The sequence below is a fragment of the Gouania willdenowi genome, chromosome 9, assembly GCF_900634775.1.
Source record: "Gouania willdenowi chromosome 9, fGouWil2.1, whole genome shotgun sequence".
NCBI classification, from domain to species: domain Eukaryota; kingdom Metazoa; phylum Chordata; class Actinopteri; order Blenniiformes; family Gobiesocidae; genus Gouania; species Gouania willdenowi.
Window position 1 is genome coordinate 32,878,545 of NC_041052.1, and position 288,358 is coordinate 33,166,902.

At 38.9% G+C, this 288,358-nt stretch overlaps 3 protein-coding genes, 1 long non-coding RNA gene and 1 pseudogene across 7 annotated transcripts; 4 read left to right on the forward strand and 1 right to left on the reverse strand.

The window, feature by feature from the left end:
- Positions 1–24,441: 24,441 nt before the first annotated feature.
- nr6a1a (nuclear receptor subfamily 6, group A, member 1a) lies at positions 24,442–142,609 on the reverse strand. 3 transcript variants are annotated; one of them, XM_028458434.1, is made up of 10 exons: positions 142,475–142,609; positions 124,945–124,995; positions 42,819–43,049; positions 41,251–41,306; positions 38,677–38,837; positions 35,073–35,303; positions 34,108–34,362; positions 32,305–32,426; positions 32,080–32,232; positions 24,442–30,956 (listed from the first exon to the last, which is right to left on the reverse strand). In XM_028458434.1, the coding sequence occupies exons 1-10, from the start codon at positions 142,545–142,547 to the stop codon at positions 30,826–30,828; spliced, it is 1,464 nt and encodes a 487-aa protein (XP_028314235.1). In that variant the 5' UTR covers positions 142,548–142,609; the 3' UTR covers positions 24,442–30,825. The 3 variants fall into 3 exon arrangements, with proteins under 3 accessions (XP_028314235.1, XP_028314233.1, XP_028314236.1); XM_028458432.1 differs by having other exon boundaries at positions 32,080–32,426; XM_028458435.1 differs by lacking the exons at positions 124,945–124,995; positions 142,475–142,609 and adding an exon at positions 65,730–65,801 and having other exon boundaries at positions 32,080–32,426.
- LOC114470491 (uncharacterized) lies at positions 48,203–48,320 on the forward strand (annotated as a pseudogene).
- Positions 142,610–159,057: 16,448 nt separating the features above from the next.
- Positions 159,058–198,748, forward strand: LOC114470160 (olfactomedin-like protein 2A). Its single transcript, XM_028458178.1, has 8 exons — positions 159,058–159,222; positions 174,272–174,535; positions 177,415–177,522; positions 177,602–177,778; positions 181,957–182,200; positions 185,012–185,305; positions 189,803–189,988; positions 195,351–198,748. The coding sequence occupies exons 1-8, from the start codon at positions 159,154–159,156 to the stop codon at positions 195,953–195,955; spliced, it is 1,947 nt and encodes a 648-aa protein (XP_028313979.1). The 5' UTR covers positions 159,058–159,153; the 3' UTR covers positions 195,956–198,748.
- Positions 198,749–218,158: 19,410 nt separating this feature from the next.
- LOC114470400 (uncharacterized) lies at positions 218,159–242,192 on the forward strand. The gene is made up of 3 exons (XR_003674869.1): positions 218,159–218,228; positions 240,024–240,223; positions 242,077–242,192. It is a non-coding gene; the product is annotated as an uncharacterized LOC114470400 (long non-coding RNA).
- A 31,622-nt stretch (positions 242,193–273,814) lies between these two features.
- Positions 273,815–281,456, forward strand: LOC114469963 (Golgi-associated plant pathogenesis-related protein 1-like). 2 transcript variants are annotated; one of them, XM_028457905.1, is made up of 6 exons: positions 273,815–273,916; positions 273,985–274,010; positions 274,142–274,351; positions 276,523–276,600; positions 278,705–278,854; positions 281,262–281,456. In XM_028457905.1, exons 2-6 carry the CDS (start codon positions 274,004–274,006, stop codon positions 281,339–281,341), a joined length of 525 nt encoding a protein of 174 aa, XP_028313706.1. In that variant the 5' UTR covers positions 273,815–273,916; positions 273,985–274,003; the 3' UTR covers positions 281,342–281,456. The 2 variants fall into 2 exon arrangements, with proteins under 2 accessions (XP_028313706.1, XP_028313707.1); XM_028457906.1 differs by having other exon boundaries at positions 281,239–281,381.
- Positions 281,457–288,358: the final 6,902 nt, after the last annotated feature.

Here is a 288,358-nt window from a genome sequence, read left to right on the forward strand (position 1 = left end):
TCACCTGTTCATCATCACCCTTGTCTCCAGGAGATGATGGTTGGTCTCCCTTCATCTTCTGCATCTTAACCTTCTTCTTACAAGGTGGCTTTAGCGGGTGGAATGACGCCCCTCTGAATTTGTTAAATAAAGGCTCAGAATCCCCAAAGTCACTAAAAGTAACGTCCATCGCTGGTTTTTGATCCATCGTCAACGTTTCAAAAAACAAAAGCAAGAGAATGTTCAACAAGAGTGTAGTTTTTAGAGCTGTGAGCTTTGACTGTGTGTGCTACTCTAGAAGAATCCAGGCACTTTCATGTGATTTTGCTTTCATCTCCTGTGTTTGTTTTCATTTCTGTTGTCATGGTTACAATCAACACAACATTCTAAATGATGATTTGCTGCTGCTTTGTTAACAAACAATAAAATAATGAAATTAAAGAAATATAAACAGGGCTAAGAACCCCCCCCCACACACACACACACACACACCAACAAATAAATAAATAAATAAATGAATAAAAACTCAGGTGAATTAAAAGCCAAGGATTAAAAGTGGATTTAAAGATTTCCTTCACTTTAACATTACAGGCAATTGATTCTGCATTTTCTGTTTTTAGTTTTGGTTCATATTAAAGTTGGACTTTTATGAGCAAAGTAGTTTGCTTTTGATCAGGTTTATCATTAACAAAACATCACAAAATGAAAAAAATATATAAATTAATAAACAATCTGACAAAAAAAAAGCACATTTTTAAAGTTCATCTGAAGTTGGAATGTGTGTTTGAAGTTTATCAGTAGAAAACACCAAAAAAGGAACATTTTACAAAATTAATTGAAACAATAACCAGAAAAACAGTTTTTTTTAATGAATTAATAAATAAATAAATGTTGAAGAAATGGTAAAATTGTTTGGAAAAACAAATAAATACATCCTTTCATTAATCATAAATTAATGTATACAGTTTTAAAAAATGAATAAATTCCATGTCAAATATTTGAGTGATTTATTTTAACCTTTATTTCAATCTAAAACAATGTCAAAGTTGCAAAAATATGCATTCAATTAAAAAAATAATAATTTTGATATATTTCAACATTATAAATAAACAAACAAAAGATAGGGGAAAAGACACAAAACAATGACATAAATAAATTAAAAACAATGAAAAGAGATGTTGACACCAAAAAAATTACAAAATGACGACAAAAACACCAAACAACAATAAAAAGATGCTAAATCACAAACAACCAAAAGGCTCAAAATGTCAACCAATTTACAACGAAAAACCCCAAAGAGACAAAATGACAAAAAAGACACATAAGCTGAGAGTGGCTGCTGATTGGCTAATAACTCCCACATATAAAGGGACATTTCAGACATGAGTGCAGCATGTGAAACAACGCACCACCTCAGTGTGTGTGTGTGTGTGTGTGTGTGAGTTGTCCTTGACATTGTTCCTGACTTTGTGTTGTTCTAACAATGGGAAACACTTTTTGGGTAATTTAGTCGCAGCCTTGCATGATCATAAATATATCTCTCACGCACTCGTTTATCAGAACAAGCAGCGTTACTGTAATCAATCAAAGCGAGTGGCATTACTGTAATCAATCAGAGCAAGCGGCGTACGCTAAATGAAACGCGCCGTTTGTATCTTGGGCTCCACCCCCTGAGGCTCCTCAGACCAATTACAGGCGCCATTTACGCGACAGTGTTTTCAAGCAAAAACTTTCAAGCGGAACTTTTTGAAAACCGGCTCCAGAGTCAAAGTTTCCAAAAACGCTTCCCTCTCTCTCCGTCTGTGTGTAAACAGGAAACCGACACTTTCTGTGACACTGCCATGTTCACTGAGGCTGCAGAACCTCATTGTGAGGAACACTGTTGAATTTAACTGAACCTTTCCAACAAAGTGTTGATTTACTTCATCATCACTTTGATAAGTGGAGACATATTTCATGCCTGGATCAGATTCTGACGACAGTCACAGTCCTGCACTCCTACTTATGCTGCGTTCACACTGAATGCATCTTCTACGGCACCAAGCACATCTGCCGCATGATATGTACCGCAGGGTCCGCAGGATCAAAAAATGTCCTCATTCGCTACATACGCACGCCTGAAGCAAAGCCCCGCCCACCAGCGACACATCCAACTCGGTTTGTTTCACTGCCTGCTGAAGCGAGGAGCTATGCTCCTTTTTCTCCTCTCATAAACATAAACCACCAGTGAAAAAAGCTGGTGTGATTAGCGGCTAATGCTATCCTAGCTTAGTGCCGACTTTCAAAGATGAAAACTACAGAGAGAACTTTTACCTGTTACTACCTCCTCCTCGCTGATTCTACTCCACACCAAATCCTTCCTAGTCTGGTCCCGGTTATAAAAGCTGTGTCATACAGCTCCAGGTGGTCACACACAGCTTCTACTCCATGGTTGAATGGGTGAACAGACCGGTGTCCGTGTTGACGGCCTGACGTCATCGTCAACAAAGACTCTGATTGGCTTTCGTCATGCGAAACAGCCGCATGAGTTCAATATTTTCAACTCTTGCGGATATGCGTAAAATCGGGAGCGCGCTCGCACAGCCAACGCACTTGACATGCGGATCGGCCCGAAACGCCGCACAGTAAAGATTTCGCATCTGGGACGCATCTATGCATTGCCTTTGTAGGGCGACCGTGGCTCAGGTGGTAGAGGGTCGTCTTCTGATCGAGAGGTTGGGGGTTCGATCCCAGTACCTGACTATGTGTCGAAGTGTCCTTGGGCAAGACACTGAACCCTAAGTTGCTCCCAGTGGTCGACTAGCGCCTTGCATGGCAGTCCTGTCCCACTGGTGTGTGAATGTGAGAGTGATTGGGTGAATGAGCTGTTATGTAAAGCGCTTTGAGACTGCTTCAGTGTGGTGATAAAGCGCTATATAAAATCAAGTCCATTTACCATTTGTACGTAATCTGGTCGCACGAACATTTCGTGACGCATCCAGTGTGAACGCAGCATTAGAGCTTTAAATATTTGCCTGAACATGGGGTTGAGCTTAATTTCTTTCTTTTTAACACAGACTCTGGTTGGACTCGGCCCGGACGCTGCATGAAAAATGAACGGTCAGGTGATGTGTTTGGATGTTAGCTGAGGAGGTGAATAGAGGCAGTCCTCTGGTACATGAATAAATAATGTTAGAAAATGCATAAACGCCTCATTCTGGACAAATATCATGTAAACGGAGATCATTTTGAAAACGTTGGTGTGCGAATGTTACGACCCCCTCTAGGATGTGATATCAAGACTTGAGGGGCCGTAACATAAACAGGATGCCACACAGAAAACAACGATTATCAAAAGTATTTATTAACAAAATTATAAAAGTACCAACAGAACAAACTAAAAGGGACTGGAGATCCTGGCCAAACTGAACAAAAGTAGGGAGGACACTGGGCCAACCCTATACAGGGCCGTCGTCCCAGCGTCCACCCTCTAAACTACAAAAATACGAAAGACTAAAACTACCTAAAGATGAAAAGAGGACTACCAGACATCTCCAGTCCAAACTAAAACAACAAACTTACAAACATCTCCAGTGAGGAGCAGCAGAACTCTCCCCACATGTCTGCTGCTGGTCAGTTGTTGTGCCTCCCGCTTTCTGGTCCTCTCAGCTCTATAAGCTCCTCCTCCCTCTCCTACCTGATTACTGATGTGAGCCAGGTGTGTTAGGAGAGGAGAGGAAGGGCAGGCAGAGAGGCCAGGAGGCACCAGCCGTAACAGTGAATGAGGAACTTTTTGGAAACAAAAACAGAAGCACATCATCACGTAAACAGGTCCTCAGTGTTCCTCTGACCTCACAGGATCTTTGTCAATGTCAGGACAAAAGTCCTGACATTGACTATCAATTAGTTTTCTAAAACCTCCATTAAAACAGAGTTACATTATTCAGAGACAGACTCCAAACACTCTGGGCCTAAACTACAAAGCTGGATAAATATATCTGGGATATCTCTGCCAATTCTTGGGCAGGTCATTTTCCAAGAGATCTGATTGGTCAAGAGGAGGAGATTATTTAGCCTAATTTAAAGAGTAACTAAATCCCAAACCCACTTCTTTCTGCTGAATACATATGTATTTGTGTATTAAGTAGTGCTGTTGATTGATCCTGGTCCAGCTTTTAATATTTTAGTTAGTATTTTATTTTGAGTATTTATTTGTAAAATGTCAGTCACTGACCTCTCAAGGTTGAACGCAGGCTATTACAAGTTCATTTTGCCAATGGCTGAGACAGATTATCACGTCATTTGGACCATCGTACGTTACTAACTTCCACTGTTGGTTCTGCCCCTCCTATAAAAGACGGTTTCCTCCAATCACAGCTCACAGTGAACATTGGTTTACAGCTCCAATATGAAACTCCTTTCTGCAGTAGTGATGTCTGTGACTCTGAGCTTCTGTAAAAAGCAGATGGTGCGCTAATCAGTGGGTTCATCAAGCATGTTTGTATGTACAGACACATCGTGTGCGTATCCCCGTCTGTCGCTGCGGGTTCGCGGACGTGAGTGTACTTCTTGTCGCTGTGTGTGAGTCTTCCTGGTTTATGTGTGTACGTTAGGTGGTGGGAGGCTCTTTGCACTGAAAACAACAACAAAAAGACAAAAGAAAACAACACTCACAAAATGACAGGGAGAGCAGAGCCAGAATACAGTCACAGTCCAGCCATTGAGTACTGACTAGTTTAGTAGACAGAATAACTCTGGGCTTGTTCTGAGACACACTGTGTGACAAAGATGAACAACTTTTATCACAGCGGGGACACAAACATGGGATTGTATCTAATCTGGGGGTCACATGATCAACATTCATGGCCTCATTAGAATAATGACCAATCAGACTAATGACACTGGGAACAACAAAGAGTTTGTGTATGTTTGGAGTTCTTTTGTGCATTTTTGTCTCATTTTATGTTTTTTTGGTTGTTGTTTTGTGTGCTTTTGTTTCCGTGCTGTGCATTGTTGTTGCCGTTCTTTCCCTTTTTTGTTGTAATTTTGTTTACTTGTATATGTTTTGTGTGCATTAAGAGTGACAACAGAAATGCATAAATTGTTATGTATTTCTGTTGTCACTTTGTGTGTGGCTGAAGTCATTTTGTTTCTTTTTCTCTCATTTCATGCATTTTTGCTGTCGTTCTGTGTGTGTTTTTGCATTTAGTTTGTTGCATCATGTGATGCTACAGTGAAACACCAAAAAACACACAAAACTTGTCTTTGAAATCTATTTAGACATTTGGTACCATTTAATAAATGAATAAATAGTGATGTGTGAAGTAAAGCTTGATTTAAAGTTTAATATGGATTTCATCAACAACAGGAAACAGCCGCGTTACCCTAACATTGACCTTGTCGTTTCAAGGTCATAAAACATTTGATGCTGAGTGTGATGCACAGCTGGACGACTGAGATGATACACACACACACACGCGCGCACGCACACACACAGCCAACTTTACAATGTTTAGTCTGTTAAAGAAAATCTCAGAGGCAGATTTCTGCAACACGTGGAACACAAAGATTTGTTTTCAGGTTTCCTTCTCCCTCACCTGGGAAGATGCACAAAATAATTTTCTTCATTCATTCATCCTTGCACACTGTTGACAACACTCAGAACCAAATACTGTAATATATTAGTGGTTTTATGCAATAAATGCTGTAAAAAATAATAGAATGCCCAGGGTATGATGTAGGCTAACTGAGCTCTACATTCTCTTTAAAAACAATAAATTAATATTAATATTGCAGGAACAAAGTTGTTTTTGGTCTGAATTATGGATTTGTGAGCGCACGTCACCAGTCTGAAATCATCTGGGTGAGGTGAACATCTTTCACGGTGAAGCTGCTTTGTGACAAAAAATGTTTGATTAAGTGAGGCTAATGGGAGATATCAGGATATAGTAATCCAGCTTTGTAGTACAGGCCCAATGACTGCAAAACACATAAAACAACAACAAAAACAAAACAAAAAAATAGCCACGGAAACATGCAAAACAAGAACAAGAAGACGACAGAAACACAAGATCCCCACAAAACAACATCTGAAATAAAACAAAAAAATTGAAAAACACAAAAAAAATACTTAACATTAAACACTAAAAAGCAAAGCAACAACACAAATTGACTAAATTTCAACAGAAACACACAAAAAACAAGAAAAACATACAAAAATTCTTTAAAAGACAAAAAAACACTCCGAAAGACGAAAAATAACAACAAAAACTTACAAACAACAACAAAAAGACAAAAAAAGCTACAGAAACACACAATATCACCACAAATCAGCATCTAAAAAACACAAATTGACTAAATTTCAACAGAAACACACAAAAAACAAGAAAAACATACAAAAATCCCGAAAAAGACAATAAAAGCACTCCGAAAGATAAAAAATAACCACAAAAACTTACAAACAATAACAAAAAGACAAAAAAAAGACTACCGACACACACAAAATTGCCACAAAACAGCATCTAAAATACACAAAACAACCCCGAAAACTCAAACCAACAACAGAAGTTCACTGAACTTCAACAGACACACAAAATAACAAAAAAATCCTCAATCAAAAATTTAAAATACGCACAAAAAGACAAGAAAAACATATGAAAATACACAAAAACAAGGAATATGAAATGGCCTCTGCACAGACTGCCAGAAAAAGCCCTGAAAGATGTTTGTCATCTATCCAGTTAATCAGCTGCATGTTAACGTGTCTTTATGGAGGATTCACTTTGTGTTTGTACATTTAGGAGCAGATCTACTTAGTGAAACTCTCTGTGTTTAGTCTATCTAACAAAGCTCATCTCTGACAGATGTCTCTGTGCGCTGCAAACTTTTCGCGGCTCTATCTGCTCCTCCTTCACACAAACCTTGGCCCGCGCTGCTCTCTGACCGCTTGGAGAGAGATCTTAAAAAGCCCCTTTCACAACAATGGGAGCATAGAGACGCTGCTCCTCCTCCTCGCCGAGCTTATCGCTATTGACGGCGAGCGATGACTGTTTTTTAATAACGCCTCATTATCACGACGGAGTTGTGCAGTCAGGGCCGCGGCGGGTTGGTGTGTAATTAGCCATTCTAAAGGAATGCTTCAGGAAGCGAACGACTGTCACACAGTGTCAACTCCATTAAAACCATCACAATCACAGAGCGTGGAGTGTGTTTAATCAGAGTGCCAGTGAGGATGTTCCCATTCAGCTGCAGCTTCATTATCACACGGCGACCTCACGGCACCGCCACTGTGTCACATTTATAGAGTTCTATTGAAAAACAAACCCAACGTCTCCATACCAGCAGCAGAAACATGGAGATGTACCAGCACGACAGTGTTTTACAGAAAAACAATCACGTAGCCCCGCCCCGCCTCTTTAACCTTTGACCCGGCATCGGCCCTCGGTGCTACCTGCTACAGCTACAGCTACGCTCACCCGCACAAGATCATTGGCTAATCCCTCACCTACAAGGACACACATTTCGAAGGAATATGGATCAACATAACCACAAAACAACACACAATAGCTATAGAGTTACAAAAATAATGTCAAAACCACAACAAAACACACAAGATGATTACAAAAGCCACGCAAAGCAATAAAGATAAGTACATGGAGTACAAAATTAAACATAAAATGCCAAAACAATTCAAAATGACAAGAAAAAGACACAAAAATTAAAAGAACTACACAAAAATACTCCAAATACACTCAAAACTACACCAAAAAAAAGAAATGAACACATTAACGACAACAGTCAAAAGGAGCAGTGGTTTAACCCCTAACTGCTTCCAGATCCTCATTGCATTTGGTAAACAAATAAAATGACAACAAAAACACAAAAAGTAACAACAAAAACACACAAAATGATATTCAAAAGGCAAAAAATTAACAAAATGAGAGCCAGTTTACACCGCAAATGCCAAATTAACGCAAATTGAAGACACAAACACAAAATTATTCAAAATCACACAAATTAATCCCCAAAACACACAAATCAATAAAATCAATACATTAAATGAAGACAAAATTAGAAAAAAAATGCCAAAATAACACAAAATCAAAACACTATCACTTAAAATGATACAAAATTACACAAATGAATCCCTAAAACACAACAAAAATAATACCCAAAATTTCGCAAAAGAACTATCTAAAGAACAAAAATGAAGACACAAGCACCTGAAATGATACAAAATCACACAAATGAACCAGCAAAACACACAAAATGGCAAAAATAATACACAAAATTAGTACAAAATTACACAAACAATGCTAAAATAAAACAAAATGAAGACACAAACACCTAAAATGATACAAAATCACAAAACTGAAACCACAAAAACACACAAAAATAATACACAAAAAAATACCCAAAATTATACAAAAAAATGCCAAAATAACACAAAATGAAGACACAAACACCAAAAGTTACACAGTCCCTTCCAAAAATATTGGAACGGCAACGTCAATCCCTTTGTTTTTGTTGTATACTGAAGACATTTAGGTTTCAGATCAAAACATAAATATGAGACAAAAGTTCAGAATTCCAGCTTTTATTTCATGGTATTTACATCTAGTAAGTAAGTAAGTAAGTAATTTATTTATAAAGTGCTCTTTGCAAATAAAATCTCAAAGTGCTGTACAAAGCTGTGGTGAAAATACAAGTGCAACATCATAATAGAATAATAAAACATGGGTGCATATACATCATAAGAGCAGCAACATAAATGGATAACAAAAATGTTAAATCCAGTTAACTAAAATCTTCTGAAAAGCAAAGTCTTCAACAGTTTCTTATAAGTGTCCACACAGTTAAGCTCCCTGAGAGACTGGTGCAGGTTATTCCAGAGTGTCGGGGCCACAGCCTGGAACACCAGGTCTACTCGGGTTTTAAATTTAGTTTTTAGGATCTTTAGGAGACCCTGACCTGAAGACCGAAGGCTTTACCCTGAAGTGTAGCGGCACAACAGGTCTGTGATATATTTAGGGGCCCGTAACGCTCGGAACGTAAGAACTAAGATTTTATAATCTATTCGAAACTTAACTGGTTAAAAGTCTGGCAGCAGCGTTCTGAACGATCTGGAAACTGTTTAGGGTCGACTTATTAAAACAGGTAAAAACAGAATTACAATAGTCAATGTGTGATGTTATAAATGCATGTATGACCAGATCTGATTTTGATAAAAGATGCTTCACTTTTCAGTAAGTTGACGACAATGTCCATCCAAAGACATGGACTGATCAAAAACAACCCCAAGGTTTCTGAGGCTGCTTTTAACAGATGAGCCCAGATCACAAGGGAGTTTTTAATCAGATGGATGTTTTTATCAGGAGCGATGATCAGTTTCTGTTTTGTTTGAATTTATCTGGAGATAATTTGATGACAACCAGTTTTTGATACTGGATATACAATCTAAGATCTCAGATAAAAAGTGAAACTCTGAGTCATTAAAAGAGCAGTACAACAGGATATCGTCAGCATAAAAATGATAAGACACATTTTTAAAACCACGAATCAACTGACCAAGAGGCATCAGATACAATAAAAACAAAACAGGCCCCAGAACAGAGCCCTGGGCTACTCCACATGACAGGTTGGACATATTAGACATAACATCGTTATTAGGCTTCTGCAGAGCTTGATGATGACTTAATGATTTGAATCAGGTGTGTTGGAACAGGGATACATCTAAAACATGCTGTATAGGGGCACTTGAGGACCAGGATTGGGCACCCCTGATCTACAGTGTCAAACGCAGCTGTCAGATCAAGTTAAACTAAAACTGTGTATCGACCAGAGTCAGCGGCCATCATCACATCACTTGAAATTTTCAGAAGAGCAGTTTCAGTGGAGTGGATTGGCCTAAAGCCAGACTGATATTTATCAAAAAAATCATGTTGTTCCATGTATGAGGACGGCTGCTTAGCAACCATGATTTTAGACATGAAGGGAAGCTTAGATATGGGCCGGTAGTTTATAGGCTCCCCCGGATCAAGATTGGGTTTTTTAAGAATGGGGTTTACTACAGCCTGTTTAATGAAGCTGGGGACCGAGCCACATAAAAGTGAGAGGTTTATCAGTTTTACCACCCAAGGACCAACAACATCAAAAACATTTAAGAGCAGGGAAGTAGGATCAATGTCTACAGTGCTGGATGAGGGTTTCATCTTTCCTTCTAAAACCTGAACATCCTGTAGGCTGACAGGAGTGAAGGAGGACCATGAGCTCACAGGGGCTGATGCACTGCACAAGCTAACCAAGGGAGGAGTGATGCTAGCCCTGATGTCTTTGTTTACAAAAAAGTTTTAAAAAATTGTTACAGTCCTCCTGTGTGTGCACAAGCACATGGGATGGTGAGGGTGCAACAAGATTTTCAATAGTATTGAACAAAACATTGGGGTTTCTCTTATTTTGCAAAACACGATTAGTGAAATAAGCAGAGCGGGCATGCTTTATTAATTCATTTAGCTCCATTATCTTTTCTTTTAAATTAAGTCTATGCACCTCTAGTTTAGTGGTGTTTCACAACCGTTCCACTTTCCGGCAGCTTCTCCTAAAGCTAAATATAGCGTCAATCATCCACGGACAAGGTTTCTTATTAGAGCCTGGAGTATTTTTAGCTGGTGCTACTGTGTCCTAAACAGACAGACAATGGCTATTAAAGTTTGTCATAAATGTGTCAACATCATCACAACTAGCAAATGTAGTTGAGTCGAAGAGGCAGAAAACCTACTGATTGCTGCTTCATTAAGAATGCGTCTCCGCTTTTCACATTGGAAGTAGTCCGTGCCAGTGTGAGTGACAAATTAAATATGATACAGCAGTGGTCACTTATTTGCAAGTCTTCAATACCTAGATGGTCAATCTTTAAACCAAATGAAAAGACCAAATCTAAAGTATGGCCTTTAGTGTGTGTTGGACCTGACACATGTTGCACAAAGTGGAAAGAGTTCATTAGAGACATCAGCTCAGCTGCCATAGGACAGAAGGAGTTATCAACATGCAGATTAAAATCACCAAGGATTAATACACTCTCCAGCTTAACAATAAATGACACAAACTCAGAAAATTCATCTTGGAAAAAACAAGCAGGACCAGGAGGTCGGTAGATTAAAACACAGTAAAAAAAAAGTGTTCATTTCCAACCTTTCACGTCTGGAGCTCGAAGGACTTAAACGTATTCATTTCCAACTTTCTGCAGCTGAAAGCGTTGCGGTATACGAACGCTAATCCTCCTCCACGTTGCGTGAGCCGTGGAGTTCCAAACACAGAGCAGTCCGGAGGACACAGCTCATTAAGATGAATGTACTCATCCTCCCGTGTTTCCATAAGGTACAACAGATCGAACCGCAGGACATAAAAAGGTCCTTCAGGAGGTGAGATTTGTTAGCTAGCGATCTAACATTCTGCAAGCCGAGGCGTAGAGTCACTTCCTCGTTGGCCTGTGGAGAGCTGCAGCGCAGCGGACGAAGCCACCCGTGATCCACACCACAGTGCCGGGGAAGGCGTCTGCGGAGTAGCCCTTCGAGCGGCTGGTGACATAAGCCAGACACCAGACACATGGGAGCCACGGGCTGAATTCACCGTAATCCATGTGATAACTGGCATCCAGGATCAGTCCCAGGATTTGACCTCCAGAACGCCTTTATCCTCAACACTAGTCCACCACGTTTACACCGTTTTTTGGCACGCTTCCTCCGGGGAACAGGTGAGCGCAGCAGTTGGTCAGGTACTGACGCCAAGTGAGAGGGAAGTCTCGATGTTTGATCCTCAGAATTGAAGCCCAGACGTACCTCATGTGAACGACTTAGGTCAATAAGTGCCTGACGGTCGTACGCTATCAGCGCAGTGATACCAATCAATCCGGCTAGAAACAAAAGTTCCAGCAGAGCGGGCAGACGGCAGCCGGTACATGCTGGCGCCATCTTGGTTGTTGACTGTAGTAACCAGTGAGATGTGTTAAACAATGTGTTAAACAACTCAGGACAGAGCACCTTTTGTTTGAACCCACCCACTTTTCAAGTGAGCAAAAGTATTGGAAGATATGACTTTATTGTGTTTCTAGTTGCTCAGGTGTTGCCTTTTAGAGTGATTGCTTAAACATTCAATAGTTCTTGTTTTTGGCTTTGGGTTTCACCTGGGAAAACTGCATTTGATGTTAAGCAAACATGAAGACCAGAGAGCTGTCTATGGGAGAAAAGCAAACCATTTTGAAGCTGAGAGAAGAGGGAAAATCAATCAGAGCTATTGCACAAACATTGGGCATAGCCAAGACAACAATTTGGAATGTCCTGAAATAGAAAGAAACTACTGTTGTACTGAGCAACAGACATCAAACAGGTCGGCCAAGGGTATCAACAGCAGTTGATGACAGAAACATTGTGAGAGCTGTGAAGAAACACCCAAAGACAACAGTCAGTGACATCACTTCCACAGGGCAATTGTGAAGGTTTAACAATCCATTGTTCAGAGAAGACTTTGAGAGAAGAAATGTAGAGGTCATACCACAAGATGCACACCACTCATCAGCAAAAAGAATCTGGACTGGTGAGACCAAGATGAACCTCCACCAAAGTGATGGAAAGGCCAAAGTATGGAGAAAGAAAAGATCTGCTTATGATCAAAACACACAAGCTTATCTGTGAAGCATGGTGAAGGTAATGTCATGGCTTGGGCTTGCATGGCTGCTTCTGGAACGGGCTCACTAGTCTTCATTGATGATGTAATTTACAGAAAAATGCATCCAGACTAATCTAGAAAAGCTTCATCATGCAACAAGACAATGACCCAAAATGCAATGCCAACACAACAAAGAACTTAATCAGGGACAAAGTGGATGGTCTTAGACTGGCCAAGTCAATCACCGGACCTCAACCCAATAGAGCATTTTACCTCCTGAAGAGGAGAATGAAGGGAGAAACCACCAGAAACCAACAAGAAGTGAAAGAGGCTGCAGTAAAGGCCTGGAAAAGCATTTCAAATGAAGAATGCAACAGTCTGGTACAACACGTACAAAACGCTCATTTAAATAGGGCGGTCTGCACCAGTTCTGCTCGTGCACTAATCATTGCTGCAATCTTAGTAAATTCAGGAGTAGCAGGTGAGGAAACTGTCACTAAAAGTTTTAGGGAAGCAACTGGTTTACCACCCTTTATTTCAGATCTTAGTAAATCCGGGCCTGACTATGTCTGTCATCTGTATTTATGTGAGTTTGAAGGTTATGCCACCAAATAATAAATGTTTTTCATTTTGAGTGAATTTAATAATGTCTGTTCAGATACTTTTGCTCACATGAAAAGTGGGTGGGTTCAAACAAAAGGTGCTCTGTCCTGAGTTGTTTAACACATCTAGATGTAAATACCATGAAATAAAAGCTGGAATGTCTTCACTTTACAACAAAAACCAAGGAATTAACCTTGCTGTTCCTATACTTTTGAGGGGACTGTACATAATCACACAAATAATACAAAATAATACAAAAACACCTAAAATGCTCCAAAAGCACACTAATTAATCACCAAACACACAAAGAGACAAAAATAGAGTCAAAATGATGCAGTAAAATGTCAAAAGGACACATAACATTCTATCAATTAATTTTCAGACCCGTTTGTTCCTTTTATCAGGGTCGAGGGGCTCTACTAGTGCCAATCCCTAGCACTCAATGGGCATTAGGCGGGGGTACACCCTGGATAGAGCTCTAGTCCTTCACAGGGCAACACACACATTAAGTCCTACGGACAATCTAGAGCAGGGGTCACAACCTTTCTGAAACCGTGATCTACTTCAAAGTTACTGAATAATCTGAAGGGCTAACAGTTTGATATACACTGAAATGCTCAAATTTCCCGGTTTTGCTTTATTTAGAGGGAAATATTTATATATATTTTTTTAATAGAGGGAAAGCTAATGAAGCATGACTAGAAGTAGGTAGGAAATACTTAAGTTTTAACAGGAAACACTATGTTTCTCTTAATTTATGCCATTGTTTAATTTCTAAATGATCGCTTCTGAAACATTTCATAGGAAATCATAATTGTTCTATTTTACTAGTCACTAATTACTTTTAACTAATAGAAACATGTTTTTACAATTTAACAATCATTTAAGTTTTTTTTAATATATATATATATACATATATATTTCTGCAAATACTGTTGCACTTCATATAGGGTTTGTGTTAAAATAACCATTTTCAAATGTTTATCACAGACAGGATTTTGTTAAGGATTTGGTGTTCAGATTGTGATGATGAACAGGAGCATTTTAGGTGTTTTTGTATTATTTTGTATTATTTGTGTGATTATGTACAGTCCCCTCAAAAGTATAGGAACAGCAAGGTTAATTCCTTGGTTTTTGTTGTAAAGTGAAGACATTCCAGCTTTTATTTCATGGTATTTACATCTAGATGTGTTAAACAACTCAGGACAGAGCACCTTTTGTTTGAACCCACCCACTTTTCTGTTCATCATCACAATCTGAACACCAAATCCTTAACAAAATCCTGTCTATGATAAACATTTGAAAATGGTTATTTTAACACAAACCCTATATGAAGTGCAACAGTATTTAACTCTACTAAGGCACTGAGGGGCGGATTCGCTAAAGGTTTAGTGGTATTAAAACGTGCATACGTCACTCTACACACTAATGAGGAGTACAAAGCCTAGGGAATCAGGACTGCACGTCTTCACTGCGTCAGAATACGCCCTCATTCCATTTAGTGCGTTTTTTTTTTTTGCTTCCGGGCACTCATGTTCACCCTCCATGTTCAACACAACATGTGCAAAATGCTCATTTAAATAGGGCGGTCTGCACCAGTTCTGCTCGTACACTAATCATTGCTGCAATCTTAGTAAATTCAGGAGCAGCAGGTGAGGAAACTGTGTCACTGAAAGATTTAGGGAAGCAACTGGTTTATCACCCTTTATTTCAGATCTTAGTAAATCCGGCCCTGACTATGTCTGTCATCTGTATTTATCTTTGTGAGTTTGAAGCCTGGCAAATAAATCAGATGTTAGACAGAGCTGCTCGGTGAATACTGCTCCTCCAGTGGTCCCTACGGGCTGGGCTACCTGGTGCCCACGGACAAAGTGTTGGTGACCTCTGATCTAAAGACTCCAATCAACCTTACAGTCATGTTTTTAGATTGTGGGAGGAAGACGGAGTACTCAGAGGCAACCCCTGCACCACAGGGAGAACATGCAAACTCCCCACAGAAAGGACCCAAGTGTCCACCCCAGGGCTTGAAACCAGGAGCTTCTTACTGTGAGGCAGACGTGCTAACCACTAAGGCAAGGCAATTGTATTTGTACAGCGCATTTCATACACTAAGCAACTCAATGTGCTTTACTAATCAAAAAGTGCAACAGAAAACATCAACAGCTTAAAAATCTATAGGAACATTAAAGTCGACAAAACATTTTTTAAATCATCAGTGAAATCATTTAAAACACATTACGTCAACATCAACGTGACCAAAAATCTTCCTCTAAATCATATACAGTACAGAAAAAAAGTGTCTTTAACTTTGATTTAAAAATGTTCACATGTGATGCTGACTTCAGCTCTGCTGGCAGTTTGTTCCACTTCTTTGCAGCATAACAACTAAAAGCAGCATCACCATGTTTACTGTGAGCTCTGGGCTCCACTATCTGACCTGTGTCCATAGATCTGAGAGACCTGCTGGGTTCATACCTGACTAACATGTCACTGATGTATTCTGGACCAAACCCATTCACACATTTATACACTAGCAGCAGAACTTTAAAAAGTCTAGTCTGAGGCTGACTGGGAGCCAGTGTAAAGACTTTAAAACTGGAGTAATGTGTTCTGACCTCTTTGTTCTAAGCCACCATGCACCCACATATGACAACTAGTTCCACTAAAAAGACAAAAAAAGGACAATAACTCTAACTTATCACCTGTTGATACACAACATGTTTGTGAGGAATATGAAACGGCCGCTGCACAGACTGACAGAAAAAGCCCTGATAGATGTAGATCTTTCTAGTTCATCAGCTGTGTTCATGGTAACGTGGCATCATGGAGCATCATTTACTTTTGATCCACAGACACAGACACACACAGACCGACCGGTCCCTAAAGCTGAGTGGAAACCTGCTGAGTCAGCAGTGTCTGTCCAGTATCACACTAATGTGAGGGAACAAGGCTGTCCGTGGTTGGAAGAGTGTCAGTTGGCGAGCGGTGAGGAATGGCGGGGCCGTGGTCCCGTTATCGGCCCGTGTCAGGGTCGAGGGGGGACCACACCTGGAGCTGCCACGCTTCAGGAGCGTGGAGCAGCGCGTGGACCAGCAGCGTCCGGCCTGCACACGCAGTTCCAGCCTTGACACGAGCCTGTGGTGACGTGAGCACGCCTGAACCCACACACACACGCGCACACACACGCACACACGCGCACACACACATGCACACACGCACACACATACACACACACACGCACACACGCACACACACACACACACGCACACACACGCACACACACGCATGCACACACGCACACACACACATACACACACACACACACACGCACACACACACACACACACACACACACGCACACAGACGCGCACACACACGCACACACACACACACACACACACACGCAGAATTAACTAATCCAAGCTAGTTTCTAGATTACATTTAGCCTTCAAAATATGACACTGGTTAAAGTCACTAAATCCTGAGCAAAATTCTGTTCCTACATCCTTCTGATCTCAGGAACTGAAAAGTCTAAATATTTTATCCAGCAGAACTCTGACTTCAAACTCAGATTTATTTCAGAAATCAGAAAAAGTCAGTTTTGGTTTGTGTTTATAGATTCCAGTCAGAAGATTAAAAGTCAGAATTCAGATTTCGTTAATATAACATTAGTTAGGAATGAATTCTCACAGGATTATTCCTGATCATCCCCCACAAATATTTATTTGTTGTTTTCATGAATTTGCTGAAAAAGTAAATATAGAATTCCAACTCTAATCTCAGAATCTCTTTAAAAAATGTCAGAACCTACATTTCCTTTCTCAAAATTCTGAAACGTAATTTGGACTTTAAACTCTGAACCTGAACCTTTATGATCTCATTTTATAAAGATATCTGACTTCAATAATCAGAAGAAAGTCATAATCCTGACTTTATTCTAAGATTTTAAACTTTTTTTCCTGTTTATATTAAGTTTGACTTTAAAACTCTGAATTACAACAAAAATCTAAGAATTGTTCTTCGGTTTTTTTCCTCAAAAACTGTTTTCTCAAAATTCTGAATTGTTAAAGTTTTTTCAAAAAAAAGTCAGATTTTTTTTCCTCCAAATCTTTAAATCAGAAACCCAAAGTTCTTTTCGATCATAATTCAATTTTTAATCTCAGATTTCAGGAGAAACATATCTGAATTTCCACAATCTCATTTCTGAAGATATCTGACTTCAATAATCAGAAGAAAGTCATAATCCTGACTTTATTTATTTTACACTTTTTTTTTCCTGTTTCTTTTAAAAACCTGGAACTCTTAAACCTTCTTAAGATGAATTCTGACTTTAAAACTCTGAATTATAACAAAAATTTAAGGAGTATTCTTCCAATCCCAGTATTGTGAACATTCATTCAGACTCTTCTTTCCCTCGAAAACTGTTTTCTCTGAATTCTGAACTGTTTCCTCAGTTTTTTTGCAAAAAGAAATTCTCAAAATTCAGAATCAGAAACCCAAAATTATTTCCGATCATAATCCTGACTTTATTCTATGATTTTAAACTTTTTTTCCTGCTACTCCTAAAAGCCTGGAACCCTTTCACCTCCTTAAGATTAATTAAGTTCACCATTTTTCCTCCGAATCTTCAAATCAGAAACCCAAAATTATTTTTGATCATAATTCTAACTTTAATCTTAGATTTCTGTGGAAACAAATCTGAACCTCCACAATCTCATTTCCAAAGATATCTGAATTTGATGATCAGAAAACAAGTCAAAATCCTGACTTTGATCCCAGCCTTTTAAACCATTTCAAGGTGAATTCTGACTTTAAAACTCTGAATTATTTACCTTTTCTACAAATATAGAAAGTAAAAAGTATTGTGACAAGTCCAAACACCAGAAAATAAACTTTTAAAAAAAATAATTCAGACGTATTTCATTTGAATTCCTCTAAAAAGAAGTCAGAATTCAGAATTTTGGGGATAAATTAACATCCCTTTACGTAACATTTGTGAATCTCATCCCAAAGTTCCCTGAACTTTATCTCGTCAGCAGCTCTTTGGTGTTTCCCGTTGTTTAGTGTCGCACTACGACACAGCGCTGCTCAAGGTCATCCTCCAACGTCAACAACCGGCAGAGAAACCTGTAAAAGAGTCAATATTTTTTCTTTTTTTAATGGTGACCTATTTATGAAAAAAAAAAAAAAAATGATATCTTCTACAAAAATGTGAAACAGACTCACAATCAGAAACATTTGCCGTCCTCGCCACCGACAGATTAGTAGCACCTGCCTGACACACAAACGTCCTCTAGAAACGCATTTGGAACGCAAATGATGACAAAATACCATGACATGGCAACTTTTACAGAAGGAGATTATGAAATGAAAACTGGGAGGGGGTGTGGCCTCCTCCAAACACTGGGACATCAGTCCATCTTATTTCTATCAGAAACACTTCATTTTGGCCTCATTCACCTGACTAATATATTTCATCATTAAGGACTTATTAGTGGCTTTTAAATACATGCGAGGAATCTTTTTTTTCAAAATAATTCATTTGGATAAATTTGTCAAGATTTGAGGTTTGTTTTTTTGCATGTTGTGTAGACGTTCAAATATATTTAAAAAAAATAAATAAATGAAATGAAAGACAGAATGCTCTTTTACACGTTTCTACTGGTGGATTGTAGAAAATGGACTGAACATTTAGAATTCACTTCCTGAACCAGAAATGTCAACATAGTTATTACATATTTTTTGTAACAAAAAACAGCCTCACATTAATGTTTTGGGACAATATCACAACGTTTCCACCATATTTTTCACAGTGGTCGTTAAATGTCAGTGCAAGCCTGTTTCAGTGGATTCCTGTTATGTTTAAAAATAAATGTAAAATAATGACAATAGTTAACTGCATTAAATGTATTAAGCATGTTTACTACATGTTTAATAGCCGGTAATAAGTCTGATTTAAGCAGTAGTTCTTCATTTTTTTTGGGTCATGACCCCATTTTTATATTTTAATTTTCTGGCGACTATAGATTTATATTTCAGAAATTGAAAGTATAAAATACGGTTGTTTGAGGTTGTGTGAGGTGTTTTAATTTGAAAAAGAATATTGATTAAACATTTTTAAAAAAAATAAAATTTTTATCAGTATTTATTTTTAATCAATTACTAGACATTTCAGGTGAACTCGTTTTATTTCCAGGCGATCCCACATGGGGTCACCACCCCAAGGTTAAAAAACTTGGATGAGAGAAAGTTGCGGGTAACTCGTCCTCCACTTTAATTTAGATTTTACTGATCAGGATAAGTTGCTTATGGATTCATTTACATTTTTCTATTTTAACTTTAATCATTGTCCCTCTAGCTCCCCCTGGTGGTATGGAGGCTAAAGCAGGGGAAGCCCCTCCCATCACTGAAGCCACATGCAGACAAAGTAAACACACAAAACTGCAGACACAAAATTACTTTTTTTTTTAATTACAAAAACATTATATATATACACACAAAAATACATATTTGCAAATTGGCATAAAAGGACATGAAAAATACAAAAAGTCACCACACGAGACAACTACAAATATACACACAAATAGCAAAATAAATAAATTAAACAAACCAAAGAAAGAACAAAATGACAACAAATTACACTAAATAACTCATAACAGACAAAATATATATATATATGCAAAGCAACAAAAAATACACAAAAACACTTCAATAATAACGCAAAACAAACTGCAGAAACAAAATTACTAAACAAAAAAATTCAAAAAATTACAAATTAGCAAAATGGCACAAAAGGACAAGAAAAATACACAAAGTCACAACAAAACGACCACAAATACATAATGACAACAAATTACACCAAATAACTTACAACATACAACAATACACAAAACCACTTTAATAACACACAAAACCAACTCACTCACAAAATTAGAGAAAAACATACAAAATAACAACAAAAACAGCTTGTTTTTTCCTGTGGGAACACTGGTCATTATCCTAATGTTTACAGGAATGTTGACCATGTGACCTTTAGAGCAGATAGAAATAATCACACGTTTGTGGTGATAAAAGACGGTGCAGCTTCATGTCCTCCTGGGTCGATGTGCACATCTTAACATCACATGCTCTAAAACCACAGGTGTCAAAGTCATGGCTCGTGGGCCAAATCCGCTCCACCAGAGCATGCAAGTCGGCCCTTAAAACTTAAAAACATTATTCCTGAAAAGTCAAACTCATTTTATCTCAGGGGCCACATTCAACCCTAACCAGATTAATCCAAACATTTCTATCAACAAAATAAAGTTTTTACCACAATAGTGCCTCTGTTGAGAATAATGAATGTAAATGACTACTTAAACATGAAAAAGAATCTGCTTTGAAGTAAAACAGTGATGCACAAACATTACTTTGCAGGCTTTTACTTCAGAAGTCACTTTTCCTCTTAAATCAGGAAACTTGGATGCTATGGATCATCTGCAGGCCTTGATTTTGACACATTTGCATTTCTGTTTTGGTAAATTAACACATAGCTGTAGCTCAGATGCTGCATGCATTACATCCAGTGATGTGCAGTCAGGGTAGGCAAGGTAGGCAGTGCCTACCCAAGGGTGAATTGATATTTTGATTATTTGATTTATTTTTCCATTTCCGATATCCTACAGTACCTATAAGTTTGAAAGTGTCAGCACTTTGTGCTTTTCATAACCCAAATGACTAAACATCGCTATTTCCTGGTACGGCAGAGACGCTGCACAGTCTCACTTCGCTGTAAGGCAGGAGGAGGCCACACCCCCTCCCAAAAGCACATTGCTGCTCTGCCTCTGTTCCCATAGCGTATTTTTTATGTGTTTGCACATGTGCAGTCAGTTCCCCAAGATGGAAACCATTTACGTAAAAAGGCAGCTCTCTACGCTCTTATACCAGTGGTCCCCAACCCCCGGGCTGCGGACCAGTACCGGTCCGTGGGTCAATTGGTACCAGGTTGCACAGAAAGAATACATCATTTACATTATTTCCATTTTCTTTATTATCCGAGAACAAAAATTCTTGGATTCTCTCTGCTACATCTGTCTAACTGTCCCACTGCAGAGAAAAAAGCTCCCACATTATGGTGAGTTTTATTTTGATTTTTCATGCACGTTATATTTGTTTTTGTGGCGTATGTTATGTTGAAAGCATGTTTAATCTTGACACCGCTAATAAAGTTGTGTACAGTGGATTCACATTAAATATTATTATTAGAAAATGACAGTTTGTTTGTTGTTGTTTTTTGGCCACATATTAAAGGCCGGTCCATGAAAATATATTCTGACATTAAAGCGGCTCGTGGGACAAAAAAGATTGGGGAGCGCTGCCTTACGCGACATATAAATCATACATAACATGTGTAAGACGCACACAATATAATAAGTGAATTTCAGAGATTTTGTGACCAATTTTGATTTAATTTGTGGAAATTATGTGATACATTTTCAGGAAAATGTAGTTTTTTACTGTCTTTTAAACTTTTCCTTTAAACTAAAACTTTTTGTTTAAAGCAGTGTTTCTCAAATGGGGGTATATATATAAATAGGGGTACGCAATGGTACTACAGAGAGAGAGAGAGAGAGAGAGAGAGGAAAATTAACAAATGAAAGCATTAAAAACATGGGGTTTTATGTTTGTTTTTAGTTCAAATGATAATCACACTGAATATTACCAGCAACTCACAAAACGATCACAAAAACACAAAATAAGAGAAAAATATACTGAATAATAAAAAGAACAGATAAACAACAACAAAATGACACCAAAAACACACCAACAACAACACATAATAAATGAGAGAAAAATACACAACATCACTACTAAATTAACATAGAAACATACAAAACGGTGTAAGAAACAACCAAATGACAACAAACACACACGAGATAGAATAATTTAAATAATACCAACAGCACACAAAAACGACAACAAAAACGGTGAAAAATATAATGAATAATAAAAAAGAACGGACAAACAACAAAATGACACAAAAAAAACAGACAAAATGATGATGATAATGATCTTGATTAGAACATAAACTGAAAATACAAGAGGTCCCACATTCGGAGGGAGTGACAGGAAATGATAAAACTATAGAAATAAATCTATTCAGGAGGCACTAAACACTGTTTCATTCCACTTATTTACAGAATGAGATTCTTTCAAATGTGTGTTATCACTCATTCATTCCATCATTATGATCTATAGTTGGTTTTTTTCATAGAATTCAGAACAAAATGTAGTAGTCGGACATAAGGGGTAGAGAAAAGGGAAACAGGAGCCTAAAAAGTTGGAGAAGCACTGGTCTAAAGGGCCGGATTTGGCCCCCAGGCCTTGAGTTTGACACATGTGCCTTAGGAGATCAGGAGATGTACAGTATATACAGTACATTACAAGTGGAAGTGTTAAAGATATGGCAGAATAATACAGTAATTTACTGGTTAAATGTTGATAAAAACAGGGGCGGATCAATTCAAGCAGGACTTTTATGATCATATATCTATAAAAGCAAGAAAGGTCTGCGTGTGTGTGATCAAAGCTGAGCTTCTCCCATCAAAGACACACCAACCACCAACGTGTCGGACGTAGAAGATAACAGAGGTTTGTGAAGGGCGGCGTGAGATGCCATGTGCCAAGGTGAGGGAAACACACACACACACACACACAGAGCAGCATGTGTTTTCCTACTAGATCCTTATCTCCTGCGTACTTATACTATCACTAGGAACCCCCGCACACAGCCCGGTGTTGTTGTGCCCGAGGGGATCGACAGCCTTGACTGATCTGATTAGAAGCTGTGTGTGTGGTGGTGGTGGGGGGGGGGGGGCTGTCAAAAAGCCACTCGGTCAGCCTTGAGGAGATAAAGTGATTCCTCTTCCACTCATGATGCAATCAGCGTCTGAAATCCATCACTCACCCAGATAACCTGTGTGTGTGTTCCATGTTAACACAAACACACAACATCATTAGTCTTATTCTAGTTTCAGTTTATTTATTCATTTCACATTAAATCTTTGGTTTTCAGACTTTTATGGAAAACATTTAGTTTGGGATTTTTTGATAAAATAAAAATGAGATTCACAGATTCATGTTGTTTTATATTCAAATCTATACGTGTGTTAAGTGAAGTCACTTACTGGATTTGTGCTGCTGCAGTAATGAATGATTAGTTTTTATTGTGATCATTATAACTCAATAAATATTATGCAGCTATTATTTTCTATTAATTTTATAATCTTTAAGGAATCTGTTTTGTGATTGAGAGTCTTTGTTGACTTTTTGAAAGAAACGATACATAAACATGTGAATAGTCCATCAGACTGTGTGTGTGTGTCAGGGTCATTTATAATTGTAATCGTGTAATTGACAATTATGGCAAAATTAGCATTGTAATTAAAAAACGTACTGTAATTGAGCTCAGAAAATGTACTTTGCAATTGTATTTGTCATGGAAACTCAATAAAAACTCAAATTTAATTACACGTAAAACTGGGGAACCATGATACGTTCTATGGCTTAAGTACGTATTTAACAAACATTAAAATATGTTTCATATTAAATTTACCTGTCACTTCTCTTAAAGATGATTTTATAAGTTCTAAAAAAGTAAAATAAATTACATCTAGGGTTGTACTGACAGAAAACAGGCTCAGACGCTCACACCTAAAATATTAATACCAATATTTTCATTGATAATGAAGCTTAACAAGGTAACCAAGAGATGAGAATCATATTACATGATAGATAATATTTTTAGCGTATTTTACAGCTGATTTTATACATGGGTCAAAACTGACACGTTATCATAAAAGATGCTAACAGAAAGCTAACACAAGTGGAAGGTTACGTTTAATGGGCTTATTTATTTTAGACTCATAATTGTTATTGATTGAAATTGAAAACTTAATTGTAGTTGACTTTCAGAGGAAAATTAATTGGAATTGGAAAAATGATCAGTCACCATAAACGTAATTGAGTTGTGTATGATGTAATTGTGATTAAAAAATGTAATTGAGCCCAACCCTGGTGTGTGTGTGTTTTGTCCTGGTCACAAACTGACACGGCGGTGTTGTGGTTGATTTGGTAACAGTTCACATTTATTTGGAGCTCTAACACTTTCTAAACATGCTTTAACACAAAATGATCACATTTCATCATCACAGGTAGTCATAGTAACCAGGCAGACAAAGGACGGACGGCAGCGCGGACACACACGTCTCATTCCCTGAGATTCCTCAACACACACACAAACTCGCACACACTTACACTGCAGAAACCTTTTACATTCAATCTGCCCTTTTTTAAAGGTGTCCAATTCAAAACTTTAGAGGCAGAACTTACAGAATTCTCACATTCACGAGCACTGAAGCAGGTTTGGATGCTGAGCAAAATCAAAGTGTGCAGACTACATTCATTTCTCCTGTTTGTTAAACAGTGTAACCACAAAAACATCATTTAATCACATCTGAACGTCACCTCGAGAGCAATTCCCACCCTATACCATCCTTATGGTTTCTCTACTCCACTGTTTGATATTTTCAGGTCTAATTTTGGCAAAACGGCTTAAAAAAAAATGATCTTTAGAAAAGTAAAACTGCCAAAAATGTTATTCTAAACAAACCTGAGACCAAACGGACACTTCTATAAATTGAAGACCGGCAATGAAATTTAGACCAAAACTACTGTTTTAAAGTAAATATCATCGAACATGAAGGAATGAAATAGAATCCAAAAATATTAGTAAAAGTGTATTTAAAAAAAAAACTTTTGCAGACTTACATATATGTGGAATTTCGCTTCAAATGTACCTTTATTTTGAAACTAAATTAAACAATTTCTTCATTTTTGGGGGAATTCTGAACCATTGAGGAACGGCGGCAGATATGCATGTATATAAACATATAAAAACCATTTGTGCCATAAACACCTAAACTTAAAATCTACTTTAAATATAATTAAAACATTAAGGAATTTCTAAATATCAAAACTCCATTGTAAATATATTTGTGATTTGACATAAATGTGAATATCTGTCTCAAATGGAACTTTTATTTTGAAATATTGGCAAATGTAAGTAGAAATTCAATATAAACGAAGTTTAAATCTATCAAACCGAGCCTTCCTGGTCATGAACACTGAAACCTGTGAAAGTATGCATGTACGCGTTTAATGACGTTGACCCTATTTCTGCCGTTTGTGGGGTCACACTGTTTGGTTTTATCAGGATTTTTTAAAAATGGATTTTTGCTCCAACCTGATCAGCCTCAGCTCGTGTACCGAAAAGACTCTGTGTCATCCCGCCCTGTGTCATGCAAGTCCAACCCTTGGTTGATAAGGACGCCGCGGCCCGTCTGTGGTCGCGTGCCACGGTGTCAGGGTCACACGCGCCGAGATAAGCATGTAAACAAGACGTAAACAAGGTTGTAAACAAGATGAGACGTGGGGATGGAGGCTGGTGCTTCACATCGCCTTAAAGTAGCCATCACTGAGCACAACACACACACACACACACACACACACACACACACGACTACAGTGCACACAGCAAACAGCCGTTCACCAGATAAAGACGCTTTTAGATAAGGCGTCACATGAACGTACAATCAGCACACTGACATTGTCATTGACATTTTCCCATCTTTGGTATTGGATTCACAGATAACAGAGAAAAGAGTGAAACGTACACGACGACGCAAATTCAAAACAAACGGAGGAGCGAGGTAGAAGAGCGGTGATCGCACGCCTGAGGTAGAAGAAGAAGAACATGAGGCAACACGTTTTCCTTTAAATGATATCAACCTGAGAGGTCACAAACAGAACATTGGTGCAAACCAATAAATAATGCAATGATCAAAATAAAACAAACGAGGTAGTTTCGGTTTTGGTACAGAAATTGCAAATGACATTTCCTTTGTCTGCACACATCAAATACACGCACTGCAAATAAAACGGACTTCATGTGTGCGTTAAAAAAACAGGAGTCAGAGTTTGGTGTGGGTCAGCAAAGGAGGAGGAGGAGAGTCCTCCTCAGATCCTGAGCCACGTTCAGATCTCACAGCATTCCTCCGGCAGTGGCCAAGAATCCAGGTTAGGGAGACTCCTCCTCCTTCAAATACCACTAAACACTCCTCAGACTTTTGCCATAAAAACGTACATATCCCTGAGTTTTCGTGGTTTCAAGGGTTAATCCACCAAAGCTGGAAAAAACCACACCTAAGATGGTAAAGTGGTGTACCAGGGTTACGTTAAAGGCACAACGTGGTTTTTTTTTTTTGGTTTAAACTTTTGGACACTGACTCAAAAGATACAGCTGAAATCCATGTGTGTGACATTTTTGAATGACTAGCTAGCCTTTGTAATTGTAATTCCACTTAGTAATGCAAAATGGAATTTATCGCAAGTAGAAAAATGATACATTTCAATAACGACCGTATGTAACAATATCAACCAATTTTAAACGCAGAAAGGATAAAGATAACTAAGACATAAATCAGGACGTAGTCTGAGATTGTACACAAATTCAAAATCATAACAGCCTTCCCTGTGTATTGCAATTCCACCTAGTGTCACAAAATGCTGCAATTAAATGTCTTAATACAGTATGTCCTCAGAGAAGCGTTTGAATCATAGATGATAAAACTAACTTAACACTGGTACAAACACGTTAAAATTTAATCATGACAAAATTTGAGCGACAATAATCTTAATTGTAATTCAATATACTGTCACAAGGTGAAGCATGAAGAAGACACCAGTCTACAGTTTGTCGTAGGAGTAACTTTAAAAAGAGAGGGAAAAAAAAATCCCTCAACGTCAGAAGAAATATGTAAAAATTAAACCATGACTCAGTATATATTAGACGTTTCATATTAAACCTTTTGTTAAGTGTCCACTTAATGACACAAGGTGGCACATGAAGACATTTTAATGTTTGTCCTTAGCATAATGTTTAAACCTCAGATGATTAAACTCCAAGTCATCTTCGTAAAAATACATTATATTTAACATTATATCATAATTTAGGATTGCGTTTACAAATTTGAGCCAAATTTACTGAAAATGCGTTAACATCTCAGGCGCATGTTTACATGTCCACATAAAGGGGAACTAAACAGACAGATTGTAGTAGATTGACTCTTTGGTTTTTCTGTGTTCTCTATTCTTATTTCATCCAATGACAGATGGAGCGATGAAGACGTTCATTGTTTGCATTGTGAGTGCGAGAGTGGATGCCACACCGAGGCAAGTGTTGTTTCTCATTTCAATTTGGTGGAAAAACCCTTTAGCCACAAAAGTCTGATAAGCATCACGTGTCACTTCATACTGGCAACACCAAATCACACAAGAAAAAAGCTCAAAAATGTCAGTGCAACCCATTAAAAAAACGCTGCCACTGACATCACCTGAGTAACATTTCCTTTAATAAAATCACACATTTGAGAATGTGTCCCAAAAATATAACATTCAAGAGGGTTGTCTTCACTCCAAAAAAAGACAATGAATATGTGAGAAAGAACAAAAAACCCAAAATTCACAAACACTACAAATACATGAAAATGTCTTTAAAAAAATCAAAAGATGGAGAAAGGCGTGTTTGACCTTCCAGAAACGAGAAATTAAAAGTGGGAAAAAAAAACACTTGTCTATACAAGGACCTACGATGTCCTGAAACCTACGACTACTATCACTATGAGAACGCCAGCATGGTTGCTGAGGAACTCCTGAATGCCATACATAACACTCACTTTACCCTGTTTAGATCAGGCCGGCAGGGACCTGCGAGAGAGGAGCACAGCAGGGGGGTCAAAGGTCTCCCGACCTCACCGTCATGTGCAAAAAAAAGTTGTTGAGTTGTTGCGAGGACTGCATTTTAAAAATCGGTCGTACGTCATGAGAATCGGTAAAGAAGAGTCCAAGAAGACACTTCACACGGTCTGAAATGATCATCTCATACTTCAAAAATAAAGACTATCTTTCTATGGCCACTCTTTCTACACAATGTGCATGTCCATCGCAGAGGGTTAGCAAAATGGCAGGGGATCGTAGACACGGTTAAACCGCTACCGGTCCTGGGTCTGTGCAAAACTCTGATTGGACCCAGAAAGACGCGATAACGTCTGAGCAACAGGGGCGACTTCAGGCTGTGCTACGTGCAAAGACAGTAATTAAACCACTGCTACAAACATATTCTTGAAATATAATTCAAATGTGTTGCAAATGCAGAAAAACTAGCTAGGCCAAGAAATGTCTTGGACCCCGAGGAGAGAGTGGAGAACAGGAGGATTCTGTGCATAGTGTAAGATACGTGCAGAAAATGAATGTTGAAAACTAGTGTTACAAATCCACTATGGTAGAACTCTACTTAAGTTTTTTGCATAAGCTGAACAAACCCCTCACAGTCGAAGGAGGCCTTGGACCTCGAGGAGAGTGTGGAGAACAGGGTGTGTTAGAAATGCATTTAAAAGGGTGTTTGTGTAATCAATTTTCCTATCAAACTACAGCAGGGTGTGTTTACAGTCAAACAATTCTGGGAGTGCCCTGAACCCCAAGGAGAATGTGGAGAAGTAGAAGATTTGGTCATAATTACACTAAAAATGTGTAGTCTTTGGTATTTTGATGGAAAACACTTTGGTTTGGTTGTTTTTTTAAGTAATTCAATAGAAAACAAAAGGTTGTGTTGCAAATGAGCAAAAATACTGTCACAGGAGTTCCGTGGACCCCAAGGATAGGGCGGCGAACAGGAAGATCCTGTGCTTGGTGCAAGATCTGTGCAGAGAATAAATGTTGCAAACTTGCACTTGACAAAAAAAACCTGGTGTAGTTTAATGGGAAAACTAATTTAACAAAAATTAAGCAAATATATTTCACATGCAAAAACAAAATCATATAATTATCTTAGGGCCTTGAACTCCAAGGAGAGTACTGATCTGAGGAAAATACTGTCATAAACATCATAAAAACGAGTCTTTGTTCTTTGGCTAGGAATAAAGTATGGTTAAGTTTGACTGGAAAAAGTGTGTTGTAAAGCCAATAAATAAACTGTCCAAAGATTACTTTGGAACCCAAGGAGAGTGTGGAGAACAGGAAGATTCTGTGCTTAGCGTCAGATCAGTGCAGAGAATGATTGTCGCAATCTAGTGTGGGAAACACACCCTGTTGTAGTTTGATTGGAAAGTAAGCAATAAGCAAGTAAATAAGCAATAAGCAAGTAATAAAAACCTAACAAGTGTGTTACAATTGCAAAAAATGCCGAAAAAATACTTACAATCGTCCCCTTGGACCCCACGGAAAGTGTGGAGAACAGGAAAAGTGTGTCAAAGAGGTATTAAAAAGACTTATTCGTTGGTGCTGTTGTTTGATGGTATGATAAAAATGTATGGCCAATGCAAAACAAAGTAACACCAACAGTCCCAGGACTGCCTTGGACCCCGAGGAGAGTGTGGAGGACACGTAGATTGTGTGCCAGTTGTATTAAATTGCAATCATCTTTTTCTTTGGCTAGAAAAACACCTCAGTATTGTTTGATTGGAAAAATATTTAAACAAAACCAAACCAGTGTGTTGCATATGCTGAGAAGTCTACAAACAGTCCCCTTGGACCACAAGGACAGTGCGGAGAACAGGTAGATTCTGTAATGGGCAATCTTTTGCTAAATATACCTGCATGTGTAAGAAAGTCCAAGCACAGCCTGAAGGAGCCTCCAAATGTGGGAGGAGGAAACGGCGAGTAGATATACACAGTATGTCCATTTCCCGGATGATTTGCGTGCCTTAGTGCGAATTCGGGCGACGCGCCTGAGCTTTCCCTCTGCAGCAGACTGATTCATTTCTCATCCTGAGCCTTCATCGACAGGAGAGAGTGTTATTTTTCTAGTTGAGCTGTCAGCTCTCCACCCAGCGAAAAATATCATTGCATAAGATTTTGGTCAAAAAGTAAAACGCTAATAGAGCAAACCGAGATCTCCTCCCGTTCCCCTGCATTCATAAAGCCTTACATCCCCGTCTATGATTGTAAAAAATACCCGTATGCTCCTTTTTTTTCTAGTGATCCCGCACATCCGACAACTGTCGCCTGAACTCATGGAATGTAAAACTGTTAAGACCGCCTCCCATAAGCAGGGTGAACTTTGCTAAAAAAAACTCTGAGTGTCGCCAAGTTCGCCAAGGCGTCCAACTCTTCGTTTGACAGCGAGAAAAGGTCCCTGAACGTGGCAGCAACGTTTTCCTGAGGTAGTCTCAATAAAACACTCGTGTCTCACTGCCGCGTTCGAATAAAATAAACTCTTTTAAAGTCTAACTCTACCAATGGCAACACGGACACGTCGAGCAAACAGGAAACACACTTGTAAACTCCACAGACCGATGCGTCTTCAAGCATTTGCTTTTGTACAGAAGCATGTGCACAGTGTAAATCAGCATACATTCAGCTCTGTCGTGTAATAAATAGATCAAGAAAACAAGTTACAAGAAAACAACAAGAAAAGAAAACCTAACTATCTGCTGTCACATTCATATAGAGGAGCGGCTGGGCGGCCACCCCTACCCCACGGCTCGGACGGCCACCGGGGTAGGGTCAGTTTCCGGCGGATGCAGTGACGCAGGGCGACGGGCCGCTCCGGTAGCTGCTCAGGCTGGATTTGCAAGAGTGCAGGACTGCTTTGAACAAGAGGGGAAGCTGCTCCAACGGGACGTTCACCAGCTTCCCTGTGCAAGCACGCACAATGTTATTTACACGAACAGACAGCAGTAGACAACAAGAAAAACTGTGAAATATTGTTAGAATAGTAAATAAAAACCACCACAAAACAAAAAAGACAGTTTTGGTGGCTTTTGAAGAAAACGACTAATTTTATAAACCCATAAAACCAAACAAATGTAATCTATATTATTTAAAAATAAATAAACCAACAGATAACTGAATAAAAAAATTTAAAATAAATGTCAACATACTACAGATAATGAGAATTTAAAAAAACCAAAAATAAACACTTACAAAAAAAAAAAACACTAAATGTATCGGTATTCAACATGAATTATTTTTGAAGTTATGACTCTGTATATTCAACAACGAACTTCGTTGCAATATTGCAACTTTAGCAGGAGTGACTTAAGGCGTAATTGTCACCAATTTTATATTTTTTGACATCTTATGCTTTCAACACTATCATACTCTAGGAAAATATCATGATGACATCTGGTAAAAATAGTGCTAAATGACTTAAGACACGGAATTCATCACAACAACTGTCTATGACTAGTCGTAGATAGGTGTTGAATGATGGTGATGAATTCTGTGGCCCGACAAAATTATGTCTCTGACTCCTTTTTAAATAAGGAACCTCCATTGTCAGAAAGCTTCTTACAGTGAGCTCTTACACAGCATGAAGGCATCTTTGAGAGTAATTGGTTTATTAATAATAATAATAATAATAATAATAATAATAATAATAATAATAATAATGATGCTATCAAACTCTGTAGACATCGTCGCAGTGAGCTATTGCATCTTCTTGGTGGGTAACAATGCATTTATGTTTATTCTCTAAAAAGCAGAACAACGATGCACGACGAGCAACATTAAAATGCTAAATTTAACGTTATGATGGGCAGTATTTATAATGTCTTCTTGCATTTAGCATCAACATAAAAAATGGTGACATATGCACTTTGAATCATCAGTTTTGTTATGTCTCATGTTTAACATCTGAATTTATCATTGTTTCCACCTAAGCAGCTTTACTAGCAGATAATAAACCAGAGTGTCATCGGCAAACCGCCAAATCTCACTGATACGTATAACCATGACGTGTGTGAGGCGAGTCCTTACCTGCGATGCAGCGAATCTCTGGCAGACACATCATAATCTCAGGGAAGCGTTTGGGCTGGTGCGGATACTTGTACTCGGCGTAATCCTGGCACACGTACCAGTAACGCTTGTTCAGCTGCTCCAGCTGGGAGACGTTGGACAGCCCTCTGATGTCTGCGGAGGACGAGGCGGGAGTCAGAGAGGACGCTGGGGGACGCCCGGCCGGGTCAGGACGGAGGCTGTTACCTTGGTTGAGGAAGTTGATGGCCTTCATGCAGGCGTACTCCTCGTTGCTGATCTTCAGCTGGTGGAACTTACGGAAGAGATAGATCAATCTCTCCATCACTTCCATTCCGTCCTCACTGAACCTGAGGACACGGACACACACACACACGTTAAGCAGGTCAGGAGATAAGTTATAACAAAGCAAGATCAACAGCTTTGTAAATACATTTTTATGTTTTAAATAACATTAGTGGAAAAAAGTGAATGTGTCCTGTCAAAGTAAAACAAATAAATGTAAAAACATGAACTAAATGCTCCATGAAGACACATCAACAGCTGTTTAACTGCAAAGATGAAAAAACGTCTCTTCCACATCTTTTAGGATTTCTTCTGACAGTCTGAGCAGCAACGGGTTCATATTCCTTACTTACAACATAATTTAACAGCACCTTTTTATGCGAGGAAGAAAGAAACTTAAATATGTTTTAACTTCTCTGGGTATCTATTTAATGTGTCAGTTTGCATTTTTTGTTGTCGTTTGTGTCTTTGCTGTTATCTGTTGTTGTCATTTAGTGTGTTTTTGTTGTTTTGTGCTTGTAATGCTGTTGTCGTGTTATTGTTATTGTTATTGTGCTTCTATATTTTTATTTTTTGTAATTGCGTTTTTGTTGTTTAGTGCGTTTTTGTTTTTGTTGTGAGTTTGGGTATTTCTGTTGTTGTTTTAGGTGTTTGTGTGTTTATGTTTTGTGTGCTTTTGTTGTTTTGTGCATTTTTGTGGTCATTTTGTTTTTCTGTTGATGTTTTTATGCGTTTGTGTATTTTTCAGTAATATGAGTTTTTCATTTGTCATTTTTCTGTTTTTGTTCTTGTGGTAAGTAGTCATTTTGTGGTCATTTTTGTACACACTTCAGTGGTGTCGTGTCCACAGCTCCTCACTTTATCTTCAGCCTCCACACTTGGCTGCCGGAGCAGAGCAGCAGCTCTCTGAAGCACTCACAGATCCATAAAGTTTAATTCTCCTCATCAAAGCTCAATCCTCTCTCCTCTAATCTCTCCCTCAGACTGTAGCGCTGTCGCTGTAAATCAGCCGTACCCTCCTCAAGCACGTGAACTACAGCCAAATTGACCGCAGCGGCCGAGCTGCGCCGTATATTCACAGGAACTGTGTCACAGGGTCAGATAACTGTGGCCTGATTTACACCGCAGAGGGCGGAGGAAGCCGTTTCCGTGGCGGCGGTGCTAGCCACAGCGCCGTCCTGAGGAGGAGTCGTGTTCATGGGCCGCTTCCCTGGAACTCAGCCAACAATGAGCAGACCAAACCGTATCATATCAAGAGCCGCTCACTGTGAGGATGAGGAGGAAGACGGAGGTGTAATTACGAAGCATGACACATGGCCTACGTTCACACAAACCATAAAAGAAAAGAGTCTGACTTCTATCTGCTGTCCATCACTCAGCCTGCGCGCGCACGCGCACACACACGCACACGCACACGCACACACACACACACACACACACACACACACACACACACACAGGAACACAGGAAGGATGTTTTTGAAGTAATTTTGTGTTATTGTTGTTTTGTGTAATGAACAGATGGATGCATGGAGGACTGGATGGAAGGACTGATTAATGGATGGATGGATGAATGGATGGATGGACAGATGATAGACTAAAGAATGGACAAATGGATGGATGGATGGACGGATGAATGCATGGATGGACAAATTGAGTGATAGATGGATGGACGGACAAATTAATGGATGGGTAGAAGGATGGACGGATTGATGGAATGCGCAGACGGAGTTGGGCGTGGCTTACCCCTGCAGCTCATCATCGGAGGGCGTGTACTTGGCGGTGACGTCGGCGAGGTCTCCAAAGATCTGAGCGCTGTAGATGGTGAGGCAGGCCAGCAGAATGAGCTCCTGCCAGGTGGAGCTCAGCAGGCAGGTGTAGTCCTCGATGGACAGCTCGCAGAAGAACGGCAGCTTCTTGATCCACGCGATCTGTCGGAACAGCAGCTCGTCGGCCAGACGGCACAGCAGGGCGAACAGCTCCACCTGGGTGACCCGGTAGCTGCACGGGGCCGAGGGTGTGCGCGTTAGCGTCAGAAACACACTGCAACTAACTAAGCTGGTATAAAGACAGGCTGTGAGCATGACCTCTGTGCTCACAGAACAGAATAAATATCTTTAAAAAAAACACACACACACACACAAAGGCCCAGAAAATTACAAAAACAAAACAAGAAACGCAACATACCAAAAGCACAAAAATATATAAAATGACAACAAAAAAAAACACACAATGACAAAATATTACAACAATAGAAAAAGTAGCACCAACAACACACAAAATGACAACATAAATGAACAAATCAACTATGAAAGCAGACAAAAACAACAAAACTATTCAATAGGACTTGGAGACAAAACAATAAAATAGACAAAATGACTCCAAAAATACACAAAAAAACAAAACAACCAGAAGAAAACAAAGTGACAACAAAAATACACACAACAAAAATCCAAATTAAAAAAGGCACAAAACAAGCAAAAACCACAGACATAACAAAAATAGACAAAAGGACAGGAATAATACTTGAGAATTAAAAAAAAAAAAAAAAAACACACAAATTGACAAAAAAAAGTAATAAAGGACATAGACAGTATTGTAACTCTGCCGTTGAGTACCGACTAGTTTGCAGTCGTGGGAGTAAATGTCTGACTCTCAGTGGTGTTTGAAACCAACTGGTGAATGTGTTACCTGGTGACTAACACACTCACCCGTCCTCAATGAGCATGGGCGTGGTCAGCGGGGTGAGGTCCTCGGCACCCACCAGCTGCAGCACCAGAGGGTGGGATTGTGGGTAGAGGCTGCGTGGCTGCGGCGCCAACAGGCCCGACTGGGCAGCGTAGGTGAAGAGGTGAGGCAGCAGCTGGTAGTGTGTGGACATGGACGTGTTGATGTACTGGTCCCTGAGCGCCGCCGTGTAGCCGTTCATCTCCACAGAGCGGCTGCAGGAAGCCACAGAATTAACGGCTAATCATTAGCTCTTACTTTTCTCAGCATTTAGCGTCTGTATTATCAATAACTCTCTCCGCCTTCAGACACGTTTACGTCAGTAGTCGTCATGTGACAGGAAGTGGGAAAGGCTGTTTTTAAATCTCTTTATAGTTACTGCCACTCAAGGTTGGAGTCAATTACATTTAAAATTACAAATACGTATTCAATTATCCATGCTCAATTACGATTACGTAGGCATTTTTTTCTATCCAATTACTATTATAGTAATATTATTTTTCCCCTGAAAGTCAAATACAATTACATTCTGAATTACTAAAGTTCAATTACAATTAATCACAATTACTAAGCGTTTAATGAATATGCCCATAAAATGTAACCTCTCTCTTGTTAGCTTTCTGTTAACTTCTTTTGTATATTAAAATTTATTAATTACATGTGTATAAGCCATACAACTGTAACATAGTTCCCCAGTTTTGTGTTTAATTACAATTTAATTACAGGTTTTATAGAATCCAATTACGATTACAATGGCAACATATTTTTTCAATTTAGATTAAAATTGTCTTCATGTCATATGTAATTACAATTATAATTGACCCCAACCCTGGTGCCACTGGTCGTGTGTGTGTGTGTGTGTGTATATGTGTGTGTTCCCGTTCCCACCAACTCTCTGTGCAGACTAAACTGTGTTACTTGTTAAATCAACAACTGTTCCTTCACACAGACGCACACTGCTTATACACAGACTGACTCACACAGAGACAGGGTTTGTCCAAAGCAACACATTCGCACACGCAATCAAACAACAGAAACACACAAAATGTCAACAAGGGACAAAAAAACCCCCCACTAAAAATACACAAAATGACATTTACACAGACAATGACGAAAGACACAAAATAATAACAAAACAGAAATCTACAACGGGAAAAAAAAACAACAAAATACACAAAACAAAAATAAACACACACTTAACAAAAAACACAAAAAATGACAAACCACAAAATGACAGCAAGAAACAAAATCACACTGAAAACATGCAAAATGGCAAAAATACACAAAACAACAGCAACACAATGGAAACAAAAAAACAAAAAGATGACAACACAAAAGACTAACATATTTAGCGGCGTATCGAACACAATTTTTTTCCTTTAAAGTTGAGGGTGTGGCCAATGTGGCGGTTCACTCTATGTGTGGATTTTTCAGTCAGTCGCACACATGTCAAGAGGCAGAATATTACTGACAGTCACCCCTACAGTGGAATGACTGAACTGTAACAGCCAATGGAAATTGCATTGAGCTAGTGAATACTTGTTTTACTATATACATAAAATAAGGTTGTTGATTGTTTAAATAAAAATCAAATACTGGTAATAAATGGAAGTTTGTGGAGCGATGCTAGGCTTGTATGCTTTACAGTGGGACGAGCAAATAAAAAGTACAATAAGGTTTAAAATGTAAGATATTTCAGCCAGTTTTTAATAGTAGGAATTAATAAATGCCATTAAGTTGTCAAATCAGGAGCGATCATACACAGGACTGTGACACGCGCACACACGCACGTATGGGGGGTGGATTGCTTCTAAATTCATGCGCACCAGTCTAACGCACGTGTACCGGCCTGCCTGCCAGGTGTGGCGTGAGTGAAGCTATAGCGATCAGGTGCCCTTCACTGTCGATCACCGTCTACATGACATGTAAATAGTTAGAAAAAATTGTTAGGCGCTTAAGCGTGCAGGCGTGTACATGTGTGCACGTCAGCAAGTGTGTGTGAGTGTTGAGTCTGTATCCTGTCCAATCACAGCAACGATCTGACTCAGAGCATAACACTACAGTCACGACCACTCTATGGACTGGTGTCGTGACACAGACTGTAACAGGACTAAATGGTGGTCCGTTATTCACTCACACACACACACTTACTGACTTGCAAGCGTATAAACGCCTGCTCGCCTAACAATTTTTTTCTAAGTGTTTACATGTCACACAGACAGTGATCGATAGTGAAGCGCGCCTGATCGCTATAGCTTCATTCACGCCACACCTGCGCCTACATGTGACTAATATATTAATGTTTGTTAGGTGCACATCCAGGTGTGGCGTAGGTGTGCATACGCTTTAATGTGTATGCACATTAAAGCACACATGCAGACGTGACTTGTGCATTGCGCCTGTGTAAGTCTATGGGAAATGTAGATCAAACGTACAGACGTGCAGGTGCAGGGTACGCGTTCGTTTACGTGTTTAATAGACTGGTGCACATGAATTAGAAGCGATCCACCCCCCATACGCGCACACGGAAAGAGAGAGAGCATTGAAACACTCTGGGTAAAGTAATCAGCCGGTTTATGATTACCACGTTACGTTTGTTCAGAAGCTATCGTGTCCGGATTCTGACTCTGTCCAGACTTGCCCTGATCACTCCAAAGGCTGATAATTCCATAAAAAGCTATAAATGGACTGATATGCAAACGCTGGCAGTGAGGAGGAGAATACACGGGAATATACAAAAACAGGAGCACAGCAACCTGCCTTCCTGCCTGTTCTGATTGGCGGAGTCGTTTGAATGGACCCTCATCAGCCAATAGAGTGCGGTTTATGTGATGGTGTGGCCTTTATGTGGATTTTTTCTTGGAAAATTGCAAAATTATTGGAATGAGGCCAATGCAGCGTTCAATAGCCCGGAAAATACAGTATATAGGAGCCAAAAGCACAACACGACAAAAAGAGACAAAATGAACAAAACAAATCCTAAATGAAAACAAAAACTGACTATAAAAATACACAAAAAACTAAAATACAAAAATTATCCCAAAAATACACAATACAACAACAAAAACAGACAAATTAAGTTCAGAAATACACAAACCCCAAAAAACTACAAAACAACAAAAATACAGCAAGAATAGGATTTCAAAACGAGAAACACAGAACAACAAAAAAAATACAAAACATTTTTAAACACCCACAAAAAGAGTGCAGAAATATTAAAAACACACAACACGAGAAAAAAAAAAAAACACAAAATGAGTAGAGAAACGCACTATGGGAGGCAGATTAAAGTGTGCACCTGTTAATTTGTGCACAGATCTGATTTGATAACCACTCTTCCCCCACGCAGATAAATCCAGTGTTTACACACACAGACACTGCAATAAATGTCGTCATACTTCTACCTAGACAATATTCGACCTTGGCGACGCGCTCGTCTCCACGGCAGGAACAGCAGATAATGTTCTTTGTGAGCTATCGCTCGCTGCACACTCAGGCATTCTTCTGCTCATGAATACCTTAACCATGAGTCTGGGTTAGAGAGTCACGGACGCCGTGTTATCGGCGCCGCGAGGCGGGCGGACTCACTTGGATGACAGCGTGGAGGCGGGCGACGGCTGGTTGCCCTCCGATGCCCCATTGCTTGGCGAGCTGTGGTCACTGTCGCCATTATTGCCCCACGTGTGCTCGGGAGCCTCATCCTTAAACTCCTGCCCCGACATGATGCGCTCGATCTCCTCCTCTGTGATCTACACACACACACACACACACACACACACACACACACACACACACACACACACACACACACACACACACACACACACACACACACACACACACACACACACACACACACACACACACACACACACACAAAAAGTTAACAGTCGAAAGCGGCTCATTTCAATAACAATAGTCCAATAACGTAGCCCCGCCTTTTTAGCCCTTTACCCTGTTCAGCCAGCGGCGCTACATGCTAAGCTAACAAAAACATTATGGACTGGAACAATAAAGTAGGTTTAAAACGCTGCAAATTTAGACCAAACATGACCAAAAAAAGTACAAAAAATAACATTAAAAAGTCACAAAATGACTCAAACACGCCAAAGGACAACAAAAACACATTTGTAGCATACCAAAATAACACACTGATAGCAAATGCAATGAAGCAACACAAAATACAAAAGTTTCTCCAATAGAGAAAAAACTAATTAAAGGCAAAAATATACCAAATTGTACAAACAATAGGGATGTAACGATTAATCGTAAGGCAGTTAAAAATCGATTCATAGGTATGAAAATTCACAATGATGCTCTGAAAATTGAATCGCAGTACTTTTTTTTAAACAGCCGAGGGCGCTATATATCCTTCTTGTCTAAAAGTGTAGAAGCAGGCGGAATCTGCTACTACTTTCTTTCTGGCCCCCATCTACCTTCAACATGTCCATAAATGATTCTTTACCCCTTTATCACCGAAAGAATATCTGTAATATTACTTGAATATCTGTAAAAGTCACGTTTTTTTCTCTTAGCTTTGTCTGCTAGCATAGCTTCTCTTCTTCACTGCAAGGATATCTGCATGCCAACCGACCACTGGGCTACCAGCGCCCTCTGCTGGTCCAAACAAATATCCGATGTAAATACAGTCAGTTATTTTATTTTTTAAAGTCCAATTGTTAAGGCACAAAATACATTTTCAGTTGCACTTTTAAATAAGAAAAGGAACTATTATGTAGTTTTGCATTGTTTACTATAGAACCAGAATTTAAATAATAAGCTGCTTCTTCATTTCTTTATTATTCCTTTATTTATTTCATTCAAGATTTATTTTTTGTTAAATTGCATTGTTTTGAATAGTTTATCAAGGGATTATTTTGACAATTAAATATAAAAGGCAAATAGTACAGTATTTTCTAGTTTTTTTTCCCCCCCAAAAAATTAAGGAACATTTTTCAATCATCATTTTCCTACATTCTCATTTTGTAAAATAAATCGTGAGAGAATCGTATCGTGAACCCAGTATCGTGAATCGAATCGTATCGGGAGTTGAATGAATCGTTACATCCCTAACAAAAAACACCCACAAAATCATACGCGCACACTGCAGATTGTTTATTGATGATTATAAATTAACTTTATCTTTTGTTGGATTTGTTTTCAAAGTCAAAATTTGGTGCAAAATGAGCGAGTGAGTGAGTTAGTTAAAGAGTGAGAGAGAAAGTGATTAAGAGTGAGAGTGAATGAGTAAGTGAGTTAGAAAGTGAGTAAAAGAGAAAGTGAGAGAGACTGAGTGAGAGAGTTAGAAAGTGAGTAAGAGAGAGAGAGAGAGAAAGTGATTGAGAGAGTTAGAAAGTGAGTAAAAGAGAGAGAGAGTTATAAAGTGAGTAAGAGAGATAGAGTGATTGAGAGAGTTAGAAAGTGAGTAAAAGAGAGAAAGAGAGAGAGAGCATGAGAGAGAAAGTGAGTGAGAGAGTGATTGAGAGAGTTAGAAAGTGAGTAAAAGAAAAAGTGAGAGACTGAGTGAGAGAGTTAGAAAGTGAGTAAAAGAGAGAGAGAGAGAGAGAGAGCGTTAAAGTGAGTAAAAGAGAGCGAGAGAGCATGAGAGAGCATGAGAGAGAAAGTGAGTGAGAGAGTGATTGAGAGAGTTAGAAAGTGAGTTAAAAAAAAGTGAGTAAAAGAAAGTGAGAGAGAGAGAAAGTAAGAGAGTGAGAGAGTTAAAAAGTGAGTAAGAGAGTTAAAAAGTGAGTAAAAGAGACAGAGAAAGAGAGAGAGAGAAATTAGGAAGAGAGTGAGTGAGAAAGTGAGAGAGAGTTTGAGAGAATGAGTGAAAGTGAATGACTGAAAGAGAGAGTATCTCTGCTCCATTGATCAGCAGTGAGGAGAACAAGGATAACTCCTACACTGGGTGCGTGTGTGTGCGCGTGTATGTGCGTGTGTGTAAACGGTGCCTTATGAGTGCGGTGGTCACGTGCATTTCTGACTGTTTATGATGGATAATGAAGCGGTGAAGGGAATAATCCTCCTGCTGATGATATAATGAGGTCAGGGCTGGCTCTAGTCACCACGGCAGCAGCAGAGCGCTGTTTCTCAGTGAATGGCTCACTGTGAATGCATCTTACGGACTCAAGGACACCACGTGTCACAAAAAGGAACACTAACCTGCACTGGCCCGATGCTTTTGTTCCTCCCCCCGGGCATCCCATCCTCCCGGATCGCTGCAGGACACACAAACAAACAGAGGAATCCATGACTACACACCAACACACAAAACAACAAAACAAACAAATCCTTACCACTCGTTAAAAAAGTGAAAAAATCCCCCAAAAAATAAATCCCAACAGACAAAATCCCAAAGGACAACAATTAGAAAAGTTGATGAGATATTCATTAAAAAAATCATTGACAAAATCTCAATCAACAAAAATTCCAAGTGAAAATAAATCCCAACTCTTTATTCCCAAATTTTGTATTTTGGGAATTACTCTGTGTTCTTTATTGTCATTTTGCTTCATTTTGTTGTTTTGTTTGTTCATTGTCATTTTGTTGTGTATACTTTTTTCATCTTCGGGTTATAAAATGTCCAACCTTCATCATCATTTTAATACAATGTTTGTTATCATATGTTTCATTAATAATTTGATTTACTCTGTGTGTGTGTGTGTGTGTGTTATAATCCAGCAGCAGGAGTTTAATAATAAGTAAGAAACAACACAGACTGGGGGTGCACACCAATGTTGACCACAAGGGGGCAGCAGAGGTCTGTGACGGTCCATCAACTTTTCTCTATTTATTTATTACATTTTTCTCTATAAGGTGCTGTGTCACATTACATCCTTAGTTCTTGCAAAAGTCACTGTTTTTATGATTTTATTTTAAATCATAAACTGATTATTTACATAAAATCAGAAGGAGGAAAACTTTACAGTTGTGGAGAACATGTAAACTCCCACAAACTCAGTGTTTAAAGAAAATACACTTTAAATCTTTGTAACATTCAGGAACAATGTCAGTCTGTAACATTTCTACTGTATTACACAACATCCATCAATCCATTTTCTGAAACACTTGCTATAAAACAAAAAAACTGAACCAAAAAAAACCAAAAGCATCTAAAGCAACAACCAAAGTACACAAAATGACTTCAGAAACACAACAGTGCATATATGTCTATATACAACTTTGTGGATATAATATATATTGAATGTGTATTGTAAAAAATAGTAATATTCGTTTAATTTTTTTGTGATATTATCTAGAAAGCCTTGTTTTGGTTTTGTGATAGGGTAGGTGTGGATAAGCTTTTGCTTCTTAAATATAAAAAACATTTAAAAGAAAACATCTTTAGGTCGTATGACAATTTTGAGAGTGTGTAAAATTATTTAATTAACAGCAGCAATGGCTGGAAAACAGGATTCTGAACAAGTGTATACTTCCACCCAGTATGTGTGTTATGCAGTATTATATGCAATTGTTTTTGTTTTCTGGAGGGAAGCCATTTACATTAAATCTTTTGTTTATTGTAATATTGTGTTTTGCATTATTGCATTTATTATTGCATTTGTTTGTTTCATATTAACCGACACCCTTTCGGTTGAAGAGGTAGATTCACGTAATAAAGCTAATCTTCATGTTTCAGGGTGATAAGATGAACACAGGGAGAACATGCAAACCCCCTCCCAGAAAGAGGCTCCTCCCTTGTGTGCGGGTGTACAGTGACGGTCGGTTACCTTTGCGGTTCATCCCCATCTGCAGACACTTGAGCAGGCGGCAGTACTGGCAGCGGTTGCGCTGCTTGCGCGACATCTCGCAGTTCTTGTCGCGGCTGCAGCGATACACCCGCTTGTTGCAGATGCTGCGTTTGAAGAAGCCTTTGCAGCCCTCGCAGGAGATGATGCCATAGTGCAGGCCGGTGGCTCGGTCTCCACAGATAAGGCACGTACGCTGGTCCGCCGAGTCATCTGCACGGAACGAGCACAGGGGCGAAGTGTTAGAGGCACACAGTGACTTCAAAAACACAAACAACAAGAAGGAAAAACAATTCAAAAAACAAGAAAAACATGTAACTAAAAGAATAACAAAAAACAAGGAAAAACAAAGAAAAGAAGAAAAACACAAAACAAAGAAAACAACAAGTAAAACACAAAACTACAAAGAAAAACAAACCTAAAAGAATAAAGAAAACAAGAAACACACAAAACAACAAAAAAAAAACAAATCTACAAACAAAGAAAACAAGAATAACACAAAACTATGAAGAAAAACAAAGAAAACAACAAAAACAAAAAACTACCAAGAAAAACAACGAAAACAAGACAAAACATAAAACTATGAATAAAAACAAATACACAACAAGAAAAACATAAAACAACTAAACCACACAAAACAAAACAAGAAACTGATAAAATAAGGAAAAAAACAAAGAAAACGACAAGAAAAATTGAGAGCAACATAAAACAAGAAAGAAAAACACAAAACAATCAGAAAAAAAACACAAAACAATCAGAAAAAAACAGAAAACAAAGACTAAACCACACAAAAACAACAAGTTAACAAAATGACTTTAAAAACACACCAACATCCATTGTTGACCCACTTGCTCCTTCATACAAACACCAACAAAACCACACAAAATAACAACAAAGACACAGAATGACTCAAAGGACCTGTACTACGAAGCTGGTTATCAACACGTTCACTTAACCCAGGGTTTTCAAACCTGGATCAGTGCACGCTTACATAAAATGGGCGGAGATTTCAGCGTCAGACCAATCACAATCACAGAAAAACTGTGCAGAGCAACTTATGTCACAATTAAGGAATAATTCTTTAAAAATAAGAATTAAAATCCATAATTCAGACCAAAAACAACACTGTTGCTGCAGAAAAAGCAAGAAGGAAGAACGATGAGGGATGGCTAATCTAAAGCTAACCTTAAACTCAGAAACAGTGTCAGCCATGTTTTATTCAGAGACGATTGGTTAACAGGCTCTCCTTTCAGCCAAGCACGGCCACGCCCACTTCAACAAACTATACATCACTCACAGCTACACATGCGTGTTTATGTTACTGCTATAGTCGTATGTGTTTATGTATTTCGTTTTTTGTTGTTATTTGAGGGTTTTTTGGAGTAATTTTTTAGTCTTTTTGTGTGGTTTTGTTTTCATTTGTGTGGTTTTGTCATTTTGTGTTTTGGAAGTTATTTTGTGTGTTCTTTGTTGTCCTTTTGTTATTTTGTGTTTTTATTAAGTCATGTGCAGTTTTTTGTGTGTATTTTTTATGCCATTTTTTGTCTTGTTTTGTGTGTTTTTGTTGTTTTTTTTATCTTTGCTGTCATTTTGTTGAAATTCAAGTTTGTTTGTCGTCATTTTGTATTAAACATGTATTAAGATATACAATCAAGTGGCTGTGAAATGATGTTCTGTTACTATAAAAAAAAGCATTCTTTTCATTTATTTTTTTGGGAAATTAAAGAAAGAACTTTGAAAGTAACCAATTACATGTTTTGAATTAGAGCCATTTCTCTTGCTGGTTCCTAACCAGTCTGGATACCATTTTAATCAGAGCATTCCTGACTTTTCCTTTATCTCTTTGTGTGTGCACAGTGTTAAAGTCTTTAGTGTGACAATCAATGAGCAACTGTTTTCAGGTTATCTTCACTCAAATACGGCCAAATATTGGAAAGTTACAAACCTGCAGAGTCTCAGAGTCAAAGTCCAGAGAGAGAGAGAGAGAGAGAGAGAGAGAGAGAGAGAGAGAGAGAGAGCACTTCACAGAAAAAGAGCAATTGTGGGTTTCTGTGCATCTTTGTTGTCGTTTTGTGTGATTTTATTTTCACTTCGTGGGTTTCTATTGTATTTGTGTATATTACGAGTCACTTTGTGGGTTTCTGTGCATCTTTGTTGTTGTGCATAATTTTGTTCTCATTGGCCACGTTTACATGGGAACTTTAATTCCTTTTTGATTCAGAATAAAAGTTAAATCCCCTGTAAACAATATAAACACTTAATTCCTAATGCAAATTTAAAACCGAATTAAACATAAATCCGAATCAGGTTGCTGGTTTATTCCAATTTTAATTTCGAATTAGGTAATTCCTCAATCGAGTAAACACTTAATTTTGCTTTAAGTTAAGTCGGGTCGTTCAGTGCATGCGCGACTTGCCGCGATGACGCGCTGGTGATGACACAATCCAAGATGGCCGCCTGAGAACCTTAGAAGACATGGATTTATGAAAAGAGTGGATGGACAAAAGCATAAAAGGCGGACATTCACACAGACTTATTACGCACACGGACATCGGTAAACGGAGATGGCTTCACCAGACGAGTGATACTAAAACCTGGAAACAGAGTAAATACATCCCCATTCTGCAAGAAAAGGCTGTAATATCACCAAGTTTATCATTGTACCAGTTGTTACAGCTACTATCTTTACCATGTACAAATATTTATTCCTGGTTATTGTTTTCTGGAGTTTTACTGGGCTTTATTTACCAATGATTAGCTCCTATCTCCCTTCTGAGCTGCAGAGCAAAGTTAAATCGTGTGTTATTGTTGAGCTGCTGCTTCAAAAGTACAATCAAAATAAAGGTGAAAACAGTTTGTGTGGTGTTCAGTGTTTTAGTCGAAAAGAAAAGGTTTGTTGTGCGTTTTTCCCGATAGACGTGATACACGTTCACTCCCTGTCCTATCCAAGCCTTCCCAACCCCCAGACTGAAAACAGAATTAAATAAAGCTGAATAAACCTGTTTTCTATGTAAATCTCAATTTGAATGACTATTTCCATGTAAACATGAAGCAGAACCCTGGCCACGGTTACATGATGTTTTTTGATTCGGAATGAGTTATTCCGAATCAAAAAAACTTAATGTAACCATGGCCACTGTGTGTTCTTGTTGTATTGTGTGTATAATATGAGTCACTGTGGGTTTCTGTGCATATTTGTTGTTGTTTTGTTTTCACTTTTTGTACATTTTATTAGGAGTGTCCCGATCCGATATCAGCCTGAAAACGAATATCGGATTCAAATTTCTGATTTTAAATTTTTTTCAAATTCATTTTTATTATATCTATTCAATTGTAGAATACTGTAGATATTATGTTGAAGGTTAAATTGCCTGTAACCAATTGGTTAATAATAAATGGGTCAGTTTTTCTCATACCTACTGTTGCTGACTATTGTTGTCTGTTTGAGTAACATCACTGACAGCCTTTCCTAACATTCTACACTACTAAATAAGTAATAAAAGTACTGTATGCATGATTCATGCTGATCAGATCAATATTGATATATCAAAAATGAAAAAGTTACACTATCTGTCACAGTGGGTTTCTATGCATCTTTGTTGTCATTTTGAGTGTTTTTTTGAGTCATTTTGCTTAATTTAGTTTGCTTTTTGTGTATTATGTATATATACATACATACATATTAGTTGTTTTTTCTATTTTATGAGCCATTTTGCGTATCGTCGTGTTGCGTCTCGTGCACATCTTTCAGGACTTTCTCTGACAGTGGCTATTTCATATTTCTTCCAAACATGTTGTGTATCTTTCCATGTGAGGGAGAAGGAAACCTGAAGATGACTCTTTGTGTTCCTCGTATCACAGGTGGTAAATGTGATTCTCCCTCTGACGCTGGGAAGGAACCCAGAGAGCAGCAAAATGACAAAGTATTGGAAGGAATATGAAACGCCGCTGCACAGACTGTCACTCCGTCAACAAAGTGTGAGGAAAATCTTTTTTTGAGGAGTGGCTTGTCATTATTAATGCAGTCAGTTTTCAGTCATGTTATCAGAAAGCTTCATATTGTGTGAGGCTGTAGAGAACACACATGCTTCCGTTCAAACGTCTCTGTAAGTTCCTCATAAAAGGTGGTTGGAATTTAAAAGAGGGAGCACCAAGCAACGATTATTACAGTTTTACTTAAGTAAAAAAAAGTTTGTAAACACACACACAGAAACCTGTGTGTGCCTGTTGTAAGCGCTTGACCTCTACTTATTAGATGGTATGTGTGTGTGTACTTTTGTCATGTTATTTGAGGACATTTTTACTACAACACACCTACTGCCTGAGGATCTTTCTGACCTCCTCTCTTTGACAATCATCAATGCTCCCAAATGTCCTCATTCATCAATAATTCGGGAATGGAAGTATGTAAAGTGTGTTAACCTCACACACCTTCTGTGAGGTCACTGGAGACCACCACTCAGTATGTCACGTAAACTGGCTGGATTATTGTGTTTGTCCAAAGGGTGTGTTACACTCTGGTCCTTAAAGCTGATATCTGAGAAACAGCAACAGCTCTACTTCCTCCCCTGCCTCTGCCAATCTACCAGAAGCCACGCCCCTACTTTTCTGCATGAGCATTGCAGAACATAACAAGGTTGCATTGATATCTGTCTATGGGTCAGGTAAGAGCTAAAATCATATTTACCTGTTTGCTGTTGTGGCCTTGTTTCCGTGCACTTCCACATTCACTTTGATTGGCTACGTTTACATGGGAGCTTTAATTCCTCTTCAAAGCAGAATAAAAGTTAATTCCTCTTTAACCTGACCGTGTAAACCAGGGGTGCCCAATCTTGGTCCTCAAGAGCCCCTAACCAGAATGTTTTAGATGTTTCTCTCTTCCAACACACCTGATTAAAATGACCAGGATCGTTACCAGGCTTCTGCAGAGCTTGATGATGAGTTAATCATTTGAATCAGGTGTGTTGGAAGAGGGAAACATGTAAAACATGCTGGATAGGGGCTCTTGAGGACCAGGATTGGGCACCCCTGGTGTAAACACACAATTCCTAATGCTAATTTAATTCTGAATTAAAGTTAATTCCGAATTAGGTGGCTGGCTTATTCCATCTTTAATTCCGAATTAGATAATTCCTCTTTTTTTGTAAACATTTAACATGGTTAAAGCCTCTTTAAGTTAATTCGTATCGTTTTGCGCATGCGCGACTTCCTGAGATGACGAGCTGGTGACGACATAATCCAAAATGGCGGCAGCCCGGACTCCAGCCAAGACTATTTAATAAGAGCCTTAAAAACATGGATATAATTAAAAGAGTGGATGGACGGAGGCATAAACATGCAGACTTTCACACAGATACACACAGACTTATTGTGGCCATACCAGCCTGTCATTGCCCGATCCCGTTAGATCTCAGAAGCTAAGCAGGTCTGGGCCTGGTTAGTAGTTGGATGGGAGACCAATGAGAATTCCAGGTGCCACAGTGGGGTGGCAGTCACCCAGTGGTATATGTCATTGTGCCCTTGGGCAAGGCACTTCACCTACATTGCCTAGTATGAATGTAGTGCGTGAGTGAGTGTTGGTGTGGTCGGAGGGGCCGATGGCGCATTATGGCAGCCTCGCTTCCGTCAGTCTGCCCCAGGGCAGCTGTGGCTACAATAGTAGTTTACCACCACTAAGTGTGGAGTGAAAGAATAATGCCTTAATTCTGTAAAGCGACTTTGAGTGTCTATGATAAAGTGCTATATAAAACTGATGCATTATTATTATTATTATTATTATTATTAAACACACACTCAGATCAGTAAACTTTACAGGCTTCACCGGACAGCTGGCACTAGGACCTGGAGGCAGAGTAAATGCATCCCCGTACTGCATGTACAGGCTGTAATATCACCAGTTTATCATTTTGGAACAATGACTGCAGACGAGAACACATCACAAAAAAAAAAAAAAAAAAAAAAAAAAAAGGGAAGAAACGAGGTTGGATGTAAAATTATCTGTGTTCAAATTAGGGGACGGATCTAGATAAGCATAATGCTTTTTTCCGTCGCCCTTTCCGGCATGTAAAAGGACAAAAAAAAAAAAAAAAACAATGATGTGATTTTGCTCTGAATGTCAAATGAATTTCTGTGAATGCAACCATGTCGGAAATGAACTGAATAAATAAATAATAAATAAATAAATAAATAAATTTTACCAGTTGTTAGAGCTACTATCTTTACCAGGGAGCTAATATTTATTCCTGGTGATTGCTTTCCAGAGGTTTACTGGTCTTTTTACAGGTGATTAGTTCATATCTCCTTCCGCTCCGCTGTCCAAACTGAAACCGTGTGTTATTGTTGAGCTGCTATTTCAAAACTATAATCAAAATAAAGGTGAAAACAGTTCTCATGTGTGGTGTTCTGTGTTATAGCTGACAATTAAAGGTTTGTTGTGTGTTTTTCCTGATAGACATCATACGTCATGTTCACCCACTGTCAAATCAGAGCCTTCCAAACTCCCAGACCGAAAGTGGAATTAAATAAAGCCGAACAAACCAGTTGTCAACCTCAATTGAGAATTACTATTACTATGTAAACACAAAGCAGAACACTTTAATTCTGAATTATTTATTTCGGAATAAATAATTTCGAAATAAAAAACATGAAAACCTTGGCCATTGACAGTCTTAAAATCAGGAAGTCAAAGCCTATTGGTTGGGTGTTCTCGGCAATCGTTTCCATTTGTATAGGGGTCTATAGGACAAAGGAGGGACTTATATACACTAATGTATATGAACGACCATCGGCAGTAGACCATAGAAAATGATTAGTTAGGTATTTTTTCGCATTTCAAAAGAATCATAGATAAAAAATGAATTTCTCAGAAACTCCAGATATCAGCTTTAAGGGTCACACAAACAGGACAATGTCCTCATACAGTAAGTGCCATTAAAATATTGTGTATGTTTGAGGACATTTTCACACTCTGACAAAATAAAGACGTCCTCATTTTACCACTCACTCCCTGCCATGGTACATCTTTAAAAAAAAAAATGCTTGCACACCTTAAGGCCAAAATGTCACATCACAAATTCCTGAAAAATTAACTCCAGGTCCTCATGTCATCAGTACAGTCTATGATTTTCTGTTTCTAAATTTTCCCCACTCCATTTTGGAATTTACACACTTTTGTGTCAGTATTTGCATTTTGTTTCCATTTTATCATCTTTAAACTTACTGAACTCAAACCAAACCTGTTTAAAGGGAACACAACACCAGTTTTGATATCTAATGTTTTTAACACCATCTTATTCTATGAAACAATTTATGCTGATATTCTGGAACAAAACGCTTCTTAATTCCGCTGAGCATATGAGGCCATCAATGTAACAAAACTATTTGTGTGTGTGTGCGTGGGATTACAATTTGTAAAAGAAAATGTCTGTGCTAAATCCATTCTGTGTGTCTGTATTAACATCCGTATGCGTGTGTCATTGAACTGGGACTCTATTGGACTTTTGGAACACATTTGTAACTTTTTGAAACTTGTAATTTGTGCAATACCGCTAGAAAACACTAGTTGCCGCTGTTATCAAGTGACAGATCATCCAATCGGAAGCAAACTTCATTCAACACTTAATTTTATATGTATATATATATATATATATATATATATATATATATATATATGTATATATATATATATATATATATATGTATATATATATATATATATATATATATATATATATATATTTTACAACTTATCAGTCATTTGTTATATAACTATGTTATATCTTATTAATGAGACACACATTCATAAAACATGTTTGCCAACCAAACCACCTCCAAATACATAGAAGAGGAAACTACCACCAAAAAAAGGAGAGAAAATGGTTCCCCTTCATGTTCAGATGAATCTAAGAATTAGATGTAGATAGACATTCAGCCTTATCCATATGAACTACAGTAGGACTTCTCAAACTGAGGGGCACAAACCATGGCACTAGAGCCGTGGTTCTCAAACTTTTTTGGTTCAAGTACCCCCTTCCTCTTATTTCTGAATCCAAGCTCCCCCTATGTCCGGCTAGAACATTAGAACATTTTAATCAAGAGCATTTCTATTATTATTTTGTGTTTTTTGGTGCCATTTTTGTATTTTGCTGTTTGTTTTTGATGTCATTTTGTGAGTTGCTGATAATATTTAGTATGATTATTATTTTTAACCAAAAATAAATATAAAACCCCATATTTTTAATGCTTTCATTGGTTAATTTTCCTTTTTCTCTCAAACACCCCCTGTAGTGTCATCGTCACCCATTTCAGAACGACTGCACTAGAGGAAGGATAGCAACATCCATCTCCTCAGTAATAAGACGGAACGCTCCACTGCTGCTTATTTCCTTCCAAACTGGCAACACACACACACACTCACACACACACTCACCCACACACTCCATATAGCTGCTGCTCAACAAAGCCTATAGTTTAAATAGCAGTGATGTCAGATGTGTTCCATATTGAGACATAAATATTAGACAGAGCAGAGCGGGTGCGCGTCTCGGGCACGCTCATCTCAGCAATGCATGGTGCTCATCTGAGAAGTTCCTACAGTTGCTTCATAAAAACAGGCTCTCCACACACACACAAATGTAAATGTGTCATTAGTATGAGATAAAAAATGATATTTCAACAGCTGAAGAAAGCTTCACATTGTACTTTCGTTCTACGTCATAACAACCCATATATACGATCATGCTCCAAAAAGATATGTTGTGGACGCATCAACATGACTTTTGGTGTCATGTGCCCTTTAATACGGTTAATGGAGTTACACACACACACGCTGAGATCATGTGAGATTTGGTGTGAGATTTGACATCAGGCCATTTGCTACACTTGCTAAAGCTAACATTAGTCCACCTGTTTTAGAGTGAAAAATGTGGTGGAAATGTGTCAAACTGTCCCAAAACATGTGGGTGAGGGTTGAGTCTGTGTCATACAGACTTCAGAAGGTGAAGTCTGTTATATCGCCACATATTACATCAGCTTTTCTGCTCCGATTTACATTTCCAAATTGTGTCTGTGATATTTTCCAAAAACATGTATGTGAGGAAATATTCAGTGTCAAATTAAAGTTTAATTTCTGCTTGATTTTATCGAAAAAATAATATAAACAATAACTAAAAAAGCAATATTGCCATTTCTGTTTCAGCAAATGAATTCCGTATTTTCCGCTTAAGTCCTCGGCTTTATAAAAGTTTTGCATACTTTATAATTCAGGGTGTTCATTAGTTTATCATTTTACTTAAACCTGGCATATCAATGTGTTACACTGTGGTCCTAAATCACACAAACCTCACAGAAACGTCCTCACAAGTGACATTAGCCAAGAACAAAGTACGGTTTTAGCTTAAATCTGAATAGATACACGTATGCATCTGTGTGTGTGTGTTGTGTGCGCGCGCGCTTTAAGCCTCACACAGGGTTCATGTGCTAAAGCTAATTAGCAGGAGGTGGGGGTCTGTGGGGTAATTAGCATTTAAATAGAGCAGCTTTGGCTCCAGCGGACACACTGTACGCAGACAATGGAGCGCGGGATTAGAGTTTAACTGTTTCACTGATTGACTCGATAGCACACAAAGGTTAACCCGACTCGGAGAGGAAGCTCAGTGTCCCCCCGTAAAGCCTTTCTGTGACGTCACAGATGGTTAGCGAGCCCCCTGATCAACCGTTTGGGTGATAAATGGTACAAAGTGTTAAACTTAAGCTTCAAAGGAAAAAATTCAACTTTCCTCTGACTCTATAATCTCAGATTAAGAACCAACTTGTGAATGAATTCATGATTAATGAGTCTTTTGCACTAAAATACACCATAAAGATTTAATTTCCTCTAAAAAGCATCACAAGCCATTGCACGCTAACACCAAAGCTGGTGGTTACGGAACGAGTCAAGTTAAAGAGTTGAATCTTTGTACTGAATCAGGACTCATAAATCGTCGCAGAGGATGGTGCTGAGGAGACAAAGGACGTGAAGTCAGCAAACGGGATTAAAGGTCTGAGATGATTTGGTTCTAACAGAGTTATAGAACCAAGAGGCGGATTCCTAGAAACGAAAAGGACTCAAAGTTTTGTTTATTAAACCCAACTAGTAGAACTGATATCCCAAATAATCCGGGTTAAGGAAGCAGGAAATTCACACGACTCGAATGAACCACAACAATTTCATGGTTGGCTCAGAGGAAGTTATATTCACCAGTAGCATCTGAAACATTGGATATGACTTGGATAAACAGGCACAGACCAGGGCTGAAACTATCCTCAGAGACTCAAAGACTCATTAGTTGTATTATTCTAATGAATCAGTGCATTCATCTTAATGAACAACAAATAATCCAAACAACTTCTAATCCGAATCACAAGAATCAGATATAATATGACAGGGAGTCGATGAAACGCGGACAATCAAAGTAAATATCAACATTAAACTAAGGCACGCTAGTTTAGTGAGTAAAGCAAATAGACAAAACAACAACAATACACTAAAATATAGCAAAAAAATACAATATTACAGAAAAACACAGTAAGAACTAAGTAAAAAATATAGAAAATAATCCAGAAACACATGAAAATACTACAAAAATGAACAAAACAACAGTAACACACAAAATCACTCAAAAAACAGACAAAATTACAAAAATTTACAACAAAAGTACACAAAAAGTCAAGAAACAACACAAAAAACTTATCAGCAAATCCACAGTACTACTACAAAAAAAGACAACAGAATTACACTGCATTGACTGTAAAAAATTAAAATGACAATGCAAATACACAATATGACTCCTAAAGACACATTTGACAGGTAAAGTAGACAAAATGACAACAGAAATGCACAAAATGACTTATAACAAGTAAAACAACAACAGACAGAGTGACAGAAAAACACACAGTTTCTTTAAGTATATATTTATGCAATTCTGTTGTCGTTTTGTGTACTTTTTGTATAGTTTAGTTTTTTATTTTATTTTACTCATTTAGAATATTTTTTTATTATAAATACCTTATGTGTGGTGAGGGCATGTTTTGAGATGTGTGAGCGCGTATGCGTACGTGTCTCGCCATCTGTCCTCCTAGTTGCCGTGTGGGACTCTTACGTGGGTTCTCTCACACACGCTCATGCACATACGCCGTCACAGGTTGTTGAAAACCGTGAGACAGCACATTAGTGAGCTATTACACGGACAGTTATATGGTTTAAACAATGAGAAATTTGTCTGCATGAGACTCACCAGTGGCTTCAAATGATCTATTCAGAGAGCTGTCCTGAGCACCGTCATGGAGACGGAAGAAGAAATGAAGTCTGTGACCCGTGATTTAAAGGAAGTTTGGGATCACGCGAATAATTTTAATTAACCATGAAATAACTTAAATAACTTTTAGCAGTCCAAAAACTTTTTTAATATTTGTTTTTAATATTGACCTTCTTTTTTAAACCCAAACAAACTGCGACACAGTGACGTCATGAACGGGTGACCTGACCCGGAACCGGAAGAACCGCGCTCAATACCAAGAGGGAGCCGTAATCTTAAAATTAAAATTAAGGTTTTGAACGTTTTGCAACACCAAATTATTCCAAAATAACGGATGCACACACTTGGGGTATTTGGAAGCCGTTGACACAGTTTCAGGTCGAACAGACACCGCGCCGGGCAGATATTCGCTTCACAAATACAGACACACACGGACAGAACTTTCCTGTTTTTATAGGTAGATGGTGACATGAATGTACATAATGTGGCCCTTCCATCAAACAAACACATTTTTGCGGCCCTCGCTGTGATAAAAGTTGCTTTAGTGAGTGCTGGACTCTGAGAGAACAGTGAGAGCAGTTACAAATGCACTGATTAAAATCCATTAGAATTCAGGATGGTCCTAAAGTTTGAACGATTCCTTTAAAGATGTGCATCATTTGTTCTGCTGTGAACACACAACCAATGACCGGACAAGTGGACTCCGCTGTGGGTACAGACGGACTAGAGTCATGCTTTACCTCCATTCTCCATTCTTGTCCTGTGATGTAGAGCTGACAGGGTGATGGAACAAATACCCATCAAACAAAAATGCCAACTAAGAAAAACTTTACGGGGAAAAAATCCAAAAGGACAAAAATCCTAACCACCATGAATCTCAAAATCTTTATGAACGAAAACCAATGGTCAAAAATCCCAACAAACACTAATCTAAATGGATAAAAATGTTTCTGTAAAAAAAAAAATAAAGTTTACGGATAGGGGTGTTGAAAAAAATCGATTTGGCTATATATCGCGATGTTACGTCGTGCGATTCTAGGATCAATTCTAAATGCATCCATATTGATTTTTTTATTACAAAAAATGATACTTTTTTAACCTTTATTTAACCAGGAAAGTCTTTTCCACTGCAGGAGACATTGTAACTGGACAAAGAAGTGCACTGAAACCTGGGCATGTTGACCTAACTTTCTGCATTTACATGTTGTTCTAGACATACCTCAGTTAAGTTGCACTAAAGTCATGTTGGTTTAAAAGCCACAGGCAGATTGTGTTATTTTTTATTTTAAGTTGTTGGCTCATGGCATGTTAAAGCCAATGTTTTGAGTGTAAAATATGCCAATAAAATATATTTCATGCATAGTGTTCTCATGAAGGTGTTCACATTTACAGATTTGTTGTTTTTTAAGTCATATATAAAAATTTAAAAAATCGCAATAATCGCCTTATACTTTAATATCAGGATATATCACCAGATGCCAGGCAATACACACCCCTACTATCAGAGAAAAATCCCATTAGATGAAAATCCCAATGGACAAAAACCCCAATGGACTAAATGTGCAAAAATCCCCAAATCCCAAAACTCAAAGGGTTAAGATACCAGCGGACAAAATCTCCAGACTACAATAAACAAATAAACCAACAAACTAATATTGACTAACCTTCTAACTGTAAAAAAAATGGTTTGTTATTATTTTAATTTTTATTTTTTTTACATCCGACTGGGATTTTTTTTTTCATGGAGGATCAACTCTGCCATAACTAAAAATAAATACCTATTGATATGTAGTACCATTGATAAATAAATCATTCAATACCTAAAAATATATGCAATAAATAAATACATCACTAAATACCTACATTGATGCCATAAATGTCATTTATTAATTTATTTGTTTGTTTTTTATTTATGCACTAATGAAATGTAATGCAGTTACGTGGGGCTGTCCACACTGTCTGAACTTCATCTGTACAACATTTCATTGTACGTAAATAAAATAATTTAAAAAATAAATACATACATAAATAATTAAATGTAATTTATGGCATTTTAGATATTAGGCCATTTATGTATTTATTGAAGGTACATATATTTAGGTACTGAGGGATTTATTTAACAATGGTACATATCAGTAAGTATTGATTTACATATTTTTATTATTAATGGCAGAGTTTTTCATCCATAGATTTTATCTGTTTGGATTTTGTCATGGATTTGATAGAACCTTTTAATGCAGCCATGGAGCAGCGAGTTTCGTATGGATGGAGGACGTGTGTGACACGATGAGGTGAAGCGAGTCGCTCAGCGGCCAATCAGATTAAAGCGAGTGCGTCCTTACTGTAAGTGACAGGTGGCAGATCAAATGAAGCCCATTTGTTCCACTTCCTTCACTCAGTCACTTGGTAAATCTGTCGCCTGCTCTTTCAAGTGCACGGCCAGCTTCTCTCTCACACACACACACACACACACACACACACACACACACACACACACACACACACACACACACACACACACACACACACACACACACACACACACACACACACACACACACACACACACACACACACACACACACACACTTAGAATAATCACCAATCAGAGCATTACAACAGGAAACATGAGTTTGTGTGTGTTTATGTCATTAATTTGTGTGTTTATGAGATACTTTGTGTGTTTTTCTTGTTGGTTTTTGTGTCTATTGAACAATTCTGTATTTTGATTATTTTCTTTCTTTTTTTTTTTTAAAAAAAGAAAAAAATATATATATGTTTTGATTATTTTCAACGTTTTTGGAGAAATGTTGCATCATTTTGAGTTGGTTGGTGTCTACGGAATCTTTTTGTGTACTTTCTCAGGTTTTTGTGTCTGTTTTTTTTTAAGTCTTTTGTGTAATTTTGTTGTGTGTGTTCTTGGAGTAATTTAGCATACCTTTAAATCCATAAGTGTGATTTCTAAATAATTTGAATATTTTTCTGTCATTTTGTGTGTTTTGTGAAACATTTTGAGTATTTTTGTTGTCCCTTGGTGCATTTTCTGTCATTTCGAGTTCATTATCGACTTACATTTTTGTAGTTTTGTATGTTTATGGATGCATTTTGTGTGTTTTGTTGTTTATTCATTTCACAGGGACAGGTGCATGTTAGATTGCTGTGCATTGTGTCTACGGGTTCATTGTGTGTACTTAATTTTAGTTTTTGGAGTCTTGTGTATTTTTGGACTCATTTAGTGTATGGAACCATTTTGTGTGTTAATCATTTTGTGTATTTTATTTTCTAGAGTTTTCTGTGTTCTTGTGTGTGTGATTTTTGAGTTAATGTGTGTGTGTTTTTGCTTTAATGTGCTGTGTTTGATCCATTTTTAGAGTCAGAACTTCTTTAAACGTCAGAGGAAAAGAACCTCTGATGCAGTTACAGCTTTAATTAAACGTGGATGTGGCAAAATGTTCCCACATTGATATGAGACGAGCAGAGGAGACAAAAACGTCAGTCCCGACAGAAAAAAAGTCTTTGTCCTCCCAAGAAGAAAAGAAATATTCCATCACAAGGTCGTAAAAGAGAGGATCAAATCCCCCCGAGGTGACGATAAAGAGTCGTAAAGACTCTGCTTCATCTTGAACTCCACCCTCTGCTTCTCCCTGTGAACCCCCGACACACACACACACACACACACACCCCCCCGAGGCTCATTAAAGCTTGCATTGTTTCCCAGAGGTCAGCCTGGGTTTCATTCCAAGCTTTAATGCAAACCAGGAGATACAAGCAGAACGTTTTAAACCATACAGGCACACACATGCGCACACACACACACGCATTTACTTGTTCAGATTGTGACATATTGCGACTTATGAGTACCATGGCGTAACACAATGTTATTTCACATTTAGTTAAATAAATGACAAATCTTGTGTGTTCAGATTTAACCAAGACAAGCACAAACAGGTAACACACACTTTACATCATTTACACACTTTATTCAGGAATGTGTAATGCATGAGGACATTCCAGACTGTTTGGACTGGGGGCGTTTTTAGAAAGTGATACGATGGCTACGGTTACATGAGAACTTTAATTCCCCTTTAATTCAGAATAATAATTAAATCCTCTTTGAAAAAAAATTAAAAACGACCTTGTAAACACCTAATTCCGAATAAGAGCCTTAGAAGATACGGATATAATGAAAAGTACAGAGTATAAAAAACAAACATGCGGACATTCCAAATTATTTAATTCTGAATAATGAATTCCAAATGAAAACACATTATGTAACCGTGGCCAATGATTGGCAAAACAAGGTGGTCTTGGTGTTTTGTAGGTGTGTCTTCATAAAAATGTCGATAACAATCACACTCACACATTTATCTGTTCAGATTTCTGCGTAGGCGATATTTCAGGTAAAGTTTCTTGTGAGGACTTTGTCAGGTTTGTTCAACTTATGAGGACCACAGTGTAACACTGATATTTCAGGTTTTGATGAAATGCGAGATCAATGGGGACACAGAATTTTAAATTTTGCATGATTTATTTTTACTTTTAACTCACAATCTTGTCTAAAGTACTTGAAACCTCTTCATCAGTAAAAGTATTTTAAACTTAAAAATGACAAATTAAAAGTAATCTGAGAATATCAATCAAGTTAAAGTTGTAAAGTAACTATTATATCAAAAACCGACGTACAAGTACAAAAAGCTTAGAATATAAACAAAAAAATATATCATTTGATAATATAAAATGTGTATTTCATATTTCATCGATTTCAACAACAACCTCTGAGTCTCTGCTGTGTAGCTGCTGCATTAGCCAGACTTTATTATTAGACTCTAACAGCATTGGAAGTCATAACAACAATCAACTGATACACATGAATCTCCAATCTATCCAAATAATTGAATACAACCATCAATATATGGTGCCTGGGTCATTCCGTGCCATTTCAACAAATGGCCGACACACTTTGGTCTCAAAAAAACTTCTCATGTTCTACACTTTCTCCCCCAAAAAAAGAGAAGTAGAACATAAGAAATTTTTTCATATTTAATATGTTTTCAAAATTAATTGTTATTCTGATGCAATGGTTCTTATATTTTTTATGCTACTACGGTAGTGATAAACAGATTATTATAAGATACAGAGGCAAGCTACAATGACCTCATGTAAAGGAATTACTATATTCACAATTGGGGAATTAACCCAAAGTTGGGTTAAGAAAATTTATGCTATAAATGAAAACAGAGATCAGATGTTTTCTTATGTTCCCACATGCAGTTATGGGCCAATGAAAATAGGAAAAAAAAGTATTTGTTTGGATTTCAAGAGACTGTCACCCAAGAACCAACGCAATACGTGACTAATCATTAGTGACGTGAACAGTCTATGTACATAGCTCAAAACTGATCATATTACAGGGGCATATGTAAAGTTGTTTACTGAAGGCCAAAACATGTTCCAGCCCCAAACCACGACAAACTTTTTTTTCTAAATTTGAGGGGCTGGCATGTTAACTAGATAGGATGTATAGCAGATGCTTTTATATATATTTGAGAGGGCAGTTGGAGTTGTATTACTATACCAATTTTAAGTTTCCTATATGGTGCAGTTCCTGAAATATTGGAAATTGAAAGTGGAAAAAAACACATACAGTATATATAGTACATCCACGTTTACTTTGATAATCCCTTCAAACGCTGCGTATAACGCTACGCTTAAGTTGTGTTTGGGTTCATTTTGGATTCAGTGAAGAATAAAATACATACAACAGTTGGTTGTTCATTCTGAATGTGTGTAAACATCAGCATCATGTTAACAATGTAACAGCTTTACTGAAGTCAAACCAACATGGCATTGAATCCTCTACAAGCAGCTAGCTACGCTAACGGAAGTTGGTCACCAGTCACAATAGTTGACAGTTAAACCAGAACATCGGCTGGAATCTCAATGAAGTGTTGTGAAATCTTTGCTTCGACACGGACAGAAACTGTTCCTCCAGAGCAAAAGCAGCTAAGAAGGCTAAGCTAATTAGCTGCTGTGTCTCACTGGCCACGGTTACATGATGTTTTTTAATTCGAAATTAGTTATTCCAATTCAAATTATTCGGAATTAAAGAGTTCTGCTTCGTGTTTACATGGAAATAGTCATTCTGAATAGAGGTTTACATGGAAAAAAAATGTATTCGTCTTTTCCAATTCCGCTTTCGGTCTGAAACTTCTAGCAACGTGGATCCTGTGCCTCTCCACTCTTCTTCTAGACTCACCACATGAGCAACAGCCCACTTCTTCTTCTCCACAGGCCAGGTAAGACGCATCAGACGTCATCTCTTGCCACATTTGTAATAAATCACCAGCTAATTTAGTTGTAGATATCGCAGGACCTCCAAATACACAAATTCAACTCTTAATTTTTCCAAAATCCTACAATTCTCTTTAAATGGTTCCTCGAATGATTCCCCAAAATTAAATACAAATTAATCATTAAATAAAAATATTTAAGTGAAGATTATCTAGGAACTGTCACTTATTGCTTGGATAGTGTCTGGCCTTACATAATTTAAAGATGAATGCTAGTAACATTTCACTCTATGTGTCATGAGTCTATATCATATATGAGGTGCACTTTCTGAAATGAGTGAAAAAAAATACTGAACTTTTCTAACTTTATTTATTCTATTTTTTAGATGTACCTGTATATAGTGAGAGGAGCGGCTGACGGCGTGATAAACGAATAAAGACAACTAAGTGATGGACAATGGATGCAGACGTGGAGCAGCGAGGAGGAGCAGTGCGTGGAAGAACGTGTGTAGGGCGAATGGAGGCTGTGGATTTACTCTTTCAGTGGAACAGATTTAAAACTGTAGAACAGCAAACAATGGAAATAAATGAAAACAATAAAAAGAAATGAAACTGGATAAATATGTAAATACGTAATAAAAGAACTATGAAACAGAAATAAAAAATAAAACAGAAATTTAACAAATTAAAAAAAATGAAATAAAAAATATGAATAAATGATTAAATACATAATTATATAATAACAAATTTAAAAAACAAGAAATAATAAATAAAAATAATAAAAAATAATAGTTCATAAACATACATGATGCTGGATGAAATTCTATGTGTGTGTCAAGGCAACAGGATCTTGAACTCGATTGAACTGAATTTTCTACCAGGATATGCCCAGTTCAGTGTCCTTGAACGCAAAATTTCGCGTTTCTCAATCAGCTTGCTCTCTTATTGGCTACATTCCCTTCCACGTCAGAAATCGTTTTTTCTCACACACGTCGAGAAGTTTAGGTCGTAAATATTGAACAAGGTTAATATGATAATCTGTTTTAGATTATCAGGAAAAATTCACTCTGAACACACCTAACACCACAAGATGACCTGATCATTATTAAATAATCTGGATGAGAAAGTGGAAAATCTGTCAATGTTGTTTACTTGTTTATGTCCATAATTAATTTATTGACAATTAACTTACACAAAACATCAGGAATCTAGTAAAGCTCACCTGCACAGTCACTCATTCATTTTGGATCAAATCGTTTTTAAATTAAATAATATCATCCATCATTTGAATCGTAACATTGAATTGAACTGTTGCTAAAACGAATCGTTACACTCCGAGTTTTTACTGTGAAACACTTTCTCACAGTGGATAAGAAAAGTTTCTAAATATTATGTGAGGAAATCCAAAACAACACCTACAAAACCTGTATCATCAATTCTTGACACAAGTGTGTAGAGTGTTCCAACTTTTCACTGATCCTCGTGTGTCCATTGATTGCATCCAAACCCTAAATCATTGTTTTATACATTGGTCCTAATTAGTCACATAAACCTGACAATATCCTCACGTGTTGGACCAAATCATCTGCGGAGATGAAACCCCACATTTGGTCTAAAAACACTCGGAGACCAAAAGCCTCGAGAGTCCCCATTTGTCACTAATTCCTGACTAAAGTGTGTAAAGCGTGTTCCAACTTTTCATTGACCCTTGATTTGGGTTCAGAATAAATTCACACAAGTTTCCATTAAGTCCCACTAGGGATGTAATATGTCATATAAGTTGTGTAGACCTGGGGATTCGTTGGTTGTATCCAAATCAGTGCATTACACCCTGGTCTTCATGAGTCACATAATCCTGACAATGTTGTCATGTTTTGGACCCAATTATTGGCGGAGCTGAAGCCGAACAGTGGGCGAGCCTTCTAAAAATATTACCAGACCAAAAGCCTCGAAAGTCCCCATTCGTCACTAATTCCTGACAAAAGTATGTAAAGTGTTTTTGCTCATCTTACTCTGAGATGCCAAATCTTCCCATTGTGAGCACAAAGGCCTACAGTTGGTGTAAAGCCTGCCTTTCTCTCCCTACAGCTTTTTGTCTCTCCTGGCTTTCCATCACAATCACAGCTGACAGCAGCGGGGGTTGCCGCAGCATTGCTGTACTTTTCCGCTGCTTTCCTCCTCCTCCTCCTGCTGCTGCCACTTTTATCTCCTTCTACACAAACACACACTATGAGAGGTATGCACACGCACACACACCGGCACATTGATGGGCTGAAGGAATGCCAGGAGCCCGTGGCGTTCCCGGCGGCTCACACTGTGATGCTAATCTCCACAGTAACGTGCATGCAGTTGTAGATTGGGCTCATCCTGGGGACAAAGGCGACCTGTCGACATCTTTATAACACACACCCCAGTATTAGCATGGAGTAAGACAGGCTGCGTGTTAATGTCATGCTAATGCTAGCCACATGGATGCTACTTTGAGGGATAATGTGGGAAAGTGGCTCCACGTTAGCATCTGAAACCTCCATCAAATCTCGTTTTCATGTCAATCCAACAAGTCAAAAAAAAATTTCTTCAGAATTTTTTTTTTAAGATATAAAAAAAGTTGTTTTTGCATTATGTGATGCAAACTTTGCAAAGTGTATCAAACAAAATAAAATTCAATATATATATTGATATATATATATATATACATACTTATACATATTTATTTAAGTTTTTAATAAAAATTTTAATTTTCTTGCGATTCAAAATATATATATATATATATATATATATATATATATATAAATAAATATGTGAGTATATAAAACAAATCGGGAAAAAAGTAAAATATGTTATTAAATGCCAAAATAAACAAATAAATGAAAAGGTGAATACATTAATTTGCATAAATGCATGCATAAAGTTATATTTTACTGAGTTAAATAGTATTCACATGGTTTTCATTATTTAAACTTTAAATTACTTTTCAAATATTCCCACAATATTTGCAGGAGTATTCATATATGTAATTAATATATATATATATATATAAAATATTTTGGAAACAAAGTAATAATGATAGAATTTAGAGAATGTCCTAGAAATATATATGACTACGACAAAATAACTGAATAATTTCAAAATTACTCCAAAAACAAAGAAAAACAACAAAATTATACAGAATGTCAGAAAAATACACAAAAAACAAAACAAAAATATACAAAACGACAACAAAAATAAACAACAAATTACGAGAGAATTACAGAATTTTACAATTATATATAAATATATTTGACCATTTAAACTACTTAAACAAATACATAAATCTGTAATGACTAAATTTGGGATTAATAAAATTATTCACTTAAATTCATGTCATCTTCATAAGGTTTACAAATCTCAGTGTGTGTTTATATTTCTTTAAATTATTTATGAAATAACATTTTAAAATAAAATTTTTTAAAAAATCTCTGGCCATTATTTTGTTGTATTTATTTATCTGTTGATTTATATAAATATGTTAATTCAGCACTTTCATTTTGAGATATCAAATATAGGGTTTTTTATGCCTTTGATCAAAAAAAGAAAAAAATATTAAGGACCTAAAACATAAAAACAAACTAAGTGAAATCCTGGATGCATGAAACTAAACTAACTCTTGAAAGCAGTAATCTCATTTTTAAGCTTTAAATGCTGCTTTTTGTTCCTTATTCATCACAAATATTATGGTGAGTCAGCAAAGAACCTCACATTTATGACGCTGTGATGCTTCCAGCTTTGTGGGAACAGTTTGGGAACGTTGTTATTCCAACAGGACATGGACCTCAGCATCTTCCAGCCCCTTTGAGAGGAAATGGACCCAGGCCTTCTCATCCAACATCAGTGCCTGACTTCATCAATGCTTTACAGCAGAGACAAGGAACTTTTAACAAGGGGGGGGGGGGGGGGGGGGGGCACAAAACTGTGGTTGTATCTGATCTGAAGGTCACATGATCAACATTCATGTCAACATTTAGAACAGAGACTAATCCAAGCATTAAAAACAAAAGGTTTGTGGGGTCAATTTGTGCGTTTCTCTCATTTTGTGTAATTTTATTTAATTGTATTTATTTCTTTGTCTTTGATTTCAACATCTGTATTTCTGTTGTCATTTTGTGCATTTTTATGACATTCTGTGTACTTTTATGACTTTTTGTATCAAAAAAAATTATGTCATCAGGAAGAAAAATCCTTAGGCTAGCATTTTTACTACTGGTAACTAATAATAAATAAAAAAAATAAATTTTCAAATACACATTTAAAAAAAAAAATATATATATATATATATATATATATATATATATATATATATATATATGTAATTGTTAACTGTTATCTTAATAAAACTAATAATACCAATAAGCATATTTACACGTTTTAAAAGATTCCACTTCTTAGGACACACATTAACATGCGAGCACACACACACGGACACACACAGAAATGGAGAGTTTCCAGTTTGGGTGCACTGGTTTCAGTGGTGATAAAGCAGCGAGTGGAGCAGGAATGAGCAGCTCCTGTGATTGGCTATTTATAGGCCCTGAGTCCGTGACCTCCCCCCACTGTTACTATTGATCTTCACACAGCCTCTGTCCTACCTTCTGTCCTCACATCCTGCACTCAGACACCCCCAAACTGCACCGAGTCCCCCCCCAATCATAACATAATCCCTCAACTCACAAAAACACACACAATGCATGTGTGTGTGTCACTAACAGTGTGCCTTCAACCCTTCACACACACCAGCAAGGCTGCTGCTGCTGCTTCTTCTACTGGGAGGGGGGATTAGGATGACGGGGGGAGGGGATGAATACAGTAACACGGTTGCTCTGCTCCACATGCTGCATGAAGGACGGCGAGAGAAAAAAAAACAAACACGTCTTTAAACTCCCGCAGCGTCGCTTCACAAGCGATAAACAACAAGGTTAGTTTGGTGCCTGATCTCAGAAACACGTCAGAGGAGACGAGTCAGCGTTTAGCATTCACTGGACTCCAAAATGTTCGCAAATCAAACAACCCGTACGGTTTCCCCCTGCCTACCACAGATCAATACAAACGTGAGCGCACACGTCATAACACGCACACACCAACAAAACACTGGGAGCTCAATCCTCCTGGATCACACAGAAAAACTGATTATAGCTCCAATTTTTCCTATTTTCAGCTTCTCTGTAGGAAGACGGCTGGAAAAGGAAGCTGGGGTGTAAATGAAACTGCTAAGTGAGCCGTTCACACGCACGCAGCCCAGGGTGAGAAGTGTGGCCCATTAAAGGCCTGCCTACCTTCCCATGTATCCATTCCCAGTCTGCAGGGCCCTCCGAGCTGCTCAGCGCTCCATGACTTCACCTCCTCTGACCGCTCCTCCCTGCCTGCCCGCGGCTCCTTTCCTCGACAGCCGGCCCCCTCCGTGTGACCGCGGAGGGCCGGAGCCACTGGTCACTTTACAGCCTGGTCACATGACCAGGCAGAGTTCAAGCCCCCGAGGTCACAGCTCGGCTCGAGCTCCAATGACAGCCGGGGGTTATCTGAGTGGAACTGATAGTCCTATTCCTGCTGCTGCTGCCGCACAACAATGCTGAGCCCCTTTAACCCACACATACACACACACACACACACGCCGACCATAAACACAGGTTCAAGCTGACCAAACACACACACACACAACTAATTACTCAGTGTAAGAAGATCCCAGTGCTTCATCACAATATTAGTCTGTTTAATTAGCCCTTACTTTTCTCAGCATTTAACAGAAACCAGTAAAGTGTTGCAGTGGTTCCTCTGGTTCTGGATGACTTTATCAAATGCAAAAACAAAGCTAAAGTGCTAACTTTTCTTAGCATTTACCAATACAAACATTTTTAATTGTAAAGGACATTCTCAACATAAAAAATGAGAAAAGTAAAAATCCATGTAGATAAGTATGTGTGAGCAGCTAGGTAAGTAAACATGTAGGTATAATGTGTAGGTATTTTGATCTGTAACTAGATAAGTGGGTAAGATCAGTAAGTATGTAGGTATGTAGGTCAGTAAGTTAGGTTAGCAGGTATGTAGACACTCATCAAGCGCTCAGGGACATTGTTTCATTACAGATGAAAGCGTGAGAATCAAAGAGAACAGATGAACAATAAACTAGAGCTGGGTAATATGTTGAGATTCAAGATGTATCGAGTATTGTATTCAGTCGAAATAGAAAAATCACAATTTCGCCTATATCGATATATTTTTATTCTATAGCTTATTTTATAATAAGATACTTGTTTCATGAGTTGCTGCTTTCACTGATTCTCAGAACAGGATGAAAAGCACAGTGAGATGATTACTGAGTGTGTCCTAACACAGACCTTCCTCTAAACAAGCCACACTACAAAACTCACTCGCACGTGCTGTCCCTTAAAAAAGGAAAAATCCATAAGTGGAACTTTTAATGTATGTGCTGGTGTGGCAATTTTTTTCATCAGCAAATTTAACCTAGAATTGTCTTTCTGGTCAGACTTTGAGTTAAAAATATCAAGATTTATATTGTATATCAATATTTTGAGGAAAAATATTGAGATATGAGTTTCGGTCCATATTGCCCAGCCCAGGGGTGGACTGGGACAAAAATTCAGCCCTGGCATTTTCTGTCCAGACCAGCGCGCTACTTTGTCAATGAACCATGTAGAAACCATTTATATTTCACTCCTTTTTACCTATCTCCTTTGGCCATTTTGTCCCTTTTCAAAAAGTTCCGACACTTTTTTCAGACTTTAGCTCCTTTTACTAATAAATACCTAATTTTTCCTATTTGTTGTCCAATTTCGCAAGTTCATTTTGACACTTTTAAACAATTTGTGTCTTTTTTTTATTGTTCTGGCCACGTTTCCTTCAAATAAGCCAACTATTGCCTAATATATACCACTTCCACTTATTTCCCCCTACAATTTTGCCTCTTTTTGTTCCGCATTTTTGCCCTTCTTCACTATTGTTCACCACATTTTGCTCATTTAAACTAACCTTTGCCATTAAATACCACATGGTTCCTCTTTGCTTGTGACCCATTTTAGTCACTTTACACTCTTTTCTTGCCACGTTTGGACCATTTTTGGTCACCTTTTAACCTGCCTGCCTCCACTCACTGTTCAAAAAATATAAAAACGTAAAAGACCGGGGCGGCCCAGCGGGATGATGCCCGGTATGCCAGATGGCCAGTCCACTCCTGGCCCAGTCCTATAATAAACACGTACGTATCAGTATCAACGCAAACTGCAATCATTTAAAATAAACTATGGATTCACGCTGAAACTTCTCAAATCCAAGGCTGATGCGTGTACGTTTCCGGTCTTACCATCCGGTGGCTTTTCCTCCTTCATGCCCGTCAGTGTCAGTGTCTCACTGACAATCATCCGCTGTGTGTGAAACTGTAGGCCCAGGCCCTGCCCCCGACCACAGCGCTAATGACCCCGGCCACACTAAGTCACGTATAAGGAGCTTTTCACATGGAAATGACACACACACACACACACACACACACACACACACACACACACACACACACACACACACACACACACACACACACACACACACACACACACACACACACACACACACACACACACACACACACACAGGGTGAAACTGCTGCAGGGTTCAGGTTCTGGGGAAGGACACGGTGCTGACTCAGCAGAAACGGGCGGAGGAAAAAAAATCATCATTTCAACTTTTTTATTCGTCTGTTTGTTTTAAACGCTGTTACTTTGGTTTTGTTACTAATATCCAGCACTTAAAAGAAGATGAAGGAACACACAGACAACAATCAGCTTCCTCAGTGATGGTTGGACTGTGTAAACATTTACCAAACAGAGCTCAGTGATGAACACAAGCATCGCTTCATCGTCTGTTCACACTTTGAACACCGGGGGCAGTATAGTCCACGCCTGTCCATGCATGCTCCTTTATAAAAGAGGAAACCGACCTCAGGACGTCAGCTGTCAGAACAAAATCCCAACAGATGAATTTGATTAAAGTGTGTGTTTTGAATCCATCACCACCAACACTGCTCTATTCATTATGTGGATCCTAATACATCTGACTCACCCACTAAACCAGTGTTTTTCAAATGGGGGTACTTGAAAGAGAGAGAGTGAAAAATTAACATAAAGTGTCAGTCTTGGTCCCACCCTGGGCGTGAGAGGACTGGAAATGATGCAAACTATAGAAATTAGTCTATTCGGGAGGCACAAAATATGTTTTTTAACCTTGGGGTCGGGACCCCATGTGGGGTCGCCTGGAGTTTGAATGGGGTCACCGGAAATTTCTGAAAAATGTAAAGATTTTAGACATTTTTTAATTATTGTTCTTTTTTGAAAAAAAATTGAAAAAATAAAACAATCTTAAACAACTGTATTTTTATACTTTAACTTTGTGAAACAAAAATCTAGTTCAACTAAAATGCAGTAAAAAAAAAAACATATATATATATATATCCGAGCTCAAACATGATCAAAAACTAAGGCCCTGTCCAAACGGAGACAAAACAAAAACGTTTTCCCCTAAAACTAGTAATTAAAATGAACAGAAAACACTGTAGTAAACATTAGGGGCCTCTATGTGGCGCCGTAACAGAAACAGACTGAAACAGGGAAGAAGACAGAGAGAAAGGCAGTATCTATTAGCAAGCATATCTGGATTAAGAGTGGAGGTTTTTTTGTATTTTTCTACATCTTTAGTCATAAAGAGAACCACCAGATGATGCTGCAGTTCCTGCATGACACTGGATTGTACGGGAGGATCGAGTCCTTACAATAAAGACCAGTGGGGGGCAGTAATACACCTTGTGGCGTCCATTTTGCTGTAAATACAGAAGAAGACGCGTTATATAAAAACAGGACGTACAAAAGCAAAGAGGAAAAGATGGAGATGAAGACATGACAGGAGATTTGGTTGTGGACAAACGACAAGGTAGAGCTGCTGCTTTGTTGTTGTTGTGGGGTGGGGGGGTGGGGTTAAGAGAGAGGTGGGGCTATGGTGTCATCGTTTGCAGAGTATGCTTATATGTGGTCCGCATGGCGCCCCAGCGGTTGGTGTTCTCAAACTTTCCCACTCTTGGACCTGTTTTCAGAAGTTATCGTATACGGTAGGGGTGTTGAAAATAATCGATTCGGCGATATATAGCGATATCACGTCACGTGATTCTCGGATGAATTCAAAATGCATTCATATCGATTTTTTTTGTTGCCTTTATTTAACCAGGAAAGTCTTTTCCACTGCAGGAGACATTGTAACTGAAACCTGGGCATGTTGACCAGCTTTGTTTTTTTCAATAAAATCTAAAAAGAAAGTACTAACTTTCTGCATTTATTTGTTGTTCTAGACATATACCTCAGTTAAGTTGCACTGAAGCAGAAGTTGGTTTAAAAGCCACAGGCAGATTATATGTAATTTTTTTATTTTAAGTTGTTGGCACATGGTATGTTAAAGCCAATGTTTTAAGTGTGAAATATGCCAATAAAATATATTTCATGCATCATTTTCTCATGAAGGTGTTCACATTTACAGATTAGTTCTTTCTTAAGTCATATATATTAAAAAATTGCAATAATCACCTTATACTTTAATATTGGGATATATCGTATCGTATTGTGACCTATGTATTGGGATACGAGTGGTATCACCCAATGCCAGGCAATACACACCCCTAGTATACGTCTTCCAAACCTTCGTTGCCGTGTGGACGCAAGGTGTAAACGATAAAAAACTTGACAGTTTCCATGTTGACGAGGTATTTGGTGTCACCAGAAATTCTTGATGTCAAAATGGGGTCACGATCCAAAAAAGGTTGAGAACCACTGCACTAAACTGACCCATTTAAGTCTTTGAATCCTCGACTGCGCCACGCAAAATCACACAAAGTTAACATACGGAATAAATTAACAAGTGAAAAATAAAAACCACAGAATGCACAATACAAAAAAAAACTTTAAGGACCAAAAAATAAGACAGAATCCAAAACAAAACAACAAAAATACACATTACATACCACTAAATGATAGAGTTTTACTCGACACCAGTAAAATACACAGAATGATGACAAAAGATCCAGATAAAGACAAATTGACCACAAAAGCTCATAGAAACACAAAATGACAACAAAAATACACAAAATCAGAAAAATCCAAAACATTATAACAAAAGCACAGAACACAAACACAAAAATTCAGAATAAATCAACAAAAACACAAAACAATCACAAGACATCACAGAACTCCAATAAAACTCACAGGACGACACTTGGACAATGTTTAGATGAGTTTAGGTTTGAATGAAGTCCCTGCAGTGAAAGCTTAGCAGGTGATTGGTTGATTCTTAGCAGGTTGTCAGTGTGTGTGTGCAGGTACGAGTGTGTGTGTGTGTGTGTGTGTGTGAGAGAGATGATCAAAGGCAGCCTCTAATTCCCACGGGCCATATGTCAGCATGCCACAGGCTTACAGCAGGGATTGGAAAGACATTCTTTATAGAAGCTTCTTCCTCTGCCGCTCCTTAATCTCACATTTACTCGTCTCCACAGGTTGACTTTGATCAGGACGCAATTATAAAAACACACTGATACAACCCTCTGAGGTCACATGACCACTAGACAACCACCAGCATCGCAATATGAAAGAGGAGACATTTATTCTGATCTATTCTTTATACATCTCTAACAAAGTACAGGAACTGATCTATTCTTCATACGTCTGTGACAAAGTACAGGAACTGATCTATTCTTCATACGTCTGTGACAAAGTACAGGAACTGATCTATTCTTCATACGCCTGTGACAAAGTACAGGAACTGATCTATTCTTCATACGTCTGTGACAAAGTACAGGAACTGATCTATTCTTCATACGTCTATGACAAAATGCAGGAACTGATCTATTCTTCATACATCTGTGACAAAGTACTGGAACAGATCTATTCTTTATATGTCTATGACAAAGTATAGGGAAAGATCTATTCTTCATATGTCTGTGACAAAGTACAGGAACTGATCTATTCTTCATACGTCTGTGACAAAGTACAGGAACTGATCTATTCTTCATACGTCTATGACAAAGTACAGGAAATTTGTCTGTAAGAGAGGACAATAATAAACCTATGTTTTATACATCTGTGACAAAGGAATAAAACATATCCATTCACAAAGTGACAAAGTACAGGGACATTGTGTTTTAAAGGAAGAAATGTAATACAATTTAATCATTATTATTTTAATATCAATCATAATATTAATAATTAAAATCCTAATCATATAAATATTAGTTTAAATTGAAATAGTTTACTATTAGATATTTAAATAATTAATTAAATGAAATAGTTTGAAAGGAATTCAAGTTTGCATTCAATAATAATAGAAATAAAATTCTATGATTAATAATTTTCTCATACTTTATTAAGTTGGTGTATTTGAATCACTGCCAACTTTCTCCTATCTGACGTCATACACCACAGACACACTGAGCATTGGACGGTGCTTCCACCAGAGGGCGCTACCACACCAACACTGCTCACAGAGAGCTCTGCTGAACACACACACACACACACACACACACACACACACACACACACACACACACACACACACACACACACACACACACACACACACACACACACACACACACACACACACACACACACACACACACACACACACACACACACACACACACACACACACACACACACACAGCATGTTCTCATCTATGTGTCTAGGGAGAACACAAAGACATATTCAAATTTCACAGAATTATAAAAATAATCTTAATTTACAAATAAGCAGGTATAAAGAGTAGTGCTGTCAAGACACTAAAAACATTGTGCAATTCATTAATCATGCTCTGTAATTAATTAATCTAATTAATCTTTTTAATTGCACCTAAAAACAGCTGAGAAATGCCCTCAACTTAAGGTATTTTTATTTAAAATACATTATTGTGGCAGATCAAAACATTGATATTTAACAAAGTGACTTTATAAAGTAATTTATTTGTTTTTAAGACTAGAACAGATGCAGGCGTAGACATTTACATTCCTGTGTTTGAGATTAGTCCCAAGGGCTACCTGTCATATTGATGTGTACTTTTATCAATCTCCAAATAATAGTCATATGTAGTGCTATAAATTAACACCTCATTAGAAAACTTTTCTAACACCAAACTTGTTGCTTTTTCTCTCCTTCAGATAATATTTATTTGTTCATTTGTCAGACATGGCGTGGTTGCAGCATGTAGCAGTATTAGGTTGGATTTATGTTTCTGTCACGTTAATGCCGTCGCTTTGTGCGTCGACACACGGGTCCCTGCGTAGCAATCTCATTTTAGTTCAGGGACCAAACACGACCAGTTCAATCATAAGTGGGCCACAGGTTTTAGGTAAAAAAAACAAACAATTTCACCATTAATGGTGCCCAAGTTGACACTCATTTATAAATTAGACAAAAAATATTGAAGGCATCAACAACATCTAAGCAATAAGTCACATAAACTTAAATGTGCTTTGATTTATTTATTTTTTGACCAATTATTATTTAATTTGGGGAGATTTTGTGGAATAATTTGAGAGAAATTGTAGGATTTAGGAAAATTTTGAATTCTTTCAACAACAATTTACAACTGAATTAGTTGGGAATTTACACAATGATTTATGTTTTCTTTGTCATTTTCACTTCTTCTTGCAGGCCAAATCAGATGCTCTGAAAGGCTGAATTTGGCCCCCGAGCCTTGAGTTTAAAACGTGCCGTAGCCTGACGCACGCCTCCCAAAAATCTTAAATGCTATTTTTGTTTCTATGAGGGAAGATACTTCATTTGACTTTTTTTCAGCAGCCCAGTCAGTTACTGATTATTACTAGTGGTGGGACTCCATTAAAAAATATATATATATATATATATATATATATATATATATATATATATATATATATATAACTAATTAGGGACTTTGTAATTAATCAACCTTGATAATCTAAAATTAATATATATATATATATATTTGACACAAGAAGCTATGTTTTTTTCAATTCAAATAGATTTTGGTACATGACTATATCAATGAAAACAAACGTGCTTAAACAACAAAATTGTGTTTATTTGGGGCTGAAACGATTCATCGAGTTACTCGATTACAAAAATTCCTCGAGGAAAAAATTGTGCCTCGAAGCATCGTTACATTCCTATGAGGGGGACCGCACACCACTAGCGCGTCATCAATGCGTGACATACATTCTGCATTAAGTTGGCGCCATGGCGGAGAGTAAGCGACAGAGAACGTCTAAAGTCTGGATCATTACATCCTCAATAATGAAGAAAACAAGGTGCAATCATGTGTTTACTGCAATATGATCTTGTCCTCCATCTGAGCGGTCACACGCTGAAAAGCAGCTCAGACTGCACACAAAATTATCATCAGAGGGATTTTTTTTAAAACAATAAAGTCAATAAATCAATAAAGGAAAGAATGAACCTCTGAAAAAGAAACAAAGGCAAATTACAAACTGTGCAAATTTGAAAATCAAATGAAAAGATAGACAAATGAAAACAAATGGATTTGAATGAACATTGTATATGAACATCTAAGCTAGTTTAAAAAATGTTAATGTTCACGTCATCTGTAGTAAATGTGCAATGGCGGACATTCCAGCAGGAGAAGTCTTTATTGCGGCGTTGGGCATAACGGCAAGCAAACGGAAAAAGGAAGACCGATGTGGCAGCCAGTTCTCAGGGCAGTAACTACAGAGTAATACATGCATTCATGTCAGAGTCTCTACAACACCAAAAAACTCACCAATAACACACGATTAAGTTGTCATTTGTCACTAGTATCTATTGAGAAAAAAGTCACGAAGAGCTCCACAGTTGTGCGCGTTCACTAGGATACCGGTAAGTGACGATAGGTGTTCGAAACAGGGAGGGGGGAGAGTGGTTGTTTCTATACAAGTCTCACAATTCTACATGCTGCAGCTTTCATTTTAGTTTTAAAAAAAAAACACTGGATGGAAATCTAAAGCCCAGTTGTGTACAAGTTGTGCAATAAAGAGTCTGCCGATCACTGGCACTCTCCGAGCCTCCGCTACCACATCGAAGCTAAACATGTGGCAGCTACCACCTCAATGCTAAACATGTAGCAGCTAGCACGGACAATGGTCCTACTCTGAGCAGACAGTGTCTCCAATCCACACTGGACAAGATGACAGGGTTCAGAGCCAAAATGATCAAGTCTATGAGTGACAAATGAACAAAGTCAGTGGATAAATGATTGTAGTGGACAGTCGACCAATCTCGGTGGTAGAGGATGTGGGCGGGGCTAGAATTGGTGCTCAAGATAGTATCGTCTGAACCAACTTATGAACTGCTATGTAGAAAGACTATTTCATACTAAATTCATCAGTTTATTTCATGCCACAGATACTTTAACTATTTTGCACTGTTCAGTTTCCACTTCTCTGGAATGTTCTGTACTAAGTGCCGTTTTTTTATTTTAATACACAAAATCACTTTTTTTTTTAAATTTACAAAAAATCTGGAAAAATATGGATACAGTTTGCTTACAATTAAGTTTGTGCTTTGTGAACAATGCAATCATAACATTCTTTCTTCATATTGCACAATATTTTAGCACTCATAATGGAAATAATAAATATTTTGTTGTTTAAGCTTATTTATTGTTTTAATCGATTCAGTCATCTACCAAAATCCATTTAAATGGAAAAACGTTGCTTCTCATGCCAAATATATATATATAAATTATTTAGATTACTCAAAATTAGTTAATCACAAAGCCCCTAACTAATTAGAATAATGTTTTTATCAAGTCCCACGACTAATTTTTATGTAGTAACTATATGTATCTATACATTTTGGTTGAGTGTTGGGGGAGGGCTATAAATGACACCAGTAGGAAAAGCTCCAGAAAGAAAAGCCACACTGACCAACCACAAATCAGGGCGGGGTCTGCACTAGGGGGCTCCACCGGGGCAGCCAATGAGTCACTGTTGGGCGTTAACAGGTGAACTCATTAACATAGGGCGAACATAAGCACGTAACGGTGCACGCCGCTCACTCACTGAGCATGCACCATCCACTCTAACTGTGTGTAACTGTTGGTTTTCTGCTAACATCAGAGTTCCTACAGTTCGGTCGCTCCCCTTCGTATCCTTCATCCACTGCTTTGTCCGTCTGTCCCCCCCCCCCAACACACACACTACCACCAGACCCCCCATCCTCCTCCTCTTGCTCCAGAACTGTCACACAGCATTAGCTGCTTCCACGCTCATGGCCCGCAGGAATAACAGCCGTGAACCTCGCCCAGCAGCCACATTCTGCTGCTCCAGTTAGCTCCTCTCCGCGCACACACCCGTGTTCACCACGCGGCACTCGTGCTCCTCTCGCAGTGGTAAAAGGCCAGTGTTGGGCTTAAACCTCAGCATCGAAGGTCACACTGGCTCCTCGTTATCAGCCGCTGCTGCAGAGACGATCAGAAACGGATCCTCGTCTTATCTTCTTACAGGAAATTAGTGAAATATACGGAGCCAGGCTTATTTCCCATGAAGCTTCAGCTGCAGGGCAGGAGAGGCTGGTATTAAGAAGCCCACTGTGACCAATAAGCTGGAAATTGTGCAGAAGTTTTCTTTGTGCTGGAAAAGCAGCGCTCCGACGGGAACAGGAGCACCAGTGGCGACGCTAAATGTAGCATGCCGTCATTATCTGTGGAAATCTTGTGCTTTTAAACACCAACACATGTAAAATAATCTCAATCTGACCTGCTTTCATTTTACAGCCTGTGCTGCAGCCGTCTCATATTCCTATATCAGGGATTATCAGAGTTTTAGATGACTGTGGATTAAGGAATGACATGTTTATCAAACTCTGAGCAAATGCCCTAATGTTATATCAACCCCATAACATAGCCACGCCCCTTTAACCTTTGGCCCTGCTCAGCCCACACCACTATGTGCTAAACTAACCCAAATGTGACACTGGTCGCTAGATGCTAAGCTAACCTAAACATGTGGGACTGGTCGCTACATGCTAAGCTAACTTAAACATGTGGGACTGGTCGCTACATGCCAAGCTAACCTAAACATGTGGGACTGGTCGCTACATGCTAAGCTAACTTAAACATGTGGGACTGGTCGCTACATGCCAAGCTAACCTAAAAAGGTGGGAGTGGTCGCTACGTGCCAAGCTAACCTAAACATGTGGGACTGTCGCTACATGCTAAGCTAACCCAGACATGTGGGACTGGTCGCTACATGCTAAGCTAACCTAAACATGTGGGACTGGTCGCTACGTGCCAAGCTAACCTAAACACGTGGGACTGGTCGCTACATGCTAAGCTAACCCAGACATGTGGGACTGGTCGCTACATGCTAAGCTAACCTAAACATGTGGGACTGGTCGCTACGTGCCAAGCTAACCTAAACACGTGGGACTGGTCGCTACATGCTAAGCTAACCCAGACATGTGGGACTGGTCTATGAATATGAAATACACAACTACAAAACAACAAATATTTACAAAAACAACAAATACACAAAATAACTTACAACATGCACACAATGACAACAGAAAAATACAACACAAAGATACACAAAAACACAGTTAAAACACAAATATAAACAAAACAACAAAAATGCACCAAATGATGACATACAAAATCACACAAAAAACAATAAATACACAAAATGACTGAAAAGACCAAAAACAAAAAAAAAAAAACACTAAACTACAACAACAATTCCGTGAGGAGGGAAAAGCTGTCCGAGCTTCCTTATTCGTCACATGAAAAGACTGCGTGTCAGGAATATGAAACGACTGCAGCTCAGAATGTCAATGACAAATGTGGAGGAGACATTTTTCATCTTTCCAGTTAAACAGCTGCGTGTTAACGTGCCCTAAAGTCTTTAAAGTTGAATCAATAACCTTTAGTTTATAAATCTGATCTTAATCATGAGATCAGGGTTTGTCACGTGTCCAAACAAATGTAAATATTGATGTGTGTGTGTGTGTGTGTGTGTGTGTGTGAGAAGGATCTTCTTTGACACTAAGACTTAATTTAAACAGCGGCTCGCTGGTATTTGCATCAGATGAAGCCTTCCGAGGGGGTGTAGTGGACATCGTGGTGATGCAATTATCAGTGTGACAGATAGATTAGTAAAATCTGCACAGAGAGTCATTTCTCATCTCTGTGTGCGTGGAAGGAAAGGCTTAGAGGCTCCTAATCAAAGCAGATTAGCCGCCGCCGCTCTGAGATGCTAGCCCAGCTTGCTAATCATCCTTGTGATAACCATGAATCATCCAATCACGCTCACAAACCAGTTTCCAATTACATATGTGATGGAGTGATGGGAGTATCAGCGAGCCATCAAAGGGCCTCGCCCTGCCCGTCCACACACGGCCTTAAGTCTGCTCGTGTTGAGAAGCAAAGGAGTTTTCAGAGCACTGGTGTGACTGGGAGCTCCTGCTCTGTGATTTAGCCTGGAAATGACAGAGCGGGCCCTCAGCGGGCGACGGGCGTAGAGGTAATGACACGCTGCGTGGGCTAACGTAGCTATTAGCCCGCCGAGAGCTGCAGGAACTGACAGCAACACAATTCTGTCATTACAGCATGAGAAGGCCTCTAATCAGAGAAGCAGGGACACACCGAGCAACCTATGGAGGAGCATCGGTGCCACAACTCAAAGCGGTGCCTACCATCAATCTGCCGTGCACACAATTGGTCACCGTACGCGCTCATTTGAGCTATGCAGCTATTTCTGTGCCACAATTCTTTTTTTTTTTTGCAAAATACAAAACAGAGAGTGTAACAGTATAATACACTGACAGGTTACTACAGGTGAAATTTACTCATTCTACACATTACAAAACTGTGTGTGTGTGTGTGTGTGTGTGTGTGTGTGTGTGTGTGTGTGTGTGTGTCAAAAACACACTCATTTTGTGATTTTATCTGTGAAAAGCACTATAAAAATAAAATGTACTTACATACTTAATACAGTTAATGGAGTGAACTGTGTGTGTGGTAGGTAGGAAGGTACAGAGGAAAAGAAAATAAGAATATATTAATGTTAGTAATAAGCTATTCATTCAAAAAGAAAAATGAAAAAAATAAATCATCCAATTAATAAATAAACAAAGAAAGAAGAAAATAGATCGAATAATAAAATAGAGAAAAATATTACCTCCCGCCATTCCTTATTTCCTTATGCCTGTGTGATAACACACTCATACCAAAACTACTTTACCTGTAGCTGTATCACTTTGACTGGTGATCGTTATAAATTGTGACTCCTTAATTTTGTCACTCTGTGTCTCAACACAATAAAAACACACCAATAAACAGTTTTCTTTACAATTCTGTTTAAGAGTTCACATGTTTTTGTGGTTTCTTCATTTTTTGTTAATCAGTCGTCATTACAGGTTATTAAACTTCCTAAAATTGTGCCAAACATACTTAATACGGTTAATGTAGCTAACTATGTGTGTGTGTGTGTGTGTGTGTGTGTGTGTGTGTGTGTGTGTGTGTTAGTAGGGAAGGGACAGAGGAAAAGACGATAATATATTAATGTTCGTATAATGCGATTAATTCAAAAAGAAAAAAGATAAATACAAAGAAGAAAATAGATCTAATAATAACAAATATTGTGTTAATTCCACATTTCCTTATGCCTCTTTCTTTTCTCCCTCCCTGTACAGGTGTCCCTTCGTGCCACAATTCTGAAGTATTTGTGCCACAGAGACGCGAGCAAAGACCAATGGTGTGTAGAATTCCTGTCCGTTCGAGCACAATCTGTCCGTCTATGCTCACACACCACCGCTCGTGCACAACTGTCTTTCCACACAATACGTTCCTCCACGTGCACAACCACTCGTCTTCACTCTTTGCTTGTACTTACTAGCGATATATAAAGAAAACTGTCAATTTCCCACCGATGGTTTCCTGATGTCCCAATGGCAGTAATAAAGCAACGCTGTTAACATGATCACCAGCTGAACCATAACTGGTTGGTGTAACATCTCAACTGGTCGTCATTATACGTGGTGGTCAGGGCTTTAAATTCACTTTTTAGATCACTAGCCAACATTGCTAGTAGATTCTTGAAGTTAACAGCCAACCACATTTTCCACCTGCGTGTTTTTTTCCAACTAAAATAAACTACATTATGTTTCTTTAAATAATTTTTATTTCAGTTGACTGCAGAAATACATTCAAATGGTAAAAAATCTAAACATTTAATAAAAAAAAAAATTTAACAATTCCTAAAAGGTGCAATATTATGGAACTTTGGGTGTGTCGGAGAAGTGACCCTTTTAAGAATGAAATGTACTGTAGGAAAAAAAAAAATGTTTTACTAGCATGCATGCTGAATGTAAACAAATCCCACTTCCCACAAACTGTATAATGCCCATTTTAAAAGTGAAAAAATGGTTGAATACAAGCCACTCACGACCTGACATCCAATTTCTTTTTCTTTTCAGATCCTCTATCATCTTCATTTTCCCGTGTCAGCAGCAGCCTTCCTTTTAACACTTCAGGTTTTTCAACACCCTATAAATATCTCCACATGTTTGTTTGTTTTTCCCAGATAATTTTACAACTTCATTTCAGCTCCTATAGTTTGTTTTGTGCCGTTCCTTTTGTCTTCTCCGATACCAGACCATAACAAGCGCGGTAATTTATGCACGTAGAAAATTGTTGAATGACACGTCACAACATAGTGTTCATGGGAAATGTAGGATTAGTGCAACAAGCAGTGTTGCCAGATACAGATTATGTATTATTAAGTCTAAACACAAACAAAAATCCTCAAATTTCTTGGCGAAAAAATAGCCCAATCTGGCAACAATGACTTTCCGCAGCCTGCCGATTCAAACAGCAGCTGTGGTGTTTACTTCTTCACCAGCCAAAATGGCGAGCAACGCTACAATGTTACCCGCCAAAGTTCATTTTTTCCTGCATTTGGCGGGTTGACGGGTTTAATTTGAAGTCCTGGTAGTGATGCTTTAATGCTGTCACTCACCAATTGTTCAGTCACTAAACAGTGAAAAGAGACTTCAGATGAAGCTCTGCATTTATTTACAGCAGGGGTGCCCAATGCTGGTCCTCAAGAGCCCCTATCCATCATGTTTTAGACGTTTCCCTCTTCCAACACACCTGATTCAAATGATTTAACTCACCATCAAGCTCTGCAGAAGCCTGGTAACGATCCTGGTCATTTCAATCAGGTGTGTTGGAAGAGGGAAACATCTAAAACATGCTGGATAGGGGCTCTTGAGGACCACGAATGGGCACCCCTGATTCACAGTTTGTACAGCAAGAGTCTCTAGAATGAGTCACAAGATAACATGATCACTATTCCAACTGTAACACTAAGTAGAGAAGCAGAAGTAGATGAACAAACTGAGGGCATTTGTATGAAATCCTCCTGCATGCATCTGGCTTCCTTTCACTGCTTAAGTTTCACACTTTGGTGAAAAGGTTTCCAGGATTTGTTTTAAAAGTCAACATTTAGGGGATAATCGTCCTCGTTTTAATCAGTCGTCTTTTTCCCGCGGTGCCTGACACGGCAAAACGTCCTAAAGCAGGAAAAGCCGCTCCTCTTACACTTCAAGAGGATTATGGAGAGTTATTAGGAAGCTGCACTGTGGCAGGTTGGAACGAGACAAAGTAAGGAGAGCACACAGCATCAGCCACGGCTCGCTCACAGAGCTGAGGGAAACCACACGGATGTGACTCTGATCCTGTGCAGGAGGCAGCAGAATGGTGACATCATTAAAGTGTGTGTGTGTGTGTGTGATAACTCACTCATACCTAGACTACTTCACCTGTAGGTGTATCACTTTGACTGGTGATAGTTAAAAAATGCTGTCACAACACAATAAAAACACACTTCAATCAACAGTTTACACTTTTCTGTTTGGTTTCTTCATTTTTTCCAAATCAGACGTCTATAGAGGTTATTAAACGTCCTAAAATTGTGCCAAACATGCTTAATACAGTTAATGTAGTTAACTACTGTCATTAAACTTGTATTCATTTGCAGCAGAAATGCATTACACTTAGCTACACTTGCTAAAGCTAACATTAGCACACCCATCTTACAGTGAAAAATATGGTGGAAATGTGTGATATTGCCCCAAAGTACAATATGTGCGTGAGGGCTTAGTTCGTGTCACGTTTAAATTTCAGAAGCTGAAGTCCATCATATTGTGACATTTTGTGTGAGAATTGACATTTTGCATCTCTCTGATTACCCGTTTACGAAGATAAATTGTGTGTAAGTGTGTGATAATTTTCCAAAACATACATGCAAGGTTATATTTAGTATCAGATTGCACTTCCTGCAGGATTTTAGTCCATTCTTTTCTGACCGTCTGTGCAGCGGCTGTTTCAGGTGAAAGAACATGGAATCTATTTAAAGTGAGTTTTTCTTATTGTCATTGTGTGCGTTTTTGTAATCATTGTATGATTTGTGTGTTTTTTTTAGTCATTTTGTGTTTTTTGCTGTCGTTACGTGTTTTCCAAGTTATTTTAGTGTTTTTGTTGACATTTGTGTATTTGCAGTCATTTTGTGCTTTTCAAATTGTTTTGTCTGCTTTTGTTTTCATTTTGTGTGTTTAAGGAGTAACATGTGTGTTTTATGTTCTTTTCTGTGTTTTTGTGTGTATTTGTAGTTCTTTTGTTGTCTTTGTGCATTTCACGAGACATTTGTGTGTTTTAGGAGTAACTTGTGTTTCTTCAGTAGTTTTTTGTGTTTTCATTTTTTGCGTGTTTCTCAACATTTTGTGTGTTTTTGCTACAGTTTTGTGTGTTTTCCAAGAAATTTTAGTGTTTTTGTTGACATTTATATATTCATAGTAATTTTGTGTGTTTTTCCTGTTTTCTATGTTTTTCTGTGTTTTTGTGTGTACTTGTAGTCCTTTTGCTGCCATTTTGTGCATTTCACAAGTTATTTGTGGGTTATAGTGTTTTTGTGGTCATTCTGTATTTTGATTCTTAGTGTGTGTCAAAGGGTTACGGTTAGTTTTTGTGTACCGTATTTGTGTCCAATTTTTTTGACTTTGTCTAAATCTGTCATCACATTAGGACATTCGTGTACTTATCAGAGAAAGCAAACATTTCTGACTTTCTGATCCCAAATAGCAAAGAGAATAAAGGTTTCTGAATCTGAATCTAAAAAGAACATTCACTCTTTTCTTCTTCTTCTGTTCCTGCCAACTCTGTACAGGTAGGAGGACAGTAATGGCACTGTAGCGGCCTCACGCTGGGACTCTCCTGGGATGTTTTGTCTGCGTGCAGTTCCCAGACGCTGCCATGCGTGCCGAGGCCTGCCCGACAGGAAAGAACATCTCCACAGCGCCGACGGATCAGCATCGTGGCTAACAGGAGAAAGGCCACCAACATTTAGCAAACGCACACAGCGAGTCCTGAAATGCCACTCTGAAGAGAGCACGCGCGCACACACATTTACTGAGGGTTGAACTTGCAGGGAGGTGACCTTCAATCTGTGATTCATTCCTAAAGCATGAACCGTTAGTGAAGCAAATATAAACACGAGCACGGTTTAAATTCATCCACTAATAAGAAGTTGTGTTAATTTAAGCGATGGGACGCATGTGAATCTTTAAAACTGTTTATTAAACGTCCTCAAAGCTGCACGCCAACATCTCCGCTGAGGGCGGCGCGACCTCTGCCCTCCTCGTCAGCAGCTTGCACAAAATCCTCCTGACATCCTCACGACGAGCGCCGAGAGCCAAGCGGAATCGCTGACATCACCCCGGCCGCCACGACAGCTACGCTAAATAGGCCACAGCTGTTAGCTTCTCCGGGCTACGCGTTAGACTCAATGTGTCAGCGGGCATCACGTCACGGCGAGGACGGGAGCGGTGGAGAAGTCTGAGGGTGGGAAGGATGAATTATGGAGGCATTTGAATAATGAATGTGAGGAGATGTGGAGCGTATGAATTATACCTCGCCGCGCCATTATGGCTTATCAAAGCGTCCGATGAATTATTCTGCGCTGGAGCTTCAACAGAGACACACTTCCATGTTTTTTTTAGTGGGGGAAACGCCAAAACACCGTCACCACGTAAGGTTTCTACTCCATCTTATGGACGCGAGTCACACATTCATTTGATCTGAGTCAATCAAGTCTTTCACTACCCCCTTTCCTTACTTTCTAACAAATACAATTTTGATGTTATTAATATAGATTTATTCCAAGTTATTTTTAAATGTAGTTTATCATCATAATTATTGATTTATTTAATCCTTTAACAGCCCTGTAATAATCCCCGATCCTTGCTTCCGAATGTGTTTATACAGTTTATAATAAATGTGGGTTACGTACATTCTTTACAGTCCTCGACCAATGGCAGTGATTACAAGTGATGTAGTAAAAGCGCCATATTTGATTCTTCGGCCCCGTTTACACAACAATGTTTTAGTGTGAATATGCCAAAGTTTTGTTGTGTTTTGTTTGTCCGTTTACAAGGCAACAGTGTTTTGGTGCTTGAAAATGAACCTTTTAAAAACAAGCTCCAGAGTAAAAGTTTCAGAAAATGCTTCCCTCCCCGTCTCCGTGTAAACAGGGAACAACCGACACTTTCTGTGTCACTGGCATGTTCACTGAGGCTGCAGAGCCTCAGAGTGAGGAACACTGTAGGTGGGCATCACTCTTTGGAATTTAACTGAACTTCTCCAACAAAGTGTTGATTTACTACACCATCACTTGGATCAGGGGAGACGTACTGTATTTCATGCCTTTTTAAACAGACTGGTTGGACTCGGCTCAGACGCTGTATGGTAAATAAACGATCTGGAGATGTGTTTCGATTAACGCAAGAAAGATGCACTAACAGGGCTCGAGACTGCGACAACATTGTTTACATGTACGAGTGCGTAGGGTGACCTCATTTTGAAATTCAAAAAGAGGAAACGGGAAGTTACATGCTGAGGAATCTGGGCACGCGTAGCAACAGAGCGCATGGAGGGGCGACGAAGAACTCGCTGAGCAAAGTGATGGAACATACACGAGCAGCATCGGATGATGCCATGTTGACTCAGCCGCGTGATTCCACCGTTGTGTCTGATCGTGTAGACAGCCTTCAACACCGTGTATTAAACCCACTTAGTTCGTTAGATGAAAAACCACAGGAGAAAAGTTGCTCTCAACTCAGCTGCGTGTCGCACTGTTTTATTACCTTTACACCCGGGGCAAGATGTACAGAAAACATGGAAGACAAACGCGCTAGTGTTCAAGGATTGTTTATGTAGTGACAGACATTGCACTATAACATGCCAGGCCAGATGTTCAGCTGTGGTCCTCGCAGGGGAAGAGGGTTAGGAGACCCCACTATCAGAGCTGGATCCTCTGAATTTAACATTTTGCAAATTATCTCAAGTCACTGTCAATCTTTACTTCATACAAAATTACAGTACGCCAGTTAAGTCAACTATTCAACAGCATGCATGGCTATGCTGTACAACCCCCCCACAAAAAAAAAAAAAAAAAAAAAAACGGGGTGCGACCAAATTTTGTGCTAGTGCGACCGTCGCACCAGTGCCCCCACTGGAAAAGTTTGTGTTGAGCCCTGACTAATGTTAGCCTAGGAGGTGAATGGAAGCTGTCCTCTGGTACATGAATAAATGATGTTAAAAATACATAAAACATTCATTCTTGACTTTTTGTGGAGCTGTGTGCTCATGCTTTACAGCAGCAGTAAACAACTACATAGCATGTAGATACGTATAGTACAGTTTCAAACCGTATTCTGTCGGCCTTGGGCTGGATCAGGTCTAGTCCTATGTGTTCTGAGGAAGTATTTCTTTGTATGTACATATTTGTGGTTAATCCCAAAATCACACCATCATCTATTGGCCTGGCATGTATACTATATCGTTTTTTAGGTTTCCCACAGTCTCGTGTGAAAGGTTAGCATTTTGAAAACGTTGCCGTGTCAACATTAAACTTTATAGAAACAAAAACGAAAACAGAAGCAAAATATTGTTGTGTAATCAGGGCCAAAATCACACGGCTGTGCAGGTTTTCGTGCAAAACGTAAAGGTTTTGGGATCATATCACACATTTCAATGGGATTTTTCCTGTTAATCTTGTATGACTCCATCATAACCCTCCCATATTTGTAAGTCATTATTTTGAAACATATAAAATGTTTCATTCTATTTAGAATATTTGGTACAAATTCAGGAAGTTTTATAGCCAGTAAAGTCATCTAAACAGGGAAAGACAAAACAAAATGGAAAAGAATAAACTGACGGTGAAATGGGGAACTTTTGAAGAGGAAAATCCCAGTTTTCTGGCAAAAGCGTTCTGCTGGCTGTAGTATTTCCTGTGTTTTTAATTTGTTCATTCCTCTTAGATTTAGTAGTAGGTTAAATTTACTCAAACTACAGACATCCTTACTAGCAAGAAGATCTTCAAATTTATTAGCAAATATCATCATCGATTTAAGGCAAGGCTAATTTATTTGTATAGCGCAGGGGTCACCAACACCAGGTAGCCCGCATGGATCATGTGAGGTGCCTCCAAGAGCTCTAGTCAGTCACCAATGAGCTCCATCTAAAATCTGATTTACTTTCCAGGATTCAAACTTACAAAGATGAATGCATACGAGAGTTAGTTTGGTTTCAGCATTAAATGAACCATCTTTAAATGTTTATCTTCACTAAAACATTGTCACAAATGTTTTTAAGTGTTGCAGATATGGTGTGTATATATACTGTAAATATATACATATATTTTTTAAAACACAAGGCGGATCTTCTATAAAATGTAAAGAAAATTAAACAATTGCATAAATAAGAAAAAATAGGTTTCATGTTGAAACATTTGTTATCTTTACTGCTTGTATTCCTTATTATATTTATTACTTAAGTGAAACCGTGAAAATGTAGTATTTAAGAAGTACTTTTCTAAGTGGTAGCGCTTTGGATAATACAGTACTTATGAAATAGCTCACAGCTTAAGAAAGGTTGGTTACCCCTGGTATAGCGCATTTCATACACAAGGCAGTTCAATATGCTTTACATGTATAAAAAGCGCAACAGAAAACGTTGAACAGTTCAAAAATCTGCAGTAGAGAAAAAGCGTGCCTTTAACTTTGATTTAAAAATGTTCACATTGGATGATGACTTCAGCTCTGCTGGCAGTTTGTTCCACTTCTTTGCAGCATAACAACTAAAAGCAGCATCGCCATGTTTACTGTGAGCTCTGGGCTCCACTATCTGACCTGTGTCCATAGATCTGAGAGACCTGCTGGGTTCATACCTGACTAACATGTCACTGATGTATTCTGGACCAAACCCATTCACAGATTTATACACCAGCAGCAGAACTTTAAAGTCTATTCTGAGGCTGACTGGGAGCCAGTGTAAAAACTGGAGTAATGTGTTCTGACCTCTTTGTTCTGAACCAGCTGTAGCTGTTTGATGAAAACCAGTACAATAGTCCAGTCTGCTGGAGATAAAAGCATGGACCAGTTTCTCCTGATCTTTCTGAGTCATTAAACCTTTCACTCTGAAGATGTTCTTTAGGTGGTAGAAGATGTTTTTGTGATAGATTTGATCTGACTGCTGAATGTCAGATCTGAATCAATCAGAACAACAAGGTTTTTGATTTGGTCTTTAGCTTTTAAAGGACGACAGCAGTCCTCTTTACCTTGTTACCAAAGACAATCACCTCCATCTGGTCATGATATAGTTGTAGGAAGTTTTCACTCATCCAGCAGTTTACTTTTTCTAAGCAGTCACACAACACCTCAATGGGACCATAGTCATCTGGGTTTAGTGATAGATATAGTTGTGTGTCATCTGTGTAGCGCACACACGCACGCTCTAAACCCCCCGTCCACACACTGGTCCCAGTTATTTTCCTATCCATGCTTTCCCACAACAAGCTCATGAATGAGTTTGCATTGAGGAACACTTTGGCTCTGTTTCATCTTATTGCTCTAACCACAGCTTTTAACGCCGCCGCTTATCACCGCTCCCTTCAACGCTTGATAGAATTTGCCGTCGCACAATGGTCGGAAAATACACTTCAAAGGCAAGACGCGTCTAATCTGCTGCACTCCGTGCACGGCAAATTTGCTGTGATAATAAGATCCTGCCTTCCCAAGCGTTCTTAAGGATCTGAACGGAGGATGAGAGCCTCATCGCTCCCCTCGTCTTTCTCAGCGAGGTGATGGAGGAAGAAACAGTAACGCCGCATATCACTGGACGCCACCCTGGCCTTATGTAAAAGCCCCATTTTGCGCACACACACACACACACACAAATACACACTGACAGAGCAGCACAGTGACCTAGTTTCCATGTGGCCCAGAAAGATCAAGCATGACTCTCTCAGAAATGCTACGAGCACAGAAACCTGGTTCAGTGCGTTCCGTCGGGCCACTGAGCATTGGCGAGCTGCTTTGCTGCAGCAGGCGATGCAAAGAGACGCCAGCGCGCCGTTTAGGTCCTGAATCAACCTTAGACTGAATTAACTTCCTGTTCCCTTCTCCGTCACCTGAAGAGACGCCATCAAAGACAATGGCGTTTGGAAGGAATACGTAACGCTCACACCACAGACAAAGATGTGGAGAAGACGTCTTTCAGTGTAAGGAAACATTTTTACAGTTCTCATACACAAAATGAACACAAGAATACACAAACATGACAACACAAATAAAGTAAATGACACAAAACAAACAAAATGACAAGAAAAAGAATGACCCCAAAAATGCAGAAAACCAAAAAATAAACAAAATGAACACAAAAATAAAAAATGACATGAAAAACACATAACTAAACAAAAATAAATACAATAAAACAAAATATAAAAAAAACAAAATAAAAAATGACTATATATATATATATATATACACACAAATTTAAACAAAACCAAAAATAAACAAAATGACAAAACATTACAAAATACAGAAAATGACAACACAATACACAAAAAAAACAAATTCACATAAATGATCACCAGAACACCAAGTGACTGCTAATCAAAAAACAAGGTTGATTTTAATGAAAGGATTTATTTTTAATTTTTAAATTACTTCAGAAAGTAAAAAGCGACATTACAGTTCACCTTTTTTTTTTTTTTTTTTTTTTTTTAATGTACAACACGATGGGAAAAGGCACCGAATAGACCTACCTAACAGTGTCACTGCTGTGAAAGACTGTTAGCATTAGCGGATAGCGTGGCAACCGGTGTTAGCAGTATTCATACAGTTCTTTAACACACGGAGGGTTGAAATTCCAGAGAAGATAACTTTAAATTTCACACTTGTTTGTTTCCTTTAACCTTCACGTCTCCACATTAGCAACGTTTGGTCGTATCGAACGTAGCATCTCAGCTAGCGATCGGCTAATCATCCTGCAGGGCTGGTCTTTGTTGTGCTAATGTTCTCACTGTGATAGCATCTCCCTCCATAACATGCAGAGTGTGTGTGTGTGTGTGTGTGTGTGTGTGTGTGTGTGTGTGTGTGTGTGTGTGTGTGTGTGTCCTGCAGCTGTGCCTATGATGACAGGCCTGTCCTCAACCTGCCCTCCCACAGACTAAACACAGCATGGCTTCACCTGCAGGACTTCCTGCCTCGTTCCTTTTAATCTATTCTTTGTTTTTTTACATTTTCGAATTTGATCACTTGTTTTTGTTTGTTTGCTGTCTGTCTTTTCAGTATTTTTTTGTTGTTTTGTGGGTTTTAGCTTCTGCTATCACAGTGAAAAAATTAATATACACTTAGAGGCGGATTCACAAAGTTTCCACACCTGCTGCACGGAATTCACTAAGATTACAGCAATCATTAGTGCACGAGCAGAACTGGTGCAGACCGCCCTTATTTAAATGAGCGTTTTGCTCGTTCAATGTGGAGACGCCAGTGCGCACAAGTACACTGACATTTGAGGAAGTTAAATATGAGGCAGATGGACTTCTCTATCTGCTGCACAAACATTTAATAATGTAGAAAACTAAATAAAAAAAATAAAAAAAACTTAAAAACCTAATGAAATTTTTTCGTCCTAATTTAATGTGGGTGCCTGTAACTTGATCAGTAGGGATGTAACGATTCACTCAACTCCCGATACGATTCGATTCACGATACTGGGTTCACGATACGATTCTCTCACGATTTATTTTACAAAATGGGACTGTAGACAAATTTTTTTTTTGGGAAAAAAACTAGAAAATACTGTATTATTTTCCTTTTATTTTTCATTGTCAAAAGAATTCCTTGATAAACTATTCAAAACAATGCAATTTAACTAAAAATAAATCTTGAATGAAATAAATAAAGGAATAATACAAATGAAAATGAAGCCTATTAATTTAAATTCTGGTTCTAAAATAAACAATGCAAAACTACATAATAGTTATTTTTCATTTTAAAAGTGCAACTGAAAATGTATTTTGTGCCTTAACAATTGGACTTTAAAAAAAAAAAAAACGTGATTGTACTGATTTACGTCATATTTGTTTGGACCAGCAGAGGGCGCTGGTAACACAGTGGTCGGTTGGCATGCAGATATCTTGCAGTGAAGAAGAGAAGCTATGGTAGCAGACAGAGCTAATAGAAAAACGTGACTTTTACAGATATTCAAGTAATATTACAGATATTCTGTCGGTGCTAAAGGGGTAATGAATCATTTATTAACATATTTAAGAGTAGAAGGTGGCCAGAAAGAAAGTATTAGCAAACTCCGCCCGCCGCCTACACTTGCGCCCTCTGTTGGTTAAAAAAAGTACTGCGATTCAATTTTCAGAAAATCGATATCAACCGTGATACCTATTAATCGATTTTTAACTGCCTTGCGATTAATCCTTACATCCCTATTGATCAGTCCATGAAATTTAGGCAGATTTGGACAGAAACTGTCCTATTGATCTACCATTGATCTGAGTTGATACAGCAAGTCTGTCAATCAGTCTGCATTCTTTGAAGATGAACTACTGACCAACATCCAATAGGTCTGAGCAGCGCTGTGTCACGCACGCTCCCATATGTGATCATTGCACCATCAGCGATCACCACTGCATAAATTACACATCTGATCTGCTGATTCTGGCCTGACATCAACATGAAACTTTGACAGTTAAAACATGGAAAGAAAGACAGACTGGAGCAGTGAATCTGAAGCTACATCAATTCATAGTCAAATCCATCCAGTCGCACCATCATCCAGCTTTTGCGCACACGCACACGCACACGCACACGCACACGCACACACACACACACACACACACACACACACACACACACACACACTTTAAATGCTTAAGGCTGAAGGCGCAGCACTCGCGGCTGAACTGTCCGACCTGTTTTATGGTAAAAAGTATGGTATAAATATCTGATAGTTTTAAGTATTGTTCAGAAGCTGCATTTCCATTTCTTTTGTGTGAGAATTAACATGTCCGTCTTTCTGACTACCGGTTTACAAAATGTTCAGTGCCAGATTCTAATTTTTGCTTTATTTTACTCAAAATAATAATTAAAATTTAAATAAAATAGCTACTATAACTATATGGGAAACATTTTTATTAGAGGCAGATTTAAGATGTTGAAAACCCTGGAATTTCAATGTTGCAGTAGCTCATTTAACCATGTTAGCTGTGCTGTATGAGCAGCAGTGCTGAATTCTTCCTAATGTTTGTTTAACATGGCGTTGAATGATGAAGGTCTTTCCACTCCGTTACCTTTTAGTGGTAACGGAGTGGAAAGGAAAACATGGAAGTTGGTCAAGGCTAGGGCTGTAGTAAACCAAGGAAATGGTTGGTCGACCAAGACTATGGCACACGTAGCGATTAGTCAACCAAAAAAAAAAAAAAAGAGAAATAATTTGTTTTGGCATTTTGTGGTGCAGATTTGCTTTTAAACAGACCATTTATGATACGAACCATATTCAAGCTTTGACCAGAACCCGACAAAGCAAAAGTGAAACCTACAGGTCCTACAGACAGGTATTTATACAGTTGTGTGCGAAAGTCAGGGCATCCCTTTAAAAACAGCATATTTTATATATTTAAAAAGTTATATTCATATTTACTGTCTCTCTGGTATATGTGAAAAAAAGACAATATTGTCAGGAAACATTAATGCATAGTTACATTTTATTTTATAAATTGAACAAAATTACAAAAATGAAAAACATAATTTTGGCATGTGCAAAAGTCGGGGCACCCTGAGAGTTTCAAGGTGTCAGATTCTTTTTAAAAGCTCAGACCTCTACCAGCTCATTGGTCCTGAAGCATGTGTCAACAATTGTCATTAGGGAGTGCCAGCTGGTGCCAATTTGAGGGTTTCTTAAATACGGCGACTCCACAAACCTTGTACAAACACTCAGCAACCATGGGTTCCTCTAAGAAGCTGTGTAAGACAGAAAAAATGAAAGTAATTGATGCCCACAATGCCGGGGAGGGCTACAAGAAGATAGCAAAGCGTTTTCAGCTTGCAGTTTCCACAGTGCGAGGCATAATTAAGAGATGGCAGGTGAGGGGAACTGTGGAGGTCAAGAAGAGATCTGGAAGACCAAGGAAACTCTCGGAGAGAACAGCTCGTAGTCTGGTCAGAAAGGTAAACCAAAACCCACATTTGACTTCAAAAGACCTCCAGGAAGATTTAGCAGACTCAGGAGTGGTGGTGCACCCTTCCACTGTGCGCCGATACTTGCACAAACAAGACCTTCATGGAAGAGTCTGTAGAAAAAAACCTTATCTACGACCTCATCATAAAATACGTCAAAAATATGCAACAGAACATCTACAGAAGCCTGATGACTTTTGGAAACAAGTGCTGTGGACTGATGAAGTTAAAATAGAACTCTTTGGCCACAATAAGCAAAGGTATGTTTGGAGAAAAAAAGGAGCAGCATTTCATGAAAAGAACACCTTGCCAACTGTTAAATACGGGGGTGGATCCATCATGCTTTGGGGTTGTGTTGCAGCCAGTGGGACAGGAAACATTGCTCGGGTGGAGGGAAGAATGGATTCAATTAAATACCAGCAAATTCTGGAGGCAAATATCACAGCATCTGTAAAAAAGCTAAAGCTGAAAAGAGGATGGCTTCTACAACAGGATAATGATCCTAAACATACCTCCAACCATGGACTACTTCAAGAAACGCAAGCTGAAGGTTTTGGAATGGCCTTCACAGTCTCCCGACTTAAACATTATCGAAAATCTGTGGGTAGATCTTAAAAGAGCTGTGCATGCAAGACGTCCTAGGAATATTGCAGAACTGGAAGCCTTTTGCAAGGAAGAATGGAATCCAGAGACTTGTTGTTGGCTAAAAGAAGCGTTTACAAGCTGTGATATCTGCCAGAGGGGGTGTTACTAAGTACTGAAGGTACTGATGCTGTAGGGTGCCCCGACTTTTGCACATGCCAAAATTATGTTTTTCATTTTTGTAATTTTGTTCAATTTATAAAATAAAATGTAACTATGCATTAATGTTTCCTGACAATATTGTCTTTTCTTCACATATACCAGAGAGACAGTAAATATGAATATAACTTTTTAAATATATAAAATATGCTGTTTTTAAAGGGGTGCCCTGACTTTCGCACACAACTGTATCAGAGCCTGACCTGAAACTGACAATTAAAACTTATTCTTTCCTCATATAAATGACATATTTACGTTTGTTTTAGTGGTAAGCCTGCTTTTATTAATAAACGACTATTAATGTCAACATCAGATCAGCGCACAGGGAAACAAACGTCAGACACAGGTGTGCAGTGCAGCCCGCTGCGCCAGAAACAGCAGTGGCTCTATTTACATAATCCGTGTATCAAATATAAGGATAATTCATCTTCTTGTGCAGAAAAATGATTGATTCAATAGTGGATGCTTGTGCTTCAAGCCTGTCTTAATTCTTTCCCTCTCCGCTCTGAGGACAGCGCACTGTGCTGACAGCTGAAGAGTAACACTTTTTTTTTTTGCAGCCAGCTGTTGCTGGACATAGAATCATGTACAGGCATTAAATAAATTCTATTTGATATGTATTCCTTATCACCTATAGAAGTACATTGCATTTTTTTATTTTCATTATTTTTAAACAATATTGAAACTGATACCGTTGCTGGTCGACCAAGATTTTCACTATCTGACCTGTGTCATAGATCTGAGAGACCTGCTGGGTTCATACCTGACTAACATGTCACTGATGTATTCTGGACCAAACCCATTCACAGATTTATACACCAGCAGCAGAACTTTAAAGTCTATTCTGAGGCTGACTGGGAGCCAGTGTAAAGACTTTAAAACTGGTGTAATGTGCTCTGTCCTCTTTGTTCTGGTTCAGACCCGAGCTCCAGCATTCTGAACCAGCTGTAGCTGTTTGATGCTCTTTTGGGGGATTCCTGTCAGAAGACCATTACAATAGTCCAGTCTGCTGGAGATAAAAGCATGGACCAGTTTCTCCTGATCTTTCTGAGCCATTAAACCTTTCACTCTGGAGATGTTCTTTAGGTGGTAGAAGGCTGTTTTTTTTATAGATTTGATCTGACTGCTGAATGTAAGATCTGAGTCAATCAGAACACCAAGGTTTTTGACTTGGTCTTTAGCTTTTAAAGATCGAGACTCAAGATAATTGCTGACAGCAGTCCTCTTTTCCTTGTTACCAAAGACACTCACCTCCATCTTGTCATGGTTTAGTTGAAGGAAGTTTTCACTCATCCAGCAGTTTACTTTTTCTAAACAGTCACACAACACCTCAATGGGACCATAGTCATCTGGGTTCAGTGATAGATGTAGTTGTGTGTCATCTGCGTAGCTCTGATAATCAACCTTACAGTTCTGTAAAATTTGTACTAAAGGAAGCATATAAAGGCTAAACAGAAGAGGTCCAAGAACAGAGCCCTGAGGAACCCCACAGGACATTGGTAATCTGTCAGATTCAAAGTTTCCAATGCTTACAAAATAGCTTCGCTCCTCCAAGTATGACTCAAACCATTGCATTACTTTTCCATTTAGTCCATTTAGGATTCAGCTGCTGAACACACTCCTCTATTGTTTTTGGGTTCACTGTAATAAACTAACATTGTAGTTGACTCATCCCTCAGTGGTTGAAGCTGTTCAAGCTTTTTGTGATTTTGTCGGTTTGTTCTGATGTTTGACCTTATTGATTGTATTTTTTCATTGAAATATACAGCAAATTCATTGCATTTTCCAGCTGACAGTAATTCAGCAGCTATCTGATCTGGGGGGGTTGTGAGCTTTTCAATTACAGAAAACAACGTGCGAGAGTTGTTGACATTTTTGGCAATAATTTCAGAAAGGTATTGCTGCCTTGCTTTGAACAAGCCATCATTGAATTTTCACAGACTTATTTTGTATAGTTCTAGATGAATTTGGAGTTTTGTTGATCTCCATTTACGCTCAGCTCTTCTACAGTCAGATTTCAAATTCTGCATTATCTCAGTCCTCCTCCAAGGTGTTTTCTGTGTGTTTGGTTTTCTCTTAGTTTTGATTGGAGCCACCACATCTATGACATTACAGACTATCAAATGTCCTTCAATGACTTTTTAAAAATTGACATTAGAAAGTTGGGTTTCCATGGATATAGTTGATGATTACTGAATGGAAAAGAAAAGGAAAAATGGTGAAAATTGTCAATCAAACCTGCATTATAAAAAAACTAGCGTACCAAATGAGCTTCATTTTTTTGCTTCATTAAACAATACACACTTGATATTTCAGTGGGTACAATTTTTCCTGAAAACAATGTTAAAAAGTATCTGGTTTCAAATGCAATTGTCCTTCTCACATCTCTGTATTATTACGGTGATGTCTTTTTATATCTCTCGACATATAAATAAAGGTAGATAGAACACGTTCGGTACTCAGTATTTGTTTGGAATGGTCGGAAAATGGTCGCCATCTTACACGGGGCTAACTGCACACAGCAGCTACCTTCTGCTCAAGCAAATAATCTTATTAAATAATCATTCTGTGATACTTAACAATATGCAAGACTACAAAAGTTTTAGTAAAATAACTATCTCGTACTTTTTAGTATTATTTCTATATCATTTATATTGTTGTTTTTATGGACTAAATAATGCACATACTTAATTCTTAGCATGTTTTAGGCATAAAAACAGTAAATACAACAATCCACCTTCATACATCTCCTGTATGTTGAATCATGTTAAAATAAATGCTAACGCCGATGCTAATGCTACATGTGTGCAGTAGCTCCTTTGCTACAACTTCCTGTTTTTGTAATATCTTGAGTTTCCGTTTGAAGCAAGAGGCTGAAAATTCCTTAAGGTAATTAAATTAGACACAAATGCAATGCGAGAGACAAACGTTCTGTGTCAGATGACATGTTTGTCCATGACTCTGGACAAACATTAAAAATGTCTACGCACTATTGATGATATCCTCTGTAAAGTAGTGCTGAGCGCGAAGATGCCTTCCCTCCCGTTGACTCCTCTCACATATATACACGCACGGATACATTTTCTATATAATAGATATTTATAACTACATAATCTCAATGAGAGCATGGCATGTGGTTGACAGTGAAACAAAAAGCTTGTGCAGCAGCATTTTCCAGGTCACAGTGATCTGATCAGGTGTGAAAGAAAGCACACTCCAGGCCTCGCCGCATCGTCGTCGTCATCATCACACACACACACACACACACACACCTATACAAGTTAGGTGAACCAACATCACAGCTCAGTTTTCTCCTCTGGACAATATCCGTCGGCATTTCCACCACTTTTTGAACTCTCGCCTCTCCACACCACATGGTGAAACTTCATCACTTCATCATATACACCAGTCAATCCTCTCATTGGTACAAACCTCCATCGTCCAGATTGAGGTTTGTACCAATAAATGGCATAAATATAAACGCTGCTCAGCCGACAGCTCGAATCATGGCGGAGGCTGAAAACATTAAATCCTGCCCTCACAAATTCCTTGTTCTCCTGATCAGGGATGATCCTCAGCCCCACATAGTCCATATTCACCCCTTCTCTCTGGGATCGCTGCTATAGTAGAATGACGTGACTTCCTCGTTCATGTTTGTCCTTGTACGTCCTGGTTCCACAACACCTGACGAGACCTTGTTAACCCGGGCAATGCAGCACCAGAGATACACAACCAGTGTCTTAAAACCTTTAGTTTAATGTGTGAGTGACCTCCACCTTTCCCTAATCGCGAAATTAACTTTACAAAATATTCACATTTTGTGTTTTTCTCTTATTTTGTGTATTTTTGATGTCATTTTGTATTTTTGTTGCGATTGTGAGTGTTCTTGGAATAATCTAGTAGATTATTTTCTCATTTTGTGTGTTTTTTTTTACATCTGTTTATTTTTGTTGTTGTTTTGACTGTCATTTTACGTGTTTCAATTGACATTTTCTTTAGTTTGTGATTTTCTGCATTTTTGGTATAATTTAGTTAATTATTTTCTCTAATTTTGTGTTTTTTTGTTGTTGCTTTGTGTGTTTTTCTCTCCCATTTTGTGTTTTTATTTTCTTTATCTGGAGTTTATTGTGATTTTGTGTGTTCTTGGAATAATTTAGTCAATGATTTTCTCTCATTTTGTGTTTTTGCTGACAACAGTTTATTTTTGTTGTCAACTGTTTATTTTTGTTGTCGTTTCGTGTGTTTTTATCATTTTCTATAGCTCGTGATTTTCTGTGTTCTTGGTATAATTTAGTAAACAATTTTCTTTCATTTTGTATGTTTTAATTGTTTGTGTGCTTTTGCTGTCAACTGCTTATTTTTGTGGTTTTGTGCATTTCTCTGTCATTTTGTGGGGTTTTTTGTAGTCATTTTGTGTTTACTTTTGAGGGTCGCACAACCGTAGGCCGAGGGTCGCTCGTTGCTCATGTATTTTTATACTGCATATGTAACTTTATTTGATTTGGATTTCTAAGCTCCATGACACACGTTCACGTCGTTCCATCTCCGTCTGCAGCTGCTCTGTTGGTGAAATCCCTGCAGCCATTCATGGGCAGGAGGACACATATGTCAGGAAGTCTGCAGCCTTCACTGTTATAAGTGCCGCCTCACAGAGTGCCGCGCCGCCATCCTCACGCACACACATCCCTCTCCATCTTTAGTGCTTTACTTTTATCAAAATCACACGCTCTACGGTCAGATATCAGCCATGTTCCTGTGGGATGCACTGGATTATGGAAGCTTATTAACACGCTGAGTTGTGACCTCTTTTCCTGCTTTGGTGACACTTTGTCATTTTATTCTCACGCAACAATGACATGTTTCACATGGAAAGAAAACATTTCTTGTCTTTTTTTTCATTAATGATATAAGTACACTACCGGTCAAAAGTTTTAGAACACTAATTTTTCCATTTATTTATTGCAATTCATGTCATGCAAGTCCAATAAATAGCTTGAAATGGTACAAAGGTAAGTACTGAACATTCTGCTTTCATTTCAGAATGATAATAAACTGAATAATTTTCAGCAAAAAAATGAAAAAAGTTCTAAAGTTCTAAAACTTTTGACCGGTAGTGTATGTGTGTGTGTATATATATATATATATATATATATATATATATATATATATATATATATATAAAATGTACTTAACATATGTATTATCAAATCATAAAATGCATAGTATTTTTTTAGAACATTTTAATTTAAATTTCATTGATGCAATTTTTTTTGTCATGATTAGTTTTTTTAAGCCGACAAAATGAATTTGTTCTTTTTTTAAAACAGAAATTGTGCTCTTTTTTGTAATGTTTTTGCTAAATAGTCATTAATTAATTTAAAACCTGGAAGGTGTCCGTACATTTCCAAATATTTTTTCCGAATCAGGAAGAAAATATTTTCCATAATCTCGTCCTAAAAGATATATATATATATATATATCTTTCTTGTTTGTCTTTTTTGCAACAATGGCCAAGAAAACCTTAAAGCTCCAGTCATTAGAGGTAATAATAATTGTTTTAATTTACGTTTAAATATCTACAACAATCTTTTAAACTTTATTTCAATCAATTTCTTGCATTTCTCTACTATTTTTTTATTTTTATTTTTTAAGCTTTAAATAAAACAGTGAAATGATGCTCTATTTTTGCATGAACAGTCATCCATTATTTACAAAGCTGGGGGGTTTCCGTACTTATCCCATTTCTCAGCTTGAACCAGGAAGAAAATTCATATTTTAAAAGATTTTCTTTCTTTACATAATCAGCTCCTGAAATAAACCGCAGAGAGAGCGATGACATGCAATTGCGGTGCATCAGTTATTCATTGTTTCATTTCTGCGATGTCTGACATCGTTTTAACCATTTACCTCGTCACGTGACCCCAGACTCACCATGAAAACCAGTGCTTTATGAAGCGTGCACGTCGCTCTGTTTGCACCCAACACAGAAACTCAGTGTTTGGTTTGTTGGGTTTTTCTCTCCCAGCAGTGACCCCCCCACCTCCCTCCTCTGCTTGCATCACGCCGAGCTTCCAATGGCTTCGGCCTGGCTCGCACACGTGACTCCCTGCTCGCTGTCCGTCACCCGCCTCATATATAGAGCACGCAGGGAAATGTGGAGCAGTTCAATAACTTGCGTTGCAGCTGAGCTGTTGTTTCTGTGTGTGTGTGTGTGTGTGTGTGTGTGTGTGTGTGTGTGTGTGTGTGTGTGTGTGTGTGAGGGAGGGGGGGGGGAGACGACGACGTGGGAATGTGTGTGTTTATGTAGAGAGAGAGGGAGAGAGAGATTTGAGCGGCACTTTATTTGCAAACTACTGGCTGAGTTCCCACTAGAGGCAGCGAGATCAGACTGTGTGTGCGTGTGTGTGTGTGTGTGTGTGTGTGTGTCTGGGAGAAACATCAGCCGAGACGGGCAGACAGAAGGAAGGAGAGAAAGAGAAGGAGCGAGAAAGAGAGAAAGAGGAGGGGGCGAGAGGAACTCGTTCAACCCATTTGGGCGACAACTTTCCGGCCCGTCCCCATGAGGTCTCGCTGCGAGTCTGGAAGGTTTGGGAGCTCGTGTGTTTGAATCGTGCCGGTTTCACGCCGCGGGAACTTTGCCCGCACTTTAGGTGAGTATTTGAACTTGAATGTTTTGCAGCGTTGCTCTGTCCTGCGTGTGAAAGGGTTGGAAAAGTGGGGAGCAAACAGAGACTTTGACGGGATTGTGTGTGCTGAACAAAGTGTGCCAAGTCTCAAACGTGTGTGTGTGTGTGCGTGCGTGTATGTGCGTGTGGGATGTGGCGCGCAGTTGCCGTTCGCAACGTTTAAACGTAGCAGGAACTGAAGCAGACAGACAAAAGCCAGCAGAAGCGTCCAGACAGGAGAGGTCAGGCTTTAGAGGCCGAAACACGGCAAAGGGCTCGGCAAGCTGCTGGCCATCGTGGGGAGGGGGGGGGGGGGGGGTCACTGCTGGCGCTGAGGGAGGGGTCAGAGTTCAAGGGGTGACCACGCTTTGCTGAGCTGGCTTGTCTGAGAACCCACCGAGGCTGAAACACGACTTCACTCTTTGAACCGAGGAAGGAAAATGTTGAACTTCTGCATTTTTTCAATGAAAAAGCATGCGTATGAAGCTTCCAATGAACTGCATTTGTATTTAGAGTTGAAACAAGAGTCTCAGGAACAAACAGAAGACTGATGTCAAATATTTCAAAAATAACAATTTTGAAGAAATACCCTCGAAAATAACAACCCACAAAATCACTACAAAGAAAACTTTTTTACAAATCCTAAAAAGTTTGTTTGCACGTTTTGAATCCTTAAGGAGTGACAATCACCTTTAGGAAGCTTCAGAAATGTTTAACAGATCATTCTAAAAAACCTAAAATGAGCTGCCATCGGCAATATCTTTGGGAAGGTTTAGGGTACCTCAGAAATCCCGGCAAATTTAAGTTGACAAAATCTTTATGAATAGTTTGTGTGCAACTCTCAAAAGTGTGCAAGAATTGACATTTGTTTGTGAAAATGTAAGTGAAGGAAAGGACGAGAGCTTCAGAAATGTTCAAGGATACAACATTTTTGGAATTTAAATCTTTAATAGTTTCAGAAATTGTTGAAATCTTCATGACGGTTTAGACGTTTCTAATGCAACAAGGTGGTTCTGAGATACTTGTGAGTTTGTGTGCTAAATTTTGGAGTTTGCACGAGTTGTCAAGAACTTCGGGAATGTTTACGGACAATTCATCGGCCAATTTATTAAACTTCGGTATGTTTATGAATATTCAATAACAGATCTTTCAAATCTGCAATATTTGACGAAACCTTCCAAAGGTTCAGGAAAAGAAAGCGAGAGAGCAGGTTTAGTAAAAAGAAATACGAGGGAGAATGTGCGCTTTTCCCAGAGGTTGTTTCTTCTCTGTCCCTGCCAGCGTGCGTGGGGGTCGCTGGGACTGGAATGTATTCAGTGACAGGAAATGCTGGCAGTCCCGATGTCTCTTTCTTCTTTGTCCTGCTTCGCTTTTGTCTAAAGCTCTTAATCCACTGCACACACAGAGAAAAAGGCTGGGAGCAGCAACAACTGGGGAAAAACATCTCCGTGGATCACAGACGAGCGAGGTGGGGGCAGGAGAAACACGCAGTGGCGCGGGCGGCGTATAAAACACGTAAATGAGTCCGAGCGCAACGATAACAAGTCAAAGCCGCTTTCTGAGGCCGTCAACAGCTGGTGGCAGCAAAACAAGTGGATTTAAGGGCAAAAAAACACAGTGAGGCTGGAGATCTGGAAAACATTAATTATCAAAGAGTGTGTGCGTGTGTGTGTGCTTGGAGAGCAGAGAGAGATCCCTCAGATGCCTGTACATGTAGAGTCTTGTTATCCTGATACACATCTCTGCCCTCGCTGAACTCCTGCACATAACTCCCATCAGCGACGGACGCAGCTGCACACACACACGCATGCTTGCATGCACGGCAGCTTTGGGAGAGCCCCCACGTGGTTGAAAATGTTTGAAAGCCACTTCTGAAGTTCATTGTCACTTGTTGATCATGGACGTTGTGTAAGTGCGACCCTCAAGGACCGTGTGGACTTTAGTCTCGTGCTCAGAGCGTTGAACCCCGTGCCCCCTCCCTGGCCTGTTTCTATGTGTGTGTGTGTGTGTGTGTGTGTGTGTGTGTGTGTACCTGGATTTGAATAGAAACCAGACAGCGATGCCCCCTCCTCTCCTCCCCTTTCCTCTGTCACCACTCCTGCGTGGGACAATGAGGATTTGTGAGTCCGCTGACACAAAGCACACAGCAAGCACAGCGAGGATGGAGCACAGTTGGGCGGGCGGGGAGGCCGGGGGATGGCTAAGGTTAAGGGTTGAAGGGGTGAGTGGGGGCAGGCTCGCAGGGTTGGGATTAGCAGACAGGCGCTGTGCGTTGGGGGATGGGGGGGCTTGCAACCAACAGGAAATGACAGCCTTTGATGAAACGGATGGCGCGGGCTGCTCCTCCAGGCTTCTCTTAAAAAACCTGTTTGAGCAGAAAATGTCAAAACGCCCCCGTGTGTCACATCCCTCCGGCTACGCCGCCATTGTCAAGGCACACAGGTGCTATAGAAAACTAGCTAAATGTTTCCCACTTGTTCACAACCTTTTGACCACGAGACGCAACCCAAATACACCAGAATAGCCTAGTTCAGATCGCCGCGGGGTCAAGGCTCGTAGCCTGAAAAGGGAAATGAGCCACAACTTTAAAACTGAAAAGCCAACTCAAACACATAACTTTTATGCACATTTTTGTTCATTTTAACTTCTTTTTTTCACCAGTTTTCAATATTTTCATTTCTTTTTTGTCATTTTCATTTCATTTTTAGGTTAAATATAACATTTACACACATTTCTGGTCTTATGACTTCTGTACTTTTGAGCCATTGTTGACTTTTACCCTAAAAACTGTTGTTCCTCACCATGTGATTCTTTTAGGTACAACTTTGTGTGCGTTAGTTTTACATCTTTGTGTTGACACAACAGACCTAAAACACAAAAAGCCAGATAATTGAGGCCTTTTTTTAGCATTTAAAAAGGTAATATAAACTCAACACTCAATGTGCAAACTACGCATGTGCAAATTTAAAAAGCGACATTAATATGAAAGTCGAATTTCTTTCTGACAACCACATTTATGCTTTTAACCCCTAACCATTAAGAGGATTTGTTTTCAAATAGAGGAGATATAGCCCACCCCCAGATGTTAATTCAATGCTGGTGACAAATTACCGTACTCTTCAAAGTATAATAATAGGTAAATAAAACCCCTTTCAAATTAATAAATACACTATGAAAACCCACGTAAAAACTTTCCCGTGGCCCATGTTGGGTCTCAAGCCACTATTTGAAAACCACCAATTTGGATTATTTTAGCATTAAGAAGCCACATAACCTATAGGTTTAGCAAGCTTATGTTACACAACCCATAGATTTGTTTTAAAGTAGAGGAGATATTTGTTTTTACCAACAACCCACGGAAAACATTTACATGGTCCATCTTTGGTCTTGAATAACGAGTTAAAAAAAATCTCCGATTTGAACTATTTTGGAATATTTTAGGAAAAAGGAGCCACACATCATTACATAAAGATCAAATCAGCTCATTTTCACACACAATCAGGATATCTGTCACGAAAATCTGTTATTTTTACTCGACTAACGCCCAAGAGTCGTTAATTTAATGGTTAACGATGCAAAATATCCAACGCCGCTCAATAAAAGTCACGTAGCACAGACACGAAGTTTTACAGCGGAAATGTTTCCCGTTACAGATATGATGTCACAGGATTCCCGTTAGCGAGATGTTGAATATTTCAGAGGTGATGAATGAGAAGAGCAGAGTGGGAGATAAATGGAGGTGTAAGATGTGGACGTGTTCACAACAGAATCCAGACTCCGAGGCCCGGAGCAACTTTTAATGAGCCAGCGCCGTCCCTGCTTTACAAGCTCGTTCCTTGGCCTCGTTAGCAATTAATTAGGATACGACATGTGAGCAGAGAGCAAGGGCGCGTGCGCTGGACGCCTCGGAGGGCGAGCGGCCTGGGTGTTTGCGTTGCGGAGCGTGAGGAGGGATGTAATGTGTGCTCAGTGAATATCAGGGTCGATTAGAGGGTCTCGTCTGGCCGCGCTGCAGCGGATTAGGCAGGCCAGGCGGACGCGGGCCTCGGGCCGCTCATCTGCTGTGCTGACCCACATTGTTCTGATGTGCACGTCACTTCCCATTACGATTGTACGCCACATCAGCTGAGCGTGCACCGATCTGTGTATCCCCTCCCCCGCCACGCACCCCGAGCACATTACGCTGTCATACACAATCCCAGGCCGGGTGACTCACGGTGAGGCATCGTCGCCGCAGTCTCTCCTTGACCTGGATGCCAAAAGCTTTGCTGCAATGCCACTAAGTAACAGAACTGACGAGTTTGCGTGACGCTACCACTTTTCGGGACGAACACACTCAACACTGACATTAATTAATACAAAAAAATTGTAATAAAATGTAATCCTCTGGGGAGTTCTGTATTTTGGTTGACTGCACTGAGACAACAGATCTAAAAAAGGCACAACTTTGTAACTTTGAATTACTTTAAAACAGTGTTAAACGATATTTACACACATAATAATAATAAAGTGACCTTCTGGGGTCCTCTGTATTTTGGTGGCATTTACACAGTATACCTAAAAAAGGCACAACTTTAAAACTGTTTTAAACTAACTTTAAGTTACAAACAATATTTACACGCATTTCTGATAATATAACCTTTTGGGGACCTCTATTTTTTGTTGACTGCATTCACGCAATAGACCTAAAAAAAAATGTAAGCTTTTTTACACCAACTTAAAGTTAGAGTTGCAAGCATTTCTGATTCTTTTGGTTCTTTTCAGCACAACCTTGCATGTTTGACTGTGTGGTCTTTATTTCATTTTGGTAAATCGCACACACACAATATACATAATAAATAACACAAACAACTAAGCTGGAGTTAAGTCTGATTTTATTTTACTGTGAAAAATGTTTTTTAGAATTTTAAACTGAAATATAAAAACATTTCAAAAACTTATTACTGAGTAATTTATTATATAATTATTGCAGGCAATGCCAGAGGCCTTTTTAGAAGCATTCATAGAACTATCCACCCTCACTAAATGCCTTAATGCAGCTCATCATTGTGGAAAAAAGTTTTTTTTTTTTCTCCTTCTTTTAAAAAACAATATTAAAGAGTTTTTTGTACGTTTGTTTTTACTTTCTGGCAACATTTAATCTTAGAATAATCCTGTTTTAACGCTCCGTCCTACATCAAACGCTCTTAATTTGACAGTGAAGTCTAAAGTAAACATGTCGTACATTTCTTATTATAACTCAGGCTTTACTCGCTCTATTAACACCATTTACCAACTGTCGTGCAGTGTAACGTCTTTACTTTGAGCTCTGCTGAAACAGACTCTGCGTGGTTGCATCTTGCTGCTGCGACATAGCAAACTATTTGTGACTCGAAACTCGGACGGGTTCTTCAGATCCTTGTCGATCGAAGAGGTTTGTTCCATATCTCGACGTGTCGAGCAGTTTAAGTGTGAAGGATGAAGGTTTGCGTCCCGTCTTTCATCTCTGCAGGTGACGCCGGATGAGAGTTTAAGCTTCGGGCGGGGAGAGAAGAAGTGTTGGAGCACTTTATATTTGAGACGCAGCGCTCAGTTTGATCTTTGAAAGTGACATTTCAACAAGCACTCAGACCACCACACACACACACACACACACACACACACACACACACAGACACTAGCGGCTGTGCATAAAGAGTGAAGAGGCCTCTGTGCAGCTGGCTCACTGAGACAGGTCTGTTTGCAGGCTGCTGGAAAGATAATTGGCAGCTATGGAGTGAAAAGCAGGCTCAGCAACAGATAAGGGCCGTGTGGAAAGCTCCATAATCAGCACGGATTAGCAAATGATAAATCATGGGTTCACACAAGTATGCTGTCACTGCTGCGAGAGGGAGGGAGAGAGAGGGGGAGATATGGAGAGAGAAAGTGAAAAGCCAGGCGAGATGTGGATGTTTTCTCGCTGTAATTCAAAAGAGAAACCACAATAATGCCATCCAGCGGGTCAGCAGGAGCGGCAGGCGCAGAAATTAAAAGCTCTGCCAACACTCGGGCTAATACAATCTTCTGCCTGTCAGATTACCTTCTTTAATCCAGAAAGGTTTAACGCCTCTTAGAAATCTGAAAGGAGACACGGATTCAGCAAAGGAGGAGCGCTAACGCTAAGGCTCTCAGAAGCTCTGCAGAAGCTCTGCCTTCCACCGCGCAGTGGAGGCAAAATCTCGCACACTTGCGTAAAAAACCACTGAAGGTCACGACCCCAACGAGCGTCCGTTTTCACTACCACAGTGAGGAGACCGACGTACTGAGGACACACCGTCCCCATCGGACGCAGCGACATGCTGCCATGTCGGTCACGCGACAAGAAAAAAGCAAAGAGGAACAGGGAGGGAGCCTCTTTGTTTGATCGACGAACCCACACTGCCTGTGTTACACGTTTGAAACGATGAAAACACATAAAACAACGCCAGAAGTACGCAAAATTATGACAAAAACACAAAAATTGACTTCTAAATACACTAAACGATAACAAAAATACACAAAACGACAACAGAAATATACAAAATTATGAGAAAAAGACCACAGGATAACATAAAACAATAAAAGACAACAAAACACAACAAAAATAGACAAAAATTATTACAGAAATACACAAAATGACAAAAACACAAAATGACTTCTAAATATACTACACGACAAGAACCACAAAAACGACAAAATATACAAATTTATGACAAAAACACAGAAAGAGTTAATTAAACTATGCATCAACAGAAACAAAAGATTACGACAAACACAAAATTACTACTAAATACACTACACGACAAGAGAAAATATTGACAAAAATGATGACAAAAAAATCAAAACAACAACAAAAAGACAAAAAAAAAAAACAAAAAACAAAAACAGATCAAGGACTTGATGTTAAAAACAAAACAATACACAACTTGACTCCAAAACACACGAACATTCATTTGCGTCGCTGATTTGCTCAACGTTTATTTCACTTGTTTCTTTGTTGCACAAACACGGCGGCGGCGTGGATGTATCCGGGTCATTTTGTTCTGTGACTCTCAGCCTGTTTTCTTAATCTGTGCTGTTGGGGGGGGGGGGTTATGAGACCATGATGATGATGATGATGGCCTGGTTCTCGCACCCCCCTGCTGTGCGCTGCAGTGAGTGAAAACGCTGATCCCTGCGCTGCTCCATCCCTCCGCCGCCGCCGCACTGCGACGACCAGCCAGATTAAGAGTCTGGATTATTGTGACAGAAGACAGCATCGTGTAACCCCTTTGTTCCTCAGTCCTTCCTCGAGGACGGGTTTCGACCATTCCACGAGTCCATTCGAACCCGTCCAGGTCGGGAAACTCGCTCGCAGGAGTGCGTGGACGAGCTAGAGGAAAAAGAAGATCCAAAGTGGCAGCAGGCGACGAGGAGACGTCACGCTTAAATCCAGGAGACAAGCACAAAGAGCGCTGGCATCACGCTTTGTTCCACAGTGAGGAGGAGCAGCGCGGGAACGTTTTCATCCCAACTGAAACCAGCTGGGAACGCAGAGGACAGAGGAGAGGAGAAGACAAGTCGCCGCTTGGAGGAAGACGAGGACGGACGACAAGTCCAAGTCCATGAAAGACCAGCGAGAGCCCGGAAGCCTCGACGGGACCGCGAAGAGGCCGCTCGCCGCTACGCACCAAACACGCAGGTTTTACACACCCAGAAATACACAAACATTTAAAGAAACCATCTGATGTGTGCGTGCGAACGAAGGTGAACATCCAGACTTTATCCTAAATATTTAAATATATCCAAACATCACAACGACTGCGAGAACCAGCAACGATGGAATTTATTTTAAACATTTATACATTCATTTAAACTGATAAAAGCTCATCTGATGAGGGTCAAGGAGCATTCAGGCGAGCGTGTACTATTTTTATATTTTTCATATAATATTTACCAAAAAAAGTATAATAATTAAAGTCTGAAAATACTTTTTAACATCTTAATTATTCACCTGTTTTACGTAAACATTGAAGTTTTATAATTTATTTAATTTTAAAATATTTATCCATCTCATGTAAATTTACAGTTTGACATATATACACACATATACACAGACACACAGTTATATATATATATATATATAAACTATCACATGACTAAATACATTATTGCCAACTAATATCATTAGTTCATTTATTTTATTACTTCCACCAGGCGCGAAGCACAGAGCGGTAAAGTTATGTTTTACCCTCCGTTTATCTGTCAGTCAGTCTGTCCGTTAGCAAGAAAACTTCAAAATTGATAAGTGAGACAAGGAACAGGTGATTAAATTTTGGTGATGTTCTGGCTACCAAAAGAAAAAATATATATCGCATTTATTTTCCCATCCACACTGTGGAACTTCTTGCTGATGACGTCATCAATGTTCCAATTAGAAAAAGAACAAAAATATAACTCGTCTTCACAGAGCATGATTTGTAACAAGGGAGCAATATTTTAATAACTATTTGACAATTAATATCATTGATATTTCAAATGCTAAAGGTATGTTTTGATTATTAATGACTAATAGTGTATATAAAATCAATGTAGAACTACAACATAAGGAGGAAATGAGCTGCTTGGCAGAGTTCTGTGCTTTCTGAATGTTCTGTGTTTTCCAATCAATGATAGTAACTCATTAACACTTTGCATTAACGTGCTTTATATAACATGCTTGACATCCTCGCACTGTCATCACGTGACCAGAGAAGGTTAACATTCCCACCGTTACCACGGTGACGACAGGTGTGAGCGCTGCATGGGAGGGCCGTATCACCCAAAGCATGCTGGGAGTGTCAGATCAGCGTCACCGTGACGACCATTTCCTGATCACATTCGTTATTAACGAGTTGAAGTAGAAAGTTCACTTTCTGTACATTTCATGAGAGTCATGTATAATTTTTAAACTCTTTTTTTAAATATTTGTTGTTTTTTTGTGTGTTTCTGTTGTCATTTTTTTCAATCATTTTGTGTATTTTTGTTGCTGTTTTTTTATTTTTTATATTTTTATTTTGTTTTGTCATTTTAGTTTGTTTTTTAAAGTCATTTCATGTATTTTTGTTATTGTTGTGTGTTTTTTGTCCTTTTGTGTGGTCAAGTTGTTTATTTAATTCATTTTGTTTATTCTTGTGGTTTCAAGTCCCTTTGGGTATTTTTTTTCCAAGTGAGTTTTGTTGTCATTTTCTTTAGGTTTTTTTAAGTGATTTTGTGTATTTTTTTTAATCTTTTTGCGTGGAGTATGTTGTGTTTCACATTCCTTCATGTTGACGACTTTGTATTTGGTTTAAAACCACAATCAACGTCCAACGATTCCAGAGAAACCATTTTTTTTCTATGAAAGTTTGACCCAGATGATTTTATTTTTCTTCTCTTTCTGAACCCTCAGACGTTTAGGGACATTTCAGTGTGTGTGTGCAGGCGTAGACGCCGCACACACACACACGGAGCACACAGTGTCCGAGCGCTGAAATGTGCTGACGGTGCGAGTTCACGTGGGTACACACACACACACAATTTCTGTGGCTGAAGCTATTTTTATTTGACACACACATTCCTCACACAGTAAAACATCCAGTGAGTGAGTGTATGAACACTAAGAAGCAAGATTTATACTTGCTTTTTTATACTTTTTTATATGTTAAAAAGTCACCAAAATGAACCGTTTTCAGGTTTTCTGTACAAAGTCATTCCAAGTCATTCTGATGTCCTAATTGCTGACAATTTCTAGAGAAAAAAAATACTCCCAAAATCAAAAGTCTTGAATGTCCCACTCATCATTAAGTCATGAGAAAAAAAACTAAGTGTGGAAGCCATTTCTGCTCATTTCTGATTTTGGCCCCTAGTGGCTGAACATGGAACATCACACTTTCCTAAACATCCTCCACATACTTGTGTCACTTAAGGCATGTAACGATTAAAATTCTGTATGTCCATTGGTCTCGTATTAAACCGATACCTGAATTATCAGTATGTCACACCATGGTCCTCATAAGTCCAATAAACCTGACACAAGTTTGACCAAATTATCACCTGAGCTAAAATCAAACAGATACCAGGAAATAGGCATATTAAAAAAATACTCCCAGACCAGAAGTCTTTAGTGTCCCCATACATCACGCATTCCTCAAACAAAAAGTGGGTAAAATGTCACACTTAAATAGTCCTTGATCTTGCCCCAAATGTTGAATTTTTGCCAAGTTATTAAATTATATATAGTAGCAACAATGCATAAAAAAATTAAAATTAAATCACATACTATACACATATCTAATTCATATATATGTATATCTACAGATCTATTCTGTTATATTTCAGGTTTTAACGTTTATTAGCTGTAACCTACAGGAAAAAATAAAACATTGATGTAAATCTCAACATTATTCACTTCCAGATAACTCAGACCTTCCATATTGACAATTTTTATGAAAATTCAAAAACGTGAATAATGTATGAATCGCAAATTGTTGCAAGTACTCACAATTTAATCTAAAACGGCAAAATGTAACGCTAATACTCCCACAAAATTCCCACGAATCATGTTGTAATTTATGGCTAAAATCTGGATATTTTTTTATCAAACCCACAAGAGATCGACATTTTGACTCTGCGTTCGATGATAAAAAACAGACTCTGAAAACACACAAAAACAAATAAAGACACATCAAAAGTTACAATAACACAAAATGTCTCCAAAAACCTCTAACGACAACAATATCACACAGAAATGATGCCAGAAAAATACACAAATGCACAAAATGATTCCAAAAACACTGAAGAAGAAATTTTTTTTCCAAAACAACAAAATACACAGAAATATTTGCAAAGATACAAAATGAAAAGAAACACAAAGCATTTTAATGTTTATTGCGTTAATGTTCAGACTGGTCATTACTCTATGACTGCGCGGACTGTCCGTTCACCTCAAAGCACCACCGCGTAGTAGTTTCCATTAAAATCCTACATGTCCCATGATTCTTAGTGCTTCTCTGTAGTCCTTGTTTTAAAGGTTTCGGTACTTTCATAGCTCGTCTGCCAGTCTCTCCTCTAAGCTCGTGTTTATCTCTCCTGCTCGGTCAATGTTACATTTAATGCAGGTCGATACAATGCAGAGCAGTGTTTTGTGTGACACCAACTACGAGGAGAGTTTGCTTTGCGGGTGTCCACCCGGTATGTTTGAGCCTTAATACTGAGATGAATGTTGATCACGTGACCCTCAGATCAGACACTGCAACAGTAAGATTATCCAAGTTTTGGAGCATTTGGTTTAGTTTTTCTCCACAAGGAGAATTTAGAGACTTTTATTTTGAAGGAGGAGATTCAAACGAAACATTTAGCGTTGAGGCCTGTCCTGGTTGGTCAGTGAACTGTGCTTAAGTGGGAAGAAGACATTTATTAAGCACAAAGGACGACGCTTCTCAAACAGACGTCTGTACAGTGCGTTACATCACCCTCAGCTCTCTGCTAATCCAATCAAAAACAGCCTTCAAACGCTCCGTCTCTGCTCTTCAGACAGAATGCTTAAAAGAAACATGAGGGCAGGATTTTTTCCAACCTCAAAAAGCAGCAGCGGTTCAGCGCAGGGTAACGGGAGCGAGCAGGAGTCTGCAGCACCATGGCGTCACATCTGCACCACGTCCCTGAGCGAGCAGCTACGTGCTAAGCTAACTCAAAGACGTGAGACTGGTCTCTGGTATAGAGCTAATTCCCAGCCTCAGAGGAAGAAGCACCTTTACCGTCTGGAAAACGTGGAACACAAAGACCGTTGAAGAAAACCAACACAAGACACAGAAATAACAGCAAAAACATACACAAAACAACAGAATCACCACAAAAACATGAACAGAAATACAAATAAAGACTACAAACGAACACAAAATGAATAGAAATATACAAAATGATTTAAAAAAAATATTGAAATGGCCGCTGTAGAGACGAAGAAAACAAACACAAAACACAAAAAATGACAGCAAAAAAGACACAAAGTAACTAAAAAATTGCACAAAAATACACAAAACAAGAAGACAACTACAAAAAAAGCCTACAAAACAAACAGAAACAGACAAAATGAATACAAAAATACCCAAAACAACTAAAATAGACCTAACTACAACAAAAATCTTGCCAAAACAAACCAATAAAAAACAATTGAGAAAACACAACATAAAAACGTACATAAACAACGACAAAAATACACAAAATCACAGTAAGAAAAAAAATATTTTAAAAATCCATTATAAATAAGAGCGTTTGGAAGGAATGTGAAACATCTGCTGTACATACGGTTTAATTCAGTTTAATTATTTTAAAATCTATTGAAAGCATTTGAATAAACTTGTTTTAAATAAATGTTTATACACATATTAAACAGGTCTCTAAATTATGGCACTAATATTACTAATAAATATGTATTAAGTTTGCTGCACAATGTGAGCTGGTTTTCACGTCTTTCTGTTCTTTCTCTCCCTCAGGTCGACGACGAGCAAAAACGAACGACTTTGGTTCTGCAAAAGACGTGAAACCCCAAAAACTGAGGAACAGATTTTATTTCTTGGTGCCAACGGGGAACATTCAACGCTGTCGGTGAGTTTGAGCTGCGACTAAACCATCGACCGTTGACTGTACCCTGAGGGACACCACGGAGACGTCTGCCAGCAGAGACATCACGCAAAGACGAACACGGGAACGACACGTCAAACCTACAGGCTGCGATAAACATTCATTGCTGTCGGTGGGTTTTTAATGAGAACAACTCACTGATCAATGAATGCAGACTGCGGCTCACACAGCACAGACAACGCAGCAAAGAGCCCGAGGCGCGAGCGGTGCTCAGGAAAATACGGTAAACTGGATAAATCAGGTCTATGAGGACAAACGGAGCATAAAGATCTCTGAAAACACTAAAATTACACTAATTTCCATCCATTTAATAGATTGAAAAGAGATACTTTATACATCTTCAAGTAGAGATGTAACAATTAATCATAAGGCAGTTAAAATAGATTCATAGGTATCACGTTCATATCGATTTTCTGAAAATTGAATCGCAGTAGTTTTTTTAAACAGCAGAGGGCTATATATTTATCCTTCTCTTGTCCAAATACTGAGGCGGCGGGCGGAATCTGCTACTACTTTCTTTCTGGCTGCCTTCCACTCTTAAACATGTTCATAAATGATTCCTTACCCCTTTAGCACCGAAAGAATATCTGTAATATTACCTGAATATCTGTAAAAGTCAAGTTTTTCTATTAGCTCTGTCTGCTAGCGTAGCATCTCTTCTTCACTGCACAGAATAGCTGCATCGCAACCGACCACTGGGTCACCAGCGCCCTCTGCTGGTCCAAACTAATATCTGACTTAAATACAGTGCAGACTGTTTTTTTTTTTTTTTTTAAGTCCAATTGTTAAGGCCCACAATACATTTTCAGTTGCAGTTTTGAAAAGAAAAATAAGTATTATGCAGTTTTGCATTGTTTACTATAGAACCAGAATTTAAATTAATAGGCTTCTTCTACATTTGTATTATTCCTTTATTTATTTCATTCAAGATTTATTTTTAGTTAAATTGCATTGTTTTTAATAGTTTATCAAGGTATTTTTTTAAAAATTGAAAAAAAAAAAAAAAAAAAAAAAAACTACAGTATTTTCCCCCCAAAAAATAAAAGAATATTTTTCAATCATTTGTCTGCAGTCCCATTTTGTAAAATAAATCGTGAGAGAATCGTATCGTGAACCCAGTATCGTTATATCTCCAAGAGAAAAACACAAAAGCGGCTCAACTTTAAACGCTTTAAAATTGTTGTAAAAGACTACACAAATTTACACACATTTCAGGTAATTTTACTTTGTAAGGTCCTCTGTATTTTTGTATACTTCATGAACACAATAGTTCTCAATTTTAGAAAACAGTTTTATCTCTATGTTTGGCATCATATTAGAGATCAAGCAGAGTAACAGTTTGAGCAATGCTAATCACATTAGCATGTGAATGCGATTTCCCATTATAGGTTAGCATTAAGCTGGCTAACATTTTTCACTAATGTTTCTCTATAAACTTTGGTGATGTGGCTGACAGTCAGCAGTGCACGTCGCCTGTTTACGGCTGCATTGTGTTGCTAACAGTGTTTATTTGCGGACTTTGTGTAAACTTGCGTTTTCCGTCTTTATAGTTTTATACTGACTGAGAAAATGTAGAGAAAACTAACTGCATAATGTACAGGAAATACAAGAATAGGAGAGCCATGATGGAACCTGACAGTTTGTATCTGTCATTATCAGAATGAGAAAATAAGTGTTGGACAATATTGGCAAAAAGGTTAAAATCAGACATTGCTAATAAGTCTTTAGAAAAATAAACGCAAATGAAATACAGATTTTAGTATGGTGAAAAACAGAAAAACAGAAAAACAAGCACGGGCTGCAACATTTCAGCGTATACAGTAAACCGTACCCCTTCTGTTGGTATAATCCTCTTAATTTGGTGGGGTTTTTTTCGCTTTGGAAAAAATCGTTACCCGACAGCTTTCCAAAGCTGTGAGCAATTCACGGATTAATCAACACTCAGAGGTCTTCCTCTGCCGTGACGGACGGCACCGCTTTGCTACGAGTCTTTCTGTTCATCCACGTTTATCATCACACGCTGTGAAGTTACCGATGCTGACACTGGAAAAAGTTTGACCCATTTCTCCCTGACCTAGAAACACTTGGATCGACCCTGAGGCCAACGCAAAAGCCGTTAACAAGGAGACGGAGCAAGAAAAGAGTCTCAATAATCAACCCTCCAGGCTTTGTTTAGTCTTTTCTCAGAAAACTGTTGTAAAACTGGCAACATTTACACACATTACCGTTCCTCTGTATGCTCTGCCATTTCCTGTGCATCGTTTACTCTAAAAAAAGTTTCCTCTTGCCATGTGGTCTAATTTTTTCCAGCGCGACTTCACGTGCTATACTCTAGTAAAAGAAACCTCCAACTTACACCAAACATTTACACACATTACAATATTTTAACCTCCAATGTAATAAATGATTTGACCTTCCCATGTTTGCCATCATTAAGTGTTTTATTTCTGGTATTGTGACTTTATATCGCAGGTGATCACAGTGTGGGATCGACTTGTGGGTGATTTCTGCTAAAGTCATCCCAGTTATGCGAGGACAAAGGGAAAAGCATGTGCTGGGATCAGGCACAGTGCTTCCATATGGGAACAGAAGTCACTGGGTGCACATGACATCATGGTGTGCATCTACCGCCCCCTTCTGGAAGAGCTGCACATTACATTTAATGATTAAATCATTTGATAAATAAAACGTTTGTCACCGCTGTGCTTTAAATTCAAAATATAAAGTTATAAATAGAGTGCATGAAAAAAACATCTTTGTTTTTTCAAAAACAAATCTAATTGAAAACAAATACCAGTACATTCTGATGGGAAATTATATTGTGTGATTTCCAAAGACCATGACTTAAAATGTATTCCATATATTTAAAATAATTGAAAACAAAACATGCAATCTGAAAAAGCAACAAAATTTATTTGTTAATTAGTGAAAAAAATAAACAATTTAACCCAAGTGTGCAATCTAGAAAACAAAGAATAAGCAAAATTACATTTTATTTAATGTTTTATCATAAAATAGTTTTTATACAACATTTTTAACATTTAAAAAAAAACAAATGTCTTTATAACAGCTATCAAATATTTTGGTAATTGAGTATTCTATTGATTATTCCATCAATAAATTAAAGAGAAGATAGATCACTTGTAAAACCAACCCTTATGAGAATTAAATTTACATTGATTTATTACAATGTATTATTCTAAGTAGGAAAAGCTAAAAGATTCCACTACATGGGGGGTCAAACTAAGATGACAAATGCAGACATGGTTAATAATAACAAAGATAATAACATGAATTTCTTTTTAAATAAACAACGCTTCAAGGCAGTAAAATATTATCCATAATTTTTTTCTCAGAGTTATTTGAGTTATGTTTATTTGCCCCACAGATCTTAAAATTCTTGACAGTTATTTTTGATTGTTGTGAAAGTGCAAAATTAAACAAAATGAGAGTTTTATTTACCAACTTACGGAACCTGTTTTTGTAAGGGCTTATTTAGTAAAGCAGTGTAAAACGAGTCTAAAATTTCAAACAAATGTGTGACAGAAATGATTCTACACTAGATGTTCTCCCTGTACGAGCCTGAGGTCAGTTGCTAAACATTAACCTGAGGGAACAGATCATGTGTGCAGCTGCTGGTCAGAGGAGGAGGGAAAGGCCACGAGCAGGTCATTGCGCTGTAACGCAACGACTGAGAGAGGAAACATGCAGGCCTGTGATTTATCTCACACACACACACACACACACACACACACACACACACACACACACACACACACACACACACACACACACACACACACACACACACACACACACACACACACACACACACACACACACACACACACACACACACACACACACACACACACACACACACACACACACGTTTGAAGATAATTTACATTCATGTTTCAACGTCTTTCTACCTGATGGAAATTATACTCAAGTACAAGTAGAACACTCATAGAACACATACATAAAACACTCAAGTATAAGTAAAAAATAGTACTCAAAGTAAAAGTTACTAGTTACTTTCACCCCCTATGTTTATTTTTTGTAATAATCTTGCCACGGTTCCCTTGCATACAGTAAACATCTCATGTAGAAAATTAAAAAGAAAGAGAGCAAATCTTTCACAATTGGAACTTAATTCATTTTCCACAAAGGCATCTGTATAAAATAGGAGTTTTGTCAAAATGTAAAATTATTTTTAAAATAAAACACCAATTCAAAATAAATAGAATTCCCAGGCTTTAAGTATAGCTACATTTACAGTATGAACTCAAAAAGTGCCATGCCAAATGTGCCATATGGGTAACGGCATAATAAGCTGAAACACAAACTGAACCCAATAAAGTGTTTTGATGCCGTGCATTATGTTTAATCTGATTGGTCAGCTATGACATGAAGCATTTGATTGTTGACCGGTCATTTCATTTTTTTGTAGTTTCAGAATGTCTGTAGATCCTTTTAAAACAAAATTTTAATTTACTCAGTAAAGGTCAAGGGTGTAGAAATGTAATGAATGACTTTACTTCTTTTAAAATGTACTTAATTACAAGTAAAATGACTGATTTAGAAATGTACTCAAAGAAGTACACGTACCCATAAAAGAAACTCAATTACAGTAACGTGAGTTATTTTTTATTTATTTTTTTTTAATTTTATTTATTTATTGGAGGATATGCCCCTTGAGATAGAACATCTCGTTTTCGAGGGGCTCCTCAACTACTTTCACCTCTGGTTAATAGAGTTAACTATTGTCATTAATTTCATATTCATACACAGCAGAAACGCACTGAAACAAGCATGAACTGAGATCACACAAGATGATGTACGAGATTTAATGCCCGGCCATTAGCTACACTTGCTAAAGCTAACCTTAGGGTGGAAATGTTTGATATTGTCCCCAAACACAAGGGTAAGGGTTTAATTCATGTTATAGAGATATTTACATTTAAAATAAACAAAAAATATATACATTTCTGAAGGTGCATCAGATTTTGTGTGAGAACTGGCGTTTCCGTCTCTCTGACGACCTCTTTACGGACATTAATTGTGTAAATGTGTGATATTTTCCTAAAACATGCCAATGAGGATATAATCAGAGTCAGATTGCAACTTACGCTTGATGTTATTTATAATAATAATAATAATAATAATAATAATAATAATAATATCCATTTCAGGAAGGGTAATGCCATATTTTCCATTTGTAATCCGCCATCACAGAAAGACATGGAAATAAAAAAGAAGAATATTTGTTAGCTATAACGTGCTGTTCATTTGCATTACGCCAACAATAGTTAATATCACCTTTTTTGATTTAATACTTTCACTTTTTTAATGAAAAATTCAGTAATGCGACATTTTTATCTAATTTAAAACACAGAAATGTGTTTTAATCAACAGTCTCTGAACATAGGGGATGTTTTTTATTATTATTCACTTTGTTATTTTACACTTCAGTGCTTTCAGATTATGATTACAGCCATTGTCCCAGTAAAAGCACTGGGACAATAGAGGGGAGTTACCTGCAGTTTGCAGATGAAACAGGAATCTACCTCAAGCCTTCTACACTGAGCCTCACTACAGTGGACACATCACCAGTTAGACACATCACCAGTTAGACACATCACCAGTTCCAGTGCTACACCAACAAACGGAGCTTCCAGCATGTTGATTTGTTGATGTTTGTCTTCGTCTTTCCTTTCATCTTTTGTCTCTGTTGGTTGCTTTTCTTGGGGGTTTGTTTGTCTTCCCTCCATCTTTCTCAAGTCTTTCAGTCTCTTTTTACTGGTCTTTTGGTCTGTCTTTTTTTCCCTTTAAGTGTATTTATTTATTTATTTATTTATTTTTTTTTGGGGGGGGGGGTGATTTTAGGTCTTTTATACTGATTTTCTTTTTTTTGTCTTTTTTTTTTCCTTTTTTAGGTCCAAATTTCTGTTGGATTTTTAGTCCTTTCTGTCTTTCTTACATATTTTATTCTGATTTCAGTTTTTTTTTTGGGGTCTATTTTTAAGGTCTTTTATTTTATTTGTTTTTGTTTTTGGGGGGTTACTTCTATTTTGTTGTTGCTTTGTTTGTTTTACTTTTTTGTATTTCTTTAGATCTTTTATTCTGATTTTGGTGTTTTTACTGTTTATTATTTATTTTTTGGTCTTTGTTTTGATCTTTTATCCAGTTGCGTGTGTTTTTTTTTTTTTTAAATCTCTTGGTATTTCTCTTTTCGTCTCTTGTCGCCTCCTCAGAGCTTCCAACTTGTTTTCCTGGTAATAAAACCAATCGGCCTCTCGTTGAACCAGAACGAAGTTCTCCATTCTAACAACTGTTGCTGACTCAGCTATTCGGCCCCTGACCTGGCTGTTTCTCAGTCAGGGACATTTACAGAGCCTTAACCCCTCCCTTGACCCCCGCGTCACCCTTTGCCCACTGCGTGCACTGAGGCATCCTGGGCACAGCTCGTCAAGTTTACGGCCCAATCAGCCTCAGCCTCGTAAATTCCCTGCAGCGGAGCTACAATGGCCCTCATTCAGAGTCCCCCGGCTTTTTCGGAGCGTCCTTTCTCCTCCCGCGGGTTTATGGTGCAGAGCCGGCTCACACTCGGGTCATGGTGGAGTCACGGCGAGGTCAGCGCCTTCTGAACCGCGTGTGACCTCTGACCCCCCCTCCCTTCACACCCAGCTCCTCCTGCGGTGCCACCTGGACACGGGAAGCTCAGTGTGAACTTCGTCTGAACCTGGACCTTAACATTGGACTGAAGCCTCACACACTCACACAGATCCACCAGTAACACACAAACCACTTAAAGGAACACGACACGGCCACTGCACGACAAATCTGACCCAAAAAATTTTATTAAATCAAGAAAACAAGAGAACGACACCAACAAAGGTTTCTCACCATAATGACACAGGACTGGAACACACACGCACACGCACACACACGCCACAGGTTATAGAAACGTAATTGAGACAGTGTTCCTCAAATAAGGGTATGAGAGAGAGAAAAAAGGAAAACTAACAAATACTATACTATATAAACTAGAGCACTCAGAGAGCGCAGACCTTCGCGAAGTACAGCACGAGTACCGATGTCATGTACTGAGTTCACATCATACTGAGGTTGTATATGCTCATATAGGCACATGCAACATGCGTACTACCAAAAAATTCATTTTTGCTAAAAAAAATTAATACATTTTTGTTTTCAAAGTGAACGGGCACGTGTTTTACTTGTTTAATGGATTATGTTAGGGTTATAATCTCAGTACGGAGGTAAACTCAGACCGTGACACCGGGTGGGCCATATACACAATGCACATCCCTACCACTACTACATTACCCATAAGCCACCGCGCTTAAAGGCACAGGCTCAGCTCCAATTTTCCTATTTTTTGGTATTTTCTCATTTGTGGTAATCCAGAACATCCCCAACATTTAATCACATGTTCCTTGTTCCATTATCAACATTTCCTGAAAAAAATTCATCCAAATCCATTCATAACTTTTCAAGTTATCGTACTACGAGACAAATTAAACGCAGGGTAAAACATAACCTTCCGCTCTGTGCTTAGCGCAGGTAATAAATCTGTGTTTTTCAACCTTGCATCCAGGACCCTATGTGGAGTCGCCTGGAGTTTAAATGGGGTCAGCTGAAATTTCTTAAAAATTAAAAGTTGAAAAGTTTAAATAATTTTTTTTAAATTAAAACAGCAATTTAAATCTAGTTCAACTAAAATACAGTAAAAATAATATATCAGTGCAAACATGATAAAAAACGAATTCTAGAAAAAGATAAAGTCTTTGGGGTTACCAGAAATTCTTGATATCAAAATGGATTGACGATCTAAAAAAGACTGCAATAAAAGTTTCTTTCCACTTTTTTACAAAATTTCTTATTCTTTAAAATGTGTTATCACTCATTCATTGCATCATTATGCTCTATAGATGTTTTTAAATAGTTTTCCAAGTAACATGTTATAGTCGGACAATGGGGGGGCTGCAATTCAGACATAAGACAAAGGGGGCACTTGAACCAAAAACTGCTTTAAGACATACTATAATTCATTATCTTTAACAATAAATAATCCTTATAAAATGTGTCCTTTTTAGGCCTATTTTCTGGAACAAAATGTTTCAAAACATCTGATTTCAACTAAATAGAAATCTAAAGACAACACAAGATTTATGTAGACAACGAGATAAAAAAACAAAAAAAAAAATTAGCAAACAAAAAGTCTACTTTCTCTTAAATATAATAAATTTAATACACATTAAACAATTCATAAACATAACAAATTAAATAAGGAGACACCTCAGACCCCTAAATGATAAATAACAACCGATCAATCAATAATCTTGAACATGATTTGTATTGCTTTAAATCACCAGTAAATGTCATCTCCAATTAAGTGTAATAACTGATAGTTTCATTTCTAAATGTAAAGAATCTTCTGATTCAAGACTAATGTAAAATATACATTTTTGAATTCCAAATTTCAATTTAAAAAATGTATTAACTAATTCAGTGCCATTGACGTAATATTACATCATTTACGTTTTTCACTGAGATTGCTAAAAGACACCCTGGCGGAGGTCCCTCATCAATATTTAAGCTGTAATGTGATGTAGTGACCAACTGTGCCCTGAAGGTAGCAGCAGCGCACTTTTAAATGATAGATTAGCCACTGATGCTACCATTAGCTAAGGAGGAAGAAGCAGCAGGAACGAGGGAGATTATGGCTTATATAAGCCATAATCGTTAATATAATATATTATATAATGTACATTAGGGCTGGGCGATATGGCCTTTTATAAATACCGCGATATTTTTAGGCCATGTCACGATACACGATATATATCTCGATATTTTGCATTACCCTTGAATTAACACTTTGATGCACAAAATCACACCAGTATGATGATTCTATATGTCTACATTAAAACATTCTTGATCATACTGCATTAATATATGCCAATTTTAAACTTTCATGCAAAAAAGGGGATATCACAACTAAGTCAAAGTTGACATAACTGTATTTATTAAACAGTGAGTGGCTCAAACATAAAATTGTCAACAGAAAGTGCACGTTCTGTGCAAAATTGTCACAGAGACATTTCAAAACAAGACATTAGTGCAGGATGCAACTCACATGGCATTTCAAAACACAAAATTAAAGTGCACTTTTTGTACATAATGCCACTACAATATTTTAAAACAAATAGTGCCCTTTTGTGCATGTTGTCATTAAGATGACATTTCAAAACAACACTAAATTTAAGTGCACCTTTTGTGCATAATGCCACTAAGATATTTAAAAAAAAAAAAAAAAAAAAGTCCGCGAGTTTAACGGTATGGTCATTTTCAACACCGCACAGACTACAAGCTGCGATATATCGAGTATATTCAATATATCGCCCAGCCCTAATGTACATTATATATTATAATATATAGAGGTGTTCCAATCCAATATTGATATCGGTCCGATATCAGCCAGAAAACAACAATCGGATTTTATCAGACTGCATCTAAAATCTCCGATATATCTATATTGGTTTTTTGGATTTATTTTTTCAATATCTTCTGTTTTATTTTTTAATTTCTTTTATTCAACAATAGAATATTCTCATTCTAAAAGGTTAATTATATATATCCATTGGTTTTTTAAATATCAAGCCTTTTCTAACATTCCACACAACAAAATAAGTCATAAATGCATGTATGATTTGTGCCGATATTGGATCGCTATCGGCCAATACTCAAGGCTGTAATATCGGTATCGCAAGTGAAAAAGTTGTATCGAGACATCCCTAATATTAAATTAAAGTAATTCTTACTATATTCAGTTATATTATGTATTCAATTACTATTAAAGCATTTTGCCACCTTGTCAATGAACGTGTATTATAACTACTATAATTATTAACGTTTTGTCTTCTTTATTATAATCATTATTATATATTTACTTATTTTCACATAAAAAAGAATTAAAAGTATATCTTATATTGAGAAAAAAATAATATATATAGGCAGTCATCCTATTTTTATTTTGTTTTGAGTGACACAAAGCGGTCGTATGTACAGTATGTTAATAATAGTCTCACTATGGAAGTCAATGCACTCAGAGCAGGAATGTTTTAACCTGAGGTGCACAGCGCCCTCTGATGTACTAGCTGTTAGATTATTTCATGAGTTTGGTGCCAACAAAACCATGGTTGGGTTAATTACATTTTTCAATTACAATCATGACTTCAATTATCCATGCTCAACTACAACTCAATTATTGGCCAGCATCTTTTCCAATTACAATTACAATCACAATTATTATTTTTCCCCTGAAAGTCAATTACAATTACGTTCTCAATAACTAAATTTAAATTACAATTAATCACAATTAATGAGCCATTAATAAATAAATAACTCCATAAAATGTATTGTTCCTCCTGTGTTAGCATCTCTTGTGATAAAGGCTCAGTTTTGACCCATTTCTTAAATCATCTGTAAAATACACTAAATATTATCTATTATGCTTTTTGTTTCATGATTACCTTGTTAGACTTCCTTATCCATGAAAATATTGGTATTAATATTATTGGTGTGGGAGACTTTTTTCTGTCAGTATACCCCTAGCTTTATTATTTTTTTTTTTATTTTTTTTTAATAGAAAAATGATTTCAGAGAAAACTGACAGGTTGTGGGAAAACATGACATGAAACTTATGATAATAATTGTTAACTATGCATGTGTAAAAAATAGAACTGTAACATAGTTCACAAGTTTGGCATTTAATTAATTGTAATAATTGACAGTTTTTATAGAATTCCAATGGCAATTACAATTACAAAGTCAATTATCTGAACACAATTACAATTCAAATATAATAACAGCAACAGATTTTTTTACAAATACAATTATATTTATACAATAATCGGAATTGATTATCAATTACGCGATTACAATTGTAACTGACCTCAAGCCTGAACTAAACAGTTTTTTATAAATGAATAAACTAGAATAAACTAGTGACTGCGTTTTAATTCGTTAGCTCTTACTAAACCATTAAGAGTGTATTAATGTGTGTGATTCTAGATTTACACTGTTCTACCACTAGATGGAGCTGATACTCCAACATTTCACTGAACATCCTTAGAAAGGATCAAATAAAGTAGAATTCAAACAAAAACCCTGTGCGTGTTGTGACGAAACCACAGGAATGGAGCAAACTATCATTACATATTTAGGATTTAACAATCAGATATTTATTAAATTATTCAATCGTTAAAGATAACTTTATTGTGTCACAGGCATTAGAAATAATAGACTTGGTCGAGTCAAGAATATTCCAACTTACCAAATAATAAATACAACAAAGTAAAGTGAAATAAAATAAAACACAATAAAACTAAATTAAACAAAATAGAAGTGAATAAAATAAGACAGAAGTGAGATGAGGGAATTTAAAAAAAGTTACGAGTGTGTGAAAACCAGCGTAAATATAATTTTACCGTGTGTGTGTGTGTGTGTGTGTGTGTGTGTGTGTGTGTGTGTGTGTGTGCGCGTGTGTGCGCGTGTGTGCCACTAAAACATCCTGTAACTGGTGCTTCTCAGAGCCGCCGGTGTTATGGTTAAACTGGTCCTCGTGTTATCCTGTGACTGATTCTATGGACAGATGCTGTAGAAACGGTAAATAATGCAGAGCTCACTGTGTGTGTGTGTGTGTGTGTGTGTGTGTGTGTGTGTGTGTGTGTGTGTGTGTGTGTGTGTGTGTGTGTGTGTGTTTATTGTGTTGTGATTCACAGTCACGTAAACACTGGGAGTCACCAGTCGTAACGATGACCAGATAGAGTGATACACCAGCAGGTAAACTACTTTTATCAGTATTTGTCCGTCTTTTAGCTCACTGCCAACACTGGGTCATCAGTGGTAGTGTGACGATATCTCGATACGGCAATATATCGTGATAATTTTCGCACGATCGATTATCGATATGATCGATTTTTTTTTTTTTTAAACCTTTTCTGCTTTTTCACTAAAATGTTCAGGTACGTAGGTCTTCACAGAAATGTTGTCACTGTTTATTGGAATATTGCACTATAATGGTGTCACTGGTAATAAAGACCCTATTTTTTGTTTACAGAAAGCACTATTGGAGATACTTATTAGTTTACATTGGTATGTTGACACTTATTTACAGAAACGTTGCACTACAATAATGTCACTGTTCATAGAACACTTTTTCAATTTATTGTCTTTCAGAAATATAAAATAAAAATTGTATTTTTTCACTTCATCTTTTTTTCTTCTTATGTCATAGATTATTGTAGATTGATTTCTGACCAATATATCAATAATCGCAGTATCGTCATATCGTGAGATAATCGTTATTGTGAGCTTTGTATCGCATATCGTATCGTGAAGCACCCAGAGGTTCCCACCCCGAGCCATCAGTCCATCTGATGTCTGAAAACGTACGTCAGGCCTCACTCTCCTGACTGAACAAAGTGCTTTAATCCATGGTTCCCAACCACTGGGCCTGGATCTATACAAGGCCGTGCACACACCGAAGCCCCGGTCCGCACAAAAACATTAGCTATGAATGTAAGGCACACGTTGCTCCTCCTGTTTTAAACTGACCCTGCCTGCAGACAGAAATGTCAGCTATTTTTTATAATATTAGTATTGTTATTATTACACAGGTTAAAAACCTTATTCATGTCAATGGAATAAATAATTCATTCTACACTGTGTGTGGACAGATAAGGGACGCAGCACTGACCTCCAGGACCACCGTTGTTTTCCGGCTCTAACGGAAGTTCGCCCATGAACGCTGAGAGAGAGAGAGAGAGAGAGAAAGAGAGAGAGAGAGAGAGAGTGAGAGAGAGAAAGAGAGAGAAAGAGAAAGAGAAGTTCAAATTCAGTTTATTACAACTTTTATAAAAGCTTTCAAACTCAAATTTTGATCTGAGACCCACATTTAAATAGATATATATATATATACATAAGTACATAAATACATACATAGATAAATAAAGTAAACAATTAATAAGACATACATAATAAATAAATGAATAAATAAATACATAAATAAAATATTGATAAATATATAAATAAATTGTCTGAAGCAAAACATCTGAGGCCCAAATCTAAATACATAAAATGGCAAAGACCCACATCTAAATAAAATAAATAAATAATAGAAGCATAATAAAATGAATAAATAAATAAGAGACACAATAAATAAGACTAAATATGAGATAATCAAAAAATTATAATAGAAAAAGATAAATACAGTAAATAAATACATTCAGCAGGGAAGCAAAAACCAAACATTGTTGGATTCAGAAAGAAAAAACATTTTTAAACCACAACAGAAATGTATGAGGAGCATCAGTGAAACATCAACAAACCAAACGTAGGCGTTCGTAAACTCTGAAACTGTGTGTGTGTGTGTCTCTCATTTAGGCTTGAGACGTGTAGGTCGGCGGCACACAGACATTTGTTGCACGTCAATACAAGCGTGATGGGGGGGGCTATGGGGGCACGTGTGTGTGTGTGTGCGCGCTCCAGGGAGAACATATGCTGGTGTTGACTGGAGGGCAGCTGGCGTGTGTCGGGTCAAAGGTCTACAGCTGCTGATCGCAGGGTCCACACACACACACACACACACACACACACACACACACACACACACACACACACACACACACACACACACACACACACACACACACACACACACACACACACACACACACACACACACACACACACACACACACACACACACACACACACACACACACACACACACACACACACACTTCAACCCCCGTGTGTGTGCAGATGGTTGCGAAGAGGAGAAAACGAGGAGGGAAATATGAACTGGCCACAGGCTGTGGATCAGGTTTGCTTTGTTTAATCTTCACCAAAAAAAAAGCAAACAGACTATGTTTAAAAACATCAAAACATAAGACGACGGCAAAATAAAGTACCATGTTTTACAACGTGTGAGTCGGGACTTTTTCATTTTCAAGGAAGATTGAAGATTACAAACTACTGTCCCTAATATTTCCAATAATGCATGTTCTTATTTTAGAGGTTACATAAACTATCATCCTCTAACAAAGTCATTCAGTACTTTAATCTTGGGACCTTGAACAGGAACATTTTCGCATTATATTAATCTATTTTATTTATTTTTTTTACCAATTGTTCTTTAGTTCTTCAATAGGCACACTGTACATTTTGAGTTTGATTAGATAAATCCTTGATTGAGATATGGCCAATTTAGTGGGAGGATGTGTGTCGATTTTTACTATTTTTCTTCCATTTTAAGCTTCAAATACCTCAGGAACTACACCACATAGGAAACTGAAATGTATAAATAAATGTATAGTGATACAGCTCCACCCACTCTCCCAAAATATAGAAAAAGATCTGCTATACATGCTATATGTTGGATATGCCAGCCCCTCAAAGTTAGAAGAAATCATTAGTTGCAGATATGCATTGGTTCTTCTTCTGAAATCCAATAAAATAACATATATATATATTTTTTTTTTACTATTTTCATTAGTTTATAACTGCGTGTAGCTTTTTCTCTCCCGGTGTTAAGGGGGTGTGGGTTTGATATGTAGAACACATTTTATCTTGTTCTACATATTCTCTTTTTTTGTGTTTTTCCTTCAAAATACATTCATATAAATCCATAATCATTATAACATTAATTAAATGTCAACCTTGAATGCAAACCGAGACAATTTAAAGCAGCCAAACATCAACACATCGTTTTAGGAGGGTTGAAATGCGCTTCAAATTAAACATTGTTTACATCGTGTCATTCTTTCTTTTCACCACTTCACTGTGGGTCTTTATACCAAAGCTGTTCATTCATAAATCAGAAAACACACACACTTCTTTAAAGCCAGGGCCCCCTCCAGAGGCCAAGCCAGACCGCCCCGCCGGGATGTGGCCCCCTAATTTAACCCCGACACTCTGCCTCACGGGGGACTGCCCAAACAGGGGCCGCACCAGAAGGTATGCTGGCTTTAAAGAACTGAAGCTCGTGGCGCGGGCGGCATCGGCATCTGAGGCGCCCGGGGGGGCTAGGTTGGGGTGCCTCGGGACCGGCGGGGGGACTCCCAGCGGCCCCCTGGTGCCTTATGCGGCTTGGGGTGTGGTCGTTCGCCCTGGGCGGGCTGCTCCTGGTGCTGCATCCATTCCGGGTCCTCCTGGCCTGGGGTCGGGTCCTTGCTGGCTCTGGGCTCACCGGCGGGGGCCCGCCGGCTGCCCGTTCGGCGTGGCTCTGGTCGTCTGCTGGGCGTGGGCTTTGGCTCCTCCGCTGGGGTCTCGGGCGGGGGGCTCTCTGGGCCCTCCCCTCGGGGGGCTGGGCGCGGGGGTGTGGGTGGTGGTGGGGGGGTGGGGGGCTGGGGGGCCTGGGGGTTGGGGGTTGGAGTCGGTGGCGTGGTGCGCTGGGTCCTTGGCTCCTTGGGGGCTTTTCGGGTGTGTATGGGGGGGGCAATGGCAGCCTCTCGGCTTGGGACCTTGGGGGCGTTCGGGGGGCTGCTTGGCCGTGGGGTGGTCGCCGGGGGCCCCTAGATCTCTCGCTCTTTCTGCTGGCCCGACTGCTTCTTCGGGCCCGGGGGCGGCTTATGGGTTTTGCAGTAGCGGCTCTTGGAATCACATTTGTCATGGACGCACTGGCCTCGGGCTGTGGGATAACACTCATACTGGGCTCAACCATAGACACGTTGTTCCCAAATACCTGTTTTATGTAACTTCCACTCACTTCCTCCTCTGCTCACAGCCACCATCATTATTCCTAAGCCGCACACTGGTCACCAGACTGGCTTGATAACACAACAATAAGCACAATATACACAACCACAATTTCACATCACATCACTTGAAACTTATTGATTATTCCCCACCCATTCGTTTTCCTATCTTGTATCCCTCCTCCCTGCTAACTCCCCCCCCCCACCCCCCTCACCCTGGTGTAACACTGCCCTCTCTCTTTTACATCCTCCCTTTAATAAAGTATTTACCCTTCCCTAGGGAGGGCTGGTGATGGTCACAATTATGCAATGAAATAAATTCATTTATTTAATTGCAATAATAAAATATGCATTGCTGTTAAAAGATTGCACTTCTTGTAGTGTTAACCTTCAACAGCATGTGCAAACAAGGTGAAAAGAAAAAAAAAAAAAAAAAAAAAAAAAAAAAAAAAAAAAAAAAAAGAAAACACACACACACGATCAACACATACCCCCTCACTACATCCATATCGCAGAAACTATTCATCCAATCAAACTAAAAATGTACAGTGAGCCTGTTGAATAATCACAGAACAATTGGTTAAATTAAACGACCATGCGTAGAATATCCTGAAAATGTGTTAAAATGACATGGAACGACCCAAAAGCAGAGCCTTCAAATTTCCATCATCACAGAAAATGGATAGAAAACACATTCTGAAAGGAAAAAAAGCAATAACAACACTTTTTTTAATTCAAAATCTGGTGCCAATATGACACAAAAGAATATCTAACTTCCATGTTTTTTTCCCCACTGTCGTTTTCCTTTAAAACGGGAGGCTGAGTGTCTGACAAGTGAAGCAAACAGACATATCAGAGAAACGCTCCCAGCTTTAGTGAGTCATCTGAAAAATGTAAAATTAACAACAGTTGACTATATTAGAAACATTTAGCATGTTTGGTACTGACTGAGGCTGTGCACTTAATCAAAATTTGAATACTGTATGATTTTGATCATTACACTCAGTGATTACAAAAATAAGATTACAACAATTTAGCAATTTTCTAAGAAAAATCCACACAAATGCCACAACTTAACATAGGCCGCAGCCTATTGGCTGATGAGAGTGCCCATCAGACAATCAGAACAAGCAGTGAAGGTGTCCGCTGGTGCCCCGTTTTCCCAAAAATGAGCTCTTTTTTTTTTTTCTTCACCGCCTTGCACTCTTTGGCTTCTCGCAGGCACAGGCTGGCCTCAGTGGTAGCAAGGAGCACCCCTGGTGCCCTGGATGGGACGGGGCCGCCAGGCTGAGTTAGGGTTGGGGTGTAAGGTTTTTTTTTTTTTTAAAAGGATTTTTTTGGCTCTAGTGGCCTTTATATGACAGTTGCTTGACAGGAAGGGGGTCAGAGAGAGCAGGGAATGACACGCAGGAAGGGGTCCCAGGCCGGGAATCGAACCTGGACCCGCTGCAGGTGAGGAACTATAGCCTCTGTACATGGGGCGGGCGCTCTACCCACTGAGCTAAACACCACCCCGGGGTGTAAGGTTAACCCTAACCCTAATGTTAGGGTTAAGGTTCACCCCCAGGGACCAGGCCCCCAGGCTGGCCTCAGTGGCAGCCTGGGGGCCTAGTCTATACTCACGTTAGGTTTCAGGGAAATGTCCGTGTTTCAAGTGATAAGTTTCCTTTACTACATGAAGTGTCCTCCTCACTGCCCCACGTCCACATATCAGTCCATTTACAGCTTTTTATGGTCATTGTAAAATTGTAAAAATAGTGGAAACTAAACATCAGTTTGACCCTGTTCATACTGTAATAACTGTTCACACCGTGTTCCTCAAACATATGGACAGAAAAAAAAAGAGCAAAATCAAAGGGAAACGTTTGCAGTGATTAGAAACGCCTGAAAAGCACAACGACCTTAAACACACCGTGTGTTTGTGTGTATTCAAGAACGTGTGAAGAGTTGTGTAGAGGTTTCCTTCAAAATTAAAGCCTGTTGAATTTTAAAAAAAATGCTTTTGAGGGAATATGAACCGGTCGCTGCACCGACACTAAGAAAAGAAACCTGAAAGATGTTTCTTTTATTTTAAACAGCTGCACGTTAATGTGCCTTCATGGGGGATTTGGTTGTGTGCGCGCGCACACGCTCCAAGGCTGCAGTGAGGCTGGCCGATAATGGAGCATCAGAGAGAGGAATGTTGAGCGTATCGACCGTCGAAGCTCGAGGTCGGCGAGGCTTTGTGTTCACACAAAGAGAGGCAGCATCTTTAACCTTTGACCCCTGAAACCTCCCACACTGAAGGAGCCGTCAGCCTCATCACAACAACAACACGACTCCTGGTCTGCTCCGCTCTTCTATCCTCCATACTGTATGTGTAGAGCCTCTAACTTCCTCAATTACATTTCCTCGTTTTTCCCTGTTTACATGACTGTACTGCAATTAAACTTCCTGAAATCATACCAAACATAATAAATAAGTTAAGAGAGTCAACTCCCATTATTAGTTTTACAAGTATGATATGCTTTAGATGAGGGAGGGTTAGACAAGGGCCTCGGACTGGGGGGTTGTAAAGGGTACCGAGTACCCAGGGTCCAAGGCAGGGAAGGCCCTCAGAAGTCCATTTTATATTTATGTACAAAAATCCATTTTAAACATGTTAAGATTATTTATATTGGAATGTGTGGAAAATAAGCTGGTTGTTAAAGCTGATATTCGGAGTTTCTGAGAAATCTGTGCATGTATGATTCTTTTGAAATGCGAAAAAATACCCAACTAGTCTTTTACTATGGTCTACTGCCGGTGGTCATTCATATACATTAATATATATACAAGTCCCTCCTTCATCCTATAAATCCCTATACAATTGGAAACGATTGCCGACTGAGCCCAGCCAATAGGCTTCGACTTATGGTGCGTTCACACCGAATGAGTCTTCTGCATCTGCCACACGAAACATACCGCAGGGTTCACAGGATCAAAAAATGTCTCCATTCGCTTCATACGCATGTTTGAAGCAAAGCCCCGCCCATCAGCGACACATCCAACTCGGTCAGTTTCACTGCCTGCTGAAGCGAGGAGCTGCGCTCCTTTTTCTCCTCTCATAAACATAAACCACCAGTGAAAAAATCCAGTGTGATTAGCGGCTAATGCTATCCTAGCTCAGTGCTGACTTTCAAAGATGAAAACTACAGAGAGAAGTTGTACCTGCTACTACCTCCTCGCTGATTCTACTCCACACCAAATCCTTCCTAGTCTGGTCCCGGTTATAAAAGCTGTGTCATACAGCTCCAGGTGGTCACACAGCTTCTACTCCATGGTTGAATGGGTGAACAGACCGGTGTCCGTTTTGACGGCCTGACGTCATCGTCAACAAAGACTCTGACTGGCTTTTGTCATGTAAAACAGTCGCAGGAGTTCAATATTTTCAACTCTTGTGGATGTGCGGATATGCGCAAAATCGGACCGCACTGTCGCACTGGAAAGATTTCGCAACTGGGACGCATCTATCCATTGACTGTGTGTAATCTGGACGTACAGACATTTTGTGACGCATCCAGTGTGAACGCAGGAGAGAGTGTTTTTCAGTCTGTCAATCAAAGTGCGTCACAACAGTAAACAGGTAAATATGATTTTGGCTCTGACCTGATCCATAGACCTATATCAATGCGACTCACAATGCGACCTTGTTATGTTCTGCGATGCGCGTCCAGAAAAGTAGAGGCGTGGCTTCTGGTAGATTGCAGAGGCAGTGGGAGGAAGTGAGGCTGTTTAGGGCGGGACATCGAGACGCCCTCTCAGAAACTCAGGATATCAGCTTTAAGCACAGTTTTGCACTAAAAACAATTATTCATGCTGTATCAGGGTCCAGCTAACACCCCCTTTATAACAGTGCAAATGGTACGACCCACATGTGCTGAACTGTGGCTGTCACAAGGAGCGGGAGATAAACAGCAGGAAACCATGTCTTTTTTCAAGAAAGGAAATCCAGGTTGGCAAAAACGCAAGGAAAGAAAGGAGAGGGAGAGAGAGAACTGTTTACTCAATTCTTCAGAGATGAGCTTTAACACATCTTTTTTAGACAATATATTATTTTAATTGAAATTAACTACCCAGGGCCCGAAATGTGGCGCAACACCCCTTGGGTTAGTATTTCATTGTATTTGTATAGTGACAATAAAAACTTCTTATCTTAACTTATACAATACACTGAAATCACGTCAGATTGTGTTGTTTCACGTGTCTGTTTCTTCACTTGTTAGACACTCAGTCATGGAAATGTTTGATATGGTCCCAAATTATAGAAGTGAAGGCTTGGTCCATGTCAGAGATTACATTCTCAGTCTGACTACGTAGCACATGATTTTAAATGAGATTATGAGCAAAATATGAGAACAGGACGTCATGATGACGAGTGCTCTTGTCTGGAAACGTGGACTCACGGAGTGGCTGTATTTTCAAACATCTGACCACTAAAGCTTTTTCTAAGCAGTGTGTTTTATGTTTCTTTGTCATGCCAACACTGTCGTTACATCATGTGTAGCCCTCCATCAACACGGCAACCACGCTGCACCTCAGCAGCAGAATCTGGTTTCAGTCCGTCAGTGCACGTTTCACAGAGAGGCTTTTTACTACGTCATGACGGTGTTCGGTCTGTGTTATAAAGATCATCATTTGGATGGGATTAAGGCAGCGATCAATGACGCACACGCATCTCCAAGACACGCTCTGGTACTTGCCAAATACGGAATAAGGTTAAGTTTTTCACTATTTTTTTTAAATAGTGCATAAATAACCTTAACCATAAATATTCCAGTAGCCTTTGCTTTTCAAAAAAAGCACAACAAAGTTTTTCATTTACATCAGGCCTTCAAATAAAACAAAACACGCATTTCCAAAAAAAGCTAAAGTGCATTAAAGGGAAGGCAGTGATGTTGCTAGGTACACGTCCCTGACGCATACAAATCTGAAAGAACGCAGTAAATCCACTATCCATGCGTCCCAGGGACGCACCTCATTTTTCCCATGAAAAACGACACATTGTAAACAACTTTTCAAAGTCACAGTAACTAGCAAAAGAAACCTAGCCATCAGGGGACCCCTTTACGCATTAACTTAGCGCACACATGATCCTATTGAGTACATGCTAGTTTAGCCAACTAGCCAGTTAATGCAGATTTCATTTCAAAATGTTTCCTGGGACCGTTTATTAAGTGAACTGCCCTCCCCCCTGAAAGCTCTGTCCGTGCTTCGAGTAGCGCAGCGGTGCTCCATGAAAACGTGATCAGCTTTAATCATCTTCCCCTAATCAGTGCTCGAACTGTTATGCCTGGCTAACTAAGAATAACTCAGTCTGTGTTGTCCTTTAGTTCTTTTTATTCCAGCTTTTTGTCCGTGTCTCGTAGGTTTACATTCACAGTCAGCAAGCTACCTCAAGTGCATCCATTTCAGTGATGTCCCTTTACATCAACAAATTTAACCCATAATTGAATTTCTGGTCTTTATTGCGTTAAAAAATATGGAAATGTATATCATATATCGGCACTTTGAGAAAAAATATCGAGATATGGGTTTTGGTTCATATCGTAGAAATGTAGTGTTGTGTTATATACACTAAATATAGTGTATATAACACAAATTTAACACCTTTAACTACCATTTATGGTGTATTTATACCGTATGTGTAAACCTTTTAGCTTAGGTTGTAAAGATTCTAGGGATGTAAAGTATTTGGATGGAGATACTCTAATAAATTACATCAGAATGAGCAAAAATACAATTTTAGGTTGTGCGAACTCCTAGTATGGGTTAAATTAAAGGTGAAAAAGTGAGTTCAGATTGCTTTCTCAGTTTCTGAACGTGAATTCCGAGTTTCATGTTCGTTTTCCAAAATCACCAAAAACCAGAGACTATGTATCCTCCCAGTTACAGCACCACAACAGTACGCGCACACACAACATTCAAAGTGAATGCGGAGTATTAAGGTCATGATCGATGGAAATTGATCTGAATTCTCCCGACAGTCGATTGGTTCAGAAACAAAAACGTAAAAACGTGCGTTTGGTCCACAGCAGTTCCACAAAGCTCTGCCCACATTCCTCCCAAAGCACCATATGCTGCGTAACAGGCAGCAAAGTTCAGATTTACACTCCACAGATTGAATGTACAACACACACAGCTCAGGAATCTGTCCCTGATGTTCACGGCGCTCCTGTATCACTCAGTCACAGATGGCTTTGGTTCTGCATGAGTAGGTCACACACACACACGTACGTACATACGTTCATGAAAGCCTGAAACATACGTGAGCTCTCCACAGACACCATGAGAACAGAGAAGTTTGTTTTTGATCTTGATGTGGAAAGAAAAAAGGAAGGAAAAAGGACAAGAACACGAAAATGAGGTAAAAGTGGTAAAAAATTAGGTGAATTGAAAAACAAAAAGAGGAAAAAAATTACAAAAACATTAAAAAAGGAAAATTTAAAAACGATAACGGAAATTACAAGTATTCAAAAATAGAAATATGGGAAAATCAGAATAGATTTTTAAAAAGATAATAAATATCAAACTATTGTAAAAAAAAAAAAAAAAAAACAATTGACAGAGGATACAATGTTTAAAAAAGAGGAAACAAAAGGATACAGTTAGTGAAAGGAGGAAGAAAAAACAAGGGATGAGGGACAAGAAAAGAAAAATGACAGAAGACAATAAAATAAAAAAGGCAAGAAGAGAGAAAGTAACGAGAACAAAAAGACAGCAAATAGACAAAAACAAGAGGAAGAAGGAAGGAAGAGAGGAAAAAGTTAGGCAAAGAGACAAAAAACAAAAAGATGAGGAAGGAAAAGATAGAGGAAGGAGACAAAAAGGAATAAGACCAAAAACGACAAAAAACAAAAAAAACAAAAAGATGAGGAAGGAAAAGATAGAGGAAGGAGACAAAAGACAGAAAAAAAAGACAAAAGAAGATGAAGGAAGAAAGATGAAAGGAAGGACAAGAGAAATGTAGGGGAAAAACAATAACACAAAGAGAAGAAAATGAAAGAAAAAAGGTGGAAGATGAGGAAGACGTTAAAAGGAGAGAGAAAGAGAAGATGAGATAGCACAAAGAAGACAGAAAAAGACAAATATTAAATATCCAATGTTAAAAAATAAGAAACAAAAGGTTATAGTTAGTTAAAGGAGGAAGAAAAGACAAGGGATGAGGGACAAGTAGGGCCCTAGAAAATCCATGTAACGAATCGACCAATGAAAAGGGAATTCACTGTTGAACGCAGGAATTGACAGAATCGGCACACAACGTCGTCACTGTGAGGCAATGTTCTTTTTTTTTTCTTTTACTGGGGAAATATTTCTGGGGACCGCTCATTAGGTGCATCACCCTCCCCTCTCCTGTCCCTGCCGCTTCAAACACCACCTAAACCACCTAAAAACTACACAAATCATCACTGCCTCCTAAATACAGAGCCACCAGTGCCCGCTTAACTTTAATTTACTCTATTTTTGACATACTTTTTTTTTTTTTATTAGTATTGATTCTGTTTCCTCACACTAGTTAAACAATATTTTCTGTAAAAATTTAATAATATTTCTAAAAAAAAAACAGAATTTAAAAAAATAAATGTGGGAAACACGGAATTTGGGAGAAAAAAAAAAAGAAGTAAAATAGGGCCCTAGACAATATGAAGAAAAAGAAGACAAAATAAAGACAAAGACAATAAAATAAAAAGGCAAGGAGAGAGAAAGGAAAGAGAACAAAAAAACAGAAAAAATAGAAAAAGGCGACAAAGGAGATGAGAGGAAGGAAACAATAGAGGGAGAGGAGAAAGGAAATTAAAAATGAAAGGAAAGAAAAGAGTAAAACAGGGGAAAAAGGCAAAAAATGAGGAGAAGAAAATGAAAGAAGAAAAGGTAGAAGATGAGGAAGGAGTTAAAGGAGAGAGAGAGGATGAGGAAGAAAAAGACTGAAAATAAAAATATTAGTGGGAAAAGTCATGAGAACAAATGAGGAAAAAACGAGGAACATGACAGGAAAAATGATTACGGAGAAAACAAATAAAGACGAGAAAAAAGAGGAGGAGCCCAACGTTATGTAAACACATGAGGAAGAAGGAAACATTTCATTCCCATCAACTCAACGTCACGTTCAACAAATTGTGAAGGAACTCAATCGTCTCTGACTGACAGGAGCACCACCCCCGCCACCCCCACCCCACTGACCTGACCTCTGACCACACCCCCATTGCCGCTGCTGCCGCCGGCCCACCAGCAGCGCTCAAGTTCAGCACGTGTTGCACAGAGCAGTTTACACTTCCACTGGACATCATTATATCTGGTGACTCTTTAATGTTGAACCCTGACATTCATTTACTACAGTTTACACAGCATCTGTCACAAGGAAACATGATCACCAGTCCAGCCTTAACACCAGCTGGTCTGTGTGTGTGTGTGTGTGTGTGTGTGTGTGTGTGTGTGTGTGTGTGTGTGTGTGTGTGTGTGTGTGTGTGTGTGTGTGTGTGTGTGTGTGTGTGTGTGTGTGTGACCTCAGTCTAAACCCTACAAAGTATTTACAGCCTCTGCTCAATCCCTGAGTGGAGGGTGAGGGTTCGACTCCCAGTGAACGACAGCTGCTCGTGGACAGCAGGGGAGGAAGGTGGAGGAGAGAGGACAGGAGGATGAAGATGGGAGGAAGAAAGAAGCAAGTGTGGACGAGGAAAGACAGGAGGACGAGGAGAAGGAGGAAAGAAAAGGAAGGAGGAAGAGAAGAAAGGATGACAGGGGAGGAAGAAGGAATGAGGAAATGAGGAAGAAAAGAGGATGAGGGGGAAGAAAGAAGTGTAGATGGGGGAGGGTTAGGAAGAAAGGAGGAACGCTCAAGAAAAAAGGAACAAAAGAGGGCGAGGGAGGAAGAAAACAAACATGTGTGTGTGTGTGTGTGTGTGTGTGTGTGTGTGTGTGTGTGTGTGTGTGTGTGTGTGTGTGTGTGTGAACAGCTTTTAAAGAGCAGCTTAGCTTTCACAGCCTGGTTTGTCCTTCCTCCTCCTCCTCCATCTCCATCAGCAGGAATCTCACAGCCAACAGGAAAAACACACGGAGTGACCGCTGACATGACAGTGTGACCCAGAGAGAAAGAGCCTCACCGTCTCCATGCCTCGCCTTATTTTCTCTCATTTTAACACGCTTACTAGTCAAACCATAACACCCACCGTCTCTAATTTGAACAACTCGTTTATCACAACACAATAAAAAAAAAAAAAATAGGTCAACTGAAGCATGTCATTTATTTACAGTCCCTACAATCAAACATGTCACAACATAACACAGGGTTCTCACCAGTGGTCCTCTATGATGGAACTTTGCTCCCCTATAGAGTGATACGCTTTTCTGTTGTTTTTTAATTGGTACTTTTACAACTGTTGCACACTTGGACTCCCAGGCATGCCCGTGTTGTTTTAACTCATTATAATCTGCATAACCGAGAAACGCATACATCAGTCGCATCGTCTATTTAATACAGGCGATTTGCTCGGATATTTACCTAAGGATCCCAAGGACCCCTGCAGCCATTTAGCTGCCCCCAATGCTGCCTGTGTGCATCCTCTGCTCGGTAACCCATAATTACCATCCAATGTAAACAGTGCTCTTCAAGGAAAAAAAACGATAATCGATTGTGCGGAAAAATATCGCGATATATCGCCATATCGAGATATTGTCACACTCCGAGTGTGTTCGTGCCATTCTTTCAGCATACACACACACACACACGTCTGTCACACATGCTGCAAAGAGCGGGACAACAAACTAAAACTACATCTGATTTGTGACCAAACCAAGCAGCAGTTAACCTCTAGGGTGTATCGCTTCAACTCATATCGATGGTCTCGTCCACAACAACAGAACAACGTTATCCACAGATCTTCTGTAGCTCTGATTAAATGTTGTTCAAACACTCTGAGCAGGTGAAGCTGATTAAAGCTGACTCATGTTTTCACAGAGCGCCGCTGTGCTACATGAGAAACTAACGCAGTTTCACAGACACAGCAAATGTTAAACGGGCACTGGTGGCTCTGATTTAGGAGTCAATAATGATTTGAGCAGTTTTTTTTTTTTTGGCAACTTTAGACAGTAATGTGTTTTAGGCAGTGTTTAATGCAGCCAGGGCAGGAGGGGGGAGGGCAGTGCACCTTATCAGTGGTCCCTGGAACATTTCCCTGTAAAAAAAAAAAAAATGTTCCTTGCCTCATGGTGACGACATTTCATGTTGAATCTGTCCATTTCCACGTTCAACCGTTTTCATTGGTCAATTCCGGGCTTTATAGGACCCTTTTAGTGTTCAGCTGCAGCTGAGGGGAGGGGCTGCACTTGTGTCTGTAGCAGCAAATACAGTTGTCAATTGAAACAGGCGTGGAAAAAAAACTGGAGATGAACCATAGATATATCAATTAAGAGATGAACACTGCGCTGTTAGTATCGAGACATGATCACCAATCTAACTATAACACCATGGTCAGTGTGGTTGAAGCAGAACGACAAGGGGCCGGTCACACATTTGAACTGTTTCAGTGGATGTAGAGTGTGTGTTCACGCCATTCTTTCAGCATACACACACACACTCGTCTGTCACACACACTGCAAGGGGGCGGGACAACACAAACTAAAACTACATCAGATTCGTGACCAAACCATGCAGCAGTGAACCTCTAGGGTGTATCGCTTCAACTCGTCATTGTTGCAAGTGGTGACTGTGAACCCCTTGTTCATCACAACACACACTCACAGATGAAGCTCTGCGTTGGTTTGTCCTGACTTGTCTCGCCCCCGGGGACAAACTGAAGAATTCAGACGTCCTGCTGAGCTCTGTCACATTAAACAACAACACAGTGATAGATCACATCCTCTACTGTACTGCTGCCTCATCACGCCGTGTGTCACTGTCAGTGTGTGTGAGAGAGCGGGGGATTCATCCCGTCACTGCCCCGAGGGACATGCACACACAGGCCCCTCCCCCCCTCAGAGAGACAGCGCCGGGATGACAAAGCTCTTTTATCAGGATCGTGCTGGCGCACACGCACACACACACCCACCCACCCACCCACCCTAAGGCCGCAGATTTTCATTCACTTCTTGAAACAGAGAGAATAATTATTTTTAAACATTTGTATTTGTTTTTTCTTTTTTAAAACAAAATCGAAATTTTAATCTGACAGTGAACGGATCCTCACATAATGTATAAAATATCACATTTGCACACAATTTATCTCAGTAAGCGGGAGATTAGAGAGCTAGAAATGTCAAGTTTTATACAAAATCTGACGTAATATGAGGCAATGAGATGGATTTAGCTTCTGAAATGGAAATATGAAACAAACTAAACCCTCACACACACACATTTTAGACAAATATCTCACATTTACAACATATTTTTCACTGTAAAATGGTTGGTCTAATGTTAGCTTAGCAAAGAAATTGAACAATAATATTAATCAACGTCAATAACTGTATTAAGCACGAGTGACACGATTTCAGATAATTCGAATGATTACTAGAGTTTCGGAAATGCAGACATTTTTAATCAATGCACTTTTTAATCTATTTCAGGCAGCATCACAGCCAGGACTTTTGTTTCTTTTAGTTTTTACAGTGCCATTTTAACTGGACTTTGTTTTATTTAGTTTTGCTTTATTACATCTTTATTATCATATGTTCTGTTTTTCTCACGTTTTCCGTTTTTAATTTCTCACTTTATTTCCTCATTTGTTTTCTTTTTATTGTCATTAGTATTTGTAAAGCACTTTGTAACCCTGTTTTTTTTTTTTTTATCTGCTCTATAAATAAAGTGAAACTGAAAATCTGAGAATTTAATAAACTCATTAATCGAGCCTAGAAGAAGCTTTTTTTCTTCAATATTATTTTCTTTTTAATTTCATCTTGTATTACTTTTTTGTCTAATTTCATCTAATTTTCATCCTTTTCCCCCCATAATTTTATACATATTTTTGTTCATACTTTTAAAAAATCTTATTTTCATCCCATTTCTTTCAATTTTATATCAGATTTTATATTATTTCCATCTTATTTTGTTTGACATTTTTCGTGTCTTGTTTTATAATAACAATTATTATTATTATCATTTTTTATTTTAATCTAATTCATTTTGTGTGTTTTTGTCTGATCTCCTCATTTATTGTGTTATTTAGATGCATCGTGTGTGTCCTATGTTGTGGGCTCTCCCTCCGGCCTTGTCACTCCTGTGGTGTAATCCCATTAAGGCGAGCACGGGATGAAGACGAGGAGGAAGAGGAGGGGGAGGAGCTCCTGCTGATCGATGGAAACACGCTTTGCTCTGAGAGCAGCTTTGTGTTCGCTCCGTGAAATCAGCCTCAACATCTGCAGCAGCAGCTTTTCTAACACAGCTGCTCCACCAGGCTTCAATCAGTCCAGGAGCAACATTTTTCATTGCACCACTCTGAGAAGCTTCAAAATACAAACCAAAGTCCTGCTTGGATTTCATTCATTTTCTCAGACTTCTTCTACAGTATAGTTAGAAGTCAGAGTGCCCTTACTTCTCAGCATTTATACCTGTGACTGGCTAGCAAGAGCTTGTTGTTCATTAAATTACATTCACTTCCTGTTTAGCTTTTAGACATAATTTTAATATTCAATTCAATATTCAGACCTTTTTTGTAGAAGGCAACCGATATATGGACTTTTATTTTTTTCTATTTAGCACTTTAGATTAGTCATTAAAGGAAAGAACATAAAAAACATCCATTCAGATATATGAATATACAACAACAACAAAAAATTAATAATAATAAAAAATAGCATGTGCATGGGAGAGGTAGGAACCAATAGGATAAGGATATAATATAATAGTGCCTGATCAAATATCCTTATCCTATTATATCCTTAATAGGATAAGGATTATGGTTTTACTTGGTTGTGTACGGGTATAGTTAAAGTTCAATAAATGTTAAGAGTTTTATTGGTGTATTTAATTTAATTTCTAATACATACATTTATATCACATGAGTGTTTTAATTATCTTTCATAATCAATGTGCTTTAAAAAAAAAAAAAAAAAACACATTGGCCTTAAATATCAGCTTTAGACATCAGCCATCGGCTGATTTTTATTTATTTTTTCAATCAGTACCTGCATTGGCCTTTGATAATCCTTTATCGGTCGACTTCTACTTTTTTGGTTTCAAGGATTTTAACAAAGAACTATATGAATGCCAATAATTAACATTATTGTATTTAAAACAAAGATTTACAAAAACTTTCTTTAAAAAATACATTTGATATTGATAGGAATCTTTTGAGTATTTTAGATTAAAATTGTACTCAGAAGCGATAAAACTAAATTTAAAAGATGTCGTCAACCCCAACCCATATATATAAAATATGATTTAGGAACATATATCAATATTATAATAAATAAAAAGAATCTATTTACTATTTATAATTGTTACGATATATATATATGAATAATTTAAAGAAGAAAGCATCAAGTCATAATAATTGTTTACTGGTTTTGTATGATAAGGGTTTAACAAAATAAAATTTTGTGTTAATAATTTTACAGATAAGCAAAAATGTAATTAATGATTATTATTAAATCAACAAAGCTCCTCCTTGGCACTGGTTTCAAAACAAAATCTATAGTTATTTAATCAACTTGAAACATACAATTTCAACAGATTTTATTGTATTCTTGCTTTAAATTTGATTTGTCTTTTTTTGTTGAAAAAATAATAATTTACACAGCGAAAGCCTGGAACACTACAAAATAAAAGCCCGAGCCTGTTTTTGAACAACTCGAATGTTTAATGAGGCTGCTGCAAAGCATTGTGGGGTTTACCTCAGGGGTCAGGGGTCGGTCAATGACGTGTCACGTGAGGAAATACACTGTAAAAGGGGTGGGGTTATTTTGTAGTCATTTAAATCATGGCAGGAAATAAAAAACACCTCGCGCCTTCCTGTAAAAGTATCACCTTTTTCCTGTTCTCATCTTCATCAAACAAAACACACACACCTTCTTTAGCGCGTGCACGGCTGTCACACACAACCACACGCAAGGTTCCGTAGCGCACGCGGTCCCCAAGTTCAAAAGTTCACCTTTTACGACCTCCACACACATTCTTCACACGCACACACACAATTTAAAACTAACCTTTACTGTTCACGTGCAGTTTGTCGCGCACACACACACGTAGGCCTACATTGCTGTGCACGAGCACACGTGCACACAAACATCAAAGACACGTGCACGTGGAAACCCAAATTGACAAACACACGTGCACAGGGATAACAAAAGCTCATTTTCAGCAAAGCTCGGCTATTACTGACGTCACTACGTCACAAACCAATTAGAGCATCAATCAGACGCACATGCACAGAGAGTTATGGATCAATAATTGGATTAATTAGATAAACAAAATCATCACGTGAGCGCACGGCGCTCGTGTGTGTGAGCTCTCGTCCAAATGTGCGTCATGCTGTGGACCTCCCCGTGGGTGAGTGCGTGCGTGTACCCCGGTGTGCTCACCGTTAACGGAGTTGCTCCCTCCGCTCCTCTCCGGTTGGAAGTCGAACGCGTGCGTCCTCTTCTCCACCTCCATCCTCGTGCACCGCAGAGGTCGGTGATGATGAAGATGATTAGGAGGAGGATGAAGGCGCGCGCGCGTGTGTGTGTTTGTCTTCAGCTCGACTGAATCCGATCAGACTGACACACACACAGACACGGGATGCTGCGTTCACGGACCCGCGGGGGGACGGACACTTCCTGTGACCAATCAGAGTGCTGATGTGCGCGTGAACACAAAACTTTGGGAAAAAAATAAAATAAAATCATCATCAAAGTGATTTAATCCAAAGAATGTGACTCATATACAACAAAAAGAAAACACAATCTGAGCTAAACAGTTTTGTATAAATTTATTTATTTATTTATTTATTTATTTATTTATTTATTTATTTATTTATTTATTTATTTATTTATTTATTTATTGCAGAGCTTTGATAACCGGCACCACATTTTTGACATTTTCGTAATGAGTGTAAAATATTTAGAATGAATGTCATATTTGTCAGATCTAAACCTGCTGTAAAAAGTTTTCCAAATTATTGGAAGTTTGTTTGTTTTGTTTTTTTTTTAATTTTTAGTTTCTTTAGTTCTCGTTTGTCAATGAAACCAATGTATTGTATATTTTGTTAATGTGGATGTAAATTGTTCAAATAAAAAAGTATTTGAAAATTTAAAACTGCATTTCTTGGTTTTGCTTGCAGATGACAGACATTTCTTTAAAAAGTTTTTATATTTATCTGTAAATACTGAAAATGAAATAGGCCAAATTTCAAACTAAATTTGGTGAATATATTGTACATTTGAAGAAGCTTCACTAATAATTATAAAGCAAAAGATAAGGTGGGGGATTTTAATTGGATGTCAGTGGAGTTCACATTACTGTAATAATGATTGGATTTCTATTGATGAACTGCTATAAGAATAATCAAAACGACTGAAAAATACACACAAAATCACTCCAAAAACACACAAAAACAAAATCATAAATACACAAAACTACTCCATAAATCATGATCATAAAAATGATAAATACACAAAATTACAGAAAAAAAACAACCCGAAAAAACACAAAATGACAAAAAATTTAATAAAAGTACACAAAATATTGAAAGTAATATACTGTGACTCAAAAACACAAAACAACACGAAAACAAATATACAAAATCATAGAAAAATACACAAAATAATAGAAAATATACAAAATGACAACAACACAAACACACAAAACAATTGCATAAGTACACACAATTACAAGAAATAAACCAAATTATACCAATAACAAAACATAATTATTACACACAAAGACTGAAACATTACAGAAAAGAAAAAAACTTTTATTTAAAAAAAAAAAAAAAAACATTACAGAAATTCACACATCTGTATCATTCTCCACTAAATCAATCTTCTGTCTCTCTTCTGCCCCCTGGTGCATCCTTTGTGCATTACAAGAGCAATCAAAGTCGGCACTAAAGTGTTTTCAAAATAAGAGAAACTCACTTCAAACAAGAAACAAAATGTTTTAATAATAACTCCAATAATTTTAGTTTCACAAATAAATAAACGTTCCACTGATTTCCAGAGCTGACACAGTAAACTGCTGCTGAGTGACTCCAGTGGTGTTTGAAAGCAGGTGGTGACCGTGTTAACTGGTGACTGAGTCCGAATGGTGTCAGCATGGTGTTAACTGGTTGTACTCACAAGTCACTCATTACTTAACATGGGCACCAGCTTGAGCACAACAGCAGTAAAGGATTGTTCCCTCGAACTCCGGTCATTATTCTGCTTTAAACTGGTTAATTCTGGTTAATAGGCAACTGTTGCTGGTTTGACTGGTTTATACTGTTTGATACAGTTGACACTGGTTGGCCGTTAAGACTTGTTTAAACTGGTTTCTTTTGTTTTATATTGATTTATACTGGCTCACCATGGTAAATGCTGTTCATACTGGTTCAATTTATAGCCTACTGGTTTACACTGGTTTATATTCTTTAAACTGTTTCATTCTGGTTTATGCAGTGCATATTGGTTTAAACTGGTTCATACTGGGCTACACTTGTTTAACTGGTTTATAATGGCTAGGGTTGCTCAAAAAACACTTTTTCAATGAAAACGCTTCCTGATTGAAATGGTGTTCCTTTTGGGAACACTTCACATCTGACCATTGTTCATCAAATATGATAATACATGCATGTGGACAACATTCATTGAGACAGTGCATGTTAATGGACATACATGAATAAAAAAAATACATGAATATAATCACGCCAGATTGTAGCCAGTGGCTAATTTCCATCTAGTGTCCCCCAAAATGATGCCGGGGTCACAAAAGACTAGGTTACAAGGGGCTGGGGTCACAGCCAATAAGACAGTAAACCATACACAAATACCAAAAGTTCATAATGCCACAAACGAGGTTATTTCAACGAACCAGACACTACTCACCATTACAGTCTACTCACCATTACAGTCTACTCACTGTTTCACTTAAAATAACATTTAAACCATGCAAAATGTAAGAAATAGGTTGAATCATCCAAACATGTGGAACATATTTTACACGTTTTATTGCTATCATTGTGTTCTGTAATAGTTATAGTTTTTACACGAAAAATAATGAAATATGACGTAGTGTTAACCCAGATAATTGTTTGCTCGTGCACCAACCCACTGTGTGTACTGGTTAGTGATATCAGATTACATTTTTCCCATGACTTGAGGCAATAGAATCATAACTAGCCCACCCTTTGCACATGTGTCCATAAGAGAAGAGCTACTGGGGTCTTGAGTGCGATCATACTCAATCATTCTCTCATAGAGTTATCACCACATCCAACTGATGGTGCTGGTCTGGTGGAGAAATATCAAGCAGTTCATCCAGAGACTGTAAGACAGACTAAGGAGGATCTTGGGCTGCGTCCGAATAGTCCCTCCTATCTCCCTTCCTATCCACTGTTCCTTCACCTCCAGAAGTGTTGAAGTGGCAGCCATGATAAAAAGCATTCAAAATCTCTATACGTTAACAAAAGGAGGCTCAATGCTTCATTTATAAAGTCCTTTAGCCCAGGAAACACTGATGCATCTTTTTCCAAAGGTGAAATTCCTTGCGGCGACAAGATTTGTTTTATTTTTATTTTATTTATTTATTCAGTTTATTTCCAACATGGTTAAATTCACTTTTTTTTACATTTTTCTTTTTTTTTGTACATGCCGAAAAAGGAGACGAGAGAAGCAGTTTGCTTATCTGGGTCCCGTCCCCTGTTTTACCATCGCAAATTTACATGGGTTTACATGTCTCTCTGGTCAAACATTCTTGAGTTGTTCTGAACAGTCCTTTTTTGTGTATTCTCATCTGTAGTCAGTGTTGTCTTTTTTTTATTCCTCCTCCTCTCTATCGTTGTTTGTGTTGGCCTTGTTCCCTGCCAGACGTTGTTAGCATTCCAGTTCAAGAATAGTTCCTCTTTTGAAGGTGTTTGGAAGGTTTTTCCCTTTTCATCCATAATGTCACCACTCGGGAATGTCTCTTTTGGACACACAAGTTTGCAGCTTGTTTTGTCTCTACAGCAAGGTTAATCCAGCTGTTGTTAGTTCTATTGGCAGTGTTGTATTTTCCACTTGTCACGGTCCGGTGTGGGTGTGGACCCAAATGCAAGGAGAGATGGAGGCAGGATAGACGAGTAGCATTCTTGGAACCAGTCCATGTTTATTCCTCTCAAAACAAAACCCTAAACAGGAGGGAGCAGGAACAGGGAGCAAGACCAGATACAGCTGAACACGAAGAGGGAGACAACGAACGTGACAACATCACACAACGAACCAGCAACCACACTGTGACCAAGCACTCATTAAATAGTGGAGGAGGCCTGATTAGGAATGGGCCACACCTGGGTGCAAACATGAGGGAGCTACTCAATCACCAAGCACTCACACAGACATCACTGGGGGGGTGGAGCCACAAGCAGGAATCCCTGAAACACAGACAAGAGTTAACACAAGACTAGACTCAAAATAAACAAAGACACAGAATAACTAAACTTAACCAACAGAACATGACATAACCCCCCTTTAAGGAGCGGGTTCCAAACGCTCTCAAAACAAAAAAAATCTAACCACCCAAACACCAAACTAGGGTGGGTGGACGGGGGACTCGGAGGAGGGTCAAGACAGTTCCGGCGGCCTCCCATGAGGCAGAGCCGGCGAAGCAGGGTACCAGGAGTCCGGCGGCCTCCCATGAGGCGGAGCCGGCGAAGCAGGGTACCAGGAGTCCGGCGGCCTCCCATGAGGCGGAGCCGGCGAAGCAGGGTACCAGGAGTCCGGCGGCCTCCCATGAGGCGGAGCCGGCGAAGCAGGGTACCAGGAGTCCGGCGGCCTCCCATGAGGCGGAGCCGGCGAAGCAGGGTACCAGGAGTCCGGCGGCCTCCCATGAGGCGGAGCCGGCGAGGCAGACGGGAAGACCTCCAGCGAAGAGCGCTCAGGCGAGGCAGGCGGGAAGACCTCCGGCAAAGAGCGCTCAGGCGAGGCAGGCGGGAAGACCTCCGGCAAAGAGCGCTCAGACGAGGCAGGCGGGAAGACCTCCGGCGGGCCGGGCGAAGACGGGACAGGCGGGAAGACCTCCGGCGGGCCGGGCGAAGACGGGACAGGAAAGCTGGGAGTTGGCGGCCGGGTGCGGGGAGCCGGGACTGGCGGCAGGGCAGGCGGCGGCCGGGTGCGGGGAGGGGGACTGGCGGCAGGGCAGGCGGCGGCCGGGTGCGGGGAGCCGGGACTGGAACGCTAGCCTGGGAGCTAGGGGACACAGGGACGCTAGCCTGGGAGCTAGGGGACACAGGGACGCTAGCCTGGGAGCTAGGGGACACAGGGACGCTAGCCTGGGAGCTAGGGGACACAGGGACGCTAGCCTGGACGCTAGGAGACTCAGGGACGCTAGCCTGGACGCTAGGAGACTCAGGGACGCTAGCCTGGACGCTAGGAGACTCAGGGACGCTAGCCTGGACGCTAGGAGACTCAGGGACGCTAGCCTGGACGCTAGGAGACTCAGGGACGCTAGCCTGGACGCTAGGAGACTCAGGGACGCTAGCCTGGACGCTAGGAGACTCAGGGACGCTAGCCTGGACGCTAGGAGACTCAGGGACGCTAGCCTGGACGCTAGGAGACTCAGGGACGCTAGCCTGGACGCTAGGAGACTCAGGGACGCTAGCCTGGACGCTAGGAGACTCAGGGACGCTAGCCTGGACGCTAGGAGACTCAGGGACGCTAGCCTGAGAGCTAGGAGACTCAGGGACGCTAGCCTGAGAGCTAGGAGACTCAGGGACGCTAGCCTGAGAGCTAGGAGACTCAGGGACGCTAGCCTGAGAGCTAGGAGACTCAGGGACGCTAGCCGAGAGCTAGGAGACTCAGGGACGCTAGCCTGAGAGCTAGGAGACTCAGGGACGCTAGCCTGAGAGCTAGGAGACTCAGGGACGCTAGCCTGAGAAGCTAGGAGAGACTCAGGGACGCTAGCCTGAGAGCTAGGAGACTCAGGGACGCTAGCCTGAGAGCTAGGAGACTCAGGGACGCTAGCCTGAGAGCTAGGAGACTCAGGGACGCTAGCCTGAGAGCTAGGAGACTCAGGGACGCTAGCCTGAGAGCTAGGAGACTCAGGGACGCTAGCCTGAGAGCTAGGAGACTCAGGGACGCTAGCCTGAGAGCTAGGAGACTCAGGGACGCTAGCCTGAGAGCTAGGAGACTCAGGGACGCTAGCCTGAGAGCTAGGAGACTCAGGGACGCTAGCCTGAGAGCTAGGAGACTCAGGGACGCTAGCCTGAGAGCTAGGAGACTCAGGGACGCTAGCCTGAGAGCTAGGAGAAACAGGGACGCTAGCCTGAGAGCTAGGAGAAACGGGGACGCTAGCCTGAGAGCTAGGTGAAACGGGGACGCTAGCCTGAGAGCTAGGTGAAACAGGGACGCTAGCCTGAGAGCTAGGTGAAACAGGGACGCTAGCCTGAGAGCTAGGTGAAACAGGGACGCTAGCCTGAGAGTTAGGTGAAACAGGGACGCTAGCCTGAGAGCTAGGTAAAACAGGGACGCTAGCCTGAGAGCTAGGTAAAACAGGGACGCTAGCCTGAGAGCTAGGTAAAACAGGGACGCTAGCCTGGGAGCTAGGAGACTGGCGGGGCTGGCCCTTTTTTTTGGACCGACCTCTACACCGTTGCAGGCTCCGGGGTCCTCCGGCAGCCAGTCGAGTCCCCGCGTACACCTCTCTGACAGGATCCTCCTCCAAAGAAATCCTGCCCGCCCAGGCCTCACGGAAGATGTTCTGGAAATAAAGCAGTCTTTCTATAAACTTCCTTTCTGCTGGGTCCACTGGTGGCTGGTTCGTTCTGTCACGGTCCGGTGTGGGTGTGGACCCAAATGCAAGGAGAGATGGAGGCAGGATAGACGAGTAGCATTCTTGGAACCAGTCCATGTTTATTCCTCTCAAAACAAAACCCTAAACAGGAGGGAGCAGGAACAGGGAGCAAGACCAGATACAGCTGAACACGAAGAGGGAGACAACGAACGTGACAACATCACACAACAAACCAGCAACCACACTGTGACCAAGCACTCATTAAATAGTGGAGGAGGCCTGATTAGGAATGGGCCACACCTGGGTGCAAACATGAGGGAGCTACTCAATCACCAAGCACTCACACAGACATCACTGGGGGGGTGGAGCCACAAGCAGGAATCCCTGAAACACAGACAAGAGTTAACACAAGACTAGACTCAAAATAAACAAAGACACAGAATAACTAAACTTAACCAACAGAACATGACACCACTGTTAGATTTAACTTGTATAAACACATTATTATATCTTTTTTCATAAGCAAGGTAGTAATTTCATTGTATTATATCTTAGTTCATAAGCAAGGTAGTAATTTCATTGTACAGGAAAACGTGTTTCTAACTGCACATATGACAATAAACACTTTGAATTTAAATTTAATGTAATCCTTAATCACCCCACCACCTAGCAATTGAAATGAATAAATGACAGACCTTTTTTTACTCTTGGTTTGCACATTTAATTCAGTCTCCGTAAAATAATCACAGTCTGAGTTTTGTTTCCAGTGTTTATATAGATCTGGGTCCATATCCATGATTACCATCAGTAATGTTGTTGTTTAGGTGGATCCTTCGTATTTTCCCAAGTCTTCCATCGTTTTGATGAGGATTGGTTTTCCGTTCTCTTCTCCCAGTGGTGTGATGTAAATCCTGCAGTTTCTTGTCCACGTCCTCACAATTTTTTTTTTTTTTTTTTTTTTTTTTTAACATAAAAAAAAAAAAAAAAAAAAAAAAAAAAATTCTTTTATTTGGCGTGCCTTCCATGCAATGCTTGCATTTTGTTTCGTCAGGTTTGTTCCAGTTGTTCAACCCTGGCATTCAACAATTTTATCTCTTCAGCATTTCTTTCTTTCAGTACCTTTGCTTCGCTTTGTAGGTTTTCCAGTGAGTTTTCCAGCGTCTTTTCCAGCGACTTTATCTCGGCAGATAGGTTTCGTAGACCCCCCGCGTATCATCTCCTTGACCTCTTCCAAACCCGAATTGGGTTCTGAAGGGCCTTCCTGCGTTTTTTTCACCATTTTCCTTCAGTCTTGGGCCCAATTTTTCAGGCTGTTCAGCTGTAGCCAGCTGTAGCCAAGGTCGTGTTATCGGAGCGAATGAAAACATGTCTGCTCTCTCCAAAGACCAGAGATAGTATAGAAATGTAAAGAAACACGCCCACCCGAGCGTTTACAGGAACTCACGATGACCGACCAGGGACAGAGATTATGTAAGTTACAAATGCAATAATATGACTTGAACAACTTTATATAATCTAAAACCCATATTTTATCATATGTAAGACATATCAGATTATAACTGACATAAAACAGACACTGACAGTGGTTCAAGAAAAATGGATCAGAGACATTTTTACCCACATTATGTTTTATTCAACATAATTCATATTTCTGAGTGGAAGGTGAGTGTGAGCAACCATTCCCAATGTGACGTTCTTTTAGTTTCACTTTTGTTCCTTGACGTCTGGTAGCCTCGTTTCCTTTGAATTACATTCAAACCGTGTGATTTTTTAGATCATATCAGTAAAGTGTTTTAAATAGTATTTTAGTAGTCAATTTTTGCAAATTTGTAGTTTTTTCACCACGGCAGACGCCACTAAGATTTGCGGCCGTTGTATTATTACGTCACCTAGTGGAAGAGCGTCTGATTGTCAAAACAAAAGTGATGGCCTTTTCCTAACACCTTTCCTTAACCCCGTGAAGTCATCCACGGGGTTAAGTAAAAGTGGATAGGAAAGGAGATAGGAGGGACTATTCGGACGCAGCATTGGTCTCCTACACATTGACAGCATTTCATCAATGTTCACTGATAGCTTTCAGCACAAGTTCCTGAACTTTGTTTGATCTCCGACATGGTCTGCAGCCCTCAACCATATATTCACTTCACAACCTCTTGTGTAATGATCTTAGGTATGGCTTCATCACTTATGTCAGCTTTTGGGAAGATGTTCCTTTTGTCTTTGCTTTCAGCAGATATTGCACGCAGCCTCTATAAAACAAACCATTTCACAGGCAGTTTTGTTGTGCGGATCAACTCAATAGGCTTTCCAATTACTCTATCTTTAAATGCCTCTAGTTTAATATTCAGGTGTGCAGTGGGATGTGGTGATAACTATATGAGAGAATGGCCACGTTTACTTGGGAGTTTTAATTCCTCTTTAAAGCAGAATAACAGTTGATTCCTTTTTAAACTGACCTTGTGAACACTTAATTCCTAATGCTAATTTAATATAGAATTAATCTTTAATCTGAATTAGGTGGCTGGTTTATTCCGATTTTAATGCCGAATTAAATAATTCCTCTATCTTGTAAACACTTAATGTGTTCTGCGCATACGCGACTTACCGCGTTGACACGCTGGTGACGACATAATCCAAGATGGCCGCCCAGACTAGAGCCGAGACCACTTATTTAATAACATGCAGACTTTCACAAGGACACTGCCTCAGTTGCTCATCTCTTATTCAGACACCTGTGAAAAGGGTGGGCAAATTAAAATTCTTATTCTATTACCTTATATGGTAGTGATGAAAAGTCATGGGAAAGTTACCACCTGATGTCACTAACCAGCAGTGTTTGGAATAACGGCATTTAAAATAACTGCGTTGGGTGAAGGCATTTTTTTTTTCAGTAACGAGGTAATCTAACTAATTACTTTTTATGCCGTTACAACGCTGTTAACAATACTGAACGTTAAATGCAGTGCGTTACATGCATTGATTGAATAAAGTGTTTTCTGAAAGCACCCCTGGCTTCATACGCAGCTGTAGTGAGGAGGTGGGTTAAAAACAAGGTGAGAGATTATGATTGACGAAGGCGGCGTCATGTTTCATGGTAGCCAATCAGAGCCAGTGTTTTTACACACGCGCCACACACACAACCACTACAGATTTGATGAAGCAGCAGAGATGGCGAGCGTGGAGCAGTCCAATGAAAAGTTGGCATTTTTAAGATGGCGATACAAACACTACTTTAAATGAATTGTGGTCAAAGGTAAGAATGTGCATGTGAAGTGTTCATTATATCCAGGAGAGAAGACTTTGTCCACATCCGTTGTAAGCAACTCAAATTTAATGAAGCACCTCACAACGACACACGCATCTAAAAAATCTGAATTCTTTGACATAAAGCAACTTTTTTTTTAACAGTAACGCAAATAGTTACTTTCCTTGGTAATGAGTTACTTTTATTATAGAGTAATTCAATTACTAACTCAGTTACTTTTTGTAACAAGTAGTGAGTAACTATAACTAATTACTTTTTTAAAGTAACATTCCCAACACTGCTAACCAGTACAGACAGTGGGTTGGTGCACTAGCAAACAATAAGCGGATTCGGCATCTCGCTGCGCGCAAAGCATGCTGGTCCGGGTCAAAGGTCAGGACTACCCAGCTCCCGCCTAGCTCGTATCATAAAACGTAAACATGGCCGAGTCTGACAAAGATATTGAATATTTTGAGCGTTGTAAAGTGGATGTTTTAAAAGAATATTGTAAGAGACGTGGACACGTTGTTACTGGGAAGAGGAAGAAATAACTGGTGGCCCTCGCTTGGGCATTGTCATTTCAAAAAGCGCCTATAGTTTTGACAAAACAGCAGGAACGAGAGGCTGTCAATCTTGATTATAAATCTCTGCTCGAGATCGATGTTGACAGTTGATCCTGGGGGGATCGGGCATATTGTGGCGAGAAAGAAAAGGACGCCAACAAACCCCCGAAACCTGCTGGGTGAGAGACACCTCTCTAACATGTACACCACAATATAATATTTATATACTAGTTTACTAGTTAGCTTTAATGTAGTACAGTATATGTCAAACTTACTGATTTAATCCATTCGGCACGACGTTCTGGATCTTTTCTTTCAGTAGGAAATGGGATGAGTACGTATGGCGGGTCGCATATACATCGTGAGGTTCCTTTATTGCACTCGTGAACGGGGCAAAACTCTTTCATCCACGTATTAAGCCCACGTGTACCGTTGGAACAACCACGCACTGAACAATGGGACCCTGGCATATTGCCTTAAAACGACCTTAAGCAAAGTAAATGCCTAAAAGTCCGTATAAGTAGCAGGTTGTTCCGCTAGACAGGGGCTTTATTGACACGCTGGGTAGTCGTGAACTCTGACCCGGATATATTGACCCGGGAATCGCGCATGCGTACTGATAATGCTGATTTGGCTTATTATCTGGGTTAACAAAAATCCTATTTAATTAATTTTCATGAAAAAAACAACAACTATTAAGGAACACAATGATAGCGATAAAACTGAATAAAAGTTGAAAATATGTTCCACATGTTTTAATTACACCTATTTCCTACATTTTGCATGATTGATTTATTATTTTGTGAAATAAATGAATGTTGTCCACATGCATATATTATCATATTTGATGAACAATGGTCAGATTTGAGGGGCCATGTGGGACAGGGAGGGTTTGGTTTATACTTGTTTGTACAGTTTACACTGGATTATACTGGTTTGTATTGGTTTATTCTGTTTTAACTTGATTTAACTTGTTTACACTGGTTTACACTTGTTGAACTTGGTTTATACTGGGTTATACTGGGTTGTACTGGGTTACACTGGTTTAACTGGTTTATACTGGCTAACACTGGTTTATGGCTTCTATACTGGTTTGCAGTGACGTGCCGTCAGGGTAGGCAAGGTAGGCAGTGCCTACCCAAGGGTGAATTGATATTTTGATTATTTGTTTTAATTATAATATAATTATAAATTATTTATTTTTTCATTTCCAAAAGCCTACAGTACCTATAAGTTTGAAAGTGTCCACATTTTGTGTGTTTCATAGCCCAAACTACTAAACAGCGCTATTTCCTGGAACAGCTGCACAGTCTCACTCCGCTGTAAGGCAGAGGGAAGCCACGCCCCCTCCTGGCACGTTGCTCCTCTGCCTCCAAACCCATTGCGTGTTTTTACGTGTTTGCGCATACGCAGTCAGATCCCCAAGATGACAGCCATTTACGTCCAAAGGCAGCTGTCTACGCTGCCTTTGGACATAACCGCGCTGTGCTTAATGCTATACGTAAGTTCACAGTACATTAGTGAATTGATGCCATGTGACCGCTGCTGCTATATTCTCTAGCTAGTGGGCGGGATAACACTACAGTCATGATGACAGCGCTAGAGATGATAGAGAAACTTCTTTTTGAGGAAAAATGACAGCTTTTAAAAGATGGGAGACCAACACCTGAGTTACCAGACCTTCAGCTAAGGTAAGGTCAGAAAATGTTTCATAATTTCCACAGTGAAAGCTACAAAAGGAAGGATTGACTTTGTGGATGCTCCTCACTGAGGCTGTTCCGAGTTGTTGTTATTTTCTCCGTGTTTCTGTGTTTCCAACACAAACAACAGATGTGCTGCCGTGTCATGTGATATATCTTGTTGGGAGAGTATGGAGGCTATATTAAATAAACATAAATGTTTATGTTTCTTTAATGGTGTTTTACAATGTTGATTTTGTTAGATGCTAAATGCTTGTTCATGTGGATCTTGTTGGGTTTTTTCTTTCTTATTATGAATTTTATGTTTTGATTAGTGCATTGAGATGATTTTTTTGGAAATTGCTTTATACAAATAAAGTTGATTTGAATTGAATGAAGACTTGCCAGCAGAAACATATGAAATTGTCATTAGTGGTTTCGATTTGCAACGTGCCTACCCAACCCTAGTGGTCACGGCACATCACTGCTGGTTTGTTTTATACTTGTTTAAACTTGTTTGTACTAGTTTACACTGTATTTACTGTTTGTTTTTTTTACTGGTTCATACTGTCTAAATTGAATTATACTGGTTAAACCTGGTTTATACTGGGTCATGGTTTACCGTGTTCCACACTGGTTTATAGTGCTTTACACTGGCTTATTGCATTCCTCTGTAAATGTGACGTTAATGGAAGTTGATGACAGTGTAGGAAAGTTGCTGTCGCTGTATTTGTTATTTCAGACTTCAGTGAATTATGATTTTGAGCGTTTTACGTTAATAAGTTAAATGTTGGTTACATTACATTACATTTATAATTACACAATAAATGATGTGTATGGTACATGATGTGCTACTGCTATGAGTGTTGTTACTATTCATGATTATTGATTTGTGGCTTTCAGTCAGCAGTGGTTTGGTGGGCGGGGCTAAGAAGATATTTTTAATAATGAAGGTTGAATCTCTATAGTCACCCTGTCTCATTTGATTATTTTTTATTTATGTAGGCATGTAGCAACGTGTGTGTGTGTGTGTGTGTGTGTGTGTGTGTGTGTGTGTGTGTGTGTGTGTGTGTGTGTGTGTGTGTGAAATTAGGTGTAGTTTCCGTTTAGGTCCTGTAGGGAGCAGCACTGTCTCACCGATAGTTAACACAGGGCGGCTCAGTGAGTAAGATAAGATATAAGATGAGATGCCAAATGTTAAAATAAAAGTTAATGTACCACAATTTTTGGTGTATTTGAATGTTAAAATATAATGTGTTTGTGTACAGTATTGAAGTATGTACATTGTAGTTTTATTATTTTTAAAGTGAATGAATCAATGCAATTCAATGTTTGATTATATTTAATATTGCTATATATTTATTAATTTATGTTTTTTAATAGTTTTATCATATGTTATGTGTTAGACTTTAAAATCCCTAAGTTTTTTTTAAATTTTGAAATATTATTTTATTTTTACAATTTTTTTTACTGAGTTTATATTTAATTCATATCCAAATGTATTTTATTTTATATTATTCTATTAATCCTAATCAGAGGTAAAAGTAACAAGTGGAAGTACTCATGTTACTGTAATTGATTTGCTTTTACGGGTATTTGTACTTTTCTGAGTATATTGCTAAATCACTAATTTTACCTGTACTTAAGTATGTTTTTAAGAAGTAAAGTAAATCATGACATTACTACACCCAACCGTTACTGAGTAAATTCATATTTTTTTGTTTTAAAATGATTGTGAAACTACAAGAAATGAAATGACCAGACAACAATCAAATGCATCACATCATAGCCTACCAATCAATTCAATTCAACTTTACTTATATAGCGCAAAATACAACAAAAGTCATCTCAAAGCGCTTAACAATATAAAATTCATAGTAAGAAAGAAATAACCCAACAAGATCCACATGAACAAGCATTTAGCGACAGTGGGAAGAAAATTATTATTATTAATAATTTTTTATAACAGGAAGAAATCTCTGGCAGAACCAGGTTCAGAGTTGGCAGCCAACATTATCAGAGATAACGCCTATGTTTTTTTACTGTGGTGCTGGGTGACAGAGTAATGACATCCAGAGACACTATTTGATCTGATAATTCCTCTTTAAGGTGTTTTGGACCAAATAAAATCACTTCAGCTGCAGCTCGGGTCTTAACCAGAACAAAGAGGTCAGAACACATTACTCCAGTTTTAAAGTCTTTACACTGGCTCCCAGTCAGCCTCAGAATAGACTTTAAAGTTCTGCTGCTGGTGTATAAATCTGTGAATGGGTTTGGTCCAGAATACATCAGTGACATGTTAGTCAGGTATGAACCCAGCAGGTCTCTCAGATCTATGGACACAGGTCAGATAGTGGAGCCCAGAGCTCACAGTAAACATGGTGATGCTGCTTTTAGTTGTTATGCTGCAAAGAAGTGGAACAAACTGCCAGAAGAGCTGAAGTCAGCATCCAATGTGAATATTTTTAAATCAAAGTTAAAGGCACTTTTTTTCTCTACTGCGTATGATTGAGAGAGAGATTTTTAGTCATGTTGTTGATGTCATGATGATTTTACTGATGATTTTAATTGATTTTACTGGTGATTTTAATTGAATTTACTGGTGATTTTAATTGATTTTACTGGTGATTTTAATTGATTTGAATTGATTTTACTGGTGATTTTAATTGTTCGTATTGATTTTTAACAATTGAATGTTTTATCATGTAAAGCACATTGAGTTGCCTTGTGTATGAAATGTGCTATACAAATAAATTTGCCTTGCCTTGCCTTCAGTTTAATCCTGGTTAAGAAGGAGAAAGTTACAGCTCATTCAGGATGTGATGTCTTTAAGACAAGCCTGGAGTTTTAATAGCTGATGAGTTTCATCTGATTTCATTGACAGATAAAGCTGTGTATCATCTGCATAGCAATGAAAATGTATATTATGGTCTCCGATAATGTTACTTAGTGGAAGCATATATAATGTATATGGTCCCAGAACTGAACCTTGTGGAACTCCATGAATAACTCTGGCGTGAGTTGAGGAGAGATTAACTTGAACCCAGCGTTGTTTCTTTTATCCCAAAAACACTTTCCAGTCTCAGCAGCAATAAACGATGATCTACTGTATCGAAAGCTGCACTGAGATCTAAGAGCACAGAACTGAGACAAACCCTCTGTCTGAGGCTAAGAGGAGATCATTGGTTACTTTTACTAAGGCAGTCTCTGTGCTGTGATGGGATTTAAAGCCAGACTGAAAGCTCTCGTATAAATTGGTCCTATGTAGGTGATCACATAGTTGACCTGCAGTGATTTTTTTTTAAGAATTTTGGAAACAAAAGGGAGATTGGATATTGGCCTATAATTTGACAAGTCACTTGGATTGAGGGTAGATTTTTTTAACCTTTGTAAATAAAAGCTGCATGTTGGGGTTATTTCAGGAGCTGCTATGTTTAAGAAATTAAACATGTCCCTCCTGCAAGGGGAACATTTGCTTTGTTTCTAATTGTTAGAATTTTATCAGTAAAGAAGTTGATGAAGTCGTCACTGCTTAGGTTGACAGGAATAGAGGGTTCAATAGAGCTGTGGCTTTTGGTGAGCCTAGCGACAGTATTGAATAAAAACTGAGAATTATTTTTGTTTTCCCCTATTAAAGATAAATAATAGAAGGTTCGAGCTTTGAGGAGTGCTTTTCTATAAGCTAACAAACTTTTTCTCTAGGCAGTATGAACTTCCATGTTTGAGGAGAGCCACTTCCTTTCTAATTTTCGCAATGCCTATTTAGAAGACTTCAGATTTATACCAGGGGGCAACCTTTTTATGACATATCATCTTCTTTTTAAGCAGAGCAACAGCATCCAGAGCTGTGTGCAGTTGCACATTGCACTATTGATATGATCATCTATTTTCTCTGTCGTTAGACATTGATAGCTACTCTCTGTTGAGATATCATATGTATCAGAGGTAAGCAATGATGGAGCTAAATCTTTAAATCTAGCTCCAGCTTTTTCTGACAGTGATCTACTATAGTGTACTCTTCTCTCAGAGTTTAAGCAGACTGATATTCTAAATTCAAATGGTAACAGGAAATGATCTGAAAGAATAGAATTTTGAGGATATATTGTCAGGTGATCATTATTTAAAGCATATGCATTACGCATATTAAACGTAATGCATGGTGCATAACAGCATTGAAAGCTGGTTATTTCAGTCTGAGGTTGTTTTTTTTTTTTTACTTTGAATTAATGTCATTGGTGTTATTTTATATTTTACAAGAACTGTACATTTTGACAAACATTTTATTTTATTCAGATTCTTTTGTGGAAAATCAATAATTGTTCCAATTGTGAAAGATTTGCTCTCTTTCTTTATAAGTTCATAAATGAGATGTTTACTGTATGCAAGGGAACCTTGGCAAGATCCATCCATCATCCATCCATCCATCCTCATACCCGCTTATTCCCGTTTATCAGGGTCGCGGGGACCATGGCAAGATTTATTACCAAAATGAAAGTAACTAGCAACTTTTACTTGAGTACTATTTAACTGAGCTACTTTTTACTTGTACTTGAGTATTTTATGTATGACTTATTTGTACTTGAGTACAATTTCAATCAAGTAACAGTAGTCTCCACCTACTCTATCTTTCTCGCTCGCTCTCTCTCTCTCTCTCTCTCTCTCTCTCTCTATTACTCTAACTCCTCCCTCTGATGGTTGGTGAGCTCTGAGGGGTTTGTCTCACTCACTCACTCAGCCCATCAGTGTAGTAGTTCTTTCTCTCTCTGTGTCTCTCTGTCAGAGCTGTGATGGAGTTCAGATAATCTCAGGTCGCTGGATGAACTGTGGAGAACATGTGGGGACTACGCTCAGTGTGTGTGTGTCTGTTGCTGTTTGTGAAGGATGTTTGCTCCCAGAGTAAGGTGAGACACACACACACACACACGCACACACACACACACTAACATGAGGAGCAGGAGCTCTGCAGTCTATTTATGGTCTGCTCTGGATACAATCAAAGACATGACCAGCAGGTTTGGTGTGTGTGTCTGTGTGTGTGTGCGTGTGCATGAATTATTAGATCAACACCACATCATCTTTCATTAAAAACTGACGTGTTTCATAACCGTCCAAACCCCAGCTCTGGTTTCCTAATAGTTAGTTACCAATTTTACACTTCTACCACTAACCAGCAATATGTCTACACACATATCTATACAAACATTTCTACACACCTACGAAAATATTGAGCTACTATCAAACCTACCTACCTACCAACAAACATTTCTACCTGCATTCATACCTACTAACATACCTAAATACACACAGCTACTAACCTACCTATATACCTACCTACTGATAAACCTACCTACATACATGTCTATCTCCCAAGATAACTGCCTACTAACAAAAATATTTTCCTGCCTTCTAACATATATTCAAACCAACATACCTACCAACTTTTTTTTAACCATTTTTTAACCAGAGTCCTTTCTGTCAGTTTCATTTACCGAGCTGAAGCAGCGGATCAGCTCTGCGATGCATGTAATTAAATGTAACACATTTTGTCCCGTTTATAAGTGGTGATGCTGATGGTCAATCCTTTGTTGTGCTTGTGTGACTCCCCCCACCACCTTGACAGTGTGACAGTGTCAGTTTGAATAGATTCTTTATGGGAGTCTCTTAGTAAGTTCATACTTCTAGTGCAATATAATGTTTCACCTTATCGGGGCGCTGCACATATTCCAGGTTCAGAAGCCCGTAAGGGGAAAAGAACTTAAGCAGACGGGAGAATAGCAAGGCCAGATTATAATGGGAACGCCCACATTTCAGGGCCGATCAACCCAGAATGCGTAACTGGGATGGAGGTGCGCAGTGACTGACTTAAGTACAGGGGGAGAATAGTGCACAGCCAAAAATGGTACAGCTCCATTGCTTTTTTGATTTACACGCATGATAGAATAGAGCCCTATGTCATCGCCAATACTTCCTGTGTTTGATCTGCTACGAGAGCGGTTGTGTTGATGGCGCTCCTAATCGCTCTAGGCTTCAATTGGAAAAGCTCTGACAAACAATCGCTCTAGAATTTGTCTGTTTGATTGCTCTATTTAATTAAATTCAGTTCAACTTTATTTATATAGCGCAAACGAGAAAATGGGAAGAAATCTCCCTTAGAACCAGGCTCAGAGGTGGAGAACATCTGCTTCGACTGGTTGGGGTTAGTGGACAGAAAGAGGAGAACAGAACAGGATAGAGAGATAGAACATCAGTATTACAGACTAGCTGAGCCAGGAACCACAGATCAAGAACTGTCAGCTCCAGCATTAAGACACCTGAAACAGAAAGGAGAGAGGAGGACGAGGAGAAGGCACAGACTGCAGAAAAACATGATACAGTATTAGCAGGTGTGCCTGCATGGAAACACCTGGTGCTAGATTATGTGCGTGGAATGAGAATGAGTCTGAGGGGGCCTGGCCATCAGTGTAAATGGTGTGTAAGCAGTGTGATGGGTATATCTCTAGATTTTGTGTGCGTGTTCACACCAACCAAACGAGGCTGACTTTGAGAGAGAACGAATCCTAAAGTGTTTTATCGCAGAATCAATTTCAAGTCACTGAATCATTTGAGATTGAATATTAACCAATATCATCCATGAATCGAATCAGCAACAACGAATCATGATTTGAATCAAATCGTTTTTAAGATCAATCTTTACACCTCTGGTAAAAAACTAAATTCATCTCCTGTCTGAACGCAAATGCTATGTTTTTAAAAACAGCAATTAATCTGTGGTTAATGTGAGAAACTAAAAACAATGGTGTGAAAAAGTGCTTCGCAAAGCATCGATTCATAATTAATTAGAATTGGGAGGTGTCTAAAAATGTCCACCCCTACAAACAAACCAACCTACATTCATTCAGTCTGCTCATATTTGAGTCCACAGTTAACTGTCTGTGCAAACTGGGGCTCTGATTATAAATACACACACAGACTCAGACAGACACACACTTACACACACAGAGACGGACACACTGGTTTGTTTGTGGTGTTGCTGTTAGCGTGGGAACCACCTGTTCTGTGTTGTGGTTGTAAACAGAACAAATGGCGCGAGGTCAGGTGGAGGTTATGGAGCAGTCCATGTGTCTGCATGCTCGGTCTGTGCTCAGGGGGTGTTGCATCCAAATCTGTAACCCGTCACATTCTGTGACCACTTTTCATCGCGCCGGTGCGTGTGCGTTTGCATGGTCAAAACCAGCTGAGGAAGAAGCAAGCTCTTGAGAGATGTTTATTTTATTTCTGTATTTTTCAGTTAGTCTATTGCAGGCTTTGTTGCTTTAGACCCATGCAGGTTTCCAACAGACACACACTTGTACACTTCGTTCACATAACCCCAAGGTCATGATGCAGTCGGCTGGACTGGATCATGATGTTAAATCAGCCAAAACACATTTGCGCCAGTCCTTCCAATGTACGGGGCACCCCCAGCCTAAGAAGATGCCGTAAATGTTAAAATCCCAAACTTGGGACACACTCTTGCTTGTGGTTCTCACCTGTGCTGTTTGTAGCAGGAGCAGGCCTGCTAAAACTGTGACTAATTAGAATAAATGACATTGAGAAATAGTATTACTCTTGTCATTTGTCCTCGGAGCTGCTGTTCAATTCAAAGACCCGGAAGAAGGTAGAGAACACCTTACACTCTGTTAAATACGGATGCAGTGGTTTCACGTACCTACAGCTCCTTTGTTGCTCCCATCGCACCGTGTGCCATTGAGTATTGACTAGTTTACCAAATCAGTGTCACACTGGGTTCACTCTGTAATATTGTGGTAAAAACTGGTGATGAAAACAATAAAAAAGACACAAATTAACAAAAATACACAAAAAGCCTCGAAAAGGGCACAAATTGACACCAAAACTTACAAAATAGGTTCATAAATTTCAGCAACAAAGGGGCAAAAACACAAAAAAAGATACTAAACAATTAGAAAACCACACAACATACACAAAAGACACAGAATGTAACAAGTTGAGTATAGACTAGTTTGATGAAACCTTCCTAAAGGTAGATTTAAACGCTCATTAGAGTCCCCCATGACAGTGAGCCAAGTGTGACTCTCTCAGCTACTGCTAATGCTAACTAGTCAGTACTCAATGCCAGGCTCTGCTCGGTTTCTCGCAGCCATTTTGTGGGTTTGTTTTGTGTATTTTCTTTGTTGTTTTGTAATTTTTTGCATTATGTGTAATTTTCTTAATATTTTAGCTTTTTCTGTGAGCTCATAATGCATCTTTTAGGGTTTTTGTGTAGTTTTGTTGCAATTTTGTGTATCTTTGATGCCATTTTGTAAACGTTTCCTATTGTGTCTCTTCTCAGTTTTTTTTGGTGTAATTTAGTTGTTGTTTTGTTGTGCTTTTGTGTCTTAATTGTCATTTGGTGGAGTTTTGTGGTTTTTCAGCATGTTTTAGATTTTGTTTTGTGTCATTTTTAAAATGTGTTTTGTTCTTTTGTAGTTGTGTATTGTGTCTTTTGTGTGTGTGATGTTATTTTGGGGGGGTGTTCCAACGTCAACTAATTTAGCGAGTTTTTTTGTGTAATTTTAAACAATTTTTTTTAATTTTTGAGGCCACTTTGTGTGTTTTCTGTGTTGAAGTCAGCAGTTTGACTTTTGTTTTGCACACAAAGCGTTTCTCACTACTACTTTAGGAAGATTTGTGCAAGCCTATAGTCAACATTCAGAGGCAGAACGGTTGCTGAAATCTGATGTACCTGATCTGACATAGGCAACTGGCGGCCCGAGGGCCACAAGCGGCTCTCGTTTTCATTTTGCACGGCCCCCAAAATAAACGCGCAAAATTACTTCTAAAAACATGCTAAATTATTGAAAAATATACTAGAAAATACACTCAATTACAAAACGACAACTAATCATCTTTAAGCATGTTCGTGTCCATTCCAAATACATCCCTGGTCTGAGATGGTTTTAGGGTTTTAATTATGTTAATGACTTTGGTCTCAGTGAGGTTTGTGATGAAATAAGACTGTGTTGCGGACAATGAGTATTCTTTTTTTTATGGGTTAATGAGCATATTGGTCATTTTTTTAAGTGATGATGACCCTTGGGTCAGCCCATCACATGTTTGATTCCCAGCGGTGATAGAAGTTGCCCACCTCTGTACCTGGTCAGTGGGACACTGTGATTGGTCGCTGAGCCTCTGAGGGCGGGGCTAAAGAGCCCTGGCTCAGCATATGGATGTCCAGGTGCTCTGAGGGCTGTGATTAAAATGTCACCCAGTGTTGTGCCAACAGGCCTGTGTGTAATTGGAGGCTCTGCCCGATCAGTCGGCTCAGCCTCTGTGTTTGTGGTTAAACTCAAGCTGGAAGCTGGAAACACACATCACGTGTCTCTGGGTTATCGTCCAATAAATCAATCAGAGCTGTTTGTTCTTGGATCACCTCGAACACGTCTTCACCCTGACCCCCACATCAGCCGCTGATTGGACGAGACCAGGCCGAAGCGTTTATTTCTAAGGTTTCAATTTCACAGTTTTACTCAGTGATGACCAACTTTTATCAAAACAAAGTGAATGTATCTGATCTGACGGTCACATTGTTAACATTCATGTCAGCATTAGAATAATGACCAATCAGTGCATTGAGTATGCAAGAAATACCCGGATGTATACTATATGGGGACATACTGTATATACATGCATGGTGCACAACAAATCCAGCATGCCCAAATATACACTGTCAGATTTGATTTCAACACTTTTAGTGTTTCTATGGGTCCACACCAGAAAGTGTTAATTTAACTCTTTTTGGAGAGTTGGTACCTTAACTCTAATTAAGTGTCAAAATACTTACTCTGTCTGGAGTTAATAATTTAACACTTAGTAACACTAACTCAGTGTTAGAGTCTAAATATTAACTCTCGAAGAGTTTTTTTCTCTTTTAACTACATAAGAGTTATTTGTAAATAACACTAAAAAAGGTATAAATTTAGTTTTTAACTTTTAGAATTTCCTTGGGAAATAAAGATTTAAGAGGCAATGGTTTTGTGAAATACATTTATTTCAAAACATGCATCACAATTAGAAAACAATTTCTAAAACATGTAACAATGTACATGCTCTCACTTTCATTTCAAAGGGTCTGACATATGTGAGCTGGTCCATGCAAATAACAGCATGTTCATTTTTTATCAATACAATATGCATGGAAGTGTTCATCAAAGTACAGTGTGCTAACAGTACAGCACATTTTCTTAAACACAGGTAGATCATTGGACATTCCAGTACATAAGAACAGGCCAACCTGGTATTCAGTGCTATAATTTCTTACCCATTTTGAAGTTGAAACATTTAAGCATTTGGAGAAACATACTCCATTTATTACAGATCTGTAGTCGTCTGCTTTCTGTATCCAACTTTGAAAGCTCGAACCCCTGACTTCACCAGCTCATCAAAGATATCTGAATCAATGTCAGTGTGTGAGGTATCAGTCAGGATAAGTACACCCTCTGTGAAGAGTTGAGACTGAAAGCTGAATTTGTCCATAACTGAAAGAAATTAAGAGAACTGAAATGTAATGAACTATTAAAACCACCAATTCAAGTTGTTCACTCATAGGTAATTAGTCTATACCATTTTAAATTGCACATAAATACAAACCCTCTTGAAGAAACTGGAGGAAATGGAAGCATTCATCCCTTTGTGGAACTTTAATGTACTTCTGCACTCCCCCATATTCCACCTTTGCAAGCATCTCCTGCGTGGAGATTAAAAAAGAGAATCATTATGAACCAGAAGTAGTGTAAGCCCAAGCATTTTACAAGAAGACAATTGTAGATACTATTGTCATCTTTAAAGGCAATTTAATACTTAAAAGTAAGTAAGTGAATAACATTTATTTATATAGCTCAGATAAACATCACAAAGTGCTTTACAATAACAGAGAACAGAACTCGTTTGTTAAAATTGTGCTCTCTTAATCAACGCACACAGACAATAGTTAGTGTCGAAATGAATACAAAACCTCAACTTTTTTTTATTTTCACCTAAACCGTGTGCACAAAGATCTGAAGGGATCTAAATGTTAACATAGAACCCAATCAGAACATCTGCGACTGCCGTTTGCTACATCAGGTTTTGGTGGGCGATACGGTGGTTTTCAGACTTCAAGTAGTGGAATAACTATATGTCAACCTTTCACAATCTGAAAATTGCCCCCAGAGTCACATAAAAACAATGTGACTCTATTAGAGTAAAATTAACTCTGCTAACACCAAAACATTTAACACTTTTGAATTTACTCAACCGTCCCATGATGCATTGCTAGCGGAATGTAAAATCATCCTGGGGCCGGCTTCAAATTAAAAATCAAACATCCCCTTTTCAAAATAAAAGCATCACTTCTTGCGTTTTTTACATTTTCAAGCACCAAAACGCCGTGTAAACAGACAAAATGCAACAAAACTTTTGCTGTTTCACTTGAAGGCGTTGTTGTGTAATACACAAATGACAGAATATTACACACAACAAAACTGGAAATTAAATCGCTCCAAAAAACATACAAAATTACAGAAACACAATAGGACAACAAATATTGACTAAATACTCCAAAAACACATAGAAATAACAACACATACACAAAACAACACCAAAAACAATATATTACTTTGTTGTTTCCTGTGTTAATGCTCTGATTGTTAATCATGTGACCCTCAGATCAGATAATCACATGTTTGTTGCTGTCTCTGCTCTGGAGCTGCAGATGTTGGTCACTCTCTAAAGAATGTTGATGTTTGTCACAAAAAACGACGCACGCCTGATAACCTTCAGCTAATTAACGTGTCCACGCCAACGCATCGTAGCTGACTCCGCCCACTGAGGGAGAGTAGAACTGTGACACCCCTGTGGCTCAAAAACCAATCACATCATTCTGAGATTTACTCTGTGTGATGTTACAGAGAAACTGGGATTCAACTGGTGCCTTCACCAACCCGTTATTTGAAAAGTGGACTTAAAATGTTTTTTTGTCCTGCCATTGCACATACAGTAATATTCTGTTGCATTGGCTCAGTGGACTGAGTAACAAAATAATAACAAAAAAACAATGTCAAAGATACATGAATGAATTTATATGAATATATAAAAATAATAGTAGTAGATACATTAAATACCTAAACAAATGTTGAATAAATAATAATAGTGAACAATAAAATTGATTTGAAAAACTGGGAAAATAATTAATAAAATAGGAAAAAGCTAAACTAACAGTCTAAATGATAAATACAAATGAAATGGTAAATGCATGGTTAAAAGTTTTCATGACAATTTTCTCAATTTTTAATATAACTTACACAATATACATATTTTAAGTGCCAAAAAACACAGTTACTAGGAAATAATAAAAACTGTGATATAAAATTCAAAGGACCAGCAGCCGATGACATTTGACCCTCCTGCTTCCCGTAGCAGCTGAGTGCTTTGTTTACAACATGGACTCCCTAGTCCATAAAGTCACCAGTCTGTTGTTTGTAGTGATGCACTGAGAAAACAAGCCGGCTGGAACAGAGAACGAGCAAACCCTGCACTCAGTGTCTAGATATAAAATGGAAGATTGAGCGGTGTTGTGATAATCTACTCGCCTGCCTACCCTGCAACAAAATCGACATCAACCGACCGCGAAAGCACATCGGCAATCAGCGAATGCGGTTTGCGGAGTAACGTTGTAAGACTCTTTATGCCATAATCTACGATGTTGGACTTTTAATCCAGATGGATCCTTTTATTCTCTCCTACCTGTTGTTTAACTTAAGGATTTACAACTGCCAGCAAGTCTATCCCTCCATGTTAAAGTGTATCTCTTATATTAAAGTGTATAGTGTAGAACATAATAGATAATAACACTGCTTAATTAGAGCAACTTTACTCTCTCCTTCTTTAAGTTACAGTAGGTGCTGAACATTCCAAGCTTCATTTTGGATTTATTTTGGCAGGTCCATGATGCAGCTTTCAAATGTATGTTACATAAATGATAATAATAAAAACAGTTAAATTGGAAAATTTGTTTTCATTCCTTATTTGTGAAGCGAAACTCTCTCTATATATATATTTATGTATATTGGCAAGAATCTCAAACTCCTTCTATGGATTATAGGTAAAAATGAACAGTCTAAATAATAAAATAAAAAGTTAAAAAGTGTCTCCATGTTGGAGTAGTTTTGTGTCATGTAGAAATGTACTTTCCATCAATGTTTCACATTAATTAGAACGTGAAATGATAATTATTTTTTAATTGAGCACTTGGCTAAAACGTGCGTTTGTGCGTGTTTGCGTGTACGACTGCCCATCACTGGCTCCCCTCATTAGATCGCCGCTCAGACGGACTCACAGGAATGTTCCTCAGCAGGAGAGCAGGAGGTGTGAACTGATGTTACGTCCATTCAGTGCCACACTGAGGCTGGCAGAGACAGGATTTCCCTTTCCTTTGTTTTCTTTGGATAAATCGTGGGTTTCCAACGCTCCAGGTCGCGCTTCATTAGCCGCTGATCTGATGGAGCTCAGGATCTTTCCCTCTCATTGTGCAGACGGGAGGTCACGTCTTCCTGGCCTGTAACTTGACTGCGCCGGAGGAGTCGGGGCTGGAAGAGGGCGTTAAACGCTCTTCATTATCGTGTTCTCCTGCTGGGGAAGGTCGCAGTGTTTGTGATGGATGGAATCTGTCCTGAGCAGACGGTCCTGCACTGTAAAACTGGACGACTGCTATAGCTCACAGACTCAAGTCCACTCAGATATCAGTTATTGTGTAAAACATTCACATTTTAATCGAATTAATCACAAGATTCGATTACTTTAACCCGTTATCATCACGCTAAACCTCACTCAACCGTTACATCCATCAAGACCATTCAAACTGAAGCAAATTCAAGACAATTTTCCAGCAGTTTAAAATCATTTTTACCATTGCTGGGACTTTATTGCGTTTATTGTGATTAATTAATTGCACTCCAAACAGTGTGGAATCTTTCTTATAGCACGAGTTCCGATACATCCATAACACTGATGCACAGACCACAACACAAGAAACAGGAGAACCTGAGGAGAAGTCACTGCTGTGCTTTGCAAACATTCATTTTAGTTTTAAATAAAAATGTCAAATGGAAAACTAAAGCACAGTTGTGTGCAAATTGTGCAAGAAAGAGTTTGTAGATCACCAAAGCTCTCCTAGCCTCCGCTACCACCTCAATGCTAAACATGTAGCAGCTAGCCTGGACACTCGGACAGTGCTAGCTGCTACATGCTGCGAGCAGGCAGTGTTTTCAATCCACACTGGACAAGATGACGGGGTTCAGAGCCATAATTAATAAGTCCATGAGTGATAAATGAACAAAGTCAGTGGATAAATAATTGTAGTGGACAGTCGATCACTCTCGGTGGTAGAGGATGTGGGCAGGGCAAGAATTGGTACAACATATAGCATCGTATGACTCAACTTATGAACTACTATGTAGGCTACAGTAGAAAAACAATTTCAAACTAAATTCATCAAAAACGTTGGTTCTCGTGTGAAATATAGAATCGAGATTAATTAATTGTTTTTTTACAGTGCAGTCTTTTGTGCCGACGGATGTAAACAATGTGGCTCAGTGTGGCGGCAGCCGCAGCCTCCTCTGAGGAAGCCTAATCTGCTAATCCGCCGTGTTTTCATGTGGCTGCTGCGTTTGTCCACCTGCTGCCTTTTCGCTTGACTCGGGCCAGGAACGGCTCCGGTCTGCACGCAGGATCAGACCCCCTCCTTGTTCGTCTGCCGTCCCTCTGCAGGCATTCCTCCACTAATGAGGCTCCGCCGCTCCCTCGGCTCACCAACAGAGTCAGAAGGTCAGAGGAAAGGCAAGAAGTGCACCAATCAATCATCAAAAAGGCTCCTCCATTTCAAATTTTCAGGGTTCATCCAATTTCATTTTATTGACTTTTCCTATTTTAATGTAAACAACAAGAAACTAAACCTAACAAAATCAGTACAAATGTGCTTCATGAGGATTTACTATTAAAACTTGTTAATGATTAAAATTTTCAATGGTATGAAATTGCATCAAAATCAGTAAAAAAAACACACAGATTGATCTCAGCGTGAGGTTCTGTGCGTCTCTATCGAACATGTGCTACACATTTAACATTTGATTTTTGTTTGATTTCCATTATTGCTGTTTTTAATGTCTTTTTGGGTGTTTTTCTTGTTGTTTTGTATTTTGACGTCATTTTAGTGAGTTTTTGGACTCCATTTGTGTTATTAGGGGACCAATAAGGGGGCCAAGCATACGCGGTTCCTAGGACCAGCGGTGCTAGGAACCCTATTGTAATCGTTCCGATTATAATTATAATTATATATATATATTATATATTGAATGATGTAGCAAGAAAAGACAATAAGCCTTGGGTAACAAAGGGTATATTGAAAGCTTGCAAAAAGAACACGTTTTGGCCAATAACTCCCACACATTTTGTTGCAAATTTAAAACCTTCATATCCACAGATTCCTTGAATAGCACTGAATCACCTGGGCTAGGCCACGCCCATTTCCGCCTAAACTTTTCTCAGAGCAAAATTGCAAAAACTGGAAAACCTACTTTTTCGAACTCCTCCTTGGGGTTTTGTCCAATCAGCGTGAAACTTGGCACGTAGAGTCTTCAGTTGGACCTGATCTAAAGTTGAGAAAATAATTTTGTTCGGGCAAAATATGCACAAATTATTAATGAGTAAAGTTTTCTAGCAATGAAAACGCCACCTGGCGCATATCTCGGTCAAATTAAATGCTAACAACACCAAATCTGAGATCGTTAGTTGGCATGTGATTGTGAGAGTATGCGCCAAATTTGAATAATATAGGCCACTAGGGGGCGCTACAAATAACAAATATTTATATCTCTTAAATGGCAAGACCAATTTTTACCAATTTTGGTGGGTATGACCTTGGGTCACTCCTGGGACCGTATCTCAAAGTTAATCGTGATTGGTCAAAGTGGGCGTGGCTTATTACTACATAACATATAAATAAACAAACCTTTATTTCAGCAGAAGTATTATGTTGAGGGCTGTAAATTCACAGGGTAACTATAGAAGAGCACACAGATCACCCATACCAAAAAGTGCACCACTAGGTGGCGCTATAATGGGTGCAAACGCATTTTGGCCTGTAACTTTCACACTTTAAATCACATCTTCCAAAACTTCATATCCACCTGTTCACAACAAATGGCACGTTGGCCTGTGTCTTGACGCTCGCCACGAGCCCGTCATCCTTCATGACTTACTTACACAGGCTCCGCGAAACCTGGGGGCCGTGTCGCGCGGGAAGGCTTGGCCCCCTTTCATAACTGCTTGCAGTTCTAGTTTGCTATTATTGTTATTATTATAATATTTTTTTTGTATATTGTTGTCTTTTTGTGTCTTTTTCACAGACCAGGAGGGGTGTATGGTGCTTCTTGCGTTGCACTCATTGCTGGGTGGGTGTGGGGCTGTTTGTGTGTATGGCTCCATGCGTGGCTGACGCTACATCAAGCACAGGAATCACTAGCATAGGCACATAAGTAGTGGGAAGTACCGGTAGGAACTTTTCAAAATAAAAGGGTACCAAATGTTCCGTGGCTTAGTGCTTAGGTACTGCTGCTTTAAGAGGTTGTAAATGGAGTCAATCAACCTTTTGGAAGCTCTTGAATATTTTATCAGATGTTTTCTAAAGGCTGCAGCTTTAAAGTGGTTGGATATAAACTTAGACTTGAAAAGGAAAAATAGGCCTAAAGTCCCTGATAATGATATCACTGGTGGGTGCCATATTGATCACATAACTTTAAGTGAAGTTAAAGTTTAAATTTATACACAAAGTGACTCCAAAGAACACGCAAAACGACACGAAACATACACAAAATGACTCCAAAACATCCAAAAATTCACAATGACACAAAACCACAACAAAGCCACACAAAATAACCCAAAACTGCACAAAAAAAAAACAAAATGACAACAGAAATATGCAAATTCACTCCAAAATCACACAAAATAAGAACAAAACTACACAAATGACTGTATGTAAAGCTCAGTTAGCTGGATTAATGAGTGTGTTCTAATCCAGACCTTCACCATAACAAGCTACACTACAAAACTCACACATACTGTCCCTTACAGGTGAAAAAGCCAAAAGTGGCACATATCAGCACATATCAGCTGTAATATAAATAAATGAGCCCGTGTAGCATTTAGCATCAGCAAATTTAACCCAGAATTGTCTTTCTGGTCAGACTTCATTTGAAATAAAATTATCCAGATTAATATTGTATCTCACTATTTTGAGAAAACATATTGAGACATGAGTTTTGGTCCATATCGCCCAACCCTAGAAATATTCACAGCATTTCAATGTCAACAAAGCTAGACTTACCAGATTCAAATCACCTAATTGTATTTAGTAAGTGGTTGACAAGTGGCTATTTTAGATTTCCTGTGCACTTGTCTTAAAATATAAGGGATAGTGTCGCTTGGTTTGGGGGGGAAGGATTGTAGTGAGCGCCTGCAAATTTCCCTTATTTTCAAATTGTCAACTTGACAAGTATGCCTCTGCAGTGATGATGTCATCAGTTTTACCTCCACAGTGATCCACCCATGAAAAGCTACTTACCCTCCCACTTTTCTGTAGCAATACATACTTCCAACGGGCACTACACTAGTTATTCTGAATCAAGGCAATATGTTTTAGAAAATTTGTGAGTTTTTTTGTAACTGCAGTCACTTGATGCACAGGAAAATAATAGTTTGGATCCCTGCAAATAATCTGAACTTTCAATGAATCTATCAATTTGGCAGGATTGAGATATTTACAGCTGAATTATTTGGTAAATTACACGGCGATGAACGCCTTCGCTCCGCTTTTTACCTTCAGTTTGATGCGTGTTCTAAATGCTGACATGAATGTTGATCATGTGACCCTTGGATCAGTCACATTTTTGTGTCCTCGCTGTGATCAAAGTCCCCTATGTGGGATGTAAAACATGCAGCACTGCTGCTCTCTAGGAGCAGCCCTCAGCAGGTTTCTTTAAACGCTTGTCGTCCCTGAACATGAGTGTGAGTAAACTGCAAAGTGAATCTTATGGAATGGAAAGTGAAAGTGTCCATTTTCAGACTTCCTATGAAAGTCAAACAAAGGCTCAGACGGACAAACAAGTGGTGGGTCAGTGTGAAAGCACTTTGCACTTTGTTCTGTCCTTATTGTCCGTCTCAGAGAGAAGATGTTTACGTATGGGGAGGACATTCCTCATCATGTGGCTACAGTATAGACAAATATATATGTTGATCCTGTGTGCACGCTGAGTGAACTGACGCACACGCTCACTAAAACCACTGAGACCTCCTGAAACAGTTCCCATCTGTCCCCTCGTCTTTCTCCTAAATGCTGAACTTTGATCACACTGAGCTTTCAAACAAGTCGGTGTCACAGTTTATCTAGTGATTATGTTATCCTGTGACCATTTATGGACTATTCATCCGTAACTGGAAAATTGTGCGTCTTTGTGCACCCTTAGAAATCTGGCTACCCTTACACCTCCTTTTGTCTTATTTACTTTCAAAGTGGCTCTGTCTTGACCCCCCATACCAAAAAGGCAGTTAAACACCACATTTATTGGCTTGACAAACAGCTCCTCATTCAGCATAAAACGACAACAATAATACACAAAATGAGTCTAAAAACACACAAACAAGAACAAAAACACAAAGGATGAGAACAAAAACACACAAATCAACAACAAACATACATTAAACAACTACAAAATAGACAAAATGAGTTAAAAAATCCTCAAACAAGAGCAAAAACTAACAAAATGAGTCAAAAAACACACAAACATGAACAAAAACACATCAAATGAGTACAAAAACACACAAAGCAACAACAAAAATACACAAAACAACTACAAATACACAAAATTAGTTCAAAAACACACAAACAATCAACAAAAACACACAAATCTACCACAAACATACACAAAACAACTACAAAATACACAAAATGAGTCCAAAAAATAAACAAACAAGTACAAAAACACACCGAAGGACTACAAAAACACACTAAACTATAAAATACACAAAATGAGTCCAAAAACATACAAACAAGAACAAAAACATATAAAGTGAGTCCAAAATTATGCAAATCAACAGTAAATATGCACAAAATGAGTCTGAAGCGTGCTGGGGTTCTGTGGATGGGTGGGAGTCGCCATGCTCTGAATCAGCTGTCATCGCACACGGCGACCAAAGGATGCAGCTTTAACAGGATCACTTTGTTCCTGTACGTCTCTCTAAATCACCTCAAAGGAAACAGGAGCACATTTTACTCGAGGGTGGAAAACATTTTAAAGTTTCCTTATCCATCACCTCAAAAGACGGCTTTAGAATGAGGGCGTTTGCAAGGAATATGAAGCGGCCACAGCACAGAGTGATGTGATGTGAAGGAGAAGTTTTTGAGAGTGAACGAGGGACCACGTAGACACGTTGGAGTCCTCAAAGTGAGGCCTGTGGGTTGCCAGGCTCTGCTTTTTGTTGCTGTTCCTCCCAGTGCTCGCCACTCGGGAAGCATGAGGGCATTTTCCTTCCCGTCCTTTGTTTCCCTCACAGATGGATTTATTATTAATGGCGGTTAGACTGATGGAGGAGATATACTGGAGGCTAATAAAAGCTCAGCGTTAGCTTTTACAGCTGCAGATCGACGATCAATAACCTGTAAAAGCATCCTGAGATATGCCTTTCATCCTGGGAAGTGCTGAGGAGGATTTATTTCACTCCCACATGTTCAAACTTACACACAAATCAAAGAAAACATCAAGGGTCTGATCACATAACTGATTAATTTCATTTTTTAGTGATGTTTGAGCCCATTTGTTGGAGTACAGACAGTGTAATGTTGGTGAATCGTTCCTCTCTCAGATCTTCGGGGAGACGGAGCCGGTGAGGATGACGTCTGAAGGCTCCGACTGCCGCTGTAAGTGCATCATGCGTCCATTGAGCAGGGACGCCTGCCTGCGTCTGCGCAGCGGCAGTGTGCGCGTGGAAGACTTCTACACCGTGGAGACGGTCAGCTCTGGGTCCGACTGCAAGTGCTCGTGTACGGCACCGCCGTCCTCGCTCAACCCCTGTGAGAACGAGTGGAAGATGGAGAAACTGAAGAAACAGGCACCAGAGCTCCTGAAGGTGAGCAGAAAGCAACACTAATCTATACCTGCTAAACCTAAATAATGATCTATCTACTAAACCTAACTACCCGCCTAACTAGTCATCTACCGACTAAACTAACTTACCCACCTAACTCATCATCTACAATCTAAACCTAACGACCCACATAACTGATAATCTACAAACTGACACACGTAGCTGGGTATCTGCTAAAACAAATATATTTTTTTATGGTTTGGCCTGTCGACCACACGAAAAGACAGGATAAGATAGTTCAAAACAGGGATTTTGAAAAACTCCAAATGTCATGGGGACTGTGCTGACGGTGTTGGTGTATGGTAGCGGTGCCCGGTTGGGGGTGCTTGGGTACTCCTGCTTGGCGGTCTGTGGCTGGCGGGATGGTCCTGCTCGGGCGGTTGATGGCGTCCTCTCTCGTCGGGGGGGGCGGGGCCACCTCCCTGTGGACGGTGTTGTATCGTGCGGGCCTGTGCTGGTCTAACTAATGATCGACCTACCAAACTAATCACCTACCACCTTCACCACCTACCTATCTAATCACCTACCACTGTGTCTACCTACATTCCTACCTACTGAACTACTAGGGTTGGGCATCATTTGGATTTTAATGATTCTGTTTCCGATTCTCAATTTCGATTCCTGTTCTGAACAATTCTCAATTCCAATTCTTTGAGTTGTGCAGGTAAACAGGTCACATATTTCAAACACAGGCCATTTTTATTAATTCACTTAATTTAATTTGGTTGCTGTAATGTAACTAGGGTATTCAATTACAAAGGTCCCCAACTGTAACTGTAAAACTGAAACTTGTTGAAATAACACTACAAACAAGTTGGCAGCAGTCTAAAAAACAAAGAACTGCAGCCCAGGTAGATGTGAAACAAAATAAAACAAACTCCAACGCTGGAGCAGTCATGTGACAAATCAATCAACAGTTCTTGTTGAGAAAGATTAAGTTATTTCGGGCCGTTCTGCGCTTGCTGAGACTTGTGGCGATGATGCGCTGGTGACGACATAATCCAAGATTAAACACACTCGGACCTTGGTAAACGGAACAGGCTTCAACGGACGGCTGGCACTAGGACCCTGAGGCGGAGCAAATGCGTCCCCGTACTGCATGTACAGGCTGTAATATCACCAAGTTTATCATTTTACCAGTTGTTAGAGCTACTATCTTTACCAGGGAGCAAATATTTATTCCTGATTGTTTTCCGGAGTTTTACTGAGCTTTTTACCGGTGATTAGTTCCTATCTCCCTATCTCCAAACTGAAACCGTAGCCTGACACACACACACACACACACACACACACACACACACACACACACACACACACACACACACACACACACACACACACACACACACACACACACACACACACACACACACACACACACACACACACACAAACACACACACACAACGCACCTTATACAAACCATGCGTAAACAAACAGAGCAAGCTGCGGAAACAAACTAGTGCGGTCATTTAGGAATCAAAAAAAGAATTAAAATGCAAACATCTTCGTAACGGTTCCAGAACCGGATGTTACGTAACTAATCATCTAGTACCATGTCTACCTACCTAACTAGTCATTTACCACCGTGTCTACCTACCTAACTAATCATCTATTACCGTGTCTACCTACCTAATCACCTACCACATTAATTTCCCACATAACTAATCATCTACCTTACCTACTGAACTACCCATTTAACTAATCTTCTACCATCTTAACTACCTACCCAACTAATCACTGACGTAAATAATTGTGTATAGTTCATTCATAAATAAATTAATTTACTATCGTAATTATTCTACTAAACATTGTATTAAAAATAAATACAAATATTTAGAAATATTTAAAAACATTAGTTGAAACATTTCCTAATCTGGCTTAGTGTTTGTTTATTTATTTTTATTTTTTTAGGACCTTTTCTTGTTCACTAGTTGGTTATTGGTCCTGCAGTGGTAACAGTCATCATGGGCTCTTTGTTGTATTAAATCAAAGCAAATGAAAGAAAAACAATTGAACAACTGGGAAACGATGCATTCAAGGTCTGTCAGAATTTCTGCGACATTCCTGAGAGTCCTTTAAGGTGTGTTTCCTGAGTTTCTGTAAGAGCCGGCCAATCAGAATAAGATCTCCTGCAGTAGCTGTAATTCAATGCAATAAATAGAACAATACTGATCTAGATTAAAATCTTCAAAATATGTTTTAAAAGTTACAGATACAGAGTTGTCACTTTCCTGTTTTTTATTAGATATTGAAAAAAGTAAGGGCGCACATGTGGCCCTCAGTCTATATTCATGCATCCCCCAAAGAAAATGTACAAAATGACAGAAAATACACAAAACAAAAGCAAGAATACACAAAAAAAATACAAAGAATGACAACATTGCAGAATAATACAAGAGAAAAGCACACAAAACTACTACAAAATAAAACAAAACAACAACAGTAATACACGTAATTACTCAGAAAAATATACATTACAGAAAATGACACCAAAAATGCAAAAAAAACCAAAAAAAAACCACACAAACATGCAAAATGAGACTCCAAAAAACATGTATTTTACAGGAAAAATACACAAAAAGACAACAGAAATGCACATAATGCCTCACAACGTATAACATACACAGAATGACAGAAAAACACACAAAATTACTCTAAAAACTATTTTTTCTTTCCTGTATTAAAGCTCACATTGGTCATTATTCTGTTGATCATGTGGTCCTTCGATCAAACAAACACATTTTTATGACCTTGTTGTGATAAAAGTTGCCCATCTATGAGACAGACTAAATATGAATATCACATGTACTTTTTCAGTAAAGTCACGAGTTAAACTGCTTGTGATTCTTCTATGGTAGCTCCAGTCCATGGTGGACCTCTTGGAGGGAACCCTGTTCAGCATGGACCTGCTGAAGGTGCACTCCTACATCAACAAGGTGGTTTCTCAGATGAACACCCTGGAGGAGGTGAGAGGAGAACACTTCTCCTGTGATGTCAGCATGAGCTGACGGGTCATTTAACTCCAGGCCTGTTTTCTCACCGCAGAACATCAAAACCAACCTGAGCAGAGAGAACGAGTTCGTCCGCGACAGCATGACCAGCCTCACCAACCAGTTCAGGAGGTACGAGAACTACTCCAACGTCATGATGAGCATCAAGAAGGAGATCTCCAGCCTGAGCCTGCAGCTGCTGCAGAAGGACTCGTCTGAGGCCAAATCTCAGGTCAGCGTTCAACCCAAGACACAAACATCCTCTGAGCTCTGTTTAAAGAGCAATTTTTCCACCCATCTTCACTTGTTCTAAGAACTCTAACAACATTATTAGTAGTATTTGAGGTTTATTTTCCCAAACTCGCTTGTTTTCTGGAGTTTCTGTAGACGCAGACTCCACCCCACAGCTGATCACTATCGCAATTGTCTTTTGTTATCCACACACTCGTGTGTAGTGTGTTGTTTTTAGCCAAAAAACTACACACTACAGTAAAACACATGGCTATTGTGATTGTGAGTCCAACAAACGCTGCTCTGTGTTTATCACATCAGCATTGGAGTCAGTCAGCTTTACATACACAAAATGTGTATTTATTGTATCTAATAACACATTAAATACACATTAGATACATCATAAAGTATGATGTGTACCTGTGAGGTAGTTTGAGAGGGATTAGCTCACATTCTTATGTACGGTTGGAGGAGCCAGGATTGTCAGGAGGAGGAGTTTTCGCTATGTGATGTCACATGGCGAGAAAAATCCAACTCGCCTGTTTGGAGCTGATTTTTATAAAATGTGAAATAACAAGGGAGGGAGGAAACAGATTTCATTTTTAGCCCTCTGAATGAGGCTAAAGGAATGTATATCACTGTAGCAAAACCATTATAAAGTGATTGTATCATAATACTGACCCTTTAATGGGGTTGTTTTCACAAAATAATGAGAAGATGCAGGGTTGGGTTCAATTACTTATGACTTATATTTCTTTGTTTTCATCGCTGTTTTTGCTATTGTTGTTTTAACTTGTAAAGTGTCTTTGAGTTTCTTGAAAAGCGATTTTAAATCAAATGTATTATTATTATTATTATTATTATTATTATTATTATTAATAAAAATAATAATAATAATAATAATAATAATAATAATTGCTTTATTGATAATTCATTACAATTATGGTGTTATTATAATCATAGTTATAAAAATCTTTTGCCAGTGTATTCGGAATTTAATTGTAAATTTGTTCAGAAAATTTACTTTGTAGTTGTTATTATCAAGGAAACTAACTAAAAACTGTCAATTGTAATTTAATTAACAGGTCTATGGCTTACATTATGCAGTCAACAATTATTAAAATATGTTTCATATTAAGTTTTCCCACTACCTATCAGTGAATTGTCACACTCACACAGGTGGTAAGGGTTAGAAGAGTTTGGGGTTAGTGGGTTAGAGTTGGGGTATAATTGAATTTTTTCAAATAGCTACGATACAAAGAGTAATAATAGTGTGAATATAACGGATGTTTTGTACAAAGAGTTTAAAGCTAAATTCCTTTTACATATGATATAATAAATGCACTGAGATTTAAATGTAAAGATGCTAAAACGACATTGTACACATTGCCTTATAAATAAAGGTTAGTAAAATTGTAATTGAACTTTAGTAATTGAGAAAGTAATTATAATTGACTCTCAGGGGAAAAATAATAATTATGATTTATTTGTAATTAGAAAAAATGCTTGGTTATCGTAATCATAATTGATTTGCAATTAAACATGGATAACTGAACGCGTAATTGTAATTGAAAACTGTAATTGACCCCAACCCTGGTAGGAGGCGGTTTACTTCACATTAGATCTAATTTGTCTGCAAAAACTTTACCTGCTATTCCTAATTAGCTTACAGCTAATTAAATGGATAAGATGAAAAAAGATGAGATACAGGATAAAATATGTTTACATGAGATAAGATCACATGAAATATGATGAAATTAGATGGGATATGATGAGATTAGTTAGTTGAGATGAGATATGATGAGATGGGGTTTGATCCAATAACATTAGATGAGATGAGACATGATGAGCTATATAATAAAATGGCATGAGATAAGATTAAAGGAGATAAAATCAGATTAGATAAAATGGGCTTAGATATAATAAGATTACATGAGATGAGACACAATGAGCTTTCATGAGAGGATACGATGAGAAGAGATAAAGTCAGATTAGACAGGGTTCGATACAATAAGTTTAGATGAGATGAGACACGATGAGCTATGATAAGCTGGTATGAGATCGGATACGATGAGATGAAACACAATGATATTATGGGATGACATGAGATAGGATACGATGAGATGAGAAGGTGAGATTAAACATGGTTAACTACATTAAAATTAGATGAGATGAGACACTGAGATATTATGAGATGACGTGAGAATGCATAGAATGAGATAAAATGAGATGAGAAGGTGAGATTAGACTTGGTAAATTACAATAAAATGAGATGAGATACAATAAGACAAAGTGATATGGGATGGGTACAAAAAAAATAAGATGAGATAAAATCCGATGATCTATAATGAGATGAAATGACAGGATACAAATAGATGAGATGAGATAAGGTTAGATAAAATGATATTAGATACAGTAAGATTAGACAAGATGAGATAATTTCAAATGAGATAAAAGGAGAAGAGAAATACAGATTAATCAGATTAGATACCATGAGCTAAAATGAAAATATGATGAAAGGAGACAAGGGAGATAATGAAATTACAATGAAAATAAGATAATAAAGATTGAGATTAGATACAATGAAATGAGATAGAATGAGGTAAGTTGTAAGTGATAAGATGTACATACAGTATTTTAATCAAATTATGTTGGATTATTTCAACGTAAGGGTCAAATGACAGTAAAAAAAAGACGAGATGAGATAGTATAAGACAAGTAAAGATAGGATAAGATTGTACTGAAATAAACCCAAAAATAATGCAAACAGCTGCTCACATTCCACCAATGAGAAAATATAAATCCCGAGCATCAAAAGCAGAAGGGGGAAAACTCAGAATAAGAGAGTGAACACAAAAAAGGACAGAATAGGGAGTGAAAAAAGAAAGAAAGGGACCTTTAAATTGATGTTACATGTTTGAACCACTTTTTGTTGGACGTGTTGGTTGTTGGCATTGATCTTCACATATAAATCCCTTTCAAAATAAAAGCTCAAGTTCCTTTTTGATTAGGAGAATTCCAAAATAAAGTGACGCTAAAAATGTTTAATTCAAAGAGAACAATTAACTGCACGATTAAGAAAAGACCAAAGAAGACTGACACTATTGAAAGTATTACGTATTGTTGTATGATGCAGATGCAGTTAATGCGTGAGACAGTCGGTGCAAAGTTTGGACGGGGTTTGTTGGAGATGTTTAACTGAGCAGCTGCAGAGTTTTACACATGAGGCATTTGAGGAATGTGGGTCATCTGTGTTCTTGAAGTCCTCAGAATCTAAAGTGCACTTTGTGCAGGCTTCAAAATAAACCTTTTCAATTGGTTTTTATTATATTTTGATTTACTTTTTATTTTCGAAAGAGGGCTCAGTGTGAAAAAAGTCCAGTATCTTCCTCCTAAAGACACACGAGAAGGACAAGGTCACATGTTAACTGTTTTAAGACGGTTAAGTGGTTTGACAACCGTATCAGACCATGCCGATCGGAGAGCAAAAATTAACTAGACAGACCAAAAAAAGATTACATGGAACAAAAAGAACTCAAAGCAGACTTAAAGGACAAAATCAAACTCAAAACAGACAAAAAATGCTCAAAGGACCAAAAAGAGAACCAAACAGATGAAAAAACTGTAAAAACAAACTAAAAAACAGACAAAAAAGTCTAAGAGGACCAAAAATGTGCTAAACACAGACAAAAGGTTCAAAACACAGTAAAATACCCTTAAAAGGACCAAAAAACAGAGAAAACGTGGACTAGAGGAAGCAAAAGATGCTATTGGGATCAGAAAGTACCAAAAATACTTAAAGGACCAAAAGCGGAACAAAAACACACTAAAAACTGACTAAAACAGACTAGAAGGACCCAAAACAAACTAGAAGAAAGACCTAAAAAAGTCCATATAAATTGTAGAAGATAAAACATAGACAAAACAGACCATAAACAGCCTAGAAACAAACTATTATGAATTAAAAATGACTAATGTGACTAGGAATTGACAATAGAGGCTAAACAAAGACACAAATTTTGGATTTTGGGAAAAGTGTATATACTGTATGCTTTTGAGAGGTGAACTCTGGTACTTACTGTACATATAGAGCTGGGCTGGACTGGGTCTGGTTGCAGATGGTGTTGTCCTGTCTTTGATATTCTGGGTTTGAAAGACACTTTTTCACTGTTTCTACAGGACACAGCAGCAACCAAGGATGCTGGAAAACTTCCTAACAAAAAGTCAACGGGAGCCAAACCTCCTCCCAAACCACCCAAAGACAAGGTGCTCAAGCCCAAGAAGGACACCGTTAAACCAGTGAAACCAGTCAAACCCGACCCCACAGCTAAAGCCAAGGCGGCCGGCCTCCAGCCCGGCGTTGTTCGCGGAATCACGTACTACAAGGCCTCCAAGCCCGGAGAAGAGGAGGAGGTCCGAGGAGGTGAGAAACGTAGCAGCCAGTCCCCAGTGTCTGGGTTAGCTTAGCACTTAGCGACCAATCGCACATGTTTGGGTTAGCTTTCCATTTAGAAACCAGTCCCACGTGTTTGTGTTAGCTTAGCACATAGCGACCAGTCCCAAGTGTTAGGGTTAACTTACCACATAGCAACCAGTCTCACATGTTTGGGTTAGTTTAGCACGTAGCGTCGCTGGCTGAGCAGGCTCAAAGAGTGAAGGGGTGAAGCTAATTATCGGTATGAATTATTACAGCTATGGTGCATCCCTAGAACAGATACTTGTGTAATAAAGTAAGAAGTAAATGTACTTAGGTCTCCGTTACTTCCACTGCTGCTACATTCAGGAATCTGATGGTGACTGATGGTGACTGCAGCACGGTCGACCTCATGTGAACCATGCATCTTTTTCCTGACACCACTCTGAATGTGCTCCAAACATTGAACTAAAGGCAATAAACTGCAAATCCATCTTATTGCCAGATTTACGGGCTTGTTGCTTTTAGCTGAGCCGTGAGTCGGTACTGATGGGCCCTCGGGCGCTTTGGGGAGCAGGAAATCCAAACCTTTTACAGGGAGCGGATGGAGCGTGGTGCTGGCTCTGTACAGTGATGCACGGCAGAGCAAACATGGCCTGACTCCTTCCAATCCTCTTTAAGTCCTGCTGAATGCGTCGGTATGCTGCGTTTACACAGGGCACACGCGCACTGCACCCTCTCTGTAAGCCCTCACATCTGCACCAGTTTAAACAACGATTCTCAACATGTGGCTCACAGCATCTGCCTGGTCAGCAACTGTTGAAAACAACAGCTTTGTTTTTTGTTTTGTTGTTTTGTGTATTTTGGTCCTCATTTTGTAATTTTTTTTTCTAATTCTGATTTTTTTTATTATTACGTTGTGTGTTTTTGTTATTGTTTTTCTGTATTTTTTAATCATTTTGTGCATTCTTGTTCTTGTTTTAAATATTTTTTGTCATCATTTTGTGTATCTTTTGTCATTTTGTGAGTTTTTCTTGTAAATTTTTGTAGTAATTTTGATGTGTATTTGTGCCCGTTTTGTGTGAATTTTTGCTTATTTTTCTGTATTTCTGTTTGTTTGTGTAGTATTGCTGTCGTTTGATGTTGTATTGTTTAAGAAATTTGTATATTTTCGTCTTTGTTTTGTGTGTTTTTGAATACATTGTGTTTTTGTTCTTGCTTTATTACGCTTTAGTATTTCTGGTGTTTTGTGTATTTTTGTCGTTTTGTTGCTGTTTTGTGTATCGGAAGTCATTGTGTACAATTACGTGCTTGTGTTGCATGTTTTGTTGCCATTTTGTGTGTTGGTGATTTTTGAGAAAACCGTCCCGTAATCAAACCACTTCAGGCAAACAAATAGTGACGGGTGTTGAATAAAACGTGTGCGTGCTGAATGAACGGCATTATCTGACACACGCGATCACCAAAACCACTGAAACCTCCTGAAATAGTTTCCTTCTCTGTTTGATTGAGTCGAGGATAGTTGGTTAACTGGTGGTCATGGTATCCTGTGACCAGTGTCTGACAGCAACATTGATTGTTTGGAGAGTAATATATATGTAGCCCTCATCTCAGGATTAGTTTGAGAACATTAAACTGTGATTTAATTCAGTCATACTATTGGTGTTACGGTTTGACGAGTAATCGTGTTATGGTGGGATAAAATTCCAATAAGGCCGCCGGTTATAATGACAGGTGTTTAAAAATGAATGCATACTGTAGTAATGCATTAGATTTAGAATAAAACTGACAGATGTACTTAGTGTTATCTCTGTGACTAAGTTGTCATCAGTTAGAAAGGTCACAGTTAATCCGATGCACATCTGAAGTAAACTGTGTTGTTTAGGTGTCGTAGGATGAGGATGAGCATGGTTTGTGTTGTTATCATTTGTCTACATCAGGGGTTCTCATCCTTAAGGTCAGTCGCCTTTGAGAAATTAAAAATATTTTCTAAACAATTTCAGCCCATTTTTATTTATTTATTTTTTATCCTTTTTTATGAACTACACCAAACTTGCCATGTTTTTGCTGCTTTTAATGCATTTTTGCTACATTACTCCCATTTTTGCCTTTTCTCCGTCACATTTCAATGCCTTTTTCTGCACATTACTCCACTTTCAAGACATTTTCTGCCCTTATAGACCCTTTCCACCACTTTTCCCACCAAATGTCACTGTATTTGCCAGTTTAAACTAATTGTTCCAACTTTTTAAATTACCAGTACATTACCCAAACGTCCCTCCACCCATTTCTGCCACCTTTTTTACTACTTTTTCTGACCACTCTAATTTGCAAATTTTAACCAATTTTTGTGGTTTTTAAAAACCCATTTTACCACATTTTTGGTCACTTTTGATGCATTTTATTTCTGATTAAGACAAGGATTTACTTCTTTAAGATGATATATACTATGGCACAAATAATACTAATCTTCATGGATAACAGTGGATATTATTCAGATACAGTAAATAAATAAATGTGGTTATCACAGATTCATAGAACAATGGACCATCATTTTGCTGACTTTATGGATGGGCCCCAGAAAGCTCTCCCCTTTATTCCCCCTTATAGATGGCCCTGTCTCCACATGACTGTTCTTCAATGTTCATGTCTGTGTTCAACCACCTTCAGGTACAGTGGGGGTCTGCGGTCTCTGGAACCTTTATTTTGGTGGTCACGGGCTGAAAAGTTTGAGAACTACTGGCCTAAATGACGTTTACTGTTTACCATCACCATGGTAACCACATTTAGTGTGGCTATATGTGCTGTGATCCTCTTCAGACCAACCCTCCAAGTCGTTCACAGTCCACCATGTCACCGAGAGCCGATCCGAGAACGGCGGCATCAAGACGGTCCCTGAGACGGAGGAGGCGGCAGCAGCAGAGCCCATCAACCCGACAGAGGTTCCTGTAACCACGCCTGCCTCTACCACAGCTCCCACTACGACTCCCACCACCACGGCATCACCCTCCGTTGCCCCTCAGGGCACCACACAGCTGGAGAAACCGGCACCGACCATCCTGCTGCTGCTGGACAACTCCAACAACAACAGTCGGCCGACGCTGCACAGAGCAGGTAGGACACCATCAGATGGAGGTCCACCGCAGAGGTGGAGCAGGAGGAGGAGCAAGCAAGTGTAGACCACAATTTCTCTAAAACCTCCATAGTTTTAGTGTGATATAGCATTGAAACTGCTGATAAAAACTCCAGATACACACAAAACAACAACAAAATTACACGAAAAGGCAACAAATACAACAGTGGAGACACGATAAAAGACTAAATTAGAGCAAAAAACACAACAAGAGACAAACGATACATCAAAAAGTTACACAAAAAGGCACAAAATGACAACCAAAGTGCAAAAAAGATAAAAAAAAAAAAAAAAAAACAAAAAAAAACAACAAAATTACACAAAAAGGCAACAAATGACAAGCAAAGAGCTAAAAAACTAAACCTTTTAAAATTACACAAAAAGGCAACAAACAGACAGATTACAACTGCAGAGACACAAGTAGAGACAAAAACAAGGCAAAATTAGACAGAAAACTACCAAGAGACAATGTACAGTTTACAAAGACTACAACAGCAAAGCGACACAAAAAGAAATACAAAAATGACAAATTACAGCAAATTACATGAAAAACAAAGGGACAAAAAAATAAAATAAAAAATTACACAGAAAACAAAACCAGTAAAAAGACACAAAATAACTTAAAGCAATTTAAATACAAAGGAACAACAAAGACACAAAATAACACCAAAACAACAATAGAGAGAGAGAGTGAGAACGCATGCGCTGCAGCATCACTTTGATTTAACAGCCAATGGAAACCAATGCTGAGACCAACAGGATGTGACATCATCTGTTACTGAGCAGTGAGAATAAAGTTGAAGAAGCTTCTGTGGTTTGAAAACTTTAAAAGTAGTAATGGGTTAAAGATGGTGTTATTTAGTTAATTTATCATAGAAAACAACTTTTTTCTTTGTAAAATCAATATCATGATTTTATCACAATTCTTTTTTTCATTCAAATAATTTAGACTATTTTAAAGTTATTTACTAATAAAACAAACCAATTGACCTACTTAAAGTCATCGCCCTAAATAGAAAAGAAGGAATAAAAGATCATTTAAGACAAGTTAATTTCACATAATTTTTAAAATTGTATGTAAGTAATTCATCAAACTGGTTCCAAGTACATTTAACATCAAAGAAAAAGGCTGACATGTTATTTTAGCCACAGTCGTTTTACTTTGTTTAACTAAAGTACTGTAGCATTAGCATTAGCAACACTTGCTACATAACAAGGCAGCAGATCAAGAGATTTCTATTTTTTATTGAGGTAACACACTCGTGTTAATAAAATCCTACTTTAAGCAGTGTTTGAACTTCTCATTTCACACAGTTTGAACAATAATATCCTTTACAAGATAAAACGTTACTGTTTTGGTTACATTAGGCCTGGGTGATATGGACCAATATTCATATCTCCATATTTTTCCTCAAAATGGCAATAGGTGATATAAACCATTTATATTTTAAGTCAGTGGAGCCACAAAGACCCTTTTATTAATAACTAGCAGCATAATAACAACATTTTGTGTCACTTTTGACTTTTTCCTTCATTAAGGTTGAAATGTGATTAAATTATGTAGTGTTGCTTTTTTCAGGGCAGCTCTGAGTTGTTGAAAGTCGTTTTTAAAGTAAATCACATTCAGGACACTGTCTCTTTAAGAGTGTGGAAACAGCCCTGTGAGCTTCAGCAGTAGCAAATCTCTGCTGAGGAGCGACAGAGAGTTAGTTAGAGAAGAGAAACACATGCAGTGTTTCCTCTCAGTGTTTAACACTCGGAACTGATGAAGTGTAACAGAGGACAGACATCTGCACTGAACCTCTGACAGACAGTCGCTAACACAGCTGACTGTGTGTGTCCGTGCACTGAGGGGGGGGGAACTTCTGCTCTATTTAAGCAGGGCTCGAGACTGCGTCCAAAATGGTCGCATATGCGAGTATATTTTCAGTGTGTGCGACTGAAAATTTTATCTGGTAAGTATGGGTGACCTTATTTTGGACGGAGAGGCTGAGGACTTTGTCACGTCCCACAGAGTGCACTTCTCTCTCTCTCTCTCTCACTCCGCGCTGCGGGTGAGGAGACGGTGCGCATTTACGCAACTTGACTGTGGGTAGTGCAACGGTGAATGTGCAGAGCGTAAACACCAATGAGGAAGAATGTGCTGAGCTCAGCGATAGAGCATACACGCTCATCAGAATCAGCTTGGAGGGACCAGAACTGATGGACTACGATGCTAGGACAGATGTTCAGCTGTGGTTCTCCCAGGGCAGGGGTCTGCAACCTGCGGCTCTGGGGCATAATGTGGCCCTTTGACTTTTTGCAATGGCTCCTTATAGCTTTAAAAGCAATTAAGTTATTTTTTACAGAGGCTATTAATGATTAAAGACAAATAAAATCAAGATATAACAATTTGTTAACTTAAAATAAATCACATTGTGCAATGACTCAGCACCTTCCTACTTCACCTCCTGCAACATCTACAGATCATCAACTTTCCTGCACCTGTGGCTAACCTTAAGTTTTAAATCCCTGGTAAGAAACTAAACCAACAAAAACACTATTCTGGAAGAAAATAGAGATTTTAATTGTGTGGGAACAGATTAATTTAACCACCAATGTGCAGGTTAAATATGCATGTTTTATGTGTGGCAAGAAAAGAGCAATTAGCACGTGTTGATCACATGATCATGTGTTATCAAATTCAAGTTACTTTTTTTAGCCTTTCAAATACATTAAATAAAAAAAAATATATAACATTGTGTTCATGTAAACTGAAATGTGTAAGAATGTGAAGATGCAAGATAGTGTTTTATTTCTTGATGTCAATTTATTTGATTTTAAACTGTTTTTAAGGCAAGGGCAAGGCAAGGCAAATTTATTTGTATAGCGCATTTCATACTCAAGGCAACTCAATGTGCTTTACATGATAAAACATTCAATTGTTTAAAATCAATAAGAACATTTAAAATCATCAGTAAAATCAATTAAAATCATCAGTAAAATCATCATGACATAAACAACATGACAAAAAATCTCTCTCTCAATCATATGCAGTAGAGAAAAAAAGTGCCTTTAACTTTGATTTAAAAATGTTCACATGTGATGCTGACTTCAGCTCTACTGGCAGTTTGTTCCACTTCTTTGCAGCATAACAACTAAAAGCAGCATCACCATGTTTACTGTGAGCTCTGGGCTCCACTATCTGACCTGTGTCCATAGATCTGAGAGACCTGCTGGGTCTATATTGTAAGTTGACATTTACAATATAAATTAAATCAATTTAAATCAAACATTATTTTATATAATTTAACTGTATATAATTTACTACACTGTATTGTCTTCATTGAGAAGGTATTTTTTTCGGCTCCAGGAGGACTTTAATGCAGGTGAAGTTAAATGGTTCCTTGTAGAGTAAAGTTTGCAGATCCCTGACCAGGGGAAGGAGGGTTAGGAGACCCCACTATCAGAGCAATGCAGATGCTAAGTTGGTTATGCTATTGTTAAGGTAATTGTACAGCCTTTCTGCAAAATAAAAAAAAAAACAGAATACAAGTAACAGAGGGAAAAAAGGGTGCGACCAAATTTTGTGCTGATGCGACCAACTTGTGCCACCACTGGAAAGGTTAGTGTAGAGCCCTGTTAAGTGCTTAATAATTCTTTGGTGCCTGTAATGCTGACATGCTGACTAGCAAATGGTGTGATTTGGAAGAGAAATAAAAATCTTTCGATGTGCAGTGTATTTACCACAGACATATGACGCAGACAAGGCACCGCAAGGGTTAAAATGTGCACTACAGATGGTTCTACTCTCTCCGTGATTTGGGAGATCGTCGTCATGTTGTAATCCTTAACGATCTAATATTGTCAGATCGCACACTTTTTCATCAGGATCCTCAATGAATATGAACATATACTGTGCGGTAAATGGAGGCGATGGATACACACGTATCCCTATAGGCATATTATTATTACTGATGGTTTAAACACATGAAGACTGATTCAAATTAAACTCATTAAAAATGCAGTACACATTAAACACGTAATAAGACTATGATTCTATCGGCATTTGTATTGATTTAAAATCATATTTAAAAATTTACCATGATATTCTGTTTCATTTCCTTTTAAAATACCGTATTAAAGTAGTATTTTAACGTATAACAGAAGTGATTTTGACTTGTAGATCTTTATTGAGTGTTTTAAAGCATCACTAAATGACTTCTTTAATAATAACGTGATAAGTGCGTCTGCAGCTTAAGCCAAGCCTGCTGCTTAAACCTGGTCGGGAGCAGGTTTGACCCACAAACTGTGTTACTATGGTAACCAAGGTGTTTTCTCATCGATGAAACCGTCGTTCCAGTTAGAACTGGGCTTAACGGAGGCGGACTCTCAGATTAAACTTGGACTTAACCCTCAGCTGGGTTTGATGAAGCACCCCTCATGTGTCTGGATGTATTCCCAGTGTTTTTTTTGACGTGTGATTTTTTTGTCTCCAGGGAAGATCCTGAGCTGCGAGGGAACGCTGGCGTCCATTGAGCAGCCGGAGAGGCAGCACAGCTACGGCCGCAACGAAGGAGCCTGGATGAAAGATCCGCTCGCCAAAGACTCCAAGATCTACGTCACCAACTACTACTACGGAAACAATCTGGTGGAGTTCCGCAACCTGGATAACTTCAAGCAAGGTGAAGTTTTTTCTCCCCTTTGTGGTTGACGGCCAACAGTGACATTTAGTCATAGAGTCGTTGCAAAGGCTTCACAGAGAAGAGGATATAAGAAAGGATGAGGTGGTGGTACAAAACTACAACACACCAGTGGTATGTTGTAGTTTTAGGTTGAAAAACACAGACTCAGCAGCTGTTACTGTGAACTCTGTCACAGTGAGAATGTGTTACAGATGAATCTGTGCGTTGGTCCTCATCACTAACACAAACGCTCCTTTTATTAAATAAGCCCTGATAAGCCCTGTGAGACTGCAGCTAATTCACATGGAATAACAGCTTGAGGACAGACAGACACACAGACAGACACTGACAGACACACAGACAGTCAGACAGACAGACAGACAGACAGACAGACAGATGAGATAAAGCTGGTCATTCCATAACAATGCCGTCTGCAATAGAAATCCTGCTCCAAGATTAATTAATGATTTGTAAGTTTGTAGACTTCCTTTGAATAGTTTTGCTTTTCTTTTCCGTGTTTTTACATGTCCTTTTGCACATTTTTGTTGTCGTTTTGTATGCGTAGAGTCATTGTGGGTATTTTTGTTGTTATTTTTTGGGGGTTTTTTGCTGTTATATGTGTGTTGTTTTTCTCTCACTTTGTGCATTTTTTTATTTTTATTTTTATTTTTTTTGATGCAATTTTATATGTCTGGAGTAATTTCGTCTCTATTTGTCATTTTGAGCATTTGTTGGAGTCATTTTAAGTCATGTTTTCATTGTTTTGTGTATTTTTCTTTTCAATTTGTGTGTTTTTTTATTGTCATTTTGCGCAATTTTGTTGTCGTTATGGATGTCTGGAATCATGTTGTGTGTATCTTTGTTGTTATTTTGCATTTTTGCTCTCATTTGTGTTTTGTCATTGTATTTGCTTTTTAACTATTTTGTGTTTTTTTTCTCAGTTTGTGTATTTTTGTTTTTTTTGCATTTTTGTTTTAATTTTTGTTTTTATTTTTGCATTTTTGTTGTCATTTTTTGATGCAGTTTTGTATGTCTGCAGTCATTTTGTGTAATCTTTCCTTTAATGTAACTTTGATGTTGTTTTATGGTGTTTTTTGAGTAATTTTGTGTATACAGTAGTTTCATTTCATTTTGTGTGTTATTCTGTTAATGCAGAATTTTTCTGTTATTTTGTGTATTACCACTTTTTTAATGATCATGTGATCAATAATCTGTGATCAGGTTGACTGTAGTGATTCCTGCTGACCGTCCAATCAGCTCTGTGATTGATGAACTCTATGGAATGCAGGTCAGTGTGGGAAAATGCACTCCTTCCTCGTCCTCGTCCTCTGAGGAATGGGATTACTACGCCCACCACTCTCCCCTCGTTGCTCCGGCCTCGTTGATGTCGATGCACTTGGACACTCACAGCTGTGTGTGGATGACTAGCTGCTCCCTGCTGCTCCTCAACATGACGGCGTCCCTTTGAACCCAGCACAGCAGAACAGGATTAGGAGTGTGTGTGTGTGTGTGTGTGTGTGTGTGTGTGTGTGTGTGTGTGTGTGTGTGTGTGTGTGTGTGTGTGTGTGTGTGTGTGTGTGTGTGTGTGTGTGTGTGTGAGATTTGTATCAGACTTCCTGAGGTTAGAAGGTTAGGATACCAGAGAGAAAGCCACACTGATGGACTCGAGTCATTGCGTGGATTTGCTAGTGCTGTGCATTGCCGTAATCTGTCGATACGATACATGTCACAATACGATATATCCTGATATATCGCAATACTAAACAATGCGATAAACATTGCGATGTCAATAATGACACATTTCTTCTTTACAAGTACAAAATAGTATGAAAAACAATGTACCGTAATTTTCGAACTATAAGCCGCTACTTTTTTCTCAAGCTTGGAACCCTGCGGCTTAAACAATGACACGGCTAAACTGTGGATTTTCCCCGGTTTTCTAAGCTTCACATTAGACCAGGTGGAACAAGGAAATTGTTAATCAAGTCATTCTTGCTCACACTGAATCATTCGCACTCATGTTGTAATGATGCACACTGCCTCATCATAGCAACGACGCAGAGAAATGTGTTCAGAGAGAGAGAGCGAGAGAGAAAGCGTGTGCCCGTTGCAGCAGCAGTGTGGATGAAGTCAAAGTCAGCCAGTTTGTAATAGAAAGATAAACAGCATAAAGTTGTTAAATCACCGCGTTAGGTTTGTTCAGGATTGATTAGTGCTCTAGATTCCGTAAGGAGGACGGACAGATGGAGCGGCCTGGATACTCTGCTTCGTCGACAGTAAAAGTCAGCCAGTTTGTAATAGTAGCATAACAGCATGAAGTTGCCAAATCAGTACGTTGGATTTGTTTAGAAGCGATCACGTCCGTATTTTGACTCAGAGTCCGACTCGCTGTGATCGCTCCGCGGTAGTTCACGGTAAGAAGAGCGGACAAAGCGGTGTATCGGTCTGGTTCCAGTAAAAAGTGACCATAAAAAGCTGTAAATGGACTGATATGTAGATGGGGCAGTGAGGAGGAGACTTTGTGTAGTAAAGGAAACATGTCAGTTGAAACACAGACATTTCCCTGCAACCTAACGTGAGTACAGCAGCCCGCCTACCTGCACGTTCTGATTGACCGAGTTGTCTGACGGGCACCCTCATCAGCCAATAGGGTGCGGCCTTTCTTAGGCTGCGGCATTTGTGTGGATTTTTTGTAGAAAATTGCTAAAGTATTTTAATGTGGCTAATAAAACAGTGCAGCCCGGAAATTACGGTATTTACATTTTTTTTTTGTTTTTTTTTTAACTTGTGACAACAAGTAAATGTTAACTAACTGTAATTGAAGACTCATTATCAAAAACATTTGGTATGTTTATCAAACTGTCAAATTATATATTTCTAGAAAGTTTAACTATTGCTTCTACAACAATTTCTAATTCTGTTAAGTTCTTACATTCTTTAAAAAAAGTAACCAATGTCAATGTCATAATCGCACGTTGAAATATTGCAATATACAGTATCACCGAATCAATTTTTACTTACACCCTTAATATCTATCAGTCAGCAGGTGAACATGTCATTCCCAAGTGATATATACATGTTTACTGTATATATATATATATATATATATATGCTGGCCAACAAAAAAAATGATTCTATTTATAAACAGGATTTCCTGTGATTGACTCCACAACAACTTAATGTAATTAACTCTAGCTTTTCAATACTTGTGATCAACTCGTGATTATCTTGCAATTGACTTGTGGTTGAATCCTAATTAACGAGTGTTAACTGAGATTACCTCATGATTACGATACACAACAGCGTAATCAAATTCAATATCTTTATATTGCACTGCAAACAAAAGTGCAATAATCTTGAGTTGTTGGCCAATATAATATGCACTTTCTTTAAACAGGAGCAGTAAAACTATTTTTCATTATTATCACTATATTATATTTTTATTATAACAAGCAGTAGTTTTAGTAGTAGTAGCATTGTGATTATTAATATTATTGCTGGAGTCAAACTGCTCGCTCCTATTCACAGACGTGGCAAAGTAAATCTGATTCTTATTCCATCAAGAATTTAAATGGATTCAGACTAGAATCGAAAACATAATTTAATAGCGTCTCGTTCAGTTCCAGATGTTTGTGACTGTAAGTTTTGTTCTGGAGCAGAGTCTCTGGGATCTATAAGTCTATAAATAATAAACAACTCGAGCACGTTGTTTTTTAAACTGCCGTTGTTTCTTTGAGATGAAATAGGTGGCGCTGGTGTTTCAGAGGCGCTCATCACCATGATGTGTGAGCTGTCCACACGTCAGGCAGTTGGTCGTAAGATTCAGGCTGTTTGAACGACTTAATGTTAGTGTAGACTTTAAATCTATGACCTTCTCACGATACCTGTTCTCCTGTAAAGGACGTCTGGCTGTACATCAAACAGCAGCATTGTATAACAGGAGCAGATGATGGTGTGTGAAACACATGTTGGCTACCAGAGACGCAAGGAACAAATCACACAGACAGCATTACAAGGACTATAGTGTACGTCTGCTATCATTTAGTGGGTCTTTCAAGTCTGTTTTGTGTTTTTATTGTTGTCTTTTTTGTATTCTCATTGTTGTTTTGTGTGTTTTCTGTGTTGTTGTTTTGTGTGTTTTGTAGGATTTTTGTATTTTTATTATGTTTTCTTTGGTGCCTGTTTTGTTGTTTTTCTTGTTTTGTCTGTTTTTGGATTCATTTTGGGCCTATGTTACGAAGCGAGATTTCCTCTTATCGCGCCAACTTCCGTATTTATTCAGTGTGCTGGACTCCGAAACGTCTTACGGAGCTAAAATACCATGGTAACTTATGCTGAACGACTAGCCTGGTCAGTAGTAGGTTTTGCTCTGGCTAGGATCTGAGCGAGTGTTAAAGTCCCGCCTCCTGACCAATCAGTTTTCTTAGAAAGTGAGCTGTCCAATAAAAGGTGATGTGTGAACACGTCACTGTGTGGAGAATATTTAGACCTGATCTGTATTTTCCTAATGAAGCCTGTGTCTTTGTATGAGCGGACGGGTGAAGTCAGTGTGTGTGATAAATAGGTCTACTTAATAGAAAAACGTGTGTGCTTTAATAAAATGAAACTGATCACTGTCAGCGTTTATCATTCAGTGGATTAATATCATAAATAATCTCACGCTTTTACGCATTAACAGTGTCAGCAGCTTCCTGCCTGGGTTCTTTCATTCCTGCCTTTTCTGTTGGTCTGATTTTAATTATTCATAATTTTAAACTTAAGCAACACCTAACTTGGCCGGGACCAAGTTATGAAGTGGATCAGATTTGAGGGAGTATAAAAGCTCCGCCTCCTGGTGCGCTGCACTAACACTGTTACGCTTCGCTGTCATCATGGATTTAAATTCATTATATTTGTTTAAGATCATAAGCTGTTCTTCCATTGTAAATACACTCGCTCTGCCAGGTTCTCCATTAATTGGTCAGACGCTGCAATCTCCACCCCTTTTATGTGAACACGCACATACTGAGGATAAAAACACTTGGGTTAAATTTGAGTGTTGTGATCGACCGTCGTAGGACAGCTTCTCTCTGACAGGAAATGTTTGGTGAGTTGAAGCCCGGTAATGGAAATTAATCCACAATATAATTAGATTCATAGCATAGGCCCTATGTGTACTTTTCATCTTGCTTCGTGTTTTTTTGTAGTCATTTTGTGTATTTTTTGTATTTGATTATTTTGAGTAATTTTTGTTGTTGCCTCTTCTTTTTTAAATCCTCACGGTCAAAGGTTTTGTTATCAAGTCGACTTATTGGTCGAGTCTGGTCAGTGACCCAGCACCAAAGTTAGCTTGAAGCTAACGCTTTCCTCTTGTCCATTTCAGGTCGTTGGAGCAATCTCTTCAAACTGCCCTACAACTGGATTGGAACGGGACACGTGGTGTACAATGGAGCTTTCTACTACAACCGCGCCTTCACCAAGAACATCATCAAGTATGACCTGAGAATGCGGTACGTGGCCGCCTGGACGCTGCTACACGATGTGGTCTACGAGGACACCACTCCATGGAAGTGGCGAGGCCATTCGGACATCGACTTTGCGGTGGATGAGAGTGGCCTGTGGGTGATCTACCCGTCCGTCGACTACGACTACAACCAGCAGGAAATGATCGTCATCAGCAGGCTGGATCCGGGCGACTTGTCCCTAAAAAAGGAGACCACCTACCGGACTAGACTCAAGAGGAACTCTTACGGAAACTGCTTCATTATCTGTGGCGTCTTGTACGCCGTCAATGTCTACAACCAGAAAGACGGCGAGGTGAACTACGCCTACGACACGCACACCTACACCGAGGCAGTCCCCCGCCTTCCCTTCACCAACGAGTACGCACACACCACCCAGATTGACTACAACCCTAAAGAAAAGCTTTTGTATGCCTGGGACAACGGCCATCAGCTCACCTATCGGATTAAATTTGTGGACGAGTGAGCGCCGTAGGAAAGACTCTCACTACTTGATGGTCAAGAAGCCACATTTGGGAGTCACCAGGACAAAAGATGGCGCTTCAATCTTCCAAAGCAGTGTTTGGCTTTGTTGAGTTTTTATTTAAATGGTGGGAAAAAGTCTCACGTACGTGTCAAACTTTTGTTCTCCAAGCTGAGTCGCAGGAACATTTTGCTCAAAGCGTACAGGACAAACATTAACCCCTTATGCCCACTTTAAAAAACGTTGTTTGGCCTCATGTCCCTGTAACCTGTGTAATCAAACGTTTAGGAACTTTAACTGGTATGAAGTGATAGAAGCCGAAACACAGAAATAAAACCTTTTTTACACACCTAAACTTTTTTTCATGACTTTTTAACGCTGCTCACAGAGAAAGTAAAGGGAGCGAGATGAATACGCTTTGGCTAACTTTATTCAACAATAGGAAAGAACGGACTGTTTTGGACTCTACTACTGGCCTCTCAATCTTCCTGTAACGGCCCTTTAAGTCCACCTAAGACACACTTGAAGCGAGATGTTTAATACAAAGCTGACAGTAGGCGGTGTTATATTGTTGTTGCAACAAACCATGTAATCTAGACATTGGCAGTCTCCAAAGTAAATTCACAAAATGGCTCCAAAAGCAGAAAAAATACAAAACAAACAATTAGAAAGGACTCAAAATGATAATAAAACAATATGACTCAAAAAAGACAGAAAAACCTACAAAAAATGGCTTCAAACATATACAAGAATGTCTAAAAAACACAAAACTAAAAAACAGAGAAATACAACAAATAGAATAATAACAAAACAGAACAAAAGATACAAAATACTAAAGAACAAAAATATAAGAAAGATGAGAGAAAAATATACAAAATGACTACAAAAATACACAACAAATAGTAGAAAACAAAAGCGCTCAGAGAGTCAAACCTCCTCCAAGCTCCAAATCTAGTCTTTTCCAGAAATGAATAACCCTATAGTTGTTCACAACATATGAACGCCCACAATTCTTCATAATCTGGATCCGATTCAGAAAAAACACTAATGACTCTAAAAATATAAAACAACAAAAATTACATAGAATGACAGGAAAATATATTAAACAACAGAAATACACATAAATGTATCCAAAAACACAAAATGATGACTAAATTAGAAAAAATTACCACAAAAACACACAAAATCACGACACACACAACCAAAACAAAAATACACAAACTGTGGTCACGTCTTTGTGGGCCCCGTGTGTGATAGATGTTGCCAATCTCTGGTCTAAATGCTTCCCAAAATGTTGATTTGTGTGTTTCTTGTTCGACTAACCACGCCATATTCACTTCTACATAATGTGTCTGTTGTGAATGCTTTAAACAGTGGGGGTTATTAAGACCTAAAGTCATTTAAGTTTGGAATTTGATTTTTTCCGAGCTAATCCACTTTTGATCAAATTGGGCTGAAAAAAGGCAACAGAACTTAAATGAATCAGATGGTCAGCAGGCTGGCTAAAATTATTATACAAAACATGATGTAACATTTAGGGGTAACTTTTGAGCTTTCTTCAAACATTGCAAACAAACCACACAAAAACAGAAAAAAAGGTTTCTCTTTAGATGTGTGTAATTTATTGTAATCCTGTACATATGTGTCTGCATGCTCATAAATCACAGCTAATGTCTTAAATTGCATATATGCTCTCATCATTAAATATAACATTAACACTGACATATACTGTAGGTCTACGAATAACAAAGTATTGGCAAACACTTATTACTAATGTGTATGTCTCGTTGTGCTGCTGAATATCTAGCGAATTGCTAACTTGCAAATTTCTGATTAGCATACGAGCTAATTGCTAACTATTAAATTAGCAATTATCAATTATTTGCAAACTAGCAATTTGATTGTTGCATGACCTGAAATATTTTTTTTTTATTGCAATGAAACTGTAATTGTTTGTGACTATCAGCAGACCTCCCTAAGGAAGAGTTAGAAAAACTTTATTATAGAGAAACATATAAAAAGATAGGACTGTGTTGCACTTTGGTGAGGGGGGAAGGGAACAGGGGAGATGGAGTTAGGGTGGGACAACAAAAGGAATGATTGTCACTAAGATATTTTGGTTGTACTGAAAATATAATGTGATGCTACTAATGTGCATATTGTGTTGTGGGTTGTGATCTGTTGAGCCAATCCAGTAACAAATGTGGAGAGATTAAAAAGGGTGAAGCAAAACCCTCTACTTTAAGGATTCCACTTCATCTGTCTGAGGTCGTAATGTAGCTAATGGCTAGTAGTTAATGGCTAAATGTAATGTGGATAATGGCTAAATGTTTTACTGAACAAAAACATTTACTGGCAGTTACAGTAGATACTTCAATTTGTGTATGTCTCTTTAAAACAATGTCTCTAATTGCTAGCTAGCAAAGTAGCTAATCACCAGCTAGCAAAGTAGCTAATCATTAACCAATCAGTCAATCACAACACAACATGAAATCTTTCATTTTAAGGATCAAGTCACCTCTCAGTGGTGATATTGTATCGGTTATTGTCATACATGTGCTTGTTGAAAATATCTTGCCAATGTAGCATAATTCACATTCAGATTAAAAAAAAAAATTAATGGATGCTAGCATGATTTTAGCAGAAATATGCATGTATTGCTGCATATTTCAACAGAAGCCTGTAGATACACACACATATGCTAAAGCTAATTCTGTTATAATGTGATGATATGACTTAGATGCTAACTTATGCCTTTTTAATACGAAGTGTCTATAGTTCCAGACCCGGACCTCAGACAAACCTGGCTATAGTTCTGGTGTAGTGAAAAATAATCCTACGCGTGAAAGCCTCCTACAGGCGCATGCGCACTAATGGCGTAGTAAATATTTACACGTATACGTACAATGTGTGGTTACCTTAATTTTTCCTACTAGATAAACCCCAATTCTAACCATAACCCGAACCCTGAAAATTAAAGGAAAGATTATGACCTTTTTTTCAAAATGACGGATGTGCATGCGCAGTTTGCCAGGGGCGCATGCCCACTGTCTACCGTAGGAAACTTTCACGGTAGGTTTATTCTACACTACACTGGCACTTCTTGTGTGCATGCACAGTTCTGTCACTGCTAGAGCTTTTCTACATAAGCGTAATCTGCCTAGGTTAGCACTGAGTTGGGATGGCTGAGTGGTTGAAGGTGCTAGACTCAAGAATTTTTTCTTCCACTGATGTGGGTTTGAGTCTCACTTCTGACATTTTTCATTTTAACATATTTTATACGGCAAATTCCACCTTTAAAAATACATATATGAAAAGAAAAGAAACATTATAGGGTAATTCCTGGGTTAGGGCTAAAATAAAACCCATGGAACTATACGCATGCGCACAGGAAGTGCCGGAACTAAAGTCAGGTTTGTCTGAGGTCTGGGTCCGGACCAATAGCAACAGCCTTTTTTAATATCAACCCTATGTATTTCAATTGAAAGAAACAGAAAAATTAATTGGAATCATGTCTGCTTTTATGTTGTTTTGTGAACAGCATCGAGCAAGCGTTAAATGCTAGCGCCAAAACAAGAACATTGTCATTGTTATTTCACATCAAATGTCAGCTCATATAAAGCTCACATTAATTTCTTAGACATGTAATATTATGGCAAATGTTTATCAAGCAAAAGTGTATTAGAGAGAATATTTTATTAAAATAAAAAGATAATGTATAAGCTAGTGATGCTATACAAAAATTAGCTATTTTTATTGCTAGTGTTCAGGATTAGCAGAAGCAGCTAGCTATTGTATTATTATTATTATATTGCATGGCTGGGTTAGCTCAGAACTCCAGTGGTTTGGTTTTAGCCGTTAGCAGCTAGCTACTGTTTTCACTCTCCATCCTAGCTATCACTGATCACTTTTGTTTACCTTGGCCATTACATTACTTGGGAGTTGTGTTGAATTCATTATAAACTCCAGAAAAACTGTAGGAATGGTTTTTTTTTTTTTTTAGATTTAAGTGGTTATTTCTTTTTTTCTCACAGTTTTTCTTTGATTAAAAATTACATCACTTTTTTTTTTTTACCTCAATGCATGGATACTTTAAGAATTGACCCTTTAACAACAAGTTGCATAAACACCAACATTAATAGTTTCCCATACCGAGGTTTGAATCTAATCATGATTCATTCATGATTCATTGTGAACCAATAGGAGGGTTTCATGCTTCATTTGTGCCTGTTATTGTGTGTCGAAACATGTCGAGTGTGAGTTTGTGCCATGAAATAAACATTTCCATCACTATGGTGCATTGTGAGCCCTGTTCCTGCCAAAGAAAAGGACCAACACAGTCAGACTGGTGTTGATGGGATGATGAGCAGTGACTCAGATCTTCTCATTTGTGGCTATAACGGCATGAAGTTCTTAGGTTAAGGTCATCACGCTCTGATTAAATATTACGTCTAAAATACACTGGGAGGAGTGGTTAGAGACCAGTATGGCTGTCTGAGTCTCAGCCAACTTCTGCTCCGAGTCACGCAACTCTGTAGGGGTAAAGCTACAGCTGAAGGTTTGATGCATGTGGTGCCTACTTGACTCCAGAGGTCATCTGAAGGTGACTGGGGATGCTTTGCTGCATTGGTTCTCAACTTGTGGTTCAGGACCCATTTTTACTGGGTTGGAAGTAAGGCTGCTTTTACACTGGGATACTCCGGGACTCGGGCAGAAAACAGCTTTCTGAGCCGAGCCACCTCTGATGCAGGTGCATGAGCTACTCTCTTGGGGGCGCCGTTACTAGAGTACAGACTTCTCTGGGCAGACAAGCAGAAATGAGAAAAAGAAGCTCTCATTTAAACGTTCACAACAATGGAGCAGTAACAATATGCTTCTAGGTGGTCTTGATGTTTAGTTTTGCACCATAGCCGCTGTACACTCTGCTTCATCTTAGAGTTAGAGTTGAGTTGGGTTTATTTGTCATTGCACATGTTACAGAGCAACAAAATTACATTTCAGTTTCATCCCGTCCAAGAAAACATGAAAAAACAATCATAACACAGGAGCGGGAGAACTGCGGTTCGCCACAAGGGCGGCGCCCCTTATCTTCTACACCTCCTGGCCCTCATTTATCAACCGTTCGAACATTCAGATCTGAGCGTGCAACATGCGTTCGACCATATTCACGCATGCTTTGGTTTTTATCAATTTTGACATGAGCGTACGCTACGATCAGAGCTCACGTCAGGTCTGACCTATGTAAGCAAACCTGAGTGTATGGATTGTGGATGACACGAAAAATAAAGTAGTAATCAAACCTCAGCTGCCATTTAAGCATGAGCAGACACACATTCAGAACAGATGAAAGATTATTAAAATGAATTAAACAAAATAAGTGTAATTTTTAAAAAGCCCACAGTATTATCGATACCACTTTTTGGTTTTTCTTCCACGGAATACCGTATAACTCCACTGGTAAACTCTGCTACCGTCTGAAATATAGATCTGAGTGTGTGGTTCAACGACACACACACACACACACACACACACACACTAAACCTTCTTTGATGCTCCAGAAATGTGTTCAGCACAGCCTTCACTGGGATCTATGCGGAGTAAACCGGACCTCATTCATACTTTGAAATATAAAGGATACCAGAAACTTTTACAAATGCGCTGCTGTATCTGTTCAGTAATGTGATGAAGTATAGGTGAAATCAGCTAAAGGCATAATAAACGAAGATAAAGGACATTTAGTCTTTTTTAAGGGTTTTGTTTCTTTTAACATGTTATTCATTGCCTAAAGCTGAGGGCGATATAAATGTCATTTTTCTGTGTGTCTCTCTAGGATCTCTACTGTGAGGTTTGTTCGCAGTGCGCACAGGGGGGCAGACGTCACCTGCTCGGTATCTGATCCTTCACAGAGCGTTTTTCTGAGGTCCTTTATAGGGTGGCTGATGGGGGCAATGTTATAATATGTTAATGACAATTAAATTCAGCCTCCGGATTTATCAACACCAGATAAATTGTACACTGGGATTGGTCAGATATTAATAAATAAATCACACGTGTGTCATGTCATACGAACAAATGTGAACTCAAAATTGCATCCGTTTTCACCCAAGGTTGATAAATGAGGGCCCCTGTGTTTGTTCCGAGCCGAGATGAGGCGGATTGATTGGGCAACCAAATCCTTTTCTAACCATTCCAGGACTCTTCAGTGTGAAAGAGCCTTAAAGTTGTAAAAGTGACTTTGGTTTTCTGTTTCAAAATTTCCTCAATTCCGTTTCAGAGTTCAGCAATTTCCCTTCATCTTTCCTTTCAGACAACTAACAGAAGCCGGGAGGGTTAGGCTGAAATCAATCCAGATTATGTCGTAAAAAATTTGACATGTCTGTTTTGATACACTTGCTAAACCTCCCGTTTTACAGATAAAATACCTTGAAATGTGTGAACAGTAAGACTTTGTTCTGGGACCTCTCTGCCCTTCCAGCAGCTGCGTGGACAGCCCGAAGTGAAGGGAGCTCACCCTCTCTCTACCATGAGCTACATGGAGAGGCATAAGCAGAGAGAGCGGTCTGAATGAGTAACTGGAATAGAACCACAAACGTTAGATGGCAACAAGTTACAATGTTTAATTAGACAGAAGAGCAGCAGTTGGGGTGGCGGTGGGTTGCTAGACATTTGCAGAAGAAGCATGCGGAAGTAGGCCTGTTGCCATGGGTTATATACAGCGCCGTGACTAACTGCAACCGATGGGAAGCGTGGCACATGATCAGCCGGGTGATTAACTACATTAGGGGGACAAATGCTGTCTGTTGTTTAACAGCTATTGTCAGATGATTGGGTGAGTTAGCTTGACTTTGTGTCTGCCTGAACCAACGCATTGCTTAATTTGTGTCTTGTCCTTTTGTGAAATTTTCTGTATTTTAGTAGCTTCTTTGAGTCATTTCTCTGTTATTTTGTGTTACTTTTTTAGTCATCTGGTGCAACTTTTGGTAGATTTTGTGTATTTCTATTATGACTTTGTGTATTTTTGTCATATTTGATGTCCTTTTGTGTATTCTTCTGTGATATTTTATGATTTGTTATGATAGTTTTGAGTGGTTTTCTGTATTTTTGCTATACTTTTGTAAATGTCTGTGTTATTTTTAGTTATCTGTTTATTTAGGGATTTTTGTGTAGTTGTTTCTTTTTATGTTTTGGGTTATGTTTTTCTTTGTTATCTTTTTGTGGATATTTCTTAAATTTTAGGGGTTTTTTTGTCAATTTGTGTTTTTTTTACTTACGGGCCACACAGAATTAGGGCTGCATGTGGCCCCCGAGCCCCCTGTTGCTTATGTCTGATTCAGTATAATTGAGAATTTGAACGATTCCCTTGATTTGTTCGCAGCTTGTCATTAAAAAGGGATTTGGGGTCGCAGCTCTAAGGGTGACCCCCGTCACGAAATGTTGACGTGTTATCGTGGAACCTTCATGTCGGTGCCAACCGCAGTGATCGACCCTGACACTTCACATGACCCATGCTTTGTTCCCAGCGCCTCGCCGACCGAACAAAGGCTGCCCTGTAGCAAAGCGGCACCGGTATTGATCGGGTTCACCTCGTCAGGGCCTCTTGTTTACCATCGTCATGTATTCAACGTGCGGCGCCGTGGCCTCCTGCTCGCACTGATGTAACGCTTTTGTTTCCCAGAAGGCCACACACTGCACAGCGTGACTGTACACCAGTGGGAATGAACCCGTGTCACAGTGTGATGCTGATACACTATAATTATCAGACCCATAATCTATCCACCCAAGTTTGAACAGATAAGTCGACCTGATTATGTAGCCTCGCCTCTTTCCTCTAAGCTTCAAGTTTCCTTAACCCTTACCTGGAAAGATACACAGCATGACACACCACACTAGGGTGACCCGGACATGTCCTCTTTTCACGTCTTGTCCAGGCCGTCTGGGGATATTTTACACATTTTCCGAGGAACCTTAAATGCATCTCGGGGAACATGTTGATTTTAAAGACTGTAACTCCTCTAATATTTGCTCTATTTGAGAAATTCCATATAGTCAATATGGTTGATTATAATAATTTTGTTCACATGTCACAGAATCATCAAAGATGCCGCATTGTTTTGACAAAATCGCTACACTTGAGGAAAAAAGAAAAAGAAGCAAAGTCCAAGGAAAGATAGATTAAAAGTGACCAAATAGTGGTGGGTTTAATTGAAAAGGTTATTTATTGAAATATATATTTAATGATTATTTACTGTTCTCTAAACAATTATTTTTTTGTTGTAGTTTAAATTTCTAGGAGGAGATGTTTCTCATTGTTTCACTGATTGAGAGATTTTAAGAAGGTTTTTGTGAGATTTTTTCAAGAACAGAACATTATAATGTACAATATTATTGACTGGAGTCACCAGTGATTTCAAAGTATTTGTTATAAAGAGAGAAACATTTTTTAAATAAAATGTTTATTTATTGTAATGTATTTTTACTGTTACACTAGCAGATTGAAGAAAATGTTGAGTAAGGTAATTTGAGTATGACAAGGTCGATAAAGTGTTCTCTTCATGGGAAATCAAAATATGGTCACCCTACGCAACACAGTACACAACATGACTACAGAAACACACAAAACCACCCTAAAAAGCACAAAGAGACAAAAAAACAAAAACACATCAACTGCGAATACACACAAAATGAGAACAATAAGACATAGCACAACTCCAATAACACAGCAAAATCACACAAAAAGACTTCAAAAACACACACGACTAAAAATCCAAAGAAACACTCAAAATTAAAACAAATTACCAGTATAGGAAATGACAAAATGACCAAAATAAAAACCACACAAAATGACAACACTAAGGGTATAGAGTATATCTTCTCTGTTAGCTTCACCTAACCAAACATTCTCCATCACAGAGCAAACTACAACGCAGGTTATTAAGATGTTCACCAAGCCCAGGTGATTTAAGTCTGGCTATGTGCACGCACACATGAAAGGGGCGGAGATTGCAGCTTCAAGGCCAACTACAAACACGGAGAAACTGTGTAGAGCAACTTACGTCACAATTGAGGAATAACTCTATAAAAATATGGAGAATTAAAATCCATAATTCAGACCAAAAACAACACTGTTAAAGCACAAAAAGCAGCAAGAAAGGAATGCAGGCATAGAATTGCAGACTTTAAATGTGTAAATTATTGGCATTATATAATATGAATTGTTCGGAGAACAAACAGACACTCTGATCAGTTACAATTTCACTTTATTAAGGCACAGACGTGTTTCTATTCACATATCCGCCTCAATTTGGGTGCATTCTGTGGCTTTGATGCTGTGTTCATACAGTCAGTTTACATCATAAAGTTAACAATATTTGTATTTTATACAGCCCGTATTATCTTAAAGGAAAACTATCTGTATTTTTCCTAAAGGATGTCATTGGGTAAATGAAATGATTGCATTGATCCATAAATATTCGTCAATGTGTCCACAGAATGACCCGCCCTTTCTTTTGCAGGTCGTTTTCCAAGAGATCTGATTGGTCATGAGGCGGTGGTTTATACTGGCTCAGATCTTATCCAGGACTTAGTCTACTCCTGACCAGGTTAGGTGCTGGTGATTTAGCCCAGTAAGTAGTTAACCAGCGTCGTAGTACAGAGCACACAAAATAAATCCAGGATGTTAGCAGCCAGTATCAGATTAATATCTGCTCGTTTATGTACATGAAAACTCCATTGTAGTGTCAGAAACTAAAGCAGGGTCGGAGTTTAATCATCCATCATGATTACAGACATGCCTCCTCATCCCTAATGGTCACTTGTGCCGCCTACAGTGGCTTTATTAATCACTAATAGGATTGTCGAGCACTCTCGGGTCGACTTTTTTTGCGCCTCTTGCTGCAAAATGTTGCTGTGAGGTCGTGACACCAACACTCCTCCTCCATCACTGCAAAAGGCCTCCATTGTGTCCGACACAAAGGCTCTCTTTGCAGGTCAGCGAGCCGACCCTCAGGAAAACCCCTCACACAGGCCGTGGGGCGTTGGGACGGGAACACGGGATCGTTTCAGAGAGTCTGACTCTTTAACTCGTCACATTTCATGACAGAAGGAAAGAAAGGGCGCAGCTCCTCCATCCCTCTTTGTGCTGCAGGAAATAACCCCAAAAGCCCCATTAAAGTCACCAATGTGTTTCCAATAAGCTTTTAAAGCAACACCAGCTCATCACATGAATACATTTCAGATCAGACAAGGGCGACGGGTGGCCGGGGGCCTACATACCCCAAAGCAAATGAAAAACACAAAAAAATAACAGAAAAATAATGAAAAGACATAATTCACAGGAAATACACAAAATAACAACAGAGATACACAAAGAGAGAATATAAATATAGATACAGTATATATCATGAAAATTGACAGAAAACTAAACAAGGACGACAAAAATGTGCAAAAACAGGGTTGTTGTTTTGTGTATTTTTCTGTAATTTGTTTGTGTGGGTGTATTGTGTGTCATATCATGTACTGGGCTGTGTGTGATGTTATGAATCTTTGCGTTTCACTTATTACAGACGGCAAATGTGCATTCTTCTTCTGAGACCAGAGATCAGTATGGGTGGCCGGACAGTCCAGATTTTCAATGCTCTGTCAGGCGTCCTGCGCAGCATTAAGCCAGACGCATATTTGTCTTCCTTTTTGAGGCGCTGGGACTGAAGAGCTTGCTGTGACCCAGCGCACGATTCAATCTCGTAACATCTGATTAGCTAAGAGCGGTGTCAAATACACATCTGGTAAATCATTGGTTAAAAACATAAACAAGGCCCCGCATGCTGGCTATGTCATGTCCGTGCCGGCTTCGTAGACAGAAGTTTGTAGTTAGTAATCATGCAAAAATGCCAGACATCATTCAACACAGAATAGAGAAATTAGCACAATTTTATTCTGAAAAGCAGTCGAGACTCCTTTGATAGCTTCTGGACATTCTGTCGTTGTGGTATAAACATGAAGGGAAAAGCTGCCATTGAAAGAAACGGAGAAGCACAAAAGCAACAGACGTGCTTTTTCACTGAAGACATTCTTTTCTCCAGAAGTAATGAAGATGATCAACTATTTTGGTAAGTACACTAGTTTTATGTGTTAATTAATTTTTCATAAATACATATGGTAATATTGCGTCACTCCCTGGCATCCACTTGCTATGTTAGTTTGCAATGTATTTACATCTGAAAATATAGGTTTACTAATTTCTGTTGGAAGCTTTTCAACCAAATTAATTTGTAATGCAGCAATTTGATTTTACAGATGAATCATTTATATTTATTGGGTTGAAAACAATACAGATTGTTTAAGGATGAGAACAGTATTGTTTTGTGTAACACTCCTTGCAGGAGATGAACAGGCCCAGGGGCAGTGGGGGCTTGGAACCCATGATGAAAGAAGTGCTGCAGCCTCCTCAGCTGCTACAGAGAATGAAGGTGGAGCTTTACGCTTTTGAGCATTTCAATGGTAACCACATTTTCCCCCTCAAATTTTCTTTGTTGTTTACATAAATGTTATTTATGTTTTAAAACACTATTTTGTTTAGTATTTATGTTATTTGGTTCCACAAATGTTGCACTTTAACACATGCATATCAGTGCTCAATGTTTGAGTCCCACACAAGTTCTGTAAACAAACACCTTTTCACATTTATTCATATTTTTTCCTTTTCAGTTGCACAAACATCATTTATGAACCTCACAACATTTTATTGTAGATAGGAATCTGCCAGAGTGCTGTATAATTATTCTTGCCCTATATTGTCCTACTTTTTGGTGTTATGGAAAGGGTCATCCCATATGTTCAGTTAGCTTAGCACGTAGCTGCGCTGGCTGAGCAGTATCAAAGGGGGCCGAGCTGTGTCGTCAGGTCCACCAATTGTCTTATCAGGTCATAAAAGAATAAATATACTTGCCGGAATTGGAAAGATGATAATCAGATTTGTAGTATTTTCTATAAAACTGATATTTTCATCTTCTTGCAGGGGTGGAACAGTCCCTGATGACTCCTTTGAATGGCGTCAGAGAGAGAAAACCCCCAATGAAACCTACAGATTACTTCCAGACCCGTGTTCATTGCAGCTCCACCTTCTCTGCTTGTCCCTTAGAAACAAAAGGAGAAATCTATAGACATCCCTCACTGAGTGTTTTCCTGGCTCAGCCTGGGAACCTGCAGGCCTCAGTCATCAGATGTTTCCACAGTCTCTCAGTAAGACCTGACAGCTGCCTGAGCTGGATGGCACCAATGGAACCACGCCACAGCGGCCCACCCAACGCCAGGCGCCAACTCCAGTGAGAGCAGATATCAACACCAATTTGCAGCTGTCGAAAGAGGGAGCGCCGAGGGTTGGCCTCATCGGAAACCACCTTTGTGTGTCCTGAAAGTTCTCACAGCTGTCAGGAGGACGGGAGGAGCAGAGGCCCAGAAACCAGGCCCAACTGCTAATCCCGAGCCTATTATTGAAATGACATCAGCTCGCATTAGCGGAAAAAAGCAACACTCCAGAAACAAGAGCACAGAACACTGGGAAATCAGGCTAAAACAGCAAAGTCAGCTTAAATACTTTGTTGCTTTGTGTTGTGAGTTTTCAGACCCTTGTAGCTTTTTCTTTTTTTTCTTACAGTGGGAAGTTTACAACTTTTCCTGTTATTAAAGGCCAAGAATCACAATGTTTTTGTAGTGACTCTCCTCTGCTAGCAGGGGCGATATTTAATCCACAGAGATGGAGGTTAAATTATTATTACTAATCTTTCTTTTTTATCACTCTGTTAAAACAACTGAAAACCCCTCCTCTTTACTTTTTGACCCTGTTCAGCCAACAGTAAAATATCGGCACATTTAATTTGTGGAACGCAAAGAATGTGGAAAAATACACATAATGACGGCAACATACATACTGTATACAACAACAACAACAATACACAAAGGGCATGCACAATGAAGCTGAATTTCCTCTTATCGCACTAACTTCCAGGATTTATTCAGTGTGTGCTATACTGTCCTTAATGCATCATGCCTGTGTGTGCACATGCGTGGGAAGCCAAAGACGCAGCAGTAAGTACATGTCGCAGATGAGCAACCTATATGCCTAAACGTGAAATCAGTAACGTAAACTCCAACCAGCCACCTCTCTTCATTTGTGTCTGTGCACACACCACATTGACGACGAGGACTAAAAGGAAAGTAAAAGGAGAGGTGAAGAGGAGACCGGAGGCGGACCAGCGTTAGCTAAGTGCAGCTAAGCTAACCACGCTGAGCGGAAAAGTCTTCACGGAGCTGACATGTCGCTGACAACTACACCCGTGGTAATTTAGGCTGAACACCTAACCTGTTTGGTGAGGTGAAGCTAAAAGAGAGGATGTACTGTATTTATCAAGCTTTATAGTAGAGGACCTTAATGACACTAAAAAAAAAACACTGTCAAGTCTCCTTATCCCACATTGTCAAAATGAGGGCGTTGACTAAATGACTACAAAACAAACAAAACTACAAATAAATAACAAAAATACAAATTTGACATAATAATCCCACAAAAACACCGTGAGAACCCAAGTTCCAAAACACCAGAAAAGACAACTAAGACACACGAATGACAACAAAACTAAAAAAAAAAAACCAATAATACACAGAAAACCAAAGTTACACACATGACAAAGAACCCACTAAACAAAAAAAAATACAAAATAACAATAAAACACAGTAAATGAAGGGTAAAATCTTCCGGTTTCTCTTCAAAATAAGTATGTTTGGAAGGAATATGAAGCGGCCGCTGCACAGTCTGTCATAAGGTTATTTGATTTATATAGCACTTCATCCCCACACTGAAGTAATCTCAAAGTGCTGTACAAAATATCAGTTCATTCCCCCATTCACTCACCAATGGGACTGAGCTGCCATGCAAGGCGCTGGTCAACCACTGAGGGCAATTTAGGGTTCAGTGTCTTGCCCAAGGACACTTCCACACATAGACAGGTATAAACTGGGATTAAACTCCCAACCTCTTGATTTAAAGACGACCCAATGTACCACCTGAGCCACGGTCGCCCGTACCAGTACCATACCAGTTTAACAGCTGCATGTTGACGTGCCTTCATGGTGGGTTTGGTTGTCGTTAGTTTTCTGTGTACTTTATGTATGCTAAAGCCTCAAATTTTCAAAAACATTTCCATTTTCTTTCATTCATCCATCCTTTCTACCACTTATCTGTGTTTGGGTCATGGGGGCAGCATAGCAGTGAAGCCCAGACTTCCCTCTCCCCAGCCACTTCTCCCAGCTCTTCCTGGGGCATCCCGAGGCATTCCCAGTTTTTCTAGCATGTCGCCTACCGGTGGGACGTGCCCTGAACACCTCACTAGGGAGGTGTCAGAGGGCTATCTTAATCAGGTGCCCGAGCCACCTCATCTGGCTCTTCTCAATGCGGAGGAGCAGTGGCCCTTCTTCAAGTCCCTCCCAGATGACTGAGCTTCTCACAATAAGGGAGAGCCTAGCCACCATGTGAAGGAAGCTCAGTTCGGCCGCTTGTACCTGAAATAAGCTTCGGTTTCATCGTCTTTTCCTAATCAGATGTCATTACAGGCTACTTAACTTCCTGAAATTGTACCAAACATGCTTAACACGTTTAATAGAATTAACCATTGTCAATAATTTTATATTAATACACAACAGAAATGTTCAGAAACAACAACGTGCTGAGATTACGCCAAATTCTGTGAGATTTGGCTTCCAACGGTAAGCTACACTTGCTAAAGCTAACATTAGAAAAATATGGTGGACATTATCCCAAAACATGCATGTGAGGCTACATTCAGTGACCCATTGAAAATTTCCCCTCATTTATTTAAAATAGATAAAAATGACTCAGAAATAATCAATTGTTTTCTGTGATCACAGTGAATCAGAGGCTCTGCTCTTGGCTGCTTTGGATGGAAACTTTAATTCTCTCTGGACATTTCCATGCAAAGGCAGACACACTTGACCTTCAGGACAAAGCCGCGCCCCCGCACTCCTTCAGGAATGCTACAGTTAAGCAAATGAAGAAAGTGACCGTTGTCTCGCTGCTAATGTCCACTTTCACCCTGACTGTGTGTGTGTGTGTGTGTGTGTGTGACAGACAGCCAGTGTCCAAAGGCTGTGACTCATACTTTCCTCCCATGCCCACACAGTCAGTGCTCATCTAATGATACTACGGGCTTGAAATGTTGGATCTAGAAATCTTCCCTCCCTGCTGGAGCTCCAAAGTGGAGAAAAATATCGCTCTTTTTTCAGAAAAATACAAAGTTGGCCACCAAAACACAAACCAAGGAGTCACCGCGTGTGTCTGTGGGTATTTTTGTTGGCATTTGTCCTTCATGTGGCTGAGCAGATTACAGCTTTAAGAATTTATTTCAGCTCAGTTATAACAACACCTTTTTTCTCCAACATCTCTGATGCAGCTGCGGTTATTCCGTCTTTACTTTGCACACATGAGGCTCAGCCATTATCCCTCAGATCTCACTGGGTCGTTAAAGCTGCAGGAAATGACAACATTTAAAAGGTATCTGTAGTGAAAATGTATATAACAAAAAATTTGTTTAATGTATTATCAATAAACAAAATATGTGCACCTTTTTATTAAAAACACATTAGAAGGGCTTTTTAGAACAATTTCATACCGTCTGGCATCATCTAAGGAGAGTCACCAATTTTGACAGGATATGATGCACTTGCGTTCATCGGTTCGACCTGTGGGTGTGAATAAATGATGCATTGTGGGAGGTAGAAGCGTAACAGGTCGGTTTACATTGTGGGAAGTGTAGTTTTTCCTGTTAGCTCTCAACGCTAAGCAGCAGTGTGTCCACTTCTTCACTGCACCATCCAGGTTGTATGTTAGGAGAGGCTTAAATATCACCTTTCTCACCATTTACCTGTTTCTTGTATGTCTCCCTGAACCCATTCAGCATGGACAACTAGCCTAATGGACAGAGCTGTTGTTACCAGCAGAAACAAGGCTGTCTGTACTGGTTAGCAGTGTTGGGAATGTTACTTTTAAAAAGTAATTAGTTATAGTTACTCACAACTTGTTCCAAAAAGTAACTGAGTTAGTAATTGAATTACTCTATAATAAAAGTAACTCATTACAAAGGAAAGTAACTATTTGCGTTACTGTTAAAAAAAAGTTGCTATATGTCAAAGAATTCAGATTTATTAGATGCGTGCGTCGTTGTGAGGTGCTTCATTAAATTTGAGTTGTTTACAACGGATGTCGACAAAGTCTTCACTCCTGGATATAATGTACACTTCACATGTACGTTCGTGTTTTTGATCACAATTAATTTAAAGTAGTGTTTGTATCGTCATCTTAAAAATGACAACTTTTCATTGGACTGCTCCACGCTCGCCATCTCTGCTGCTTCATCAAATCTGTAGTGGTTGTGTGTGTGGCACGTGTGTAAAAACACTGGCTCTGATTGGCTACCATGAAACATGACGCCGCCTTAGCCAATCATGATCGCTCACCTCGTTTTGTAACCCACCTCCTCACTACAGCTGCGTATGAAGCCAGGGGTGCTTTCAGAAAACACTTTATTCAATCAATGCATGTAATACAACCAGTGTTGGGAATGTTACTTTAAAAAAGTAATTAGTTATAGTTACTCACTACTTGTTCCAAAAAGTAACTGAGTTAGTAATTGAATTACTCTATAATAAAAGTAAGTCATTACCAAGGAAAGTAACTATTTGCGTTACTATAAAAAAAAAAAAAGTTGCTATATGTCAAATAATTCACATTTTTTAGATGCGTGTGTCGTTGTGAGGTGCTTCATTAAATTTGAGTTGTTTACAACGGATGTCGACAAAGTCTTCTCTCCTGGATATAATGAACACTTCACATACACGTTCTTGCCTTTGACCATAATTAATTTAAAGTAGTGTTTGAATCGTCACCATAAAAATGTCAACTTTTCATCAGACTGCTCCACGCTCGCCATCTCGTTACTGAAAAAAAAAAAACGCCGTTTTTTTAAACGCTGTTATTCCAAACACTGTTTGGGAGTGCATAAATATGGTGAGCAACTGTGATCAAAACTGCGTGAAAGGATATCTGTTCATTGACGGGAAGATCAGCACCATAATAGGCACCGTAAAGAAAAGGCAACAGCTCAACTCTTAGCCAGGAAGTAAGAGGGAACAATCTGATGGGGTCACGGTGAGTGCCTCGACACCCGCCAAAAACCAAAAATGTAGTAGTGCTGTGAACAATGGTTTACAAGCTACATTTAGACTTTCTGTGAAGAAATTCTGTCACAACCATGTCTGATTTCAGATGTATCTTTGGCTTGGTGCCAATTAGCTTAGCCCGCAGATCCCTCTCAGAGCAGCTAGGCTTTAAGTGTGTATTCCGTACTGTATTTGCTGTGGAACTCTTTTAGAACATTTTTTATCTTGGCCTCCTACCTATTTTTATTGTTAAAGAGAACACAAAATAAATGGCTTGCAAGGTAGCTGGACGTGACTCATTTTCTCTCAGTGGATAATTCATATGCTGGTGCAACAATTTAAAAATTCACACAAAAAAACCCACCCTCCGGTGTGACATATACATTTTCACTACAGGTAGCCTTAAATCAAATATAGACAAAATGTACGGTTTTATTGGACTAACTACCTTTAATCCACTAACTCCCACCGTAAAGGGTGTGCTTAACTGGTGAAAAGTGTGTCACTGAAGCTCGAACATCGGATTGCTGTCTTTTAACAGTTTTATTTCCATGCAACGCTGACTATTACAGTAACCGTGTCGTTTGCCAGCCAGGTAATCAACTGTAACGACATAAACAAACGCACCCACAACATTAACAACACGGACATAATATCGACTGTATGAACTGCACACATGAACATTTAAGGTAGTTAACACAGGTTTAACATCTACACAATAACTCACCAGCTTCACCAGTCAAAACAGCGACATCCGTACAAATGAAATCCGGCAGGTAAAAACATACGCGGGTAACACATCACGCCCCCTATATTTTCATAGATTAATCCGCCCCAAATAAAATACAGAAAAATGCAGTAATTCCTGAAGTTGGTGATAAATAAAAACAAATAAAACAATATACACCAACATATAAAAAATAGGAGAACTCCACACACAAAATGTAGTGTAAACTTCAAATCATCCAATCGATGATCTTTCACTGAAAAAGAGGTGTAAAAAGCTGAAACTTGAAAGTTTGTTTTCAGCAACTTTTCAGCCTGCAACCCCCAAAATAAAGGTTCAAGAGACCGGGTACTTGAAGGTGTTTGAACACAGACATGAACTTTGAAGAGCAGTCATGTGGAGACAGGGCCATCTATAAGGGGGGATACATAGGAGAGCTTTTTGGGGCCCATCCATAAAGTCAGCAATAAGAATAAATCCAGCTTTGTAGTACAGATTCTTTGTGTTTTTTTGTAGTCGTCTTGTGTGTGTCATTCTGTACATTTTTGAGTCATTCTGTATATTTACTTTGGGGACCGGCAATAAATAAGACAATGGGCCGCATTTGGCCCCAGAGCCAGTGTGTGTCTGAGCTGATCGGGGGACTTCAGTTTAAAGGAGGCTTCTCCCACAGAGTCACTGTGTGAAGTGCTGGGAATGGCTCACGTTTGATGCTCGCTGCGACTATTGGAGCGTGACGGTGAGTGTGAAGGTTCAGGGGCCACTGTGGAGAAAACCCATTTCACCCCCGGTGTTAAAATGCCATCTAATCCCTCAGAGCTCATGCTGGTTCAGTTTCACTGCTGGATGTTCTCATGTGCGGGATTTTTAAACATGTTTAAAGCTCTACATCCACAGGGACCTGTCAGAGGTTCCACACTTAAAGTGACGCCAGCTTTTACTGGCGTATCAGGTCACATGATCTCAGTCCACGGAGACCTCATTAATCCACACACGGAAAGTTTTGTCACACCAGAGGCCTTAAGTAAAGCTTTCTACATCTCGCTCTTGAGGTGACAACTTCAACATCAAACTGAATGACAGCATGTGCTCTCTGTAATCCAATAAGAACTTTCAGTCACCAGATTACATGATCCCCAGTGGAACCCCAACACCAAATTGTATGAGTGATCGGTGTGATGAAAATGCGGGAAGCAGCTGAGGACATCTATGGTACCTGTTTGAAGATGTTGGGAGAAATCACTCCTACATAGGGTGTATTAGTTCATCTGGTCACTATTATAAGTGGTGACAGGTTAAGTAAGAAGCCTTGCTTTAATGCTGTCGCTCAGTGTGTATTTTAATATGAAAACACCCTTTACAACTATCAGTCACAGGATAACACGACCACTAATTGAGATGTAACACCAGCTTGTAGTTGTGCTCGGTGTGATCATGTCCTAACTAGAAACAACGCCTGCTGTTATCCAAAATATCATCTGTGATCCCCATTGTTTACATTTGTCATCATCTGCACTCAGGATGTGGTTAATCCAATTAGAGAGGAATGGATGCGACGGAGGCGGATCACCTCTGACCTTTTCCTCACACGTGGCTTTAAGTGTTGCAGTTCCTCTCACCTCTGAAGAAAAAAGCCTCGCCCACCCTGGGAGACAGTGGGAGAGGTCAGCGAGGCCGTGCACGTCAGGGGGAGGCTCTGGTTTCTGCGTCCCGCTGTAAACCAACAGATAGGAGCGTGAATTCACCGGCTGATGTTGGCACAACTCGCCTCATTTCACTTTCAAAACACAAAGACATAGTCCAGGATCGTATGAGGTGTTCCCTGTGCTAACACTTTATTTTAAACATGTACTTGTTTTGGCTAATTTCTGCATTTTGTGGTGAATTTTTGCTGTCATTTTGTTTATTTTTTGGTGTCATTTCATGTTTTTTTGTTGTTGTAATCTTGTGTGTTTGAGTGGTCAATTTGAGTCTGTTTCTGCATCCTTTGTGTTCTGTTTATTTTTGGTGTATTTTTATGTAATATTGTCATTCTGTGTATTTGTGTGGTAGATTTGGGTCCTTTGGTTGTTATTTTTTGTATTTTTGATTTCATTTATTAATTTGTTGTAATTTTGTGGATCTTTGGTGTTGTCTTGTCTTTTTTTGTGTTTTGGTTATTTGATCTATTTGTGATGTATTTTTGATGTCATTTTATTACTTATTTATCGTAATTTTGTGTATCTTTGGTGATTTTTTTTTTTGGCATTTTGTCTTTTCTCCTTATTTTTGGTTTAGTAACAGTAAAGAATCAGATGTTGGCACAGTTTGCCTCATTTCACTTTTAAAACACAAGGACGGTCCAGGAGCTTCTCTGAGAAAGAGGAGGATGGTCTGAGGTGTTTGGTGAAGGAAGTGACAGTGAAAGATGAAAGTGGGCGAGAAACAGACAGGAAGCGTCTATAGGAGAACAGAGGACCTAAGGGAAAGCACGTGTGTTTTCCTGGATAACGTGCCAATTTTTGTCTGCAGAGCTCAGAGAAAAGTCATCGAAAGTACAATCTCTGTAATATTATGACCACTGCTGAGAAAAGGGAATCCTACTGCAGCTCAGTGATACCACTGTATAGTGCTGACTCTCATCCTTCACTAAAAACATGTTCACGTGAAGTTTAAGAAACGTATTCTACTGCAAACTGCCATCATTTTTTGGGGGTGAAAATGCACCTTAATTAGCTGTTTTCTGATTAGATGCTTGAATATTTCAGCGTTCTTCCAAAAATAGACAAAGAGACTAAAAACAGACAAAGAGCCGTGTAGACAGCCCAAAAACAGATTCAAACAAATTAAAAGGACTAAAAACAGACAAGGAGCACTGTAAACAGACCAAAAATAGGCAAAGAGCACTGTAGACAGACCAAAAACAGACAAAAAGGTCTAAAAACTGACAAAGAGCACTGTAGACAGACCAAAAACAGACAAAAAGGTCTAAAAAACTGACAAAGAGCACTGTAGACAGACCAAAAACAGACAAAAAGGTCTAAAAAACTGACAAAGAGCACTGTAGACAGACCAAAAACAGACAAAAAGGTCTAAAAACTGACAAAGAGCACTGTAGACAGACCAAAAAAGCAACAAAAACAAATTAAAACAGACAAAAAAGACTGAAACACAAAAAAAAAGACAAATAAATCACTAAAAGATTGACCAAAAAAGATAAACACCAACCTTCCCCCCTTAAAAAACCTAAACAATCTGACAAAAAACAAAAACAAATGAGACAAAGCAAACCGTGTGTCAGGCACTGGTGTGTATGTGGATGACCTGATGCAGAGAGGCAGCAGGTAGAACTAGTGTTCTATGACCAGTTTATTAACCATCCAGAAAGTCAAAATAAGAAAGAACAAAATATAGAAAAATACAGAGAACAAAGCCTGACTTCACTCAAAGGGGACCGGCGTTGCCACGGCAAACATTCTGTGTCCAACACTCAGCTAAATAATGAGGGAGCTATTCAGGAAATTCAGCACACCTGAGGGCCAAACAGGAGGAGCCTAATCACTGACAAGACTGTGGTTGTGTTCGAAATCACATCCTAACGTATTACTCAAGTCTGAGTATGTAGTGCTCACATTAGATAGTATGTAAAGATTGAGTACGCAAGAAATACCCATATGTGTACTACATGGGGACATTTTTGAAGTATGCACAGTGAAAAAATAATGCACATCAATGACATATTAAGTGTTTGAATGTTAAAGCTGAATGTGGCTTTTTTTGCAATATTCTGCCGAATACATTTGGCCACCGAATAATCGGTGCATCCCTAATTATTGTTATTATTACTATCATTATACTCAACCGTCCCATGATGCATTGCGAGCGGAACGTAAACTGTTCCTGGGACCGGTTTCAAGCTAAAAATCAAACATCCCATTTTCAAAACAAAAGCATCTCTTCCTGTCTTCCATTCCTTTGTCAACACTATGTAATAAGTAGGGCTCTTATTTTGAAGTTAACCGGAAGATTGCGTCTTCGAAAATCTCTGAAACTACCGTAAATATATAGTAGATGTGGCACTCCCAAAAATCGGTCAGCCACAATTTATGTGTAAGAGCTGAAATATCCATAGCTTTGGTATATTTTTATTTATAGTTTTTTTATTGTGAACATTTGGGTGCTTTTACTATAATTCCATCAAAAGTAATGAGGAGTGGAACTTCTGTGCGGGAACTAGTTCCTCTAGGGACAGGTAAAGGGGTGGCGCTTTCCCCTGTCTGTCTGTCCCCTGAGCTGTGAGCACAGATCGTCCCCTGACTTCTCTGTTTCATCTGCATTATACAGGTCAGTAAATGTTCCAAGCACTACAGAATGTAGAGTATAAGTATACATTGTTATCACTGGAGGTGTTAAGTGAAGCTTAGAGCATGTTTAGCCGAGTTATGTGTAGTTTTAAAGACTAAAAGTTCAATCGGCAGCCGCCATTTTGGCTCAAACCAGACAGGCAAAGTTCAATCGGCACCCGCATTTTGGCTCAAACCAGACAGGCAAAGTTTAGCAGCAGCCGCCATTTTGGCTCAGAATAGACGCCCGTTCCACCTAGTTAACAGTATAGCAGTTACATAGTATGTCTTATGTTTTACAGTTCTGTTTTGTTGACATTAATAATAATACATATCACAAACATTAATCCTTAAGTCCAGCCCCTTGAGAGAGGCAAAAGGTTTATTACATGCCAAAATGCATGAAAACTGTGAACTTATGTAGTAAATGATGATAAATAGGTTATCCTGAAACAAAGTATATGCACTGTATGTACAGAATGGGTTATTTATAAACAGTAATGTTTATTGGTTAAAACTGAATTGTATCTTGAGTGATGAGAGATGATAAATGTGAGTTATGGGAAATTATATAATGAGCAAAATGTGTGTAAAATCAGGAAACTGGACTAAGGAAATATGTAGTGGTCATGTGATTGTGATGATGCATGTCATTAAATCAGAAGTATTCTGGAGAGCTGTGAGCACAGATCGTGTCCTGACTTCTCTGTTTCACCTGCATTATACAGGTACTTTTATTTGCTATTGTGGTCCTTCATCCTTGGGACCCGTAACATAGACAGTATACACTCATTGAGTGTGTTTGTATAGTATGTTACTATGTGATTTCAAACACAGCCTGGGAGTGAACACACAAGCAGGAATAGCTGAAACGCACAAGGATCTAAACAAAGATCTAAACATGAACTATAGGAAACCAAAAACTACACGGATGAATAAACACAGATTGACTGAAAGTATTAAAGACAAAGAAAACATACTAGGATCACGACACCACCATTTTTTATTCATAAATTTATTTATTTTTTATTTATTTATTCAGTTTATTTCCGACATGGTTACATTCACTTTTTTTTTTTTTTTTTTTTTTTTTTTTTACATTTTTTGTACATGCCGAAAAAGGAGACGAGAGAAGCAGTTTGCTTATCCGGGTCCCGTCCCCTGTTTTACCATCGCAGATTTACATGGGTTTACATGTCTCTCTGGTCAAAACATTCTTGATTTCTTCTGAACGTCCATCTGTAGTCAGTGTTGTCCTCTATCTTTGTTTTTGTTGGCCTTGTTCCCTGCCAGACGTTGTTAGCATTCCTCCAGTTCAAGAATAGTTCCTCTTTCGAAGGTGTTTGGAAGGTTCTTCCCTTTTCATCCACAATGTCACCTTGTTTTGTCTCTACATCAAGGGTAATCCAGCTGTTGTTAGTTCTATTGGCAGTGTTGTATCCTCCACTGTCTGATGATGGGATCCGATCCAACTTGTATAAACACATCACCACATCCCAGTTCACAAGCAAAGTAGTATTTTAATGTAATATATCTTAGTTCATAAGCGTGTTTCTAACTGCTGTTGTTAGTTCTATTGGCAGTGTTGTATTTTCCACTGTTAGATTTAACTTGTATAAACACATTATTATATCTTAGTTCATAAGCAAGGTAGTAATTTCATTGTATATAAAAAAAACGTGTTTCTAACTGCACATATGACAATAAACACTTTGAATTTAAATTTAATGTAATCCTTAATCACCCCACCACCTAGCAATTGAAATGAATAAATGACAGACCTTTTTTACTCTTGGTTTCCACATTTAATTCGGTCTCCGTAAAATAATCACAGTCTGAGTTTTGTTTCCAGTGTTTATATAGATCTGGGTCCATATCCATGATTACCATCAGTAATGTTGTTGTTTAGGTGGATCCTTCGTATTTTCCCAAATTGTCCATCGTTTTGATGAGAACTGGTTTTCCGTCCTCTTCTTCCTTGATGTAAATCCTGCAGTTTTTTGACCACGTCTTCATAATCTTTCCTTCTTTTTTTATTTGGCGTGCTTTCCATGCAATGCTTGCATTTTGTTTCGTCAGGTTTTCATTGATGTACACCTTCGTTCCCTTGAGTTTGTTTCCTTGCTTTATTATTTCTCCTTTGAATTTTATATTCGTGAAGGTTATTTTTACAGCTCTGTTATCACTTTTCTTTGGCAGGAGATGGCAGGAGTTGATGTTGTCAGGGTTCAGGACAATGTCCTTCGACTTCAGGTAGTCAATGACCTGTTGTTCAATCGATTTTGTTTCTTCGTCACTCCTGGGTTTTATCTTTAGGCCTGTGATGATGACATCTTTCTCTCTTTCCTTTTGTTCCAGCTGTTCAACCCTCGCGTTCAACATTTTTATCTCTTCAGCATTTCTTTCATTCTTTTCTTTCGGTACCTTTGTTTCGCTTTGTAGTCTTTCCAGTGAGTTTTCCAGCGTCTTTTCCAACGACTTTATCTCGGCAGATAGGTTTTGTAGACCCTCGCGTATCATCTCCTTGACCTCTTCCAAACCCGAATTGGGTTCTGAAGGGCCTCCCTGCGCTTTTTTCACCATTTTCCTTCAGTCTTGGGCCCAGTTTTTCAGGCTGTTCAGGCTGTTCAGCTGTAGCCAGCTGTAGCCAAGGTCGTGTTATCGGAGCAAAGGAAAACACGTCTGCTCTCACCAAAGACCAGAGAATAAATGAGGCTGTGGCTTATGTTATTAACACTGACAGCACCATGTTTGTAGGTGTCCCCCCCTAAAATGATAATGCTGCTAAATGGCGCCCAGCAATGCTGAGCAGTAGGGATGTAAAGATTCACTCAACTCCCGATACGATTCGATTCACGACACTGGGTTCACGATACAATTTTCTCAAGATTTATTTTACAAAATGGGAACGTTGACAAATGACTGAAAAATATTCCTTTATTTTTTTGGGGAAAATACTATACTATTTTCCTTTTATTTTTCATTTTCAAAAGAATCCCTTGATAAACTACTCAAAATGATGCATTTTAACTAAAAATAAATCTTGAATGAAATAAATAAAGGAATAATACAAATGAAGAAGAAACCTATTAATTTAAATTCTGGTTCTATAGTAAACAATTCAAAACTGCATAATAGTTCTTTTTCTTTTTAAAAGTGCAACTGAAAATGTATTTTGTGCCTTAACGATTAGACTTTAAAAAAAAAAAAAAACAGTCATTTTACTGTATTTACGTCAGATATTTGTTTAGACCAGCAGAAGGCGCTGGTAACCCAGTGGTTGGTTGGCATGCAGTTATTCCACCAAAGAAGAAGAGAAGCTATGCTAGCAGGCAGAGCTAATAGAAAAACGTGACTTTTACAGATATTCACGTAATATTACAGATATTCTTTCGGTGCTAAAGGAGTAAAGAATCATTTATGAGCATGTTTAACAGTAATTGGTGGCCAGAAAGAAAATAGTAGCAGATTCCGCCCGTCACGGCCGCTTCTGGAAGGATTATTATATAGCGCCCTCTGCTGTTTAAAAAAAGTACTGCGATTCAATTTTCAGAGCATCGATGTCAACCGTGGTACCTATGAATCAATTTTTAACTGCCTTACGATTAATCGTTACATCCCTACTGAGCAGCTTATGTTTGTTTGCTGCTCCGATGGTCAGTGACTGAAAAAAAAGCATTCCTGGACTTTTTTATTTTGCTCTGAGGGACTAAATCAACAAAGCTGGAGGCGTGTGTGTGCGCGAGCGTGTGCATGTGTGTGTGTGTGTGCATGTGTGGAGGTTTTCTTTGGCATCTCGTACAGTTTAAGACACAAGCACACATTTCCCTGCCGAGCCTCTCTCTACAGAGCTGACCTTATAAATAAATCAGGACTCTGTTAATTCTGCAGAGGTCACTTTCTCACAATGTTTTTGAATGTTTTCGTGTCATTTGGATGGATATATCCCAAAGCTGTGGTTCCAAACCTTTTTCGGGTCGTGACTCCATTTTAATAAATGAAATTTCTGGCGACCCCAGAGACTTTTTTTCTTGATTTAGTTTTTGATCATGTTTGTTATGGTAAGAATACAGAGTATCCAGGATTAGTGCACAAAGTGACAATCAACAAGAGTTTCAGTTTAAAATACAGTTGTTTGATATTGTGTGTAATGTTTTTTGAAAAATAATAATAAAAAAAAAAAAAAACATGATTTGAATCAGTAACTTTTTTTTCTCCAAGACATTCTTGGGGTCTTGGGGTCACACACCTGAGCATTTCAGTGCACTGTTTGATGAAAAGTAACGGCAGGCATACGCTGTGCGAATTTTGGCCCATTTTGAGCCGATTTTTGACTACTGCGTCTGTTTTTGGGATCGTGCGAGTCTCTGCTAGATCGTGTGTCGTGCATCATGTAGTATGCTTTGGGTCACGAGAAGCGATGAACACCTCACAAAATGCTCCCAATCAGCAGTCGTATGGTCATAAGGCAGGGACGGTGCTACACCAGAGCTAGGGGGCGCTATAGCCCCGTCAGGAATTTGTGTAGCCCCAGTTAAGCTCCTTGAGCATTTTATTTAATATTATAAAATATTTTTATTATTAATTTATTGAGTTAAAAAACATTAAAAAGTTCTGTTCCAATTAAATCCCTGCTTGTACCCCATTAAATGGGACCCATTGATTAACATATACTACTGTGTGTGTGTGATAGAGGATGGGAGGGGTGGAAGAGTCTTTTTCACGTATCATTTTAGCGTTTACTAGCAGTCCAATGCAATGGATAATTAAGAAGAAAAAAAAGAGTTCCCGTAGAAAATAAAGACCAAGAGCACGTCTCCCAAGGAGCCTCCACAAATGTTTGCCCGTTTTTGTCACGCTACTTGTCACCTTCGCTTCATGTGAGCGCAGTTTTTCTACATACGGAGCGTTAAAACATACCTGAGAAATCGAAAGGTAAACTCTCGACCCAGCAATCTTGCCTGCCTGTCCAAACACGCAGAAAAAACAAGGAACACATTCTTCTCCTATAAAACAACTAGGGATTTTTTGAATTGTTCTTCTCAGCTCCAGCTCAAACTGTGCGACAATGTGCAGAGACTGACTCCTCGTGTGCTCCTCGTGAGGGTATCACAGATGAAGCCGTGTCACGGACCAGCTTACCGTAAACGCTCACACTGCGCATGCACGAACACCGTAGGACCGCTGTAAAATTGACGGACTGTACTGCCCACGTCTGTCCATCCAGCTCCTGGTCCATCACATCACCGTCTATTTTAAAGCTCTTTGCTGAGATTTGCGAGTGTCTCTCCACTTCCAGGTTCTTCTTCTTCTGTTTTAATGGCGACACTTCAGAGTTCTTCTAATTTGCACGTTGCATTTCTGGAAACAAGACCCCGACGTGTCATGTATGTACGTACAGAATGAGAACATGCAATGTGAGCTACGCACATTCGGGCTCTGCACATTGTTGCACAGTTTGAGCTGGACCTGAGAACAACAATTCAAAAAATTGCACAGTGTATCCCAGCCTTTAACGTGCCTTAGGAGAGTCTATCTTCTCTGCTTCATTGTCTACTACAAAACCCTAGAGTTAGAACTGTCACCCCCTGCGGTCAAATACTTTTTTGGCGGGGATCACAACAGTTATTTATCCTCTTTCGGTAAACAAAAGAGGGTTACATCAACATCTTTATCTTTTCCTGTTTGTTTAGAGCAACCAAAAGCAGCACAAGTTGTCATTTTGACTGAAACAGCTGCTAAATGATCTAAAAAGCAGGTTGAATGCTTCCCTTCAATAGAAAACAATGGGATGTTTACAGGCAGTGTGACATCATCAACCATTTAATTTATGGCGAAACACAGGCTCTAAAACTGTAAATAGTCCCATTTTAAAAGTTAATAAAACACATGTGGTGCAAAATAATGCATTTTGTTAGCCATAGATCTTCTAATAAGTACATTTCAAAGATTTTAGGCTACATTTGTAAAAAGAGAGGGAAAAAAAATTATTAAAAATCAAGCTCTGTATTGACACGTAAATTACCTACCATGCACTTAATGCAAGATAACTTCAAATCTGTGTAACTGTAAACAGGAGTTGGAGTGTCTTTGGATTCATTTAGACCAGAATTATGGGCAAGATGTTGCCTTTGATTTAATGTTGTGTAAACCAAAAATTAAATACGCAAACTGACTGAAAAATACACAAAATGAGAGAAAAATGCAAAAAAAGATGACAAAAACACAGGATAACTATACGCATACACAAAAATCACACATTTACACACTGGTTTTCACCTAAAAATAAAGACCGACTGAATGTCTGACAAGAGTAGCGAATGGATGAAAATGTCACATTTTGCTCATAATGTTGTTACAAATCTTGTGTCACATCTCCAAATATGAATTCCAGTGGGACAAAATTTTGCAGAAAACCAAATGTAGATATATTTCTGATGCAGACTAAACCCTCACTTCTATGTTCTGGGACCATATTTCACATTTCTGGTGTTTTTCCTGTAAATTGGGTGACTGTGTCTAACAAGTGCAACAAACAAACATGTCAAATTTCTTGCGGCGTTATCTGGTGTGATTTCAGCGTATAACCCTCCCAGCTTTTGTAAATCATCTGAAACATAGAAATTAGTGGTGAGAATAGATCTAAAAAAAAAAAAAATCTAATTAATTAGAAACTTTGAAATGAATAAGTCATGATTAATCTATGAAACGGAAATGAGTAAACCAACTTGAAAATGACAGAAATGGGTAAACACTGAAATAAAAGATGTCTTGAATAAAAGTATTTGCCATGAAAATATTTTTTTATAAATCTAAAAAACTTCTCCATGTCTTTCAGGCCGTTTTCTGCAGCAGCCGTTTCTTATTCCTTACAAACATGTTGTGTGTATTTCCAAGTGTGGTAGAAGGAAACCTGAAGAATCATTTTTTGTGTCCATGTGTTGGGGTTCAAGGGTTAATTGATCAATGAATTATAGAAAAAAAGTTTAAAAAAAAAAAAAAAAGAAGAAGAAGAAACTACAGGGTTTTTAATAAAAAAAAAAAAAAGCTGTGGTCCGGCTTGTGTGTGTGGTTGGCTGTGTGAGTCTGTGTGTCTGTCCTTCCCTTTATGTGGCCTTTAGTGTGTGTGCGTGTGCGCGTGCGCGTGTGCGTGTGTGTGTCTGTGTGGTCAGTGACTGTGACGTGAAACCTTGAAACCTTTCATTTGGAATCTAAAAACTGTCTTACAATAACAGGAGCCGTGCTGCTTCAAACCAATGCTTCATTTCTGTGGTGAGAAAAATCATTTCTGTTTACGTTCAGAGAATCTGCTCAGAAAAAGTTGTGACAAAACTCCAAAGCTGCTCTTTAGGTTAATATTTAGTCACCTCTAGGCCTGGCCAATCTATCTAGATTCACAAGCAGAAATGTAGCAGCACAGACATAAACAAACGTGCCCGAAATTGGATGTGCGCACAATCAAACATGCATGTGAATACATATGCACACAAAAACATACAATATAAATACACACGCACACACACACACTGGCAGAGTACACATACACAACAAGCAGACACGCACACATACATATGTTAATTAACACACACGAAAAACGACACATTTGGGCAAACACACACACAGGTGTATGAGTGCACACAGAGAAACAACTGCACAAATTGACGCACACACACGCGTGCACACAAACTATCTCAACAGTCACACAAACATACTTGGGTGTGCACAAACATTCACATGTCCACAGAATCACACACGCATATATTTGCAAAGGAACAAACTCACGCATACATAGATGTGCACACAGACACACACACGAACATGCACACACTCACATGTTATGTGCGTCCACATAAGCACACACACGTAGACAAACACAAAATCATTAGAAGAAGCGTCGCCATTAAAACAGACAAAGAAGAAAAACCCGGAAGTGGAGAGACACTCGCAAATTTCAGCAAAAGGAGCTTTAAAAAAGAAAAGATGGTGATGTGATGGACCAGGAGCTGGATGGACAGACGTGGGCAGTACAGTCCGTCAATTTTACAGTGGTCCTGCGGTGTTCGTGCATGCGCAGTGCGAGCGTTTACGGTAAGCCGGTCCGTGGCACTGCTTCAACTGTGAGATACCCTCAAGAGGAGCGACTGGATTTCAAGCATGTTTGATTTCCTTACGACCTACGATTGCTGATCGGGATCTGGTCGTGAGGTGTTAATTACTTCTTGTGACCCCATGTATACTACACGATGCACGATCTAGCAGAGACTCGCACGATCCCGCAATATAGACTCACGAGTTGAAAATCGGCTCTAAATGGGCCAAAATTCGCACAGTGTGTGCGTGCCTTTAGTTCTACCCTGACGTTTTGCATTTTAGATTTACTGTCTGATTATTAGCAGGCAAAAGAGTGGCTGTCAGGTAAATTTTGCTCATTATTTTTTTTGTTGCCATTGCTTTGTGGTCACTTGTGTTATGCTTCACTAATTTGTAAAATAATGTTTGACCAAATTCAGTTAAAACTACATTTAAATCTAACATTCTGTATTGCACAACTTCATTTATTGTACAAAAAATGAGAAACTCGTTATAAAAGTAACATCTTTTTTTTTTTTTTTTAATTATCAGCACCCCCGCATATCAATCTCCCACCCCCTCAGCACCGGGAGAGAAAAAATTCTGGCACCGTGCCTGGTGTATGCGTGCACACAAACTTTATCTCAACACAGTCACACAAACATATTTAGGTGTGCACGAACATTCACATTTCCACAGAATCACACACACACATATTTGCAAAGGAACAAACACACACGCAAACATGCACACACTCACATGTTATGTGCATCCACATAAGCACACACACTTAGACAAACACAAAATCATGCAAACACCCACAGACACACGGCTGCAGAGACACATTAACACACACACACACGTGTACATTTGCACACAGAGAAACAATTGCACAAATTCCCACACACACACGCATGCACACAAACTATCACACGTCCATAGAAATACACATTTAAGGAACAAACACACACACACACACACATAGATGTGCTCCTGCACACACACACTGGAACCTTCCTGTGGACATTGAGGAAAACTAATGTTCTTGTCTCGTCTCAGTGTGAGGAACACTGCAGATCGTCCTCAGCTGTGACCTCTGAGACTCCGCCCACCTGTTCATCATCATCATCACACAGCAACCCATCGCCCTTCTGATGTCACCGTGAATCACAGCACAGATGCTCACCTGCGTACAGACAGTGACACGCTCCATTAAAACACATTCATTTCTTGGCGTTTGAGTTATTGCTGACGATGTCCCGTGTTTCACGTCGTGCGAGCGAATTTTCCCCACAGGCGTTCGTCTCAGCAGCATAAGGTGGAGCAGAGACTGAACCTACAAACCTGATCCAAATCCTCCATGAAGGCACATTAACGCAGCTGTTTAACTGGAAAGATGAGAAACGTATTTCAGGGCCTTCTCTGACAGTCTGTGGAGCGGCCGTTTCACATTCCTTCTGAACATATTGTGTATCCCACTAGGTGTGGGAGAAGGAATACGAATCTGTATTGTTGTGCTTTGTGTGTCTGTGTAGTCATCTTGTGTGTTTTTGATGTTTTTTTGTGCATTAATGTTGTACTTTTTCATTTTATGTGGTCAATTTCCGTGTTTATATCTATGTTTTTGCTGTCGTCCATACTAGCAATCAGTACCTCATGTTTTGGTTAGCTTAGCACGTAACTGCACTGGTTGAGCAGCGTCAAAGGGTAAAGGGGTGGGGCAACTTAATAATAAAAGGTAAAGAGTAGAAGTACTGTTACTTGATTGAAATTGTACTCAAGTACAAGTAATTCATACATTAACTCAATTAAATAGTACTCAAAGTAAAAGTTACTAGTACAAAAGTTACCGTACAGGCCACCGCTGCAGCCTCCGCTCTACAGACAGTGAAGGAAGGGGGATTTGTGGCTTCAAGTCACTTAAAAAGTTCAACTTTTGAGCAACGAGGTCGAGTGCAACCTCGTCGCTCACAAATTACACGTCACATCGCTTTAGGGGGGATAACTTGAGGTCGCTTAATTTACATTGATTTTAATGTAATGGAGTTGCATCAGTCACTTCAGTCGCGATCGGTGTGAAAGCACCTGTAGACGGCTGGCTTCGTTCAGGGTCTGTTCTAAGTTACTGTACATGTTTTATCAGTCCATTGTGTCCAGTGTCCTTTTTTAAGTTGTTGTTTGTTGGGGGGGCAGTACAAGGCAAAGGGACACTCGGAGGCTGAACCGACTCATTAACAAGGTGGGTTCGGTGGTTGGACTGGGCCTGGATTCAGTGGAGAACGTGGTGGAGCAGAGGGCGCTCTCCAAGATCAGGGCAATCCTGTCCAATCAGAGCCACCCCCTTAACTCTGTCTTCTCCTGCCAGAGAAGCGGCGTGAGCTCCAGACTCCTCTCTCTGGCATGCTCCAAGGACAGACTGAAAAACGAATGTGTCCCTCGTGCAATCAGACCCACTTCAGGGAGGAGGAGAGAGGGAAATGTCTTGAACATTGTCTTGCAGTGCCTTAACTTCTCTTGGACCGTTATGTATTTATTGCTTTTTTATGTGTTTAACTTCTTAATTCTGTCGATCCTGCTCTGTTTGTGTGAATGTGAGCATCAGACTACTGCACAATTTCCTTTGGGATTAACAAAGTCTTTATCTATCTAGTTACTTTCACCCCATGCTTATTTTTGGTAATAACTTTTGAATTTTTAAAATAAAATATCACAAATGAATTCAATTCAGAATTAAAAAAAACTTCTCTTGAGATAACCTCCGTTCAATGCTGTTTTGGTACCGTGCATTACGTTTAATCTGATTGGTCGACAATGATGTGATGAATTTGAATGACTTTTTGTAGTTTCACAATGTCCGTTGGTCCTTTTAAAACAAAATATGATAATTTACTCGGTAATAGTTGGGTGTAGAAATGTAATGAATGACTTTACTACTTTTAAAACGTGCTTAAGTACAAGTAAAATGACTGATTTAGAAAAATGCAAGTACCCATAAAAGCAACTCAATAATGTGTTACGGCCCCCTCTAGGGTGTAATACCAAAAGGCTTGAGGGGCTGCAACATAAACAGGACGCCATACAAAAGTATCAATTATTAAAGTATTTATTGACAAATTCATTAAAAGTAGCAACAAAATGAAACAAAAGGAAGTGGAGACCCTGGCCAAACTAAACAAAAGCAGGGAGGACAGTGGGCCAACTTTATACAGGGCTGTCACACCCAGCGTTCACCCTTTAAATTACAAAAAGTACAAAACACTAAATCTACATAAAAATGAAAACAGGACTACCAGAAATCTCCAGTCCAAACTAAAATAAAAACGTACAAATGGTTGAGTGGGGCGCTGAGGACCTCGCCCACATGTCTACTGCTGGGGTATTCCATGAAGGAGGGTTAACAAACTCTGAGTCTATCCATAAACTCTGGGTCAACATACCCCACGATGGGAAACTCTGGGTATCGGATTCCATTACAGCTGGTATGAAGTGGGTCAATCAACCCTGAGTATGTAAACCTTGGGTTACTTACGTGCACGCGCGCAGTAAAAAGCCATCATCAATGGATTGAAAATGAGTCGAGCTGCCATGGCAACCACCCGGAAAATAGTGATTTATTCACCGTAATGGGTGAAATAAACCGGTGTTTAAGGAATATGAGCCTGTTCTAAAGGTGTGTTCAGTCTTCAATGACTATAGTGGCTTAAATCACCCGTAATTAGTCACACTTTTTGGTCACTTCATCACTTTATTACTTCAGTGACGTGACGAGCTGAGAATAATATGAATAAAATGTGTCTGAGGAGACGTGGCACTCCCATTACACTGGATATTAAGACAGTGACTGCTGCTTGATATCACATCATTTATATTGACTTTTAATGTAATATTGTCGCCAGAGTCATTACAAAGTCCTAAAAAATGTCATAAAAAAAGCACTGAAGCGGGACACGAACCCGCAACCCTCTGCTTCCACACGCAGCATCACAACTCACTGTGCCATCATATCTTCAAAGATGCATGATCTACAGACTTAACTGTATAACAATATAAAACAACAATCGAGCCTTAAAAGTGTATTCATTTAAATTATCATCTCCTCCTTTATATTATCCACAGGTTTATATTCAGTGAACTTTACTACAGACGTCAGTAGATGTTTTAATGCAGATCAACCTCAACCTACATTCACAATGTTATAAATTAAACTACAGTTTGCACAAAAAAAAAAAAAAATGTGAAGCAACACAACATTAGTAATGATGTGAGCACGTCTGTGGTGTGTGATGTTACTAATGTGTTTCAGAGAAGAGTGTTAAGGTTCGTTAAAGTGTTCAGAAACGGTGTTCAGGTGGGCGGAGCAAGGTAGAAACCCAGGGTTTCTTTGATAAAACCTGCCAGCGACCAGGTTTAGTTCACGGACAATGTTGCCATGGTAACATACTCAGAGAAGAACATACCTCGCGTTTAGGAATGAGATACTCAGTTTCCCTCATTTCAGCCTGAACATACTCAGAGTTTGAACATAACCTGCTCTATGGAATAACCCTCTGGTCTTCTCAGCTCTTTTATAACAGCTCCTCCTTCATCTCCACCTCATTACTGATTTGAATCAGGTGTGTTGAGAGGAAGGAAGGGCAGGCTGAGAGGCCAGGAGTCACTAGCTGTGAGTACTGGTAATCCGTTACATTCAGCTCTGCTTATTATCCCTCACATTATTTGTTGTTCTTTAATGTGTGTCAAACTCTAACTCAAACAAAGCAGAGCTCATCACTCCTCTGCCCCTCAGACACTTTGTGTTGTTGGCTTTGGCGCTCGTCTCTCTTCTTGTTCTCCACAAATCACTGCATTTTAGTGTTTGTTGACTGCTGTGGGTTTCAGTCCAGCAACTCTGACCTCTGATCTCCTGGTATCAGTTTGCTGCTGCTGGAGATGTTTTCTCATCAAACGACCCAAATGAAATAGAGAAGCTACACCGCAGACAGTGAGTGTGATCAGCTGCTCTGTAACACTAGCTCTAAGACATTAGTCAAGGATTCAAGTTGCTTTAATAGTTGCTCCAACAACAAAAAGGAAGTGACTAAAATCCTGAAAAATACAATAAATAATGTGACCAATAAAATGACAAGAATAAACAAAAAAAAAAGTCTAAAGAGACACAAACTACAAAAAATAAAAAAAACATATTGAATAATTACAAAAATACATAGCAGCAATCAGGAATTGTGTATACAGTATGTGACAGAGGACAGGAACAGATCAATGTTTTACATATCAGTAAGAAAGGACATAAGTAGATCTATTCTTTTCACGCATTTGACAAAAAACAGGAACAGATCTATTCTTCATACGTCTGTAAGAAAGGACATGAGCAGATCTATTATTTATATGTCCGTTGGAAAGAACAGGAACAGATCTATTCTTTATACATCAGTAAGAAAGGACAGGAACAGAGCTATCCTTTAAACACCTGTAACAAAGGACAGGAACAGATCTATTCTTTATATGTCTGAATGAAAGTAAGGACCTGTCTAACCTTTATATATCAGTAACAGAGGACAGGAATATATCAACTCTTTATACGTCTGTGACAGTGAACAGGAGAGACTCTGATCCATGTCGGTGCATCAGTTGTTTTAAACTCATAGCTCTCCATATGTCAACACGGTAACCATGGTAACCACGTAGAGAATCACAGCAGGGACTTGTTACTATGACTCCTCTGCCTGCCAACCACAAACAGAGCACAGCAGCATTCACAGAAACACTACGGATGGGACCGTTTGGCTCCTGGGAAACAGAGAGAGTATAGGTAAGAGACACACACACACACACCTCTCGTTCTTCGTTAAGGACATGATGAGATCATTTATTCTCTCGGTTAATTTCTTCTTTTTGGACGTGCTTTGTGTTATTAACTTGTTATAGTCCCGCCTCTTGGGTGTGTGCACGCCGAACAAATGCAATAATACCCAGCTGCAGTACAGTACAGGTACAGTACAAGCGATGCCCCTACAACCACGCCCCCTACTACAAACCACATCCACGCAAGCAATTTTTCCAATAATACCCAGCTGCAGCCGTGGGTACATGACAAGTGATGCCCCTCCAACTGTGCCCCCTACTACAAACCACGCCCACATGTGCGACGGTGGCCGGTGAAGCACTTTTTTAGTATAACCTCAAATTTAGCCAGGAAGTGGAGGCAGAAGCGGTTAGGGTTTGTAAAAAAGGAAGGTAAGTATTGCAAAGTTCCCCAAATTTTCCAGAAAATTGGAGGCGTTGATGTTAGTGAAAAGGCTCATGTCCAGGTATTGGCTCAGGGGGATTAGTAGGGTGCATTTTGTAGGGGGCGTGGTTTGTACGAAGCATGGTTTGTACAGTTCCGCGGCTGCAGTTAGACTCTTCTCAACAAATGGTGTGAACCAATGCACACAGTCATCAAATGCGTCCCCTCGTCTTTCACCTGTAAGGAGGATGATTGAGTGTTTGGACCATTTGGGGTTATGGTTTCATTAGTGATCATGTTATCTTGTGACAGATACGGGAATAAAACTCAAAATCCAAACACAGCCTTAGCATCTGAAGTGTGTTTTTATTGTGTTTAGACAGAACAAGTGGCTTAGATTAATACAAACATTGAGAGACAGCATTATTGTGCCACCAATTATCATGATCACCAGTTGAAGTAGTACACCAGCAAGTAAAGTGCTTTTAAGGCGTCATTTCAATTAGTTTAGTTTATTTTTTGTTCAGTCGTTAAAACAAGGCTTTACACAGAAAAGAAAAAAAGAAAAAAAAATAATGTCTATACATAATGGTTAAGGCTGAAGTGTATTACTTATTGATGCCTTACCCCATGAACACAATTCCAAAATACACAGAACCAAACGGCATTTAGTGACCTTTGTGGTTGCTGCTCTAACGTCTGATAGCAAACATTGAGTCTTTTTTCAACAATCTTTGTCACACAAAGACAAATACAATTCAGAGTATACTGTAAATCAGACATGAACAACTGGAGGCATGTGGCCCCCAGTCTATTTGTGTGCAAACCCCAAAAGTAAACACACAAATCAACACATAAAACGAAAATGAGAATTACTACAAAAACATACAAAATTACAGAAAAATACACAAAAAGATGACAAAAAAAACACAAAATTACTCCAAAAATACAACCAAATAATAGAATAATATACAAAACAACATGGAAATTTACACAAAACCCATTCTGGGGGAGTGTTGCTGGGTGCTCTCTTCACGGGCCTCTCCGGGCGGTGTCAGCCTTGCAGGGCGTGGGGGTGCCTCTTCCCTTAGGGTATGGCTTGGTGCTTGTCTCATCTCCTGGTTGCATTGGGGCAATCCCTGCGGTGTGCGGGCCCGGGGCGGCCGGTGTGGGGGGTGGGCGAGCTGGGGAGATAATGGGGACTGTGCCGGGGTTGGGGCGGTGTTGCATGGCAGGATTATGCTGTTTGCTGAGGGGTTGCGCACGGTGTTCCTATGGGTGGGGTCGTTGTGATCATCTGGTGGGTCTGTCTGCTGGCCGTTGGCGTGCCTCCTTCTCGCGGTGGCGGCCATCCGTCAGTCATGCTCTGGTGGGGGGCATCGCCTCGTGGCTTGAGCTGGGCGGGCAGCGTCCCCCTTGGTGTCCCCCGGGCATCTGAGGATGTGGCCGTCATCCTTGGGTGAGCCTTAGCTCGCTGGCGGGCACCCGCTGGCTGCCTGTTTGGCGCAGCTCTGGCCGTCTGCTGGGTGTGGGCCTTTGCTCCTCCGCTGGGATCTTGAGCGTGGGGGCCCTCTGGGCCCTCCCTTCGGGGGGTTTAGTGCTGGGGCATGGGTGGGGGTGGGGGTTAGTTGGCGGCGAGCCTTGGGGTGGGTGAAGGGGTGCGCTGGGTCCTCGGCTTTTTGGGGCTTTCTCGGGTGTGTATGCGGGGGGTGGTGGCTGCCTTTCGGCTTGGAATCTCGGGGGCGTCTGAGGGGGCTGCTCGGTCATGGGGGGGGTGGCCTGGGGCTCTTTGGCCCCCACTCTTTCTGCTGGCCTGACTGGATCTTGGGCCCGGGGCAGCGCTTTGGTTCGCAGAAGCATTTCTTTGTGCCAAAAATAGGTCATGGGTGCACTGGCATGTCTTGGGCTGTGGAATAAAACGTTGATCCCAAATACTGTACCTGTTTTAGGTATAAACACTCACTCCTTCCCTCTGTCCACAGCCACCACCATTAAACCTAAGCTTCACACATGCCACCAGACTGGCTGAACTAATTACACAACACAATAAGCACAATATGCACAACTACAACACACACTCCCTCACCCCTGTTCTTTTCCCCATCACCCAGGTGAAACACTGCTCTTTCTTTATATATCCTCCCTATAATAAATAATTTCTTACCCTTCCGTAGGGAGGGCTGGTGATGGTCACAATTATGCAATAAAATAAATTAATTTATTTAATTGCAATAACAAAACATGTTTTGCTGTCTTTAAAAGATTGCACTTCTTGTAGTGTTGACCTTTGACAGCATGTGCAGACATTAGACAAAGTGAAAAAAAGAAAGGAAAAACGACTCAACAAAACATACCAAATTACAGAAAATTACCCAAAATGACTTCAAAATACAACCAAATATCAGACTAATTTACAAAACAATGTGTAAAATTACACAAAAAACGTTTTGAAAACACAGAATGACAAAAATATATAAAATTACACAAAAATATAACAAAAATACACAAATAATTCCAAAAATACAACCAAAAAACAGAATAATATACAAAACAATATGAAAAATGACAATAAAAAATACACAAAATGACAATAAAAAATACACAAAATGAGAGAAATAATACAAAACAACAAAAAATAACTATAACAAAATTAATTGTAATATTTGATTGTAAGTTATTATTCTAATGCTGACATGTACAGTATTTATATGGCAGTGTTTCAAATCCTTGCAATGAGTCTTTCTTCTGACATGTCACCTGTTATAATAATAGTGATGATGACCAGGTGAGTTTGTTCTGCTGCTGCTTCCAAACACTCTCTTGTTATTTGCATGTCCTCAGCGTCACACATAATCAGGAGAAACAGCAAACATCTGCTCCACAGGGCAGTGGAGACGGTTTTCTATGAAAACATGTCAAATGTGGACTTTTCTCTGCTGTTCCACATTTTCACATGGTGTGTGTAGCCTGGAGCGTGCAGCTCACTGTGCAAACCACGTGTGCGTCACATTTCTCAAATGTGGTTTTTCTTCTACATTATGTCGTGAAGAATCATGTTTTCATTTAACGTTCTCATGTGAACTAGTCAAGTTTGGAGCCGCAGTCACTCAAAATGCACTCGTTAAGACATTAAAGCCATTAAAACGCCTTTAATAAACTTTACCCACTTGGTTCCAGTAAAATAACCTCCTCAGAGTCGTCTGAGTTGGATTAGGAGTTATAAAGACACCTGATGCTAATGCAGTGCTCAGCAGGGGTGGACTGGGACAAAAAGTCAGCCCTGGCATTTTGTGTCCATACAGCCCACTACATTATCACCACATTACCATACAGCCCACTACATTATCACTACATTACCAGACAGCCCACTACATTATCACTACATTACCAGACAGCCCACTACATTATTAAGTCAATGATGCTCAACATGTGGCCCTTTATGTCCTAATTTGCATTACTATGTCCCCAGAAAACCTTAAAGGGGGAAACTTTTTAACCTCTTTTTACCTATTGCCTATGACCATTTTGTAACTTCCTATGTATAATTTTTGCCCCTTTTCAAAAAGTTCTGACACTTTTCTCAGACTTAAGCTACCTTTTGCCAATAAATTTCCCTTTTTTTCTATTTTTTGTCCATTTTTACAAGTTATTTTTGATACTTTTATCCAATTTTGGACACATTTCTGTCAAATAAGCTACCATTTGCCCAATAAATACCACTTGTTTCCCTACATTTTGCCTCTTTTTGTTCCCCATTTTTGCCCTTTTGACTAATGTTTGCCACGTTTTGCCCTTTTCCATTATTGTTTGCCACATTTTGCTGATTAAAGCTGCCATTTGCCATTTCATACACCTGGTTCCTCTTTATTTGCCCATTTATTGGCCACCCTTGACTGCTTTTGGCCCATTTTAGTCACTTTTCTCTCTTTTTAAACCATTTTTGGCCACCTGTTACTATGTTTGCCTCCACTCATCAAAGAAAACACATACCGGACCGGCCCACTTAGGGTCAACAGCCCACCGAGGCGATGCTTGGTCTGCCAGATGGCCAGTCCACCCCTGGTGCTCAGTCTGTGAGAGAAACCACAAAGCTACACAGCAGGACTGAGGTTTGCAGGGAAAAACCCACAGAAATGTGTGACATTGAAGTGAGCATTTAGTCCCTGTTCAGTCCCCATAATACAGCTTTTTTCATTTCACTTTCAGTGAAGTACTGACGACTGGTAAATCACCTTCTGGTTTTGAAAAAAAAATCCTGCGCAGCTATGGGGTGCTGAATACAAAAACTCGGTCACTGTTTCACAATCAACACATTTTTGAACATTTAGCAACTTTTTCTTTCATTTGAGTCAAATTCATGTAAAACAGCATGTTATATATCTTATTTTAATTATATATACTTTTCTGGCTCAAGTGCCCCCTTTCTTTTATTTCTGAATTTAAGTACCCCCGACAACTAGAACATTTTGCTTTATTGAGCATAATGATGGAATAAATGAGTGATGACACATTTTAAAGAATCTCATTTTGTAAATAAGTAGATTGAAACAGTATTTAATGCCTCCTGAAAGGATTTATTTCTATTGTTTTTATCATTTACTGCCATCTCCTGCCTGGTGTGACAAAGACTGACTCTTGTATTTTCAGTTCATTTTGTGTGTGTTTTTTGTGTCATTTTGTATGTTTCTCTGTTATTAATGGGTATTTTTCTCTCATTTAGGGTGCCATTTGAGAAACACTGTTCCATATCATTGTTAAAAATGTGTACTGGTGAAAAATAAATCTAAATGTAAATGTTACATCTAAATTTAAAAGTTAAATATATATGTTAAATCTAAATGTTATATGTAGATCTAAATGGTAAATTTAAATCTAAATGTTAAATAAAGTTCAGAATTTATACAAAGTGGTCCGGTCAGCACCTGTCAATCACGAGGCCCCGCCCACACTCCACACACCCCACCCTCCAAGGTCTTTTGCATCCTCGGTGTCTTCATCACTGGCTGGCAAAAGTGAGTTGACATACCCCTCCTTTTACTCTCAGCAAATCTAAGTCTGTCAAACTTTGTGAGGGCAGTTCCACACATTCCCTTTGAGTTTGTCAGTTTGTAATGACCCCACAATGTCACGCTCTTCCCCTCTCCTCACTCACTGAGCCGTAGTTGGTGGTGTGGGCGGGGCCTCGTGATTGACACAACCTGGCACTGACCTGCCCACTTTGCATAATTTCTAAACATTTAGATTTACTCTTGGCGACTGATTTAACATTTACATTTAGATATAAATTTAACTTTTACATTTACATTTAACATTTAGATTTAGATATAAACTTAACATTTAAATTTACATTTTAACTTTAGATCTAGATTAAACATTTAGATTTAGAATTAACATTTACATTTTGATTTAACCTTCAGATGTATTTTTCATGTGTACACATTTTTAACAATGATATAAAACATGCAGTTTTACATGATTTTACGTCTCAAATGAAAGAAAAATGAACTAACTGTGAGCAAAGTATAAGCTAAATGTTCAAAATATATCAGCTGTGAAAAAGTGACTGAGTTTTTACATTCGCAGAGGTGGGGAATTGAACAATTTCAACATAAGTGCTACTTTGCATTTCCATGTATAAATGATATAAAAGCATGTGTGTGTAGAATATAGGTGGAAGGTAGTGACAATATCAATTCATTTTGGGAACAATTTGTCAAATAATTTCAGCAGGATTTTGAAAAAAATACCGACTGGTTTGTTCCAACAATGTTATACAAGCAAGCTTTAAACCCCTGCAAATATTGTAAAGTTTCATTGAATTTGTGACAAATTCAATGAAACTCTACTCGAATTATTGTTATAAATGTGTTGAAATGTTCTGTTTGTCATTTTGCCTGGATACCAATATTTATGTTTGGATATGATAAAATAATATTAAATTACACCCAATATCTGGTTAATTTCAATAAATAATCCACATGAAAAGTTTCTATTTTTTAATATTGTATAAATTCCTGAGCTTAAGTTCCCATGGAAGTCTGCCAGATATTTCACTCCCTTTTGCCACCCTACTACTGATACTGTATAGCCACATCTAAATTATTAGGTCATTTTTCTCAGTCATTTTTACTTGACCCTGCAGGCCGTATTGGATGTTCCAAAGGGCCATATTTGGTCCCCCGGCCTTGAGTTTGACACATAAAAGCAAGTCCATAAAAGCAAAAGTAAAAGCTGAGTCCTCTGTTCTGTTTGGTCAAACCTGTTGTAACAACATTGGCCGGTCGAGGACGCCAAAGCCTTCCTTGGCTGCTGATTGGCTCAGAATGATTGTTAATGCTTGTTTTAATGTGAGGATGGCTTTACCAAAGAATGTCTCTGTGTTGTACATGTGCGTGCAGAGAGGGACGGAATCCAGCTGGTACATGTGCTGCACACATCATGTGCACGTATTCAACCCAATGTAAATCAGACCACAAATATGAAGCAGACTTTGAGCTTCTCTTCTTTAAGTAAAAGTGTTGCTCCAAGAAGACAAAAGAAACCACTTTAAGGCCACCAAAGAGTCTCCAACTGAGACACAAAAAACATGCGGAAGAAGAAGTGCCGAAGTTAGCGTGACCATAGTTTGATTTCCAAAAAAGAAGACACTTGGGTCGACCTCTTCATACTCAAAGTACTCAACGTTTTTTTATTAATCTACCTTGTGACGGCAAAACACAATATAGTAGATAAATAACTTTTTTCTTTTCAAGTCAATCACCTTCATTATGCTTTAAAACAATCTGTCCTTGAATTTTTTCATAAAAACCTTCTTAAAGTCTCTCAATCATTTAAACAATGAGAAATGTCATTAAATTAAAAAAACAAAAACAAAAAACAAAAAAACTCAAGGCTTACAGAACAGTTGATAATCATTGAATATACACTTCAATAAATAACTGTGAAAGTTTGCATCACATGGTCCCATGCTGACTGAGCTTTATGGGGAGGTTCGAAGTGATGAGGTCAAGACCAGATGATGGAAACTATACCTTAACTTCCTACATTCTAACTTTATCCCAGTGGCTCCTTCGTTTTCAAATCCCTATGAACCTCCATGGAGGTTTTATCATCCAGGAGGAACTTCCTGCTGATTTTTTAAATTAAATCCACCAGTATTTGGTCTCTTTCAATCCATCTTGGACTTTAGTCTCTCTTCTCTTTTCCTCGTGTGTGACGATTTCATCAAAACAACGCGGCATCTTTAATGATTTTGTCATGTGAGAGAAAAATTACCATAATAACTCATTAGCTTTCAGAAAGTGCTGGAATTTAGATATAAATATTAATATTAGTGGAGTTACGGTCTTTTAAATTAAGCTGGACCTATGGTCACCCTAGCTGAAGTTCAAACTGAGGAGGTTTCCTAAGTGAAATCGCTGAGTCATGGTTTGAACACGACTGTCTGTGGAATTTTTGGTCAGTTTATGTAGAGTGTGTGTGTGCGTGTGTGTGTTTCAGCTGGATGCTGGGTGGGATGACCGACAGGAAGATCCATCGCGTTGTGCGCTCTGAACACCTCACGCCTTTGCACCGTGTGCAGGGGAGGAACTTCTTGTCTGGGGCGTTCCGGGACAGCTTTGGGTTCAACCTACTTCCTTCACAACCTTCAACCTTCGGCGACGTACAGACGTTCAGCGGGAAAACGGCGACCCTCACAGGTGAAAAAAAAAACACAGCTCTCCCTAATCTTAGTGTGAGCCTCGCACTAAAAAACCCGTAAATTAAATACTAAGAATTCTTTCTTTATGGCCCTTTAACAAATTGTCCATGGACCGAGGGTTGGGGACCACTGGTTTAATGTTGAGGGAAACAGGGAAAGAATAATCAGTAGAACACGATAAAGTTCAGATCCAGATGCTTTAAACAAAATACTTGCTCTTAAGCAGTCTGAGATAGATCAGAAAAGACAAGACAAGATGAGATAAGTATTAAGATGAGATGAGACAACACAGGACAACAAAAGATCAGACAAAAAGAGAGGGGACAAGGTGACATAGAGATAAGATTAGATAAAATGAGACAAGACAAGATGAGGTGTGATAAGATGAGTTGAGAAAAGACAAGATAACACAAGACAAAATAAGACAAGATGAGATGAGAGAAGATATAAGACAACATGAGATATACCTGTAAACAATAAGATGAGATGAGACAACACAAGATAAGACAAAACGAGATGAGACAAGATAACATGGAGATGAGATTATATGAAATGAGACAAGATGAAATGTGATAAGACGAGTTGAGACAAAAAATGTGAGACAAGATGAGAAAAGAAACAAGAAATGAAATATAGACAAGACGAGATGAGATGAGACAAGACAATGTGAGACAAGCAATAAGATGAGATGAGACCACACAGGATAAGACAAAACAACATGAGACAAGATGACATGGAGATGAGATGAGACAAGACAAGATAACAAGATGAGATGAGACAAGATAATACAAGACAAGATGAGATAACAGATAATATTAGACAAGACGAGATGGGAAAAAATGAGAAAAGATTAAATGGAATTGGAGGAAATGAGACTAAAGAAAATAAAATGAGACAAGATGGACTAAAATGAGATGAGCCAAGATGAGGCAAGACATGATAAGAGATTAAGACCAGGTGAGATCAGACAAGACGAGATGAGACAAGATGAGATGAGAGAAAATGAGATATAAGTAATAAGGTGAGTTGATACAACACAAGATAAGACTAAACAAGATGACATGGAGATGAGATTAGATTAAATGAGACAGTACAAGATGAGATGTGATAAGACGAGTTGAGACAAGGTGAGAGAAAAGTTAAGAAAAGAAACAAAAAAAAACAAGACATGAGACCACAAGACAAGATGAGACGAGAAAAGATAAGAAGTGAAACAAGCAATAAATGATGAGACGAGTTGACATGGAGATGAGTTTAGATTAAATGAGACAAGACAAGATGAGGTGTGATAAATGCAGATGAAACAAGATAAAATGAGAGATACAATGAGATGAGACTAGACAAGACGAGTTGTGACAATATAAAACAAGACGAGATAACAGATTAGGTTAGACAAGACGAGATAAGAAAGATGAGATGGAAATAGAAGAAACAAGACTAAAGGAGATGATACAAAAAGAGACAAGATGAGGCAAGACGTGATAAGAGATTCTCACCAGATTATATAAGGTATAATAAGAGTTGAGGCAAGATAAGAAAACTTGTAATGAGACTAAGAGATAAAAAGAGATTAGACATGACAAAATGTGACAAAATGAAATGAGATGTGATAAAAATGAGTTGAGACAAGATGAGACGAGGTGAGGTGAGAGATAAGAGTAGAGATAAGAAGAGACGGGATAAGACGCAATAAGCATTCAAAACATAATAAACACCAAATAAACTGTATTTCATTCACATTTATTAAGGATAAATTAGGGAACAATGTGGTTCCAGTTTTACTGGTTTCTTCCACACTTATGGTTGCTTTCTTCTGGTCCCCGTATGTGAATGTAACATGTTCTGTTACAGTTCAGGGATTCTGCTGTACCATACAGCCCCGGCCATGCAGTACCAGACTGTCACAGCGGGGAACGCAACGGAACAAAAATGGAGGAGAGGAAGGTGTGGAGCGGCGAGGGGCGGAGCAATCAGACACAGGTGGATAGAACGGCACACCTCACTGCCATCTGTCACACAGCTTCAAGTGTTCTCCATCACAAAGCAACAGCTTTTAACTAGGGTGACCATTACTTGATTTCCAAAAAAGAGGAAATTCGGGAGAACCTCAAAATACTCAACGTTTTCTTCAATCTACCTTGTAACATTAAAGGAAAATATAATAGATAAATAAGTTGTTATTGTTCACAAGGTTTAAAAATATTTTTTTCTCTTTATAACAAAGGCTTAAAAAATCAAGTCAATCCCCTTTATTATGCATTATAACAATCTGTCCCTGAAAAATGTCATATGAACCTTCTTAAAATCTCTCAATCATTAAAACAATGAGAAACATCTCCTCCTAGAAATTAAAACTATGACAAGAAACTCAAAACTTACTTTAAAGCTGATATCTAGAGTTTCTTAGAAACGTCTCGATGTCCCGCCCTAAACAGCCTCACTTCCTCCCACTGCCTCTGCGTTCAACCTTCTGGAGTTTTTTGTCATCCAGGAGAGAATTCCTTTTCAATTAAATTCACCAGTATTAGGTCTTTTTTAATTTTTCTCCCTCTTGGACTTTGCTCCTCTTTCTCTTTTCCTCGTGTGGGACAATTTTGTCAAATCAAAGCGGCATCTTTAACGTTTCCGTAACCTTTGAGTAAAATGTAAAGAGCAACGCCTTAGCTTTCAGAAAATGGTTGAATTTCTCAAATAGAGCAAATATTAGCAGATTTTCTGCATTCCTGGATTCACCAGGTTAACCAGTGACACATCCAACTGGGTGAGTTTCACTGCTTTTTTTTTCAGGAGTTTCGCAAAATCCTTCCTGGTGCGGTCACAGTAAAAAAAAAACTGGCCATGTCGTGAAGCTCTGGGTGGTCATACACGATTATTTTCTCCTCCATGCTGAAATGGGTGAAAAGACCGGTGTCTACATTGACGGCCTGCCGTCATTGACAACAAGGACTCTGACTGGCTTTCGCGCCTGCGTGTCACACAAAACATTCGCAGGAGTTCAATATTTTCAACTCAAGCGAATGACGAATGTCACAGAAAAATGGGAGCCTGAATGCCACGGCCAACTCTCTTGCAGAGCGAATCAAACCAAGCTGACCAACAGGAGAAGAATCCGCTTCTTAACGTGTCTTCTCGTTGGCTTTGTATGTAATCTGGCCTTGCAAACATTTTGCGCCGCAAAATCTTTCTTCTGCGGCAGTGCGGTGCGATCCGCATGTCAAGTGCGTTCAACGTGCGAGCACGCTGCCGCTTTTACGCAAATCCGCACATCCGCAAGAGATGAAAATATTGAATCCCTGCGACTGTTTCGCATGACGAAAGCCAATCAGAGTCTTTGTTGACTATGACGTCAGGCCGTCAACACAGACACTGGTCTGTTCACCCATTCAACCATGGAGTAGAATCTGTGTGTGACCACCTGGAGCTGTATGACACGGCTTTTATAACCGAGACCAGACTAGGAAGGATTTGGTGTGGAGTAGAATCAGCGAGGAGGAGGTAGTAGCAGGTAAAAGTTTTCTCTGTAGTTTTCATCTTTGAATGTCGGCAATGAGCTAGGATAGCATTAGCCGCTAATCACACCGGTTTTTTTCACTGGTGGTTTATGTTTATGAGAGGAGAAAAAGGAGCTTCAGCGGGCAGTGAAACTCACCGAGTTGGATGTGTCGCTGGTGGGCGGGGCTTTGCTTCAGAAGTGAAAGAGGACATTTTTAGATCCTGCTGACCCAGGATCTGCTGCATTTTGTGCAGCAGATGCGTCCGGTGCCGCAGAAGACGCATTCGGTGTGAACGCAGCATTAGTCTATTAATTGTGTTCTTCGAGGTGCGTTTAGGATCCCAAAAAAACCCGGACAATTTCATTAATTTCTAAAATATCCCCAAACAGTCAGGACAAGACATGAAAAGGGGACATGTCCGGGTAAAACCAGATGTATGGTCACCCTATGTCATGAACAGTGTCGCTCCCAGTTAAATCAATAAAGTGACAGATTTCTGTCCTCCACAGAAACTCCGCCCACATCCTGTGAGGACAAAGATGTCCGCAAGAAAGTCTCCGAGCTTCACCTGTACCTGCCTTCATCCCTGTGTGAAGAGGAGGACTGAGGCCCTGCAACACACACACACACATACACACACAGAACGTGGAAGAGACACTGAGCATCTCCAGCACTGAATTAGAGTCAAGTTTGTCAGAATAACAGAAAAAAAGGACAGCACTAAAAACTAAAACTTTAAGAACTTTTGAATACATAAATTTTTTTTCAAAAATAAAAATAGAATACATTTTGAAAACAAGTCATCAAACATTAAAAAAAAACTAAAACTTTTAGAAAAAACAATAAATCAATAATCAATAAAAATAAAAAAGTAAAACAACCAATAAAAACATAAGCTGTAAAGATAATACAAAAAAGAGAGAGAAATGGGGGGAAACGATTACTGATTATTATTGTGATTATTACTATTATCAATAATAATAAAATCATGAAACGCAGTACAAGTATAATTGTTAATGAAGTTATGATTTTTTTAACCATCTTATGTTAGAAATGTTTACTGCTAATGATTTATCGCTGCTGAAACATAAGAGTTGGCGGACTAATAAATGATTGTGGTTTTTTTTTTTCAAAAATGAATATATATGAATAATTGAACAAAAAAGTGCAAGGTTGATTGGAGTCTCTAAAACGCCTGTAGGAGTGAGTGCGAGTGTTGCCCCCATGACCCTGAAAAATGGATGGATGGATGGAATTTGAAAAACTTTGAAAATCAAATAAAATCAAAAATACAATTTAAAATGAACAAAATGAACAGATAACATTGATTTAAAAATACATTTGTTGTTTCCTTTGTAGCTTCTCATTGAAAACTTTTGGAAAACAAAAGAAAATCAAATGTAACAATGTGAGCACTGGTTTGTATTTGTTAAAGGAAAAATGCAAGGATTCATTAGGTAGAAACTCATCAAAAACATCAAACTAAATTATTCATTTATTTTACCCACAGTCAAAGAGTTGTGGATGAAACTAGATGTGACTACCTTTAGCTGCATGTCCGATCTGTAAATGTTACACAGGAAAAAATGATGAACAAGGGAGAAATAAAGAGCAAAGAGAGTCATGGTGTTGTTTGTGCTGCCCCCTGGTGGACTCAGGCAGCAGCTCAGGTGTGACGGTCCTCCACAGCTCTGTGCTGTGATTGGTCGGTGCTGCACAGGAAACAGATGGAGCACCACACCGAGTTTTCAGGAGAGATCTGCAGCCCTCCTCCTCCTCTGCTGCGGGAGGCCCGGAGCGCACAGGAGCCTGTACACATCGTATGGATCAACAAGATCACACAAAATGAGAGAAAAATATACTAAATGACAACAAAAACACACAAAATAATAATAATAATAAAATCTAAATGATACCAACTAGACCATACAAACAACAAAAATTAGCAAAATGAGAGAGAAATGCACAAAATCACACCGACAATAGAAAAAATGAGATGAATGCAGTAAATTACACCAAAAACACTTAAAAAAGACAACCAAAACACACACAAAAAAAATGAATGACACCAACAATACTAAAATATGAGAGAAAAAATCCAAAACGACACCAAATTTATGTAAAAAAAAAAAAAAAAAACAAGTGGGACACAATCATGAAGTGAAACGAAATTTATTGGATATTTCAAACATTTTTAACAAATAAAAAACTGAAAAATTGGGCGTGCAAAATTATTCAGCCCCCTCAAGTTAATACTTTGTTGCGCCACCTTTTGCTGCGATAACTGCTGTAAGTTGCTTGGGGTTTGTCTCTATCAGTTTTGCACATTGAGAGACTGGAATATTTGCCCATTCCTCCTGGCAAAACAGCTCCAGCTCAGTGACGTTGGATGGACAGCGTTTGTGAACAGCAGTTTTCAGTTGTTTCCACAGATTCTCGATTGGATTCAGGTCTGGACTTTGACTTGGCCATTCTAACACCTGGATATGTTTATTTGTGAACCACTCCATTGTAGATTTTGCTTTATGTTTTGGATCATTGTCTTGTTGGAAGACAAATCTCCATCCCAGTCTCAGGTCTTTTGCAGACTCCATCAGGTTTTCTTCCAGAATGGTCCTGTATTTTGGCTCCATCCATCTTCCCATCAATTTTAACCATCTTCCCTGTCCCTGCTGAAGAAAAGCAGGCCCAAACCATGATGCTGCCACCACCATGTTTGACAGTGGGGATGGTGTGTTCAGGGTGATGAGCTGTGTTGCGTTTACGCCAAACATAACGTTTTGCATTGTTGCCAAAAAGTTCGATTTTGGTTTCGTCCGACCAGAGCACCTTCTTCCACATGTTTGGTGTGTCTCCCAGGTGGCTTGTGGCAAACTTTAAACGACACTTTTTATGGATATCTTTAAGAAATGGCTTTCTTCTTGCCACTCTTCCATAAAGGCCAGAGTTGTGCAGTTTACGACTGATTGTTGTCCTGTGGACAGAGTCTCCCACCTCAGCTGTACATTTCTGCAGTTCATCCAGAGTGATCATGGGCCTCTTGGCAGCATCTCTGATCAGTTTTCTCCTTGTATGAGCTGAAAGTTTAGAGGGACGGCCGGGTCTTTGTAGATTTGCAGTGGTCTGATACTCCTTCCATTTCAATATTATTGCTTGCACAGTGCTCCTTGGGATGTTTAAAGCTTGGGAAATCTTTTTGTATCCAAATCCGGCTTTAAACTTCTCCACAACAGTATCTCGGACCTGCCTGGTGTGTTCCTTGGTCTTCATGATGCTCTCTGCGCTTTAAACTGACCTCTGAGACTATCACAGAGCAGGTGCATTTATACGGAGACTTGATTACACACAGGTGGATTCTATTTATCATCATTAGTCATTTAGGTCAACATTGGATCATTCAGAGATCCTCACTGAACTTTTGGAGAGAGTTTGCTGCACTGAAAGTAAAGGGGCTGAATAATTTTGCACGCCCAATTTTTCAGTTTTTTATTTATTAAAAATGTTTGAAATATCCAATAAATTTCGTTTCACATCATGATTGTGTCCCACTTGTTGTTGATTCTTCATAAAAAATTACAGTTTTATATCTTTATGTTTGAAGCCTGAAATGTGGCAAAAGGTCAAAAAGTTCAAGGGGGCCGAATACTTTCGCAAGGCACTGTATATATATATATATATATATATATATATATATATATATATATATGGATGACATCAAGCTGTACACTAAGAATGAGCGAGACATCGACTCACTGATCCATACCACCCGGATATACAGTGCAGACATTGGGATGTCATTCGGACTAGAAAAGTGTGGTCGGATGGTGACTAAGAGAGGGAAGGTAGTCCACACAGAAGGGGTCTCACTCCCAGAAGGAACAATAGCAGACACTGAGGACAGTTACAAGTACCTCGGAATCCCACAAGCACATGGCAACCTCGAAGAGGTGACAAGGAAAGCGGCTACGGCCAAATACCTCCAACCAGTAAGACAGGTCGTAAGAAGCCAGCTCAATGGCAAGAACAAGACCCGGGCAATAAACAGCTAGGCCCTGCCAGTAATCAGATACCCTGCAGGAATAATAAGCTGGCCAAAGGATGAGATACAGACCACAGATGTTAAGACGCGAAAGCTCCTAACCATGCACGGAGGGTTCCACCACATATCCAGCACTCTGAGACTGTACGCTAGCCGGAAGGAAGGAGGACGAGGACTAGTGAGTGTGAGAACCACTATCCAGGATGAAACATCCAAGATCCATAAGTACATCAAGGACAAGGCTCCAACAGATGACGTGCTCAGTGAATGGGGAACAGATGATGAGGTGCTGGAGGTTCCGTCATGGGAGGACAAGCCCCTACACGGGATGTACCACCGAAACATAACTGAAGTGGCGGATATCAAGAAATCCTACCAATGGCTAGACAGAGCCGGACTACAGGACAGCACAGAGGCACTCATCATGGCTGCACAGGAGCAGGCCTTGAGCACCAGAGCAATAGAGGCCCAGATCTATCACACCAGACAAGACCCCAGGTGCAGACTGTGCAAAGAGGCCAATGAGACAATCCAGCACATAACTGCAGGGTGTAAGATGCTGGCAGGGAAAGCTTACATGGAGCACCATAACCAAGTGACTGGTATAGTGTACAGGAACATCTGTGCAGAGTATGGGCTGGAAACCCCAAGGTCAAAGTGGGAAACACCTCCAAAGGTGGTAGAGAATGATCGAGCCAAGATCCTGTGGGACTTCCAGATACAGATGGACAGAATGGTAATGGCGAACCAACCAGACATTGTGGTGGTGGACAAAGAGCAGAGGAAAGCCGTTGTGGTCGACATAGCAATACCAAGCGACTTCAACATCAGGAAAAAGGAACACGAGAAACTAGAGAAATACCAGGGACTCAGAGAAGAGTTGGAGAAAACCTGGAGGGTGAAGGCATCAGTGGTGCCCGTGGTCATTGGGGCACTCGGGGCAGTGACCCCCAAACTGGAGGAGTGGCTCCAGCAGATCCCAGGAAATACATCAGACATCTCGGTCCAGAAAAGTGCAGTTCTAGGAACAGCAAAGATACTGCGCAGAACCCTCAAGCTCCCAGGCCTCTGGTAGAGGACCCGAGCTTCGAGGAAAAAAGAGACCGCCCACGGAGGGTGAGGAAGAGATTTTTTTTTTTTTTTTTTAGATATACAGTATATATATAAATATATATACATCTCATGTTCTTTGTCCCATTTATCAATTTTCCTGAAAAATTCATCCAAATCCGTTCTTAACTTTTCAAGTTATCTTGCTAACAGACTGACAGACTGACTGACAGACAGATGAAAGCGCACGTGTAACACCCAATTTCCTTCGTAGCTGTTTCCATCACTGACAAAACTTGTCAAAATCGCTGAGTCAGCAATATGGATCGAATCCGGATCCTGTTTGGTCATAGCCTTACATCATCCTGCAAAATCTTGAACAAATCAATGAAGATATGACGGAGATATGAGTTTTCGAAATTTTGCCCCAATGCTAAAGAGAGGGAATTTTGAAATTTTTTATATTTTTTGTGACCTTGATGTTGAACCTACCTTCACCAAAATTGAATGGTCTCATCTGTGCCCAAAAAACAATTAACAGAAAAAAATTGAAAAACACTATCATGTGCACAAACAGACACACAAACATGATGACCAATCAGGGGTGGAAAGAGTACAGAAAAAATCAACTTAAGTAAAAGTACTGTTACTTTGATTACATTATACTTAAAGTAAAGTTACTGGTGTAAAATACTACTCGAGTAAAAGTAAAAAGTTACTTTGCAGACGGTCCCTGCGCATTCCAGCCACAGTCGGCTCCGCGTAGAGGCCAATACAAATTCCTAAGCGTGGAGGACGACTCGTTTTGAGGAAAATTGAGGAAAGTCCGGTTGTAGCTTGCAGTCCACCTTGCTGTGATTGCAACGAGATATTTTGTTTTTGTAAAAGCAATGTTCCGTTGATGAGTTATTGGTCCGGGAAAGCTGAATCTGTGAATATGTTTTTAACTTTACCTAACTCTGCTGGAGGACGAGGCGCACAGGAGACCAGAGTCGGAGCCAGGCAGTAGTAAATTAATTAAAACTTCGGAGGGCACAAAAATGCTCTGCTCTGAGTCGCACACAACTTATATGCTATATAAACACAGCCACAAAAACAAAGCTCTGATCAAGTGGTCGTTACAGACACGGAAAATCCACTTTTTTCGCCGTTGTTCTGTGAGCTTTTTACATTTCTCACCTTTGTGAACGACAATCTTTGATGTTCTATAAAATCGCGTTTTCCTTTTCTCGATTAGAACGATTGGAGCAGCCGTAAACGCCACAAAACATGAACATTTTGATGATTTCAGATGGCACATTCTCAAGTTTCCTGCCCTCAATCTGAATTTAGAGCTCTCGCTTTGTCGCGGTACAGCAATGTGAGTGACGTCACATGAATCAACAGAGCAGGCCATAGAGATATACACAATCTTTTAGCTGATCCTAACAACAGCTCTAGGGTACGTTCAATAGCACAAATGTAGCAGACTCCCGTCCACGTGCGGGATTTATTTTACTCTGCAGCGGAATCTATTTCAAATGTAGCGAAGTACTGTTACTTGAAACAAAATTTACTTAAAAGTAGAAGTACACAAAACAGATACTCAATTACAGTAATATACTTGGTATACTTAATAAACTGAGGGTAACAAAACCTTACCGCTTTGTGATTCGCCTTCTGCGCTTTTGCGCTTGGCGGAGGTTATAACAGTTATAACAGTAAACATACCCAAAACAACACCAAAAACACAAGGAAACAACAACACAATTGTACAAAATTGACAATATTAATGATCAGATTGGTTGATTCCAAGGGCCTATACTATGAAGCTAGATAATTATATCCTGGATTTATCTCCATTACCAACCAAACATCCTCAGTCAGACAGAAGCTGTCCTACGAATCTAGATTACAACTCGCTAAGTTAGGCGAGTTGATTTCAGCCTGGTCACGTGTGCGCCCTTGTGACAGTGGAGTAGATTACAGCGTCAGACCAATCACAATTACTGAGAAACTATAGAGCAATTTACGTCACAATTGAGGAGTAATTCTTTAAAAATACAAAGAATTAAAATAAAAAATTCAACAATACAGTTGCTGCAGTAAAAAGCAGCAAGGGATGAATGCAGGAATTAATGAGTGTTATTGCTTAAATTAGTGAGATTACAAACGGAGAATAAACTTGTTCATGGCTCTGATGCTGCGTTCATGCAGATCAGCCTAAATCATAAGATGGAATATATTTATATTTTATATTATCTTACCGCACTGAGGCTCTTTGCATTACCCCAGAATACATGAATGAATTTATTAATTTATGGGTCTGAAAGCGCCCGATGTACACAGGCTTTATCAGCTGACTTAATTTAATCATTTTACTTTATCAGTCCATCTGATAAAAACCTCTATGTTTCTTATAGGATGTCATCGGTAAATGAAAGGATTGCATTCGAATATTCTTTCTCCTGTCAGCGTCACATCAGATCCACACAGTGACGTGTTCACACATCACCTGTTATTGGACAGGTCGTCAGGAGGCTGCATGTTAGTACTCGCTCAGATCTTATCCGTAAGACGTTCGCCAGCTTCGTAGTCCAGCACACACTGATTAAATCCCGTAAGTTAGCACGATAAAGGGAAATCTAGCTTGTAGTATAGGCCCCAAAAGCTGACGTGAAGTGTCATGGTATCAGCAGGCTGAGATACAACACTCAGCAATGCTCAGCCCTGCTCTCTGATATATGAGGGCTACACGTGATGAATTGAAGCAGCTGTCTGAGCTGCAGCCTGAAGCCTCACCCAGGATGAAGTAGGCGGCAGCACTGAGGCAGAGGATGATGAGGAAGATGGTGCCGACCCCTAAGTCTCCCATGGGACAGGCGTTCGGACACGCACAGGGACTCTCCACCCAGATGTGCAGGGGCTGCTGGGGGCTCAGGCTCTGCTCCGTGATGATAGATGCCAACAGATGGGGGTCGCAGTGATAGTGGACCACGGTGAGCGGTACCTCACTGTCAGCTGACAGACAGACACACATAAAAAGTCTTACCGTAAAAGAACCAATACGTTTTCTTTTGTTTTTTGTAAAGCAGGGGTGTCAAACTCATTTTAGTGTTCAGGGGCCAATTATGGAGCAGTTTATCATAAGTGGGCCGCAGAATTTAGGCGGGAAAATTAGTAATTTAATCATCATTGTGCTCCCGCTGTGCATGCCCCCCCGGAAAATTTTGCAAAAATGATGCTATATTGTGGCTTTTGGTCAATTTTGCAGCACATTTCTTAGCATGATGTATTTTCTCACCTAGTTTTCGTTAGCATGATGCATTTATAAGTTGAAATCTGGTATCCATGATAAAGATGACAAAGAATTGAGCATCATTATCAGTTTACCTATTTCCAGTTGAAAATGTACCAACTTATAGTATAGCGGTAGTATGGGCGCTTGGTCTCTTCGTAGTCCTCTGTAGAATGCTGTCTGGCTCTGTAACATATCTGCATGATAAACATAATTTTGTGTGTTTTGCTTTTAGTTGGTTTTGGTAATATATTTATTTGTATCAATGCACATTAATATTCATAATATATCTTACGTATATATATATCCTTACATTTGTGACTTTTGTACGCGGGACGCAGGACTTTTAATTCATGATGATATTAATCATGAAGGTTTAAAAAAAAAAAAAAATATTCAAATCCATAGAGAAGAATTAAATACTCCTTCAAAATCAACTTTTTTCAAATTTGGTTCGTGAATTATTCTTACCAGTGACTCTTTTCTTTGTTGAAACTTTCTTAAAGATCATATTTATCTAATTTAGTTGAATTCCGTAATGTTGTGAATGTTAAGATTTATTATATTAATGGGAAAATGTTTAGAGAAAATCATTTTTTTCCTTCAGTTGCAGCCGCCAGATAGTTGTTTAGACCAGCAGAGGGCGCTGGTAACCCAGTGTTCGGTTGGTATGCAGCTATTCCAGCAGTGAAGAAGAGATGCTAAGCGCTAGCAGACAGAGCTAATAGAAAAACCTGACTTACGTAATTCACGTAATATTACAGATATTCTTTTGCGCTAAAGGGTTAAGGAATCATTTATGGACATGTTTAGGAGTAGTAAGCGACCAAAATAAAAGTAGTAGACGGTTCCGCCCGCCGCCTACGCTTTTGGACATCCCTGAATAAGTGACAGATATTAGTCCCTGCAGGATCTTCACTTTCAATTTATTTGAAAGTATTTTCCTAAAATGTATGTAATTTAAATTTTAATATAAATAATTGTAAGAAAATTGCAGGATTTGGGAGAAAATTAGAGTTTTTTTAATAAATTGAGATTACGAATGACATATTTATGCAATTTGGGGAAATTTTGTGGAATAATATTGAGAAACTTGCAGGATTTTGGAAAAATTTAAAGTTTTCTTAATAATTTGAGATTTAAAGTGACAGCCATCATGTGAGATAAGTATGAGGAAAATGTGAGCCCTTAATACTGTGGAGTTTCATTGACTTTGTGTATTAATTTGTTTGTCAGCTGAGACATCGACAACTGATTTACGTCATATTTTGCCCTATTTTCATCACCATTTTTTGCCATATTTTTGTGCCCTTTAATGCATTTTTGCTACATTACTTACATTTCTGCTACTTTTCCATTAGATTTTATTGACTTTTTTGCAAATGTTTCCTCTTTCAAGGCATTTTTGGCACTTATAAACCCTTTCCACCACTTTTCCCACCTAATATTTCATATTTTGACCCATTATTGTCACTTTTAACCTCTTTTCACCACATTTTAGTGGCAGTGGTGGCCTAGTGGTTAAGGAAGCGGGCTTGCAATCGGAGGGTCACTGGTTTGTTTTTCATCGAGGCCATCACTGTGGGACCACCTTCAGGTACAGTGGGGGTCCCATGGTCTATGGGACCTTTATTTTGGGGGTCGCGGTCTGAAAAGCTTGAGGACTACTGATTTACACAATCATTTATGGTGTCTATGACTTTTTTGCTTGCAGCTGCGGACCAAAATGGATGCTCTAAAGGGCCGTATTTGGCTCCCGGGCCTTGAGTTTGACGTGTTTACAATGTAAAAGTGAGCTGAGTTACAGTGAGTCACTGCAGTGTGGAGATGAATCCAGAGGGAATCAGGAGACGTGCACACACCTGGAAACGCATTCACAGTCATAGTGCTAATGCTAATGCGAATGCTAATCCTGGAGCTCAGCCTATGCTGAAACTAATGTGAACAGCTCATCAAAGGAAACTCTGGACTTTATTTTCCTTTTTTTCAGTTCACAGTTTATGACTAAAAAAGTGTTGGTGCGTCCCAAAGTCCCAAACACATGATCCTCACCAAAGTAAGTCACTGACAGGGTCCTCAGGGTGTGGTTGTAGCTGAACTGGTTCCCCTGGTGTCGGCCATAGTTGATGTATCTGCTGGAGTACGAATTCTGAAATCTGATCATCATCAACCATCAGCAGCAGAGAAGCAAAGCAAAGGTGAGAGGGCTACATTGTCCCACCGTCTCTGCAACAACACTATTAGCAAAGTTTCATCATTTTTACAAACAGTTTATGTTTTAAGGCTTTTTGTGCATATTTGGATTAAGTTTGTTCATTTTTCATTCATTCATTTTTTGTGTATTCTTGTTGTTAATCAGTGTATTAAAGGGTCGTTTTGTGTATTTTGGGAATAGATATTGTGATTTTTTTTTAAAAAATAGTTTTTGGTGTATTTTTGTTGTTACTTTGTGTACATGTCACAAAACGACTGACATTGTGGGCCTGTACTACGAAGCTGGATAATCATATCCTGGATCTATCTCCGTTAGCAGGCTCCACCGAACCAAACACTCTCCATCAGAGAGCAGCTGTCCTACAAAGCTGGATATAAACACATTCACATAAGTGAGTTCATTTCAGACAGACTACGTGTGCGCTCCTGTGACGGGTGACGATTGCAGCGTCAGACCAATCACAATCACGGAGGAACTGTAGAGCCACTTACATCACAGTCGAGGAATAATTCTTTAAAAATATGAAGAATTAAAATCAATAATTCAGACTAAAAACAACACTCTGCAGAAAAAGCAGGAAGGAATGAACACAGGCAGGAAGCAGCTGACACTGTTAATGCTTAAAAGAGTGAGATTATCAATATTAATCCATGGAATGATAAACAGGCAGCGCTCTGATCAGTTTCACTTCATTAAATCACAGACGTGTTTCTGTTCAGGTATACGTCCTCAATTTATCACACACACTGGGATGAGAACACATTGTTTCACTGTAGTATGTTCCTGCTGATGCTGTTAGCATCACTATAGCTGCACAAATGAATGAGTGAATGAGTTGATCCGTCCACTATACGGGGAGTGTCCAACACAGGCTTCATCAGCTGACTGTAGATCAGTTCATCAGATACAAATCTATAACTAAAGGATGTCATCAGTAAATGAAAGTATTGCATTTATCCCTTAATAATCTTTCTTTCCTAATTGCAGCTGTCCGATCTGCACCAACCAGAATCTTCTAACAATGATTAAGTCATTTTCCAAGAGAACTGATTGGTCAGGAGGCGGGACTTTAGTACTCACTCATATCTTATCCACTTAGGCTGTTCAGCCTAAGTTTCCATGGTGATTCAGCCCGCTAAGAAGTTAGCCAATATCATAGTACACCACACACCGAATAAATCCAGGAAGCGAAAAGAGGAAATCCAGCTTCGTAGTACAGGCCCTTAGTGTAATTGCGTTGTTGTTATTTTTGTGTGTATTTGTTTTTTGTGTGATTTTAAAGATGTTTTTGATTTAGATGTTGTCCCTTTGTGTCTGTTCAGAACTTTTTTAGTGTAATCGTGTTGTTTTGTGTGTTTGTGGAGTCGTTTTGTGTGCTGTGTTTCGTATTCAGATGTAGGAATCCTTTTAAAGCTCAACCAGTGACTGATGCACATTCCCAGCCTTTCATGTGTTTGGTACCTGACGAGGACGCAGGCAGCCACGTCCGTACACTCGGTCTCCTGAAGGTCGTCGGGTTCAGAGAAACGCAGACAGGGACTGAAGGACAGATATAGTTCTCCGTCCTCTGACAGCTGCTCTGCCTGCAAAGGTCGCAGACGCCCTAAGAAGCCTTGGGCGTCGCCCATGGCCTTCAGGTCAATCACCCCACTGCCGTCCTTCATGATGCACTTACAGGAGTTGACTTTGAAACAGCCGAGGTCAGAGGAGGACACCCTGAGGAGCAGCAGCACGCTGAGGGAGAGCTTGAGGAGGAACATAGAGATCTGCAGCAGTTGCCCACACATCACCACTGGTGGAGGTGGAGGAGGAGGAGGAGGAGATGATGATGAAGCTCAGAGAACAATTAGAGCCAAGCTGTGAGTTCACAGTAGGACTCCACATGCTCCAGTGCACACCAGCAAGCAGCTCCACATTGGACTAAAGCTGTACTGGAACGATTCAATGTAGTATAGGATAGGATATCAATAATGACTTTACGTTCAACTCACAAAATGACTCAAATAAAACACGAAATGAAAGAAGAATAGACAAAAGACAACAGAAAAATACACAAAATGAGTCAAAAGTACACAAATAAGTCAAACAAAATACACAAAATTATTCCAAAAATCCCAAAAGACAGTAAAAATACACAAAAATGAGTACATAAAAAAACACAATGACAAAAAAAATACACGGAACAAAAAAATATCTTAAAAAAATTCCAAAAGACATCAAAAAAGGACAAAATGATTGGAACAACAAAATACAAATTAATAACTTGAATAGCCCCAAAAGACAAAAGAAATACACAAAAAGGACTCCGTAAAAAGACATAATGACATACAAATACACAGAACAACAAAAATACACAAAAACAACAGAAATACAAAAAAATTACTCAGAAAACCCCCCAAAAAAATAAAATCGCAAAAATTACTCTATGAAAAACACAAAATGAAAGGAAAATACACAAAAACAGAAATACACAAAATAAAAGGAAAATACACAAAAATGACAGGGAAATACACAAAATCAGTCTATTTGAATCACATCAGGACAGAAAAATAGAGGGAACAACAAAAATACACAAAAATAACTTGGGAAATAAAAAAAATAAAAATATTTTCAAAAATGATCCCATATAAACACACAAAATGACAGGGAAATACACAAAATGAGTAAAGAAAAAAAACTCAATATGACTCCAAAAATCCCAAAAGACAACAATTTACACAAAAATGAGTCCATAAAAACCACGTCATGACATGAAAAACACACAAAAATAACTCGGAAAACTCCAAAAGCCAAAAGAAAATGACAAAAATCAATCCATAAACACAGAAATACACAAAATGAGTCCAAAAAATACACCAGAAGACTCAACAAACATACAAAACAACATGAATGACAAAATAAAATCACAAAAATGACTCCATAAACTCATAGGACAACAAAAATACGCACAGAAAAAATAACACTCAAATCCTTTATTTCCTGTATTAATGCTCAGAATGGTAATTTTTCTAAGTGTTGACATGAATGTTGATCATGTGACTCAGATCAGATACAATCACATTAACAAAAATAAATTGAGAAAAACATTAGAATCCCTCCTGACAAAATACAATTTGAATTACTTCATAAAAAAAAAAAATGTTAAATTACAATAAAATGCAAATGGAAAAAAATATAAAAACTAATCAAACACACAAACAAAAACTTAAGATAATATTTCAAATGTATAGGACAAAACAATTAAATAAAACAGCAAATAAATAATTCAAAAAGCTATAATAATAAAAAAAAGCAATAGAAAAAAGAACAATAAAAAACAGTTTAAAACAAACAATACAAAACAAATAAAATGAGAAAAGGAAACAATGAAATAGAACAAAAATGTATATATAAAGTGATATGTCAGTTTTTTTTTAATTGTTCTTCTTTTATTCAAATTATTTATTTTTTTATGGAGATTTAATGCTGCTGAAACTAAATAGTTGATTCTATCCTTATCTAGAAACCGAAAAAAAAAATCAACTATAAATAATAAAACATTGAAAGCACTATTTAAAAAGCTTTAAATAACAGAGCAGTTCAGATCTGCTCCAGTGGAGGGCGCTGTAGTGCATGTCATAGTAGTCAGTGAGAGCCTCAGCTTCAGGTGTGTCTGTGCCCAGATCAGATGGTAAAACATTATTATGGGATGGATCGGTGGTTCCCACACAGGGGTACAGGAGAACATTGCAGGGGGTACTCGGAAAGATTTAACAATTCATTTAAAAATAATCAAAAAATGTTGGTAGTTCCTTTTTACGCTATTTTTTTTGGACAAATTCACCACAAACTAACAGTACTATTGCTGAATAAAATACCATATTTTTTTGCAGTTTATTGAAACAGGATTATTTTATGCTGTAAAAGCCATTTTATCACACCCCTGACAATAGGAGACAATTATTAGCTACATTTTTTTTTTTTTTTTACAAAGGAGACCGTATTTACTTACTATTGAAGTAATCACATAGAAGTTGCAATACATTTCACTCATTGTTTTGAATTTGTAGATTAAGCCTTTGGGATCCAATGTTGGACACAGTTACGGTGTAGGAGAGCCCGCTGCTCCACAAATGAAAATGCATATGAAATTATGGAGAGGATAATAATGATATGAAGAGGAGGTACACATGATTTGACAAAAATGTAAAGGGGGTACATGGGTCAAAAAGATTGGGAACCACTGGGATGGATTATGCAGTGAAATTAAAGAGGAAGTTTACAAATTATTATGGTGAGAGAAAGTGGAAAATCTCAGCAAATATATACAGATATCTGAAAAAACCTACTGAGGAACGGTAAGAGATTAGTTACTACTGTTCTGTTTTACTTAAAACCTTCAATTTTCTGTGATCACAGAAAAGTCGACAGAGTCATATATTCCTTGATAGCAGTGAACAAATGAAGGACGTAGCTTAAAGACTAAAACTAGCTATTAGCAATCACTCAATCAATACTGACTAGGGCCAAATCATAAGAGAAGTTATGTCATAAGTGTGAGACCAGACTCACGGAAAGGGCTTTTTCTTTTTCTTTCTTTTTTTTTTAACTTTGTCTGCACATGCTGTCAAAGGTCAACACTACAATAAGTGCAATCTTTTAAAGACATCAATGCATGTTTTGTTATTGCAATTAAATAAATGATTTTATTCTGTTGCATAATTGTGACCATCACCATCTCCCTAAGGAACGGTAAAAACACTTTAATAAAGAGAGGATATAAAAAGAGAGGGCAGTGTTACACCTAGGTGAGGGGGAAGGGAACAGGGAAGAGGGAGTCAGGGTAGGAAAATGAAAGGGATGGGGAAGATTTGGCTGTTTTAAGGTGAGAGAGAGATGTGATGTTATAGTTGTGCTTATTGTGTTGTGTAATCAGTTCAGCCAGTCTGGTGACAAGTGTGGAGGAATTGATGCGGGTGACATAGCAGTACCCAGCTTACGTATAATTGTGGTGACCGTAAACAGAAGGAGTGGGTGGGAGCTTTAAAGGGCTGGATTTGGCTCCCGGGCCTTGACTTTGACATGTGATGTACTTGATCAAAGTAATCAGTCGAGTTCAAAGTGTGAGACCAACCTGTAAGCAGCTATCTCAATATCTAAAGCCATTTTCACAATCAACAGCTCCTCGTAGTCCCTCAGCTGGCTGGTGGTGGCCGTGAACAGAGGGAAGGAGTGAGTGGCTAAACCTAAAACTGGTATTTGGGATCAACATGTCTAAGGTTAAGCCCAGTAGGAGTTTATCCCACAGCCAAAAGCCAGTGCATCCATGACCAATGTTTGTGCAAAAACCACTTCTGCGAACCCAAGCTTTGCCCCGGGCCCAAAGATGCAGCCAGACTGGCAGAAACGACTGGAGCCAAGGAGCCCCGGGCCACACCCCCCGACCGAAATCCCAGGCCGAGAGGAAGACACCGCCCACCACACACACACCCGAGAAAGCCCCAAGGAACCGAGGACTCAGGGCATTCCGCCACCGACCCCAACCCCAACCCCAAGGCCCCCCGCCAAGTATAAGTAACTCGAACATACTGTATAATACTCAAGTACAAGTAAAAACAAGCTCAATTAAATAGTACTCAAATTAAAAGTTTCTAGTTACTTAAGGATAACGAACGTCGCTTTTTGATCCTTCGATGTCGGCTCTTCCTATCATTGTGAAGCAGAATTCACCAAACGTTGGATTGTTCACCCACTAATGAGGAACGTGTGCTGGGATTAGACCATCGTGAGACAGGTTAGTCTTACCCTACTGATGTGTTGTTGCAATAGTAATCCTGCTCAGTACATGTTATTCACCAACATGTTATTATGGAACAATATCAAACATTTCCAACCATATAATAATCTAATGTTTGCTGTAGCAAGTGTAGCAAACGGCTGGACGTAAAATTTGGTGTGATCTCACCACGTCTGCTGTGTATAAATCTGATTTTAAACCCATAATAAATGACATTGTTTTATGGCCAAACAAGGCTGTATGATAAATAAACAAAGCAGGATATTATGATCACACACATCCATTATTTGTTAAATCAAAATTTAAGAAAGTTAAAGATATTGTTTTTTTATAAAATAATCCAGATAATGTTCAAAGCAAAAATAATTACTCTTCCAGTAGGCGTTCAAAAATACAGCCTTAGAGATCAATTTGTTTTATTTTACCAAAAGCAAGATTGGAAGAACTGAACTGAAACTGAAACTGAACCATGACAATAGTTAACTCTAATAACCGTTGTTTGGTACAATGTCAGGAGGTACAGTATCAGCTTGTAAAATAATTAAAGAATTGAAACATAAAATCTTGGACTCTTCCAACAGTTTGAGAGCGATGACGATGCTGATGTGGCCCTCGGGGACCCCCCTGTTCTACATGTTGACTGACTGATGAATGTAAACGTGCCGACCGTCCCGTGCGTGACTGTAAGTGCAGAGCACAACGTAAAGCACCACCTACACAAACAGAAACCTAATGACATGTTACACGTTGTAAATAGCAGCTCTTTTTATGGAGTCTGAGGAGGCTTCAGGAGCTTTAAAGGCTTCAGCAAAGCGACCAGGAGCTGTAAAGGTGCTGATTACAGTCAGTTGGGTTCCTTTGACTGTGACTAAGGTACATGTTTTACATCAACTCAGAAAAAGAAGTCTTTAGCCTCTCCTTGGGAACAAAATGCTGGAAAACCAGACGCTAAAACTAGGCAGAAGGGGATTGTTTTTTCCTAATCCCTCATAAGTTATCCCTAAATAAACCAATAATAGCTACATGGTAAGATAACCCAAACATGTGAGACTGGTCGCTACATGCTAAGCTAAACCCAGTAAGGTGACGGTGAGGCCTGACTTTTACAGAATGTTATAAATCATTATCTGACTAATATATGAAAAGAGATTATTCACTATTTCATTGGTTTGGTTTTCAAAAACATTCAAGTACAAAATAAAAAAAAATAGTCAAACATCCTGGAGAAAAATGTCCTTTATGTAAGAGAGAAATATCCACACAAAAAAATGCCCAAAAAACTTATAAACAATATATTCACAAATTTAATTCCATACATTTACAGTTTTATAGTAACTTTTTTCCAAAATTTGAATACATTTTTCCTACAGTTTTTCTTTCCGAATTGTTTTACACAAATTTTACTTGTTTTTTTTCTAAAAATCTTTCTAGGACCTTTACCCAATTTGCTGACGATTTAAAGTTTTTCTACAATTTCCTTATACAATAAAATACATCGACAGCATTTATTGCTGCTCGGTTGTTGAGTTGTTTTTGAAAATTATTTTACAATTTTTACGCCCCACTCTTATTTCCAAAAATGGTTCCCTGTATGTTACCACATCGGTCCCATTAAGTGCACTTTCCATAGCATTTGCAGGATTCCTGTGAGGCTGTGCATGTGTAGCATAAATCCTAATGACTTTAATTGTGGAGCTCCTGTGGTATCGGCACAATAAAACATATTATGAGCATCTCATCTCCTGTCCAGATTTAAATGGATAGTTTATGTGTTCCTCTTTCCTCCTGATTAAAGAAAACATTTATTCATAAAAACGTGGCGCTGACCTCAGGCTTCTCTGAGATCTTTCCATCAGAGGAGGAGGAAGAGGAGGAGGAGGAGCTGACACCAGATGTTTGTCTGCAGCTCAGATTTACACAGAAATACCAACCATTGCACAAACAAGGAAACACAACCACCTGTGACACACAGCAGACATTATTCTATTGATCTGTTTTGATCTTTCTTTCATTGAAAATTTGCTACATTTTTACATCTCAGGTTAGAATACAGACATGAGACATATAGGCAGACAGCGGACCAGAAATCTACATTTTTTGCTAGATTATTCAAAAACAACATCAATTTCATAATTATAGCACCTTCATAACAACATATTCTGCAGGAATTATGTGAGAAATGTCAGTGTTTGGGGAAAATAAGGTGTTTAGAGATTAAAAGCATCATGTAATGGTGCACACAGAAATACTTGTTGTGTCTTTATATGTTATATGTTCTACATTGCTGTGTTTTTGTGTTTGTAAATGTCATTTCTAATCTCTTATGTCTTGTACATATAGTGGATCCGACAATAAGGATGACTTTGACTTTGACTGCTTATATATATTGTTGTTTTATTGAGTTGGTCAACATAATGATTCATGTTTTCTCTGTAGTTTTTGCTTTGAATGAAAACCTCCAACAGAGGAGCTGCTGTAAATGGTAATGTTTGGATAATGCTAACGCTAATGCTAGGCTAGGCTAATGGTTATGCTTGGCTAATGCTATTTCAGGGTTCAATGACGCAGGCCAACACCTGCATCCTCACTTGCATTTTCTTAAGATAATGCAAATATTTTAAAAGATTTTGTGTATTTTTCTTGTCAATGTCTAAATTTCTGTGGAAATGTTTTGCAGTTTTGGTTGCAGGTTTTTTGGTTAATTTTGTGTATTTCTGTCTTTTGTGCTTTTTACTGTTATTTTTTATGCATACTTATCGTACATTTGTGTATTTTTCTCAAATTGTGTTTGTTTTTGACACATTGTACTTTTTTGTCATTTAAAATTATTATTATTATTATTATTATTATTATTATTATTATAATAATAATAATAATAATAATAATAATAATAATAATAATAATAAACTTAAATGTCTGTTTTTGGGGGTGTTTTTTTAAGTAGTTTTTTTTTTTTTTTGCTAATTTTGTGTATTTTTGTTGTCATTTTTGAGTATTTCTATTGATCCTGTCTGTTTTTTGACAAATATTTTGAATTTCTGTTGTCATTTTGTGCCTTTAGTTTGGGAGCCATACTTTTGTCAGACATGTCTGCTTTAAGGCATTCCGACCTTATTGTAGTATACAGACAGAGGAGTGTACAGACGTGCTTTAACATTCACAGGTTACAATAGAATGAGAGTCATCCAAACTTTATTGTCGCCAGTGGCAACTTGACATTTCTGCAGTTTGGTAACAGGTCAGTAAAGATTTCTTACAAAGCTCAGGGCGTTTTTTTCTTAAAGCAGATGAATAAAATTGGCTTTATTTACCTGATAAGCTCCATGGCTGACTTTCCTCTAATCTCTGTCTTAAAGAGTCACTTTGAACACGGTCACTGCCTCCTCTCCTCAGGCCTTATCTCCAACACAGAGCCACTTAAATATTGCAGTAAACTTTACACGTGTGTGTTCACACTGTTTGTCTTTCTGTCCTTTCCCAGGCTGCTTATCGCTTTGTTAATAACTTCAGCTCACCACAGAAGTAAAGAGATCCCAATGGAGTCAGCTCTGAACCTGAGACAGAGAACGAGGAGCTCAGAGTAGAGCTGCAGCTCCTCATACATGAACCCCTGCAGCTGCAAGTGACTCAGTGTATTTTGAATGCAAACATTTTGCCAGTGTTTTTGGAAAAAATGAGACAATTTGAAACCATTGTTCATAATGGAATGTATGTGTTTCTGATGTGGAATGTTCCTTCATTCGTCCTTACCAGGGTCAATTAAATATTACAGTTATAATTAAGTTTTTAATTACCCATGTTTACTAGGAGCCCGATTTTTGATTTGGGGCTCAGGGGGGCCCCAAGGGCCCCCAAAAGAAAAAACAAAGTTCATTTCTCATTTATCTGCAAGTCAAATATTATAACAGTTGGTTGTACCGAATCATTGGCACATACCAATATATAAATGGGCCCATTACCTCGTACGTGTCATGGGTGCGCCAGGGGTCCCACGGGGGCCCTATTTTTCAATTGACTACTCCTCCGTCAGTTCTCTTTGGATTGGAATGCAGTTTGGTATGAATATTCTATGAATGAATATGATGAGACGCTCTGAGCCATTTTTTTGAAATGGGGCCCACCCCCCATTTCCGGTAACATTACAAGTATGCCTTGCACAATTTCATTAGGAGCCCGGGAGCCCACCCCTCTTTTTTTGGCAATTTCCATTAAAGTGGTCCTCTTTATCTGTGAGTCAAATATTGCGACAGTTGGTGGTACCAAATCATTGACTCAATATATGACTGGGGCACATTACTCCCTATGTGCCACAGGGGCGCCAGAGGGCCCCCGGGGGCCCCCTTTTTCAAATGACTACTGCTCCATTAATGCTCGTTGAATCGGGCTGTAATTTGACATGGATATTCTATGAAAATGTCAAGAGCCTCGCAGAGACCTTTTTTTACTCGGTGGAACCGAATCATTTGACTGAATTCTCAGGAACGAGGTACATGCTATTTGGCGCGTGAATGTAGTTGAATTACAAATAAGCATGAAATATGGTGAAAAAAGGTTAAAAGTGACAATAATGGTCAACATATGTGACATTATGTGGGAAAACTGGTAGAAAGGGTTTATAAGGGCTGAAAATGTCCAGAAAGTGGAAAAAATGTGCAAAAAAGGCATTGAAATTTGGGAGAAATGGGAATAATGTAGCAAAAATACATTAAAAGGAACAAAAATATGGCAAAAAAAAGTGACGAAAATAGGTTAGAATATGGCAAGTTTGGTGTAGTTGCAGAAAAAGGGTAAAAATAAGCAAAAATGGACTCAAAAAATATTCCTAGTTCCTTGAAGGCATCTGGCGTCCCCCTCCCAGTGTCTCGCGACCCCAAGTTTGAGAACCCCTGATCTATCAGGTCAACACTGTGTCTTTATCCGTGTTGTGAAAAACTGTCCCCCAATAGCTTTGACTATAAGTAGGTTTATGACAATAGAAACATGTTCTGTACTGTGAATAAGATGCTCCATTGTGTTTATAGGAGAGTAAATCTGATTCTGAAGAAGTCAGTCATTCTGCAGTGCTTCCCACTCAGCCCAGTAACATTAAAAGAGACCAGTGCACGTCATTAGACAGACATTAATTAAATTATCCCCTTTGGTAACAGTGGTGGGGACATCACAGTTGATGGGAACAGTGGTGGTAAACGGTGCAATGCTGGCCGTGGTTTTCCACATGTTGTGTAACTTATATGTGTAACGGCCCATTGACACAGCGATGTTGTTGCACATTGCAACATGGATTACACTAATACACTAGGCCCTGCGGCGTTGTTGTAAAGTCAGACTTTCAGCCCCACGTCCTTTAATCTGTCGCTTCTAATGACGGGTTTCATTCGTGCACGTAAGTGAGGAATCTGTGCACTGAGCTGGAACTAAAGCACTGTCGTTACATGGATGCAGTTTGTTTATCAGGTTACATTCCTTCAGTATATACTGTATGTATGTGTATGTATTAGTGGTGGGACTCGATTTAATGGCATAACAATATTTGCTACGAGAAGCAACGTTTTTCAGTTTAAATTGATTTTGGCTGAATCAATGAAAACAATAAATGAGCTTAACAAAATAGTGTTTATTATTTTCATCTCTGAAGGCTAACATAATGTGTGCTTTTCAGGATTTTTTGTAAACTTTGTAAAACAAATGTGTTTTTGTGTGTTAAATTAATAAATAAAAAAACAGCACAGTACAGAACATTGAATAGAGGTGGAAACTGAACAGTGCAAAAATAGTTAGAATATCTATGGCATAGAAAAAACAGAGCAACTGATGAAGATGATTAATTTAGTTTGAAATAGTCTCTCTACATAGCAGTTCATAAGTTTGGCCAGACAATGCTATAGTAGCACCACTTCTAGAGAGTGGTCAACTGTCCACTACAATCATTTATCCACTGACTTTGTTCATTTTTCACTCATGGACTTGTTCATTTTGGCTCTGAACCCTGTCATCTTGTCCAGTGTAGATTTATTGGAGCATGTTTCACCAGTGTCCGTGTTAGCTGCTACATGTTTAGCATTAAAGCTGATATCCGGAGTTTCTGAGAAATCTATGTTTATGTATGATTCTTTTGAAATGCGAAAAAATATTCAACTAGTCTTTTACTATGGTCTACTGCTGGTGGTCATTCATATACATAAATTTATATAAGTCCCTCCTTCGTCCTATAGACCCCAATACAAATGGAAATGATCGCCGAGTGCGCCCAGCCAATAGGCTTCGATTTCCTGTTTTTGAGACTGTCAATCAAAGTGAATGCAGGACTGTGCACGAAAACAAGGCCCAGCGTCACAACAGCAAACAGGCAAATGTGATTTTGGCTCTAACCTGACTCATAGATCTAGATCAATGCGACCCGATGAAACCTTATTATGTTCCGCGATGCACGTGGCTTCTGGTAGATTAGGAGGCAGTGGGAGGAAGTGGAGCTGTTGAGGGCGGGACATCGAGACGTTTCTCAGAAACTCCGGATATCTGCGTTAAGGTGGTAGCGGAGGCTAGAAGAAGTGCGGTGAACCACTTTCATGCACAATTTGCACACAACTGGGCTTTTGTTTTCCATGCAGTGTTTTTATTTATACTAAAATGAACGTCCACGAAGCACAGTAAAGACTTCTTCTTGGGTTGTGGTCTATACATCAGTATTATTGGTATACCGGGAATGTATGAAATGAGAAAAGTTCTGCACTGTTTGGAGTGCAAAAATTGAGTAACTGTTCTACATTCTCCATTGATTCCAAAACTTTTGAAGATAAACATATTTGCATTTACTTCATACAAAGGATACTTCAGTGCAGGGCACATTGTGTGACTGTCTGTTTTCATTCATTCGTTTTTGTGTCGTCTTCATGTGTTAGACCAGAGGCGGGCAGCTTTCACAAAAATGTGATCACATGATCAACATTTACATCAGCCTTAGAATAATAACCAATCTGAGCATTAACACAGGAAACAACAAAATACTTTGTTTGTTTTTGTTGCTGTTTTGTTTTTTTCTGTTATCTTTGTGTACTTTTGTTTTCATCTTGTGTGTTTTTTTTATAATAAATTTTCTGTCATTTTGTGAGCTTTAAGTTTTTTGTGTTTGTGCATTTTTGTAGTCATCTTGTATGTTTTTGGATACATTTAGGGCCTGTACTATGAAGCAGGATAAGTATATCCTGATATCTCTTCGTTAGCTTCACTTAACTAAACATTCTCTGTCATAGAGCAGCTGTACTACGAAGCAGGTTATTAACACGTTCACTTGAATTATAACTAAACACCCAGGTTTTTGCTGACCTGACACTAGGAGGAGCATTTAAAAAAAATGCCTTTATTATGGGCTGGGCTTCTGGAGCAGTTAAGATACGCCCAGTCTATAATATAAAATCTCCAAAGAACAATCTATGCTATGCTAACTAGCGAATTATTACTCACTTTACTTCTCTTTTTTACAGTTTTCTCAATCCAACCAACTCTCCACAGATTGTAGAGCCCACGAGTGCTAGTTTTTAATGGAGGGGCGGAGCCAACAGTGCTTGTTTTGTGATGTAAGATGATCCAATGATGTCACAGAATCTCATTCTTAGCCAATAGAGAAATGAAATTGTAATTGCCAGGATGTATCACATAGAGGGCAGTCACTCATACATTTCACAACAAAATACAACATATTGAAATATTTTGAGTAAACTAATGAGAGTTGAACCAGGATCAATCATCAACACTACTTAATACCAAAGAGCTTTTGCTCTTAAACCCAGGTGATTTCAGCTTGGCAATACTGTCTAAAAACAACACTGTTGCTGCAGAAAATGTATTACTGTTAATGCTTAAATTAGTGAGATTATAAAATCTTAATTCATGGGAGAATAAACGGACACTTTGATCAGTTTAACTTGTCTGTGGCTCAGATGCTGCATTCATAGCTCAGCCTACATCATAATATTTGATTTTTAAGTTATCTTACAGGACTGATGCTCTCGGCATCCATCCATCTTCTCCCGCTTATCCGGCGTCTCAGGAGGGGGAAGCAGTGCACCGTCAACACTATGTATGGTGCGGATGGTGCGCTGCTGACCTCGACTCGAGACGTTGTGGATCGGTGGGGGGAATACTTCGAAGACCTCCTCAATCCCACCGACACGCCTTCCAATCAGGAAGCAGGGCCCAGGTACCCGAGAGTGGGCTCTCCTATCTCTGGGGCTGAGGTTGCCGAGGTGGTTAAAAAGCTCCTCGGTGGCAGGGCTCCGGGGGTGGATGAGATCCGCCCGGAGTTCCTCAAGGCCCTGGATGTTGTGGGGCTGTCATGGCTGACACGACTCTGCAACATCGCGTGGACATCGGGGGCAGTGCCTCTGGATTGGCAGACCGGGGTGGTGGTCCCCCTTTTTAAGAAGGGGGACCGGAGGGTGTGTTCCAATTATAGAGGGATCACACTCCTCAGCCTCCCCGGTAAGGTCTATTCAGGGGTACTGGAGAGGAGGGTCCGCCGGATAGTTGAACCTCGGATTCAGGAGGAGCAATGTAGTTTTCGTCCTGGCCGTGGAACTGTGGACCAGCTCTACACCCTCAGCAGGATCCTTGAGGGGTCATGGGAATTTGCCCAACCAGTCCACATGTGTTTTGTGGACCTGGAAAAGGCATTTGACCGTGTCCCTCTGGGATTCCTGTGGGGGGTCCTCCGGGAGTATGGGGTATCGAACCTCCTGATAGGAGCTGTTCGTTCCCTGTATGACCGGAGTCAGAGTCTGGTCCGCATTGCCGGCAGTAAGTCGAAATCGTTTCCGGTGAGGGTTGGACTCCGCCAGGGCTGCCCTTTATCACAGATTCTGTTCATAACTTTTATGGACAGAATTTCTAGGCCCAGTCAGGGTGATGAGGGGGTCCGGTTCGGGAGCCTCAGTATTGCATCACTGCTTTTTGCAGATGATGTGGTCCTGTTGGCTCCAACATACCGTGACCTTCAACTCTCACTGGATCGGTTCGCAGCCGAGTGTGAAGTGGCCGGAAAGAGAATCAGCACCTCCAAATCCGAGTCCATGTTCTCGACCGGAAAAAGGTGGAGTGCCTTCTCCGGGTTGGAGATGAGGTTCTGCCCCAGGTGGAGGAGTTCAAGTACCTCGGGGTCTTGTTCACGAGTGAGGGAAGGATGGAGCGAGAGATCGACAGGCGGATTGGTGCGGCGTCTGCAGTGATGCAGAGTCTGCACCAGTCCGTCATTGTGAAAAGGGAGCTGAGCCAAAAAGCAAAGCTCTCGATTTACAGGTCGGTCTACGTTCCAACCCTCACCTATGGTCATGAACTTTGGGTCATGACCGAAAGAACAAGATCACGGGTACAAGCGGCCGAAATGAGTTTCCTCCGTAGGGTGGCTGGGCTCTCCCTTAGAGATAGGGTGAGAAGCTCAGTCATTCGGGAGGGGCTCAAAGTAGAGTCGCTGCTCCTCCGCATCGAGAAGAGCCAGATGAGGTGGCTCGGGCACCTAATTAGGATGCCCCCTGAACGCCTCCCTAGTGAGGCGTTCAGGGCACTTCCCTCCGGAAGGAGGCCCCGGGGAAGACCCAGGACACGCTGGAGAGACTATGTCTCTCGGCTGGCCTGGGAACGTCTCGGGGTCCCCCCGGAAGAGCTGGAGGAAGTGGCCGGGGAGAGGGAAGTCTGGGCCTCCCTACTGAGGATGCTGCCCCCGCGACCCGGAAACGGCATACATGAATTAATTAATTTATCGGTCTGAAAACGCCCAATGTACGCAGGCTTTATCAGCTGACTAATGTAGGTCAGTTCATCAGATGAAAATCTATATGTTTCCTATAGGATGTCATTGGGTAAATGAAAGGTTTGCATCGAAATATAAATATTTTCTCCCCTGTCATGTTTCAGATGTGCACCAACCAGGATCTTCTAAGAATGTGCAGGTCATTTTCCAAGAGAATTGATTGGTCAGGAGACTGGGCTTTAAACTAGATCAAGATCATATCCTAGCTCTTAACCTGAGGGGAATTCCATAAAGGAGGGTTCAGAAACTCTGAGTCTATCCATAAACTCTGGGTCAACACACCCCGCAATGGGAAACTCTGGGTATCAGATTCCATTACAGCTGGTATGAAGTGGGTCAATCAACCCTGAGTATGTAAACCTTGGGTTACTTATGTGCACACGTGCGATAAAAAGCCATCATCAATGGATCGACAATTTCACAAACTACCATGGCAACCACCCGGAAGAGAGTGATTGAGGAATATGAGCCTGTTCTAGAGGTGCGGTCACACTGAACGCACCTTCAGTGACTATGGTAGTTTAAATCACCCGTGATTAGTCGCACTTTTTGGTCCCTTCATCACTTTATTGCTTCAGTGACGTGAGGAGCGGGGAATAATATGAATAAAATGTGTCTGAGGAGACGTGTCAGCAGCATAGGATGGCTGCATATAGAGCCATCCATTTACACTGGATATAAAGACAGTGACTGCTGCTTGATATTGAATCAATTATATTGATTGTTAATGTAATATTGTCGCCAGAGTCATCTCAACGTCCAAAAATTATGTCATAAAAAAACACTGAAGCGGGACGCTAACCTGTGACCCATCAGTTTAAAAAACGGTGTCATAATTCACTGCGCCATCATACCTTGGAAGGTACGTGATCTATAAATCAAACTGTATAACAATATAAAACAACAATTGAGCCTTAAAAGTGGATTCTTTTAAATTATTATCTCCTCCTTTATATTATCCACAGGTTTGTATTCAGGGAACTTTACTACAGACGTCAGTAGATGTTTTAATGCAGATCAACCTCTCAGTGTCTTTCACTTAATGATCTACATCCACAATGTTATAAAGAAAAATACCGTTTGCACAAAAAAAGAAACGTAAAGCAGCACAACCTTAGTAATGATGTGATCACGTCTGTGGTGTGTAACGTTACTAATGTGTTTCAGAGAAAAGTGTCAAGGTTCATTAAAGTGTTCAGAAACGGTGTTCAGGTGGGCGGAGCCAGGCAGAAACCCAGGGTTTCTTCGATAAAACCTGCCAGCGACCAGGTTTAGTTCACGGACAATGTTGCCATGGTAACATACTCAGAGAACATACCTCGCTTTTAGGAATGGGATACTCAGAGTTTCCTTCATTTGAGTCCGAATATACTCAGAGTTTGAACATAACCTGCTTTATGGAATACCCCTCTGGTCCCAACCAGGTTAGCTGTACAGCCTAAGTTACCATGGTGAGAAGTTAAGAATTTAACCAGTGTCGTAGTACAGCACACATGGAATAAATCCTGGAAGTTACAGGAATTACAGGAAATCCAGCTTCGTAATACAGGCCCTTGGTGTCTTTTTATTTGTGTTTATCTGTTGTTTTTGTAGTAATATTGTGTGTTTTTTGTCATTTTCTGTATTTTTGTTGTTTTGTTTTTTTTTGGTATTTGTGTTTTTGGAGTCATTTTGTCTGTTTGTGGAATTGTGTATTTTTCTTTGTTATTTTGTATATATATTTTCCTTTCATTTTGTGTGTTCTTGTGCAACTTTGTTGTTCTCTTGTGTGTTTTGGGAGTCCACTTGTGTATTTTTTGTTGTGGGTTTTTACAATTTACAATTTTTTTCTCATTTTGTGTGTTTTTGGAGTCAATTTGTTTATATTTTTGATTGACCTTGTATATTCTTCTGTTATTAATCTGTATTCTTGTATTTGTCTTGTGTCTTTTTGTGCGTTACTTTTCATGTTTTACTCTTAACCATTAATTTGATGAGATTTTTATTACCCTGTCTTATCTTATCTCGTCTCATCTTAACTTACAGCACGTTATCTCATCTCGTTTTAAAGTCTTTTTTCTTCTGGCAGCATCAGATAACACTGAAGGAGTTTTTTGAGCACACCTTCAGCTCACATTGTGGTGCATGTGGGATTACATGTGGATTAATATCACAGCTACAAAGCCATAAATGTCCTACAAATCCTGATAAAAACACCCGGGTAAAGGCGTATCACAACTCTGTTTGACAGTGTGGTTTTAAAGAGTCGAGGGCCTGGTTTAAACAGAGACAAACACAGGACTTTAAGAGCATTTAGAGCTCATTAGCTCACCAAAAACCACTTTTCTTCTACACCCTTAATGCACGCCTGAAGTTCTCCACAGAGCTGGTAAACTTTGAGTTAATCTTAGAGAGCGTCTGGGCGGCTCTTTGCACGTTGGCAGCAAAACACAGCAGCTGATGTAGATACTGTATATGTCAACTTCAGTGTGCTTCAGAAGTCAGGCAGCAGTGTTTGAGATGAATGAGGATCAGATGAGATGTTATGAGTCAAGATGAGAGGAAAAACATTATGTTTGAAATGAGATGAGGCAAGACAATATGAGATCAGTTAAGATTAGTCAAGATGAAAAGCATTAAGATAAAAGTGGACACAAGACTAGATGAGTCAAGATCAGATGAGATACATTAAGATAAGATGAGACTAGACGAGAGGAGACAAGACACGATGAGATCAGCCAAGGTCAGTCATGATGAGATGAGATGATAATGGTAAATAGACTTGTTTTATATAGCGCTTTACCCCTACACTGATGTAGCCCCAAAGTGCTTAACATATCAGCTGATTCACCCATTCACACACCAGTGGGACAGAGCTGCCAAGCAAGGCAGCTAGTCAACCACTGGGAGCAACTTAGGGTTCAGTGTCTTGCCCAAAGACACTTTGACACATAGACTAGGATGAAACCCCCAACCTCTCGATTATAAGACGACCCCTCAAATACCTGAGCCAAGGTCGATGCATTAAGACAAGATGAGTTGAGAGGAGAATAGATTAAATGAGATCAGATTAGATACATTGAGATGAGATGAGATCAATCAAGATTAGATGAAAAACATTAAGATAAAATGAGACAAGTGTCGCGGAAGCAAGACAAGATGAGCTCAGTAAAGATCAGACCTAATGAGATGAGACACATTAAGAGAAGATGATTTCAGAATAAGATTGATTAAATGAGATCAGTCAAGATCAGATGAGATTAGATACATTAAGATGAGAGAAGATCAGTCAAGGTGAGATATAATAACATTAAGATAAGATGAGATGTGATTAGTGGAAAAAAGACAAGATGAGATCAGTCAAAATCAGATAAGATACATTAAGATATGATAAGATGAGAAAAGACATGATGAGATCAGTCAAAATCAGATAAGATACATTAAGATATGATAAGATGAGAAAAGACATGATGAGATCAATAAAGATCAGACCTATGAGATGTATTAAGACAAGATAAGTTGAGAGAAAATGAGATGAAATGAGATCAGTCAAGATGAGATACATTAGGATGAGACGAGATCAATCAAGATTAGTGCAGATGAAATGAGATAAGATACATCAAGATACGTAAGATGAGTTGGGAGATGAGACGAGACACATTAGGATTAGATACGATCAGAGAGAACAAGATGAGAAAAGAAAACTACTCCATCATTCATTAATCAAATCACTGAATAAATCTGTTGAATTCCACTTTATGTGCGTGTGCGTGTGTGTGCGTGTGTGTGTGTGTGTGTGTGTGTGTGTGTGTGTGTGTGTGTGTGTGTGTGTGTGTGTGTGTGTGTGTGTGTGTGTGTGTGTGTGTGTGTGTGTCAGCTCTCTGTGGAAACACTGGGCTGGGAGAAAAAAAACCCATTAGAGGCGAGAGGCGTGTGTGTGTATGTGCGTGTGTGTATGTGCGTGTGTGACTCCTCCTTCGTGCACAGATGAGGAGGGACAGGTTAAGCCTCTGTACATAAATTCAAGCTCATGAGGACACAGAAGAGTCAGTGAGACAGGTGAGTAATGCTACACACACACACACACACACACGGAGGATGCCTCTCATGTTATTCTTTCATTGCAGCTTTCACAAGAGCAGCACGATGACAGGTAGGTGGTGTTTAATCCACAGAACACCATCCTTCCCATTAAGCTCTCTGCACTGGAAGGCACATTTCCTCCTGAGAGCCATTAATCTCTGCTAAAATGCTCATCAAACTGTCTTGTGTGTTCTGCTGCAGATGAAAGCTTTCAGAAGGAGTTCCTGGACAGCCACAACGCCTACAGGGCGATGCACAAAGCCCCACCGATGGCACTGAGTGAAGAGCTGATGGCATCGGCTCAAAAATGGGCCAATCACCTGCTGGCACTGGGCAAACTGGAGCACAGCAGCACCGGGAATGGCGAGAACGTCTTCTTCATGAGCAGCTCCTCAGGCCTCAAACTGACAGGTGGGCAGAGGTGTACTTGATACGTCATACTTGTTACTTGATTGAAATTGTACTCAAGTACAAGTACAAGTAAGTTGACATAAAATACTTAAGTACAATTAAAAAGCAGGTTAATTAAATAGTACTCAAAGTAAAAGTTACTAGTTACTTTCAACCCCTCCCCCTGCACAATTGGAACTGAATTTATTTTCCACAAAGGAAAAAGGTTTGTCAAAATGTACCGTTCATTTTAAAATAAAATAACACCAATCAATTCAATTTAAAACAAACTAAATCATCAGGCTCTAAGTATAGCTAAATGTATGAACTCTAAAACAGTGTCATGCCAATTATGCCATGTAGGTAACAACATAATAGGTAGAAACCTGAACAACCTGAACTGATGAAAGTGGTAAAATAACCTCCATTTAATGCTGTTATGGCGTGGTGTGTTACGTTTAATCTGATTGGTCGGCTTTGATGTGATGCATTTGATTGTTGTCTGGTCATTTCATTTTTTCTAGTTTCACAATGTCTGTTGATCATTTTAAAACAAAATAATAATAATTTACTCAGTAACGGTTGGGTGTAGAAATATAACCAATGACTTTACTTTTTTTAAAACATACTTAAGTACAATTAAAATGAGTGATTTAGAAATGTACTCAAAATAATACAAGTTCCCATAAAAGCATCTCAATTGCAGTAATGCAAGTACTTGTCATCCGTTCCCTTCACCTCTACAAACGAGCTGCTTTAAGAACCAATGGTGGCATCTCAGTGATCGATCGTGGCGTCTGCAGCGCTTTAATGCAGTGTGGGCAAACGTGACACAGTTTAAACGACGAGCCGAGTTACGCTGGGAGCGTTCCTAGTGTTCCCAGTGCTGCCGATGGTAAAGAAGACTCTGCAGCTGCAGGTCAGGGACATTTTACGGGAAAAACAACTAGGGAAAAAAAAATTGCAAAAGTTTCCCACAATGCCAAGCGGCAGTAAAATTTAACTGGAGAATATGAGTGCTAGTAGAAGGTCAATGTTTTATTTTGGCAGGTCATAAATTAAATTTATTTTCTTCCAAATGTGAGAAATGTTGTAGTTTTCTTAGACACAGTTTACTTCTCGTACTTCTTGTTGCTTTGCTTTGTTTAAACTTGCAGCTGCTCGGCCAAATATATGTTTAGAAAAATAAAAATACATTTCAAAGTATTATAGTAAAGCAATAAGTATGAAAACTGGTATATAATTAAATTCTGTTAAAAAATAATAATACAATTAGTTAAACTTTTATTGCAACGTAAAAATAAAAAAATAAGAAAATAAATAAGGTGATCTAGGCCAGTGGTTCTCAAACATTTTTGGCTCAAGTACCCCTTTGTAACTACAACATTTTGCTTAGAAAAATATTTAAAAAAAACAACTATAGATCAAAATGATGAAATTAACTGGTGATAACATACATTTTAAAGAATCTCATTTTGTAAATAAGTGGAAAGAAACAGTATTTAGATTGTGACCCCGTTTTGATATCAAGAATTTCTGGTGAACTCAAAGACATTTGTTTTTCTAGAATTAGTTTTTAATCATGTTGGAACTCAGATATTTGTCTTTACCGCCTTTTAATTGAACTAGATTTATATTTCACAAAATAAAAGTATAGTAATACAGTTGTTTAAAAATATGTTTTAATTTTAAAAAAAAAAGAATAATAATTTAATAATGTCGATTCAGAAATTTCAGGCGACCCCACATCCTATCCCGACCCCATTGTTGAAAAACGCTGATTTAGTGGCTCCTGATTGGATTTATTTCTATAGTTTTCATCATTCCCGGTAATGTCAGGCCTGGGGTGGGACCAAAACTAACACTTTATTTGTTAATTACCTCCTGCAGTGCCATTGTGTTCCCCCATTTGTAAAACACTGATCTAGGCCTTAAAAGCAGTTATTAGATATCAAACCAGAACACTTCTTGGTTAGATCGGACCGTTGTCTGCATATAGCAGTGCATTAAGACGCCATGCTGCTTGCATATGCACTCAGGGTAATTAAGGAAAGAAGAACAAAGCAGGTCGACACGGTGCCAAAAATCCCTCCCCTGGGTCTAGACGCTGAGAACCGCAGAGAGATGACGCCCTGTAGCTGTAGCTGTGTGATGGAGATACTTCATCCTGTCTCACTTCTGTGTTCACTCAGGGAAAGAGGCGGTGAACTCCTGGTACAACGAGGTGAAAGATTACAACTTCAGTCGGCCTGGATTTCAAGGCAACACGGGTAAGAAAAGTACATTGACAGGCGTGGGCGTTACACGTGGTGGTAAACAACAGGAAGTAAACAAGTCAAAGGTACAAATTCCAATAATCCTGGAGCTATACTAACTAGTTTGATTTCAACATGTACAACAGAGATGGGACTTTTTTTTATCACAGGACCACATATATATATATATATATACACACACACACACACACACACACACACACAGTATATGACTGTATCTGATCTGAGAGTGACATTATTAACAGTAATAACTAATCACATCTCACCCTCACTGTAAAACAACCCTTTCTATTTCCTACCTTGAGTCTCTCCTCCCTGCTCCCTTTCCCTCCCCCTCCCTCTCCACTTAGGTGTAACACTGCTCTCCCTTTTTATATTCTCCCTCTAATAAAAGATTTCTTACCCTTCCTTAGGGAGGGCTGGTGATGGTCACAATTAAGCAATAAAATAAATCAATTTATTTAATTGCAATAACAAAACATGCATTGCTGTCTCATAATGATTGCACTTCTTGTAGTGTTGACCTTTGACAGCATGTGCAGACAAAAAAAAAAAAAAAAAACAATAACTAATCTGAGCATTAATGCAGGAAACCACAAAGGGTTATGGTTATCATTTTGTGTGATTTGTATGTGTTTTTAGAGTCATTTTTTGTTGTTTGTGTAATAAGTCATTTAATATATTTTTTAGCCTTTTGTGTGTTTTGTTGTCATTTTGTGTGTTACGAGCCATTTTGTGTATTTGTGTTGCATTTTGTGACTTTATTTTGGAAGGCCGAGTCCATGTCTGATGTACAACATGAGACCTAAAGTGTTTTCTTGGACAAAAACAGGTTCTTTATATGATGTACAGCCAAATTAATCAAAATATGACACAAGTTGTGATAAAACTGTAGTAACTTGGAGTAAAAATGTAATCATGCATTCATAAAACCACTGAAAGAAAGTCATGATTAAAGCCTCACTAAGTAACAGAATTCAATTTCCCAGAGTCCCTTGCAGTTATCAATCAGTCTTTCTTTCCATGCACCTCTTCCTTCGCAAACTACCTGGTTGTTATGACAACAGATGAGCTTTCCTCAGAAATATTTCATAATATGCTTAAGTAAAAGATTATTTTCCGGATGTAGTTTCATCTATTTGGCCTTAAACAACGATAAATAATGTAATTTGTCTGGTAATCTGGTAATAAAGACTTTTTAGACTCCCGTGTGGGTTTACACAGATTGGCCCTCATTTATCAACGTTTCGTGAATACGAGTGAAAATCTGAGTGTACATTTGGCCTTACAACAGGACCAACACAAGAGTTATTAAACATTCTTATTCAACCAATTCCTAGCGTACAAATGATCGGATGTTGATAAATGCTGCGGCTGAATTTGTTCATCATTAACGTGTTTTGCCCTCAAATATACCTGGTTCAGAGGCCCCGCCCACTGAGGTGAAACAAACACTGGCAAGAAAATAAACGTTTTTGAAATGAAAATCAGTATTCTCACAGCTGAGGTGAAGTGTGAAAACTGGTATTTATTTATTTATTTATTTATTTATTTATTTATTTATTTATTTATTTATTTATTTATTTATTTATTTATTTATTTATTTTTACAAAAAAAAAAAAAGAAAACTGGAATTTAAGGAGCTTATTTTAAACTGCACTGAACAGCGTTTTCATATTGGCTGAGGTTTCAACTAAATCCTCAATAATGCCGCAAATGATGGTTTAGATAAAATGTTACTCACCCGCCGCCTAAAATCATAAATCCCTGCTATTTGGTCAAGACAGTACTTTACATTTTGGTCAAGAATTGTCAAAAAGTAGACGAGTCAGGCCGACGAGCCTTTTAAATTTATTTTATTTTGTTTTAATTATCCGTTTTGATCTGTTCTGAAAGTGTGTCTGCTTATGCTTCAATGACACACATTCAGATTTGCGTAAACAAGGTCAGACCTGACGTGAGGTCTGATCGTAGCGTACGATCACGTCAGAGTTGATAAATACCAAAGCTTGCATGAATTTGGTCAAACGCACGTCGTACGCTCAGATCTGAACTTAGGAAGGGTTGATAAATGAGGGCCATTGTGTTTGTGCTGCAGGTCACTTCACGCAGGTTGTGTGGAAGGCCAGCACTGAGCTGGGCGTTGGCATGGCGACGGACGGGAAGGAAGCCTTCGTGGTGGGCCAGTACCACCCGGCGGGAAACATCAGCAACCCTGGATTCTTCGAGGACAACGTCTTCCCTAAAGGTGACGTATAAGAGCAGCTTTTAACATGCACGCACGAGGAAGAAAACATTTACATCTTCTATTCTACAAAAAAATTTAAAAATCTAAAAAGATTTTTCATCTTCAGGAAGGATTTTTTAATTAAATACATAGTTTTAAATCAGTTTTCTTTATTATCTATACATATATTACTGAATAAAATTAAACCATTTCTTTCTCAAATATGTTTTGATATTTAGGGTAAAATCATCAAATACTGTATAAAAGGACTATACTCATTTAAAACATATTTATCCTTCTTTCACTTTTTCTAAGACGTTTATTAAGGAAAACCCTTTTCCTTTGAGTGTTTTTTACAAACATTTATTTAGCATCTAAGAGGTATTAGATTCCACTCTACTATAAAATGATGACTGTGAACCTGTGCCAATACTAACCGTGATGTTTTGATATTTTAATATAAATAAGTAGGAAAATTTGATTTCCTCAAGGAAATGCAAATATAAGCACGGACTGAAAAGCACGAGCTGAACGCTGCATTACGGAATGTATAAAAAAATGTTAAGAAATTAGAAAATTTGTTACAAAAAAAAACTATAAAATAAAAGCTGAAAAAGTTGAAAAAGCAAAGAAAGTTGAGAAATCTAAATGAAGTTGGGAAAAAGAAAAACCCCCCCCGAAAAAAGTTGGAAAAGGGAGAAAAATATTGTGACGGAGCAGCGCCGTCACAAACCAGGCAGCAGCACACACACACACACACACACACACACACATTTGGAAAAATAAATGAAAGTCGACTTGCCATATGGATGGTCGTGGTTCTTCTTTTTGAATGAAAATTAAACCCCGCCACAAATATATTTTGTATGAAGTTCGAATTTATTGAGTCCCATCAGTAAAAACCCAATCATAACCAACATAACCTCAGTCATTACTTATAATGAACACCAGTTTCACTGAAACACTAGTGAAGCTCCCACCTGCTCGTGTCTCACCTCAATATGTTACATTATATTACATAAATGAGCATAGACTGTAACACTGATATTCCTTAGTAAATCAGACATTATTAAAGAAGTAATGACCAGCTTGAGCATTAAGGAAACAACAAATGGTTTATGTGTTTTTGATGGAGTTGTGTGTTTTTTCAGTCATGTTTGGATATTTTTGGTGTTGTTTTCTGTGGTTTTGGTGGTTTTTTCATCTTTCTCGTTATCGTTTTGGTTTATTTTTGGGTTTTGTACTGATCTTGTGAGTTTTTGAAGTGATATTGTGTATTTTCCTGTAATGTATGTATTTTCAAATATTTTTTGTGTTCATTGTGTCTTTTGTTTTTGTTTTGTTTTTTTGCATTTAATTTGTGGGTTGCACAGAATTAGACTGAGAGCCGCGTGTGGCCCCCGGGCCACCATTGGTCAGAGTCTGATGTATATATATGATAACAAAGAGTAGTAGCTGTATTTGTTCCTTCAGGCTTCATTGACTCACTCTGAGCTTCTCTCTGTGGGATCAACGTCATCGCTGGGCTCATCCTGTCCCTTGTGTGTGTTTAACCTTCCTATTATCCTCAAATATTACCGACACATTTTACCTTTGGGGTCAATCTGACCCTAAGGGATATTTACCTTCAGCAAATTATTTTCAGAAGATTGTTGACCAAGTTTTTGTTTATTTGTTAAATACATGAATTACTCATTGATAATAAAACCTTGAGTTTGGGTCACACACAGACAGGCAAGTTTTACACAGTTTAGACAGCTTGGGGTCAAAATGACACCAAAGGAACACCATAGCGTGTAATATGTCTTCAGCACATTGAAAAAAATATTATTATGATATTAATGTTTAGTTTAGTTTATTTGAGAAATTCACAGCCATCATTTTTACAAAACACAAGATACATCATTAAACGGTAATGAAAGCTGAAATGTAGGCTGAAGCAAGAATGCTTATAGGCACCTACCCTCATATCCAATTATTATTACAAACAAACAAATAGCAACATAAACAAGAGAAAATATTTCTAGTACATTTTGAAATCACACAGAATTATCACAAACTACACACATTGATTCATAAATGATGTTGGTGTTTATGATATAGCATTTATATTAGTTCAGTGCCAGCCATTTTCAGAATTTCTGCCCCCCTCAGTGCCAGCCGTTTTAGAGCATTAGAGTCAATTGAGTTTTTGTTGAATCTGACCTCCTCCTCCTCCTCCTCCTCCTCCTCCTCCTCCTCCTCCTCCTCCTCCTCGGCTGCATGCATTGACCTTCTCTGACCTTCAGTCTGTTTGGACTGGGTTGAATCCCAGCAGACTGAAAAGCTCCTTTCTGCTCCTGGTTCTGGTGTTTCCGCTTCCACTTGCATGAGTTACCATATTTTGTTTAATTTCTTCTTTCCAGAATAAAAGCTGTGCATTTTCTAGCTGGCAGAGACGCCGCGGATGACAGCTCGGCCAGTAAAGAGCCTGAGGTGAAGCCTGAGAAAAGCTGCAGCGTGCTGTAGATGCTTGGAGGACAGCCTGCAACACACACACACACACACACACAACTGTTTTGGTCATGTTAAAGATATAAACATGTAAAAACATCCAATAAAACCTTATGCGTTATCAAACTGACCTGTGCCTCAATCCTCGTATTTATTAGAGACTTTTTAACATTTCTTTTCATGTAACATGTAAACAAGCTAATCTGGGCCGAACCGGATTAATCCTTATATCTGGTGAGAGAAAAGGTTTGTTTGTTTTATTTAGATCTCCATTAGTCATACTTAGTTATACTATAAAAGCAGTAGCTATAAAGATATATATAAGAATATATATATTCTTCCTGGGGTCTACGTCACAGACTACACATGCATGACAGTTGCGAAGTACAACAAACAGATTAAATAAGATGTACAAATAACACTCACGCAGAAAAGAAAACGTAACCAAAATAAAACATACTAACCAAAGCAAACATAATACATAACATAAACCGAAATACACACAACATAGAAATGCAAAAAAAAAAAACTATAAACTGATTAGAACAACACTACCTGCAAAATATTCAGGTACATAATTGTGCCATAATGCCATACATCATTGGTTTCCCAATCTTTTTTGTCCCGAGTACCCCCTTTTTATCATAAGTACCCTCTCCATAATTTCTTATGCTTTTTCATTTGTGGAACAGCGGCCTCTCCTAACCCCCCCTAACTGTGCCACATCGGTTCAAAACATTAGTTCCCTAAGGCTTAGTCTACAAATTTAAAACAATAAGTGGAATTTATTTATTTTTTATTTTAAAATGTGTGGGTAATGGACATTGTTTAAAATAAGGAGAGGTAACTGACACCAGTGCAGTATAATGATGACCAATAAAATTGTAAAGTGAGTAAAAGACAAAACATATTAAAAAAAATATTTAAATCCTTTTTTTCTTTTTTGTTATTTTAAATCTGAATGGGTTTTATAGACAACATACTGTGAAATTGATCAGTATCAGGATTTTACAGCTACTCTGAAAGTTAAAAGAAATATTTGTTAGTTTGATCCATTCAGAGAAGCATGCAACCACTTTTTTATTTTATAATTTTTGGGGTAAAAACAGCTTTGGGTCAGGTTGCACTGCATTTCTCTGTTGCACATTGACTAATATGTGATTCAAAGATGCTAGATTCCTTTTACAATTTGAATTACTTACGAAAACAATTATTATTGGTTGCAGTATTTTTTTTTTATTGTGCTACCTCAAAGGGATTGTTGGGCCCAAAATTAAAATATACATACTTTTCTTCCAGCCCATCAACCCAACTCATTGGTTTTGCTGATTCTGATTTCCAAGCTATCTGCTGTTTCTGTTACTGGTCATTAAAAAAAATGCTTTAGAGAGTTTGAGTCCTGTGGTGTGAAAAAAGGTGTCTGTGTTTTTGGGGGCAACATATTTAATTTAGTCATTTTCTTTTGCACTTTATACAATAGCTTTATTTCAAATATGAATTGCTTTAAAGGTATTTTTCTTATGTTTTCATCAGAAAAGTTGTTAATGTTTAACCTTGATCTACATCTGAATATTCAAAGTCACACATGTAGTAAAAACAAACACTGATGTGTAACTTGGAATTGTTAGTTCACCAGTTATACATGATACATTTTTACCATTCAATTGTAGATAATACAATGCAAAGCATCTTATTTTGAATGGATTATTGTGTTGCTTTTTTTAATTATGCTTTTCTCTTTGTTGTTACTAGTTATATTAGTTAAACTGGTCAATTACAATGTAATTAAACACAAAGTTGAGGGACCATGTTACAGTTCTATGGCTTACACATCTGCAGTTAAGTTGAGGATTCATTTTGATCACGGTGATAGGTTCAGGGTCCGTGGGAAACCTGCATTATGAATAACTTTACGCACCAAAACTGACGTATTAAATTTTCATCAATCATATAAAATGTTTAGAGAGCCCATATCAATTCAGGCCCATTTCAGCCACAAAAAAAAAAAAAAAAATCACCACAGAAAGTCATAATTATGAGATAGAACATAGAAAAAATGTCCATACAAAAAGTAAACATTTTTTTTGAGTGGCAGAAAACCAAAGACAAATTTTCAGACAAAAAACATAATTTGATCATTTGTTAAAACGAAGTGACTTTGAAGACTCGAGTGCTATTTTAGAGAAGAGGAGTGATGCCATAGGTTCACTTCTCTACCTTTGATTCTACTCTTCCTCTCCCTCCGCCCACTTTCTGGATATCTGAACCATCACTCTGAGCTGTGGCTGTGAAGCTCCGGGGGGGGGGGGATGCCGGGGGCCAGAGTGTGACTGCCACCAGTGACTCAGCCTTGTTCTCCGCTGTCGTTGTCCACAGAGGGTGGGACGCTGAGCATCATGGTGGTGCCTTTTCCTGCTGTGACCATACATAGGAATGAATTTTGTTTTGCTTCAAAGTAAATTAAAACTGTTTAAAAGAAAGAAAAAAAATAGTTATCTTTCTTAATCCCTTGCTGCTGTTCTTTAAGATTTACTTAAAACACTAAACACTGGAAACACTTTCACGGGCCAAAAATCCGATGTACACATTGAACCGTGGGACGAAGTTGCATCCCTACTTTCTACCAGCCATGTTTGCTGACGTCATTATGCTCGTATGCGTGCAATGCTGTGTTCAAGTCCGGTGTCACGGTCTGATTTTACCTTGTACTGAGATTCATTATGAGCATGCGCAAAACCGGAAAACGAAATTTTGCGACTTCTGCCGTGCTGAGATTGAAAATTCAATTTCAAAGCTGTCATTTGATGAGTGCTGAATGGCTCTTTTTCTTGGGGAAAAATGTACAACTGCTACAAGGTTTCAACACCACAAAGAAAGGATAGACAGGTTCATCTTCTTCATAGTGAAGGGTCATTTATTTTCCAAAAAAACATGATTATAATATACATTGCAATAAATAACAGTTAACCTAATGTAACTTTACAATAATAAGCTGTTGTATTCATATAAATCTGATCATGACAGTCATATTTTTTTTAAATTATTGATTAATTTTTTATCGATGGTCGACTGATGTGATGTTTTAAGCATTTTTTAAAAATCAGTTCAGCAATCTGTGTGCATGGCTAATCCAGCACGGGTACATCTCAGTACGTAGCAGTCTCGTACTGAGTTTATAACCCTATCATAATTCAATAAACAAATAAAACACGTGTGCATTCACTTTGAAAACAAAAATTAGTTTTTTTTTGTTTTGTTTTTTTTTTTTTTTTTTTTTTGGGGCAAAAATTCATTTTTCGGTAGTGCGCATGTGCGCGCATGCGCATATATGTGCATATACAATCTCAGGACGATGTGCACTCAGACCATGACACCGGAAACAACTCAGAAGAGAGATTTACATGCGGGTAGACCTGTGGAGGGCCGCAATACGCCTGTGTCTAATAAGTCATAAGTGAATACCAGAGAACCACATGAGGGAGCATGAGAAATTATAAGAAAATATGTAATTAAATATAATGTTAATGTCTGACTTAAAGACAAGCAACGTGAAATTAACAGTAAATATGCAACGTGTTGACTTGTATATGAACTGTAAGTATATTAAATAAACAAATGTGCTTCATATACCCATCTATGTTTTCATTTAGGCTTTATTATAGTGTAGGATTTAGGGCTGGGCGATATATATATAGAGATTCACGTTTTCTATTTGGCGATACAGAAAACTACAATATCACATGTATTGATATATATCTATTTTGTATAAAAATACTTGTTTTAGGAGTCGCTGCTTTTAATTCTAAAAACATTATGTAAAGCTCAGGTAGATGATCACTGAGTGTGTTCTAACCCAGACCTTCCCCATAACAAGCCACACTACAGAACTCACTCACACATGCTGTCCCTTACAGGTGAAAAAGCATAAAGCAGCACATATTGTGCAGCTGTTTGTTAATAAATGAGCCTGTGTAGCATTTTGTATCAGCAAATTTAAGCCAGAATTGTCTTTCTGGTCAGACTTAATTTGAAATAAAATTATCCAAATGTATATTGTATATCACTATTTTGAGAAAAAATATTGAGATATGAGTTTTGGTCCATATCGCCCAGCCCTAGTAGGAATGTTCACAGCATTTCAATGTCAACATTGGTAGGCTTACCAGATTCATATCACCTACATGTATTTAGTAAGTGGTTGACAAGTGTCTATTTTAGATTTCCTGTGCACTTGTTTTAAAATATAAGGGATACTGGTGCTTGGTTGTGGTGGTGGGTCAGACATATTTTATTGTATCAATGACCTGTTTTCTGTTTATATCACTACATACTGTAAAATCACTTTACTGCTGTAATTACATTACTGCATGCTACTTAAGGGTTCAAGTTAATGATTGATAAATGATTATGTTTTAAAGCAACATCAAATGCAGTTTTTTTACATTAAGGGACATGAAACTTGTGTTGCTGGCTGACTGGTTGGCTCCCCACACCGCGCATGAACACGTTCAGGTCGCATTTCAAGACCAAATCCAAGCTATCTGCTGTGAAATGTGTTTACAATAAAAAAAAAAATGTAAAAATACAAATGTTATGTTTTGTTTTGCCTGTTTGGATTTATTGAAGAGGTGAAGAAGAGCTTATGGCTGAGTTGTGATTTTTTTTACACTTTGATAAAGGAGTGATGTTTTGTTTGTTTAAGGCAATAAGCTAAAGAGAAAGGATGTAGATGTGCTAAATGATTATTATGTTTGCGTTTTCAGAGCCACCGTACTGAGTAAGTGCATTTTCATGTTGTGCCAGTAGAGGGCGCACTTGGTTTAATGCATGTTGTTAGACTGCATGTTTGGCTGCTTTGATGTTTTTGAGTTACACAAAGGTTTGATATCATGGAGTTTAAATGTTTGTGTTGCATGAAAATGAAACATTAGAAACTTGAACTTTATGTGAAGGGATTTCCTTGTCCATTGCACATTTAAGCACAAGCTGCAAAGAGATCCAGGAAACCACAGATCGCACCATGCTTCCTCTGTGGCTTCCTCGTTCACTGACTCTGTAGAAAACAGAGAGACTTTCATGTGAGGAGTCACTCTTCATGCTGTGGGTTTCCGCTTTGTGTGGCCACCTGCAGAGGATCTGAAAATATTTGTTTGCTAAATGTTGGGACCAAACAAACACATTTGTCATGGTAAGCTTTGATGTTTGTGAGACGAGTTCAGGATGAAAACAAAAGTCGGAGATACAAGAGAAGTGTGTTCATAGTCACAGTTGAGACTTGACATTGGCAAATGTTAAGAGTTATTGTCACCTGTATTTGTTCTGTTGCATCCAGCCACTATCTCCTCCACCTGCATTCTGGTTCAGTCTGAAGCATCATGAAAGCCATTATCATCAAAGGTCTCACTTTTAAGTTTTCAGGTATTAACGTCCATAACAAGCGGGACAGCTTGGACAGTGAGTGTAGAATGGGAAAGTAATAAAAAGTTGGTTGCAACACGCCAATAACCAAGAAAGAAAAAGAAGAAGAAGAGACATTGAGCGCTGCTTGCATAGATATAGATTCATCATTGAGTGGGTTGGTTTGTTGCTGCGACACGTCAGCATGGCCACCATATTGGTAAAAGCAAAGCTGCCCTGTAAACTAATGCTAGTGAATGGACCGCAAAGTTCATAAAGTCCCTTTCTACAAATACGTTAGTTATTTATTTTTATTAACCCATTCACACACACATTCATATAATAGGGAAACAGATACAGTAGGTGTCAAAACAATGTATTTAACTTTGAATTTGATGATTATATTTAATATTTACTACTGTATGTTTAGGACATATAGGTAAGCATTAAACAACCTTATTTTACTAATGTTTTTAAAAGATTTACAGCTACCAATGTATGTAACACTTATTGTGTGGATTAATATTGAAATGTTAAAATTATTTATTCTAGAAATAATCTGGTTATAAGAATATATCATTTGATCCTGGAGCGTGAATTTTACAGTTGGATTTTCTGAATAAAAAGGACAAACGTTTACATTAAACTGATTTTGATGAATCATTGTACTATTCATTGACTGCTGAAAATAATTACCTACAGATGTCTGTAGAGGGGGCATTTATGAACATATATACACACAGGTATCTGTACAGGGGGCATTTACGAACATATTTACACACAGGTATCTGTACAGGGGGCATTTATGAACATATTTACACACAGGTATCTGTACAGGGGGCATTTACGAACATATTTACACACAGGTATCTGTACAGGGGGCATTTATGAACATATTTACACACAGGTATCTGTACAGGGGGCATTTATGAACATATTTAAACACAGGTATCTGTACAGGGGGCATTTACGAACATATACACACAGGTATCTGTACAGGGGGCATTTACAAACATATATACACACAGGTATCCAAGCAGGGGGTATTTATGAACATATATACACACAGGTATCTGTACAGGGGGCATTTACGAACATATACACACAGGTATCTGTACAGGGAGCATTTACAAACATATATACACACAGGTATCCAAGCAGGGGGTATTTATGAACATATATACACACAGGTATCTGCACAGGGGGCATTTACGAACATATATAAACACAGGTATCTGTACAGGGGGCATTTATGAACATATATACACACAGGTATCTGTACAGGGGGTATTTATGAACATATATACACACAGGTATCTGTACAGGGGGCATTTACAAACATATATACACACAGGTATCTGTACAGGGGGCATTTACAAACATATATACACACAGGTATCCAAGCAGGGGGTATTGATGAACATATATACACACAGGTATCTGTACCAAATGTGATTGCGATTTGATTTATGATTTCTTTTAAAAATATTTCATACATTTAAATGCATATGCGTTTTATTTTTTCCAAATTCTGTTTTATTTTTATTTATTTTTTTTCCAAATTCTGTGTTTTTCCACAATATTTTTTTCAAATTACGTTTTTTCTGCAATATTAATCTTTTTTTTTTTTTTCAG

What these genes read in the sequence shown, in the direction of transcription:
- nr6a1a (XM_028458432.1), bottom strand. Translation starts at nt 142,547, where the DNA reads ATGGAGGTGGAGAAGAGGACGCACGCGTTCGACTTCCAACCGGAGAGG. An exon ending in AAAGCATCGGGCCAGTGCAG is followed by an intron (nt 38,838 to 41,250) that starts GTTAGTGTTCCT and finishes GTGTGTGTGTAG; the next exon opens with ATCACAGAGGAGGAGATCGA. An exon ending in TCCGATGATGAGCTGCAGGG is followed by an intron (nt 32,427 to 34,107) that starts GTAAGCCACGCC and finishes CCGTGTCCTCAG; the next exon opens with GTTCAGTGAGGACGGAATGG.
- LOC114470160 (XM_028458178.1), top strand. Translation starts at nt 159,154, where the DNA reads ATGTGGGGACTACGCTCAGTGTGTGTGTGTCTGTTGCTGTTTGTGAAG. An exon ending in CGTCTGAGGCCAAATCTCAG is followed by an intron (nt 177,779 to 181,956) that starts GTCAGCGTTCAA and finishes CTGTTTCTACAG; the next exon opens with GACACAGCAGCAACCAAGGA. An exon ending in GCCGACGCTGCACAGAGCAG is followed by an intron (nt 185,306 to 189,802) that starts GTAGGACACCAT and finishes TTTTGTCTCCAG; the next exon opens with GGAAGATCCTGAGCTGCGAG.
- LOC114469963 (XM_028457905.1), top strand. An exon ending in TGGATTTCAAGGCAACACGG is followed by an intron (nt 276,601 to 278,704) that starts GTAAGAAAAGTA and finishes TTTGTGCTGCAG; the next exon opens with GTCACTTCACGCAGGTTGTG. An exon ending in GGACAACGTCTTCCCTAAAG is followed by an intron (nt 278,855 to 281,261) that starts GTGACGTATAAG and finishes TGCATTTTCTAG; the next exon opens with CTGGCAGAGACGCCGCGGAT.